Raw genomic sequence first — 226384 nt, 5'->3', positions numbered from 1 at the left:
ATTTTGGCCCATTCCTCCATGCAGATCTCCTCTAGAGCAGTGATGTTTTGGGGCTGTTGCTGGGCAACACGGACTTTCAACTCCCTCCAAAGATTTTCTATGGGGTTGAGATCTGGAGACTGGCTAGGCCACTCCAGGACCTTGAAATGCTTCTTACGAAGCCACTCCTTCGTTGCCCAGGCGGTGTGTTTGGGATCATTGTCATGCTGAAAGACCCAGCCACGTTTCATCTTCAATGCCCTTGCTGATGGAAGGAGGTTTTCACTCAAAATCTCACGATACATGGCCCCATTCATTCTTTCCTTTACACGGATCAGTCGTCCTGGTCCCTTTGCAGAAAAACAGCCCCAAAGCATGATGTTTCCACCCCCATGCTTCACAGTAGGTATGGTGTTCTTTGGATGCAACTCAGCATTCTTTGTCCTCCAAACACGACGAGTTGAGTTTTTACCAAAAAGTTCTATTTTGGTTTCATCTGACCATTTGACATTCTCCCAATCTTCTTCTGGATCATCCAAATGCTCTCTAGCAAACTTCAGACGGACCTGGACATGTACTGGCTTAAGCAGGGGGACACGTCTGGCACTGCAGGATTTGAGTCCCTGGCGGCGTAGTGTGTTACTGATGGTAGGCTTTGTTACTTTGGTCCCAGCTCTCTGCAGGTCATTCACTAGGTCCCCCGTGTGGTTCTGGGATTTTTGCTCACCGTTCTTGTGATCATTTTGAGATCTTGCGTGGAGCCCCAGATCGAGGGAGATTATCAGTGGTCTTGTATGTCTTCCATTTCCTAATAATTGCTCCCACAGTTGATTTCTTCAAACCAAGCTGCTTACCTATTGCAGATTCAGTCTTCCCAGCCTGGTGCAGGTCTACAATTTTGTTTCTGGTGTCCTTTGACAGCTCTTTGGTCTTGGCCATAGTGGAGTTTGGAGTGTGACTGTTTGAGGTTGTGGACAGGTGTCTTTTATACTGATAACAAGTTCAAACAGGTGCCATTAATACAGCTAACGAGTGGAAGACAGAGGAGCCTCTTAAAGAAGAAGTTACAGGTCTGTGAGAGCCAGAAATCTTGCTTGTTTGTAGGTGACCAAATACTTATTTTCCACCATAATTTGCAAATAAATTCATTAAAAATCCTACAATGTGATTTTCTGGATTTTTTTTTCTCATTTTGTCTGTCATAGTTGAAGTGTACCTATGATGAAAATGAAGGCCTCTCTCATCTTTTTAAGTGGGAGAACTTGCACAATTGGTGGCTGACTAAATACTTTTTTGCCCCACTATATACACTTCTGAATTTAAGTCAACCTTAAATGTATTGATCAATGTCACAAACATGGGACATCGAAGTGCACCACAGGAACTATTATTACTATCCGAGAGCACACAGATTCTTCTGCTTTTCCATATGAGGAATTAGACCAGCACAAATAACACAATGTAAAACAGCATATTGTGATTTTGGTGGGTGAGTTACAAATGGAAAAACTGAATGCGTAAGGTAAGTTTTATGTAAAATACTAGGTCACTCCAGCAGAATGAGAAACACATTTAACAGACTCAAAACAAGGAAGCCATGCCTTAACACGACTATATCAACACCTTTCTTGTCAATTTAACAGGTCTATGTTGCTGCTGTCAATTGTGAGCAGCACATTTACAACTGCATTCAGTCTGAACCCTAGAATAAGCAGGACAGCATATCCCAGGTGAAAAAAAGGTAGCGAAAACAGTACACCACAACACTTAAATGTGCTACTGAGTCTAGATTAGAGGTCGACCGATTATGATTTTTCAACGCTGATACCGATTATTGGAGAACCAAAAAAAGCTGATACTGATTAATTGGCAGATTTTTATATATAAATTCAGCAAAAAAATAAATGTCCCTTTTTCAGGACCCTATCTTTCAAAGATAATTCGTAAAAATCCAAATAACGTCAGATCTTCATTGAAAAGGGTTTTAAACACTGTTTCCTGTCACGCCCTGATCTGTTTCACCAGTTCCTGTGATTGTCTCCACCCCCTCCAGGTATCGCATATTTTCCCCAGTGTATTTATCCCTGTGTTTTCTGTCTCTCTGTGCCAGTTCATCTTGTATGTTAGTCAAGTCAACCAGTGTGTTTTTCCCGTACTCCTTTTGCTATTCTCTTTTTGATAGTCTTCCCAGTTTTGACCCCTGCCTGACTCTGGACTACTTTCCCGCCTGTCTGATCATCCTGCCTGCCCTGACCTTGATTCTGCCTGCCCTTCGGTACATTTTGTACTCTGAACTGGTTTTGACCTTTTGCCTGTACACGACCATTCTCTTGCCTACCCCTTTTTGTATTAATAAACATTGTAAGACTCCAACCATCTGCCTCTTGTGTCTGCATCTGGGTCTCGCCTTGTGTCATGATAGTTTTCCATGCTTGTTCAATGAACCATAGACAATTAATGAACATGCACCTGTGGAACGGTCGTTAAGACACTAACAGTTTACAGACGGTAGGAAATTGAGGTCAGAGTTATGAAAACTTAGGACACTAAAGAGGCCTTTCTACTGACTCTGAAAAACACCAAAAGAAAGATGCCCAGGGTCCCTGCTCATCTGCGTGAACGTGCCTTAGGCATGCTGCAAGGAGGCATGAGGATTGCAGATGTGGCCAGGGCAATAAATTGCAATGTCCCTACTGTGAGACGCCTAAGACAGCGCTACAGGGAGACAGGACGGACAGCTGATCGTCCTCACATTGGGAGACCACGTGTAACAACACCTGCACGGGATCGGTACATCCGAACATCACACCTGCGGGACAGGTACAGGATGGCAACAACTGCCTGAGTTACACCAGGAACACACAATCCCTCCATCAGTGCTCAGGCTGTCCGCAATAGGCTGAGAGAGGCTGGACTGAGGGCTTGTAGGCCTGTTGTAAGGCAGGTCCTCACCAGACATCACCGGCAACAACTATGGGCACAAACCCACTGTAGCTGGACCAGACGGGATTGCAATGTAATCAGCCATAATCGGTGTCCGAAAAGGCTGATTACCGATTGTTATGAAAACTTGAAATTGGCCCTAACAAGTGAAGGAAGAAGCATAGGGAAAATGGGTGAAGGAAGGGTGGGTTTATAGAGATAAAATGGAGAGTTCCAAAGTGTCTGGAAGGGTGAAATTCTCCCAAAATGCCAGATTGCCAGTCCGCCCCTGATGAGGAAGAGACAATTCACTGTTAAATATAATTAACCTTTCTGCTACTAGTATTCTCATTTTTACTTTCAAAATGAAAACAAAAAAACCCTACATGGATTCAGAGACTTCAGGCACGTTAAAGCAGATTACACTAGTCAATACCACCTTTCAAAGTGTGTTGCATTACATTTTAGTTATTTAGCAGACACTCTTATCCAGAGTGGTTTACTGTAGTGAGGGCATACATTTGAATACTTTTTCATACTGGTCCCCCGTGGGAATCGAACCCACAACCCTGGCGTTGCCATGCTCTACCAACTGAGCTACATGGGATAAAAACACAGGGATTAAAATTGTCCGACTTGTGACTACATGTGGACTGCAAGAACTTGACAAAATCATGTGATCAAAGGTCATGCAGATTTTGATGAAGTCGCTACAGTTGCTTCTCACCAACTGCACCATGCAGCCATCACCTGCATTGTGGGTGGCACTATTTGTCAACCAATCATTAGGGTGTTTTTGTTTGAATGTGGCCAAAGACCTCTGCTCTCTCTAACCAATTAAAGATGCACTATGCAGAAATTGCTCCACAATTTCCTGGTTGCTAAAATTCTAATAGTTTGCCTAATTTCAGTTTAGTGTTTAGAATCATTGTACAATCTAAACCAATGTGAAATATATTTTCCATAACCAAAAATCTTGTATTTTCAGCTGTTTGAAGCTGGTGTACAAAACCATAGAAGCCGGAAGTAGGGGTGCTGAGGGTGCTGCAGCACCCCCTGAAAAATCTTTATTTTTTAAATTATACAGACATCTATATTAGTGGACCGATATAGATGTCTGTAGCATGAGCAAAACTATTTTTGGCAAAAAAGGTAGTTGTATAATTACGAACAGTATCTTGCAGGATTCAATAGTTGGAAGTGTAAGAGTTGTTGCTCTGTCCTTTTCTCTGCTATTGTCATTTTAATGGCATCCATAAAGAACAAAACCCTGTACTCAAACATCCACATCAAAGGTGCAAAGTTATGGGAAAAGACACAAAACATCCACATCAAATTAAATATTTTTCTTGATCAAATAACATGGAGAACAACCACTTTTTGTGCAGTATTATTTTACCATCCTTACAAACCCCTTAATGTAAATGTACATTACTATATTGTACATAGGCTGGTCATCTAGTTTTGTACCTGTGGACTTTCCATCACCATGAAGAAGAACAATACAGTAATTGAGTACATTCAAACAAAAAGTCGTTTGTGATGATGTGGCTCAGTTGGTAGAGCGTGGCGCTTGCAAAATTAGGGTTGTGGGTTCAATTCCCATGGGGAACTAGTATGAAAATGTATGACCTCACTACTGTAAGCTGCTCTGGATAAGAGCATCAACTGAAAAGGAATGAGTAAACCATTTCAGTTTTCACATAGAAAACAAAGCAAGTATTTATATTATTTATTTATTACAGAAGTATTTATATTACACAAGTATTATCAGATTAACTGTTTTGTACAGATAATTTTAAGACTCAAGTCACAAATGCTTGTAAACACTCAAATACATTTAGTTTTTTTTTTATTCACAAAAGTACTGCACTGGGCCTTTACTAGTCCTGTATTAGTGGACTAATATAGACGTCTTCAGCAGGGGCATAATTTTTTTTTGCATTCCACCGTCAGCAAAATAATCACAGCACTCTTACCCCCAAACTAATTCCTGTGGCTATGGTGCTGAGGTTGCTTCAGCACCCCCTGAAAAATCTGAATAAAATATTTTTTTTTAAACAAAAATCGTTTTATTTTCATCAAAGTAATGCACTGGGCCTTTAATAATCCTGTATTAACCTACTGGATATAGCCGGCAAAAATAAACTTAAGAATGGGAAACATAGAAAAAGTGCACATAGAACAGATCTACATCTTCTTAGACTTGCTTTTAATGAGAATGACAGATCTATAATTAACATTTATGTGAATTTGGTTGGGTCGCCCAAAAAGTTGCATACTGCAGCTTTAATAGTACCCATGTTATGCTATTAGTTTGTGAGTGTGTGATATGGGGGTATATGAAGAAGTCGGCTTTGTTAGGCTTACTACTCGAACACTTCATTCTGTCTTTAAAATGTTGAGTCATGGGTAACCATATAAGTGGAGTGTGTCTGAAAGTGGGCGTTGCGAAAGAAGTGGGTGGATCAACAGACGTTGGAATGTGGAAAGCGAATCAGCTAATTTGGGCAGATTTGTTGACACCGTTTTGCATGGCAGATTGCGTGGACAACTAGATAAACCGGTGGACAACTAGATAAACCGGTGTAGCATTTTAGCTAAGCCTAACCCATAGAGATAGATAGAGGACTCATCTTTATCTCTGCTATTATAATGTCTGTGACTGCATGGGCAGCGCCATTGAGGCTACAACCTATAGGAATCCCCACCCAGTTGACTACTACTTTAAAATGTCTGAAGCATGCTGGAAGCCCTCAATGGCGCTGCCCATGCTAAAAACAGCCTTTGGCCACTAGAGGCCTCTCTCATTCCATGGCTTAACTAGAGTTAACTAGAGTTTCCTAAATGTAACCTCATTCTCATAACCTGACACATTAATTCTCCTAACCTGCTGCGTTAATTCTCCTAACCTGCCACATTAGTTCTCCTAACCTGCTGCGTTAGTTCTCCTAATGCGCCACATTAATTGAGTCCCACAGTATGAGTCATAATACCCATAAAACCTAGCGGTCAAACACAGAAATGGTTCCAATTGTTTTTCCATCATTCATTTTATCCATTGTGGATGTTAGAAACATTTCAAATAAGGGCTGTGTTTTGTTTTACAACCATGTTAATCACTCTCGGACAAAGTGACTTTTATCAATATATTTGCTGGTATTTAAACCCCCCCTCCCCCCCAAAATTAAATGCCAATGTGGCTGTCATGCAGAACAACAAATTCCTGTCTGAAGCTTCAGGTTACTCACCAGGGCCATGATGATCTGGATGAGACTGCCAAATCAAGGTTACATTAGCTGTCTATTTGTCTAGCCATTTAAATGCATGATTCATAAAAACCAGTTGAGCTTTCTTTGACTTTTATAAACTAACAGTCTAGCTTGCTAGTTAACTAGCTAGATAACCTAGATGGTGAAGCTAAAGCTAGGTGTTCTTGATAATGTTTGTGTCTGTGGGTGAGCGGTGAGTAGCGGTGAGTCTATTTCTAGTACTGCTTGACTTGTAACTACCCTAGCTAGCTGTATTATTTTAGTCTGTCTTTTTGAGCGGTTGGACTGATTAGCATCCTCTCGAGTCAACCATGTGCTTACTTTACTGCGGGAAAATATTGATATGTTTGTTGTTACACTCTGGACAGCAGATCATTAGTATAGCTAGTAGGCAAGGTTATGTAATCTTATTTAGTCTTACCTACTATGGTGGGTTTTAAATTAATTGGTATTAATTTAAAAGCAGCTGTGAACCAGAAGACTGTAGCCAAGACAACACTGGTCCACACCTGCCCTGTCTGTCGGGTAGTACTGTTTGGTACTGTATGTGCCTTTAGGTTCCTTTCTATGTGTAGGCTATTGTACTAGTCTGTGTGGTACAGTCTTTCACATGTGTTGTAGTTTGTCTCAACTTTGAATTCAATCTAAGCCACAGATTGTTAACTTCCTCCATTTTGTACTTAAAGACATTCAAGCAGCTCTTTGTTGAGCAAGTCTTCAATGGTCCCAGTACTGGTTGATGTGCAGGGCTAAGTGACCACACACACTCAAATGGATAGGTGTAAGCAATTATCGTAATTCCAACTGCCCTTAACTAGGTGTCTTTGCTAGACACAGAGAGGGGGGAGAGGAAGAAAGTGAGAAAGGATGAGAGCGAGAGAGAGGTGGGAAGTAAGTGGAAGACAGACAGAGAGATGGAGACAGCAGTGCAAATTTACTTGGACTTGAGTATTTCAACAACTCTTCTCTTCCAACTTGTTAGGCAATAACATGTACCTACAGTGAATGGCCAGCCACACAGGAGTGTCACGGTCGTTTAACGGAGTGGACCAAGGCGCAGCGTTTTGAGCGTACATACTTCTTTATTTAACGATGTCGCCAAAAAAACAATAAATATCCCAACGACACGTGAAGCCAACGTAGTGCAACTAAACATGGACAACTACCCACAAAACCAACATGGAAAATGGCAGGGCCTCCCGGGTGGCGCAGTGGTCTAGAGCACTGCATCGCAGTGCTATGCTGCGCCACCAGAGTCTGGGTTCGCGCCCAGGCTCTGTCGCAGCCGGCCGCGACCGGGAGGTCCGTGGGGCGACGCACAATTGGCTTAGCGTCGTCCGGGTTAGGGAGGGTTTGGCCGGTAGGGATATCCTTGTCTCATCGCGCTCCAGCGACTCCTGTGGCGGGCCGGGCGCAGTGCGCGCTAACCGAGGGGGCGGGTGCACGGTGTTTCCTCCGACACATTGGTGCGGCTGGCTTCCGGGTTGGAGGCGCGCTGTGTTAAGAAGCAGTGCGGCTAGGTTGGGTTGTGCTTCGGAGGACGCATGACTTTCGACCTTCGTCTCTCCCGAGCCCGTACGGGAGTTGTAGCGATGAGACAAGATAGTAATTACTAGCGATTGGATACCACAAAAATTGGGGAGAAAAGGGGATAAAATTTAAAAAAAAATAAAATAAAAATAAAATAAAAAAAACATGGAAAATGGCAACCTAAAATAGGCTCCCCAATCAGAGACAACGATAAACAGCTGTCTCTGATTGGGAACCCATTCAGGCCACCATAAACCTACATACCCCTAGACAATACAAAATCCCCATAGATAACCAAAAACCTAGACAATACAAAACTAAACAAACCACCCTTGTCACACCCTGACCTAAGCAAATATAACTAAAGTCAGGGCGTGACAAGGAGGGTGATTTTCACGAAGGAAAGGGAGGCCGTTCTGACCGAGATGCATGCTGGCCATTTCGGAGTGAAACGCATGATTGCCAAAATCAACCTACGCTTCTTCTGGCGTGGGATTGTCAATGATGTGGACAGCTGGGCAAGTGAAATAATCTTTGGTTTATCAATCACATTCTATTATATCTGAAATTATTATGATTTCAATTAATGTCATATTAGAGAGCACCCAATGTTTCAATTTGTCACGTTCATGCTTAAAGGTCCGTACCTGTCTAGCCTGCCAGAAGTTTGAGGGTGACGCCTGAAATTTATGAAAGTTGTTTCACAATGGCCCATGATCGGTAAATGTCACAATTCAAATTTTGCCCTGATAAGTTGTTTTGTAATGGTTGCTTTATTTGACAACAGCAGAGTTCAATATTATAGAATCTGTCTATGCCACCTCCAAGGTGATGATGGACATCATCATCCTCCAGGTTTGGATGAACGAACCAACCAGACCCACAAGACCGCCATGGGAAGAGGTCAATGAAGATTCAAGGTAAATTTGGCCTGTTTTGCTATTTTGTTAAGTATGTATCAGTCATATTGCTTTGGAATAGAAGCTGTTCAAGAGCTTGTTGGTGTCAGACTTGATGTACTGATACCTCTTGCCGTGCGACAGCAGAGAAAGGTTTATGGCTTGGGTGGTTGAAGTCTTTGACGATTTTCTGAACCTTCTTTTCACACCGCCTGATATAGAGGTCCTGGATGGCAGGGAGCTCGGCCCCAGTGATGTACTGGGCTGTCCTCACGACACTCTGTAGCGCCATGCGATTGAGTGCGGTGCTATTACCATACCAAGCAGCCAGTCAATATGCTCTCAATGGTACAGCTATAGAACCTTTTCATGATTTGAAGGTAGTTATGGTAGTTATGCTGAGTTTATAAAAATTTACCTCTTCAATTTACCTCTCCAAATGACTTTATGACCATTGACTGTCCGAGCCACCCAGGAGGTATCCCATCCACCAGAACCAGCGAGTTCGGGTCAGTCTGATTCTCTGTGCTCTGAGTCGGAGGGGGACCAGCTTCAGGTAGGCTATACCTTCAAAAACTGTTGAAAAGTACATATCTCCCATTTTTGACACTGCACTAATCCATCAAATTTTCTCACAGTAAAGAGTAACCTGTGTGTCTTCTTGTTTACGTCGCGGTCTCCTACCCTGTTCCCTTTAACTCTGCTCCTGTTCTTCAGGACCTAGGGGTTCTGCCTAACACCCAATTGTCGATCCACCCGAGTTCATCCATTACCAACCACCCTCCAAATGTTCATTACATCATCTACAGCTACTGTTATTGTCTTGTTGTTATTATCTGCTAATAAAGTTCTTGCTCTATCATACTTGGTACATAATGTGAGATACACAGATGGATTAAAAACACTAGTACTGCAAACACTCAGAACAAAGATAGCAGCAGTGCCTAGACTTTGCAGTATCCCTCTTCAAGTCCCCTTTCCGAGACTGGCTGCCTGTTGAGAACAAGTGACAGTCAGAACCTCCCACCCACACAGCACCCACCTCCTCTCTATTCAACTCACCAGAATTCAGTATAAGTTTGCCATGTGAGTGTACAACAACAACAAAAAATCTGAAAATAAATGAATGACACAACTGTACCCTAAAAAAGGTCCAAGTTTATATTTAAATCTTAAATATTGCCAGGCTGGTTTTCACAGCTGTTTCACAAGGTGTTCATAACTGTAATTTGTAAGGTATCCCTTGATGGTATTTGTTAGTTCAACATTATTCATTGTTCTATCTTGGAACCTACAATAGATCTGTTCCACCACGAGGGTGTATTAATGAGCTATGCGAGAGAGAAAGAATTAAGCATAATAGAGGTCTATTAAAATATTATTTCTGTGTAGATAAGGGAAGAGCAGCTTAAAATAAAAATATGTCAGCCAGACACGCCAGTAAATGAATCAAACATATTTGCATATGAATGGAGGGGAAATTAGCTGACTGTGATCTGTAAGATAAGTAACAATGTGTCAAGCAGATTACACGTTTTCTTTGCTATATCAAATTTTATTAGTCACATGCGCCGAATACAACAGGTGTAGACCTTACAGTGAAATGCTTACTTACGAGCCCCTAACCAACAATGCAGTTAAAAAAAAAATATGGATAAGAAATAAAAGTAACAAGTAATTAAAGAGCAACAGTAAAATAACAATAGCGAGACTATATACAGGGGGGTACCGGTACAGAGTCAATGTGCGGGGGCACCGGTTAGTTGAGGTAATATGAACATGTAGGTTGAGTTATTGAAGTGACTATGCATAGATGATAACAGAGAGTAGCAGCGGTGTAAAAGAGAGGGAGAGGGGGAGGCAATGCAAATAGTCTGGGTAGCCATTTGATTAGTTGTTCAGGAGTCTTATGGCTTGGGGGTAGAAGCTGTTTAGAAGCCTCTTGAACCTAGATTTGGCGCTCCGGTACCGCTTGCCGTGAGGTAGCAGAGAGAACAGTCTATGACTAGGGTGGCTGGAGTCTTTGACAATTTTTAGGGCCTTCCTCTGACACCGCCTGGTATAGACGTCCTGGATGGCAGGAAGCTTGGCCCCGGTGATGTACTGGGCCGTATGCGCTACCCTCTGTAGTGCCTTGCGGTCGGAGGCCGAGCAGTTGCTATACCAGGCAGTGATGCAATCAGTCAGGATGGTGCAGCTGTAGAACCTTTTGAGGATCTGAGGACCCATGCTAAATCTTTTCAGTCTCCTGAGGAGGAATAGGTTTTGTCGTGCCCTCTTCACGACTGTCTTGGTGTGCTTGGACCATGTTAGTTTGTTGGTGATATGGACACCAAGGAACTTGAAGCACTCAACCTGCTCCACTGCAGCCCCGTCGATGAGAATGGGGGCGTGCGCGGTCCTCTTTTTCCTGTAGTCCATAATCATCTCCTTTGTCTTGATCACGTTGAAGAAGAGGTTGTTGTCCTGGCACCACACGGCCAGGTCTCTGACCTCCTCCCTATAGGCTGTCTATTCGTCAAACATTAATGACGGTGTTGGAGTCGTGCCTGGCCGTGCAGTCATGAGTGAACAGGGAGTACAGGAGGGGACTGTACGCACCCCTGAGGGGCCCCTGTGTTGAGGATCAGCGTGGCAGATATGTTGTTACCTACCCTTACCACCTGGGGGTGGCCCATCAGGAAGTCCAGGATCCAGTTGCAGAGGGAGGTGTTTAGTCCCAGGGTCCTTAGCTTATTGATGAGCTTTGAGGGCACTATGGTGTTGAACGCTGAGCTGTAGTCAATGAATAGCATTCTCACATAGGTTTTCCTTTTGTCCAGGTGGGAAAGAGTGCAATAGAGATTGCATAATCTGTGGATCTTTTGGGGCGGTATGCAAATTGGAGTGGATCTTGGGTTTCTGGGAAAATGGTGTTGATGTGAGCCATGACCTGCCTTTCAAAGCACTTCATGGCTACAGACGTGAGTGCTATGGGTCGGTAGTCATTTAGGCAGGTTACCTTAGTGTTCTAGGACACATGGTGGTCTGCTTGAAACATGTTGGTATTACAGACTCAGACAGGGAGAGTTTTAAAATGTCAGTGAAGACACTTTCCAGTTGGTCAGCGCATGCTCGCAGTACACGCCCTGATAATCCATCTGGCCCTGCGGCCTTGTGAATGTTGACCTGTTTAAATGTCTTACTCACATTGGCTGCGGAGAGCATGATCACACAGTCTTCCGGAACAGCTGATGCTCTCATGCAGGCTTCAGTGTTATTTGCCTCGAAGTGAGCATAGAAGTAATTTAGCTCGTCTTGTAGGCTTGTGTCACCGGGCAGCTCTCGGCTGTGCTCCCCTTTGTAGTCTGTAATGGTTTGCAAGCCCTGCCACATCCGACGAGCGTCAGAGCCGGTGTAGTACGATTCGATCCTAGTCCTGTATTGACGCTTTGCCTGTTTGATGGTTCCTCGGCGGGCATAGCGGGATTTCTTATAAGCTTCCGGGTTAGAGTCCCGCTCCTTGAAATCGGCAGCTCTAACCTTTAGCTCAGTGCGGATGTTGCCTGTAATCCATGGCTTCTGGTTGAGGTATGTACGTACAGTCACTGTGGGGACAACGTCATCGATGCACTTATTGATGAAGCCAGTGACTGATGTGGTGTCATCGGACACCGAACATATTCCAGTCTGTGCTAGCAAAACAGTCCTGTAGCTTAGCATCATTTGCTTCTGACCACTTTTTTTATTGATCTAGTCATTGGTGCTTCCTGCTTAAATGTTTGCTTGTCAGCAGGAATCAGGAGGATAGAATAATGGTCAGATTTGCCAAATGGAGGGCGAGGGAGAGCTTTGTATGCGTCTCTGTGTGTGGAGTAAAGGTGGTCCAGAGTTGTTTTTTCCTCTGGTTGCACATTTAACATACTGGTGGAAATTTGGTAAAACGGATTTAAGTTTCCCTGCATTATAGTCCCCGGCTACTAGGAGCGCCGCCTCTGGGTGAGCGTTTTCTTGTTTGCTTATGGCGGTATGCAGCTCATTCAATGCTGTCCTAGTGCCAGCCTCTGACTGTGGTGGTATGTAAACGAGATACTCTACCTCGATATAGCTCGATATTGTGCACCAGCTGTTATTTAGCTGTTATTTACAAAAATACATAGTCCGCCACCCCTTGTCTTACAAGACGTAGCTGTTCTATCCTGCCGGTACAGCGTATAACCAGCCAGCTGTATGTTGATAGTGTTGTCGTTCAGCCACGACTCCGTGAAGCATAAGACATTACAGTTTTGAATGTCCCATTGGTAGTTTAATCTTGCGCGTAGGTCATCGATTTTATTCTCCAAAGATTGCACGTTTGCTAGCAGAATGGAAGGAAGTGGGGGTTTATTTTATCGCATACGAATTCTCAGAAGGCAGCCCGCCCTCTGGCCCCTTTTTCTCCGCCTCCTCTTCATGCAAATCACAGGGATCTGGGCCTGTTCCCGAGAAAGCAGTATATCATTTGCGTCGGGCTCGTCAGCCTCGTTTAAGGAAAAATAGGATTCTGCCAGTCCGTGGTGAGTAATCACAGTCCTGATGTCCAGAAGTTATTTTCGGTCATAAGAGACGGTAGCGGCAACATTATGTACAAAATAAGTAAAAAAAGAAGTTACAAAAAACGCTAATAATTGAACAAAAAAACACAATCGGTTGGGGACACGTAAAACGTCTACCTTCTTCTCCGGCGCCTTTTCGGAAACGTAGCAACGTTTAAGACATGGATTTCATGTTGAAATGTTAACAAGGTACCCAAAAGTAGTTTGAAGTACTGTTTGCATCTTATTAGCAAAACAAAACTCTTTTAAACAGCTAAATTGTTGCGGAAATCAGCTTTGTTTGCATAGTGAGGATGAAAATAACGTAATTTAGGCTGTAATGATCTCCAAAATTCGGTGCATTAGGTTATCACACCTTTGATATAGCAACGGATTCTAATAGTTTATTGAATCCCATTGTGACGAGACTATTATTTTGCTTTAAAAAAATATACAAAAGAGCAGAAGTAACATTGTGTATTAATTACAAACATAACAGAAATAACAACTATTTATGTACATTTCATTTGTCCCATATTTTATTTGCTTTGTTTTAATTCGCTCCAAACTGAGCTGCATTCACACTACAAGAGCTGCATTGAAGCAGCAGGCACTATTCTGTCAGGAGCCCAGTATCAGCCCAGTAACAGACCTACCTGTAGTGTCTTGGGATTTACGGTGGCTTCCCTCAGATGAGATTCACTGCAAGTAGCAATAGAGTCAGTTTAGGGTTAGGGTCACTTGGTATTAAATACATGGTTTCTCCGTTCCAGACATTATTATGGGCCGTCATCCCCTCAGCAGCCTCCACTGATACAGTGCCATGGGAAAGTATTCAGACCCCTTGACTTTTCCCCATTTTGTTACATTACAGCCTTATTCTAAAATTGATTGAATACATTTTTTCCTCATCAATCTACGCACAATACCCCATAATGACAAAGTGAAACCAGCTTTAGAAATGTATGCTAATTTATAACATAAAAAACAGAAATAACTTATTTACATAAGTATTCAGACCCTTTGCTATGAGACTCGAAATTGAGCTCAGGTGCAACCTGTTTCCATTGATCATCCTTGAGATGTTTCTACAACTTGATTGGAGTCAACCTGTGGTAAATTAAATTGATTGAACATGATTTGGAAAGGCACCCACCTGTCTACACAAGGTCCCACAGTTGACAGTGCATGTCAGAGCAAAAACCAAGCAATGAGGTAAAAGGAATTATCCGTAGAGCTCAGAGACAGGATGGTGCCAAGGCACAAATCTGAGGAAGGGTACCAAAAATGTTTGCACCATTGAAGGTCCCCAAGAACACAGTAGCCTCCATCATTCTTAAATGGAAGAAGTTTGGAACCACCAAGAGCTCCTAGAGCTGGCCGACCGGCCAAACTGAGCAATTGGCGGAGAAGGGCCTTGGTCAGGGAGGTGACCAAGAACACGATGGTCACTTTGACAGAGCTCCAGAGTTCCTCTGTGGAGATGGGTGAACTTTCCAGGACAACCAAATATGCAGCACTCCGACAATCTGACCTTTATGGTAGCGGCCAGACGGAAGCCACTCCTCAGTAAAATGCACATGACAGTACGCTTGGAGTTTGCCAAAAGGCCCCTAAAGGATTCTCAGACCATGACAAACAAGATTCTCTGGTCTGATGAAACGAAGATTGAACTCTTTGGCCTGAATGCCAAGCGTCACGTCACGTCTGCTGGAAACCTGGCACCATCCCTACGGTGAAGCATGGTGGTGGCAACATCATGCTGTGGGGATGTTTTTCAGCGGCAGGGACTGGGAGACTAGTCAGGATCGAGGGAAAGATGAACAGAGCAAGATCCTTGATGAAAACCTGCTCAGGACCTCAGACTGGGGTGAGGGTTCACCTTCCAACAAGACAACGATCCTAAGCGCACAGCCAAGACAACGCAGGAGTGGCTTTGGGACAAGTCCCTGAATGTCCTTGAGTGGCCCTGCCAGAGCCCGGACTTGAACCCAATCGAACATCTCAGGAGAGTCTTGAAAATAGCTGTGCAGCGACGCTCCCCAGCCAACCTGACAGAGCTTGAGAGAATCTGCAGAAACTCCCAAATACAGGTGTGACAAGCTTGTAGCATCATACCCAAAAAGACTTAAGGCTGTAATCACTGCCAAAGATGCTTCAACAAAGTACTGAGTAAAGGGTCTGAATACAAATGTAAATGTGATATTTCAGTTTGTTATTTTGAATACACTTGCAAAAATGTCTAAAAACCTGTTTTTGCTTTGTCATTGTGGTACATTGTGTGTAGATTTATGAGGGGAGGGGGGGGGGTCTATTTAATCAATTTTAGAATAAGGCTGTAATGTAATAATGTGGAAAAGGTCAAGGGGTCTGAATACTTTCCGAATGCACTGTATATATGTATGCCGCTTGTGTCCATGTGTCACTTTTACATCCCAAACATAAGTTACAAGTTGTTCATGCAATGGGAAGTTGGTCTGTCTTACCTCCCACATGCAAACAGTTCAGAAAACATGGCACTCTTTCTCAGTGGTGGAAAAAGTACCCAATTTTCATACTTGAGTAAAAGTAAAGATACCTTAAAAGATAATGACTCAAGTAAAAGTGAAAGTCACCCAGTAGAATACTACTTTAAAAAGACTAAAATCCTACGTCTAAAAGTATTTGCTTTGAAATGTACTTAAGTATAAATAATTTTACATTTCTTATACATTTCTTATATTTTATATTGTCCCTGCAAACCAATACGATTTTCTTTTTTAAATTAATATTATTTATGGATAGCCAGGGGCGCAGTTCAACACTCAGACATAATTTACAAACTAAGCATTTGTGTTTAGTGAGTCTGCCAGATCAGAGGCAGTTGGGATGACTAGGGATATTATCTTGCTAAGTGTGTGAATTAGACAATGTTCCTGTCCTGCTAAGCATTCAAAATGTAACGAGTACTTTTGTGTGTCAGGGAAAATGTAAGGAATAAAAAGTACATTATTTTCTTCAGGAATGTAGTGGAGTAAAAGTAAAAGTTGTCAAAAAATATAAATAGTAAAGTACAGATACCCAAAAAAACTAGTAATTTAAGTACTTTAAGTAGTTTCCCTTAAGTACTTTACACCACTGCTCTTTTCCCTCGATTCTCTAGACTGGTGACGAAGGGCAAAGCAGACCAGACGAGTCTTTAGTGGCTTTTCTGACAGTACAGGAACACAATTCCAGTGTGGGCATTCAGATATTTCACAGATTTTTTTTCTTCTAAAATTACTTTTATGAATGTAGTTTTTTGGGGTTAATTGGCTTGTTTAAAGACAGAACAGTAGTAGTTTGTACCACAATATCACACATCTAATGTCAGGCTATAACATTAATCTCTGACATTAATCTAAAATGCGATCGTAAACCTAGGTAGGGTGGTGGGGTTTAAGATTAATTGACATCATGATAAACCCATCGCTTACATTTACCAAAATAATTGTACTGTGCAGATGCATGGATTGAGGCGCACCAGTACAGACAACCTTTTGCTTGGCTTCTCCCAAGAGAATAAATTACTACTGTAATATCATTTACATGTTTAACTCGATTTGCATTGTTTTGCCCATTGACTGAAATGTAGTTTAAATTGACAAGCGTTTTTTCTTTTTCGTCATAACCGTTTATTAGCCAGACCATGGACAAGAAAGTGTCAGCAACTCAGCATAGATGCACAGTATTTGCTAGTTGTTGGTTTCTGATGATAGTGGTCCAGGTGGAGGTTTTTCTGCACCACGTTTTTCACACCAACTGTCAAAAGTTGTAAAGCCTAGCAAGACAAGGTCATTATTTTGATCTGGTAGACTTTCGGCTGAGAGAGGAAACCCCCACCTGTAACTTGAAAACTGCAGAGTAAAACAAGGAAAACAAGAGAAACAGATGCATAAGAAACAAGATATAGCTACGGTGGTCACATTGTAAAGGACTTTACTCCTTTATGAACCGCTTTTGGTTAATGCAACAACAAAAGGACATCGACACGTCACCCATAGTTTCACAAATTTAATAAATTGAGTTTCAATAAAGGAAAATCAAAAACTATTTTCCAATAAACATATGTGATAATATACACTATTTACATCTTTACAAATGTATTTCTTTCTGACAAAACACAACACTGATAAGTTAATATATTCAAGCATTTTCTGAAGTGCACAGAACCACATACACGTTGGGGTATTATGTATATAAAAAAAATATTTTGCATCACAACATTAAAGACAATGTTTTATTTTGCAAAGGGTTATTGCAAAAGTTATGTAGTTAAGACATCAGATCCACTTCCTTCACATATCAACAATAAAAGTTGACATGTTGCCCACCGAGAGATAAATGCAGCTTCATAGACTTGAGGACATTAGAGACAACATGGAGATGGGGTTATGGTGCAACTCAAGGTAAAATGTGATAGTGTGTACAATACTGGTTTGTGTCATCTTTATCTGTAGGAGAGAGCAATGAATGGAGAGTGTAATAGGTGGACTCCATTGTGCTCACAAGACACCTCCACTCCCCCCCTGTCACAATTCAGGGCCAGGCCCAGCTCCATGGCCGTCAGCAGGGGGCCCACCCCCTCCCCCAACAGATCAGCATTGGTGTCCTGCAGAGACCATGGAGCTCCTGGCCTTTCTCGTGGACCCCCGCTTGAAAGCTCCCCCACTTTCCGCATGTCAACCAGACTTGGCTCCCCTCTGACACCACCAGCTGCCTCCTGAAGACCTTGGAATAGGAACAGCAGATCCACTCGAAGCTCCAGGACATTCTCCTTTGACCCAAAACTGTATCTGTGGAATAAAAGGTTAAGACAGGACCCACAGTACTTTAGCCTAATAATTACAACTTTCAGTTTCCATAGATATGGAATAAAGTTATATAAAAAGTTGAGGTATGACAGCTAAGTGAGTGTGCCATCATGTCAACCAGGACTCTTACCGTGTGGGAAGCTTGCGTTTTGCCATGTATGGAAGAACAGGCTCTATGTTCAGGTGTTGAGGATTCAACACATAGAGATGAATCTCAGCTCTCATGACTGTCACTGACAGAACATCCTGACTGAGAAGGAACTCCACATCTGTATCTAGGGTGGGAAAAGATCAACAAAATACTGTAAGGCCTAAATGAAATAAGCACTACTGAGAATGTGACAGTGGCCCCATTCCTTAGTAGAATAATTTATATATTCTATAAAACCAAGTCTAAAGGCACTTTAAAATGGAGATTCTCTACAGTAGGCCTACATACTAATTTAGTCCAAGAGTAGGCTTAATACATTGCTAAGAATCTACTTCAAATGACTGGATTTAGATTCTTACCTCCACTGATACTACCCTGAATCCCTTTGACGCCTCTGCAATGAAAACCTAACTGACAGCAATGATAGACGCGTCTGACAAAATGGAATAGTGGTTGCTCAGGAAAGACTGTGCGCCGTAAACCTCCTTGGGCCATTGAACGCACCCGGAGACGATGTAGCAGTGCCAATTCCATCGGGTACGCGCTGGTTTCCATCCAAGGCGCTGACAACACTGCGCAATGTTGCCGCTGCGTCTCATCGCTCTCCCGTCGCCATCGTCTCAAGATATCTGTAGGTAAAGTATTGGGACCATCCTGAAAAGCGGAGGACTTTGACAGTATCTCCTGCACCGCGCGACACTGTACTCCAATGAAATTAGTAGACACAGATAAGAAAATGAAGGCAATCCAAGAGCATGTGGTAGAAGCCATGGTGATGGGTCCGTAATTGGAGAGCTCCACTAGTTGTACCAGCTCCGTCCAGTGGTGTGGTGTATCTGAAAAAGACCGCTTATCTGCGTGGTTTATAGGGCATGCCCCTCCACTGACAATGGGGCATTCTGCCACTTAGAATTTTAATTCTGTTTCTCCACCCCCCTGTTTTGTTCGTGCCCCTAACTACCGATTTGCACCCCACTGACCCATAAAATTAGTTTGCATAATAAGGCACTCCGAAAACACCGACTCCAGTCATTCAAATTCAGCTACAGCGTATCTAATGACCCTAATTACACTATATTTGGACCATCAAGAAAGGTCTCATTTGATAGTCTCGAAAACCCAACCATAGGCAACACAGTGATTATGGCTTAGGGTTGGGTTTTCGAGACTACTTATTTCCAGGACACCAGGCACAGAAACCGATGTTACTTTCTATTTGGATATATTTACGCACGTAGACAGTCCAGCTATCTTAAATTTCATGAAAACTTACATTTAGGCATTGTTCGTCCCCTTCACCCAAAGAAATATAATTACCATGATAACAATTGGGGTCAGTGTTCGTACTTTAGTGTTTGTAAAGTACTGTGGGCGCCGTATTTATGCTTAGCTTGAGCTGTGTGCCTGGTGCTACAGTACTACTATCGTTATGGCACTATAGGGAGCACGATGGCCGACAACCTTACGGAATATTATTGGCAAATGATTCATGTGCTTCATTAATCAGCGAGTATCACATTTAGTGTATTCAATGGCTTTTGGCTTGATTTCAGAGGTGGTCAAAATCAAGTCTACAATGAAAACCCAAGAGTACACTCTCAGGACAGAATATTACACTAAAAAACACAAAAAATATTACATGATATCTGTAATTATATATAATACGTTTTTCCTACATATGGTATGTCATTAGGTACAACATAATATTTTTTTTTAAATACATTGTGGTTGGTGGTGAAGGATTCAGTGGTAGCTGATTATCTTTATCCAAATGAAAAGGATTACAGTGATTAGGAAACCCGGCAGCCATGATGCCTTCATGATGTTTGTACATTGAATATTTGTTACACAACATCTCTATAAGCTCATATTTCATGTGGTGTGTTGGTTTGGAATTTCATTATATATTGTGCAAAATGTCTTCTGTGTCGGGCCTTGCTAGGCAGAGAGAAAGCATTGTCCTGGTGGTCTGTCTTTGCAGTGTTGACAGAGATCACGGTCCTCTGCACATTAATACAACACAGTATAGGACTTAACCAAAGTTATTGTAAATCATTTAACTTCCTAAAACTCTTTACACAGTGTTTATCTTAAAAAAAGATTCAGTGTAAGTTCATTGTTTGAAATGAATTTAGAGAGAACCATATTCAGATTAGTGACTGAGTAGACAGTGGTTCTGGTGGAACTCCTTGTCACAGTCAGTCAGAGCAGGTTAACAGCAGTTAACCCTGTGCTTCAGTAACCTGTGTCGGGCCTTGTTAGGCAGAGAGAAAGCATTGTCCTGGTGGTCGGGGATGCCAGAGTTTCTCACCGCTCCGCCTTGCTGCAGGAAGTACGTCTCCTGGGCCACACTGCGGATCCCGTACACAGCTGCACCCGCAATCCTGTATTATAAACGTAAGACACATTACAACTCAATGGAAACACTCTGGGATTTATCTTAAGATAATACAAACTGCATAATGATGGCCTGTTCCCCCTCCCCCATCATCTGACTTGAGGAGGAGTAATGCATGTTGAGAGAGCCCCCTGCCAGTCATACTGACCTGACAATAGCCTCCTGCAGAGCTTCAGTGTGAGAGAAATGCGAGTGGAGCAGCGATGTGGCTCTCACAAAAGAACGGTCCTGGGCTCCCCCTGGCCTACCAGACAGGTTGCCTGCAGGGACACAGTATAGGCACTCATTACAAATACCACACAAACATGGATGACCATGAAAGTAAAAGACAGAGGTGGTGTATATACACTATACAGCATCTTACTAACTCAAATCACCACTAAGTACTACAAATGCCCCAAGATTCCACAATCAGCTAAAACTAATTTTCACAAGGCACCACAGCCCCACAAAATGTCCCAAAACATTCCAATCAGCTACAGCAAAGCACTGAGTTTACTACTCACTCCAGCAGTAAGGTCAACGCTGGGAGACAGAGTTCCACAAATATCATAAGCAACAGACAAATAGAGAGAGGAAAAAAGGTAAAAGTCAGATAGGACAGCTAGAAAAAAAATAGAGCTATGGAATATACCGTGGTTTGACAACATTTCAGAGAGCTCTGAGAATATTAGAGCCTCACTTGTGAGCGTGTTCTGTATACAGTCAGTCTGTAGTGTCCCTGAGGGCCAGAGGCTCCCGGAGCAGTAGTCCTCAGATGTGCCTCCAGTCCATTCAGAGATGCCAGGCTTCTGAGATACTGGGGATAAACCACAGGGTGATGGCTGATTAAATGGTTTGACAAAATATCAAACTGCTGCAATAACATGTAGGGCAATAGTGGAGATATTCTATTTAATTTTCTAACAGTTGAACATGTGGTTGTCCAGACAGGGGAATCTCTTGTGGAACACTCATACATGAACAAACATTCATATCCCTCCCATATTCCACAACAGTTCCTCACCACTTCCTCTGTGGCTTCAGTGTCGCTGTGGAATTGTCTCTCTACCAGTAGGGCCAGTACCAGCCCTCTCACCCTGTCCTGGTACAGTGCCGTGGGGAGCAAAGGGACATCTGTAGAGTTCTCACAGGGCAAGGGGGAGGCGGGGGGCAAGCCAACTGCTGGACTTTACTCCCCTGTCGTCCCTTCACCCTAAACGCCTTATCTCCCACATTCCCCATCCTCTGACTGCCAGGCGCTCGAGACTCCTCACCGCTGAACCTGTGGGCTGCAGACTTTTCTCCACCCAGGGTAATACTACCTCCATTCTGTCCATTGACGTGACATCTGTCGTTGTTTTGCATTGATTTGCCTTCTCCCGCAAGACCTGACTCATTGCTCCCACCCTTTATGTTGTTAAAACTGTGGTCGTACGAACCTCCTGTGACACCCTCTTCCACCTCATGGGACAGCTTTCCATTGGACAACGTATGATGAGAGGTCTCTGGAGCGACATTGATAGGTAAGGGGCTGAGAGGGCCAGGAGTGTGAAATGAAGGACTTGGGCTAAATAGCAACTCATCAGATATGGATGACCCGGGAGTGGAGGGATAGTGGAGAGATAGTGGGTGGGGTCCGGGTCAGATGAATCAGTGGTCAGTGTGTCAGATAGGGTTCTTGACAGGAGGCGGGACTTCCTGGGTCACTTTACCTCCCTTGGAGTAGATTGGGATCTGTAGGACAAAGAGTCTCAACAATTTACACTCACATCAGAGTTGCAACCATTCCAAACGTGTCTAACCCCAACTTTCACTTGGCTTTGAGATTACTGTATCAGGACGGAACACATTATAACTCACTCGAGTAAGAGTGTTTAACAGAAAAGGGTCACACTTCATCTGGATAGACTGGATTTTCCATCTGTAGAGCATAGATGCTCTACAGATGGTCATACTATCAACAAACTATCAGTTGATAAGCAACTGCTTGGTAAGGTTACGGTTAGGGTTAGAGCTAGGGTTAGTAGATAGATAGTTGAAATGTTACTGATAGTCTGTAAAGCATCTACAGATGGACTATCCAAATAAAGTGTTACGAAGGAAAGTGTTTCTACAGTGGAGGATGGAGGTGGGTTTCTTCCTGAGGGGGTGAAGTACCTGGATGCTCTGTACACAGGAGAGGAGCGCAGATACTGTAGTTCAGTGGCGGTCAGGAACACAGTGGTGGAGGTCACTGCGCTAAATAGAGGAGTGCTGCCAGAAGAGCTGGAGGAACTTAGTCCATCGGGTCTCTGGTCCTAAGGAAAAGTATAAGCAAAAATGTATGACAAGGCCTGTTACTTAAACTGCTGACTTTGTAAAACAATCTAAAGCATAGCTTTTGTATTCAGATAGTGATGCATAATACAACAACCCAACTTAGAAGGAACCTCAACAAATTAAGATGATCACAAGATGATTTCTAAAATCTCAAAGGAGAGAAGCACCTAAATTATCAGCCACTGTTATCTGGTTGTACGTTTCAGTTTCATGAACCATGACTTTCACTGTCAGATTAGGGGGCATCTGTGTACTGTCAACCCTGTGGAGCAAAGACTTGTTTTTTGAGACATGTATATACAGTTAGTGTCTGATTCTAATCTGTGGTTAACTATTCCAGTCCTTTGGTGCTGCAAAGGTCAGACAGTTTACCTCCCACGATAGAGTAAACAACCAGCTAACACTAGAGGGCAGCGCTGACAGGCCTGCAGAATTAGGACAGCCTTGAGTAGGAGAAGTGGGTCAATCTGAGAATCAAAATGCCATACATGAAACAAGGAAATAATTGCCAGGCTAGGCCAGAAGTTAATAAACATAAAAGATGAATGAAATATGTATCGATATATCAACAAACTCCTTATTATTACCCTCCAGACGAGCTTCAATGCCATACAACTCTCCTTCCGTGGCCTCCAATTGCTCTTAAATACAAGTAAAACTAAATGCATGCTCTTCAACCGATCGCTGCCTGCACCTGCCCGCCTGTCCAACATCACTACTCTGGACGGTTCTGACTTAGAATATGTGGACAACTACAAATACCTAGGGGCCTGGTTAGACTGTACACTCCTTCCAGACTCACATCAAACATCTCCAATCCAAAGTTAAATCTAGAATTGGCTTCCTATTTCGCAACAAAGCATCCTTCACTCATGCTGCCAAACATACCCTTGTAAAACTGACTATCCTACCAATCCTCGACTTCGGCGATGTCATTTACAAAATAGCCTCCAATACCCTACTCAATAAATTGGATGCTGTCTATGACAGTGCCATCCGTTTTGTCACCAAAGCCCCATATACTACCCACCACTGCGACCTGTACGCTCTCGTTGGCTGGCCCTCGCTTCATACTCGTCGCAAAACCCACTGGCTCCAGGTCATCTACAAGACCCGGTAAAGCCCTGCATAATCTCAGCTCACTGGTCACTATAGCAGTACCCACCTGTAGCACGCGCTCCAGCAGGTTTTTCTCTCTGGTCACCCCCAAAACCAATTCTTCCTTTGGCCGCCTCTCCTTCCAGTTCTCTGCTGCCAATGACTGGAACGAACTACAAAAATCTCTGAAACTGGAAACACTTATCTCCCTCACTAGCTTTAAGAACCAGCTGTCAGAGCAGCTCACAGATTACTGCACCTGTACATAGCCCATCTATAATTTAGCCCAAACAACTACCTCTCCCTCTCCCTCTAATGTATTTATTTATTTATTTTGCTCCTTTGCACCCCATTATTTCTATCTCTACTTTGCACATTCTTCCACTGCAAATCTACCATTCCAGTGTTTTACTTACTATATTGTATTTACTTCGCCACCATGGCCATTTCTTTGCCTTTACCTCCCTTATCTCACCTCATTTGCTCACATTGTATATAGACTTATTTTTCTACTGTATTATTGACTGTATGTTTGTTTTACTCCATGTGTAACTGTGTTGTTGTATGTGTCGAACTGCTTTGCTTTATCTTGGCCAGGTCGCAATTGTAAATGAGAACTTGTTCTCAACTTGCCTACCTGGTTAAATAAAGGTGAAATTTAAAAAATATATATTTAAAAAAATTACTTACATGTGTAGAGTCAATGTTGCTCAAGCAACTGAAGATGTGGTGGAGTTCAGTGGAGACTCCTTGTAAGTGGTAGAGGTACAGTGCCCATCGAACTGCAAAATCTTCCTGACTGTAGATCTAAATGCAAGGCAAATCAGAGGGAGACATATTTAGCATTAGCAAAAAAAATATTCTTGATTAACACACAACTATGTGAAATTAAGACTTTTTTTTAACTGCATTGTTGGTTAAGGGCTCGTAAGTAAGCAATTCACTAAGGTCTACATCTGTTATATTCAGCGCATGTGACTAATACATTTTGATTTGATATGGATATGACAGATTGCTGTACACAGCTAAGATAAGTGTTAGAGATGACTGTACCTGGTAACTCTGGCGGATAGGGCCGTTATAAAAACTAAAGTGATTTATAAGCTGATCGAGGTCACAGATACTGATGTCTGGTATTTCCACTTAACAGCTTAAGGCCTGAGAGAGAGCAGCATGGAGAGTAATGACATCTACACAGGGGATGGAGAGACACAAACATCACTAAACAACCCTGTGGCATTTTAACTGGTTTAGTGGACGAGCATTCTCATTACAATGGTCTATACATCTGAGATGTGAGTGAATGTATCAATAAGACCATTGCACTTTATCTGTAAGCGTTTCCTCAAACATTTGAAGATGTCTTATGGGCCGTCATATGGTATGGGATCATCAATAAAAACAGGGATAATTCTTGGTACGCAGTTAGTATCAATAATCTCGCCTAGGGAACACATCTTCTCTGATGTCCCTACCTCTTCAGGATAGAAGTAGCAGATTCCAGCTCTTGTAGGGTCACCCTCACCTTTGACCCATCATACAGGAAGAAGTTAATGCATTTGCAAATCACCAAGAAATCAGTGTAAAATTACATAACACCATACCAACACTACTAATAGAAAAGTAGGTACTATAGAATGGCCGACTAAGGATAGAAGGCCAATTAAATACAGGAGAAGAATAGAATCTCAGATCAGGTGACAGTCCCTCCTTGAGTCAGGCAGTGATCTCAGCCATAGCTGTCAGTGGGTTGTACTGGTTGCCTCAAAGGCTGTCCTCCACATTCATAAGGACAGATTAATAATACGAGTGGATTCATTCGAATTTGAGTTAGATCCCAGGTAAAATGCATAGGTAGATATACTGTTTATGTTGATATGCCATGCATTCACTATTCAACCAACTGTTGCCGGCAATTGGAGACTGCTTGATAAAAATAAAAACTGATCAGAATAGCCCAAAAGTATTACTGGAAATCATTTCACTTTGCAGATTGTGCCATGTCAAGCAAGCTACCAGCTGGCTGACGTTTAGCTTACCCAACAATCTTGTTCCAAAAGAAGTTTACGCACCCTTCCTCTGTTTTTCAAGGTAACACATTTAAAGTCAACTCAGCAGAATACTTTCACATTTCATAAACTTCCTTTGCAAGACTGTTTCAGACAATTTTACAACTGAATTGAAAACAGATTTACTCGCAGGTCGTTACCACAGGCATAATTATGGCTAAACCCAACCATCTCTTAATCTCATTTCAAGCCCAACCACACTGCTAACCTTATGCCTCACCTTTAATACAAACGTAATTTGTTTTACATTTTCAGGATACACAATTGACTTTGTGGCTGTGGTAACTAGTGACAACCCTACTGGTTTGCAAGAGTAATGCAAGTCACAAGTTAGTCATGTGAAAGTACAGGTATAATTGGGGTCAAACAGTGTTGTTCTGAAACATGAAGTTCTAAACTCCTTTCGTTATTCTAAAACACATTTGGAGAAACAGACAGAAACCATATTGTGTCAAATTGAGAGTTAACACCACAATGTATTTTGGTAATAATTATTTATTTAAGTTAAGCAGAAATGGTGTTAAATGGTCCAGAAAAATGTAACTAACATTTTGGGTCCCTTGTGGCAGGTGCACAGAGGTAAACATAATAGAATAGAGAAGAGTAAACAGTTTGGGGAGTGTGGTCCAGTAACAGTAATGAATTGAGGAAAGAGACTGGTCCCAGTGTGTGAGGTGGTCTGAGGGAGAGATCACTCATCACGTCCCTCATAGCCATCAGGGAGGGCATTCACTTCAGGGTTGTGGAACAGGCTCTTGTTGCCATCACCCCAAGGGAAACGCTGGTGAGAGAAGAATCAAGTTAACAGTGACAAAGTAAATTAACAGGGGGCAGATTCAAATGTAACTACTCAATGCAAAATTAGACAATGCTAAAAAGTATATAATCAAAGAAACGTGTTTTGCAACAATAAATATTTAGGATCTTGCCATAATTTATCAGACCTTGCTGCGAATGCGAAGATGGCTGTAAGGGACAAACTCTGGCTCCACATGGTGTGCAGCATGGTGCTGCATTTTTAGGTACATGTTCAACATGCACACTGCAACTCCTGGAAGGGCAACCACAAAGGAGAGGATCTTCCATGTTCTGGCTGGAGAAGAAACAAAGGAAGAAAAAAAAATACATTGTTGTTTGACGAGTAACAAAGGCTTCATTTACACTTAAGCCAGTTATAGTTAATACATTTAACCTTTATGTTCTGTTTAAATACATTGTGATGTGACAGACATGTTGAAAACTAACAGCTACTTTGAGGTCACTGGAATGTTAAATCCGTAACTTCCTTTCCTTTGAATGTGTGCTCCTAAGTATCTCAATCTCTGCACATGTCAATGTCAATGCAACCACCGAAGTGCAACAGGTACAGGGTGTGTACTGTTGAGTTTCCATTTCCAAAGAGCCTCTAACTTAGCTAATCCAATCACATACTTTTTTACAAATATAAACCATGATCACTGCATGAGGCATTTGAAATTGTGTGCTCGCTGAAGTACAGTTTACAGAGGTTCTGCCCCTGTTCTACCCACTGTTCCTAGGCCGTCATTGCAAATAAGCATGTGTTCTTAACTGACTTGCCTAGTTAAATAAATGTTAAATAAAAAATAAAAGGTTCAGTAGAGTATTTAACCACAATTGAACTACTGCACACAGTTGAGTGCCACAGCACTTAATCTTTTAGACTTAACATTTTGCTGACCTGGGAGAACAGATGTGAAGAATTTAGCAAGTTACTGTTGGTAAAGAGGTTATTGGATGAATAAGGTGTCATGCTAGGTTGACAAAGTCCTGCAGTACTGGCAGCACTCCAGGTACAAGGTTCCCTACCCCCCATGGTCATGGAGAGAAAACAGGAGAGCTACCTGAACAGGAGAGCTACCTGAAGGCCTAAGTCATGGTCGAAATTAGTGAACGCCTTTAACTCACTACGGCTATGAGCTTGCTAACTGATCTCCATGACATTGACATTGTTAAATCACAATTGTGAAACTGATTTAATAATTGTTTTCTTCATTGCCTTCACATACTGCGCTAACGTTGGCTAGCTAAATCTGAGATGGGACATTCAAAACACAACCTAGACAGATGTTTGGTAGGTTTGAAAACTAGCAATAGGGTGTACAGTTATCTAGCTAACTAGCGTTAAATATCTAGTCATCTAAAAGTTAAATGAAAACATTACCTATCGTAGTTAACATTTAATTCAACAGGGAGTCATGTTGAGACCAAGGTCTCTTCTGCAAATGAGCTCTAGTTAGCTTAGTCTAACATTGTGTTAATCCAGCCACCTGGGTCGTATAGAATGGGGATTTAGCAATTGCCAACGAGTCCTGTGTAGCTAGGTATGTGGTTGATTTTTCTAACCTAGCTAGTTAACGTTATCGAATACAGCAGCTGTATGCTGCCTCGCGCTAACGTTAGCTAGCAAGGTCACGAAGGTACCACGTCCTCCAAGAATATGTTTATGGTTTTGTCATTCGTAAATCGTGTCCTTTGAGCAATGTTTGTGTGGCATTACCTGTTTGCTCCCCATGACCATGAGCCGCTGTGGCAGAGAGTTGACGAGTCTGGATCAATGAGGACCGCAGGAGAGTTTGAGAAATTCGTCCGAAGGCCGCCATTTCCACTGTCTTTCTGACTCGATCAGCAGATGAACGGAAGTGATGTAGGGGAAACGTGCTCTGCTGAAAACAACAACCAGACCACCTAGAACGGTCATCTGAAAAGAGAGGTAAAACACAATACAATACGAGTGAAATACTTTTCTTTCCAAAAAATGTCAATGAAGTATGCAAAAAAACAACAACAACATGGTGGTGTGGGCTTATACCGGTCATTAAAAATATGAACGCAAGTAGACCGCTGATTGGCCCGCTCATCCTCCTCAGGGTGATGACATCATCCTATATGAAGAAATAGTAAGCATTTTTAAAACGTTCTGTTTGAGATACAAGTTTGAGGTGGGGTTTCTGAAGTGGTTTTTCCCCCCTCTAATTTATGCTTTGGCCAACAATACGAGTATAGCACAGGAGGTTGGTGGCACCTTAAGTGGATGGGGAAGACAGGTTTGTGGTAATGGTTGGAGCAGAATTTTTTTAAATATTATTTTAAAATGTAACCTTTATTTAACTAGGCAAGTCAGTTAAGAACAAATTCTTATTTACAATGAAGGCCTACCCGGCCAAACCCAGGCGGCGCTGGGCCAATTGTTCGCCGCCCTATGAGACTCCCAATCACGACCAGATGTGATACGGTCTGGATTCAAACCAGGAACTGTAGTGATGCCTCTTGCACTGAGATGCAGTGGCTTAGACAGCTGTGCCATTCGGGAGCACTCAGGAATTAATGGAATGGTATTGATGCTATTCCATTCGCTTTGTTCTGGCCATTACTATGAGCCGTCCTCTGCTCAGCAGCCTAGACTGGAGTATAGGATAAGTTAACAACATTATTTGGGTATGAGTTAACAGAATATTAACTTTTAAAAGTGAGATTTTTTTTTAAATCATTACATTTTTACCCCTTTTTCGTGATATCCAATTGGTAGTTACAGTCTTGTCCCATCACTGCAACTCCCGTACGGACTCGGGAGAGGCGAAGGTCGAGAGCAGTGCCTCCTCCCAAACATGACCCTGCCAAGCCTCACTGCTTCTTGACACAACACTCGCTTAACCCGGAAGCCAGAGGCACCAATGGGTCGGTGGAAACACAGTACACTAAACCCTCCCCTAACCCGGACAACAATGGGCCAATTGTGTACCGCCTCATGGGTCGGTCACGGCCGGCTGCGACACAGTCTGGGATCGAACCAGGATCTGTAGTGATGCAGTGCCTTAGACCGCTGCGCCACTCGGGAGGCCTAAAAGTGAGATTTTAACTATACTTTTTTACAGTAGCCTACTAGCTATAGCCCTATGCAGAGACTATGTGACAAAATGACCCTAACCAACATTGTACCAGATTCTTCAGTTTTGCATCTACAGTAAACTAAATCACCAAATATGGACCCAACTGTACCGTATGGCAAATTCTACTCTGTCTGAATGAGTTCATAATAATCTTGACTTCTTATATAGCCTAGGCCTATGCTATCAAATCTTCTATATTGTTCTTTATATCAAGCTTGGATTGGTTACTTCTCAGAATTGTTTGTGTTCTTTGTTCAATATCACATATAACAAACTCAGTGGGAGGACTAGACACAAACACAACTTTGAACCTTTGGTCAAATACCAGAAGAAGACTGGACAGACTGATAGATCAGCTGAGAGCTGTTCACATTTCCATGAACATAACAGGAGTGAGGTAAGGGATAAATGCAGAGTGGGTGTCAGAGTTCCAAGATTTTGGGGGGTTTGTGTTTGGTAGTAGGCAGCAAAATCATTCTCACCATCATCAGATTTAGCCTAAACATTTACAATATGATATGTATGTAGCCTACTACATTTCGAACCTGGACTTTTATTGAATAATCATATCATAACTTAATATCATAACTTCATCTGAACTTAATTAGATTTTTTCTAAATACATAATTCTCTACTTTCCTCTAGTCTGTGTGTTGAGATTTTGACACAATAATTCAAATTGGGAAATCAATCATCATGGTGTCTGTATTTCATGTGATTGTGAGATGCAGGTTAGCATAGAGGCTATTGATTGAGAGGTTAATATTCAACTATTTAGTCTATGACCTTAAAACACAAGAGCTCCTATCATCTAACTGTCTTTTCATTTGCTTTACTGTCCTGGCACGAATAAATTCACTACCACAGCACAGGTTAATTTGGGACATTTGAACTTCAGATACATTACGGATTACCAGCTTTTCTATCTCTAAATTGCAAATGTCTGGACGCGATGAGTGACATGTTTCATTTTGAGTCAGGGCATATTGCTGACAAAAGCACTAAAGACCTCAATTCATTTTCAAAATGGAAATCTCTCCTCCAGAAATGGATTCCATTCAGTATGATGAATTTGGTACGTCTGACATTGAAAGTAACCACAGTCGGAGGAAAATCATCCCACAAAGAGGTAAACTAATCTATTTTAATCAATATCTGTTAATGTGCCTTCATATTCCATGTAATTTTCTCCATGTACAGTGGCAAGAAAAAGTATGTGAACCCTTTGGAATTACCTGGATTTCTGCATAAATTTGGCATAAAATTTGATCTGATCTTCATCTAAGTCACAATAATAGACAAACACAGTGTACTTAAACTAATAACACACATATTATTGTATTTTTCTTTTCTATGTTGAATACATCATTTAAACATTCACAGTGTAGGTATGGAAAAAGTATGTGAACCCCTAGGTTAATGACTTCTCCAAAAGCTAATTGGAGTCAACTAACCTGGAGTCGAATCAATGAGACAAAATTGGAGATTTTGGTTAGAGCCCCATTAAAAAACACTCACAAAATTTCAGTTTGCTATTCACAAAAAGCATTGCCTGATGTGAACCATGCCTCGAACAAAAGAGATCTCAGAAGAATTGTTGCCTTGCATAAAGCTGGAAAGGGTTACAAAAGTATCTCTAAAAGACAGTCCACGGTAAGACAAATTGTCTATAAATTGAGAAATTTCCGCACTGTTGCTACTCTCCCTAGGAGTGGCTGTCCTGCAAAGATGACTGCAAGAGCACAGCGCAGAATGCTCAATGAGGTTAAGAAGAATCCTAAAGTGTCAGCTAAAGACTTACAGAAATCTCTGGAAGATGCTAACATCTCTGTTGACGAGTCTACGATACGTAAAACACTAAACAAGAACGGTGTTCATTGGCGGACACCACGAAAGAAGTCACTGCTGTCCAAAAAAAACATTGCTGCATGTCTGAAGTTCGCAAAAGAGCACCTGGATGTTCCACAGCACCACTGGCAAAATATTATTTGGACAGATTAAACTAAAGTTGTGTTGTTTGGAAGGAACACACAACACTATGTGTGGAGAAAAAAGGCACAGCACACCAAAATCAACACCTCATCCCAACTGTAAACTATAGTGGGGCTGCTTTGCTGCCTCAGGGCCTGGACAGCTTGCTATCATCGATGGAAAAATGAATTCCCAAGTTTATCAAGACATTTTGCAGGAGAATGTAAGGCTATCTGTTAGCCAATTGAAGCTCAACAGAAGTTAGGTGATGCAACAGGACAACAACCCAAAAGACAGAAGTAAATCAACAACAGAAGAAAATACGCCTTCTGGAGAGGCCCAGTCAGTCCTGACCTCAACCCGATTGAGATGCTGTGGCAGGACCTCGAGAGCAGTTCACACCAGACATCCCAAGAATATTGTGGAACTGATACAGTTTTGTAAAGAGGAATGGTCCAAAATTCCTCCTGACAGTTGTGCAGGTCTGATCCGCAACTACAGAAAACGTTTGGTTGAGGTTATTGCTGCCAAAGGAGGGTCAACCTGTTATTAAATCCAAGGGTTCATGTACTTTTTCCAACCTGCACTGTGAATGTTTACACAGTGTGTTCATTAAAGACATGAACAATTATAATTGTGTGTTATTAGTTTAAGCAGACTGTGTTTGTCTATTGTTGTAACTTAGATGAAGATCAGATAAAATGTTATGACCAATATATGCAGAAATCCTAGTAATTTTCTTCCCACTGTATATTATTTCAGGTATGCAGAGCAGGGTGGTTCATCTCCTGTATGGTGTCTTGGTGCTTCTCCTGTTGATAATACTGCTGATAACTGGACTTAAATGTAAGGCTTGCTTAATTGTACAGTTAATTTATAATTCAAGGGGACCAAAATACAAATCAAATTGTATTGTTAAACTCTCTATTACCAATTAATAATTTCATTTTTTTTTTCAATCAATCCTTCCTCCATTTTCCTAAGTCTCTCAGTTAAACCAAGCGATAGTTGATGTCCATATTTACCTTGAGTCCCTGAACAAGACTGTGATGGGTGCTTTTGCCACATCTTCCAGTTCAGGTACAGTGATGTTTAAAGGCTTTTATTACTAAAGGGCTAATTAACCTCAGAGTCTTGTTGAAGGATTATATATTATATTAGACATGTACACTCCCCTCCTGTATTTATTTGGACAGTGAAGCTATAAAAAAAAAATACTCCAGTATTTTGGATTTGAGATCAAATGTTTCATATGAGGCGACAGTACAGAATTTCCTCTTATAATGTATCAGAGGGTATTTTCATACATATTTGTTTTACCATTTACAAATAAAAGCACTTTATGTATCTAGTCTCCTCATTTGAAGTATTCATAAGTATTTGGACAAATTCACTTTTAGTGCATTAAAGTACTCAAAAGTGTAGTATTTGGTCCCATATTCCTGGCACGCTTTTGACTACAAACTTGTTGGATGCGTTTGCAGTTTGTTTTGGTTGTGTTTCTGTTTCGGAATATGTTTTGCCCAATAAGAACTGAATGGAGAATAATGTATTGTGTCATTTTGGAGTCACTTTTATTATAAGTAAGACTAAAATATGTTTTGGAACAGTTCTTTATTGATGTGGATGTGTAACAGTATAACTTTAAACCGTCCCCTCGCCCCGACCTCGGGCGCGAACCAGGGACCCTCTGCACACATCAACAACAGTCACCCACGAAGCGTCGTTACCCATCGCTCCACAAAAGCCGCGGCCCTTGCAGAGCAAGGGGAAACCCTAATTAAGTCTCAGAGCAAGTGACGTAACTGATTGAAACGCTACTAGCGCGTACCCGCTAACTAGCTAGCCATTTCACATCCGTTACACTCACCCCCCTTTCAACCTCCTCCTTTTCCGCAGCAACCAGTGATCCGGGTCACGGCACCAATGTAACAGTATAACTTTAGTACGTCCCCTCGCCCCGACACGGGCGGGAACCAGGGACCCTCTGCACACATCAACAACTGACACCCACGAAGCGTCGTTACCCATCGCTCCACAAAAGCCGCGGCCCTTGCAGAGCAAGGGGAAACCCTACTTAAGTCTCAGAGCAAGTGACGTAACTGATTGAAACGCTACTAGCGCGTACCCGCTAACTAGCTAGCCATTTCACATCCGTTACACTCACCCCCCTTTCAACCTCCTCCTTTTCCGCAGCAACCAGTGATCCGGGTCACGGCACCAATGTAACAGTATAACTTTAGTACGTCCCCTCGCCCCGACACGGGCGGGAACCAGGGACCCTCTGCACACATCAACAACTGACACCCACGAAGCGTCGTTACCCATCGCTCCACAAAAGCCGCGGCCCTTGCAGAGCAAGGGGAAACCCTACTTAAGTCTCAGAGCAAGTGACGTAACTGATTGAAACGCTACTAGCGCGTACCCGCTAACTAGCTAGCCATTTCACATCCGTTACACTCACCCCCCTTTCAACCTCCTCCTTTTCCGCAGCAACCAGTGATCCGGGTCACGGCACCAATGTAACAGTATAACTTTAGTACGTCCCCTCGCCCCGACACGGGCGCGAACCAGGGACCCTCTGCACACATCAACAACTGACACCCACGAAGCGTCGTTACCCATCGCTCCACAAAAGCCGCGGCCCTTGCAGAGCAAGGGGAAACCCTACTTAAGTCTCAGAGCAAGTGACGTAACTGATTGAAACACTACTAGCGCGTACCCGCTAACTAGCTAGCCATTTCACATCCGTTACACTCACCCCCCTTTCAACCTCCTCCTTTTCCGCAGCAACCAGTGATCCGGGTCAACAGCATCAATGTAACAGTATAACTTTAAACCGTCCCCTCGCCCCGACGCGAACCAGGGACCCTCTGCACACATCAACAACTGACACCCACGAAGCGTCGTTACCCATCGCTCCACAAAAGCCGCGGCCCTTGCAGAGCAAGGGGAAACCCTACTTAAGTCTCAGAGCAAGTGACGTAACTGATTGAAACGCTACTAGCGCGTACCCGCTAACTAGCTAGCCATTTCACATCCGTTACAGATGCTACCATGATTATGAATAATCGTGAATAATGGTGAGTAAGAAAGTTACAGAGGCACAAAGATCAATAACCCCTGTTATTGTAATGGTAAGAGGTTAGGATGTATACAGGGTATGATATTTGTGAAACTTTCTCACTTATCATTATTCATGATTCATTCAGGACAATCCTTAATCATGGTAGTATCCACATTATGTGTTTAGAAACATATTATATTATTATTTACAATAAAAGTGACTCCAAAATGACACAATATTTATTATTTTTATTTATTTTATTGGGCACCAAATAATCTTAAAACACAACCAAAACAAACAGCATATGGATTCAACACGTTTGTAGAGTCACAAGCTGATGTAATAATTGCCTGCTAGGAATATGGGACCAAATAGTACACTTTTGACTACTTTAATACACATATAAGTGAATTTGTCCAAAATTGCTCCCCTAAAATGGGGGGACTATGTACAAAAACTGCTGTAAATACCCTAAAATTACACAGGGAGTGCCAGAACAACCACTATCATATGGTATGGCATTATGATCACCTGTGGGAAGAAAAAAATGACATTTCAGAACTCCATTAGCCAGATCAAAGATTGCCCCATTGTTTCAGACATGACCTGATTTGTATGTGTACATGGGGAATGTGTGTACTAAGCTAACATATGGAATTGTTTAAAATGGTCATACCATGGATAATTTAGATAGCGAATTTTAGGAGCCCTGTAGGTATATACAGTTGAAGTCGTAAGTTTACATACACCTTAGCCAAATACATTTAATCTCAGTTTTTCACAATTCCTGACATTTAATCCTAGTAAAAATTCTCTGTTTTAGGTCAGTTGGGATCACCACTTTATTTTAAGAATGTGAAATGTCAGAACAATAGTAGAGAGAATTATTTAGGTCAGGTTTTATTTCTTTCATCACATTCCCAGTGGGTCAGAAGTTTTACATACAGTCAATTAGTATTTGCCTTTAAATTGTTTAACATGGACCAACGGTTTCGGATAACCTTCCACAAGCTTCCCACAATAAGTTGGGTGAATTTTGGCCCATTCCTCCTGACAGAGCTGGTGTAACTGAGTCAGGTTTGTAGGCCTCCTTGCTCACACACACTTTTTCAGTTCTGCCCACAAATTTTCTATAGGATTGAGGTCAGGGCTTTGTGATGGCCACTCCTATACCTTGACTTTGTTGTCCTTAAGCCATTTTGCCACAACTTTGGAAGCATGCTTGGGGTCATTGTTCATTTGGAAGACCCATTTGCGACCAAACTTTAACTTCCTGACTGATGTCTTGAGATGTTGCTTCAATATATCCACATCATTTTCTTTCCTCATGATGCCATCTATTTTGTGAAGTGCACCAGTCCCTCCTGCAGCAAAGCACCCCCACAACACGATGCTGCCACCCCCATGCTTCACGGTTGGGATGGTGTTCTTCGGCTTGCAAGCATCCCCCTTTTTCCTCCAAACATAACAATGGTGATTATGGCCAAATAGTTCTATTTTTGTTTCATCAGAGGACATTTCTCAAAAAAGTACAATCTTTGTCCCCATGTGCAGTTGCAAACCGTAGTCTGGCTTTTTTATGGCAGTTTCGGAGCAGTGGCTTCTTCCTTGCTGAGCGGCCTTTCAGGTTATGTCGATATAGGACGTGTTTTACTGTAATCTTCACACGGTCCTTTGCTGTTGTTCTGGAATTGATTTGCACTTTTCGCACCAAAGTACGTTCATCTCTAGGAGACAGAACGTGTCTCCTTCCTGAGCGGTATGACGGCTGCGTGGTCCCATGATGTTAATACTTGCATACTATTGTTTGTACAGATGAACATGGTACCTTCAGGTGTTTGGAAATTGCTCCCAAGGATGAACCAGACTTGTGGAGGTCTACAATTTTTTTTTCTGAGGTCTTGGCTGATTTCTTTTGATTTTCCCATGATGTCAAGAAAAGAGGCACTGAGTTTGAAGGTAGGCCTTGAAATACATCCACAGGTACACCTCCAATTGACTCAAATTATGTCAATTAGCCTATCAGAAGCTTGCCATGACATCATTTTCTGGAATTTTCCAAGCTGTTTAAAGGCACAGTCAACTTAGTGTATGTAAACTTCTGATCCACTGGAATTGTAATACAGTGAATTATAAATGAAATAATCTGTCTGTGAACAATTGTTGGAAAAATGGCTTGTGTCATGCACAAAGTAGATGTCTTAACCGACTTGCCAAAGCCATAGTTTGTTAACATTACATTTGTGGAGTGGTTGAAAAACGAGTTTTAATAACTCCAACCTAAGTGTATGTACTTCCGACTTCAGCTGTATATACTTAATTTAGATTATTTGATAAAATATTGAATTTGGCCTTTACTACTGTAGACCATGGAAACACATTGAATAATACATTCATAAATGGCAAAACAGACAGTCCAAAAATAAATAATAAGAAATTAGGTTTTGAATTGTCTGTCCTATATCTAGAATATATAAGAAAGCTCAGGAATTATTTTAGTTTTTTGGACAAATACAGTGCATTCGGAAAGTATTCAGACCCCTTGACTTTTTTCACATTTTGTTACTTTACAGCCTTATTCTAAAATTGATTAAATAGTTGTTTTCCCCCATCAAACTACACACAATACCCCATAATGACAAAGCAAAAACTGGTTTTTAGAAAAAATTGAAATATGACATTTACATAAGTCCTGAGCGCTCTGGAGCAGGTTCTCTCTGTACTTTGCTCTGTTCATCTTTCCCTCTATCCTGATTAGTCTCCCAGTCCCTTCCGCAGAAAAACATCCGCACAGTATGATGCTGCCACCACCATGCTTCACCGTAGGGATGGTATTGGCCAGGTGATGAGCAGTGCCTGGTTTCTTCCAGACGTGACACTTGGCATTCAGGCCAAAGAGTTCAATCTTGGTTTCATCAGACCAGAGAATCTTGTTTCTCATGGCTTGAGAGTCTTTAGGTGCCTTTTGGCGAATTCCAAGCAGGCCTTCATGTGCCTTTTACTGAGGAGTGTCTTCCGTCTGGCAACTCTACCATAAAGGCATGATTGGTGGTGAAAGATTATTGGAATCTGTGTGGGTAGCTGGACAGGTAGAATGACTGACAGTGAAGGTAAACAGGTGGTCATGGATCAGGTGACAGAGGAATGGATGAGACTGAGGCAGGAATTCCTTTAACCATAAAGTGGTATATTTACTGGGTAGTTTGTCTGTGCTGCATAACAAAGGAAACAGAATAACATGTATCCAATCAAATTCATAATCACAAAGGTCAAATCATAACAATCATTCTCATTATTAACATAATTAGGTAATTCAGCAATTCAGTTCAATAAGAAGTCAATAGGAATCGTCATTGAGTCATTTCGGCTCATAACTATTCATCATAATCATGAGAATAATAATACAAATAATTCAATCAGTAATCGGTTATTTAATCTATAATCTCCATCAGTTTGATATCAGAATTGATCAGTTCAGCAAACAATAATGACGTTTCATATTTCATCCTTTCAGGTTTGTATTCATATGTACATGTAATTTCGTTACATTTCAACCATATGTCAATGGCATAATTGGCCTGTGATGATCTGTAAGGCCGTGATCATTATCCATTGACATAACACAATAGGTTTGAAGCATGTGCTCCAAGCCACGCTCCACGGTAATAACTATAAACAATAACTGATGGCCCGCTCTCCCGATCGCAACAGATAGTTCAGATGAAAGGTAACAGATTCGGTGGACGCACAGAATGTCTGGATTAGACGGAGTTAAGGAAGAGACAGCAGCGAGGTCTGGCGATGGCGATTTCCTCCTTTTAATGAGTTGAGATCTGTCTGACATTTCCACCTGACCTAATTAAAGCGCCCCTGGCCCAGCTGAGCAAGTGGCCATGAATTAAAGGAACGATTCCACCAACTCCATGAGCCTTTCTACAGGTGGATTGCTGCAGAGATGATAATCCTTCTGGATAATCCTTCTGGATCTCCACAGAGGAACTCTGGAGCTCTGTCAGAGTGACCATCGGGTTCTTTATCACCTCTCTGACCAAGGCCCTTCTCCTCCTATTGCTCAGTTTGGCCAGGCGGACAGCTCTAGGAAGAGTCATGGTGGTTCCAAACTTCTTCCATTTAAGAATGATGGAGGCCATTGCGTTCTTAGTTGACCTTCAAAGCTGCCGACATTTTTTGGTACCGCTCCCCAGATCTGTGCCTTGACACAATCCTGTCTCGGAGCTCTACGGACAATTCCTTCAACCTCATGGCTTGGTTTTTGCTTTGACATGCACTGTCAACGGTGGGACTTAATACACTGCTCAAAAAAATAAAGGGAACACTTAAACAACACAATGTAATTCCAAGTCAATCACACTTCTGTGAAATCAAACTGTCCACTTAGGAAGCAACACTGATTGACAATAAATGTCACATGCTGTTGTGCAAATGGAATAGACAACAGGTGGAAATTATAGGCAATTAGCAAGACACACCCAATAAAGGAGTGGTTCTGCAGGTGGTGACCACAGACCACTTCTCAGTTCCTATGCTTCCTGGCTGATGTTTTGGTCACTTTTGAATGCTGGCGGTACTTTCACTCTAGTGGTAGCATGAGACGGAGTCTACAACCCACACAAGTGGCTCAGGTAGTGCAGCTCATCCAGGATGGCACATCAATGCGAGCTGTGGCAAGAAGGTTTGCTGTGTCTGTCAGCGTAGTGTCCAGAGCATGGAGGCGCTACCAGGAGACAAGCCAGTACATCAGGAGACGTGGAGGAGGCCGTAGGAGGGCAACAACCCAGCAGCAGGACCGCTACCGCCGCCTTTGTGCAAGGAGGAGCACTGCCAGAGCCCTGCAAAATGACCTCCAGCAGGCCACAAATGTGCATGTGTCTGCTCAAACGGTCAGAAACAGACTCCATGAGGGTGGTATGAGGGCCCGACGTCCACAGGTGGGGGTTGTGCTTACAGCCCAACACCGTGCAGGACGTTTGGCATTTGCCAGAGAACACCAAGATTGGCAAATTCGCCACTGGCGCCCTGTGCTCTTCACAGATGAAAGCAGGTTCACACTGAGCACATGTGACAGACGTGAGAGTCTGGAGACGCCGTGGAGAACGTTCTGCTGCCTGCAACATCCTCCAGCATGACCGGTTTGGCGGTGGGTCAGTCATGGTGTGGGGTGGCATTTCTTTGGGGGGCCGCACAGCCCTCCATGGGCTCGCCAGAGGTAGCCTGACTGCCATTAGGTACCGAGATGAGATCCTCAGACCCCTTGTGAGACCATATGCTGGTGCGGTTGGCCCTGGGTTCCTCCTAATGCAAGACAATGCTAGACCTCATGTGGCTGGAGTGTGTCAGCAGTTCCCGCAAGAGGAAGGCATTGATGCTATGGACTGGCCCGCCCGTTCCCCAGACCTGAATCCAATTGAGCACATCTGGGACATCATGTCTCGCTCCATCCACCAACGCCACGTTGCACCACAGACTGTCCAGGAGTTGGCGCCACCTCATCAGGAGCATGCCCAGGCGTTGTGTAGGGAGGTCATACAGGCACGTGGAGGCCACACACACTACTGAGCCTCATTTTGACTTGTTTTAAGGACATTACATCAAAGTTGGATCAGCCTGTAGTGTGGTTTTCCACTTTAATTTTGAGTGTGACTCCAAATCCAGACCTCCATGGGTTGATAAATTTGATTTCCATTGATAATTTTTGTGTGATTTTGTTGTCAGCACATTCAACTATGTAAAGAAAAAAGTATTTAATAAGAATATTTCATTCATTCAGATCTAGGATGTGTTATTTTAGTGTTCCCTTTATTTTTTTGAGCAGTGTATAAGGATCGAGGAGGTGTGAATTCTGATGCCATTCTGCACACCGCTGTAGTACTGTGCCGTTATTTGCTTATTTGTGGCCCGCCTGTTAGCTTGCACGATTCTTGCCATTCTCCTTCGACCTCTCATCAACTAGCTGTTTTCGCCCACAGGACTGCCGTGGACTGGATGTTTTTTGTTTGACTAGTCAGGATCTAGGCAAAGATGAACGGAGGGGTGGCGGGTAGCTTAGTGGTTAGAGCGTTGGGTCAGTAACCGGAAGGTTGCTGGATCGAATCCCCGAGCTGACAAGGTAAAAAATCTGTCGTTCTGCCCCTGAACAAGGCAGTTAACCCACTGTTTTCCGGTAGGCTTTCATTGTAAATAAGAATTTGTTCTTGTCTGACTTGCCTAGTTAAATAAAGGTTTAAAAAAAAATGGCGCAAAGTACCGATAGATCCTTGATGAAAACCTGCTCAAGACCTCAGACTGGGGTGAAGGTTCACCTTCCAACAGGACAATGACCCTAAGGACACAGCCAAAACAACGCAGGAGTGGCTTCGGGACAAGTCTCTGAATGTCCTTGAGTGGCCCAGCCACAGCCCGGACTTGAACCCGATCAAACATCTCTGGAGAAACCTGAAAATAGCTGTGCAGCAACGCTCCCCATCCAATCTGATAGAGCTTGAGAGGATCTGCAGAGGAGAATGGGAGAAACAGGTGTGCCAAGCTTTTAGCGTTATACCCAAGAAGACTCAAGACTGTAATCGCTGCCAAAGGTGCTTCAACAAGTAAAGGGTCTGAATACTTATGTAAATGTGATATCTGTTTTTATTTGTAATACACTTGCAAAAATGTCTAAAAACCTATTTTTGCTTTGTCAGATTGATGAGGGGGAAAAAAAATATTTTAGCAATTTTATAATAAGGCTGTAACGTAACAAAATGTGGAAAAGTCAGGGGGTCTGAATAGTTTCCGAAGGCACTGTATATCAGTGGATAACATTGTAGATGCTTTGTTCATAATCTCTCACTCCTTCCTTCCTTCATTATCTTACTCTTGTCCCTTTCAGACCCAGCTACTATCAACCAACACTATTATGATGAATTTCAGCTTCCAGTGAGAGGTAAGTGACTTATTGGTAGATAAAGTCCATCCCTATCCATTGTGCAAAACATTGTGTCCTCCTCAGGAACTTGTAGTGAAGAATGGTGGTCCTTCCAGGATAGCTGCTACCTGGCATCAAAAAGGAAGCTCAACTGGAACAGTGCAGAGGAAAAATGTATTGAGCTGGGAGCACAGCTGCTTGTTCTTAACAGTGAGGATGAGCTGGTAAGGCCAAGGAGGTGAGGCAGTATCATATCAAGAGCTGTGGGCTACGTTAAATGTTCTCTATTTGTGCTGTTTAGGACTACATCTCCCAAGTGATTGATGCAGGAGAGAGATACTGGGTTGGGCTTGTGGAGAGAACACAAGAGGGCCACTGGACCTGGGTGGATGGAACTGACTACAAATCAACTCCACAGTAAGGGAGTACTGGGATGATGAGAGTAGGGCAGCAGCGGCTGGTGGGAGGACAGGCTCAGTGTAATGACTGGAATGGAATCAATGGAATGGTACCAAACACACCACACACATCAAACACATGAAAAAAAACACTTTTTTGACTCCATTCCATTGATTCCATTCCAGCCATTACAATGAGCCCATCCTCCTATAGCTCCCACCACCAGCCTCCTCTGGAGTATGGATATTGTGTATTACATCCTAAAAACACAGTCACCAGACATTATAATTAAGCAATAAGTCCTAAGGGGGTGTGATATATGGCCAATATACCACGGCTAAGGGCTGTTCTTATGCACGACGCAACGCAGAGTGACTGGGTACAGCCCTTAGCTGTGGTATTTTGGCCATATACCACAAACCCCCGAGATGCCTTATTGATATATACCACGGCTGTCAGCCAATCAGCATTCAGGGCTCGAACCACCCAGTTTATAATAGGTAATATCCTTCCCTCTACTGTCTTTGCTCAGCTTCTGGGATAAAGGGCAGCCAGACAACTGGCAGGTTGGTGTGAGTGGAGAGGACTGTGGACAGCTTCATGACGGTCCACACAGACGACGCAAGCTTTGGAATGATGCAGACTGCAACCTAACGTACAACTACATCTGTGAGGCAAAGGGGAAATGAGAAACAGAAACACATGCTTGCCATTGACACATGAGCTGTAAGCTATGCCAGTGCTGCCTGACTGATATAACATGACAGTCTCAGGATACAGGAGAAAGGATGGATTTCTTTCAGTGACTGTACAACAATCACAAATTATGGTATTGAGGATAAGAAGCACACAGTGTACAACGTGAGCTTATTCACAGAATAATGTTTAATTAAACCTTGGTATGTCAGAATTTAATAGCTTTCTTGGAGGTCTTTTCATCCGATATTTTTCCAGTTCAGCATCCACTCTATCTGTGGGTGTATATGAAAAGCAATAACCAATACAGAGGCACATATTGGATCATAACAGCTGTTATTGATTTCAAGAGAAGGTGGGCCACTGCAGGTTATGTCCTGGTTTCCCGTGCATTTCCATACTAGCAGTGCTCACCGGGAAGGTGCGCATGCTCTGGGTTGTACCCCGCCTTCTCAAAGCACATGGCTGCTTTTCTGTCACACTCACAGATAAACATCTCACATGGATTGTTGTTTTCTGTATGAGAGAGAGAAAGAAGAAAAAGTAAGGAGGCGGGAGGGGAAGAAGAGGGAAAATTGAGAAAGAGAAAGATGGGTAATGGTAAATAGTTTTCAAGGGGGAAGGAAAATAGAGCTTCTCCAATTTAAAAGATGCAGAGGACTAGACCATCCTAAAGAGGGTGCTGTTGCAGAATAAAAGTTATATTTTGACAAAGGGACTGTTTTTGAATCCTATAGTTATGCTGATCACACTCGCCTTTGCAGGTGACAGTCTTAGAGGCTCTGTCACACTGGTAGCTATATATTTCAGTGTAAGGGTTGTCAAAGATGCTCCAGCAATCTTCGTGCTGCATGGAATCAGAGTAGCAATAGTCATGAACCTGACAGCATCTGGAACACACAGAGGGCATCTGTTTAAATACAAGTACAATGACTGACTTCCCGTTAAAGCTAATGTATATAGCCCCCCCACACACACACACACTGTATAACTCCCGCCGTCCACCTACACAGTGTACACAACCTCCAGGTTCAAATTCATCCTCTCAGATTCTTGCCGTGTTCACTACCCCTGACCCCATCTTCCCCTCCATGACTGCGTACCTGTCCAGATCATCCACAGGTGTGCCTGAGCCACCCTTCCCACAGTAGCAGCCGTAGTCAGCATAGTCCAGCACAGGCCAGCTGCTAGGGTTAACACAGACGATCATCGCTCTGAACTGCCATAGTGCCCATGGGTTGGGTTCATGCACCGCCAGCACTGAAACACACGAGAGGCCACGTCTCAGACAGACAGAGCACATTCAAATATCTACACCGGACATTACCATTTTTATATCAGAAACAAATAAAAACTAGTGAATCACTCAAATGGAACCATACAGCATCATGATTGAACTGGGCAACGTCACATTCACAACTGGGCAACGTGACTGGTGAGCCCTTATTGCTTAATGTAAATGTATTTTGCATAACCAGCTGTGAGTAAAATATTTTGCAGTGCACACTGACTTGACTAAAGGAATATTTTCTGCAAAGAAAGCTATGACAGGATGACTGTACACTGCTCTGTTATTAAAAAGCATAGACAGCATCAAAGCTCTGTCTTAAAATACAGTGTAATTAATAATACTTACAGACTGGCAGACAGAAGGCTAACAGCAGCAGCGTGTGAGAAGACCTCATTTTGGCGATGAAGAGTATCACTGATCTGGAACGCAACTGATATATATAGAATCATGGCCTTTAGGGGCAGGCTTTGGATGATTAGATAGGGTGCGATACACAGTGGACTGCACAGACATATTATAATAAACACTTGTGTATAGTGATAAAGGTGCATTGAATCACATTTCAATACCGGTTACATGTTTTATTTATTTAACCAGGTTAATCTCACTGATTAAAAATCTTTTTCAAGAGCGATAGGATAATATGCAGAAATACAGGAGACTCATTAGGTCATTGTACAAGGCTTGACTGGAGTTGTGTAATGGAAATGTGTGGGAATTTAAGCATGTGTTTTGTCATTTACACAGCTATCTGCTGGAATGTACTTTGGAAGAACATCAGGGGAAATGCAAAATGTACCTTTCAGAGTATTAGCAATTGATATGATAGAGGACAATGCTGGTATTTCAACCCTAACAATGACTGCTTTAAGAAAGCAATATAAAAGAGGAAAAATGACATAAATCAGTCTAATTTGATTGGATATACCATAGAGAATTAAAATATTTATTTAATCCAGACATAAAACATCCACCAGCCAATATTTCAGTTAGGATTTGACTTACTTAAACTCTACTTTATAGACCCGAGGCTGATATTACTCAGCAGCCCCCAATAGCATAACAGCTCCTGTCATTTTAGTGTCATGTAGAAATCACATTCAACCCATGTTTTCCTTTACGTGTCATATCTCATGTTTCTGTTTTGAATTTGTATATGTAATAGCAGTAGCAATCTTGGGTAAACAAGTTTAGAACCTGAGGAAAGCATTTTAGCTGAGATATCATTCATATTCCTGGCTGTATGACACAACCCCTCCCAGTTTACCTCCCATTTTAGCACTTGTTCTCCTTGACCTCCCTTCATCTAATATAAGAGGAGGTAAGGTTGGTATATACCCTCAATGTTTCCTGTCATGCATCCAAAATCTCTCCTGTTGCTGCTGACCGGTAAGCCTGTCACATTTCAATATTGATTCGAAGCTTGTTGTCCACTTTTTCACTTGCCTAAGAATATACATAAAGTCTGAGATGATTTCAGATAGAATAATAATCATGTGTGCCCTCTGTAACTCTTATTTGGAACCTCAATGTCAGGAATATGTGCATTAGTGTGACTGATAGCTTCACCTCCCTCCTCTGCCAGCATACGTCGCCCATGGTTCACTGCAGCCCCAGGCTCTGTGGCAATTTGGCAGAATGATCACGTGCACCCAGCCTGATGTCAACCCCTTCGTGTACAATAACTATGGCTGTTGGTGTGGGTTGGGGGGGACTGGGACTCCCAGGGATGACCTGGATAGGTAACTGGATTTCATTCCACTTGTGTTATACAGAAAAACCTGGTCATGATGTCTATCTCAGAAAACTCGTAACTTTCTTCTCTCAGGTGTTGTGAGGTCCACGACCTCTGCTACCGAGCGAGCAGGCATCTTCCAGAGTGCCGTCCCATCATTGACGTCCCTTACATCAAGGTGTACATATTCTCTTGCACGAATGGGCAGGTCTCCTGTTCAGGTAACAACTGAATTGTAGAAACAATAAAATAATTTGTGGACATACATTTTCAATAAACTATACAATCTGCCCAAGCTCTATATTGTCAGATGCAATGATGTTTTGAAGTAAAGGTGAGGTTTCAGCTTTCTGATTATAACTGCAACTAATGTTTATCATGAGCCTAAACCTGTTTCCTCACGCCTCAGCTTCCAACGATGTGTGCCAGGCCTCAGTGTGCGAGTGTGACCGAGTCGCCGCCAACTGCTTCGCCCAGTCCACCTACAACCCTGAGAACAATAACCTGGACCCCAAAACCCACTGTATCACCTGAGCCAAGACAAATCCTCTGGAAGCAGTACGAACATCTGAAACTACTGTAGATTCACTGAATGTTTATGAATCCTGTTTCATGGATGTGTGTCATGTTTGCTGGAATGGAATTTACTGTGCCAATTAAACTGTTGACCTATTAAATGATTGAATGGCATTCTTTTGAGTATATGTTTGTTAGTTCTGTATTTGTATTGAACACATAGAATTCTGTGTAAGTAATAACTGGAGAATACCTTTATACAGTGCATTCAGGAAGAATTCAGACTCCTTGACTTTTTCCACATTTTGTTACTTTACAGTCTTATTCTAAAACGGATTAAATAAAACATTTTCCTCAATCTACACACACAATACCTCATAATGACAAAGCAAAAACAGGTTTTTAGAAATGTTTGCAAATGTATACAAAATAAAAAACAGAAATACCTTATTTACATACAGTACCAGTCAAAACATTGGACACACCTACTCGTTTGGACAAACCTACTCAAGGGTTTTTCTTTATTTTTACTATTTTCTACATTGTGGAATAATAGTGAAGACATCAAAACTATGAAACAACACATATGGAATCATATAACCAAAAAAGTGTTAAACAAATAAAAATATATTTTATATGTTAGACTCTTCAAAGTAGCCACCCTTTGCCTTGATGACAGCATTGCTTACTCTTCGCATTCTCTCAACCAGCTTCATCTGGAATGCTTTTCCAACAGTCTTGAAGGAGTGCTGAGCACTTGTTGGCTGCTTTCCTTCACTCTGCAGTCCAAGTCATCCACAAACCATCTCAATTGGGTTGAGGTCAGGTGATTGTGGAGGCCAGGTCATCTGATGCAGCACTCTATCACTCTTATTCTTGGTCAAATAGCCCTTACACAGCCTGGAGGTGTGTTGAGTCATTGTCCTGTTGAAAAACAAATGATAGTCCCACTAAGCGCAAACCAGATGGGATGGCGTATCGCTGCAGATTGCTGTAGTAGCCACGCTGGTTAAGTGTGCATTGAATTCTAAATAAATCACAGACAGTGTCACCAGCAAAGCACCCCAACACCATCACACCTCCTCCTCCATGCTTCACGGTGAGAACTACACATGCGGAGATCATTCGTTCACCTACTCTGCGTCTCACAAAGACACCGCGGTTGGAACTAAAAATCTCAAATTTGGACTCATCAGACCAACTGACAGATTTCCACCAGTCTAATGTCCATTGCTCGTGTTTCTTGGCCCAAGAAAGTCTCTTCTTATTGGTGTCTTTTAGTTGTGGTTCTGTTGCAGAAATTTGACCATGAAGGCCTGATTCACGCAGTCTCCTCTGAACAGTTGATGTTGAGATGTGTCTGTTACTTGAACATCTGTGAAACATTTATTTGGGCTGCAATCTGAGGTGCAGTTAACTCTAATGAACTTATCCTCTACAGCAGAGGTAACTCTGGGTCTTCCTTCCCTGTGGCGGTCCTCATGAGAGCCAGTTTCATCATAGCGCCTGATGGTTTTTGCGACTGCACTTGAAGAAACTTTCAAAGTTCTTGAAATTTTCCATATTGACTGACCTTCATGTCTTAAAGTAATGATGGACTGTCTTTTCTCTTTGCCTATTTGAGTTGTTCTTGCCTCAATATGGACTTGGTCTTTTACCAAATAGGGCTATCTTCTGTATACCACCCCTACCATGTCAAAACACAAGGTAGCATTAAATGCATTAAGGAAAGAAATTCCAAAAATGTACTTAAGGCACACCTGTTAATTGAAATGCATTCCAGGTGACTACCTTAAGAAGCTGGTTGAGAGAATGCCAACTGTCAAGGCAAAGAGTGGCTACTTTAAAGAATCTCAAACATCAAATCTATTTTTATTTATTTAACACTTTTTTGGTTACCACATGATCTCATTTGCTTTATTTCATAGGTTTGATGTAGAAAATAGTAAAAAAATAAAGGAAAACCCTTGAACTGGCAAGTGTCTTCACTGACATTTTCAACCTCTCCCTGAACTAGTCTGTAATACCCACTTTTCAAGCAGACCACAATAATCCCTGTGCCTAGGAATGCGAAGGTAACCTGCCTAAACGACTACCGCCCTGTAGCACTCACATCTGTAGCCATGAAGTGCTTTGAAAGGCTGGTCATGGCTCACACCAACACCAACATCGCAGAAACCCTAGACCCATTCCAATTCACATACCGCCCCAACAGATCCACAGATGGCGCAATCTCAATCACACTCCATTCTGCCCTTTCCCACCTGGACAAAAGGAACACCTATATGAGAATGCTGTTCATTGACTACAGCTCAGCGTTCAACACCATTGTGTCCACGAAGCTCATCACTAAACTAAGGACTCTGGGACTAAACACCTCCCTCTGCAACTGGATCCTGGACTTCCTGACGGGCACCCCCAGGTGGTAAGGGTAGGCAACAACACATCTGCCACACTGATTCTCAACACTGGTTCCCCTCAGGGGTTTGTGCTTAGTCTTCTCCTGTACTCCCTGTTCACCCATGACTGCGTGGCCAAGCACGACTCCAACACCATCATTAAGTTTGTGGATGACAACAGTGGAAGGCGTTTCTGAATACTTATGTAAATGTGATAACCGTTATTCTTTTTTTATACATTGTTAAAATTTCTAAAAACCTGTTTTTGCTTTGTCATTACGGAGTAGTCTGTAGACTGACGAGGTTGAAAAAACGATCTAATCCATTTTCAAATAACAAAATGTGGAAAAAGTCAATGGGTCTGAATCCTTTCCGAATGCACTGTAATATAGTTATTGGAGAGTACGAGTGGAAGTGAGATCAAAAGGTGTTAGACCAAGAATCAATATGCAAAAGCAGTCTAACAAGGTCATTTCTGGACTGAATCCAATAACTTTTTGTCCACCTTGGTTTGTGTATTTATATGGCTATCTTCCACTTTCTGGTGTAGTTTTGGAGCAGCTGGTTTTGTCTCACCATTACACAAGGATACATTTCCATTACCTAGCATGATAAGTGTCTGTTTGGCAAATGCAGGTCTTTTTCCTTGAGCTAATATGAAGATATCTGAACAGAACATTTTAACTCTTAATGGTCAAGTGGTCATATTATTTACAAATCATCTGAGATAGAGAGAAGTTTAATCATCGATATAAAAAACAGAATTATACAAGAATAGATTTGAAACGTTTCTAGGCAGGAAGCACATGATGGCATGATTAGATCGGCTTGTACAGAAGTGTGGTCACATACTTCTTTTTGTAGCGGTGGGTTGCGCTAAGAACCATCACCCCATCCTGAAAGAAAATAAAATAGACACGGATCAGGCAGGAATGTATTGAGATGCAGAGTTGAGGTCTATTTAACACAGAATTTGAATTGCTCTATTCTATGTCAAATTCAACTGACAACAGGGAATGTAATTGACCCCATCTCTGCTGAGGTGTCTGGTCTAGTGAGGAAACAAATGAGTTGAGAACAGCAATGATTTACCTTGATGGAGAGGGCATAGAGGTGGTTGAGCATCACATGGTTGGGCTCTGGAAGAAGGGCTGGGTCACACTGTTCAGGATATAGAAAACAAACAATTAGCACTAAGAAATTGACACCAATCAGAGAAAATAAAAACATATTTCCACCATCATGACTCCCAATGAAGGTGTTCTCCAGCCTCTAAACCATCACTCACAGACACGCCAGTGTCCTTATTGAGTAGGACTTGCAGCAAGTGTGGTGGCAGGATGGGGGGGTTCTTGAGCTTGTCGCTTGTCTTGGTTATGTATGGGTCCTGCTGGTAGGGTCCCGGAGGGGAACTCGAGAGGTCTGAAATCACAGGGACACACACAATGATTCAATGTGCAGTAAACCACCAGGTGAAATTAGGCACCTTAATTAATTTATCATCAGAAATGAAATGGCCTTCAACACTAAATGGAGTTGTTATTGGTAAAACACATAAATTATGATGGTAATCAAGCATCAGTACCTGACATATCTGCACATTCCTGAGAATCAATCATGAGGGCTTCAAACACCTCAAAGTCAGTCCTCTTCACCTGAATGACATTATTGACAGTGCCAGTTTTGGTCGTCAACACAGCCTGTGAAGGATGAAATACAGTTGAAAGACTGAACACAGAGGGAATGTTATTATATCATTCCGACAGAGGGTTTGTACTCACCCCTGTCGGGTCGAGGGTCCACTGTCCATCTACACAGAACTTATACTGGTGCTCTCCCTCAGGCAAGTCCACAACCGCTGCAAAGTTGTTCTGGCTGGGTCAGAAAAATAACACAATACAAACAAAATTGAGCAGGAAACATCATTGAATTTCAATCAGTATGAACTATTCACATTTTGCCAAATTAAAGTGCTTTGTTCAGGTTTTCCCCAAACCTGCTCACCTTTTGTTGAGGGGAATCTTGGTGGCCCAGTTGTTGAATGATCCAGACACAAAGATCTCTTTGCCAGCGCCTGTCCAACGGAACACAGTGGGCTTGGCCTGACTGGGACATTTACTGTCACTCTCAAGGTCCCTCTGCCAGGCTAGAAACTCCTGGATCTCCTGAGGAGCCTGGCACAATTGGACTCACATTAACAACATCACTACACATTGAGGCCCACAGAAAAAAAAGTTGGGTATAGCCTGCCCTACAGGCAACCTTGTAAATACTTTAATGTAAATCTGAATGAATTAATCCCTTTAGACTTCACTATCTATATTTCTGTACGTTTTTAGCCTCTCGGGTGTTAAACAGGTCAGCATCATCTGTGCTGTCCATGAGAATCTTGGGCCGTGCGCCATCCTTGGCACCTTGTCCATCATCACGCTGATAGGGTCTCTCACCCTGACCTGCACTGGCCCGCTCACCACTGCTGCTGTTGTTTCCCATTCTGACTCAGCAACAACCACTGCACTGATCATCAACACACAAGTATGAAAAAATTATCAACAACAATAATACTGTCAATATAGTACACACCAGCCCTGTTATATACAAGGCACATTGACATAATGTAATATGAATATATCTTCTAATATCTGACATTTACATGACAGAAAATATTTTCAGAAGCTGGCCTGGTTGAACATTTAGCCATTCTGAGCATTTCCTTGTTGAACAGACAGCTTGCACTAGGGTGGGACAGCAGCGTTCCTGTGTATATTAAGACGTGCAATGGGTTGTGGGTTGTGCTCAGAATTGATAACTAGGACAAAAACGGCAGTTTACTTAAAAACTATCTGTCATTAAATCTACTCGGTGTAACAGTTGGGATAATGGGACAATTCGGAGTACAGCCCATTTCTCATCCCTGGTTGAGGTAGGGGCCTATGTTTCCAAGCCATATCTCGCGCAGGCTATACCGTGCCTTAATATACACAGGGATGCTGTCTGATCGCAGTGCAGCTGTAAATAAGCAGGATCGAATCTGTTGGCGGATCCTCCACCAAAGCCTATTGTAATTGATTGAGAAATGGCCAAGACCAAAATGTAAACATTTGATAAAAGATCCCCGTCTCCTGACATGACCAATACCCCTAACCCCAACACAAACGTGCTCGCAAAAACAAACACCGGCGCAGACACACACTGACATTATGTTTGCGTTTCCGTGCATAAGCAAAAACCATATGACCTACTATATATACCACCTATGGCAAAAACTGCCTCGTTACTCAAACTTAAAAACACACCACATCCGGAAGATCCATGCCAAAGTAACATTGAAGTAGGCCTAATTGTTTTCACTTTTCTTACCTTCGTTTAATTTCTGGAAATTCTAATACTGGGAATCTACGCTATTGTATTTCCTATCGCCATTTTCCCCTGAAAGGGTAAATTGTAACCTAACCCAAAGACAAACAGTAGGCTGCACGAGCACACACCTCTTCCTGTTTTTTCGCATTCGAAGTCACGCCTGTCTCGGAATGATTTTTCAGACCATTGAGGACAGTTCAATTTCACAAACTAGTGTAACCTTTTCTAGGTCACAACATAAAACACTACTCTGATTTAACAAACAAAATGTGAAGCTGTAGCACATTTTAGGATTGGCCATAATGGATTCCTAGGTTTAAAAAAGGAAACGTCCAGGGCCCGGTTTCGCAAAAGCATCTTAAGCCTCAATTAATTTTAGAACCATAGAATTTATCCTATGGTTCTAATTATGAATTTAGCCTTAAAGTGGCAATCAGCATTTGAAACAACAACAACACGTGAATCCGCTCCTGTTTCGGGAAAAAGCCAAGGAATGAGACTGGAGAAATGTAACAACTCTCAAATTCACAGACAGAGCTATGGATGCAAGGACTGACCATCCATGATATCACAATTACAGTTTTAACCATGTTTTGAGGCTATATAGTGTTAGTTTACATGTACTTTGTTTACCAATATTGGAGTAAAACAAGCTTATATGTTGGGTTCTGATGTGGTATGACAGTTATACAAAGCTCATGAGGCATTCTTCAAGAATCAATGGGTAGGGTACAACATTTTTTAAAATCATTAAGTAAATAAATTGATGTAGGAAACTGCAGATTGCCACTTTAAGATGATTTTGGGAAACCGGACCCAGGTCCAAGAACAGACTTGGGTTATGTCGCTTGAACTTTTGCTACGTTGCGGTTTGTGCTGAACTGTAGGTTGTAGGTTGTACAATGTAGGTTCTTGAACAGACTTTGAGAAAAGTTTGCTCTGTTCGGTGGGTGTGTCGGGGTGTGGCTTGAAGCAATGAGTGACGTGTTTAAAAGGCAGATGTGCAATTTGAGCCCACAACCCAACCCCTCCCCGTTTTTCAACTAGTCGTTCAGTACAGCACCATTTCCGTTCAATTGAACGTTCTATTACATTTGTATGTACTGAACGCAGCCCATGGATAGGAACCTTGATTCAGCCTTGGGATAATTTTTATTGGAGCGAATGGTTGTGAAATAATTATAATAATTTGTACACTGCAAATTGACGACAACTAAACCGAAAAAGAGATTGAATTTGAAAATAACAATAATTTCATACCTAGATTACATTGATAAACGATCATATTCTCTTTCTTTATTTGTGTGAATACTTGGGAACAGATTTCCTGAATGATTTTATTTTTGGATGAATTCCTGGTGATTCTGGTGATTCTATGTGAGTCTTTTTTTAAATTATTATTATTATTTGTTTTAATTAAAACTTTTATTTTTTTAACTTTTATTTAACTAGGCAAGTCAGTTAAGAACAAATTCTTATTTACAATGACAGCCTACCGGGGAACATTGGGTTAACTGCCTTGTTCAGGGGCAGAACGACAGATTTTTACCTTGTCAGCTTGGGGATTCGATCCAGAAAGTACCTGCCGCCACTTTGGGGGCCTGTCATGCCAAAGTGGCGGCAGGTACTGTCATGCCAAATAATGTCCCCCGGCCAAATAGTGTCCCCCTCTACGTCACAATGGGATTCGATAAACTATTAGTGTCTGGGTGTTGGGCAGAACCCCTAGATCCTGAAGAACAGGAGCAGAGTTAAAGGGAACAGGGTAGGAGACCGCGACGTAAACAAGAAGACACACAGGTTACTCTTTACTTGAGAAGATTTGATGGATTAGTGCAGTGTCAAAAATGGGAGATATGTACTTTTCAACACTTGTGGAAGGTATAGCCTATCTCAAGCTGGTCCCCCTTCGACTCAGAGCACAGAGAATCAGACTGATCTGAACTTGCTGGTTCTGGTGGATGGGATACCTCCTGGGTGGCTCGGACAGTCAATGGTCCTAAAGTCATTAGGAGAGGTAAACTGAAGAGGTACATTTTTATAATCTTAGCATAACTACAATTTCTTGCTTTCTCAAATGTCAACCAAAGCTTAACATACTTCGTCTATTGGGCTTCACTGAAGTGTAGGGCGTCAGTGCTTCCAGTGTTCGACCGTCCAACTGCTCCAACTGCAGAAGATTGTTTGCTTCCACCAAGGTAACCCTAGGAAGACACAGATAAAAATATCAGTGTTAGGGAAACTTAAACTAGCTCCAGGTTATTTTGTGTGCAAATGCAAATAGTGATGATATTTTTTATGCTTCACTTTATCAGACGGTGACCCCAGCTAGGAGCAAAAGAGCAGCGAGGTTTCCCAGGTCACACCTTCCTTTCGTCCTTCTTCCAAACCAAGTAATTCGCCCGGATGTCGTGGCACTTGATCCCCTTCTTGATTCTGCTCCAGTAGCTCTCCTTCTGTTTCTCCTGCGTCTTGTCCATGTTCAGTCTCACCTTGATTGATGACAGAAATACATGCAATTATATTTCATATTACAAATACATTTCTTACATATCTCTTGGAGGGCCAGAAAATAAATTAACAGCAGACAATCATTTTTGCCTGGTCAAAAACCGCCACATCCTTCTCAGTCCGTGCCTGAAGGTAGTACTCGAAAGTGTTCTGATCTGGTTCGACAACTTCCACCACATCAGGTGGGGTTTCAGTGATTTGAAAGTACAAATATACAAACATAGCAATAGACAAACAACAACACTAAGTCAATCACAAATTTGAAAGACTACAGCATATACAATAATTGTATATTCAATTGCATTGTACTCGAAGGTAGGAAAGCGATATCTATTGACAATGTAAGATATTGAAATATGTCTGATAATGTACCATGTAATGTGTAAAAAATAAATAAAACAAACCATTGGTGACAGAATATAACCTATAACATCCATACCTGTCCAGAGTTCACGACCTCAGTCACTCAAGATGACCTCAGGAGAACCGTGGGTGTGGAAGATGTCCACCATCACTTTAGAGGTGGCCTAGCTAGTCTCGTCATTGATGGGTATCATACAAAGCAACATTTATTTTTGGTTCCAAGCACCCTTTTTAATGGGTTACAGAAGGGAATTAAGAGATAAGCACATACTCTTCCTTTACTGACCTTCATGGGTATTGCCTCCACCCACCTGGTAAAGTGATCGGTCGCCATCAGACACCAGCTGTTGCCATTCCTGGATTTCGTGAAGGGTCCAATGAGGTCTACCCCTAACATTTAAAGTGTTAGAGAGAAGATTACTTTATTCTTACCAGTATCTGTGTCATACAGTATGCAGATGTTCATATTTGTAAGGATACTGACACACACACATTCTATAATATTGAACTGCTGTGGTCAAATAAAGAAACCATTCCAAAACAACTTATCAGGGCAAAATTTGAATTGGGACACTTACTGATCATGGGCCATGGTGAAACAACTTTGATGGGCTTCAACTCCGGCGCCACAGTCTTCACCCTCAAACTTCTGGCAGGCTAGACAAGGTACTGACCTCAAAAAGTGACAAATTGAAACATTGTGTGCTCTCTGATATGACATTCATTGAAATCATAATAATTTCAGATATAATAGAATGTGATTGATAAACAAAATATTATTTCACTTGCCCAGCTGTCCACCTCCTTGACAATTCCCCGTCAGAAGAAGCGTAGGTTGATTTTTGCTTCACTCCGAAATGGCCAGCATGCATCTCAGTCAGAACGGCCTCCTTCTCCTCCTCACTAGAGGACGTAGAGGGGGACACTATTTGGCATGACAGACCCCTGGCATATAGCCTAGCCATACTGAATAGATACATTTTACTTTTATTTTTAATAACATTGAATCAAGTTTTTGAAAGCCTAAAATAAATAAATTTGGAAATGCTGTGCAAGTGGGGTTTACACTGATAAAACATCTTTGGCACTTATCAATCAAGTTTTAGAAGACTAATATCATGTGTCTCTCTCAGAGATAGTTGCACGACGTAACATTGTATCTGTCCCATTATGGCATCTCTGAGAGCATGGCCAGAACCATTGAGGCCATCTCCATTTTAAAGTAGTACATTTTCTTCTTCTATGACTTCTATGAGTTGGTAAACAAACTGAAAGGGTGCATACTGGAGTGTGTTGTTTGAACAGGTATAACGCCAAGGTTGGCTACTTACTGCCAACTGCAGTTATGAAATGTTTGTTTACAAGTATAATTAATTGGCTGATCCCTTCTGATGACCTGGATGGAGTTATGTTATCATTCCTTAACCCATAGGAAGTCCCACCCAGCTGACTACTTCAAAATGGTGAAAGTCCTCAATGGGGCTGCCGATGTTAAAACGGACTTTTGGGAACTAGAGTCCTATATGGTCTGTCTACACATATGACTCCTGATTTAGATATCCTACGGTATCCCTGCTCAACCATTGCAGGTTGACTTATTCTTCTAATGCTTTCACACGGCTATCCAGTTTCACCGTCTCACAACTGGGCCACACCAAAATATACACTGGGAAACCAGTCTCAAAGCTTTCCTCAGAGGCTCCAAAAAGTGTACCCACTTAGATAAACACAGACTGGGGTGTGAAAAGCAGTCTTAGCAGGTTTGTATTTGTATTTGTATTTTTTTACCTTATTTAAACAGGAAATCTTATTGAGACCAATACTTCTTTAACAAGTATGACTGCACACAATCATACAAATTAACAAAATTGACAATTTACAGTTTTGACCCTGAGGTGTAAAAAAAGTTATTGTTTTGTGCATGGATTCAGTTTGCTGTGCACTGCTCAATGTTGAATCCTTAAATTCCTGACTGAAATTAAATAAAAGATTAATGATCATTCTTCTCATCTTCACCATCGTCAACATTGTCATCACCACCACCATTGCATCATCCAAATAATGACTAAGGGATGTTGGGTTGTTGAAGCCATCGTTAAGGTACCAGCTAAGTGCCAGGCCTCTATTTATAGCCTTTAATGATGATATTATTACATATCAGAATACAGGATCCTCCAGACTCTGCAGATTGCAAAGGCTGTGAAGGATACTTGGGAATGTGGGGCATGGGGCATGAGGGGGGAGTAAGGAAGGCAATCAGCCAAACAAACATCTCACCCATCAGTGCCTTAACCTGTGAAAAAAAATCACCTTTGGTGTATGAATAAGTGCATGTATGCTTGTGTGTGTGTGTGTGTGTCTGTGTCTGTGTGAGAGAGAGAGAGAGAAAGAGAGGTCATGCAGGTAGAATGTCAAAATGAAACGATAACTTTAAAATTGCACAACATTTATTGGAATACAACACACACGTTCTTTACCACAAGTGGCTGAACATCCATTTCAGTTCCATAGTAAAAGTGGGAAAATATGAATACACAATAAATTCTACATTCATCAGTTCTATTTCATTTTTATATTTTTTTCCATCAGATGATAAAATAAAGACAGAGCAGCTGTAAGACAACATCAGGCTATGATACAGGAGAACACCACGGGGTATGGCATGTATGTACTGAACCCTATCTGTATTCAAATTTCATTAGGATCATGCAAGCTCTCAGTGCATCAACAACTGTTTGTCCTTTAAACAACTCTACATAGATTATACTATGTCGAGATCTATAAAATGCTAAACATACACACATAGAAAAGAATGACAGGAATTACGCACCTTTAACCATCTGAGCACAATTAATTTGCCTATGCCCTTTAGGCTAGTGTACAATACTTTTGTGTTTTTGGTATGTATAAACAATAAGCATTCATAAAAATGTTATTAATATGTTACTGTACAATACTGACAATATAATGCTTTTTTAAGTTTCATGTCAGAAAACGATCTATGGGCTGGTTCCATAGACTGCATGTTCCATCAGATGCGGCCAACAGCATACTGTACATTACAATAAGACCGCTGAATGTTAGTTTCTGTTTTCACTACAAAGTAAACTGATGTGAGGGTTATCATAATAGGAATACAGACAAGACGATCCAACCCAGGATTCAAAGGTTCAAGCCCGATCAGCAGATGATTCTCTGAAGAATGTCTGGTCTGATCATGAAAGTGCCCAGAGAGGATCCTTCCCCAGGAGATGATCACTCCTGGTGAATGTTGCCATCTTTCATCCTCCAGCATTCATACAGCATGCTATGGAATTGAACAGAGATAGAAAAGCACAAAATAGTTTATCATTAAAATCTCCCTATAATTCTAAATGAAGCAAGAAAAACATTATTATGAGAATGGATTCAGGTACACTGATGGTTGTAATCGTACCGTGGTAAAGTGCACTATGGATAAGATCAGGATGATCAGGAGGCCAATGATCATGGAGGCTATCGCCATGTGAAAGGCTTTCCTACCGAGCCTCTCGGAACCCGCATAGTCCTCCTCATCATAACTGTTCTGAGACTTCAGAAGACAGGAGAGGGAGAAACAGAGAGAGAGGGAGGACAAGAACAATGGGTACAGTTGAGGCAGAGCAACAGAAAATATCACTTTTAAACAATTAGAACCATTCATCAATAAATGGTGTAAAGTTTTCCATAATTATTCATCAATAACCATTACTGTACACCATTCGTGGACACTGGGGAGATACAGGTAGGTTTCATCCCAGCCAATAAACCATCTAATATTTAGCCAGTGATTCAAAGGGGGACACACCAGTTAAAGAGATCATAATACTACGAATGGAGGGAAGAGTGACGCTGTATCATTGGTGAGTCAGATGAAATGGTTGGACTGGACCTGTAAACACTAAATCATTTTTATGGGAAACCCTTATGGGCACTGATCAGTACACTTCTCGGCACTCGGTTGAAGAGAAAATGCTCTTGCTGAACTTCTGTTTCTCACCCCGTCCCTGCCTTGGGTGGCATCTTAAATTCATGTTTATATTAAGGTTTGTCAGAGTGCTGTGGATTACTCAGTGTCATGTGCTCCTCATCTTGTTTCTCACAGCCACAAAGCTGCAACAGCTGCCATTGGCACACATTATGTTTAATGGATCCTTAAGTCGATCTAATTAATATAATAAAATAAATCCATCAAAATCAGTCTGTTTAAGCTAGAGATATCTGTTTATTTGTATGGGCTGCATCTCAATCCACCACATCTGCCTGTTTGCCTTCCTCATCTGCTGTGGAAAGTGGCAGAGCTACAGCATTGTTTGTCAGACTAGGGGCCTCATTTAAAACCGTTGCGTACATTTTATACTAGATATCTGCTTGCACCCTTTCTGAAAAGACTGCCCATGCACACAATATTGAAATTAATAAACTTGGCGCACACCATACATAGCCTATGCATTTTCCCGTTATAAATCAGACCTGTCGTAAAACTGTGCGCGTGAACGAGCATTATAACTCTGCCCATCATTCACCTTTTATGGTGACAAAAATGTCCTTATTTGCTGTATACTTTGGAAGTATTAGAACTAGGCTAAGACACTATCTAAAGGAAATAGCAATGGCAAAGTGTATCAAATGTTTTTGGAGAATGTTTTCTTTTGCAGTGATTTTTGGTGTAGTCTAACTGACCGTTTCTGAAAGACAAAAACAATTGCAAATTGTTGTCTACCTGTAAGCACACTGTTTGATTTCAATAACGTTTTGCATTGACTTTTTCTGAACCTAAATATGTTGCACTGCCTGTGAATTGTGAAACATTGCCTACTCTGAAAAATATGAAAACTACAGTAGGCCTACTTACAGTGGTAGCCTACACATTTCAATGCAAAGCATCAATTGTCTATCAACTGTCTGTTCACCTGTTAAATTATACTGTATGCATAGAGCAATAACGTGAAATTAATAGCCTATTTAATACCTGTAGGCCCAATTAAATTAGACATGCGCATGGCAATTTGTTGTATGGCTACTTTGGGAATATGAACTCATGTCCAGAAAAAGGTCAAAACCATTGCAAAATATATTTACGATATGTATTTTGTATTATATTTATCAATTAAATATTGTCTACTCCAGAAATTTAACATTACATTATTCAGACGTAGCCTACAAATGTCAATAGAAAAGGTGAACCATCTGTTCCACGTTAAACTGAGCTTCAGTTTGGATCACAGAGCTAAATAGTTAAAATAGCTTAACTACGCTGAACCAAAATATAAGTAGCTTATCTACACTAAACCCAAATATAAATGTAACATGTAAAGTGTTGGTCCCAGAATAAAATAAAAGATCCCAGAAATGTTCTATATGCACAAAAAGCTTATTTCTCTCAAATGTTGTGCACAAATTTGTTGACATTCCTGTTAGTGAGCTTTCTCTGTTGCCAAGATAATCCATCCACCTGACCGTTGTGGAATATCAAGAAGCTGATTAAACATCATGATCATTATACAGATGCACCTTGTGCTGGGGACAATAAAAGGCCACTCTAAAATGTGCAGTTTGGTCACACAACACAATGCAATAGACGTCTCAAGTTATGAGGGAGTGTGCAATTGGCATGCTGATTGCAGGAATGTTCACCAAAGCTGTTGCCAGAGAAATTACTGTTAATTTCTCTACCACAATGTTGTTTTAGAGAATTTGGCACTACTTCCAACCGGCCTCACAAACGCAGACCACGTCTAACCACGCCAGCCCAGGACCTCCACATCCGTCTTCTTCACCTGCAGGATCGTCTGAGACCAGCCACCCGGACAGCTGATGAAACTGGGTTTGCACAACCAAAGAATTTATGCACAAACTGTCAGAAACCGTCTCAGGGAAGCTCACTTGCGTGCTCGTCATCCTCACCAGGGTCTTGACCTGACTGCAGTTCGGCGTCATAACCAACTTCAGTGAGCAAAAGCTCACCTACCATTGCCACTGGCACGCTGGAGAAGTGTGCTCTTCACTGAAGAATCCCGGTTCCAACTGTACCGGGCAGATGGCAGACAACGTGTATGGTGCTCAGTTTGCTGATGTCAACGTTGTGAACAGAGTGTCCCATGGTGGCGGTGGGGTTATGGTATGGGCAGGCATAAGCTACGGACAATGAACACAATTGCATTTTATCGATGGCTATTTGAATGCACAGAGATACCGTGACGAGATCCTGAGGCCCATTGTCGTGCCATTCATCCGACGCCATCACCTCATGTTTCAGCATGATAATGCATGGCCCCATGTCACAATTCCTGGAAGCTGAAAATGTCCCAGTTCTTCCATGCCCTGCATACTCACCAGACATGTCATGTTTGGGATGCTCTGGATTATCGTGTACGACAGCGTGTTTCAGTTCCAGCCAATATCCAGCAACTTCGCACAGCTATTGAAGAGGAGTATGACAACATTCCACAGGCCACAATCAACAGCCTGATCAACTCTAAGGATAAATCTAATATATGCACTACAACTTCCTCTGCAACGAAATTCTGCAGGGCAAACGCAGCTTTCCATTGGAAATGAATGTACTTCTGGTGTACCAAAATGCAATGACGCTGTCGGGGTGGGTTTGATTGAGGCGTTACACCTCGATCACACCGACAGCATCATTGCATTTTGGTACACCAGAAGCAGTGACGACCCATCATTCAGGGCAGGTGGGACAGTTAATAAAGCTGCATACACATGGTCTCTTTTTTGTTTTCTTGAGTAAGTCAGCTCCAAAATGCAGGTGTTTCAGCCTAGCTCAGTGCTTTCTGTGGTGGTGGGCCGAGCCAACAGAAAATAAGAGCACTGCGCCGTGATTGGCTCAGTGTTCTGTCACTCAGTTTAAGTCCTTAGTAAGGGTAGACATCCACATTTTTAGCCCTTTGGGTCCTGCCATAGAGTTATATTACAAGTGCCCTTCCAAGAAGGCTCAAGGTCATTGGCCACAGATAAAATTACGTCAAATCAAATTATATGTACAGTAGCTTTGATTGGACTGACGATGTCAAGATCTTACTTTCAAAGTCTTAGCTAGCCGTCATCATGAATTAAGTCGACAATCTACTAGCACGTGCTTTTTAAACCTTGTCATATGTAGAGAAATAATGAAGAGAAATTATAGATAAAACGTATCGGTGCTCATCGGCCATTGGACATAGAGATTACACAACAAGTTGAAAATCGCAAATTCAACAAATGAGTAATCTGTAAAGAATCAGTGGCTAACTGCAGGCATTGCAAAGCAACCACTAACGTTAGCCTGCTATTCAATGGAGTGGCTATGTGTTTTTTTCCCCCCAGAGTTCCCACCATAAATCCAGAGAATGCCAGACTTTTATGACAAAATTTGCAAACAAAGGACCGCCGCTCCACCTTCAGAAGGTGAGTCCAAAAATGTCTTGTATGCTGCTGCATAAATGATGTAATATGCAAGGGAGATATGTATACTGTAGCTAAGAAAGTAATACTAAGTGTATGTTGTGTAGTAAGCTGTTAGTAGCCCATGTGCCTCACCCTAATAATCTGGTCTATTTTCACCAATGCGGTATTGTAAACACATCATTTGTGGCCGGTGTGTGCTTCTTTTTGTACAGCTTAGACAGTGCTACTGATAGTAGTGGTGGCGCTTGGCTTGCACATGCAAATTCAGCACACACAACATTCTACAATAGAATTGTGTTATTTATTAATGTGTCAATTGAAAAGCTTATTTAACGTGTCAAATAGTGTTATATGACGTGTATCTTTTTTGACACTCAAAGACCCAAACGACGTGCAATGTGCCTCACCCTAATTTGGTCTATCTTCACCTCTTAATTTTGCCTACTCTTCTAACTTGGTGGTGCACATGTAGCCTATAACCTGTTTTAGAGAAATGTAATCATTGAATATTGTAAGAGCTTTCATTGTCTGTTTATATGCCCCCTGTATTTATCCTACGGTTCTGACTTGGTGTACAGAGAGAATACTGTAAGAACGGCCCATGTTCTGAATTCTGTTGCTGTACAAAAGTGCTGAAGAAATAGTTATTGACTACATCCGTCGTCGTTTGCTCATTAATGTCTAAATCAAAATTACGGATTGCCTCTTATCCGCTTGTCGTCCCCTTGTGCCATAGTTTGCACATCTCAATTGTCAGTAGAAACCACATTTTTTAAAGCAAGTCAGCCATATCGGCTATGTTTTTTTTTACAGGCAGTAAATGAGGCTGAATGAACTGTTTTGCTGCCAGACAAGGCTCCGCTGAAAGCCAGGTGTAGCAGTGGTAAGGTGTTGGGACTCTGCTGTTGGGATAGCTTTTTGTAGGCCATAACAGTTTGTGGTTCCGTTTGTCACAGTTATAGTGAAATGAATGTATTATTTAGTGTTGTGTTGTGGCTTTGCTGGCATGCATCCCACATTTTTTGTTTGTTTGCTCCACCAAGATTTACATGCTAAAATCGCCACTGACCATGAGAACATTAATTTCCAATGGAACGCTGCATTTGCCTTGTAGCAGCTCGGTGCAGTAGGAGGAAGATTTTCGTGTGTGAAAAAATATTAATGTCTAGGTTACACTATCCCGCGAATCTCCCGCAAAATCATCTTGTTGTCCCACATTTGGGTATTTTAAATGTGGTCACCCACGTCTGAAGGTAACCCGGTATCATTTTTTTATTTTATTATGGAATTATGAAAGTAGTTTTGTGACAACAAAAAAAGGGTGTCTATATATATATATATATCTCCTGAGCTTTCTTATATCTCCTAGATATAGGACAGACACTTCAAAACCTTATTCCTTATGATTCATTTGTGACTGTTTTGCAATTCATGAACGTGTTATTCAATGCATTTCTAATGGCTGTAGTAGTAAAGGCCAAATTCAGTATTTAATCAAAAATATATACAGTATACACTACATGGCCAAAAGTAGGTGGACACCCCTTCAAATAAGTGGATTCGGCTATTTCAGCCACACCCATTGCTGACAGGTGTATAAAATCGAGCACACAGCCATGCAATCTCCATAGACAAACATTAGCAGTAGAATGGCCTTACTGAAGAGCTCAGTGACTTCCAACATGGCACCGTCATAGGATGCCACCTTTCCAACAAGTCAGTTCATCAAATTTCTGCCTTGCTAGAGCTGCCCGGTCAACTGTATGTCCTGTCTCCAGAAACAACGTCAGCACAAGAACTGTTCATCGGGAGCTTCATGAAATGAGTTACCATGGCCGGGCAGCAGCACACAAGCCTAAGATCACCATGCACAATGCCAAACGTTGACTGGATTGGTGTAAAGCTGGAGCAATGGAGCAATGGAAACGGGCTCTCTGGAGTGATGAATAACGCTTCACCATCTGGCAGTCCGACAAACTAATCTGGGTTTGGCGGATGCCAGGAGAACGCTACCTGTCCCAATGCATAGTGCCAACTGTAAAGTTTGGTGGAGGAGGAATAATGGTCTGGAGCTGTTTTTCATTGTTCGGGTTAGGCCCCTTATTTCCAGTGAAGAGAAATCTTAATGCTACAGCGTACACTGACATTGTAGACAATTCTGTGCTTCCAACTTTGTGGCAACAGTTTGGGGAAGGCCCTTTCCTGTTTCAGCTTGACAGTGCCCCCGTGCACAAAGCGAGGTCCATACAATATATATTTTTTAATTAACAATGTATTAATTGTCATTTTTTACAATTTAACAATCATCAGCAAAATATGACACAGATAATGCCCCGTTATTCCTTCCACCTACACAAAACAGCATGCTACATGGGGGCACAAAACAGCATGCTACATGGGGGCACAAAACAGCATGCTACATGGGAGCACAAAACAGCATGCTACATGAGAGCACAAAACAGCATGCTACATGGGAGCACATCGTACAAAACCCTTCCGTCCCCAACCCATTAACAACTCATGCCTCCCATCTACCGGTTTTAGCGTCGATGATTAGCAAAAATGAAACAGAATGACCTTCACATTCAATGTAGAAAATAAATTATCAACGCAAAAACAAATACATTAATAAAGAAAATAATAATGAGGCAGCTAAGGTGACAACTCTAGAAACTGTTGAAAGTCCCCCCAGACCTCATTAAATTCAAAGGGTTTATTATGTGAATTGTAGTAATTTTTTCAGATGGAATATAGGATGTTAGTTTTAGCCACATCTGCTTGCTTGGCGGAGTGTCATTCTTCCATTAAATAGCTGTGCATTTATTGGCTGCAATGACTGCCAATTTAATGAATCTGGTTTTGCAGAGTCATCTTCAAGAAGAATAAGGGAAGGATCTAGTGGTACAGTCATTTTAGTGACCTGTGATAAGATCTGAATAATGTTTTTCCAATAATTGCCTAGTTCAGGGCAGGACAAAAACATATGCATAATTGTGCCCACCCCTGTTTTACACCTTGGGCAAAATGCAGATTTAAAAAAAAATGATCTTATACAGTCTCTCTGGTGTTAAGTAGACCCTATGTAAAATATTGAATTGCATCAATTTGTGCCGTGTCTTAAATTAAAGATGCTGAGCATCTAAAAAGAGCTTTTCTCATCCTCAACAATGAGACCAAGGTCATCATGCCACTTCATGCAAGCCTTCAGAGCGCCATCGTTCCCCAACAGACCTTGAAGACCAGAGTACACGTAAGAAATTAAACCTTTGACCCCTTTCCTCTCCAGCCACAGTTTATCAGTTATAGGTTTACACATGGACTGAATCCTACCTCCCTGCTGAGTGGCAATATAATGCCTAACCTGTAGGTACTTGAAGAAATTTTTTCAGGTAACTGAAAATGAGATGCCAGTTGTTGAAAGGATAGTAGTTCAGCTTCTCTATACAGATGACCAAATGTTTTAATTCCTTTGTTGAAACAAGAACATGTAAAAGCATCTCTCAGGGGTTTGGGTAAGATGGGGTTATTATAGAAAGGTGTTTGTTCATATATAGATTTATACCCTTCTGTTTGTTTATGGACTTCAATCAATAAGTGTTTTTAATGAAAGGGTTGTTTATGAGACCTAGCAAAGCTTTAGGTGGGCTAATGTAAGGTATATTTGCCAATATTACAAGGGACAGACCCTCTTCCTCTATCTGTCTCCAAGAGGGTGAACTTGTTGTATTTTGCCACACAGCCTTTAACTGAGATGCCCAGTAATACAACTGGAAGTCAGGTAGGGTAAGTCCTCCTTCTGAGTATGGTTTGCATAAAGTTGTGAGTTTCACTCTTGGGGGTTTCCCTTTCCACAGAAATGAAGAGACCTTCCAATTAAGTTGTTTGAAAAAAACTTTGGGAATAGGAAAGGGCAAGGTTTGAAAAAGGTTCTTCTTTATCTTTATACAATTGACCCGCCCAGTAAGAGAAATTGGTAAATCCCGCCATCAATCCAATTCTTCCCCAACCTTTTTGAGAAGTGCAGTATAGTTCAGTTGATATGTCTTAATAATTTCAGAAAGGATTTGCAATCCAAGGTATGTCATTTTCTGAGGTTTCCAAGAAAACAGTTGGTCTAAGATTGGGTTCTGCATAGCTGCCCTGTTAAAATACATAATTATACTCTTCGATAGGTTCATTTTATACCCTGAAAAGGTCCCATATTCTTTCAGGATGTCAACTAATGCTCAGTGAAATTTCTAGTTTAGTGAGGTAAAGCAAAATGTATCAGCATATAGCGAGACCAGATGTTCAAGCCCACCTATACGAACACCATGGATGGATGGATGAGATCTAAAAGCTTCTGCCAGTGGCTCTATAGCCAAAGAAAAAAGGAGAGGACTAGCGGGACAACCCTGTCTTGTGCCACATGATAGGGAGAACTGTGAGGAAATGTTTCCATTAGTCAGGATCTGAGGTACCGGATATTTACACAGTAATCTAATCATACCTACATAGTTAGGTCCAATATTCATCCTCTGTAAAACTTCAAACAGGTAGGTCCATTTTATGCGGTCAAAAGCTTGTTCCGCACCTAATGAAGCTGCCAATACAGGTTCTTGGTCATTCTCTACATAATGCATAATATTAAATAATCTTCTGATATTATCAGGAGATGAGCGGTTTCTTACAAAGCTTGTTTTGTCCATATCAACCAAGTCAGGAAGAACCTTATCTAGTCTAAGAGCTATGAGTTTTGCAAGAATCTTATATGAAGTGTTCAATTAAGTTATTGGTCTATACGACCCACAAAGCAGAGGATCTTTCCCAGGTTTGAACAAAACTGTGGTCAGTGCTTATTCAAGTGTGTCTGGGAGCTTTTCTGTCTCTATGGCATAATTAAACATATCTCAAAGAGGCTCGATTCAGTTGGGTAAAAAGGATCTTTAGAATTCAATAGGGAATCCGTCTAACCTTGGTGATTTTCCCCCAGCAATGTTGAAAATGAGTTCCCTAATTTCCTCAAATGTAATCTCTTTCTCATAGTACTCTCTATCCTTATCAGTTAACGCTTGTAATTGAGTTTGTTCAAAAACTCATGCATTGTGGCAGGGGCATCCCCTTCAGACTTGTACAGTGTTTCATAAAACTCCCCTGAAGACTAGATTGATTTCTTCAGGACCCTGAACAACTGTATTAATTGTTAGCTTAATAGAGCTAATATCTCTACTAGCTTCCTCTCGCCTTATCTGCCAAGCCAGCAACTTTCCTGCTTTATCATCTCCATGTTCATAAGACTCCTGAACATCAAATGAAATCACAAATTCGAGTGCTTTTGAAAATGTTCGCAAGAATCAAATTTCTACTCGAGTTTAGAGATGGCATCTTCCAACTTCTTGCACTTTTGATTCACGTCCTAGCGGACATCCAGGATGGCAACCTGGTGGTCAACATGGTCTTTTTCTAACTTTGTCACTCGTCCCTTTGACTTTCTGGTCTTAGAGGAGTTTATTGACCAGCACATCAATTTTGCTGAGGCGTTCAGAAAGTCTCTTGGATTTTTGTTATACCCTTGTCCATCTCCATTCTGAACCATGCTGGTGCTTATTCCAAGCTAGCATCCGTCGAGGCCGAAGAAGGGCTGTCAGAGGGGGTTACCTTTCCATGCCTCGTCTGAGGCTTTGCTAGATTGGGCAACTTTTGTTGTGGCGATAAAAGAGATGTTTTGACTTCCAACTCACTATTAATGAACAGGTAAACCATGTCAAAATGCCTTAACATTTTATGAAAGTTCAAGGGCGCTACTCAGACACGTCTTGTTAGAGCTTCGCCATTGCTGGAAGTCTACAGAAATGATTTGTTGAGATCGGTGTGGAAGAACTTGACTGATCTGCACAGAGCCCTGACCTCAACTCCATCTAACATCTTTGAGATTAATTGGAGCCGGGCCTAATCATCCAACAACAGTTTACGACCTCACTAACGCCATTGTGGCTGAATGGAAACAAGTCCCTGCAGCAATGTTCCAACATCTAGTGGAAAGCCTTCCCAGAAGAGTGGAGTCTGTTATAGCAGCAAACAGGGGACCAACTCCATATTAATGTCCATAATTTTGGAATAAGATGTTTGACGAGCAGGCGTATATATTAATTTCATACCTACAGGGGACATAAAATTCTATGCTACGACCATATTAACCCCCCCCCCCCCCCCACCACCACCAACGGCTTAGGCTTTTAGGGGTTAATGAAAGGGAAAGGAGAGAGTCAACAGTGGTGTTTGCTCTACTGAAACTACAAAACCCTATCAGATACGGATGGAGGCCATCCAGAAGTATGTTTCTCCACCCTAACCCCCCTTGCTGTTACTTCAAAAACAATATGGCTTTACTCCAAATTTGGACACTCAGGGCTGAATACTGGTGTGTTAACTCAGACTGTCACACAAATCATACATTGATGTCACATACTCTTAATCAGTCCGTACAGTGCCTTGCAAAAGTATTGACCCCCCTTGGCGTTTTTACTATTTTGTTTCATTACAACCTGTAATTTAAATGGATTTTTATTTGGACTTCATGCAATGGACATACACAAAATAGTCTGAGTTGGTGAAGTGAAAAAAAAAAAAAAAACTTGTTTCAAAATATTCAAAGAAATACAAAACGGAAAAGTGGTGCGTGCATATGTATTCACCCCCTTTGCTAAGAATCCCCCAAATAAGATCTGGTGCAACCAATTACCTTCATAAGTCACATAATTAGTTAAACAAAGTCCACCTGTGTGCAATCTAAGTGTCACATGAGCTGATCTCAGTGTATGAGATCACACCTGTTCCCACCTGTTCTGAAAGGCCCCAGAGTTTGCAACACCACTAAGCAAGGGGCACCACCAAGCAAGCGGCACCATGAAGACTAAAGAGCATTCCAAACAGGTCAAGGCCAAAGTTGTGGAGAAGTACAGATCAGGGTTGGGTTATAAAAAAATATCTGAAACTTTGAACATCCCACGGAGCACCATTAAATCCATTATTAAAAAATGTAAAGATTTTGGCACCACAACAAACCTGCCAAGAGAGGGCTGCCCACCAAAGCTCATGGACCAGGCAAGGAGGGCATTAATCAGAGAGGCAACAAAGAGACCAAAGATAACCCTGAAGAGCTGGGCTTTACAGAAGAGTGGCCAGAAAAAAAGCCATTGCTTAAAGAGAAAAATAAGCAAACACGTTTGGTGTTCGCCAAAAGGCATATGGGAGACTCCCCAAACATATGGAAGAAGGTACTCTGGTCAGATGAGACTAAAATTGAGCTTTTTGGCCATCAAGGAAAACACAAACCCAACACCTCTCATCACCCCGAGAACACCATCCCATCAACAGGGACTGGGAAAATGGTCAGAATTGAAGGAATGATGGATGGTGCTAAATACAGGGAAATTCTTGAGTGAAACCTATTTCAGTCTTCCAGAGATTTGAGACTGGGATGTAGGGTCACCTTCCAGCAAGACAATGACCCTAAGCATACTGCTAAAGCAACACTCGAGTGGTTTAAAGGGAAACATTTAAATGTTTTGGAATGGCCTAGTCAAAGCCCAGACCTCAATCCAATTGAGAATCTGTGGTATGACTTAAATTGCTGTACACCAGCGGAACCCATCAAACTTGAAGGAGCTGGAGCAGTTTTGCCTTGAAGAATGGGCACAAATCTCAGTGGCTCTATGTGCCAAGCTTATAGAGACATACCCCAAGAGACTTGCAGCGGTAATTGCTGCAAAAGGTGGCTCTACAAAGTATTGACTTTGGGGGGTTGAATAGTTATGCACACTCAAGTTCTTATTTCTTGTTTGTTTCACAATAAAAAATATTTTGCATTTTCAAAATATGTTGTTAAAATCAAGTGATACAAACCCCCCCAAAATATATTTTAATTCCAGGTTATAAGGCAACAAAATAGGAAAAATGCCAAGGGAGGTGAATACTTTCGCAAAGCCACTGTATGCTCTTCCTGCCCTACAGTACTGCTGTTGATGAGGGGAAACTATACTCACAATACAGTCATTGTACTGTGCAAAGCTGTGTCCATTTATTTTGGTTGTCTAAACTCTCCCGGAATGTTAACCCTCCAACACATCTCGGATCTGGGAATTGACACAGTCGTGGACATATATCCTATCCTGTAGTTGAACTTGACTTCAGCTCCAGTCATGACCGAGCACACATCGTCAGCATTATGTGTACGTATGTGTGATGCTGACAGGGGTTCAAAGAGGTGGACAGGCTATTTTTGTAACTCATGAGACTGAACTTCACAGGCACACTGACTCATTAGCCATTCAGTGATCATACACCACTGACACACTTGCACTGAGACAGGTGCATCACACAGAACAGTATGTATCATTTCAAATAAACTGTTGTGCCACAAAATTACCATGACGAATTGTCATGGCTGAGATTTCACTCATGATATACTGCTAATAAAATGATCAGTGTTTCTCAAAAAAAAATTAACACAGTCAAAATAACCAGTCCTCAATACCTTAACAGTATCCAGAGATAAGAGGTCACATATCATTGATCCATCCTCTTTACTTCATGCCTGTCTAAAGATGAGACGTGTACTCTAGTCTTGACCGACATTGAGGTAGAGGCAGACAACATTGACATGTTGACCCAACTCTTGATCAGACTCACCAGTACAGAGAAGACCAGAGCCACGATGTTGACAGGCCAGGCTGGGCAGAAGCAAGTGAGGATGGTAAGGTAGACATAGTTCTTCAGAGGGGGGATCTCCTGGGCCTCCCTGCCCCCCAAGTGGTCAGCACTCACATCCAGCAGCTGCTTGGTTTTCACCTCCGTTGGCTGGGGCGTCCCTGGAGACATTGAACCGGCTAAACAGGTCACACTGGTCAGTCAGAGATGGACAGAAAGGAAGTAGAGGAGCCAGGTAAAAAAGTAAGCCAATGTATGGGAGGAAAAACCCTATCTGGGGACGAGTGTCTTAGGTGTGAGAAGACTGAAGCAGACAAGGGGCTCCAGCCAGAGACGAGAGATGACCTAATTACTTTCAGGGGTGAATACTATCCTTCTTCTGAGAGAGGAGGGGCACTAGAGGACGGAGAGAGGGAGGGACAGGGAAGAAAGTAGATTAAGGCATGCACATAGGGCCCGATTCCGATTTAGTTAATTATGCCTTTCTTACGCACTTCTCAGTAATTGATATTCAGACTTACCTTGTGCAGGTGCTTAATGGGCTTTGCAGGCATGGTTCCCTTGCACGCATTGAATACATGTAATTCAACTGATGAAAACCCTCCCACTTGCTGGTCAACAGATTTTCTCATGGAGTTTTCATTCAATAGGGTTTTCAGTACATTTATCTGAAGCCATCCCTTTAAATACAGTGTACCTTTTAGTTTGAATGTTGTCCACACTCAGTAGAATATATGAAGAGAATGGGTTCAGAATATTAGGGATAATGTAAGAAAGCCATCAAAATATTAGCATTTTTTCTGATAGATATAACACCATTCTCTATGCACTGTAATTTACTTCATATGACCATATTTATTATTGAACCTTTATTTAACTAGGCAAGTCAGTTAAGAACAAATTCTTATTTTACAATGACGGCCTACGTACAACATTGGATAGGAGTGAGACATGGGGTGCGTTCAATCGGATTACTTATGTTAAATCGGTGACCAACTTTCAGTGTGTTGCATTCTGGGGATGAAACTTGTGCCTACATTATCACGTTTTAAAGGTATGACCCAGGTGCAGAAAGTGTTGAAGAAAAAAAAGTTTTTTCTTCAAACAGGGGCAGGCAAAAGACAGGTCAAGCAGGCAGGGGTCAATAATCCTGAGAGAGTGTAAGGCACCAGAACAGCAGGCGGGTTTAGGGTCAGGCAGAGTTCGGTAATCCAGAGTAGAAGCAAAGGTACAGGACGGCAGGCAGGCTCAGGGCAGGCAGGCTCAGGGCAGGCAGGCAGGCTCAGGGCAGGCAGGCTCAGGGCAGGCAGGCTCAGGGCAGGCAGGTTCAGGGCAGGCAGGTTCAGGGCAGGCAGGTTCAGGGCAGGCAGGTTCAGGGCAGGCAGGTTCAGGGCAGGCAGGTTCAGGGCAGGCAGGTTCAGGGCAGGCAGGCTTGAAATGTCAACTAGAACACAGGGACTATAGCAAAGACAGGGTGCAAGGGGATCCACTGGTAGGTTTGAACGAACAAAACGAACTCACACAGACAGACAGAAAACACAGGTATAAGTACCCAGGAGATAATGGGGAAGATGGGTGACACCTGGAGGGGGTGGAGACAAGCACAAGGACAGGTGAAACAGATCAGGGCATGACATACATGTCGACTGCATGAACTTTACAACAACCATGTGATAAAAGGTCTGGAAGTTTCAACTGCAGTCTATTTACATTTTCTTCAGTTGCTCGTCACTAGCGGCAACTTGCAGCCATTGCCTGCATTGTGGGAGGCACTATTTTTGTTTGACCCATGCGAACGGGACCAAAAACATGACTGAAACAGGAATTAACTTTGCTGCAATTCACTTGTACACAGTGGATATGTACAAATTCAATTGATATTTGAGCCTCTCTCTCCCCAATTGATAATATAATGTAGGCTACGCACATATTTAGTGTGTGATATGGGGTTGGAGACATGTTTATTTCGACATTACAACATGGCTGTATACAGATGCACCTCCTCCGACCTAAGAATCACTACTTTGATTACTTTAAATATACTTTTCCGTTATGCTTACATTTCCAATATGGATGCATAACACATTGGGGCTAGTTAATCTAAATGACTAAATTGCTTGAATGTTTCCTAACCTTGAAAGTAGTCTATGGAGAGACTGCAATCCCTTTATATCTGACATACAGTATACTAGTCATGTTATGTCACCGTTTTTACTTTTTATGTAGCTACACCTTTTGGAGCTTAAATCAATCCATTACTACCCCCTCCCTTCCTCCTCTTATACTGTTTCTACACCTTTTCATGAAAACAATGTTTGGAAAGACAGTTACAACTCAAAGAATGAATGGAATGTTTTAAAATAATTTATTAGGAATTTTTAAAAGTTTTTTTCCAAAGAAAAAAAGAGAAAACAGGAAGAAAAATAACTGAAAGAGGGTTACAGTGTTGACAAGAACATTACCTTTCAGAGTAAACACAGAATCCAAAGGCTGCAACACCGTGGCAACCAGCAGGCTTAGAAAAATATCAAAATCTTCAACTTGGTGATAGAAATTGACAGTGCCTCTTTTTCTTAAACTAACCATAACATTAAAACACTTTATTTTGACCTCCCAGTGCAACAACGTAAAATTTCTGAACAAAATTATTGAGTTCTCTTAAAAAAGTATATTGCTTCTTATGAGTTTCATGGCTACAGTCTGTGTCACCCAGTAGATATGTAGTGTCTCTGTCGGTGTGGAGGAGGGGTTGAGAAATACATACAATCTCATCATGGAAGAGCCTCAGGACCACCTCTGAGATAGTGTTCATTTAGAAATTAACAAATCCCTTCCACACACCGAAAGAGACAAGGAAGTTCAGTAACAAACCAAAATAGCAGTAATACATTCACATTTACCACCAATGTATCCATTCCCTGACAATACATTTCACACATGATGCCAATAAGTGTGACCACATATAGCCATACAATGCACACACACACACACAAACGCGCACTCACACACATCAACACAATCTGCAGAAGAATTGAGTCGTAAAATGGTACCATTGTGAAACTGTTTTACGACTGTTTCTGCATGCTTGTCCTTCATTTTCCTTTACAACCATTACATATTAAAAATGATAATTCTAAAACAACAATAAAATAACACAGTACCAAGTAATGAGGATAGAAACAGCTAGTTTTTCTCATATTAAAGGAGTATCCCAACACCCGCGTCTCCCACGTTAATGTAACATCTCAAGCTTTCTCTCTCCCAGTGCTGATAAAAGGGATTCCTGGGTGAATTCACAGTATAGGAGAAAACCCTTTCACTCTGACAGACCTGGGCCAGGCTCACAACTAAGACAACTAAATATTATGAATCAAACAAATACATCAGTAATAAACCCTCCCATAAAACTATATCATAACTTCATGTTAGTGTCATGAATGTTGTCCAGTGGAAAGAGAATGATAAAACTGACTGACAAAAACACAGTTTGTGTCTGACAATACCTGTGATGATGACTGACCTCCCGTCTCTATTATACTATGATATGGAACAGTCTGGATTTCCAGTCTGGGTTTCCAATGAAACTATAAAAATATCTGCTGAAAACAAATACCATCGTACCATTTCCCCTGCCCTCCCAACACCCTTCATTTTTTTGCAGAATCCAAAATACAGTTATATTTACAATATTTTACAAAAACAGACATCACACGGTTCAATCTGACTGGAAAGAGACTCATGACTATCAATTTTGTTACTTTGATCATTATTAGTATAACAAATGCTTGTTCAAAACCTACCAAGATATACATTTTCAACATTGTAATACGTTTTTCAAATTTAATTCATTAATCAGACATTTTCTGTTAAAATTCAGTATGAACTAAAAGACAAATATACACTTATTCAGTAGAAATGACTGTTCCAGTCCTTCACACATTTCATACATGGAGATCACTCTTTCTCCCTCTCCGCCTCTCAATAAAACACCTTCTGACAAAACATTTCCCAAAAACTAAACAAAGAATCAAGACATATGAGATTACATTACAATTTTCACAAAACATTTAAGTGAAATAAAACAAAAGAAAAAAGTAGCTAGAATGATCTGCATGTCTTTCTAATACAAGCAGAAACATTTGAAAGGTTGTTGTTCCTTTCTGCTAACTACAGTAACATGTTAGACAGGAGGTGATGTTAAGACAGAACACAGGAAGTCTGAAGAAGAGAGATCCTCAGCGGGAGGAGGGGCGGGGACATCAGGGGTCCACGATCAGGGTCCAAACTGCAGGGTCACACAGCCAGAGAGGAGTAACCATAGAGAGTCGGATCAGCTCAAAGCAGCTTCAACTCCTTCCATCTCTCAGACCACAGACCTGCAGAGAAATAGAGACAATGTTTATTTTATTTTCATGTTTCTATTAGACAACATATCTATACATTTGTTACAATAAATATACAGTAAATTAGAGTGATTCATTTGAATGGAACATGACACTTCTGAGTATGTGATGCTGTGGGTGGGTGTAGTAGCAGACTCACTCTCTCAGTGATAGCCGTTAGTGAAAGCCGTAGCAATCAGAGGGCCCTGTAGGGAGCAGTCAGACACACAGGAGTGATTAGAGGGCGCACCCAGTCATCACAACAAAACCACCAACAACACCAATATCACACTCAACAATACAATAACACAACCCTCACCAAATCTGCCAGACAAGTCCGTCAAAATAGACAGTATAGATAGGCTCTCATTACACGAGAGCAACATTACTTGTTCATTTGACCTTTTTTTATTTTATCAGTCACACAATGACAGACAGATGATCATACAGTCATAACAAAGGAATGGACACTAGCCAGCTACCACCCAGTATGCACCTTAGAGACCGCTGACCTATGTAAACAGAACACCGGTCACTTTAATAATGTTTACATACTGTTTTCCGCACTTTATACGTATATAATGTATTCAACTCAAGGCTCACCCTATATGCTATACACACCTTTTTTATTCACATACTGACCATTCTGTCTATACACACCATTCACATATATATTATTTATATTCCGAACTCAGGTCCGGAAGCTAATTTCATGCAATTCTATCCATTTTGCTATGGGGTTTTGTACTGTGTATTTATAAAGTGTATTCTTGACATAGCTCATTTTAATATTTCTACTACTGTGCATTGCATTTTAGTTACACTGTTTATACACCGGATATGTATTTACAGTGCAGTCAGAAAATATTCAGAACCCTTGACTTTTTCCACATTTTGTTACGTTCAAGCCTTATTCTAAAAATTATTAAATAGTTTTTTTTTCATCTATCTACACACAATTCCCCATAATGACAAAGCAAAAATATGTTTTTAGAAATTTGAGCAAATTTATAAAAAATACCAAACTGAAATATCACATTTACATAAGTATTCGGTACCTTTACTAAGTACTTTGTTCAAGCACCACAGCCTCGAGTCTTCTTGGGTATGACGCTTCAAGCTTGGCACACCTGTATTTGGGGAGTTTCTCCCATTCTTCTCTGCAGATCCTCTTAAGCTCTGTCAGGTTGGATGGGGAGCGTCGCTGCACAGCTATTTTTAGGTCTCTCCAGAGATGTTCGATCAGGTTCAAGTCCGGGCTCTGGCTGGGCCACTCAAGGACATTCAGAGACTTGTCCTGAAGCAACTACTGCATTGTCTTGGCTGTGTGCTTAGGGTCGTTTTCCTGTTAGACTGGTGCGAAGGTTCACTTTCCGAGGTTTTGAGCGCTCTGAAGCAGGTTTTCATCAAGGATCTCTCTGTACTTTGCTTCGTTCATCTTTCCCTCGATCCTGACTAGTCTCCCAGTGTCTGCCGCTGAAAAACATCCCCAGGGCATGATGCTGCCACCACCATGCTTCACCATAGGGATGGTGCCAGGTTTCCTCTAGATGTGACACATGGTATTCAGGCCAAACAGTTCAATCTTGGTTTTATCAGACCAGAGAATCTTGTTTCTCATGGTCAGAGTCCTTTAGGTGCCTTTTGGCAAACTCCACACGGGCTGTCATGTGCCTTTTACTGAGGAGTGGCTTCCGTCTGGCGACTCTACCATAAAGGCCAGATTGGTGGAATGCTGCAGAGATGGTTGTCCTTCTGGAAGGTTCTCCCATCTCCACAGAGGAACTCTGTCAGAGTGACCATCAGGTTCTTGGTCACCTCCCTGATTGCTCAATTTGGCTCTAGGAAGAGTCTTGGTGGTTCCAAACTTCTTCCATTTGAGAATTATGGAGGCCACTGTGTTTTCGGGGACCTTCAATGCTGCAGATATTTTTTGGTACCCTTTCCCAGATCTGTGCCTCAACACAATCCTGTCTCGAAGCTCTACAGACAATTCCTTCGCCCTAATGGCTTGGGCTTTGCTCTGACATGCACTGTCAACTGTGGGACCTTATATAGACAGGTGTGTGCCTTTCCAAATCATGTCCAGTCAATTGAATTTACCAATGGTGTACTCCAATCAAGTTGTAGAAACATCTCAAGGATGATCAATGGAAACAGGATGCACCTGAGCTCAATATCGAGTCTCATAGCAAAGGGTCTGAATACTTGTTTTTTATTTGTTATAAATTAGCAAACATTTCTAAAAACCTGTTTCCCTTTGTCATTATGGGGAATTGTGTGTAGATTGATGAGGAAATATTTTTATTTAATCAATTTTAGAATAAGGCTGTAATGTAAAACAAAATATGGAAAAAGTCAACGGGTCTGAATACTTTCTGAATGCACTGTATATAGTGGATTCTTGACATAGTTCATTCTAATATATCTACTGCTGTTCATATCATTCCTAGTATATCTTGTATAAATTAATCCAGTGTACATACGCATAGATTGCGTTTGGATTACTGTTACAGTGCTATTTGGGTTGTTAATTGGATTGATCTCAACATTTTTCTTTGAACTTTTTGGATTATGTGTGTATTGTTTTGTATTACTGCACTGTTAGAGCTAGAAAAACAATAATTTCGCTGCACCTGTGATAACATCTGCAAATCTGTGTACATGACCAATAAACTTTGATTTTATTTGATATTCCACTCAATCTATAAACACATGCCAAGATCAACATCTTAGAAGCACTGCTATGAGGCATAGATATTCTTCCTATGACAAACTGAACAGATAGTTTGCATTACCAAAAATGAATAGGGTCTAAAATACCTACGTGATAAGGGCTGTGTCTTACCCCCAGACTATGGCCAAACCCAGTGCTTGGGGAGGGGCTTGCAGCGCTGAGGTAGCTGCTGACAGCAGACTCCTGATTGGCTGCTGCATACAAGTCTGCCATTGGCCCAGGGCTGCTGGTTCCCAGGAACCCTCCTGAACGAGAGGGGGTGGAGCCTAATATATCAAATACAGATGCAAATAAGTGGACAGTCACAGAATTAAGTACACACAAGAAATACTGTACAACAAACAGACAATTTCTCCATTCAGTCATACCCTGGCAGAGATACAGATGACAGAGGTTTTCAGTCTTTCAACCCCTCATACCAGTGGAGGCTCCTCAGAGGAGGAAAGGGAGAACCATCCTCCTCAGTGAATTTCAGAAAAATTGTGAAACATTAAAAAAGTTTTCCTTTTTTGATAAAACTGTACTAAATATATTCACGTCACCAAATAATTAATTAAAACACACTGTTTTACAATGAAGGTCTACAGTAGAATCAACAGCCCTCTGTAGGGTAGCACCATGGTGTAACCGGAAGACAGCTAGTTTCCGTCCTCCTCTGGGTACATTGACTACAATACCAAATCTCATGGTTCTCACCCCCTTCCATAGACTTACACAGTAATTACGACAACTTCCGGAGGACGTCCTCCAACCTATCAGAGCTCTTGCAGCATGAACTGACGTGTAATCCACCCAATCAAATGATCAGAGAATGAATCTAGAACATTTTAGCGGCCCCCCTCGTGACAGCGAAGAGAAGAAAAAAAAGTTTTAAAGTTAATTTCCTTAAATTCTGCACATTTTGGCATGGGGCGTAGAGAAAATGTTGCCATTTTAAAGCAAGTTTGCTGCAATTCTACACATTTTGCCATGGGGTAGGCAAATGTTTACCCTTTTTAATATGATAACTGATGATCAAAGGGCCCCATACCGGTCAGTAATTTGACCATGCTTACTAAAAGTTTAGATAGCTGGCTGCTAGACTAACTTACCAATCAAAAACATTTTAGTTGACATGATCTAATTGAGTGAAAAAATTGCACCTTGTGTATTCTATTATTCTAACTCTCAACAGTAAGTTATAGTTTTTAATTGGTCCGCATGCCGCCAGTTGCCCATCCCTGAGCTTGATGTGCAAGACAGTATTGAACGTGTCACTGTCTGTCACCTTGATTACTCAAATTTGTCTCTTGACCTGTGCACCTACATTGTAAATGTTTATTCGTAGGCTATGTTGTAGCAACCTCATGATGGGTATAGGGAGAATCTGAGTATCATGTAGTAGCCTAAACCTATCACTGTTACATTGAACTGGGTGAATGGAATATGAATGACAGTCATCCAATATGCTGTAATAGAAGAAAAATCGTCCTCCCTCATCTTAAACAGCACCGACATACCTCTAGCTACTGCTGCTGCCGCTGCTGCCATTGGTCCGTATGCCGACAGAGGAATGGCTGACAGGGAAGAGGAGGTACAACAGGTTACACATCCAGCTCAGGCTACAAAAACATACATGACCTCTCTAGACAAGTCAGTCAGAAAATGAGTTTTACCATTATCATCGACATCATGTCAAAACTCTAACATATGGAGCTACATAGTGATGCAAGGTACACTACCGTTCAAATGTTTGGGGTCACTTAGAAATGTCCTTGTTTTGAAAGAAAAGCAATTTTTTTGTCCATTAAGATAACATAAAATTGATCAGAAATACAGTGTAGACTTTGTTAATGTTGTAAATGACTATTGTAGCTGGAAACGGCAGATTTTTTATGGAATATCTACATACAGTGGGGAGAACAAGTATTTGATACACTGACAATTTTGCAGTTTTTCCTACTTACAAAGCATGTAGAGGTCTGTAATTTTTATCATAGGTACACTTCAACTGTGAGAGAAGGAATCTAAAACAAAAATCCAGAAAATCACATTGTATGATTTTTAAGTAATTAATTTGCATTTTAAGGCATGACATAAGTATTTGATACATCAGAAAAGCAGAACTGAATATTTGGTACAGAAACCTTAGTTTGCAATTACAGAGATCATACGTTTCCTGTAGTTCTTGACCAGGTTTGCACACACTGCAGCAGGGATTTTGGCCCACTCCTCCATACAGACCTTCTCCAGATCCTTCAGGTTTCGGGGCTGTCGCTGGGCAATACGGACTTTCGGCTCCCTCCAAAGATTTTCTATTGGGTTCAGGTCTGGAGACTGGCTAGGCCACTCCAGGACCTTGAGATGCTTCTTACGGAGCCACTCCTTAGTTGCCCTGGCTGTGTGTTTCGGGTCGTTGTCATGCTGGAAGACCCAGCCACGACCCATCTTCAATGCTCTTACTGAGGGAAGGAGGTTGTTGGTCAAGATCTCGCGATACATGGCCCCATCCATCCTCCCCTCAATACGGTGCAGTCGTCCTGTCCCCTTTGCAGAAAAGCATCCCCAAAGAATGATGTTTCCACCTCCATGCTTCACGGTTGGGATGGTGTTCTTGGGGTTGTACTCATCCTTCTATTCCTCCAAACACGGCGAGTGGAGTTTAGAGCAAAAGGCTCTATTTTTGTCTCATCAGACCACATGACCTTCTCCCATTCCTCCTCTGGATCATCCAGATGGTCATTGGCAAACTTCAGACGGGCCTGGACATGCGCTGGCTTGAGCAGGGGGACCTTGCGTGCGCTGCAGGATTTTAATCCATGACGGCGTAGTGTGTTACTAATGGTTTTCTTTGAGACTGTGGTCCCAGCTCTCTTCAGGTCATTGACCAGGTCCTGCCGTGTAGTTCTGGGCTGATCCCTCACATTCCTCATGATCATTGATGCCCCACGAGGTGAGATCTTGCATGGAGCCCCAGACCGAGGGTGATTGACCGTCATCTTGAACTTCTTACATTTTCTAATAATTGTGCCAACAGTTGTTGCCTTCTCACCAAGCTGCTTGGCTATTGTCCTGTAGCCCATCCCAGCCTTGTACAGGTCTACAATTTATCCCTGATGTCCTTACACAGCTCTCTGGTCTTGGCCATTGTGGAGAGGTTGGAGTCTGTTTGATTGAGTGTGTGGACAGGTGTCTTTTATACAGGTAACGAGTTCAAACAGGTGCAGTTAATACAGGTAATGAGTGGAGAACAGGAGGGCTTCTTAAAGAAAAACTAACAGGTCTGTGAGAGCCGGAATTCTTACTGGTTGGTAGGTGATCAAATACTTATGTCATGCAATAAAATGCAAATTAATTACTTAAAAATCATACAATGTGATTTTCTGGATTTTTGTTTTAGATTCCGTCTCTCACAGTTGAAGTGTACCTATGATAAAAATGACAGACCTCTACATGCTTTGTAAGTAGGAAAACCTGCAAAATCGGCAGTGTATCAAATACTTGTTCTCCCCACTGTAGGTGTACAGAGGCCCATTATCAGCAACCATCACTCCTGTGTTCCAATGGCAAGTTGTGTTAGCTAATCCAAGTTTATCATTTTAAAAGGCTAATTGATCATTAGAAAACCCTTTTGCAATTATGTTAGCACAGCTGAAAACGGTTGTTCTGATTAAATGCAATAAAACTGGCCTTCTTTAGACTAGTTGAGTATCTGGAGCATCAAATCAAAATCAAATTTTATTAGACACATGCGCCGAATACAACAGGTGTAGACCTTACAGTGAAATGCTTACTTTCGAGCCCCTAACCGACAGTGCAGTTTCAAAAAATACAGATAAGAATAAGAGATAAAAGTAACAAGTAATTAAAAAGCAGCAGTAAAAATAACAATATATACAGGGGGTGACGGTACAGAGTCAATGTGCGGGGGCACCGATTAGTTGAGGTACTATGTACATGTAGGTAGAGTTAATTAAAGTGACTATGCATAGGTGACAACAGAGAGTGGCATTGGTGTGGAGAGGGGAGGGGCAATGCGAATAGTCTGGGTGGCCATTTGACTAGATGTTCAAAAGTCTTATGGCTTGGGGGTAGAAGCTGTTTAGAAGCCTCTTGGACCTAGACTTGGCGCTCCGGTACCACTTGCAGTGTGGTAGCAGAGAGAACAGTCTATGACTAGGGTGGCTGGAGTCTTTGACAATTTTTAGGGCTTTCCTCTGACACCGCCTGGTATAGAGGTCCTGGATGGCAGGAAGCTTGGCCCCAGTAATGTACTGGTCCGTTTGCACTAGCCTCTGTAGTGCCTTTCGGTCGGAGGTCAGCAGTTGCCATACCAGGCAGTGATGCAACGAGTCAGGATGCTCTCGATGGTGCAGCTGTAGAACTTTTTGAGGATCTGAGGACCCATGCCAAATCTGCATCAGCATTTGTGGGTTTCGATTACAGGCTCAAAATGGCCAGAAACAAATAACTTTCTTCTGAAACTCGTCAGTCTATTCTTGTTCTGAGAAATGAAGGCAATTCCATGCGAGAAATTGCCAAGAAACTGAAGATCTCATACAACGCTGTCACGTTGGCATGAATGATCCGGGAGACAGACGCAGGAATGCGTAATAGTTTTTTTTATTCAGCCCAAATTATGGCGTGCCGATTAAGGGCACGGGGACAAAGACCAAACAAACACGTAACAAAAACACAGGGTTGAAACCCAATGATTGTCCCATGATTTTCCCGTGATGTCAAGCAAAGAGGCACTGAGTTTGATGGTAGGCCTTGAAATACATCCAAAGGTCCACCTCCAATTGACTTAAATTATGTCAATTAGCCTATCAGAAGCTTCTAAAGCCATGACATCATTTTCTGGAATTTTCCAAGCTGTTTAAAAGCACAGTCAACTTAGTGTATGTAAACTTCTGACCCACTGGAATTGTGATACGGTGAATTATAAGTTAAATAATCTGTCTGTAAACAATTGTTGTAAAAATGACTTGTGTCGTGCACAAAGTAGATGTCCTAACCGACTTGCCAAAACTATAGTTTGTAAACAAGAAATTTGTGGAGTGGTTGAAAAACAAGTTTTAATGACTCCAACCTAAGTGTATGTAAACTTCTGTCTTCAACTGTATATACAACTGCTAATCAGTGGGAATAGGGGACAGGTGTGCGTGATGAAAGTTCCAGAGGGATCCGGAAGCGCAACGACACCGGCCTCGAGGACGATCACAGGAACGCAGTGCGGGTCGAACTGGACCCGATGCAGCTGCCGAAGTAGCGTCGTCGTCGGACGGGCCAGTTGCCGCTGCCAAAGTTGCGGTGGCGTCAGACGGACCAGTAGCAGTGGCGTTGGACGGTCCGGTTGTGGCGGCGTCGGACAGGCCAGTTGTAGCTGCTGAAGTTGCATCGTCGGACAGACCAGTCGCAGCGTCGTCGGACGGGCCATTCCCGCTGTCTCCCTCATTGGTCGATTATTCTGTCACGTCGGCATGAAGAGATTCGGGAGACAGGCGCAGGAATGCGTAATAGGGTTTTTTATTCAGCCCAAATTACGGCGTGCCATGTAAAGGCACGGGGACGAAGACTATTCCATGCGAGAAATTGCCATGAAACTGAAGATCTCATACAAAGCTGTGTACTACTCCCTTCACAGAACAGCGCAAACTGTCTCTAACCAGAATAGAAAGAGGAGTGGGAGGCCCCGGTGCACAATTGAGCAAGAGGACAAGTACATTCAGAGTGTCTAGTTTGAGAAACAGATGCCTCACAAGTCCTCAACTGGCAGCTTCATTAAATAGTACCCGCAAAACACTAGTCTCAACGTCAATATTGAAGAGGCGACTCCGGGATGCTGGCCTTCTAGGCAGAGTTGTAAAGAAAAAGCCATATCTCTATACCTATGTAGATATTCCATAAAAAATCTGCCGTTTCCAGCTACAATAGTCATTTACAACATTAACAAAGTTTATACTGTATTTCTGATCAATTTGATGTTAATTTAATGGACAAAAAATGTGCTTTTCTTTCAAAACAAGGACATTTCTAAGTGACCCCAAACGTTTGAACGGTAGTGTACCTTGCATCACTATGTAGCTCCATATGTTAGAGTTTTGACATGATGTCGATGATAATGGTAAAACAAGGACATTTCTAAGTGACCCCAAACTTTTGAACGGTAGTGTATATTAACAAAAACACTGATAAGTGCAAGCCCACGACTCTGTACTGTGTAATTACTGCATAATTACTGGTGTCACTTTGTGATAACTAATTTGTAGCACAGTAAAGGGGTGTGTAGCAGACTGACAGCAAGCTGCTTGTAAAGGCCAGAGGAGGGACTGACCTGTGAGCTCAGGGGGGTGGGATGATGTCAGAAGGGGGGTCCTCTCTAAATGGAATTCTAGAACAAAAACATCAGAGTGCTGTTGAAACACACCACCAGTGAGGCAAGGGGCACACACACACACACACACACACACACACACACACACACACACACACACACACACACACACACACACACACACACACACACACACACACACACACACACACACACACACACACCTGCAGAGAACACACAACTAGGGTGACGACAGGGGAACACAACACTGAGCTGGAGCGATGGAGTAAGAGGAAGAAATGAAAGAAGAGAGGGAATGGGAAGTGGCAGATTGACGTAGCCGAAGAATTAATTTGCTTAACTGGTCGTACAAGCCTAATACGTTAGGATGGATTAAGAATATACTGGCCCTCACAAACACACCCACTCTCTCTCTTTCTCTTACTAACACATACAATCACACACAAAGCATATGTCATTCCACTCCCTGATATTTACAAGCAGCCAATGACACACACAGAGTGCTTTATGAGCTTCCATGGAGGCATGTGTGTGTATTGGTTAAAGAGTTTGTCTGTATTTTGTGGGAGCTATATACAGTATGACGAGTCTAAACACACCAACTGGAAATGAATAAACCCTAAGAATTACACAACCATCGTCAAATGATTGGACTCCTCTACTGCTCACTGATGGTCCAGGGAACGGGCAAAATGGCCATGATTGACTCAAGGGAGTATGAATGGGTGGAGGAGTAGCTTCTTACCAGGGAATTGATAGGTATATCCAGGGGTGATGCCAGTGTAACTTCGACTAGCATACGTAGCTGCCTGGAACCCTGGGTAACCTATGGTGAAAGGACAGTCATGGGTCTGTGTTTGAGTGAAACAGTGCTGCCCCCTGCCTGTGAAAGAGGATACTGTCAATGTTACAACAGGTTCATAGAAACAATGCAGTCAATGACATTATCTAGTCTAGATCAGCCAATAGGATATTTAGTGTATGTATGCTCAGCCCACAGTTGATCTAACTTAACAACTGTACCCTTGACTATAATTCCCCTTGTCCTGCCAATGTCATTGTGAATATTGCAGTTCTCAGACTGAACAGTAGATGATGGTGGTGTCATATAACCCCAAATGACAAAATGACATGCTGATTTCCTTACTCTGTAAGCAGTCTAAGGATAAGGTATAACAGCAATCCATGCATTGGTGAAATGCTAATATCGGTACCATAACTTCAATGGGATTTTTGCCACAAATGGTAAAAAGTTAGCATTTGGAAACAGTGCCAGGGAAACTAAGCCAAAGCATGGATTGCTGTCATACCTTGTCCATTGACTGCTTACAGGGTAAGGAAACCAATGTGTCATTTGGGATTTCATAAATTGCAATATTACACACATACAAGCACTACTTTACCCTAAGACCATAGATTGCATAAATTCCAGGGTACCACTTAAACTAATTTGGTAGTACATGTTTAAATAGACTTTTCAGTTGGCAGGCTCAAGTATGGAATTATCTTATTATGGGGAGATGATCCTATAAGGAGTATGACATCTGTCCCCTAGAGGTTGTACTTTCTGTGGTAAATTATCTCCACATGATGTAAAATATGATATTACGAGAAGATTCTTTACAGTGCTTCACAGTCATTTGACGATATGGAGTAACAAGATATAAGGGGCCACATCATCATCGTTGGCATTACTGTCGTCCTCATCGTCACTATGAGCTTACCCAGCATGCCGATACCCAGCATGAAAGCGTCCATGCCATAGGGCATCACCCGAGAGCGCCCCCTGGCCGAGCCCATGGGTGACATCACTTCCTTGGGCTGAGCCTTCTTACACTCCACCTGTCAGAAACACACGAGGGGGGAAAAACAGTCAACAACTACACCTCTCACAATTACATTGTGTATTGAATTACGAAGGATTGATTTACGGCCTTCTTAGCTCACCATTTTGTTATTTATCTCATGGAAGTGGATCTCACACACTTTATCTACCACGTCCTCATTCTCAAACGTGACAAAGCCAAATCCTGGAGTAGACAAAATACAAATAATGTATGTGATGAGGTTCAACTCGTGAAGCATTGTGCTTGACACAATGGATTAAAGCTCTTGTTCCCATTACTGGACATCTCAGACCCAAGTTTGGGTAAATCCCTTCAACTGTCTCTAGGGGGTTAGAGTGTGGGGCTAATGCACTGCTGCTAACCCCCTCCTGTACTAGGTCCTGTAATAACTGCTTAGAATGTTGGCACCCTCCCCCCTCTGGGGTGCTGTTCCTGGCTCATCCCCTCCTCCTTCCCATCCCTCCTGGCTAGGCCAGTGAGCCTCCCCTCCTCCCTCAGCCCAGTAAAGCTGGTGGGCTGTCATAATCGATCAGGCCCAGGGTGGGGAGGAGGAGCTTAAGGAGGCTTTATCCTGATCCCGATTAACGGACTAATTAGCCTAGCCTCGTTCCTCTCCTGATGCTCAGTTCTTCCTGCTCAGCCTATGGGGGGGGGGTAGTGTTTTTTTTCCTACTAGCATTGACTTTGCTGATAGTTGCTTTCTGGAGAAAAGTTTTACTTACTCCGATTGTGATACGTGGTTGTCTAACCTAGCTACCTTAAGATGAATGCACTAACTATAAAAGTTTCTGCTAAATGACCAAAATGTTAAAAAAAATGTGTTGTTGAGGATACAGAGATGGAGTCTCACCTCTGTGTCTGTTGGTGGTCTTGTCAAACATGAGCATGGCATCGTCAACCTAGACGAGACAAACACAGAGTTGTACACACATCACCTCAAACAACGCACGCTCGCACCATATTGTCTGACCTCATCCCTTCTCAAGTTCTGCAGGGAGGCTCAGCAACAGATGGATGGAAAGGGCAGAATGAGGAGGAGGGGGGGTTACAAAGGAGGAGAGGGAAGGATAATAAGAAAAAAACCTGAACAAATCTTGAGGGGACATTTGTGGTGCATGGGCACAAGATGGTCGCTAGGAAATGTTTGATTCATGCCAAAATTAGAAACCCTTCACTGTTAGATTTCCTGCCTCTGAACTGCATTGTCGCAATCTCTTTGAAAAAGAAGACATAATCCATCCTCGTTCCCCCTACTTTCGAAAGTTTGCCCTTCCCATGGCAATTGTGCAAGAAGTTCTCCTAAAGAGCTTTATCGGGCAACAAGCACTATTTGTGAAGAGAGAGAGAATGTGTGTGTGAGAGAGACAGAGGGTGAGAGAGAGAAACAGAGAGAGTGGTAGGGGGTACAATAAGTAAAGTAAAAATGTGGGCAAGTATAGAATTGATGACAAGAAGAGAGACTGGGGAGAGAATACGGGTATAGACCATAGTGAGGTTGAGATGAGTGTGTGTGAGAGAGTGAGAGCAAGAGAGAGTGAGAGAGAAGATACAGTGTCGTGAGATAAAGGTGGAGACAGAAAGTATGGGACAAAATAGGGAGGGAGGAGAACAGAGAGAGACAAAGAATGGGAGCAAGAGAACAAAGAGGTGTGGAGGCTTTGTCTGTTGGCACAGCCAGCCATAACTCCTCCTCTCCTTGTGCCCTTTCTCTCTCCCTCTCTGTCCCCCCCTTCAAAGTGAAGAGACCCAGGTATATCCTTCAACTGAACATAGACTAATACCTTTCAATACAAAATCTAATAAAAGAAGCATGAAATATCACACACCTATTATAATTCAAATAAACTCCTAAATTCAAATAAACTCCTAAATTAATCTGAGTTTTCCACATAAAACGTGTTTCGGTTGTAATAAAGCCATTGACAGGTGCACATGGTTCCACCTAACTTTTTGCCAGAACCATTGACAGGCCTATACGGTTCCACCCAGAACTGGTACATTGTGTTAGTGTCAGTGAGTGTGTCAGAGTGAGTGTGTGTGTGTGCTTGGGGATATCATTGGGCAGCTTGCACGCAGAAAGGTCAAGGGTGAGGGAGGAGTGCCTCCAGCCAGTGTGAAAGAAGACCTGTTGGTCTTAGCCCTCTCAAATCACTGACTCCTTCCACTCTGACATTTCCCTATCACCCCTCCTGTCTCCCTAACCAGGACTGCCTCTTTCTAGGCCAAGCCCCATGACAAAGCAATGAAACACCACAGACAACGTCACTCCACGGTTTACACCACAAAACTGTACTGAATTAGAAGCTGAATTATATGCTGAAATCTGCAACTCGCAAAAAGGCAGAACTGACACTTAAGATATGTTATTCACATGTGCTATAGAGTCATCAACAGAGATTAACCACAAGCACCCAGTGCAATTAAAAGTTAAAACGGCAATAATGTCCTCATTTAACAAAATGTTTCTAAATCAATAACTGTCTTTTAAACCTAGATATTTCAAACACGGGACATTTTAATGGCGCACTGGACAATATTTCCCTCTTCCACCGCTCATCCTCCCTGTCATTCTCTCCCCATCTCTCTCTCCACCCCCTTGTCCAGAGCAGGACAGAATACAAAAGGTCCAGTGAGGCAGTATAATCAGGAACTTCCATGGATGGCTGGAGCCTACATTTCTCAATCCATCCATCTCTCTCATTCCGTTCATGCTGTTTTATGATTGGGAGTGAAGCATTTCATGTGTCACATACAGTATTGTATATAATAGATACAGGAAGTACCATTTCAACTATCAAGACTTCGAATGTAATATTACATAATCAAACTCTGCCCTGACTGACTAGACTAGACTGACTAATGGCTGACTAAACTACATAAATGAGCTTTGCCTCAGCCTATTACTGGGGTTGAAAGCTAATCTAGTTAGCATCCAGGCTCATTGGTTTATCTGATTTCCTATTGAATTGCACCTTACCTACTTCTGTAGGTTACCTGCGGCCACTATTTTAAGTTTTGCCTGCTTAAAATAGGTACAGTGTCAACAAAAAGTAAGAATATTTTGAAGATTCCAAAATATTTGCCTAGCTTTGTTCAAATATCTAATAGTCCCATTAAATCCCTGCAACCCCATCTCTCTGGCCTAGTTCCTCTCTCTCTCTCTCTCTCTCTCTCTCTCTCTCTCTCTCTCTCTCTCTCTCTCTCTCTCTCTCTCTCTCTCTCTCTCTCTCTCTCTCTCTCTCTCTCTCTCTCTCTCTCTCTCTCTCTCTCTCTCTCTCATTTCAAGACCCTTGGAATTTATGGTGGGAAGAGTAAAAACAGTACACTACGGATATTCAAATAAATATCTATGAACTGATGACAGACTGGAAGTGAAAAGTATGTTGGTTTGGGTCTGTTTTGACCGTTGGTCGACGAGTGTTATTGTTACACAACTCCTGGGTTGACACACCCCCCACCCTCAACACAAAACCCCTTGCCCGCTGAATTACTTGGGGACAATGGGCAAGCCGGGTCACCACGGTAATGGGCCAGGAGGGGGTTGGGGTAGAAGCAGCTGTTACATCAGATTAATTCAGATTCTGATAATCCCTCCCCACCATTGCCACACATACTCACTCCAAAACTTTTTTCTCCCTATTTTCCCTAACTTAGTCTAGTGCTCCATACCTCCCTAAGCCTGTCCACTCTGGTTCTACTCTCTCTATCCCTCTTCTCCTCCACCCCTCCCACAAGTAACTCTCCTTCCTTCCAAAGCAACTCTTCTATTCCACTTAATTTTGACCCTTACCTCAGCAATCAGTTTCATCTAAACAACAAAGATGTGAGATGTGTTGAGGAAAACACTGCCATGGAGGAGGATGCAACATCACACTCATCTCCTCCCCTCAACAACACAGTCCAAGAAACAGATCCACCAGCCCCCCAGTGTCCGTCTGGAGCTCTGTTGGTCGGCAACTGTGTTGCAACCTAGCCGTGCCAAAAGCCGGCAGGAAAGCCTATGTAAATTACGATCGGCATAAATCCCCAAGGTGAATTCTTTAAAAGTTCGCTACAAATCAATATATTTAATCAAATAGTGATCCATTCCGACTACTACATTTGTCGTCACACAGGACCACTTGCTGACACAGACCAATCTACGAGGAGGCTGCCGGTTGACTCTCTCAGGCAGGATGAAAATGACTACATCAACCATGATCCTTTGCTAGCTACGGCCACTTTCACAATGACATGTAAAGATTTTTTGGTGCCATCAGGAGTTTTCCATAGGAATACGTGAATGACGTCAGTGCTATTACTATCTACTGGTTTTGGCTATGAGATCCAGACACGTTTACTAGGACAGGGGTTCCCAAACTATTTCACTCAGACCCCCCTTCCAGCATTGGGGAACATCCCACACCACCCCTGCACGTGCACCCACCACGTCTATTTCTATAGGCACTGTTCATAACACAAACTGTTGTTGGCAGAGAGAACATTTTACTGGTTTAAAGCTCTTTTTCCTGCAATTCTACACATTTTGTCATGGGTGCAGAGAGATTGTGCAGTTTTAAAGTACATTTTCTTGCAATTCCATACATTTTGCCATGTCTAATGTGTATTCATGTGATATATAAGTGACTCAAACATTACAACAAAATCTTTAGGCTAAAAAAACCTAGCTAAAAAACATTAGCTGACATAGGCTAGTTGATCTGGACATTTCTGACAAGTTATAAATAGTTCTCTAAGGTATACAATGACTGACATGACACGAGGAACTGATGATGCACTACCCAATTTCGAAATTGCACCTTGTGCATTCTACTATTACAACTTCAAGAGTAAGTTGAAAGCTGGACCCCCGCACTACCCCTGTCGACCCTAGGGGTGTGTGCCCCACAGTTTGGGAACCACTGTACTAGGGCTGGGAATTGCCAGGGACATCGCGCTATAAAATTGTCACAATACTCAGGTGCAGATACAATACGTATTGCGATTCTACAGGGCATTTGGAAAGTATTCAGACCACTTTTTCCATATTTTGTTATGTTACAGCCTTATTCTAAACTTCGAGTCCACCTGTGGTAAATTCAATTAATTGGACATGATTTGGAAAGGCACACACCTGTCTATATAAGGTCCCACAGTTGACAGTGCAAGTCAGAGCAAAACCCAAGCCATGAGGTCGAATACATTTTCCGTAGAGCTCCGAGACAGGATTGTGTCAAGGCACAGATCTGGGGAAGGGTACCCAAACATTTCTGCAGCATTGAAGGTCCCCAAGAACACAGTGGCCTCCATCATTCTTAAATGGAAGAAGTTTTGAACCATCAAGACTCTTCCTAGAGCTGTCCCCCCGGCCAGTCTGGGGAGAAGGGCCTTGGTCAGGGAGGTGACGAAAAACCTGATGGTCACTCTGACAGAACTCCAGAGTTCCTCGGTGGCAATGGGAGAACCTTCCAGAAGGACAACCATCTCTGCAGCATTCTACCAATCAGGCCTTTATGGTAGAGTGGCAGAATGAAGCCACTCCTCAGTAAAAGGCACATGACAGCCCGCTTGGAGTTTGCCAAAAGGCACCTAAAGGACTCTGACCATGAGAAACAAGATTCTCTGGTCTGATGAACCCAAGATTGAACTCTTTGGCCTGAATACCAACTTGAACCTGATCGGACATCTCTGGAAAGACCTGAAAATAGCTGTGCAGCGACACTCCCAATCCAACCTGACAGAGCTTGAGAGGATCTGCAGAGAAGAATGGGAGAAACTCCCCTAATACCGGTGTGCCAAGCTTGTAGCGTCATACCCAAGAAGACTCAAGGCTGTAATCATTGCTAAACGTGCTTCAACAAAGTACTGAGTAAAGGGTCTGAATACTTATGTAAATGTAATATTTCCTATTTTTTTTATTATTTAAATGCTTTGTCATTTTGGGGTACTGTGTGTAGATTGATGAGGGGGAAAAACAATTTAATCAATTTTAGAATAAAACTGTAACGTAACAAAATGTGGAAAAAGTCAAGGGATCTGAATACTTTCCGAATGCACTGTAGATGTATCACGGCTTATAACGATAAAAAATACAAATGAATTACATGTTGGCACACCATTTAAAAAGAAGCTTGAGGCCAAGCTATAGGAGGAGAAATACCGAAGTGTTGGTGCCGGTACAACCGACTAGCGCTAGCTAACGTTAACTACCTAGCTAGCTAAATAAAACATTTTAAAAAGACACATTCAATAGCAATACTAGCTCACATGCTGCTTACCTTTCCGAACTGGTCGAAATACGCCTTAACATCCTCGATGGTCGTGTTCACGGACAGACCTCCAACAAAGATCTTCTTGGTCCGAGTCACTAGCTGCAAGGAGAAATGGGTCCGTTTATTAATGGATGGAGAATGAATTCATGAATGAGTAACTGTGATAAAACCAAGGGTTAAGATCAACCATTAATGGTGGCTGTCGTTGGGTAGCCTGGTATTGTCCATCATATGTTTGTGTTATCATCTCTCATGTGTTTCGTCTAAATTATAAAATAATTCAGGTGCCAATGGAAAAACCACCAGCAGGCATGTTTCCAATTTCCCCTAAAGCTCCTAAAAGACCACTTAGCATGGCAAATAAAGGAATCAGATGAAATAGCTCTGCCCATGTATAACCACAAAATGGTCATAGACTTTATGTTGATCTTTATGCCATCACGACCAACAGTACAGTACATTATTAACATACTATTGCACTGCTTATGTAGAAAATTACTTCTGATACCACAATCAGCATTAATGCCGGTGAACTTGCCGTATACACTTTAGGCTCTTGAGAATATACCATGTACATTATTGTGCTGTATAAGGTGTTAACAAAAGCCACTTGATCACATAAGAGTGTACGGAGCACAGTGATGTCACAGCAGCAGTCATGTTCATCTCATTACAAGGCATTAGCCCAGATAGAATGTGAAAAGCTAAACACAGCAAGCACACGCTAACCTGCTCCCTCCCAGCAATGTCATTCACACTGGACTGATTAAGCCCTGACAAATAATGACTAGACTGGCTCACTCACCTTGGGCTGGGCTCTACGCGGGAACGCAACTTTCGGATCAATCTAGAGGAGGGAGTTAAGAGGAGAAAGGCCTGTTTACACACACAGTTCAATATAGATAAACTAGCCCATGCAATCAGGTGAATCTGTGTGAACCAAGTCCATGGTTATGGTCTCTTTGATGCTGCTCCTTGCCTCATCCTGTAAGGGTTCCTTAGCATGGGTGTTTGGGTTATAATGCTACACCAGTACATAGGTCATTATGAGACCTAGAGGAATAAGACAAGTAGAGGATAGATGGAGGGGTAATTGTTCCCACAAGGTGGGGTATAGAAGGTGAAAAAAATGTTGAGTATAAAATGTGCTTTCTCTTTGAAGAAATGTTCTCTTTTCAGCATTGTTGGAAAAGGACCCACGAGTAACCATTTCACTGTTAGTCTACACCTGTTGTTTACGAAGCATGTGACAAATAAAATGTTTTGAATTGAAAGAATCTGCTGGTAGATTTGGAACTAAGTAATTCTCATTTAACTTAATTCTAACAATAACCCAATTGGCCTACATCGTGCACTGGCCAGAGCTGGTCTCAGATGTACTGAATATTGCTCCAACCTCAGAAGTGCTGGTCTATTGGTGTGCTTGTGCAGGTAGAATGTGTGGGAATGTTGGAGTGACAGAGGCACAGAGGTGCCTCTCCTCTCTGGCCCGCCTGCCTTCCAAAGCCCTCTCCTCCTCTCGTCACCAACATGTGACATGTGATCTCCTGGAATCTCACACAGGCACTACAATCACAAACACATCTCACCTCCGCAAAAAAGGACAGAGAAAGAGACACAGTGAGCTAAAGAAAGGGAGAAACAGCACAGAACAAGAGGAAGACAAGGAGGGAGAATGGTCGGACGCAAACAGAGGAGAAATCCATCAACCTCACACACTGACAGCACATCAGCCTCATTTTGTTTGTGTTTGTTTGTTTTTGCCTCCCTCTCCCGCTAAGACAATATGATGATCTTGTGCGCTATTTAAAAATCAACATTTCATAGTGTTTTCATCACACAGTTCTTACACTGTGTTGACCTCTGCTCTAAAAGCATCAGTAAACGTGAGAGCTAAGCTATCACTCACAGTGCAGACTGAAATATTGGACATTTTATGATGATAATAATAATACTAAATAAATATAATAACAATGCAACTACATAAACTGTCAGGTCAATTGTAGATTCACCAGGATATGTGTCACACAAAAGCCAAACCCATTTGAATTCATACATTTACAATATAGTAATTTACTCAGATTGGATAAAGAGTAACTACACCATGCCAAAAAGATGCAACTATAGAGACTATAGTACAGCAATTGGAGACCTCTAGCTATAGTATTAGCCTATACTGATCTAACAGAACTAAAGAATGACTAGACTACTCCACGCTGTACTGTTGTTATGCTACGAGACAGTAAGACAGTACAGTGCTAAGAGCACTATATTAGTCCGTAACCATGACGGGGTAGAGCAGAACTACAGTAAACAGCTAGAGCCTCTATGGTAAACCACATGTGTTTACCAGAGTAAAGTACAGTGTTTAGTCTACATGTGTAGTGTAGACATCACGGCAGGTTCTATAGAGCAGTGTGAGAAGGCTAGGCTAGACTGGACAGAGTATCGGATGCAGAGTCTACTGTTTAGTTCTATGGTCTCTAGACTACTCTGATAGTCACCTCCGGTCACCAACCCTCCTGATGTCCAACACTCCTGTGCACATTCAAAAACAAACAAACAGACAAAATCAACATAGAGCAACCAACACACATCCATGGGGGGAAATATGGACATTAGACAGGTGAGGTAACTTTTTAATAAAAGTATTTTTAAAAACCAAATGAATGTCCCGAATAAACAATTGATTTTAGAAAAAATGAAATGCCCCCTTTCTTCTATATTTATGACAAAATAACAGACATAATCATGCAAATTGAATAAAAAATCTAATGATCACATATTGATTAGATGGTAACAGTTCCAGGATGCTAAATGTGGCAGAGGTGTTGGTGTTGGAGAGACAGGCCAGGCCGTAACCCAGGCTCACCCCCACCGTCCACAGAGCTGAGTCTAAGAACAAGGCAAGGGGGTTTATCAAATCAGAACAATCCCTTTGATCAATTACTGTCCAACCATAGGCAACAGTTGGTGAGGTGCACGACCCGGGCCTTAGTTAGCAACACACACAAACTCAGGGGTCAAACACACTGTCAAGTAAAATATCTGTGACTCAAGTACAACCCAAGCATTTTTCCTTCAATCCTATTAGCTGCTTTGTAGATCCATACTAATCACAGATGGGGTGATCCCTCCTGCCACCTTCCCTCCCTCCCTTCCTCCTCCTCATCTTCTTCCTTCTGGGTCAGCTTGTTAGTCTCTTCACATTAGGGTGAACTGAAACATCGTATTCTATAATCAATAGAATTATTGATTTTAGGATGTCTCAAACTGCTTTGATCTGACCTGGACGATGTTTAGGACAGGTTAATATTTTCCTTTTCTTAGGACTGAGCACCTGCCTTGTGGGTGCATAGCAGGTGTGGGACTGCACCAATGTCCATATTCAGGACTGAGTCCGACTGACACAGTTCTCCATGTTTAGACAGAATATTTCTACAAGCTGCAGGGGTCTTTAACACTCTGTAACTTGAAGCACTTGAAATTGAACTACTGTTGTTATCATCAATATACTGTATATCTGCCTATTGAAGTATCCTTGTGCTAAAGCTATGCTGGAGAAATGTAGGATGACATAATATCTTGTAAAACTCATTTTCCCACAAACACTATTCTAAACCTTTAACGTCCAACGTCACTCAGATAGGGCTCTCTCTATCAAAATCCCATAGCAGCCAACCAGTCTATCCCCCTCCGTCAACTTGTGTCAACTAGGACCCAAGAACATTTTTTGTTGTAGACACCATGGGGAGCTAGTATAATCTTACAACAATATAATATAATAATTCTGCATAGATGGGTAGATGGGCTACTCAAGTCACTAGCAGACAGTGTGCTAGCAGCTACAAATAAAAGTCCATTAATTCCTCTCCAACTCTGAGAATAGTTGCCCTCTACTCTCCTGTCTGAGTAAACCTCTCTCCATTCTTGTCCTGGAGCAGTTCAGTCTGTCAGAGCATGGCACATTCTTTCTGTTGCCACTGGAGAACTCTCTAACAGGATAACCTGCCTGTGGCTGCGAGAGAGGAGAGGGGGCAGGGTATTCTCTCTAAACTAAAGCCTACTCTACTCACCATCCCACCCCTGCCGCTGGTCACTGAGCCTTCTCCTTGCCAGAAACACACACTCTAAAGATGCCACAGAGCACCATCCATGCAGAGCACAGTCCCACCCTGTTACCAACCACACTCAGCCAAGCTCCCTCCAGCTGACATCACATTGATCTAACCTATTACTGCTCTAGGGTTTTGCTATGAGCTTAAACTGTTGGCTCGTTTGGTATTGAAGAAATTATCATTTTCAAAGATGTTGGTTTTGTGTCCATTTTCTTTGGATGGAAGTATCATGGAGACAAAAAAGCCATAGCGACTAACCATTAAAGCCCTCATTCTAAGTTATCATCATGCCAAATCAGACTGCTGCAGTAACTTTTGATTTGGTCAGACTTTGGTCTATTGTTTATCTACAAACCACTTTCCATACTTCTGTACAGAATGCTTGTGCAAAACTACTGTACCACTTTGAAACTGTCCCGTTCCCATCCCATAAAGTGCTCCACCCTAACTATCACCCCTTTTAATCATTCCTTCCTTCCTGAGTGGTGTCCTCTTAAGTGTCTACAAATCTTCCTTGTGTGTATCTGTAGATATGTTGAGATGGTGTCCCGCTCCAAACACAAAATGGGAGAACGAACCTCAACACATTTCAATACACTGATCTACCCCCAGCCATCACTGATCTACCCACAGCCGTCACCACTCCCACCCAGTAAGGGGGAACTCAGCCGTCCCTATGGCGACCAACGGGCAGCATTGTTCCCAGACCAGCCCACATTCATTACTGACAAAGACACACACACTCACACAACAGAGTTTACAAACACAAGTTACACGCATTCCCTCACGCACATGTACACATAGAAACAGGTTATGTCTGAAACAATGGGGCGATCTTTGATTTGGCTAATGAAGTTCTGAAATGTCTTTTAGTTTTCGCACAAGTGATCATAATGCCATTCCATATGGTAGTGGTTGTTCTGACACTCCCTATGGAATAGCACCTATATGATGTTAGGAAAATCACTATCTTGCACCAACTAGATCAACATCTGTAGCTTACTGGTCTCAGGGTGCAGAGGCACAAATGAATTAATAGATTTGTTCACATAAGACATATTTGCAAACTGAAACACAAAACAGCATGCGGAATGTTTGATGAGTTTGCTATTAAGCAGAGACTGTGCTATTGAGCACAACCCTGTCTGGGTCCCCCAGTTACCATGGAAATTGACACCGAGTAACACTTTCTTGACCGTTTCACTGTGGGAGGGTGAGGGGAGAGAGAGCACATTCTGCAGCCCAATCTATTCCTGAGCTTTCCTCCATGGTTCAACATGTACATTTTAGATCCCATTACACTTCAAGTGTGAAGAACACTTGCAAATCATAATGGGAACAGCATTCCAAAGTATTTTACTAGTAGCCTCGTTTATAAGTTTAAATTAAAGTTAGTAATGGCAACTTCTTTAATAGTGCCATATAAAGGCAATAATGTAGCCCTATCTATATTTACTTAATTAAAAAAATGTATATTCAACTTATTTCCTAGAGATTATGTAAGAACTTTAAAAAAGTAGAACAAGTAGTGTATGTCTAAAAGAATATTCAAAGTGATCAAACTGCTACAGCCATTTGCAATAATGTTTCAGTTAGTTCTTGAGAGTGGAAACATGTCTTGTAGTATTGGGTGAAATGGAAGTGATAAGACTAGAAGAGTGTGCTCGTCTACATGAATACTTTTAGTGGTTTAATAACTCACTGTTTTTGAATCCAACTCATGCCTGGTTACTGCCGAAACTGAATCCACACCGGCCTGGTCAACAAAAGTGACAAATCCAAAACCCCTTCAAAAAAATATCAGAATATACAATCATTAAACACAAAGTATGGACACAGATAATAATCTGAATATGAATGAACTAGACCTATGTCATGACTAGCAGTTGAACTGTTGTGTTGTGACCGAGCGGGCTTTTCTGATAGGGCGCTGCACCGCGGACGCCTCCCTCACCTCGAGCGCTTAGTAACTGGATCCCGCATCACCATGCACTCTTTCACCTCGCCATACTTGCAAAAGTACTCTTTCAATCCCTCTGAAAGAAAGAATAGTAAGAAATTGTGCGCAACAAAAAAAAGTATGTCCGTAGCATAAGCCTACAGCAGGTGGTGTGTGACATATAGCCTACTACGGCGAAATTGTAGCCACCATTGTTTAACTTTCTGATGGTCGCAGTCTGTGACTGTCTTCAGACATCAACAATGCTACTGTCCAGTGTCCAGAAATGAGAACGTAAAATAAGGGATGTTTAAAGTTGACAATGACAGCCTATACAGTTACATCAACCTACATACTGCATAAAGAGTAAATTATGATCCAATTACAGAATCTGGACAAAACTCATCCCTCAAGAGATGCTAGAAAAGCTCTAGCACTATGTTATAAGTGTGCAATTATTGTCTTGAACAATAGCCTGTTGCCAAGGTTTATTGATCAGAACTTTTGTAAACTCCTTTTCCAAAATGCCACACATTTTTCACGGATTTATAGCCTAAGGCCAGTTGTAGTTTTATCTAATTACTTTAGGATTGGTTTATTTTCAACTTGGCATTCTTTATTATGTCCCCCTGTAGGCTTCTGATCTGTGTTGAATGAGCGCTTTGATTTCAGCATTGGACCACAGATTTGATTTATATAGACGGCAAGCGAGAGTAGTAGCCTACAAGTAGCACAACTCATTCATCACTTTTAGAAATCTTGAATCAAAACAATGATTTTTACAGATTCTTATTTCCAACTCTCACTTTGTATTTTAAACAGCTTCATGACTGAGAATTGTATAAGAGAATAAACGGATTAAAGTTTGATCAAGTTTTGAGGCGAGAATAAGCTTACCTTGTGTTGTCTGCCAGCTGAGACCGCCTATGAACATTTTGCTAAAAGAAAAGAACACATGCAAGTGTAAATGTAACATGTAAGCTTTGATGTTAGGTAACGAGGACAGTTAAATTATTTAGAAATGTCGACCCGTTATATAAGTTATTATAAGTTATAACACCGTTATTAAAACCAAAATATATTTTCTCTGTCCACAAAAATACTATGAATGAGCGGTCTCTCAGAAGATGAGCACTGCTACCAACAACACAAAAAGTGCGAGCATGCTCTCCTTCATCTCAATACTCCAATAGGAAGTTTCTTTCAACTCATGGGCTTGTCTTGAAGGTGTATCCGATCTCAGGACTAGGTAGAGCCGACGGGGAAGGTAAGTTTACCAGGGATCGTGAGGGGAGTCCGTGGTTGACAGGCTGCTCTGGCTCCTTTCCATCTCCATTCCGTGCCCGTGTGTTCAGACTGTACCGTATGGAAAAACAGGCAGAGTGGAGTGATGGGGCGGTGGTTTGGCCAAGGGTTTTAAGGGGGGAACGGGCTGTTGCAGAGAGAAGGGAGGAGTATATCAGGCTCAAGGAGCTGGTAGACTCCTCCTCTCCCTGTGCCGGCTAGTTCCCTTCATCAGCGTCAGCGGTGCACGGCTCTATCCCATACACTATTTCGAAATTACGCACGCTTATTTTACGCACGCTTATTTTACGCACGCTTATAAATACAACAATTTCTTAAAATGTGTAAAAGATACAAATAGAGATATCAATAAAGGTATTCTAATTTGTATGAATGATAATATTGTATGAAATAATTGGAATTATAATTTTTGTTATAGTCTGGGCTCCAAATATCATACCTGTTTAAGGTGTTAAGCTTGGCCATATTCATATTTGAAAATAGAAGTAGACGTGTAACTTGTGCTACTATGACTTCTGCCAAGAGGTCTGGGCCTTTATGCCACAGGAGAGATGGAGCTTGCCCAGTGATGGGATATTTCAAGAGTTTCAAATGTCCTTTTGTAAGTGGGCTTCAATCTGTAAGCATTGGATTTATTAAACTTGTGTGCCCACTCCTTGATAGATGAAAATATACTGGCCTCTTCCAAGAGATTTGTCTCTAAGGCACAGGAGGTAGTGCACTCTCCCTATAACCTCAGGGTTTCTGGTTCAAACCCCACTGTGGGTGCTCCCCCCCCTGTGTTTAACTGGGATTCTCTTTCAACAGGTGTCTTGAAGAGAGAGTCATTTTTTATTAGTTTGACAAATGGTTTGCAATGAAACAATCCTAAATTGAATGTGCTAGCATGTCTTCATTCAGTTGGATAACAGGATTGAATGAACTGGCCCACAGGCCTAATACATGTGCTTGAGTTCACCCAACTCACTAAGGTGACATAAGTTGCTGCAAAACTTTACAAGACATAGTCAACAAAATGAATTACTAGGTTTGATGAACATTAACACAAAATGGCGCTCACACTAATCCATATTGTTTCCAACCCTGTACAGCCTACAAGCTTAGAATTCTATTTAGTTTCACAGTAGGTCAGGTATAGTAGTTGTTTGTTAGCTTTCTGACCACTGCATTACTAAATATACAGTAGCTTGCCTTTATTCAATCCCACAAAACATACCATTGTATAACTACAGTATAGGCTATCATGAAAATGTGCCCTTTTTTGTCCAAATAAATACATAATGGATTGAGAAAATGAAACTTTTAGGCCTAATTGATGTTCTTTGTTCTTTGAAAGACAGACCATCATATCAGTGTCCACATAGTTTTAAATTCTGTGTCAGTGTCTCCAGGCCTTGATTCGCCTAGTCCTAACACTAGCATCAGTAAGACAGTCCCTCACTTTGGTAGGATCCACCCACCACCCCCCCCATAACCCCCTGATGAGGGTTGTGTTTCATATAGGAAGTGGTTTTGGGCAGTGTGCTTGCTCATTCACTGCTGGGTCTTAAGTATTTAATTAGTCCCAAAGCCAGCTCCACCTAATCTCCTCTCCAACACCGACTCAACATGTGACTCGTTAACCGTTTGGAGGCCGATCACAATGTCGCTTCTCAGAACAGCCACTCTAATAATTCAAGCAATGGTAATACATTAGCACCAATGCCTAGAGTGATAAAGGTAAACAATGTTATTGATTCACATGCCTCTGAAAGACTGTTGAGGGAACTCTGGGAAGTCTAATCTGCATTAAAACTTCAAATTGACTAACCATAACTACTGTATTATCAAACAAGCCTCTGGTTCTTCAACTCCCCTTTACACATGCAGCTTGTTCCATTAGGGGGTGCACTCATGACAAGCTGTTAAACTAATTCCAGATGACATTAAGAACGACAATATCGCTCAATATGTGAAACAGCAAACTTTCTTACATTCCTATTGCCATGTCTGTTGACTGGTTTTGAAACAGTTTATTTGTTTTTGCTCTGGATGATAAACCCTGTGTGTGAAGTGTCCATGAGGTTTATACTGGGTGAGTTGTTGGACGTTGTTGGAGACACCCAGCGTAGGCTACACAGCCTCTGTCCTCAGCAGAGGAATCTCCAAAAGTGGGACAGGGCCTATTCGGGCAGGAACTAAGGGGTGTGTTAAATTTCTGCATGCATGATCAATGGGGTTGAATAGCGTGTGGGGTAGAGGGGGGTGGCGGGGCGGTATGGACACAATATTGAGAGAGGAGGGGGCAGAAATAGGGAGAGAGGTTGGCTGACTAATGAGACTGTGAGGAGGACAACAGGAAAACAGTAGCTCTGTTCCCTTTTCAAGTAAAAACGTGTAAACTGGTTCTGTGGTTCTTTATTTCTAGAAACAGAAATTACAGTAGGTTACATATTAAGACAGCACACTTGTTTTATATAATACAAAAATTACATAACTGCATATTTACTTTCTCACACCAAATGTATGCTAGAATGTGTCATATAATACACTGTATGGGATTTAAATGCAGTACAAGCCACACTACCATGCCCCCTGTTTCCCTCGCTAGGCTGTCCTCTGAACAGTGCAAACTAAGGCACAATGGGACTTAATTACTGGTCAGAAAGATAGAGGGAGCCCTGTTTCTCAGAGTTTCCCCCCTTTCAAATACTGTACAATGCCATCTTCCCTAGGGTAGGGCGGGTGAGGAGAGAGAGCTCAACACAAAAAGGCAGGTGATAGGCTGAACCGGAGGAAGGCATAAGGTAAGAGAGGGGGAGGGAGAGAGAAGGAGAGAGGAGAGAGTTATTGGAGTTGAATCCACACTGAAAGCAACACTACCAATACAGCATAGCTACAATGCCACCTGCAGGGGTTCTTAAGTATTACTGATTCAGAAGTAAGCATAAAGTTAGACAAAATCATGACGGATAATACAGTAGATGTATGTCATCTAAAAGCTGCGTCAATCAGACCTCATCTGTCTAAGATGACACAGTAGTGCTCTCTAGTGCTGTGCAGTACAACACCTACTTTCATTCCTCTGTCCAATTCATTCCTAACATGTCTCAAAAGACACCTATCAGGTGTTCATGATAAACGTTAAGCTACAACATCCATTCCATTGGGCCTTTACATTACAATTTATTTGAAATAGTATAGTATAGTGTAACCAGCCATAAATTACATCAAGGCAGGCCAAATATTCATTTTGCTGTCATACTTTTTGAATCCTAAAATGAATATCTATAAGTGTCATAAAGAATTGTGTTAATTTTGAATATATTGAAAAAATTAACATTATAATTTGTAATGGTTGTATTATTTTTTTAACCTTTAATCTATGTGTGTTATACAGGAAGGAACCTGAAAGAATGTGCATGTGACAGGAAAAGTTTATTTTCATTTAGAGTTTTTGACTGCACTTTGCTCACTTTTAGGAATGGAGGGAGATGGGGACAAAGTTCAAAGAGAGCACATGGGGAGTAAGGGGGAGGAAGATTTTTTTAAATGCATTTGAAAGCTTAACAGCAGGTGGAGGGCTTAAACCAGACAGCTCAGAACGAGACGAGAAGAAAATCGAACTGGGGAAAATGAAATGAAAGCAAACTTTGTATTTTCCTGAACTGAAGAAAGACAGAAAGGTAATGACTCCAAAAGCCACAATTCTTCGTCTTTTGTGTAAGCGCTTGACTGCAGTGTGTCTTAGTGTGTGAATATGTGTATGTTTGTGACCTGTGGCCTGCGTAGTCTGTGTGTTGTGCTAGTGAGGTAAGGTTTAGACAACAGTGTAATGGAGGGAGAGGAGAGGAAATGGGGCCCTGGGCGTCTGACTAATCTCCAGAATGAGCTTATCTGGGCACTGCTGGGCTCTGGACTGTCCCGGGAGGTCCTGGTCCAAGCACTGGAAGAACTGGAGCAAGAGAGGGTCACCCCTGGAGCAGAGAAGGGGGACAGGGGAGATGGAGAGAGTTCGGAGGAGGGAGAAATGGATTTTCCACCACCAATATTCCAGGAGCTGGAGGCACTACCCTCAGAGGAGGCAGCCAGACAGAGGGCTCTGGTCGACCAACTGCTGCAGTAAGTAGCTCCCAAATCTCTGCCCTCCACCCTATCCTCTCCTTAACAACATACACATCAATCTCTTCATTTCATCAAACCTCAACTATTAATACAACAACACAATTGCCACATCCCTTTGCTGTGGTTTTATTCTCTCACACAAGCTTTCATTTCTCAAAACAATGTCCAACTCATTTGTTAAAAATTATTTAAAAACAAATACATTTTAGGGTGGTTACTTGATTCCGTTTTCCATTCTCTTTCTTTTCTGCTATCTTTTCCTGATGTTTTCTCACCAAGAAAAGAGTACAAATATGTGAGTTGTTCTTGGTCTTTATCAAATTTGGTCCCCCAATCCCCCCTTACTCCCTCATGCTCCTGCTTCACTCCACCCTTCCTCCCTCATTCTCCTGCCCCACTCGCCCTTCCTCCCTCCTTCTCCTGCTCCACTCCCCCCTTCCTCCCTCATTCTCCTGCTCCACTCCCCCCTTCCTCCCTCATTCTCCTGTTTCACTCCCCACTTCCTACCTCATTCTCCTGCTCCACTCCCCCCTTCCTCCCTCATTCTCCTACTCCACACCCTCCCTCATTCTCCTGCTCTACTCCCCACTTCCTCCCTCATTCTCCTGCCCCCACTCCCCACTTTCTCCCTCATTCTCCTGCACCCACTCCCCACTTCCTCCCTCATTCTCCTGCCCCCACTCCCCACTTCCTCCCTCATTTGCCTACTCCACTCCCCACTTCCTCCGTCATTCTCCTGCCCCCACTCTCCACTTCCTCCCTCATTTGCCTACTCCACTCCCCACTTCCTCCGTCATTCTCCTGCCCCCACTCTCCACTTCCTCCCTCATTTGCCTACTCCACTCCCCCTTCCTCTCTCATTCTCCTGCCCCCCACTCCCCCATTCCTCCCTCATTCTCCTGCTCCACTCCCCCCTTCCTCCCTCATTCTCCTGCTCCACTCCCCCCTTCCTCCCTCATTCTCCTACTCCACTCCCTCCCTCATTCTCCTGCTCCACTCCTCACTTCCTCCCTCATTCTTCTGCTCCACTTCTCACTTCCTCCCTCATTCTCCTGCCCCCACTCCCCACTTCCTCCCTCATTCTCCTGCCCCCACTCCCTCCCTCATTTTCCTGCTCCCACTCCCCCCTTCCTCCCTCATTCTCCTGCCCCCTCTTCCTCTTTGTGAGATCTCTCTCTGCCTCTGAGGTGGATTTAAAGGAGGGTTCCTCCTTTCCTGATTACTAATTACCCAGCATTATTCTCTGGCCATTTCTATCGCTGAATGAACTACATGCATGGGTTAAGATGAACAGAAATGTGCTGTGTGTGTGTGTGTACTTACTGTGTGTGTGTGTGTGTGTGTGTGTGTGTGTGTGTGTGTGTGTGTGTGTGTGTGTGTGTGTGTGTGTGTGTGTGTGTGTGTGTGTGTGTGTGTGTGTGTGTGTGTGTGTGTGTGTGTGTGTGTGTGTGTGTGTGTGTGTGTGTGGACGTGTTTAACTATTCTTGTGGGGACCAGAAGTCCCTACAGGAATAGTATACGAACAAAAAGTTGACCAGCTGGGGACATTTTGTTAGTCCCCACAAGGTCAAATGCTATTTCTAGGTGGTTTAGGGTTAAGGTTAGAATTAGTGTTAGGGTTAGAATTAAGTTAAATATTAAGGTTAGGAGCTAGGGTTAGTTGTAGGGTTAGGGTTAGGAGCTAGGGTTAGGTTTAGGGTTAGGATAAAGTTTAGGTTTTTGGGTTAGGGTTAGGGTTAGGGTTAGGGTTAAGGTTAGGGTTAGGGTTAGGGTTAGGGTTAGGGTAAGAGTACGGGTTAGGATTAGGGTTAGGTTTAGGGTTAGGGTAAGGGTTAGGGGTTAGGGAAAATAGGATTTTGAATGGGACTGAATTGTATGTCCCCACAAGGTTAGCTGTACAAGACTGTGTGTGTGTGTGTGTGTGTGTGTGTGTGTGTGTGTGTGTGTGTGTGTGTGTGTGTGTGTGTGTGTGTGTGTGTGTGTGTGTGTGTGTGTGTGTGTGTGTGTGTGTGTGTGTGTGTGTGTGTGTGTGTGTGTGTGTGTGTGTGTGTGTGTGAGAACAGATGTTAGTCAATATTTACTACAACTTGGAAGGCCATTTCATTTTCACCACATTTCAAACTACAACAAATACCTCAGATTATGGTATAACTGCTCATTGTATGTAACTTAAAGTTGGCAATTGTACAACAATTAGCATGAAAACACAGAACTTGACCAATCATGCCTTAGTATCAAAATGTATCAAACATAGATAAAGCTTTTGTATATTTTAACATTTAATATACATAATAGCTATGTTATGTACTATTGCTCACTATTGTGTCACAGCAAGTAGGCTATGTTTCTGGGTATTATTTCAAGTGACCGGAGAGAGCTGGACTTTGCCCTACTGTGCGTCCCCTTATCTCTTGCCAACACCTTATGCGCATGTGTTTTGTCTGTGTGTGTATGTGTCTGTGTGTGATAGGGAGGATCCATGGCATGTGGCAAAACTGGTGAAGAGCTACATGCAGCAGCATAACCTCCCCCAGAGAGAGGTGGTCGAGTCCACAGGCCTCAACCAGTCCCATCTCTCCCAACACCTCAACAAAGGCACACCCATGAAGAACCAGAAACGGGCTGCTCTATACAGCTGGTATGTCAGGAAGCAGGGCAAGATTAGCCAGCGTGAGTATTTGGCCAGCTGATAAGCTGACCCTGCCTGTACTGCAATATGACATTACAGAAAATTATAGGAAATTCTCAAAGCTGCTAATGAGAACCTTGACGACCTTGTACCTAGCCGGTGGGGATTCCGGTGGGGTGCCCCCACCCAGGCAGTGGCAGTGCTGGCAACAGTGCTGGCAACCACTAGCTGCAGTAACCCATGGGGAGGGGGTCACACTCGGACATTCAGAGAGGTGGTATATTATTGTGACCCTGGTGGCACAAAATCAAAGTCTGACTGCATGGAGATGCTTGGGAATATGGTCAATACGGGTGACCGTATTGTGGGTGTTTCAGGGAAAAGGTCTACATTTGACCTCCATCATCTAGGATGTGACAATGGTTAATAAAATCTCTCAATTTCTGCCCATTTTTTGCGCGGTCTTGCAGGCCTTCTCATGCAGCTGCAACTGTAAGTGCATTTGTAAATCAAGACCTATCTTGAGTTGGGCTCTGGGATGGTGCAATTGTTGAGAGTGTGAGCTTATGGTTGTGTGGGGGGTAAGGGTTGAGTGTGTGTGGGTGTATGTGTGTATCCCACAACTGTTGCGAAGGAGTAAAAGTTGTTAGGGACAATAGAGGATGATCCACAGCTATATATAATTTTTTATGGTTGTGTGGGGGGTAAGGGTTGAGTGTGTGTGGGTGTATATGTGTATCCCACAACTGTTGCGAAGGAGTAAAAGATGTTAGGGACAATAGAGGATGATCCACAGCTATATATAATACAAAAAGAGGTGAGGGCAATGGAAATGCATTTGGCAGTTGATCTACTTCAATTCGGTAAATGGCACTGTGTGCTCTTTTCAAAGGATGGATCCCAGTCGGTTCAGGGCTATGGGATACAGGGGGTCGAGGGTGGTCTGCCGGGCATTGGGATGACAACCCAACTCGGGATGAGGGGGGCTTTTAGCGGGTGGAACTGGATGGAATATGGGGAAAAATGCACCAAATTATTTTTCAATCTTCAGTATAGAAATGCTACCAAAATTGTTTTATTAAAACTTGTTACAAATGATGGAGTCACGCATGATTCACCAAATGATATTTTGAAAGAGGAAGTAAAGTACTTTAAGAATATGTTTTCGTTTCAGGCTCCTCCATCTCCACTAACTGAAACTAATTGTATGGATTTGTTTCCTAATAATAATGTAAAATTAACATCTGTACAGAAAGACTCATGTGAAGGCCAAATTACAGAGGAGGAACTGTTTGATGCAATTGGGGCCTTTAAGGCTGGGAAAACTCCAGGGCTGGATGGCATACCAGTGGAAGTTTACAAAACTTTTTTTGATATACTCAAAGGACAATTAGCATGTTTTAACCACTCCTATATAAATGGTAGATTATCAGACACGCAACAAGAAGGTCTGATATAATTATTACTGAAACAGGACTCAAGTGGTATATATAAAAGATCCAGTCCATTAAAAAAATTGGAGACCTCTTAAACTTCAGTGTTGTGATGCAAAATTCCTAGCAAAATGCTTGGCGCATAGAATGAAAAAACTATTGTCAGATATTATTCATCCTAATCAGACAGGTTTTTTACATGGACGATACATTGGAGATAATATAAGACAAGTACTGGAAACAATAGAATATTATGAAATATCGGGGACACCAGGCCTGGTTTTCATAGCGAATTTTGAAAAGGCTTTTGATAAAGTACGACTGGAGTTTATATATAAATGCCTAGAATATTTCAATTTTGGGGAATCTCTTATAAAATGGGTTAAAGTTATGTATAGTAACCCTAGGTGTAAAATAGTAAATAATGGCTACATCTCAGAAAGTTTTAAACTATCTAGAGGAGTTAAACAAGGTTGTCCACTATCGGCATATCTATTTATTATTGCCATCGAAATGTTAGCTGTTAAGATTAGATCAAACAATAATATTAAGGGATTAGAAATCCGTGGCTTAAAAACTAAGGTGTCATTGTACGCTGATGATTCATGTTTTCTTTTAAAACCACAATTAGAGTCTCTCCACGGCCTCATAGAGGATCTAGATACTTTTGCTATCCTCTCTGGATTAAAACCAAATTATGACAAGTGTATTACGTATTGGATCACTAAACAATGCAAATTTTACATTACCATGTAGTTTACCAATTAAATGGTCTGACGGAGATGTGGACATACTTGGTACACAAATCCCAAAAGAAAGAAATTATCTCACTCCAATACATTTTTATAGAAAGTTAGCAAAAAATAGATAAGATCTTGCTACCATGGAAAGAAAAATACCTGTCTATTTGTGGAAAAATCGCCCTGATTAACTCTTTAGTCATATCACAGTTTACCTATTTGCTTATGGTTTTGCCTACACCTAGTGACCTGCTTTTTAAATTATATGAACAAAAAATATTACATTTTATTTGGAACAGCAAGCCAGATAAAATTAAAAGGGCCTATTTATATAACGAATATGAATTCGGAGGGCAAAAATGATTAAATATTAAAGCATTAGACCTCTCACTAAAGGCATCAGTCATACAAAAGTTATACTTAAATCCAAACTGGTTCTCTAGTAAATTGTTACGAATGTCTCATCCTATGTTCAAGAAGGGCCTTTTTCCCTTTATTCAGATTACACCTGCTCACTTTCGGTTGTTTGAAAAGGTAATCATCTCCAAAATATCTTTATTTTTTAAACAAGCCTTAAAAAGTTGGTTGGAATTTCAGTTTAATCCACCTGAAAAGACAGGACAAATAATACAACAAATATTGTGGTTAAATTCAAATATACTAATTGATAAAAAAACTGTATTTAAAAAAAGAAAAGAAAAAGAAAAAGGTATAATTTTTGTGAATGATATCATAAATAGGACTGGTGGAGTTATGTCACACATGCAGCTAACACAGACATATGGAAATGTCTGCTCTACCCAAAATTACAACCAATTAATTGCAGCATTACCACAAAAATGGAAGAGGCAAGTAGAAGGGGAAAAAGTAAGGAACTTGTATGTCGGCCCTGTATTAAAGAACATAAATGGTTAAAGAAAAGTGTGATAAATAAAAACATATACCAATTTCATTTAAGGACCAAAAAACTGACAGCTGTGCATTATAAATTGCAAAATAGTTGGGAAGAGATTTTTGATGTACCCATTCCATGGCACATGGTTTATGAATTGATACGCAAAACAACGCCGGATTCAAAACTTGGAATTTTTCAATTTAAATTACTATACAAAATTCTTGCAACTAATAGAATGTTATATATATGGGGGATACAATCTTCCCAGCTCTGCAGATTCTGCTGTGAGGAGGCAGAGTCATTAGATCATTTATTTTGGTATTGTCCATATGTAGCTCGTTTTTGGTCACAGGTCCAGGAATGGCTGAAGAATTTCAACATTTGCCTACAACTAACGCTACATATAGCAATACTGGGCGATTTGAAAAGCCATAGTCAATCAATCAATAATATAATAATTATTTTAGCAAAAATGTTTATTTTTAATTTACAATCTGTAAAAGCTATGAGAATAGAAAGGTTCAATTCTTTTGTGAAGCATCACAGCACAGTTGAAAGATATATGGCAAATAGAAATCCGAAATGGATGATGTTGAGAGATAGATGGGAGGTGTTGAATGGAGCTGAAGGGTGGGACTAATAACAAGATAAACAATGTAAAACATACGGGATCTGTAAAATGTATATAGGTTCGGAACTTTTGTGAAATAGCACAGTTACAAATAGAAATCAAACTGGATGGATGTCAGGACCCGGTTACGAACTCGGGTCTCCGGTGTGAGAAACAGTCACTTAGCAAACTGAGCCACTAATAGTCGGCAGAACCCAGAAGATGAGGCAGACACAGCAGTACTTGAGACGGTGTTTTAATAAAGTAAAAAGGAAAGTTCCTCAGGCAAAAATATAAATCCACAACGTCAAAAGTAATTCCAAGAGAAAAAGGTAATCCTCCAAGTCAAAAGGTAAATCCACAAGGCGGTAGGTACAGCAGGAAAAAGCCTCAAAAGATAATCAAAAATAAATAAACGAGAACAAAAACAGAGTACCACAAGAGAGTTCAACTGGAGCAACAAATGTTCACAGCATCGCTAGGGCTGGGTGCTAACATTTAAACACAGAGCAAAGAACTGAGGAAAACTAAGGGTTTAAATACATTCAAGGGAAACGAGGCACAGGTGCAAATAATAACTGGAAACAAGGGAAAACAAAAGGGTCAAAAAAGCACAATGGGGGCATCTAGTGGCCAAAACCGGAACAATCCTGGCCAAATCCTGACAATGGACATCAGAAACAGAGGAAGAACTAAGAACAAACAAGAGAGAACTATTGTAAAGTAGACTGTGTCTGTAAAATGTGTATAAAAGGTATAAATTGAAAGTAAAAGCCGAAGTGTTTATTAGTTTATTCCAATTGGGGGATCGGTGGTAGGGTTTGCGGGGAATAATAAAGGTATATTCTTTTAAAAAGTATGTCTATATATGTATGTGTATGTATATATGTGTATATATATGCATGCGTGTTTGGATATATTTACCCAAACAAATATATGGGGGATTGGAAATGATGCAGACAATTACATTGATGGAAGCAACATTCTTTCCGCAATATTCAGCTGATCCACCCCTTAGAAGATTTTTTTTATTTTTTAAATAACATTTTTTTAAAATATGACATTACAGTATGGACTCTCTAAGTGTAACATTTACACTACCGTTCAAAAGTTTGGGGTCACTTAGAAATTTCCTTGTTTTTGAAAGAAAAGCCAAAAATTTCATCCATTAAAATAACATCAAATTGATCAGAAATACAGTATAGACTTTGTTAATGTTGTAAATGACTATTGTAGCTGGAAACGGCAGATTCTTTATGGAATATCTACATAGGTATACAGAGGCCCATTATCAGCAACCATCACTTCTGTGTTCCCACTTCTGTGTTCCAATGGCACGTTGTGTTAGCTAATCCAAGTTTATCATTTTAAAAGGCTAATTGATCATTAGAAAACCCTTTCGCAATTATGTTAGCACAGCTGAAAACGGTTGTTCTGATTAAAATAGCAATAAAACTGTCCTTTAGACTAGTTGAGTATCTGGAGCATCAACATTTGTAGGTTCGATTACAGGCTCAAAATGGCCAGAAACAAAGAACGTTCTTCTGAAACTCGTCAGTCTATTCTTGTTCTGAGAAATGAAGGCTGTTCCATGCAAGAAATTGCCAAGAAACTGAAGATCTCGTACTACTCCCTTCACAGAACAGAGCAAACTGGCTCTAACCAGAATAGAAAGAGTAGTGGGAGGTCCCGATGCACAACTGAGCAAGAGGACAAGTACATTAGATTGTCTCGTATGAGAAAGTCCTCAACTGGCAGCTTCATTAAATAGTACCCGCAAAACACGTCTCAATGTCAACAGTGAAGAGGCGACTCCGGGATGCTGGCCTTCTAGGCAGAGTTGGAAAGAAAAAGCAATATCTCAGACTGGCCAATAAAAATAAAAGATTAAGATGGGCAAAAGAACACAGACACTGGACAGAGGAAGATTGGAAAAAAGTGTTAAGGACAGACGCATCTAAGTTTGAGGTGTTCGGGATCAAAAGAAGAACATTCGTGAGACGCAGAAAAAATGAAAAGATGCTGGAGGAGTGCTTGACGCCATCTGTCAAGCATGGTGGAGGCAATGTGATGGTCTGGGGGTGATTTGGTGGTGATAAAGTGGGAGATTTGTACAGGGTAAAAGGGATCTTTAAGAAGGAAGGCTATCATTCCATTTTGCAACACCATGCCATACCCTGTGGACGGCACTTAATTGGAGCAAATTTCCTCCTACAACAGGACAATGACCCAAAGCACAGCTCCAAACTATGCAAGAACAATTTAGGGAAGAAGCAGTAGGCTGGTATTCTGTCTAAAATGGAGTGGCCAGCACAGTCACCGGATATCAACCCTATTGAGCTGTTGTGGGAGCAGCTTGACCGTATGGTACATAAGAAGTGCCCATCAAGCCAATCCAACTTGTGGGAGGTGCTTCAGGAAACATTGGGTGAAATCTCTTCAGATTACCTCAACAAATTGACAACTAGAATGCCGAAGGTCTGCAAGGCTGTAATGGCTGCAAATGGAGGAATCTTTGACGAAAGCAAAGTTTCAAGGACACAATTATTATTTCAATAAAAAATAATTATTTACAACCTTGTCAACGTCTTGAATATATTTCCTATTCATTTTGCAACTAATTTCATGTATGTTTTCATGGAAAACAAGGACATTTCTAACTGACCCCAAACTTTTGAATGGTATGTCTGTTAAATCATGACTACCTCATTCATTAATATTCACAATTAATTACCATAAATCTACACTGAGTATACAAAACATTGAATACTCATTGAATACTCCCCCACCTTTTTGACCTCAGAACATAAATGTATAATTGTTGTGCAATTTATAGGCTATATTGAGGCTATATGGCGTTAGTGTGAAGCCTATAAGCCTAATTAAGCTACAGGTAGAAAAAGTTCATCCACTGAGGCAAAAATAACAATCTGAGTTTGACTCAATAAGATAAAAGCTGTGAAATTGAGAGTTGAAAAAGAGAAGGGAGGGCCAGAAAAATAGACTGTTTGGGAAAGATTTGGTGAAGTGGTAAAAGAGGATGATAGCAGTGCCGGCGATGTTATGTGAGGCATTCTAAAGTCACAAGATAGGGACTTCAAATAGGCCTATGGCACGTCAAGGGAACTGTAGCCTATACTGTTCAGATGGGTTAAATGGAAACTGAAATCTGGACACTGACAGTAGGTCTATAACCTCTAATATAGCCTTAATATGAACTCCTGCAGAATACATTATTTCTTGCAGTAAAATGACACCAAATGTAGGCTAAATTTTTCTTTCTTTCAGCATCTTGAGAGAATTCGAATGTGCAGTTAGTTACCGTCTGTTGGTTGTGCCATCTTTATCAGCATCATAAACGCTGACAACTCAACCACATAAAATATGCATTCAAGCCAAACTGAAATCTTATCAGAAACATGTTGGTTCATTTTCACAGCTCTCTATTTCCTTACAACCGATCAAACTGATGTCATTTGGAAATTTTGCATAGAAAGGCTTTTTTGTTGTTATTTATTGCATTTTCTTCCTGGTCCCTATAAGTCTTTGCTCAGCGAAAGAAGCAGAGATGACTGAGAACTTCACCGATGTCAACTAGATTGAAGCATTCATTCTATCGATCTATGACATTATTTTGGAGAGCAAGGTTTTATTTAGTCTTCTAGGGCAACATATAGCCTAATGACAGAAGAGAAACTGCATGTATCTAATAATAGACAAGTTGACTAACAAATATCCTACCAAAATTAAGGAAATTATAAGCAGAAACAAATCTAAATCAGGCACCCCCTGTCAAAAAAGTGTTCTGCTGTCTCTGACTGCCTACAGAGCATTTTCTATACTAACGGGTTAGGGACAGGTACGGGCCTCAGATTTTCACTTTATCACATATAGTCTGTTAGTTGCATTTAGGTTATTAGCAATTGCAGGCAGGTGTGCGGGTGAACAAACAGCTGACCCATGGACCACTGCCATGAACACCAACGTGAAGTTCATTGGAGCATGTCAAATTGGGTGTCACATGAAACCTATATACATTTTCAACAATTTTCCATCCTAAAATGTAAGAATAAGCAAAGGCTTTGATTTCTGGTCAAACAGATGTAAAGGGGGTCTTAGACAACATCTACCAGAAAAAATATTTAAAAGTATTAGAAATTAGTCAATCAAAACATAATGTTGAAGTAAAGCCCCCTGCCAACAGATATCAACACTTATATTTTGTTTTGGCGTAATTACATGCCTTCTGTAAGTTAAAGAAACATTGACTTGTGATTCCATTACCAAAAACCTACATATCTCCAAGGTATTTTCTAGATGATGAAAGTTCACAGAAGTAGCAAGTAAAGGTAGGTAAAGGTACCTATTAGTTGGTATTTTTGCTGATATATAGTTTGTTTATGAATTATTAAGTCATTAAAACTCAATTCTGTTACCAAATCTTTAACGGAATTACTGCAATTGTGTCACGTGTGCTCCCTCTCCGGCCTCTAGGTCACCAGGCTGCTCGTTATGGCGCACGCCTGTTACCATGTTACGCTCACCTGCGCGTCATCAGACTCACCTGGACTCCATCACTTCCCTGATTACCTTCCCTATACATGTCACTCCCTTTGGCTCCTTCCCCAGGCGTTATTGTTTCAGTTTTCTGTCTGTGTGTTGTTCATGTTTCTTTCATTAAATGATGCACTCCCTGAACTTGCTTCCCGACTCCCAGTGCACTCGTTACAGAATAATACCTCACCAAAGGGAAGCATCATGGGGTGTTTTTATTTGAATTTTTTTGTGTGGGAGGTGATGTCGGGTCCGAACCGGAGCTACCTGGGAGGCCTCAGCCAGTTTATCGGGCTCCCCTGCCTCAGCTGGCTGGATGGGTTTCCATACCTCAGCGGGTTCGATAGGCTCCCGTGCCTCAGCGGGCTCGATAGGCTCCCGTGCCTCAGCGGGTTCGATAGGCTCCCGTGCCTCAGGGGGTTCGATAGGCTCCCGTGCCTCAGCGGGCTCGATAGGCTCCCGTGCCTCAGCGGGCTCGATAGGCTCCCGTGCCTCAGCGGGCTCGATAGGCTCCCGTGCCTCAGCGGGTTCGATAGGCTCCCGTGCCTCAGCGGGCTCGATAGGCTCCCGTGCCTCAGCGGGTTCGATAGGCTCCCGTGCCTCAGCGGGCTCGATAGGCTCCCGTGCCTCAGCGGGCTCGATAGGCTCCCGTGCCTCAGCGGGCTCGATAGGCTCCCGTGCCTCAGCGGGCTCGATAGGCTCCCGTGCCTCAGCGGGCTCGATAGGCTCCCGTGCCTCAGCGGGCTCGATAGGCTCCCGTGTCTCAGCGGGTGAACAGGTTCCCGTGCCTCAGCGGGTGAACAGGTTCCCGTGCCTCAGCGGGTGAACAGGTTCCCGTGCCTCAGCGGGTGATCTGTCACCATCATTACATGCACCTGCGCATCATCAGACTCACCTGGACTCCATCACTTTCCTGATTACCTTCCCTATATATGTCACTCCCTTTGGTTCCTTCCCTAGGTGTTATTGTTTCCGTTTCAGTTTCCTGTCTGTGGGTTGATCATGTTTCTTGTTTTGTTCATTAAATGATGCACTCCCTGAACTTGCTTCCCGACTCCCAGTGCACTCGTTACAAATTGAATAGGCTACAATGGGAAATCATAGTAGTCACAATGGTTGTCCTCCCTTCCACTGGCATACTGTTATGTTCAGCTCATAACTTTTTCTCTCTTTCTGTCATTTCGTGGTCAAAACAAGACTGTGAAAAAAGTCTGGACAACCCCTTCCTCTCACTCTGCCGCTCTCTCGCTCTACTCTCTCTCTCCAGTTAATGCCACCTCTCCCGGCTCTTACTGGCACCTACCATGACACCTACCACCTACCCTCCTTCCATTTACTGTAATAAGCATCCTCACCCACTGAGCACTGACCGACACCGGACGTCCATGGGCGTTGAAAAGTAGTTGAAATTTGGTCAGCCCGCCCTTGCCTGACCAAATCTGAACCAATCATAGACTATGTTTCTCAAGTTTGGCGAGCACAGTACAGTAGAGCACAGTAGAGAACAGAGTGCAGTACAGTAGAGCACACTAGAGTAGGGTACAGTATACTGTACTGAACATATCTACTTTTCTCTACCGTGCTGTACTGTATTGTACTGTACTCTACTGTGCTGTACTGTGATGTCCAAACTTGTGAAACATAGACGTCTATGATTGTTTAAGATTTAGTCTGGTCCGGACGAACCAAATGTGGTCTTGTTTGGGGCCGGAGCTCATTACAATAATAGCCAGTGTTTAGGATACATCACCATGAAGAGAATGATACTCATATCCATAATTATGCATTTCTGTATAGTAGCTTACAGATCAGAGAGCCATGATGTCAGGGCTGGTTCCAGGTATAAGCTACATAAGCGACCGCTATTTTTTACTTATTTATTTATTTAACCTTTATTTAACTAGGAAAGTCAGTTAAGAACAAATTCTTATTTACAATGAGTGGACTGGATGTCCAATGAGTGGACTGGAGGTAAGTGGACTGGAGGCAGGGCATGAAAGGGATAACGAATCCAGTTGTTTGTGTCATCCATTTTGGGAAAGTACCTGCGTAATTGCGCACCCAACTCACTCAGGTGCTTCGCTATATCACATTTGACATTGTCCGTAAGCTTGAGTTAATTTGCACATAAAGAATCATAAAATGATGGAAAGACCTGTGTGTTGTCCTTGTTAATGCAGACAGAGAAGAGCTCCAACTTCTTAATCATAGCCTCAATTTTGTCCCTCACATTGAATACAGTTGCGGAAAGTCCCTATAATCCTAAATTCAGATCATTCACGGGAGACAAAACATCACCCAGATAGGCCAGTCGTGTGAGAAACTCGTCATCATGCAAGCGGTCAGACAAGTGAAAATCATGGTCATTAAAGAAAACTTTAAGCTCGTCTCTCAATTCAAAAAAACGTGTCAATACTTTGCTCCTTGATAACCAGCACACTTCTGTATGTTGTAAAAGCGTTAAATGGTCGCTGCCCATATCATTGTATAGTGCAGAAAATACACGAGAGTTCAGGGGCTTTGCTTTAACAAAGTTAACCCTTTTCACTGTAGTGTCCAAAACGTCTTTCAAGCTGTCAGGCATTCCCTTGGCGGGGAGAGCCTCTTGGTGGATGCTGCAGTGTACCCAAGTGGCGTCTGGAGCAACTGCTTGCATGCGCATTACCACTCCACTTAGTCTCCCTGTCATGGCTTTTGCGCCATCAGTACAGATACCAACACATCTTGAACACCAAAGTCCATTTGATGTCACAAAGCTGTCCAGTACTTTAAAAATATCCTCTCCTGTTGTCCTGGTTTCCAGAAGAGGATGTCTTCCTTAATTGACCTCCCATAAATGTAACGGACATATATCAGGAGCTGTGCCAGGCCCGCCACGTCTGTTGACTCATCCAGCTGTGACGCACAGAATTCACTGGCTTGTATGCGAAGCAGTAATTGTTTCAAAATATCTCCTGCCATGTCACTGATGCATCCTGAAACATTATTGTTTGATGAAGGCATTGTCTGTATAGTTTTTTGGGCCTTTTCCCCCAGCAGTGTCACTGCCATATCCACAGCAGCAGGAAGAATTAAGTCCTCCACAATAGTATGGGGCTTGCCTGTCCTAGCCACTCGGTAGCTCACCATATAAGACTCTTCTAGCCCTTTCTTATTAATGGTATCTGTTGCTTTTATTCACGTCTTACTAGTCGAAAGTAGTCTTAATTCTCACTCAAAAAACTCCCGTGGCTTATTTTCCAAATTGGCCTGTTTTGTTTCTAAATGCGCAAGAGTAAAGTTTTCATCGAGTTGTGAGATAGACAACATCCGGCGCCGAAACGAGATGGCCGCCTCGCTTCGCGTTCCTTGGAAAATATGCAGTATTTTGTTTTTTTATGTGTTATTTCTTACATCGGTACCCCAGGTAATCTTAGGTTTCATTACATACAGTCGGGAGGAACTACTGAATATACGATTAACGTCAACTCATCATCGTTCCTACCAGGAATATGACTTTCCCGAAACGGATCCAGTGTTTTGCCTTCCACCCAATACAATGGATCTGATCCCAGCCGGCGACCCTGTGCGACGCCGTAAAAGGGGAAAACGAGGCGGTCTCCTGGCCAGGCTTCGGAGACGGGCACATCGCGCTCCACTCCCTAGCATACTACTCGCCAATGTCCAGTCTCTTGACAATAAGGTTGATGAAATCCGAGCACGGGTAGCATTCCAGAGAGACATCAGGGATTGCAACGTGCTCTGCTTCACGGAAACATGGCTAACTCAAGAGACGCTAACGGAGTCGGTGCAGCCAGCTGGTTTCTTCATGCATCGCGCCGACAGAAACAAACATCTTTCTGGTAAGAAGAGGGGCGGGGGGGTATGCCTTATGATTAACGAGACGTGGTGTGATCATCATAACAACACACAGGAACTCAAGTCATTCTGTTCACCTGATCTAGAACTCCTCACAATAAAATGTCGACCGCATTATCTACCAAGGGAATTCTCTTCAATCATAATCACAGCCGTATATATTCCCCCCCAAGCAGACACATCGATGGCCCTGAACGAACTTTATCTGAATCTTTGTAAACTGGAAACCACACACCCTGAGGCTGCATTCATCGTAGCTGGGGATTTTAACAAGGCTAATCTAAAAACAAAACTCCCTAAATTCTATCAGCATATCGATTGTGCTACCAGGGCTGGAAAAACCCTAGATCATTGTTATACTAATTTCCGCGACGCATATAAGGCCCTCCCCCGCCCCCCTTTCGGAAAAGCTGACCACGACTCCATTTTGTTGATTCCGGCCTACAAACAGAAACTAAAACAACAAGCTCCCGCGCTCAGGTCTGTTCAACGCTGGTCCGACCAATCTGATTCCACGCTTCAAGACTGCTTCGATCACGCGGATTGGAATATGTTCCGCATTGCGTCCAACAACAATATTGACGAATATGCTGATTCGGTGAGCGAGTTCATTAGGAAGTGCATTGACGATGTCGTACCCACAGCAACGATTAAAACATTCCCAAACCAGAAACCGTGGATTGACGGCAGCATTCGCGTGAAACTGAAAGCGCGAACCACTGCTTTTAACCAGGGCAAGGTGACCGGAAGCATGACCGAATACAAACAGTGTAGCTATTCTCTCCGCAAGGCAATCAAACAGGCTAAGTCCCAGTACAGAGACAAAATCGAGTCGCAATTCAACAGCTCAGACACAAGAGGTATGTGGCAGGGTCTACAGTCAATCACGGATTACAAAAAGAAAACCAGCCCCGTCGCGGACCAGGATGTCTTGCTCCCAGACAGGCTAAACAACTTTTTTGCCCGCTTTGAGGACAATACAGTGCCACTGACACGGCCCCCTACCAAAACCTGCGGGCTCTCCTTCACTGCAGCCGAGGTGAGTAAAACATTTAAACGTGTTAACCCTCGCAAGGCTGCAGGCCCAGACGGCATTCCCAGCCGCGTCCTCAGAGCATGCGCAGACCAGCTGGCTGGTGTGTTTACGGACATATTCAATCAATCCTTATCCCAGTCTGCTGTTCCCACATGCTTCAAGAGGGCCACCATTGTTCCTGTTCCCAAGAAAGCTAAGGTAACTGAGCTAAACGACTACCGCCCCGTAGCACTCACTTCCGTCATCATGAAGTGCTTTGAGAGACTAGTCAAGGACCATATCACCTCCACCCTACCGGACACCCTAGACCCACTCCAATTTGCTTACCGACCCAATAGGTCCACAGACGACGCAATCGCAACCACACTGCACACTGCCCTAACCCATCTGGACAAGAGGAATACCCATGTGAGAATGCTGTTCATCGATTACAGCTCAGCATTTAACACCATAGTACCCTCCAAACTCGTCATCAAGCTCGAGACCCTGGGTCTCGACCCCGCCCTGTGCAACTGGGTCCTGGACTTCCTGACGGGCCGCCCCCAGGTGGTGAGGGTAGGTAACAACATCTCCACCCCGCTGATCCTCAACACTGGGGCCCCACAAGGGTGCGTTCTGAGCCCTCTCCTGTACTCCCTGTTCACCCACGACTGCGTGGCCATGCACGCCTCCAACTCAATCATCAAGTTTGCGGATGACACTACAGTGGTAGGCTTGATTACCAACAACGACGAGACGGCCTACAGGGAGGAGGTGAGGGCCCTCGGAGTGTGGTGTCAGGAAAATAACCTCACACTCAACGTCAACAAAACAAAGGAGATGATTGTGGACTTCAGGAAACAGCAGAGGGAGCACCCCCCTATCCACATCGCCGGGTCAGTAGTGGAGAAGGTGGAAAGTTTTAAGTTCCTCGGTGTACACATCACGGACAAACTGAATTGGTCCACCCACACAGACAGCGTCGTGAAGAAGGCGCAGCAGCGCCTCTTCAACCTCAGGAGGCTGAAGAAATTCGGCTTGTCACCAAAAGCACTCACAAACTTCTACAGATGCACAATCGAGAGCATCCTGTCGGGCTGTATCACCGCCTGGTACGGCAACTGCTCCGCCCACAACCGTAAGGCTCTCCAGAGGGTAGTGAGGTCTGCAGAACGCATCACCGGGGGCAAACTACCTGCCCTCCAGGACACCTACACCACCCGATGTCACAGGAAGGCCATAAAGATCATCAAGGACAACAACCACCCAAGCCACTGCCTGTTCACCCCGCTATCATCCAGAAGGCGAGGTCAGTACAGGTGCATCAAAGCAGGGACCGAGAGACTGAAAAACAGCTTCTATCTCAAGGCCATCAGACTGTTAAACAGCCACCACTAACATTTAGCGGCCGCTGCCAACATACTGACTCAACTCCAGCCACTTTAAAAATGGGAATTGATGGAAATTATGTAAAAATGTACCACTAGCCACTTTAAACAATGCCACTTAATATAATGTTTACATACCCTACATTACCCATCTCATATGTATATACTGTACTCTATATCATCTACTGCATCTTGCCATCTTTATGTAATACATGTACCACTAGCCACTTTAAACTATGCCACTTTATGTTTACATACCCTACAGTACTCATCTCATATGTATATACCGTACTCTATACCATCTACTGCATCTTGCCTATGCCGTTCTGTACCACCACTCATTCATATATCTTTATGTACATATTCTTTATCCCTTTACACTTGTGTGTGTATAAGGTAGTAGTTGTGGAATTGTAGGTTAGATTACTTGTTGGTTATTACTGCATTGTCGGAACTAGAAGCACAAGCATTTCGCTACACTCGCATTAACATCTGCTAACCATGTGTATGTGACTAATAAAATTTGATTTGATTTGATTTGATTACTTTTGCACATATAACACACTGTGGCTGAGGAAAGGCACTACTCCCAATATAAGTGAACCCCAAATCAATGTAGTTCTCACCATACGTCCCTGTCTGTTGTTCGGTGCTTTTCCGGGTAAGGGGGCAGTAGCTCTTCGGCTGCATCAGATTCACAACTGTCAGTGTCCATGCTAGCTGGGCTAACAACAAATGTAGAATTACTGATGCTAACAGAACAACTTGTGTCTCTTGTGTAGAGCTGGTATGTGTCTCTATGGACGCGGGCCGTACCTTTTTTTTAACCATTTATCCATTTTCAAACTGAATGAGCAACAGCTACGTTTGGCTACATATGGACCGTTAGTGGAATTCCTGCGAGAGAGTAACGGTTAATGTGATTGGATGTTAATTATTTGACTAGGCTACCTGTATTTGACATTGTGTTGTTATTTCGCTGAACACTAGATGGTTTCATTTTATTTTTGGCAGTGAAACGAGGCTACTCAGGCAAGAAAAAAAACTCACCCAAATGTATAACCATGTTGGAAAATATAAATGGACTGTATGAAAATGTGAAAAAGACTTAAAACTTTAAAAAAAAAAGTGAATCACATTTTTATTTGGCGTACCCCTGATGGCATTGCGCGTACCCCTGTTTGGGAATACCTGATCTAGTTGATGATCCCTGCTATAAAGCCTTGGCTGCAGGTTCAACAATTTACAGCTCTGATTTTCTCCCCATCATAACCGCCAGGGGTGTAAATAACAGTGTTTTCCTTGAAAGGGGGATCATTTGAGCTTTACAAAAATGCCAGAAATATTACTTTATTCAACAAATTGCACAAAAAAACAACATCCGCAACTTGCATTTGCGGACTGCAGGACCACAGATGAGTGAATAGCAGTGCACACGGGAAAATAGAGCTTCTAATGTGATCAAAGTAAAAGTAGCCTACATTTATTTATTTTTTATTTATTTCACCTTTATTTAACCAGGTAGGCAAATTGAGAACACGTTCTCATTTACAATTGCGACCTGGCCAAGATAAAGCAAAGCAGTTCGACACATAGAACAACACATAGTTACACATGGAGTAAAACAAACATACAGTCAATAATAATACATGAAGGTAGAGAGAGAGTAAACATTGTTTCTAGATGAGGTTAGTTACAAGTCAAGTGTCCTGGCTTCGCAGCAGTTCAAAAGATTGATGAGTGACTGAAGTGACGGCTTGGGAGCTGTGCGGGAGAGCTGGGCAGATTAGCTCAATCAGACCGTGCAACTGAAAGATGTAAATTCTGCCAAGAATTGCATGAAATATTCTGCATGCATTCTTAGGATTGGACAAAACAGATGAAAAGGCGCTTCATGTCAAATTTAATGTCCATTAGTCTCACATGGAGTTATTGTCTCATCCCATTTTCGTCAACTACACTGAACAAAAATAAATGCAACATGTAAAGTGTTGGTCCCATGTTTCATGAGCTGAAATAAAAGATCCCAGAAATGTTCCATATGCACAAAAAAAAATATTTCTCGAAAATGTTGTGCACAAATTTGTTTACATCCCAGTTAGTGAGCATTTCTCCTTTGCCAATATCATCTATCCACCTGACAGGTGTGGCATATCAAGAATATGATTAAACAGCATGATCATTACACAGGTGCACCTTGTGCTGGGGACAATGAAAGGCCACTCTAAAATGTGACGTTTTGTCACACAACACAATGAAAAAAGATGTCTCAAGTTGAGGGAGTGTGCAATTGGCATGCTGACTGCAGGAATGTCCACCAGAGCTGTTGCCAGATAACTTTGTTAATTTCTCTACCATAAGCCGCCTCCAACGTCATTTTAGATAATTTGTCAGTACGTCCAACAGACCACGTGCATAGCGTCGTGTGGGCAAGCGGTTTGCTGATGTCAGTGTTGTGAACAGAGTGCCCCATGGTGGTGGTGGGGTTATGGTATGGGCAGCTATAAGCTATGGACAACGAACACAACTGCATTTTATCGATGGCAATTTGAATGCACAAAAATACTGTGACGAGATCCTGAGGCCCTGTGTTCCCAGTCATTCGAAATCTATAGATTAGGGCCTAATGAATTTATTTCAATTGACTGATTTCCTCATATGAACTGTAACTCAGTAAAATCTATGAAATTGTTCCAAGTTGCGTTTATATTTTTGTTCAGCATAAAATTATAAGTAATTGTAATAGTTATGTATTTTTTTTAGGCTGTCATTGTAAAAGAGAATTTGTTTTTAACTGACTTGCCTAGTTAAATAAAGGTTTTTCCAGGGCTTCAGGAATAGGTCATTGACGAGTATTTTTTCGTCATTTATTGGTTACAAAATGAACACTGGCATGTCAGCAACAACATTTTAGATTGGTAAATTTGTATACTCAGCTATCTAAACTTGTAGTAATCATGGTCGAATTACCAACCGGGCACGCAATTTCACTTAGGGCCCCCAAAAGGCCCTGAATATCATTACCATAATTCCATTGCCAGATGTAAAACCACTTCACTTACTGTAGTTCAATAACCAAAATATTTGTTTTTCAAACTCAAGGTGCCATGTCATAGCTGACACCCAGTTCTTTTTGAAGCCATCTTTGAATCTTAATTCGGGGCAGATATTTTACCGTTTTTGGTAAACGTGAACGCATAAAAACTGAGGGAGATTTTACCGTAATTCTGTTACCAAACAAACTTTGCATCTGCACACTTCTTCTAGTAAATGTGTTTTTGTTCAATTGTCTGTGTACATTGTTCAAAGTAGTCCTTGTGTATAGAGTTGAATGGTTTGTTAAACTTTGAAATCAATGTTTTTTGTTTGGCATACATTTTAATGTGAAAGTGTAATTCCGTTACCGTGGAATGTTTTTTTTTTTATATATATTTTTTTAACCTTTATTTAACTAGGCAAGTCAGTTAAGAATAAATTCTTATTTAAAATGACGGCCTAGGAACAGTGGGTTAACTGCCTTGTTCAGGGGCAGAACGACAGATAAGGTAAAAACCTTGTATTCGATCTTTACCAGGGATTCGATCTAACAACCTTTCGGTTACTGGCCCAATGCTCTAACCACTAGGCTACCTGCCACCCCAATTGCCCATTACGTAACCCCTGTTACATGTATTCCGTTACTACCCAATATGTAACATAATAAGATCCTGTGAATTATCCCTATGTTTAAAAATATATATAACACAATCCTGTCTGAATAATACTGATACTAATGTAAATACTGATATTAATATGACGATAGCAGATGAACAATACAAAAATATGCATGTTTTCCATGCAGAGTTTACCAATGCCAGTCATGCCCTTGGGACCGGAGAAGAGCAGGGAGAGGACATAAGGAAAGGACGGAGGAACAGGTTCAAAAGGGGACCCGCCTCCCAGCAAATCCTATTCCACGCCTATGAACGACAGAAGAACCCAAGTAAAGAGGAGAGAGAGGGATTAGTGGAGGAGTGTAACAGGTGAGATAGGGGTCAGATGGAGTCAGATGAAAAGTAATGGAAATGGTAAGAAATGTTCCCAGTTCCAGTGCAATGGAGGAGCTGTCATTGTCATTTTAGCGTGTCCCTTTTAAACACGTTTTTCTTTCTCTGGGGCCTTTCTGGCTCTCCCTCAGGGTTGAGTGTCTCCAGAGGGGTGTGTCTCCATCCCAGCTGGCTGGACTGGGCTCTAACCTGGTGACAGAGGTACGAGTGTACAACTGGTTTGCTAACCGCCGCAAGGAGGAGGCATTCCGCCATAAACTGGCTCTCGATACGCCTTACACCAGCCAATCAGCAAGCACCACCAACCACACTCTCTCACACAGCCCTGTGCAAGGTATCACTCACTAAGACCAAAGTAAATAAAAATATTAATTAATTTAATCCACAAACAGCATAATTAATCATTCATGTTGTCCTCAGATGTTCTGTTATGTACTATTATTAGTACCGCGATACAGAGGAACAGAACCAAGACTGCCAGCGTGCAAAATGTCCTTATACCAGGAAACACCTGATCCTAACTCATCCTAACACTCTCCCTCTCTTCCAGGCATGAAGTACAGCCAGCAAATCCCATGTGACAGTCTGGGATCAGCGAGGGGTCGCAGTGGAGACCGAGGCTTGGGAGGCCGCCTGGCCAGCACCATCCAACTTGAGCCCAGCCACACACTCCTGGAAACACACTATCACAAACTAGTGAGATCACCTACCATTATACAGTGCATTCGGAAAGTATTCAGACCCCTTCCCTTTTTCCACATTTTGTTACGTTATAGCCTTATTCTAAAATGGATAAAATACCAAAAATCCTCAATCTACACACAATATCCCATAATGACAAAGCGAAAACAGTTATTTTAAAATCTTTACAAAATGTATTAAAAATAAAAACAGAAATACCTTATTTACATAAGTATTCAGACAGTTTGCTATGAGACTCGAAATTGAACTCAGGTGCATCCTGTTCCCATTGATCATCCTTGAGATGTTTTTAAGTCCACCTGTGGTAAATTCAATTGATTGGACATGATTTGGAAAGGAACACACCTGTCTATATAAGGTCCCACAGTTGACCGTGCATGTCAGAGCAAAAACCAAGCCATGAGGTCGAAGGAATTGTAGAGCTCCGAGACAGGATTTTGTCAAGGCAAAGCTCTGAAAAAGGGTACCAAAAAATGTCTACAGCATTGAAGGTCCCCAAGAACACATTGGCCTCCATCATTCTTAAATGGAAGAAATTTGGAACCAGCAAGACTCTGGCCGACTGGACAAACTGCGCAATCGGGGGAGAAGGGCCTTGGTCAGGGAGGTGACCAAGAACCCAATGGTCACTCTGACAGAGCTCTAGAGTTCCTCTGTGGAGATGGGAGAATGTTCCAGAAGGACAACCATCTCTGCAGCACTCAACCAATCAGGCCTTTATCGTAGAGTGGCCAGACAGAAACCACTCCTCAGTAAAAGGCATATGAAAGCCCGCTTGGAGTTTGCCAAAAGGTACCTAAAGGACTCACAAACCATGAGAAACAAGATTGGTCTGTTGAAACCAAGATTCAACCAAGCGTCGCGTCTGGAGGAAACCTGGCACCATCCCTACGGTGAAGCATGGTGGTGGCAGCATCATGCTGTGGGGATGTTTTTCATTGGTAGGGACTGGGAGACTAGTCAGAATCGAGGGAAAGATGAATAGAGCAATGTACAGAGAGATCATTGATGAAAACCTGCTCCAGAGCACTCAGGATCGCAGACTGGGGCGAAGGTTGACCTTCCAACAGGACATCAACCCTAAGCACACAGCCAAGACAACGCAGGAGTGGCTTCGGGAAAAGTCTCTGAATGTCCTTGAGTGGCCCAGCCAGAACCCGGACTTGAAACCGATCAAACATCTCTGGTGAGACCTGAAAATAGCTGTGCAGCAACACTCCCCATCCAACCTGACAGAGCTTGAGAGGATCTGCAGAGAAGAATGGGAGAAACTCCCCAAATACAGGTGTGCCAAGCTTGAAGCGTCACACCCAAGAAGAATCGAGGCTGTAATCGCTGCCAAAGGTGCTTCAACAAAGTACTGAGTAAAGGGTCTGAATACTTATATAAATGTGATCTTCAAATTTGCTAAAATGTCTAAAAACATGTTTTTGCTTTGTCAATATGGGGTATTTTGTGTAAATTGATGAGGGGAAAAAATTATTTAATCAATTCTAGAATAAGTATACGTAACAAAATGTGAAAAAAATATTAAGGGGTCTGAATACTTTCCGAATGCACTGTATAATCATTAACCATATCTCTCACCGACACACATTGTCACCAACCAGTGAGATCACAAACAACCTCCCATTTTCACAAACCAGAGAGATCAGCAAATATGTTCACATAATCACAATACACACCACCACAATACACATCATCACAATACACATAATCACAATACACGGCATCACAATACAGAGATTATTAACTGCACCACAACATCATGCAAACCAGTGTGATCACAAATAATATTATATCATAAAAAGCCAATCACAAACCACAATATATCATAATAAGCGAATGTGATCACAACTCATATTACATCATAATAAGCCAATGAGAGAGCAAACCATATTTATTACATCATAATATAAGCCAATGAGATCGCAAACCATATCATCACAAGTGATAGATCATCATGTAAGCCAGTGAAATTACAAAGCCATATCGCATAAAACTAGTAAGATCGTACAATACTTCCATCCATCATAAACCTTTGAGTTTACAAAGCATCTCAATCCTTACAGTAATCTATGTCTGTGGTTGTCACTATCTGCCAACCACCCTCTTTCCCATCTCAGGTATCAGGAGGTGGTCCATTGCCCCCAGTAAGCACCCTGACCTCACTCCACAGTCTGTCTGCCTCACCTTCTCCCCCCCAGGGACTCGTCATGGCCTCCTTGCCCAGCACCATGAGTCTGGGAGAGTCCTCTCTCCTCATAGGTAACTTATGACATTATCGATCATAGTCTGCTTTACACCCCCTGCTATATTGTGGATAAAAAGTTACCTGTCTAACAGAACACAGAGGGTTTTCTTTAATGGAAGCCTCTTCAACATAATCCATGTAGAATCAGGAATTCCCCAGGGCAGTTGTCTAGGCCCTTTACTTTTTTCAATCTTTACTATTGACATGCCACTGGCTTTGAGTAAAGCCAGTGTGCCTATGTATGCGGATGACACAACACTATACACGTACGCTACTACAGCGAGTGAAATCACTGCAACACTTAACAAAGAGCTGCAGTTAGTTTCAGAATGGATGGCAACGAATAAGTTGGTTCTAAAGATTTCAAAAACTAAAAGCATTGTATTTGGGACAAATCTGGTTCATCCTTGGGAGTAATTTCCAAACGCATGAAGGTATCACGTTCATCTGTACAAACAATAGTACACAAGTATAAACACCATGGGACCATGCAGCCGTCATACCGCTCAGGAAGAAGACGCGTTCTGTGTCCTAGAGATGAACGTACTTTGGTGCGAAAAGTGCAAATCAATCCCAGAACAACTGGAGGAAACAGGTACAAAAGTATCTATATCCACAGTAAAACTAGTCCTATATCGACATAACCTGAAAGGCTGCTCAGCAAGGAAGAAGCCACTGCTCCATAACCGCCATAAAAAAAACAGACTACGGTTTGCAACTGCACATGGGGACAAAGATCGTACTTTTTGGAGAAATGTCCTCTGGTCTGATGAAACAAAAATAGGACTGTTTTGGCCATAATGACCATCGTTATGTTTAGAGGACAAAGGGGGAGGCTTGCAAGCCGAAGAATACCATCCCAACTGTGAAAAGCGGGGGTGGCAGCATCATGTTGTGGGGGTGCTTTGATGCAGGAGGAACTGGTGCACTTCACAAAATAGATGGCATCATGAGGAAAGAAAATGATGTGGATATATTGAAGCAACATCTCAAGACATTAGTCAGGAAGTTAAAGCTTGGTCGCAAATGGGTCTTCCAAATGGACAATGACCCCAAGCATACTTCCAAAGTTTTGGCAAAATGGCTTAAGGACAACAAAGTCAAGGTATTGGAGTGGACATCACAAAGCCCTGACCTCAATCCCATAGAAAATTTGTGGGCAGAACTGAAAAGCGTGTGCGCGCAAGGAGGCCTACAAACCTGACTCAGTTACACCAGCTCTGTCAGGAGGAATGGGCCAAACTTCACCCAACTTATTGTGGGAAGCTTGTGGAAGGCTACCCGAAACGTTTGACCCAAGTTAAACAATTTAAAGGCAATGCTACCAAATACTAATTGAGTGTATGTAAACTTCTGACCCACTGGGGATGTGATGAAAGAAATAAAAGCTGAAATAAATCATTCTCTCTTCTATTATTCTGACATTTCACATTCTTAAAATAAAGTGGTGATCCTAACTGACCAAAAACAGGGAATTTTTTACTAGGATCAAATGTCAGGAATTGTGAAAAACTGAGTTTAAATGTATTTGGCTAAGGTGTATGTAAACTTCCAACTTCAACTGTAAATACACATCCTACACATTGTACCCTCCTCTCAAATGGCTCTAAGTCTGTGCATATTATGAAAACGACTGCATCAATAGCCTAGGCTTGTGGAGACACATATTGTAGGCTACAATATGAGGAGGAAATTATAATCCACTGACTCACCATGCACAGCTCACTCGCTGGTGACAGCCGGTGTTCGTGCAAAAAGCCTCTCGCTCTAGTTTTACTTTGTAAAAAACACACACACACACAAACCTAGGCCTAGGCTATTTTACTTTGTAAAACAATATTTGGAAGTTGATCAAATATTTTGGTAACCTACAGCAGATAGATTAGTCTTCTATTTTCAGCAGGAGCCATTTGCTTTGCAACCTGTGTTTTCCTGCGATTGTATTTGAAATATTGCGAAAGGCCTGTTTTGTCTGCATACTGTTCAATGAAAGATTTGCCACGCATTCCCGACTGTATTGCCTTGTTATTGGGCAACACACAAGCCACAGCTTGGTTATTTTTTTAAAGAAGCTATTGATCCTCTGTGGCTAAATTATATACTGCGTGCACAATTAGGATAAATAAGGATCAATTTTATTGTTTAACAAACAGTCAATCCAAAATGTTATTGAACCTCAAACCTGAATGTTTAACAGAGGAAAGTGAGTTTTGTCTTTCTCAGGGAATGTAAGTGTGCAGAATTAATAGGCAACTAAATTACAAAAATAATTTCTCCCAACTCACTTGTTAATTCTCAATTTTTAGAGTAAGTGTAACAAATAACACAAAATGACAATTAAATAAAAATGTTGGCCTTTCAAAAATATTCAGTGACCAATATAACCACCCTTCTTTTCAATAACTTCCATGAGCCTTCCATCCATGAAGTCTGTCAGTTTCTTGATCTGTTCACGATCAACTTTCGCTGAAGCAGCGATAATGGGTTCCTGGTAGCTTTAAGTTTAATTCCTATCAAGTCTTTTGCGCCTTTTCTTCTCCATGCGTTTTTTTGCACCCCAGTTGACTATTCGCAAACAAAACGTTTGATTGTCCGGTGGTCACGCCTCAATAGTTTAGCTATTTCAAGTGTTGCTTCCGTCTGAAAGGTATTTTACAATTTTTGACTTTTCAGTGTCAGTTAAATCTCTTTTTTGGTCCATTTTACCTGAGGTAATGAAGATGCCTAATAATTATTCACACCTTGATATAAGATGTTATTCACTTTCGCCACACCCTCCCTCATTACACAAACACATATCACCTGCAAATGATTAAATCCAATAAGCATTCAAGTTTATATGGTTTGGAATTGGAAAATATGCATAGAAATAATGATAAGATCAGAATACTCACCTGACTATTAATTGTGCACGCAGTGTAGTCCTTTTCATTGTGGAGTAGAGTATTCTGAATTATTTAATTTCTTTCTGAACAGATAGCAGTAATTCTATAACTTTGGCAAATGTATTTCAATAAATCAGATAAATAATTGTTGAGGTGAGACCATGAGAGGTACCGGATCCGGCCAAATAGGCTGCGTAGCGAAATAGTCCAAAACGGAGAGGTGCCGGATCCTGTTCTGGCAAGATTAAATTAAGTTAAATTAATTAAGCAAATTAAGCACTGCACCCATCTAGTGCCGGTTCAGACCCCCTTTGCCTCCAGGGCAGCCTGAATTTTTCGGGGCATGAATCCTATTAGGTGTCGGAATATTTGGTTGCTCAATTGGTATCAAGAGACCTAACGTGTGCCAGGAAAACATTCCCCACACCAGTACACTACCGCCACCAGCCTGTACCGTTGACACCAGGCATGATGGGTCCATGGATTCATGCTGCTTACACCAAATCCTGACTCTGCCATCAGCATAATACAACAGCATTTGTCGGGGATCGCATATTTGTCGGGGATCGCATCCCCACTGGAGCCGCTTCTTCTTGTTTTTAGCTGATAAGGAAAGGAACCCAGTGTGGTCGTCTGCTGCAATAGCCCATTCGTGGCAAGGATCGACAAGTTGTGCGTTCCGAGATGCCCTTCTGCGCCGTTAAATGTCTGTTTGTGGCCCACCTGTTAGCTTGCACGATTCTTGCCATTTTCCTTCAACCTCTCTCATCAACAAGCTGTTTTTTCCCACAGGACTGCCACTGACTGGATGTTTTTGTTTGTTGCACCAGTCTCTGTAAACCCTAGACACTGTTGTCCGTCAAAAGCCCAGGAGGGTGGCTGTTTCTGAGATACTGGATCCGGTGCACCTGGCACAGATGATCATACAACGCTCAAAGTCGCTTAGGTCACTAGTTTTGCCCATTCTAACATTCAATTGAACAGTAACTGAATGCCTCGATGCCCGTCTTATATACCAAGCCACAGTCACCACAAGTGACTCACTGTCTGTACAAGCGATCCATTTTTGTGAACAGGGTATTGTACCAAATAAACGGGCCAGAGTGTGTACGTTATCAACAGAGAAGTGTTAATAAAAAATTATTGTATAGCATTCTGCTCATAAATTTACATGTAAGTCGAATTCAGTGTAAACTACTTCCTTTACAAAACAAGGCATAGAACAAATTGTGTTTTGGGTAGAGAAAACGGTCATCAAATATCTTGTGAAAGACTTATTTCACATTTCTGAAAGATCACATTGTTATTTTCTGGAATGCAATCTACAGAGTACAAAATTGCTGTGATATGAGTGTATGACCTGACCATGTTATAATCAGTGATAAGATTCCCAAGTACAACAGGTCTCACAAGTACGGAACAAACAGCCAACATCCCAAATCACAGCACACAAGTCTCTCAGTGCTTTTATACTTCATCGGTGCCTTTCTTCTTCTTCTTCTTCTTCTTCTTCAGGGGTAGAATGTCCTCTTCTGGCCTCTTCTGCTCCTCATCGGTTTTAGCATTAGGTGAGGATTCTCCACAGTGCTCTACATCTCCACACTCCCCCTGGAGAGCTTTCCTTTTCTTATTTTTCTTTGGGACAGGGCTGTTATTATGGTCCTCTCTTTCTGTCTCCTCTCCTTTGTTGTTGTTGTTCTTCTTCTTCATTTTCTCTGAGCTGGGGGACTCCGGCAGGGAATGTGTAATCCCGCAGGGGAGAGCTGATGATAGGAGGTCTGTGACTGACACTGCTGCCTCTCTCAGTCTCATCTCCATTTCACTGTCACTGTCACTAGAATAACATTGCAGAAACAAACATTTATTACAGTATGCAATGCTACTTTATAAGGATTCCTCCCAACGTAGAAATGAAGGTGACATCAAACCACCTCACACATCCCAATGGTTAAAAGGCCAGGCCTAAACAGAACAAGCATCACCTTGAGCTGGGGATGGGCCTGCGCCTTACAGGAGGAGGAGGGGGATCAATGGTAAACTCTCCTGGGACAGATGTGGTGAACAGCCGGAAACCTTCAAAACCAAGAAATAAGATCAAGACCACATGCAGCATCTACATCACATCTGACAACACATCACACATTTTGTAATTACTGTATCAGTTTCAATGCAAACCAATTTATGGATAAACCCTCACCATCTTCACATTTGGTTGACTCTGTGCAGGGTCTTGATGTTTCTGCAGATATCACTGAAATACAACTGAACATCAAATTTCATAGTTGGATTAAAGTATGCGACTGAAAAGTAGACAGGTGATGGTAACATGAGGCAAAGGCTATAACAGTTTGATGTAGCTAGCTAAAATAGTAAAACTGATGTTTATTAACATTTTCCCATGACAAGTAAGAAATACCTGTCAGGTCCAGGAATGGCTGAAGAATTGCAACATTTACCTAGAACTAACGCTGCAGATAGCAATACTGGGTGATTTGAAAAGTCATAGTCAATCGATCAATAATATAATAATTATTTTAGATTTTTCTTTAATTTACAATCTGTAGAAACGATGAGAATAGAAAGGTTCAGTACTTTTGTGAAGCATCACAGCACAGTTGAAAAATATATGGCAAATAGAAATCCAAAATGGATGGTGTTAAGTGATAGAGGTCCCGTGTGGCTCAGTTGGTAGAGCATGGCGCTTGCAACGCCAGGGTTGTGGGTTCATTCCCCACGGGGGACCAGGATGAATATGTATGAACTTTCCAATTTGTAAGTCGCTCTGGATAAGAGCGTCTGCTAAATGACTTAAATGTAAATGTAGATAGGAGGGGTTGAATGGAGCTGAAGGGTGGGACTAATAACAACAAGATAACAAATGTAAAACATATGGGGTCTGTAAAAAGTATATAGGTTCAGAACTTTTGTGAAATAGCAGTTACAATAGAAATCAAAATGGATGGACATCAGAAATAGAGGAAGGCCAGGACTAAAAACAAACTAAATATAACTATTGTAAAATAGATTGTGTCTGTAAAATGTGTATAGTATGTATAAACTGAAGGTAAGCCTAAGTGTTATTGTTTATTAGTTTACTCCAATTGGGGGAGGGGTGGTAGGGTTTGCAGAAAATAATAAAGGTATATTCTAAATTTAAAAAGTGTATATATATATATATATATATATACTGCTCAAAAAAATAAAGGGAACACTAAAATAACACATCCTAGATCTGAATGAATGAAATATTCTTATTAAATAATTTTTTCTTTACATAGTTGAATGTGCTGACAACAAAATCACACAAAAATTATCAATGGAAATTAATTTATCAACCCATGGAGGTCTGGATTTGGAGTCACACTCAAAATTAAAGTGGAAAACCACACTACAGGCTGATCCAACTTTGATGTAATGTCCTTAGAACAAGTCAAAATGAGGCTCAGTAGTGTGTGTGGCCTCCACGTGCCTGTATGACCTCCCTACAACGCCTGGGCATGCTCCTGATGAGGTGGCGGATGGTCTCCTGAGGGATCTCCTCCCAGACCTGGACTAAAGCATCCGCCAACTCCTGGACAGTCTGTGGTGCAACGTGGCGTTGGTGGATGGAGCGAGACATGATGTCCCAGATGTGCTCAATTGGATTCAGGTCTGGGGAACGGGCGGGCCAGTCCATAGCATCAATGCCTTCCTCTTGCGGGAACTGCTGACACACTCCAGCCACATGAGGTCTAGCATTGTCTTGCATTAGGAGGAACCCAGGGCCAACCGCACCAGCATATGGTCTCACAAGGGGTCTGAGGATCTCATCTCGGTACCTAATGGCAGTCAGGCTACCTCTGGCGAGCCCATGGAGGGCTGTGCGGCCCCCCAAAGAAATGCCACCCCACACCATGACTGACCCACCGCCAAACCGGTCATGCTGGAGGATGTTGCAGGCAGCAGAACGTTCTCCACGGCGTCTCCAGACTCTCACGTCTGTCACATGTGCTCAGTGTGAACCTGCTTTCATCTGTGAAGAGCACAGGGCGCCAGTGGCGAATTTGCCAATCTTGGTGTTCTCTGGCAAATGCCAAACGTCCTGCACGGTGTTGGGCTGTAAGCACAACCCCCACCTGTGGACGTCGGGCCCTCATACCACCCTCATGGAGTCTGTTTCTGACCGTTTGAGCAGACACATGCACATTTGTGGCCTGCTGGAGGTCATTTTGCAGGGCTCTGGCAGTGCTCCTCCTTGCACAAAGGCGGCGGTAGCGGTCCTGCTGCTGGGTTGTTGCCCTCCTACGGCCTCCTCCACGTCTCCTGATGTACTGGCCTGTCTCCTGGTAGCGCCTCCATGCTCTGGACACTACGCTGACAGACACAGCAAACCTTCTTGCCACAGCTCGCATTGATGTGCCATCCTGGATGAGCTGCACTACCTGAGCCACTTGTGTGGGTTGTAGACTCCGTCTCATGCTACCACTAGAGTGAAAGCACCGCCAGCATTCAGAAGTGACCAAAACATCAGCCAGGAAGCATAGAAACTGAGAAGTGGTCTGTGGTCACCACCTGCAGAACCACTCCTTTATTGGGGGTGTCTTGCTAATTGCCTATAATTTCCACCTGTTGTCTATTCCATTTGCACAACAGCATGTGAAATTTATTGTCAATCAGTGTTGCTTCCTAAGTGGACAGTTTGATTTCACAGAAGTGTGATTGACTTGGAGTTACATTGTGTTGTTTAAGTGTTCCCTTTATTTTTTTGAGCAGTGTATATTTACCCCAAAAATATATGGGGGATTCGAAATGACGCAATTACATTGATGGAAGCAAAAATCTATCCACAATATTAAAGCTGATCAACCCCTAAATTTTATATATATATATATATATATATTATAAATAAATATAAAATAAATACCTGTCAAGCATAGCCCCTAATTTCTTTGCAACGTGCGCACGGAACTCTGGGTTCGTCTGCAACTCGTTCCCATCATGTTCAGATACAGCCACACTGTTGACCATGGTATACAATAAAACAGTATAAGTGTAGCTGGTAAAGCCAAGCTAGATACAAAACCTCTATTAATAATGATGAGTCAAAAATAGAGGGGATAGCAGGACTTCAGAGTAAATTAAAACTTACCGACGGGATTGTTTGACATTGCTTACCCCATCTAAAACAACAGCAGTTACTGTCGTTGGGAGAATGATAGATTTGCTCGTTGGCTCAAGATTTCACACATTTAGCTAGCCATCTCCCACCCCACTTTTGTTGTTATGACTGTTAGCGTTAGCTAGCTAACTACACCCTGGGTCTTAGCTAAAGCAAAGGTGCACTAAAGTTTGGCTGAATTTACCTGCCGGGTTGGCATTGTGTATACCATTAGTTCCATATGTGCCAAAACTCCAAGCTGCTTCCTTAAAATGTTCTAGATCTTCATCTTCACTGCTCGAGTCTTCGGCCATCGTCCCAACAGGCGCTGACATGTTGGATCGAGCACGTGTGGCTACAAAGCAATGCACTATGGGTATTTCATTATTTCAAGGCAAACGGTTGTCACTAGTTACCCCAGCCACAAAGTCAAAATTGGCTATGTATCGTAAACATTTATGAAAACACAAATTAGCTTTTCGGTCTTAATTTAAGGTTAGGCATAATGTTTGCAGCGTGGTTAAGGTTTGGTTTAAATCTTATTTTAAGATGATAAATTGTAGAAATTGGCGTGGTATAGCCATAATTATGACTTTGTGACTGTGGTAGCTAGCGGCGACAAGGGCAAACCAGCAGGCTACAATGGTTAGAGTTTGACGAGTGAAGCCAACATTTTTCTTCAATGGCTTTTGTTTATTTCCCCCTCGTTCTGCAGAATATAAAAGGCAATGTTAGGTGGGCTTCTAGTTCTTACCAGATCCTCACCAAGTACACATCCAAAGATGTAGACAATAGTATTTGACATAGAGTAACATGTAACATTCAAGACACCACACTTTGTAATCACTGAGATGTCTGTCATAAAACACATTCATCTATAGGCAAAAGTACTATATGTTAAATAAAAATCAATGGGGTTTCAATTTATTCAGTATGTGGGTCCAACTAAATAAGAGTGAAAAATTATATCAGTAGCGACCATGTTGTAAAAGCCATAATTAGTGTTAATTTCAAATCAAACTTTGCCACGTGCCGAATACAACAAGTGTAGACCTTACAGTGAAGTGCTTACTTACAAGCTCTTAACCAACAATGCAGTTCAAGAAGAGTTAAGAAAATATTGACCAAATTAAATTAAGTAAAAAATTAAAGTAACACAATAACGAGGCTATAATACAGGTGGTACAAGTACCGAGTCAGTGTGCGGGGGTACAGGTTAGAGGTAATTTGTACATGTAGGTGGGGGTGAAGTGACTTTGCACAGGAAGCTTGGCCCCAATGATGTACTAGGCCGTATGCACTACCCTCTGTAGCGCCTTACGGTCAGATGCCGAGCAGTTGCCATACCAGGTGGTGATGTACCGGTCAGGATGCTCTCAATGGTGCAGCTGTAGAACTTTGAGGATCTGGGGACCCATGCCAAATCTTTTCATTCTCCTGAGAGGGAAAAGGTTTTGCCATGCCCTCTTCACGACTGTCTTGGTGTGTTTGGACCACGATAGTGTGTTAATGATGTGGACACCAAGGAACTTGAAACTCTCGACCCGCTCCACTACAATCCCATTGATGTTAATGGGGGCCTGTTCGCCCCGCCTTTTCCTGTAGTCCACAGTCAACTCCTTTGTCTTGCTCACATTAAGGGAGAGGTTGTTGTCCTGGCACCACACTGCCAGTTCTCTGACCTCCTCCCTATAGGCTGTCTCATCGTTGTCAGTTATCAGGCCTACCACTGTTGTGTCATAAGCAAACTTAATGCTGGTGTTGGAGTTGTGCTTGGCCACGCAGTCGTGGGTGAACAGGGAGTACAGGAGGGGACTAAGTACACACCCCTGAGGGGCCCCAGTGTTGAGGATCAGACGTGGCAGACGTGTTGTTGCCTACCTTTACCCCCTGGGGGCGGCCCGTCAGGAAGTCCAGGATCCAGTTGCAGAGGGAGGTGTTTAGTCCCAGGGTCCTTAGCTTAGTGATGAGCTCCGTGGGCACTATGGTGTTGACTGCTGAACTGTAGTCAATGACCAGCACTCTCACATAGGTGTTCCTTTTGTCCAGATCGGAAAGGGCAGTGTGGAGTGCAATAGAGATTGCATCATCTGTGGATCTGTTGGGGCGGTATGAGAATTGGAGTAGGTCTAGGGTATCCGGGGAGGATGCTGTTGATGTGAGCAATGACCAGCCTTTCAAAGCACTTCATGGCTACCGACGTGAGTGCCACGGGGCGGTAATCATTTAGACAGGCTACCTTCGCTTCCTTGGGCACAGGGACTACGGTGGTCTGCTTAAAACATGTAGGTATTACAGACTCAGTCAGGGAGAGATTGAAAATGTCAGTGAAGATATTTGCCAGTTGGTCCGTGCATGCTTTGAGTACATTTCCTGGTAATCCATCTTGCCCCGCGGCTTTGTGAACGTTGACCTGTTTAAAGGTCTTGCTCACATCGGCTACTGAGAGCACCCAGAACAGCTGGTGCTCTCGTGCATGCTTCAGTATTGAATGCCTCGAAGCGAGCATAAAAAGGCATTTAGCTCATCTGGTAGGCTCGCATCACTGGGCAGCTCGCCTCTGGGTTTCCCTTTGTAGTCCGTAATAGTTTTCAAGCCCTGCCACATCCGATGAGCGTCAGAGCCGGTGTAGTATGATTCGATCTTAGTCCTGTATTGACGCTTTGCTTGTTTGATGGTTTGTCTGAGGGCATAGCGGGATTTCTTATAGGCGTCCGGATTAGTGTCCCGCTCCTTGAAACCGGCAGCTCTAGCCTTTAGCTCGATACGGATGTTGCCTGTAATCCATGGCTTCTGGTTGGGATATGTACGTACGGTCACTGTGGGGACGATGTCATCGATGCACTTCTTGATGAAGCCGATGACTGAGGTGGTAAACTCCTCAATGCCATTGGATGAATCCCAGAACATATTCCAGTCTGTGCTTGCAAAACAGTCCTGTAGCGTAGTATCCGCATCATCTGACCACTTTCGTATTGAGCGAGTCACTGGTACTTCCTCTAGTTTTTGCTTGTAAGCAGGAATCAGGAGGATATAATTATGGTCAGATTTGCCAAATGGAGGGCGGGGGAGAGCTTGGTATGCATCTCTGAGTGTGGAGTAAAGGTGGTCTAGAGATTTTTTCCCTCTGGTGCATATGTGACATGCTGGTAAAAATTAGGTTAAACTGATTTAAGTTTGCCTGCATTAAAGTCCCCGGCCACTAGGAGCACCACTTCTGGGTGAGCATTTTCTTGTTTGCTTATGGCGGTATCCAGCTCATTGAGTGCGGTCTTAGTGCCAGCATCGGTCTATGGTGGTAAATAGACGGCTACGAATAATAGATGAGAACTCTCTTGGTAGATATTGTGGTCCACAGCTCATCATAAGGTACTCTACCTCAGGCGAGCAATACCTTGAGACTTCTTTAATATTAGACATTGCGCACCAGCTGTTTTCGACAGAAAGACACACACCCCCACCCCTTGTCTTACCAGACGTAACTTCTCTGTTCTGCCGGTGTATTGAAAATCCCCCAGCTTGATATTATCCGTTTCGTCGTTCAGCCACGACTCGGTGAAACGTAAGATATTACAGTTCTTAATTTCCCGTTGGTAGGATAATTGTAAGTCTTCAATTTTATTTTCCAGTGATTGCATGTTAGCAAGTAGAATTGATGGCAGTGGGAGTTTACTCGCTCGCCTACGGATTCTCAAAAGGCAGACCAATCTGCTTCCTCTGTCTTTTCTCCAGGCAAATGACGGGGATCTGGGCCTGTTCCCGGGAGAGCAGTATATATCGTTCTCGTCGGACTCGTTAAAGGAAAAAGCTTCTTCCAGTTCATGGTGAGTAATCCCAGTTCTAATGTCCTGAAGTTATTTTCGGCCATAAGAGACAGTAGCAGCAACATTATGTACAAAATATTTTTTTACTGGAGTTACAAACACACCAACAAAAATAAAAACAGCACAATTGGTTACGTGCATGTAAAACGTCAGCTATTCTCTTCGGTGCCATCTTAACAATTTGAGGGAGCTATTAGAAATACAGAATTTTAAATGGTGGATGCCATCACAATTTTCCATCAGTAAATGTAAAAACAAATAAAAAAAACACACATCACAAGTCTAGAAAGTGATCATCACATCATACCTTCCACTGAGCATTGACCTGTAGTTATAATTTCATAGCTGAAAAATATTTAATTCACAAAATCTCTTCCTGCCTGCTTTTGATGAGTGTTGTTGGAGAGATGTGTAGCGGAGCACAGCTGGACTTGACAAGGATTTCTCTCACACACAAAGCCTCGAGTTTAACAGCCTGAATACAAAGGCCCACGAGGAGGTTTAATTTAGTGTTGGGAGGCTCAGTATCACTCCAGCAGGCACAAACACACTACAAGTAAATTTACAGCACTGTCACAAACGCTAACAACTTAAAAAGGCCAGGGGTGCTGTCTGACTTACTACCAATGGCAGTTAATACAAAAATGTCTCATAGTCAACAAGGATTATTGGTTGTATATACAGCTAGAGGTGACATGGGACACCCAATATGAATAATACAGCTTCTATCAAGGCAAGAGTTCTAAGTCATGGAGCATTTGTTAGTCTCACAGCTGAATATTTAGCCCACTATCTGAGGAAGGAAGACACAGCAAAGGAAAATGATTGTTACTAGAGCACAATGAGTAGCGAAAATGTATTTACTTGTTCAATCAAATTAGGTGGTATAAAACAGTTGTAATTGGCTTGCCATCTGTCAACTATTGTTGTATAGACAAAATAACACAAAACATGCTCAACTTCAACCAGTGTTCATCTTACGGGCAAAAAATATCCAGTATTCAACATTCACTTTGGGATCATGTAAAGTTCCAGATTCCCTCTGTAGAGCCGTTTGGTAACAGAGTGGCCTTTCACCAGGGAGATGACAACCCTGAAAAAATTGACAACTTGAGAAATTGAAACTAATATTATTCAATTTGAACGAGTGTATTAGATCATTAGGCTGATAAGAGTTACACAAACCCACAAGATATGCCTAAATGTATTCCAACAAAAACAAGGATATTGCAACAAATACTGAACTAACTCAAGACAGATTCAAATAATACTTATTAACTTCTCTAGGATAGGGGGCAGCATTTTCACTTTGGATGAATAGCGTGCCCAGAGTGAACTGCCTCCTACTCTGTCCCAGATGCTAATATATGCATATTATTATTACTATTGGATATAAAACACTCTGAAGTTTCTAAAACTGTTTGAATGATGTCTGTGAGTATAACAGAACTCATATGGCAGGCAAAAACCTGAGAAAATATCCAAACAGGAAGTGTGAATTCTGAGGCTGGACGATTTTCAACTCATCGCCTATTGAAATCCCAGTGGGATATGGATCTGTTTGCACTTCCTACGCCTTCCACTAGATGTCAACAGTCTGTAGAACGTTGAATGAAGCTTCTACTGTGATTTGGGGCCGGATGGGAGCTGTTTGAGTCAGTGGTCTGGCAGAGAGCCAGTTCCTGGTCACGCGCATTCCACATGATATCGACTTGGGTTCCATTACTTCTATAGACACAAAGGAATTCTCCGGTTGGAAAGTTATTGATAATTTATGATAACGTCCTAAAGATTGATTCTCTACTTAGTTTGACAAGTTTATTCGACCTGTAATATAACTTTTTGAAGTTTTCATCCGACGCTCGCGCAGATCCAGGCGAACGTTTGGATATGTGTACTATACGCGCTAACAAAAGTAGCTACGTGGACATAAATTATGGACATTATCGAACAAAACAACAATTTATTGTAGAACTAGGATTCCTGGGAGTGCATTCTGATGAAGATCATCAAAGGTAAGGGAATATGTATGATGTAATTTCGTATTTCTGTTGACTCAGATTATTGCACGGATTGCTTTTTCCGTAAAGTTTTTTAAAAATCTGACACAGCGGTTGCATTAAGAACAAGTGTATCTTTAAATCTATGTAAAACATGTATCTTTCATCAAAGTTTATGATGAGTATTTCTGTTATTTGATGTGGCTCTCTGCAATTTTTCCCGATATTTTGGGGGCATTTCTGAACATGGCGCCAATGTAAACTGAGATATTTGGATATAAATATGCACATTATCAAACAAAACATACATGTATTGTGTAACATGATGTCCTATGAGTGTCATCTGATGAAGATCATCAAAGGTTAGTGAATAATTTTATCTCTATTTCTGCTTTTTGTGACTCCTATCTTTGGCTGGGAAAATGGCTGTGTTTTTCTGTGGCTATGTACTGACCTAACATAATCGTTTGGTGTGCTTTCGCCGTAAATCCTTTTTGAAATCAGACATGTTGGCTGGATTCACAACAAGTGTAGCTTTAATTTGGTGTCTTTCATGTGTGATTTCATGAAAGTTTGATTTTTATAGTAATTTATTTGAATTTGGCGCTCTGCATTTTTACTGGCTTTTGACCAAGTGGGATGTTAGCGTCCAACATATCCCAGAGAAGTTAAAAGTAACCATTTAAACGTGAAAACATTCAAAAAGATTAAAAGAAAAACATGTTCAACATTACAAAAGAGTGATTGACAAGAGTCTCCTATGAGTCCAAGCAACAGAGGGGTACGAGGTAACAAATAAACGATCAACTTGTTTTGAAGGCAGATATGGTCCTGTTTCCCCAAACCTGGGGCTGGTAAAGTTTGTTGGAATGTCTGAAGTGGAGGAAGTATACACCTGTTCCCAAAAGGGCTATATTGTGGTTGTGTTCTGGGGCAATGTGACTGCTGCGTTGCATTGCACACAAGACGCTAATATTCAGGCACTACTCGCCCCCATCGTAGGCGTAGTCTGCCTTATTGTGCATGATCAGTTTGTTGTCCACAAAGTAGAAGCTGTCTGACCTGGTCTCATACGGGTGCTCCACCATTAGGCAAACTTCATAAGAAAGAGAGGGGGAAAAAAACAAAACAAGGGATTTCAGTTTGGAAATAACTTCATAAGGAACAGCAGAATGTACATTAGCCTGGCTTACAGTAAATTACTCCTGAAGGGGATCCATGTGACTGTCTAGTACCACATTACTTATCTTACAATTTGAGTGGCCTGACTGGCTCTGTATGGATGTGTATAGTATACAGACTTGGCTAGCTATGTTGTGGCCAGTCTGAACTTTAGCTTGTAGGACACAGGCTAAAACAAAGATGATAGACAAAGTGAGAGGGGGCATTGCTGGTGCGCTCCTACTACTAGTAGACTTACTGAGGTCCTCAGGGAGCTGGGGAAACTCATAGATATGTTCGCAAGTGTTGCAGCTGTTTGGGATGCAGAATCCGAAGTCAAAGTCAAAGTTCTTGAGAACTTTATCCTGGAAATAATGCCTCTCTATCATGCGAAAGCTGTTAACAGGCCGGTCCCCCACGGTGAACTCGACACTGAAAGCAGGGAAGAAAGAGAGGCACTTGAGATACTAGTAGGGACATGCTGAACATAACTGCATGAAATGGCTTAAGCTACTAGAATTGAAGCTTTATTCATTAACCATCTATATTTCTAAAAGTAAAAAAGAAGGATGATTATTTCAATTGTATTGTTGCCAGCCATGTAAAACAGGAGAAAAGCATTAAGTGTGGTGTCAGGGCTCTGCCAAATCCTCTCTGTAACCACAGTTGGATTGGTTGCCAGAGCTGCAAAGCCCCACCAGCAAATTAAATTGAGCATGAAACTGAGATCATAATTCGTCTGCATAAGTAACTGCTGAGTTATAAGCAATGGACCTGAACTGAATTTGAGGGTGCTAACAGCATACTAGAGCTTGAGGTAAGCCTGCCATATTGGAACGCAGAAAGCACATATATTATGAAACATTTAAGTATAACCACAGTATGTGGTTTTTCAACTACGAGTTATATGATTTCTAATAATGATAATGCATGTTGTGTTTCCTGTTTAATCCACTGATTTACGTTGCACCAACAGTCCGCAGTCTGAGGAAGGCCGGCGTAAACTGATACCGCACAAAGCGTCCAGCACTGGTGTCTCCATTCTCTTCTTCCTCATCTTCAGGGTCTGATAGAGAACATGAATTAAAATATAATTGACATCCAAATAAGTGTCAACATGTCATCTCTGATTTCAACCTAAAATTGTATCTACAACATTTGTGTAAGGAACATTTGTCTGTTCACACTGCTATGCTTTATCTTGGCCAGGTCGCAGTTGCAAATGAGAACTTGTTCTCAACTAGCCTACCTGGTTAAATAAAGGTAAAAAAAATAAAAAAAATAAAATAAAAAGGACTACATCAATCATCACAGAGGGAATAACTTGGCTTGTTAGGCCTTACTTGAAATAATAGACCGATTAATTTGGTCTGGGCCCTTCTAAGTAGACTTAGCGATACTACATCATACACAGCGGGGCAACTTCCTGCTTACTAAACTAATGCTAAAATCTGCCAAGACTATCGGCTTTCTCATTTATACCTTCTAATGAGGCAAGTCCTCATTGGAAAGAGAAAATATAGTGGCAGATTTGAGCATTAGTTTTGGCACCCAAACCTAATAACATGAGTGCACCTTCAGCTGTTGTTTTTCCAACTAGGCTGTTTTACAGATTGAGCCTGGTGCCCTGTTCAAGTTGACCTGGACTTGATTTCTATAATTAGGAATACACTCCAATGTGTATAATGATGTCATATTGCTGAGTTTACCTTTAAGATGTGGCCTATCCAAGCTATTTATGCTGCGCCAAAGTGTAGTTGAAAAGTTGAAACTTCATGCTTGATAAGACATTTGAGTTTACCACAGTTGTGCGGTTTAGCAATCTCAAAGAGCACTGTCCCAGTCTCCAGATCTCTAATCTTGAAACGTGTGAAGTCAATATTGTAGACATTGTCCTCAGGTTTACATAGATAATCTGGAAGGAAATTCGTAGTTAGAAGCACATACAGACAGGGAATCTGGTGTGTTGACGGATGCTTTGTTTGGTTACCTCAAACCATTGATGCAAATTTAGTTTGCTAGTTCACTAACAAAGGGAACGTTAGCTAAAATACATGAACTTGAATCTTATCCAAATCCCATCAACACCGGCATACATACCCCGTGTAACAGCACGCAGACCAAGGACTTCGTCCGGTGTGATGTGTCTTCCTAGCGCCCTTAGCTCTTCTTCTGTAATAACAGGCCGCTGTTTATCGGTTTGATTTCGTCGCGATTTGAGTCTCTTCAGTACACCTCCACCGGACTTTCGCTCCCTTGAATTTGCAGTTGGGCCGATATCAGTGTCCGGTCCTTTGACTGTGGCTGCAGTCTTGTTTCGAGAGTTAGAGCCGCTCATATCTTGGTTGTTTTGTGTTTGTTAAGGCGACTGTGTCGATGGCTGTCTGCAACTTTTACTAAATTCAAGATGGCGAAGCGTCTCTACGGAGAACATATGCTGAGAATAGTCGATTGTAATTGGCTTAAAACGCTAGGTGGTTACCATAGTTACCAGTAGGGCGGACTGTTTAGAAACCTAGCGAGTAAATTGAATTGAACACCAGCGGTCACGTTCAGTTGCAGATAGAAATGCCACGAATCGAGCCGACATGATTCCTTGATCTACATATCATATTTCTATCTTAACGTTCAAAAACGTTGTGTCCTGCTCAACGCGCAGCTGAGTATGGTCCAACTTCATTAGTATATTGAGCAATTTGACCATACTTATGTAATTTGCCCATGCACTACCTTTATATAAAATATAACGTCTCTTCTTACATCTCTCATCTGCATTACTGTCATTTCTCTCTACATGTCTCCCCAATATAAATATAATCTCATTCTACTTCTAGGGTTTCCCCATTACTTATGACTACAGTATCTCAATACAGCATGTTGAACAGTTCAGTTACATGAGGGGTACTACAATAACCCCAAGGATAGTAAAACATGAGATAAATCATATGGAAAACATTTGCCAGAACACCAGTTAGATAAAATAGCACATTTATTAAAAAAAGAGACAGCATTTATCAGCAGTTCCCACTTAGATGTTATTTGTAGAGCCACAACGGAGTATGGAGGGGGCATCTCAAAGGACTCCATCAGTCCACCTGCTGCATGAAGCCCTCATGGGGTGGGAGAAATCAATAAGTAGAGTAGGATTCCTTATGGACATTGAACGCTTTCTCTCACATTCACACTAATTAATTCACTCTCATTCTGTGATTCATAAGACTGTGTGTGGACTGCACAAGAGTGTATGGTTGTTCCGTCTGCACCTCAGTAGGGCTAATGGGAGAGTGGTGTAGCAAGTATTTGGTTCTTATCTTAGGTGAGCTCAAGTAAGGTTAGGATTTTTGCACACTAGGACTTGTGTGCAAAAAATAAATAAATGAAACATCCAATGAAGTAATCAAAAGCACACCAAAAAAAAAAGGAACCTCAAAGCTGACAATGATAATGCACAACTGTATTCAAATTCAAGGCAACAGGGATTCAATTAAAATAAAATGTACACACAACAAATGACAGACAAATGCTTTGAAAATAAACCAAGTAGTCACACCACTAAAACATCCTGGTAAAAAGTCAAACAAAACAGATCCTGAGAAAATTAAAAGCTACAAATCCTTTAGTCATTAAGCAAATAATCACAGATTAAACCCCTTTCTTAAACTATACAATAAATGTAAAAAATTCCATGCTTCATCAATCTCCTCTCTTCCTGACAGTCAGTACGGTCAGTCAAGACCTTTTCTTTTCTACAGTGCCACCGTTGTAAGTTATCCCCAGCAGAAATGCCAGTCTTCTTTAAAACGAACCATTAAAAACACCTCATTAATAACAATATTTAGATTAGAAAATAACCGCTGTCACACTACAATAAGTGTGATATTGTACCTTACAGTATATACACACGCAACTGTGTAGCGATTTCAATTAGCCAACAAAAGATGATAACTTTGGTACTGAATTAAATAAACTTTTAAAAATATATTTTTTTCAAATAAGTAACAAAGGTGCTTCTCTCTTATTAGATACAGATTTTCTTTTTTTTTATGTATTTTTTTTATACAAAACAAGCCAAACAACTATCAGTTGACCAAGTATTGTAACCTCTCCCTTGCTGTTCTTTTCCCACCAGCATGGAACATGGAGGGGGAAACCACAAGAGTGAGAGAGAATTTAAAACACCTGGATCATCTATTTGTCAAGTATTCAGCAAGTATAAAACCAATGACAAGCGTGGAGAGGCAAGTGTAATAGGCTTGGTAAAAGATTTGTCCCTCATGGAAAGAGCTATGTTCCTGATACAGAGGCAGTTAGACACACTAAAACAATGGAAACATGCAGCTACTGACTTCCAGGCTAACTGTATTGAAGGACATATGGATATGTCCGTGGAACACCTTAGAGATTAGTAATAACAAAATGCTGCCGTCCACTTTAAGGCAAGTTTTTTAAAACAGCTTTGGAAAGGAATCAGAGGGAGCAGACAAAAAAATTATAATAATAAACTGGCCTAAACTTAAAAAAATATTATTTCATGGAGAGATGGGAAAGAGGGAAAATATTCCCAATAGTGAAACATGTACACACATCTATAGATACTCACACGTGCACCGTAAATATAGATGATAATTAAGACTGGTGCAAGCCCACTGTTTATACATCATGTTGATTTGACTGATTGCACACTTTTCAAACTAATTTGGGGAGCTGGCTTTTATAAACACTTTTCTCTGGGATAATCACAATTTAATGCAATAAAATAATTGTTAAGAAGGCTGCTCTTAAGATTTCTACTCAAAGCCAGTTTCAATTTAGGCTACCACTAACAATCTTGGTTGGCCTTAGCAAAAGATGTGTAACATAACTAGTTCTTTCTAACTCCTCACTTTCTAACCTTCTTGGTAGCTGTGTAGCCATGGATAGCTGACACACACACACACTTGTAAGTCCTACATTTATATTCCAATATACTAAAAGAATCCAGCAGTTTTTCCATGAGAACTTTACATAAATAGTAAATAAATACAAAAAAAATGCTTAAGCCCTTCCGGTTATTCATTCTAATGACACACTGTATTGGGATAACTTCTGATGTTTACGTTATATCTTGACCTAGTACTTAATCATCACTCCAGCACCAACATTGTGAGTTAAACTAAATTATATCAATCACAGTGTTATGAACAGAGGATTACTGGGACTTTTATAGAACAAAATTCTACAACACAAAACACTTTGGTGAATCAAAAGAAGGCATGCACAGTCATGAATGGAAAAGGCAGTGACCATGACAAAGGACTACACTACATGCATCTCTGTGACAATTCAGACATGTTACTGATTCGGGACCTGTCCCACTCGCTTGAGAATTTGTTTAATTACCAGGTCCCTCAGTGTTGGCAAAGCAACTAACTAAATCACTCTGTACTATTTCACATAACCTTTCAGAGGTGGCCTTTCACCAGATGCAAACCAAGCTAATGTACCGTTAAGTGGAAAACACATACAAGTTAGAGGGTTTCATAAATGTGATTGAACACCATGTAAACCCTCAAAGGATTCAAACACTCCAGGGCTCGAACATTAAGGCTTGTCCTCTTGTCTGGGACAAGTTAAAAAAATTGTAAAATAAAAATAAAAAAAAGGTAGAGAAGAATAATATAGATTTGGAGTTGTCTGAATGGACAAGTCTTTTTTTTTTTAGCACAATATCAAACAATTACTCAGATCAGAATTAAATCAGAGGGGCCAACATTGGAATAACATTCAAATCTATTTTTCCATGTACATAAATAAAAAAAAGCCTACATGTCAAAGTCTAGGTGATATGCATATTGGCTGCAGCTTCATGTCCAAACCGATGCTGACATGAGGGAGGCTCTGTAAAATGTAGCCAAACTTTAATGAGACTGTTAATTACATAAATATAGGCAAACACCAGTCATTTTTGACAAATATAATGAAGGAAAATTAACATTAACGTTTAAAGGCTTGAGGCACGGTTTGTTCAGATCAAATGGTCACAAAACCAGAGAGTGAAGGACAGTGCCTGTTGCGCACCACACATCACCCACCTTGAATCTGAGCAGTGGTGGTCAGCATTTTAACATTTAACCATAAACTTGTTTAAAACCTGGATGTTTTATGTTATTTTATGAAGCATGGCTTACCTTGTTAAAAGTAGCCTAACATGCCAAATGTTCTATTGGTTTTCACATTATTTAAATTTTATTGTCGAGCAGCCAAAGGAATAATCCTAGTCATATAAGTAACCCATGCTAGTTGATGCATCTTTAGATCTCCCCTCTTTCTTCATTTCTAACAGATATATATTTTTTTTTTATCTCTGTCACATGAAACCACTCACGCGTGCAGTGCACTTTTGGCAACTGTTTTCACCGCTAATTGCATTTTGGAACCTTCCCACATAGCACAGCCATGTGCACATGGTTGAGCTTATAATATGAAGAAATAATACTTAATCAACATTTTAAGCTAAACGGTCTGATCTGTTTTATCAGCCTCATTGCTTTTTTAAGTCCGTTTTGAACCGTAGACATTTATTGTCCCAGGGACAACAGGACGCCCTTAATTTCAAGCACTGGAAGACAAGTGGCTGAAAAAGTTACCCTGCAATTTCTGATAACTCTATAGTCTAGCTGTCTCAAAAGGTACCTGCTAGTACAGATAGTTATGCATGCCAGCACAACAAGTGGACTTCTTACCTGTGACCACATTTGAGGAAACTTGCATTGTTATATGAAACAGCACAGCATAGTCCCATGGAGGTACACATGCATTTTAAAACACATTATGCAACATAATTGTGAAACCCTCCTTAGACGTGAAAACACAATCAGCCTTCTTTTCAAACAGCACATGAAACATCAATTCTCCGCTATGGAATAGGCTGAGGCTGTAACAGTACAGACTTGTTGAAATTATTAGTATGTTGTTTCTCAACAAATTATGGCACAGCTTGTATCAAAAGCTCAAATAAATTGTAGCTTTACAACACTAGCTAAGTTTGGTGATAATCAAGCCCAAAAATAAAGTAAAAAAAGAGCAAGCAAAAACATTCAAAAGCCTAATTGGCAACCATCTCCCACTGCCCCCTCCAATCTCCACCAAACACGCATTCTCTAAAACAAAATATCTTCAATTTCCAAATTTGTAAGAATCAATACATTTTCTGGATATTATCTCCTGTATCATCTCTGACTAAATACTGGGCCTGACTTTTGTTGATCAGCATAGCAGCCTATCTGCATTCACTTCAAGCCACACCTCATCCAAAGCCATACTAGTCTATAAAGAGGGACAGCTAATCACATTTCAGCACCCCTCAGTATAGTCCCAGCCTCTTCCTGCAAGACAAGACAAACCTGGTTTGAAAGTGGTCAATCCGGTCTCATGCGAGATCATGTCTTTGCGATGTGGTAATGTGCAACATGGTGGAAATGTATAAGATGTACAACACACAAACTCACTCTCTCCATCCCCTTTTCTCTGTGACCTTAAAGTCAGTGAGGAAGGCATTTTATTCTGTCACCTGCCCTGCATTCCAAATTTGTCGTCTCTTTTTTGTCCACTGTTATCACCATTGGCTCTCGTGCTCACTCCTGTCTATTTGCCTTGACTTTCCTTGCCCCCCCCCCCCCCCCTCCTCTTCAGTCTCTTGTTCATCATGTTCTGTTTCCCCCTCTATTTTACATTCTCACAGCCGACAGAGGCAGAAGAGTGTAGGGATGAACACCCCGAATGCCACCAGGATAGGGAACATGAGGCTACTATTGTCGGCCGCATACGGGTTTGGTGTTCTGGGGCCTGACTGGACCCTGTACTTGGGAGCTGTCGAGGTACTCTTCTTACCACCCTCCTCTCCTGCCTCAGACTCCTCTTCCTCCTCCTCCTCAAGTTCTTCACGTTTCTCCAGTCCAGGGTGAGGCTGAAGTTTTGGTACATCTGAGATGCAGAAAATATAGAGATGGGAGAGATCATGGGTTCAAAGATAGGGTTGAGTGAAATTAATTTCATGCAGAACTTAGAGGTAAGACATTGAGGAGGGTGTGATGTCTTTAGACTGGATTGTGCATACAATTAATTGTTTGAGCAGCCAATGAATAATGTTATTGAAAAGGAATGTGAGTTAAAAAAGAGAGCAATCATTTTGTAATACAACAATCCATTACAATTTTTTTAATAATTTCAGAATTATTTAGACAACATCTTAGAAAATGCTATTTTTCACTGGCACTAATGAATATTCTCCTGTTAATAGACTGATGAGGCTCACCATCTAATGTCCCCTTCATCACATACAGAGCACAGACCTTGGGGTTGTCGTAATAACCCTAAGAAAACAAAGGGCAGGTTATCAGTTCACAGCAGAGATAAAGCCATGTGTCAATTGAACATACAGAGAAACACTGTCCTACCATTATTTGCACAAAAAAAAGATTAGTGACACAGAGAAAGGATTAAACAAACATACAGTCATGGCCAAAAGTTGAGAATGACACAAATATTAATTTCCACAAAGTTTGCTGCTTCAGTGTCTTTAGATATTTTTGTCAGATGTTACTATGGAATACTGAACTATAATTACAAGCATTTCATAAGTGTCAAAGGCTTTTATTGACAATTACATGAAATTGATGCAAAGAGTCAATATTTGCAGTGTTGACTCTTCTTTTTCAAGACCTCTGCAATTTGCCCTGGCATGCTGTCAATTAACTTCTGGGCCACATCCTGACTGATGGCAGCCCATTCTTGCATAATCAATGCTTGGAGTTTGTCAGAATTTGTGGGTTATTGTTTGTCCACCCGCCTCTTGAGGATTGACCACAAGTTCTCAATGGGATTAAGGTCTGAGGAGTTTCCTGGCCATGGACCCAAAATATTGATGTTTTGTTCCCCGAGCTACTTAGTTATCACTTTTGCCAAGGTGCTCCATCATGCTGGAAAAGGCAGTGTTCGTCACCAAACTGTTCCTGGATGGTTGGGAGAAGTTGCTCTCGGAGGATGTGTTGGTACCATTCTTTATTCATGGCTGTGTTCTTAGGCAAAATTGTGAGTGAGCCCACTCCCTTAACTGAGAAGCAACCCCACACATGAATGGTCTCAGGATGCTTTACTGTTGGCATGACACAGGACTGATGGTAGCACTCACCTTGTCTTCTCCGGACAAGCTTTTTTCCGGATGCCCCAAACAATCGGAAAGGGGATTCATCAGAGAAAATGACTTTACCCTAGTCCTCAGCAGTCCAATCCCTGTACCTTTTGCAGAATATCAGTCTGTCCTTGATGTTTTTCCTGGAGAGAAGTGGCTTCTTTGCTGCACATCTTGACACCAGGCCATTCTCCAAAAGTCTTCGCCTCACTGTGCATGCAGATGCACTCACACCTGCCTGCTGCCATTCCTGAGCAAGCTCTGTACTGGTGCTGCCCCAATCCCGCAGCCGAAATCAACTTTAGGAGACAGTCCTGGCGCTTGCTGGACTTTCTTGGGCGCCCTGAAGCCTTCTTCACAACAATTGAACCGCTCTCCTTGAAGTTCTTGATGATCCGATAAATGGTTGATATAGGTGCAATCTTACAGGCAAGCAATATCCTTGCCTGTGAAGCCCTTTTTGTGCAAAGCAATGATGACGGCACGTGTTTCCTTGCAGATAACCATGATTGACAGAGGAAGAACAATGATTCTAAGCACCACCCTCCTTTTGAAGCTTCCAGTCTGTTATTCGAACTCAATCAGCATGACAGAGTGATCTCCAGCCTTGTCAAAACTCAAGGCTGGAGTGTTATGAATATTTGTGTCATTCTCAAAACTTTTGGCCACGACTGTACATTCAGAGTTGTGTGCAGGTAATCACTTTAGTGCTCGACTTTAATTTGAGGACACATCTGAAAAATATTTTTTAAATGGGTCAGGAGGAGAGGAGAAAACATTGAGCAGTGACACACTTCGGTCGTGTCAACACACCTTGACAAACTCCACAGTGAGCTTGCCGTTGAAGGTGGACACCTCCCCCTGGACACTCAGTTTACCGCGGCGTATGGAGAAGGGCACAATCTCGTCATGAGCTGTACTGTGACCCACCCGCTCAAAGATATCCAGATCTTTCACCACCACATGGTCATTAAGACGCACGTCAAATACCTGTAGAATGTCAAAGGTATTTATATATTACTAATAAATTAACTTGCAATAAAACATATTTTGGAAACGGTCTTTTTTTGGAGACTATCAATATCTAAGTTGGACAACATTATTTGCTGCGAAATTAGAATAACATTACTATGACTTACTGTTTACAGTAGTGATAACTTTGAGATCTAAACTGAAAACATATTTTGATGATTTGATTGGAAAGCTGAGTGGTACCTTCTGCTGAGACTGAGCAAAGTAGACCTCTGCATACTTCAAGACAAGTATATAGTCTCCTTCCTCACGAATCGGCACCTCATAGCCAAAAGTATCCTCATTGTAGCGTTCTGTCTGGTAGAGAATCTGGTCCTCGGGACTAGAGCGCAATATGGGCAGACGCACTCCATAATCTGAAGCTAGAGGGAAATACAGAGTAGAATGTTCACTATGTTGTCGATTTATAAGCAATTCTGTCACATATGCACCCAACACACTCCTTGCATAAGCTTACATAATACAAGCCCATTTGCTTACCCATGTACTGGAACAGTATAGTGATGGCTGCATACATTTATTTACTGTACTTGCACACAAACGGTGAAAACCAGGAAAATAGCACATGAATTTTTTGGCTGATAAGGTCATTTTAAAAACGTGAAATGCAAACTTGCTGGCTAACCATAGCTTGGATTGTTAAAATATTCATGACTTATCTGTTCTGGCAAGTGAGATGCGATATACCTGTGTCAAGTGTCAATGTTTCCTTAACTGTCTGGTTTCTATTTGCAGACAGACCCATTTGGTCTTTAGTTTTACTGGGATGGATGTCAGAAACAATATGAAATGTCGCTTCAGAATTAAGTTTGTTTAAAAAAAAAATCTATGAACATGGAGTGGAACTAAGCATAGTGGCTATAATACATCAAACAAGAAATGTCATCAATATATCCTTTACCTCAATATAGTTTCATTTTAACTGCTCATGTTATTAGTTTCCAATTGATTTGAAAGAAATACATTTCTGAATATCAGTCATTATCACTTGCCTAGTTAAATGTTAAATAAAAATAAAATAAACAAACATTACAGTTGAGTTTACTATTCTTCCATGAGATGGTTCATTTTCGAAGGAGAAGCTCAACAAACAAATCAAATCTTATTAGTCACATACACATGGTTAGCAGATGTTAATGCGAGTGTAGCGAAATGCTTGTGCTTCTAGTTCCGACAATGCAGTAATAACCAACAAGTAATCTAACCTAACAATTCCACAACTACTACCTTACACACAAGTGTAAAGGGATAAAGAATATGTACATAAAGATATATGAATGAGTGGTGGTACAGAACGGCATGGCAGATGCAGTAGATGGTATAGAGTACGGTATATACATATGAGATGAGTACTGTAGGGTATGTAAACATAAAGTGGCATAGTTTAAAGTGGCTAGTGGTACATGTATTACATAAAGATGGCAAGATGCAGTAGATGATATAGAGTACAGTATATACATATGAGATGGGTAATGTAGGGTATGTAAACATTATATTAAGTGGCATTGTTTAAAGTGGCTAGTGGTACATTTTTACATAATTTCCATCAATTCCCATTTTTAAAGTGGCTGGAGTTGAGTCAGTATGTTGGCAGCGGCCGCTAAATGTTAGTGGTGGCTGTTTAACAGTCTGATGGCCTTGAGATAGAAGCTGTTTTTCAGTCTCTCGGTCCCTGCTTTGATGCACCTGTACTGACCTCGCCTTCTGGATGATAGCGAGTGAACAGGCAGTGGCTTGGGTGGTTGTTGTCCTTGATGATCTTTATGGCCTTCCTGTGACATCGGGTGGTGTAGGTGTCCTGGAGGGCAGGTAGTTTGCCCCTGGTGATGCGTTCTGCAGACCTCACTACCCTCTGGAGAGCCTTACGGTTGTGGGCGGAGCAGTTGCCGTACCAGGCGGTGATACAGCCCGACAGGATGCTCTCGATTGTGCATCTGTAGAAGTTTGTGAGTGCTTTTGGTGACAAGCCGAATTTCTTCAGCCTCCTGAGGTTGAAGAGGCGCTGCTGCGCCTTCTTCACAACGCTGTCTGTGTGGGTGGACCAATTCAGTTTGTCCGTGATGTGTACACCGAGGAACTTAAAACTTTCCACCTTCTCCACTACTGACCCGTCGATGTGGATAGGGGGGTGCTCCCTCTGCTGTTTCCTGAAGTCCACAATCATCTCCTTTGTTTTGTTGACGTTGAGTGTGAGGTTATTTTCCTGACACCACACTCCGAGGGCCCTCACCTCCTCCCTGTAGGCCGTCTCGTCGTTGTTGGTAATCAAGCCTACCACTGTAGTGTCATCCGCAAACTTGATGATTGAGTTGGAGGCGTGCATGGCCACGCAGTCGTGGGTGAACAGGGAGTACAGGAGAGGGCTCAGAACGCACCCTTGTGGGGCCCCAGTGTTGAGGATCAGCGGGGTGGAGATGTTGTTACCTACCCTCACCACCTGGGGGCGGCCCGTCAGGAAGTCCAGGACCCAGTTGCACAGGGCGGGGTCGAGACCCAGGGTCTCGAGCTTGATGACGAGTTTGGAGGGTACTATGGTGTTAAATGCTGAGCTGTAATCGATGAACAGCATTCTCACATGGGTATTCCTCTTGTCCAGATGGGTTAGGGCAGTGTGCAGTGTGGTTGCGATTGCGTCGTCTGTGGACCTATTGGGTCGGTAAGCAAATTGGAGTGGGTCTAGGGTGTCCGGTAGGGTGGAGGTGATATGGTCCTTGACTAGTCTCTCAAAGCACTTCATGATGACGGAAGTGAGTGCTACGGGGCGGTAGTCGTTTAGCTCAGTTACCTTAGCTTTCTTGGGAACAGGAACAATGGTGGCCCTCTTGAAGCATGTGGGAACAGCAGACTGGGATAAGGATTGATTGAATATGTCCGTAAACACACCAGCCAGCTGGTCTGCGCATGCTCTGAGGACGCGGCTGGGAATGCCGTCTGGGCCTGCAGCCTTGCGAGGGTTAACACGTTTAAATGTTTTACTCACCTCGGCTGCAGTGAAGGAGAGCCCGCAGGTTTTGGTAGGGGGCCGTGTCAGTGGCACTGTATTGTCCTCAAAGCGGGCAAAAAAGTTGTTTAGCCTGTCTGGGAGCAAGACATCCTGGTCCGCGACGGGGCTGGTTTTCTTTTTGTAATCCGTGATTGACTGTAGACCCTGCCACATACCTCTTGTGTCTGAGCTGTTGAATTGCGACTCGATTTTGTCTCTGTACTGGGACTTAGCCTGTTTGATTGCCTTGCGGAGAGAATAGCTACACTGTTTGTATTCGGTCATGCTTCCGGTCACCTTGCCCTGGTTAAAAGCAGTGGTTCGCGCTTTCAGTTTCACGCGAATGCTGCCGTCAATCCACGGTTTCTGGTTTGGGAATGTTTTTATCGTTGCTGTGGGTACGACATCGTCAATACACTTCCTAATGAACTCGCTCACCGAATCAGCATATTCGTCAATATTGTTGTTGGACGCGATGCGGAACATATTCCAATCCGCGTGATCGAAGCAGTCTTGAAGCGTGGAATCAGATTGGTCGGACCAGCGTTGAACAGACCTGAGCGCGGGAGCTTGTTGTTTGAGTTTCTGTTTGTAGGCTGGAATCAACAAAATGGAGTCGTGGTCAGCTTTTCCGAAAGGGGGGCGGGGGAGGGCCTTATATGCGTCGCGGAAATTAGTATAACAATGATCTAGGGTTTTTCCAGCCCTGGTAGCACAATCGATATGCTGATAGAATTTAGGGAGTTTTGTTTTTAGATTAGCCTTGTTAAAATCCCCAGCTACGATGAATGCAGCCTCAGGGTGTGTGGTTTCCAGTTTACAAAGAGTCAGATAAAGTTCGTTCAGGGCCATCGATGTGTCTGCTTGGGGGGGAATATATACGGCTGTGATTATGATTGAAGAGAATTCCCTTGGTAGATAATGCGGTCGACATTTGATTGTGAGGAGTTCTAGATCAGGTGAACAGAATGACTTGAGTTCCTGTGTGTTGTTATGATGATCACACCACTTCTCGTTAATCATAAGGCATACCCCCCCGCCCCTCTTCTTACCGGAAAGATGTTTGTTTCTGTCGGCGCGATGCATGAAGAAACCAGCTGGCTGCACCGACTCCGTTAGCGTCCCTTGAGTTAGCCATGTTTCCGTGAAGCAGAGCACGTTGCAATCCCTGATGTCTCTCTGGAATGCTACCCGTGCTCGGATTTCATCAACCTTATTGTCAAGAGACTGGACATTGGCGAGTAGTATGCTAGGGAGTGGAGCGCGATGTGCCCGTCTCCGAAGCCTGACCACGAGACCGCCTCGTTTGCCCCTTTTTCGGCGTCGCACAGGGTCGCCGGCTGGGATCAGATCCATTGTATTGGGTGGAAGGCAAAACACTGGATCCGTTTCGGGAAAGTCATATTCCTGGTAGGAACGATGATGAGTTGACGTTAATCGTATATTCAGTAGTTCCTCCCGACTGTATGTAATGAAACCTAAGATTACCTGGGGTAACGATGTAACAAATAACACATAAAAAAACAAAAAACTGCATATTTTCCAAGGAACGCGAAGCGAGGCGGCCATCTCTTTTCGGCGCCGGAAGTAGTCACTAAGACTAAAGGCAAACAGCACTACTAATACTGACTATTCATTGGGTTAAATCGGTTAAATATCAGAAGTCAAAACAATGCATGAGTCAGCTTGAAATATCTTCTTACCGAGAAATACACATCTCTACAACCATATGATCACCCTCTGGCAGAAGCAAATATTTCACTTGCTTTTAGCCAAATGGCTACAAATGTAGCTAATTTCACACAGACTAGCTGCCTATAGCGTTCAAATCAATTTAGCAGTCACATTTGCTATTATTAACAGGGAATAGTAATCTAATAGAGCCATTTTGATGACCCAGCCATGCCTACATACTCACCTTTCCCAAGCTTTCCTTCCAATGGATCCTTCTTGAAATGAATGCCATGCATGTCTGTGTGAGCTTCCCCGCCAGCGTTCACTGCCCAAATAACTCGTTCAGCAAGGCCCCCACCATCCGCCCAACAGTGTTCAGCCAGCAGCGACAACACCACCACCATGACCAGCCCGGCGACCAATGGCACCGTTACCCGCCGCATTGCCATACACAGCTTGGAACAAGCAGACACACACGAGTTGGCCCAAGGAAGCTGTGTGAGAGAAGGCATCAATTGTAGCTAGCTAGCCAACTAGCATAAATGACAGCACAAAACCCTCCCACCCCCTCCCCAGATAAGGTAACGTTAGTCAAATATATTTAGGTAGCTAGCTATCTGGCTAACATTAGCCAAGTATGACTGATGAATGGTTGCAGCTGGCAAATGTTCGCAAACACTAAACATGGCTAAATCTCAAATACTCTCACGTAAACGAACAGCCTCGTTGGCCTTCACTATAACTAGCTAGAGTAGAGTAGTCTTATCTGTTAGCTAAAAGCTATCTATGTGGCTTGCTAGCTGACTTATTGCTCGGTCATCAACGTTCCCAGAAGCTCTAGCGGAATATGAGGTTCTTACGTTGCAAAATCTTTGGTGCAACTTGCTTCTATGCCTGTTTGCTTCTAGATGTAAATCGAATAGTCCACAATCTACACTGCAGCTCTCATTAACAGCAATGACCGTTTAGTCTTCTCTGCCAAACCGGTATGACTGACGTTGATTTCCTCCGATGCACACACAGTGCATGAAGGCTGAGTCGAGAGAGGGTGTGAACATGCTGGTTCACTGTAGAGAGGGAGTGAATGACTGAAGTGACAACCAATCACATGGCATTAGTTGAAAAATGTATCTCAATCTCTCTCTCTATATATATATATTTGACGCTATATATATATATATATAGAGAGAGAGAGTGAGAGAGTTTAGCATAATTATAGAAATGCATCGGATTCAATTCCATACCGCCACTGTATATCAACGAGCTAAGGGTCTGTTTGATGCAAAGCTGTTTAGTTGAAAAAATGCAGAAGGTGAAAGGTACACACAATTACACCTAATGGGAGTTATTCGTAATTGTATTAATCTTCGAAAATATTTTTTTTAGAATAGAATGTATATACGAATTTCATAAAAACGACATTTGCAGTCCACATGTATGCGATGTATTTTGTGCAAACTTGAAGGACGAAAGTGATATCAATTTCCCCCAAAAAAGGGTTTAAACGACTGTAATGCAATGGCCTATTCCAGGTCGTATTTATTGTAGTTGTGCTGTACAGATGATCCGATCTCACAATGTCAGGAGAAGTGTCTAACTTCTCAGGAAGAACATTAATATGATACGAAACAACGTGGCTCTCGATAAGATAAAACCCCCTCTCAGGCATTTTGTGATCTGATAACCGGCGCAGCGCTACTACAATATGGACGACCTGGAACGCAACTGATGTCTGAAATTTTGGCCAATCAGGAGAGTCCAACGCAGCGTGCTTGCAGTGCACCCTGGGTTTGTCAAAAAGAATGAATGAACAAATAACGTTGCCGTAGTAACATTTGACGCTTAGATTTCATATGAGGGCTCTCTGGGCAAAGATGGTTTAGATCAGTGGTCACCTACCTTTTCTGAGTCAAGATCACTTTCGTAATCAAAAAACAAGCCGAGATCTACAGCAAATTTGTTTTTACTAAATAAAGACAGTTCTGTAGGAATGTGGCCTAAAACATTATCACAGCATAGTGGCTATTGTCCTATGCCCGTCCTGCCAATATTGTTATTCTCAGAACATATTGTAGGTTATTTCAAAATTGGAGCTTTGATAACAAAATAGATCAGGTGTAGCATTTGCAAGTGATCTTCAGATCGGAAAGTCGGAGCTCTGGAAATATGCTGAGTTTCCGTCTTGGAATTTCGAGTTGGATGTCCGTTCAAAACGATTTTTCCCAGTTGGATCTCGTTTTTCCCCCCAAGTTCCCAGTTGTCTTGAACGCACTGAAGTCAGAGATGTATTTTGTTATCAATTCTCGAGTTTAGTCTCAGTTGTGAGACTGACCAGAGAGAGGGGACAATGTGTTCCACCTGATGGCGAAACTCGAGTCGCATTGCATCTGCCTCATGCACAAATTCATGCTATGACCAGAGAAAGTGAAATATTCCTCAATATTAAAACAGACACGACAAGCTGCTAATAATAGCCTAATAGCCTGATCACCGACAACGATGAGACAGCCTATAGGGAGGAGGTCAGAGACGACAACAACCTCTCCCTCAATGTGATCAAGACAAAGGAGCTGATTGTGGACTACAGGAAAAGGAGGGGACGAGACGACGATGTTTAATATAACACACACACATTAGTTATTAATTTCGGTTGCCTATCCTGACGTGAAGTTGGTTCTATAGAAAGTATTTTACTCTAGACTCTAGCCCCCCCCCTCTAATTTCCTTAATTTTGTGTCTAGTCAAATACTTTCTATAGAACAAACTTCACGTCAGGATAAGCAACCGAAATTAATAAGTAATGTATGTGTGTTACATTAAACATAGATGAGGGAGAAAAATGTAGGCAAGCAATAAACATTTAAGAACAACTACTAGTCGAATAAGACATGGGAGAGATGATGAATTTTGGCAAATAGATTTATTTATAGACTAATACACTTGAAACACATAGTCAAACCGAAAACTGCAGACATTACTAGTGCCACCCCCGCGATCAAACCGACATGAATAAATAAAATGATACGCAGCCTAACGTGATCAGAAATCCCAACTAGCAAGCAAATCCGAGCAATGAAGAATTGAGTGCGTACGCGTTCTTCACGCGAAGGGGGGGGATTCTGGAGGGGAGGGGGTTCTGGCAGGGGTGAGATTTTCGGCACAACACCGGTACCCCTGTATATAGCCTCGTTACTGTTATTTTATTGTGTTACTTTTGAAAACTTATTTAGTAAATCTTTTCTTAACTCTTATTTTTCTTAACACTGCATTGTTGGTTATGTGGTTGTAAGTAAACGTTTCACGGTAAGGTCTACCTACACCTGTTGTATTCCGCGAATGTGACAAATTACATTTGATTAAATAAAAAAATGCGTCTATCGAAGAACTTGCTAACTCATTTATTGTAGCTGCAGCGTGAGTGGAAGTATAGAGAAGCGCATTTTATGTTTTGTAATAGTGTTGAATAAAAACAGTGTTGACAGTGCTGAATAAAAACGTTGTCATTAACTCACTCATATAAACAGCAACTCTTTACTGTATTCTTTAAAAGTATTTATCTGAACATGGTTTTAAAAGTTATGAATTCTCACATTGGCTAGTATCAAACTTTTCTGTCGCCGGGGTCCTCCTGTCTTGGAAGCTTGTAGGCACGGTGATGTGAGCTATCCGATTGACCAGCAGAGTAGGCGCACTCGATCTAGCCACAGATCTCCCTGGTCTGCCGGGTAGGCGGAGTTTGGCGATGACTAGGCGATCAACCAGTCGATCGCGATCGAACAATTGGTGACCACTGGTTTAGAAACTGTGCCCTGGGTTTTGATCAACCACAACAGACCATGCCGATATGTTGTCACTTTAGCAAAACACAACCTGTAGCCTACATAATCACATCAACAGATGACAATTCAGCAATACACAAAACACAATTCACACACAATATGCATACAGCGAACACTATGATGAAAGAAACCTGTACCTGACTTTTTTAAAGTGCTGTGTAGCTAGCTGTATGCTAACGATGAGACAGTTTTATCTCTTGCATCTCTTTAGTTTCGAAAATTGAGAACATCAAGAACTCAAAACAAAATGTATTCTAGACATTTACCACACGATGGGAGCCCGTGCGGATTTTTGGTCCTGTCAAGACAGACCGTAGGGAACAAAGAAGAGAGATGTTGCGCCGCTCCTGCGGATCCAGGTGGAGGAGCGAGACAGTTGCCATGACAACTTGTTCTTCTGTTCCAGCCAGCCAGTCATTCGCGCACCATCGTTGTGTCCTGGTACCATGAAAACGTCTCTTTAGTAACGGTAGTCTCCAAATCATTTCTGTTCTGTCAAGGTCGGCCTTTAGCCATATCTGTTTGAATATTTTCTTAAATTTTGATATTGTTTGAGCCCAGAATGGTCTAGGCCTATTGCTCTGTATTGTTTATCCATTATGCAAAAAATGAAAACGTTTGATATGTCAGTCCAATGTCCTTGTGAGACACTTCTTCACTTCACAGTAGCCCCTAGTATAGGCCCTTTACATGTTTGTCTTGTATTGCAATAGTTAAATCTGTCTCTTCTTTCCTGGCTTTATACCATATAGCTATTTCCCTGGGACTTATTGCATCACTGGAAAAAAACAGGTTCACAAGTAGACATTTATTTTTAGTAGATTGCGTGGCCTACTATATACATTAGACAATGTATTACATTTACTGTCACACCCATACAGATACTATATTTCAAATTAGGTTAGTCTCTGGCATGCATAAAAACAGCACAATGACAAACTAGGACTCTGCAATTTATTTGTCAAACTGTACAGACAGACAGACAGACAGACAGACACAGACAGACAGACAGACAGACAGACAGACAGACAGACAGACAGACAGACAAGATACTGTACACATAAACCATCATGTTTATGCACTGCACACAAATGTGAAGAAAAGCTACTATTTTCCAAATCTGGGGTTGGCGTGTTTGCTGAGGTCCTCTTAGCTCTTGCTTGTCCCATAAACCCAGTGCATTAGAGAGGATCTGGTGCTTTTATGGTGCTGGGTAAACACAGTGATCACCTCACAAAAGATCACAGTGACAAACACACACACAAATAAGACTCTCTGCTTTTCTCACTCTATTACCCAAACTTGAAGAACGTATCAGTAGTCACAAGTAATATTGCCATTTAAAGGTTGAGAAACAAAACTTGCCTAAACAGCAGGCTACACACAAGTGTATACAGTTCGTGGAGGGTTAATAGTGCGGAAACCATTAGCGGGTCAGTCTGTAAGCTACAGTAGAACCTGTCTAAGTTGGAATGTGGGGCTTTAGGGGAAGAACACTATTTTGAGCAGTACCGTGGTCTTCCGTTTCTACTTAGAGGTAAGGGCTTTAATTCCAGTTTTTCTCAGGAAAAGATAGCTCAGAGGTCCAAGTATTTACTCCGTTTCGCTCATTCAATGATGATGACAAAGGGGCAGAGGTTCACATTCAGAATAATTAACTTGAAGCCATATCGACCATGCCTCCTCTCAGCGGGACATCATTCGTACAAACTCTGTGAAAAGAGAGGATAAGATCTGTCAAATATTAGAAGTTCAGTCTGTGTGTGTGTGTGTTAAAATATGCATAGGACATGCAGACTATGTGTGAAAGTGGACAGTATCATATGTTACTGCACATGTCTATATTTGAGTCACAGAGACCAGTGGGGCCCCATAGTTGTCTGCAGCCGACAGACATATTGAATACTGTATCATAATGCATTTACCAGTTTAAGGATTGGGGTATAGGGATTGTGTTCTCGGTGTTATAAGGAAAACACAGGAGGAGACCACACTTTCCTTACATGGTTGAAACAGGCAGTTTGCAAATGTCAAAGCTATTTGAAGCTTTTCCAGAAAGTGGATAAAAGGAAGGAAATATCATGAAATTGAAGAGTAAGGAAGACCAGTTGACATCAAGCGTTTATGAAGCACTCCTGTCCCATCAGCTGAAGACTAGCTTGCACACAGCATGAATAGCAAAATCTGATTTTATTATTCTGTTGGTATAGATAAATAAACTCTGCTCAGCTTACCTTCAAAGTCAACATGCCCATCACCATTCAAGTCGATGTCCCTCAGGATATCTTCTAAGTCCTTGTGGCCAACCTACAGTCCAGTAACAAAGGAGGAATAGGTGTGTGTAAAACAAACAGTTTTTAGTAGTGATGCATACATCGATTAAGCTACTCAGACAGACTTCATTCTGTAACCTCACCTGTTGTCCCAGCAACTTCCTCATGGCTTCTCTTAGCTCAGCTGTGCTTATCGCTCCATCACCATTGGTGTCAAACTTCATGAGGAAAAAACAAATGATCACATTCATAATCCAGAGCATGAAATATTAGACAGACAGGCAATAGAACTACTTTTCTCCGTAATCACCCTCTCCTCCCTCTCTCTCTAGCAATCCAGTTTCTCACCTCTTTGAAGGCATCTCTCAGTTCTTTCACACCAATCATATCTGCAGTTTCAGCGAGAAGTTTGGGGCCCATCAACTCCACAAAATCCTCAAAGTCAACATGACCTCCCACTTCCCAAAAAGAGAAGGAACAAGGGAGAAAATGTTAGGGGAGGGAATTAGCAAACCATGGTGTAATGTACTTGTACTGCAAATATCTAGACTAGGGCACACTCTTACAATTCATGTTGATCTGTTGGCTCAGTTCTATCAACTCCATTTCAGTAGGCATGTATCCCATGGTTCTCATACAGTTTCCCAGGTCTTTACAGCTGATGAAACCATCTTTGTCCTTATCAAACTCCTTAAAAGCATCCCGCAACTCTGCAGAGAGAATACAGAGAAAGATTACTCTCCTGTAATCTGAAAACTCCTGCCACTACCAGAGACACAACTACAGAGAGACAAGCACAGGAACATGAATGAAAAACAACTTACCATCAATCTCCTCTGGCCTCAGGTCTCTGTCCTATTGGGGCAAAGAAGACTGTGTCAGTGTAATCAGAACTTCAAATACAATTAAGTTATTAACAATTAATAAATAAAGATTATGATTAAGTCATTTACAGACAACAATTGTCAAAGTCCATCATATTATATTCTTACACTATCTGATGTTAACAATCCCAGGAACATAGTGACTTCAAAAGGTGAATCTGCGGTCTGCGCCATGATAATCCTCTATCTACTCTGGTGGGACTCAAGCAAGGGACAATAGCTATATAGTCACTGGAATGTTTTCAAACATCTTAATGACTCCCATTCAGACTGCTCCCAGCGTCATCAGAGACAGAGCATAACCGGGAAACGCATGTCTTTCAGTCTGCAAGGAATGTAGCTATGTTCTTTTTTCAGCTCTTGCTTATAATGAAAGCAACCTTTAAAGGATATAGAGGACAGAGAGAGAGAGAGAGAGAGAGAGACATATCCCAGAACCCTTAGGGGTTAATCTGCAGGGAGAAGTGTAAACACAGTGGCCTGAAGAAATACATTTGGTTAAACATCAAACAGCCATCAGAATCCTAAATTAATCCAATAATGGAACAAACTGCAGGGGTTTCTTTTGACATCAGTCACAACACAAACATAGAATGTAAAAGAAAGAGCGTTGACCAAGGAGTACAGTAGCCCCAGGTAGGTAAGTCCCTGTTTGCGGTCTCATCCACATATTTGTACTTTATCTGCCACACACATCATGTCTGGTTACATTTAACATTTTGCCTGGTTCCTCTCTAGGTTTCTTCCTAGGTTTTGGCCTTTCTAGGGAGTTTTTCCTAGCCACCGTGCTTCTACACCTGCATTGCTTGCTGTTTGGGGTTTTAGGCTGGGTGTCTGTACAGCACTTCGAGATATTAGCTGATGTACGAAGGGCTATATAAAATAAACTTGAAATAAACTTGATTGATTTAACACACACGCACACACACGCACGCACACACACACACACACACACACACACATTGATACATCAATGTACACTAAGTATACAAAGCATTAAGAACACCTGCTCTCTCCATGACATAGACTGACCAGGTGCATCCAGGTGAAAGCTATGATCCCTTATTGATGTCACTTGTTAAATCCACTTCGATCAGTGTAGATGAAGGGGTGGATACAGGTTAAAGAAGGATTTTTAAGCGTTGAGATAATACACGTAGAATGTGTATGTGTGCCATTCATATTGTGAATGGGCAACACAAAAAATGTAAGTGCCTTTGAACGGGGTATGGTAGTAGGTGCCAGGCGTACAGGTTTGTGTCAAGAAACTGCAATGCTGCTGGGTTTTTCACACTCAACAGTTTCCCGTGTGTATCAAGAATGGTCCACCACCCAAAGGACATTCAGGCAACTTGACACAACTGTGGGATGCATTGTAGTCAATATGGGGTAGCATCCCTGTGGAACGCTTTCGACAGCTTGTAGAGTCCATGCCCGACAAATTGAGGCTGTTCTGAGGGCAAAAGCGGGTGCAACTCATTATTAGAAAGGTGTTCTTAATGTTTGGCATACTCAGTGCATATGTGTTTGTGTGTGTCCAGACTTACTTACAGCCTGCCTGATATCGGCCAGGCTCTTGAGCAGGAAGATGCAGGTGGGCCCCATAATGTTGTGAATGAGAGCGCAGTTTTGTGCTAGGGTTATGAGCGGCTCCTGATAGGCCCCTCAAATGGGGAGGCCCCTTTCATCATAGGACTGCACCACCTCTGTACTGCCTCCTGTCTTCCTGGACCAGCTTTCCAGGGGGGCCAGGGAGGTTCGGGTATAGGGGGACAGAGACAGTGTTAGAGACCCGTAGTCAACAGCAGCTTCGGGACAGAATGAACTCAGAGGTAGAGTTGAGAGGGAGTAGTAAGTCAATTTGATGTGTATAGCGTCAGTGAGTCTCTAATTTCTCAAAAATCTACATGCCTTGTCAAATAAATCTGATAGAAAAAAAATAACATTGTAAGGGCTGTAGTGCATAATATCCTTTCATATGAACGACCTGCTCAATGTGTTTAGGGCCTGTCATGACGTTGCCTGTTTAGGTACATAAAGCCCATTCCCCTCTCCCTGCCACTCCCTGCCTCCCCCTTTCCTCCTTCAACCCATGCTGTGGTCACAGAGAGACGTCGTAAATTCCTGAGAATCTCCTCATGGCCAAACAGTATTAGAGAGAGGGTAAACTTTCAGGACAAAGGAAGTTTCTTCCACCTCACAGAACTTGAGGTAGGAACAGATTTCATGTTCGTGAAAAAGTATAAAAGATCGGTGAAGATTCCAGCTATTAACCGGTCCGTTTGTCACAATGTGGGAAACTCATGGGAGACTGTGTGGCTACATTACCATACTGCTGTTTATATAATAACCTCAGATATGAGGTTTACATCTGTTTGTTGTATAAAATGAATGAGTATGATACTGTTGGTATAATTGTGTAATATGATTTTGGACTGTTTAATGAAGAAAAATACAAATCCCTTTTGATTTGAACTAAATCCGAGGACCCGCCCCTGAGCCAGTTGGGTCAGACATCCTGGGACAGCCCCTCTCTGCAATCCGAATAAAAACCCAACTCTGAGAAATTATCAGCAGACCATGTTTTTTCTCCATTAGGAGGAGAACGAAGGTTGAGTACCATTGCTGAATCTGTTAACCATACCACGTGGTTAAACTCTTAGACGAATAAGAACAAGTCTTTGATATTGACTACTAGTCTGCAGCTAGGAATTCGGTATCATTGAACGCGAAGAACGACAACCGCCGAAACATCCATTCTATAACGAATGTCACTCTGAACTATCCACAATAACCAAGACAGAGACGGACGAATCTCTCCAACAGAAACTAACTTTTCTCCAGCGATCAAGACGACACACTGAGCGTAAATATATATATATATTGATTGCAATTGTTCCCGAATGAGTGAGCGTTCATGTGTAAAGGATTAGCATGTCAATTGTTATAATTATGAACTCTGTAGTGACTTCTTAGTCGAACCCCAATTTTCCCTTTGTCTAACAAGCCGCCATGCCGGTTCAGCCCACTAGGGCATATTTCTCCCATCATTTCATGTAACCATTTTAAGTTTGTTTGTTTGTTTATGCATTTCTGTGAATTACTTAGTTAGTAATAAATAAATGATTTAAGACAATTGATGTATGGATGACTCATAGTGAAGACTGGGTTCGTGCAGATAACCAACAATTTACGACGTTTGGAATGAGACTAACGTGAGGTAAAATAAATAAATCATTAATCAGAAGACTATTGATCAGATATGAAAATATCTGAAAGGTTATATTGGGAAATTATAACTTTGTAATCTGACTACTTTCCCTGGTGCTCCCAAATTCATAGTTAATTAGTTACGTTATTAATCAGTTGATCGCGTAATCCCTAATTACAGGAATCTTTGATATAAACTATAAGTCTTCAATTTAATGATAGCAAAGACACGACAGGCCCTACCTTTGACCTGTTAATTCTGTCATGCTACAGTCATGTTGTAATACTTATCAGTCAGTAGCTTGTGCTGCTTGCTACTTTTGATCAAATTTCCTTTATGCTAGTCTAGCAGGAATTATCGACAGCTTTCACACCCAAAAGCCCTCTCCTATTTAATAAATTACTCCCATTCATCCTACTCCCACTTCCTAATTTATTAAAGTGTTTTTTGTTTTTTACATAAACCTTTCACACAGGAAACATGACTGATTGCAATAATTATAGTAGATCTGCTAATGCTGCCAGCGGGATTGGGGTCTGTTAGCAAGCCTGTTGACACATCAGTGGAGACTTTTACAGTGCTTGTAATCAGTAACGTCACACTTGCTGTCATTGCTGTCAGTAAAATGTGTTCTAAATGTGAATGTTTTAGTGTGTGTGTGTGTGGGTGTGGGTGTGTGTTTGAGACAGAGAGAGAGAGAGAGAGAGAGAGAGAGAGAGAGAGAGAGAGAGAGAGAGAGAGAGAGAGAGAGAGAGAGAACGAGAGAGAGAGAGAGAGAGGGCGCAAAAGAGAGGGGTGGAGGGACTGTAAATCCACATCAATAAAAAAGTGTGTGGACAACTTTCCATTCTTTCATCATAACAGTTTACTGGTCACATCATGTAGACTGGCACTTGAGACCTATACACTGTCAAAACGACAGTAAGCACACACACAGGGGGAAAGGCGAGAAAGACTAGTGGATGAAAGGCAGAGAATAGATGGAAGAGAAGATACTTTCTTTCAGTGAACTAGGACTGAACTCACACGTGTATTCCATTTAACTCTTAATCCTCTACTATAACCTGGATCTGCTACTAGAACCTGGATCTGTCCATCATTCTACACTGATGCCAAAGACTTCACTTGCAATTTTTTTTCTACGACAGAGCATGTTTCAATAGGCAGGCCAAGTATAGGTATAAATAGTCATGTAAGAGGCATTGTGAAAGTAGTAGATGTCCCCAAAAAATGTTTTGCTGTCATGAGTGAAATATAATTGTAAAAACGTGGCCTGACATGAGTAGACAAACAGTATAAAAATACTCTTCATCACTTTGTAAACTAATTTACACAGATGAAGAGCTCTGCAGTCTACAGACTGTTATGAACTTTACTGTATATGTAATAAATCAAGTGACTTGTTCTTATTCTAGTAATACAGTACCAGTCAAAAGTTTGGACACACCTACTCATTCAAGGGATTTTCTTTATTTTTACTATTTTCTGCATTGTAGAATACTATGAAATAACACATATGGAATCATGCAGTAATGAAAAAAGTGTTAAACAAATCAAAATATATTTTATATTCAAAGTAGCCACCATTTGCCTTGATGACAGCTTTGCACACTCTTGGCATTCTCTCAACCAGCTTCATGAAGAATGCTTTTCTAACAGTCTTGAAGGAGTTCCCACATATGCTGAGCACTTGTTGGCTGCTTTTCCTTCACTATGCGGTCCAACTCATCCAAAAACATCTCAATTGGGTTGAGATCAGGTGATTGTGAAGGTCAGGTCATCTGATGCAGCACTCCATCACTCTCCTTGGTCAAATAGCCCTTACAAGCCCTGGAGGTGTGTTGGGTCATTGTCCTGTTGAAAAACAAATGACAGTCCCACTAAGCGCAAACCAGATGGGATGACGTATCACTGCAGAATGCTGTGATAGCCATGCTGGTTAAGTGTGCCTTGAATTCTAAATAAATCACTGACAGTACCACCAGCAAAGCACCCCCCCCCCCACCATCACACCTACTCTTCCGTGCTTCACCGTGGGAACCACACATGCAAAGATCATCCATTCACCTACTCTGCGTCTCACAAAGACACGGCGGTTGGAAGCAAAAATCTCAAACTTGGACTCATCAGGCCAAAGGACAGATTTCCACCGGTCTAATGTCCAATGCTCGTGTTTCTTGGGCCAAGCAAGTCTCTTCTTATTATTGGTGTCCTTTAGTGGTGGTTTCTTTGCAGCAATTCGACCATGAAGGCCTGATTCACGCAGTCTCCTCTGAACAGTTGATGTTGAGATGTGTCTGTTACTTGAACTCTGTGAACCCCTCTTTTACGCTGCTGCTGCTCTCTGTTTATCATATATGCATAGTCACTTTAACTATACATTAATGTACATACTACCTCAATTGGCCCGACTAACCAGTGCTCCCGCACATTGGCTAACCGGGCTATCTGCATTGTGTCCCACCACCCGACAAACACTCTTTTTACGCTACTGCTACTCTCTGTTCATCATATATGCATAGTCACTTTAACCATATCTACATGTACATAATACCTCAATAAGCCTGACTAACCGGTGTCTGTATATAGCCTTGCTACTGTAATTTTCAAATGTCTTTTTACTGTTGTTTTATTTCTTTACTTACCTACACACAAACACACTTTTTCCCCCCCCGCACTATTGGTTAGAGCCTGTAAGTAAGCATTTCACTGTAAGGTCTACACCTGTTGTATTCGGCGCATGTGACAAATAAACTTTGATTTGATTTGAACTTATCCTCTGCAGTAGAGGTAACTCTGGGTCTTCCTTTCCTGTGGCGGTCCTCATGAGAGCCAGTTTCATCATAAAGCTTGATGGTTTTTGCGACTGCACTTGAAGAAACTTTCAAAGTTCTTGAAATCTTCCCGAATGACTGACCTTCATGTCTTAAAGTAATGATGGGCTATTGTTTCTCTTTGCTAATTTGAGCTGTTCTTGACAAACTATGGACTTGAGCTGTGTTTGAATACCCATAATAACATACTGTATACAACATACTTAATGAGTATATACTACATACTATTATTTCATTTTAGTATACTGTAAATGAATGGTATCGTTTCAGTTGAGCATACTGGCGCTTCGCCTGTTAACCGGAAGTTGATGGTGTTGCTATGCAACCTCTTGCTAGCTTGTTAGCATAACAAATGACTAGATAGACATTTTATGATGTCGGGTGTGTTCGTAAATTCAATCTGGAGTGCAAGAGAGCATTCTGGGCATTCGTAAATTCAGAGTGTTTTACTCTGGCCGAGGAGTAGGGTTAGGGATCCGAGCATTCTGACCTTACAACGGCAGTCAAGCACCCAAGCTAGCTACTTCCAGACACAAATGAGAGAGCACCTCACTCTGACCATTTTACTCGCCCTAGCAGAGCTGGTTAGGCTGTTTTCATGTTATCCAGATTGTTGGTGACTGTAACTGTGCTGCTGGATACAATTTAATTACAATTTTTTTTGCAACTTTTACTGACACTCTGACTCTGGCACACTATGAAATCGGAGTAGATAGCCAGAATTAACAATGTCCATTGAGAACGCACAACAACTATAACACTTAGCTAAGAATTACGTGAATAATCAAGTCAATAAATGTTGGGTAGTTATTTAGCATATAGTTAATATCCTGCCTGGCAAGTTTGATGTATTAGCCAACTAGGTAACTAGCTAACATACCGGCACATACTGCTGTAATGCTATGCATTTCATAAGGATAGCGTAGCTAACAAATTGTCAGCCAACATAACGTGTAACCTAACTTATTTGAAAAGTAATTTCTTTATTACATTGCTTAACATTTTCTTAAAAAATGACATAATTAGTTAAAGCAATGCATTTGTAACCACTCTCGTCGGACTTCGGCTGTATATTTTCCACCATTTTCTTCAAATCTGAAAATGTGAAGCCACGTCCATTTTCTGAAAAATTGCATTATGGGCCCTAAAAGCATGGATTGAGTGTCCGCTGCTTGTATACTTCGTATTTTGGCAAATTTAGTACGACATCCGGGAACTTTTGGCATACTAACAATATCCATAGAATGACCAATAAGCATACTACATACTCAATTGACGTCGCAAATAGTATGGTTAGTATGAGTATTTGAACACAGCTCTGGTCTTATACCAAATAGGGCTAACTTCTGTATACCACCACTACCTTGTCACAACACAACTGATTGGCGAATTAAGAAGGAAAGAAATTCCACAAATTTACTTTTAACAAGGCACACCTGTTAATTGAAATGCATTCCAGGTGGTTGAGCTGGTTGGGAGAATGCCAAGAGTGTGCAAAGCTGTCATCAAAGCAAAGGGTGGCTACTTTGAAGAATCTCAAATATAAAATATATTTTGATTTGTTTAACACTTTTTTGGTTACTACATGATTCCATATGTGTGATTTCATACCTTTGATGTCTTCACTATTATTCTACAATGTAGAAAATAGTAAAAATAAAGAAAAACCCTGGAATGAGTAGGTGTGTCCAAACTTTTGACTGGTACTGTATATTTGACATAATTGTCAGGTGGTAGATTAAAACAAAATAAGCATTGGATAGTAACAAAATAAAGTCTCCTCATCAGAGCAACAGTTTCACACTCCAACTGTAAATATGAATGTTCCTAAATACACCACACAGTAGTAAAGGCAGTTCTACAAATTAGGTGTAATAAAAAACCCTTTCACATTTAATCACTTTTTCAATTAGCATATCTCTGTACAGCATTTTGTACAAATTGTGAAATAGTCCAGCACATGGGAACAGACACAAGACATAGAGGATAGACAGCTGGAGAGGTAGAGCACATGCGCTATAGTCAGGGTTAGGTAGGTAACTTTGTAACTGTATTCCGTTACAGTTACTAGTTACCTGTCCAAAATTGTAATCAGTAATGTAACTTTTGGACTACCAAATCTCAGTAACGTAATCTGATTACTTCAGACTACTTTACCCTTAAGAGGCATTCAAAGAACACAAAAAAGATCCATCAAATGCATTTGGTGTGTCATCATTGCGGTCTCTGACTTTTCAATGCTGAATTGAATGTCATTAAGAAAACAGAAAAGTGTCATAATGTATTTTTTTCGCAAACATCCTTTCTGAATTTAAAAATAATCCAAGAAGTAATCATCTAGTTTTTCAAATGTATATGTAATCTGATTTCAATATTTTTTTCTGGTAACGTATCCGTACAGTTACAGTATTTTGTAATCAGATTACATGTAAACGATTACATGTAATCAATTACTCGTCAACCCTGGCTACAGTGCATCACATTAAATACAACCTTACCTTTTTGGAGAGGCTTCTAAAAGGAGATTTTACACAGTTCCCAATGGTAGAAAACAAGGGTTTGTACCAGACTTAAAAAGACCATAATGGTCTTTCTGAGAGGGTTTGGAGGAGAGGAGAGTTAACACAGGTTTGAGGTAGATCCATGTGGATAGAGGTCGAGAGCTTCAAGATCCTTGGTGTCCACATCACCAACAAACTATCATGGTCCAAACACACCAAGACAGTTGTGAAGAGTGCACAACAACGCCTATTCCCCCTCAGGAGACAGAAAAGATTTGGCATGGGTACTCGGATCCTCAAAAAGTTCTACAGCTGCACCATCGAGAGCATCCTGACTGGTTGCATCACTGCCTGGTATGGCAACTGGTCGGCATCTGACCGCAATGCGCTACAGAGGGTAGTGTGTACAGCCCAGTACATCACTGGGGCCAAGCTTCCTGCTATCCAGGACCTCTATACCAGGCGGTGTCATAGGCACTAAAAATTGTCAAAGACTCCAGCCACCCTAGTCATAGACTGTTCTCTCTGCTACTGCATGTCAAGCAGTACAGGAGCGCCAAGTCTAGGTCCAAAAGGCTCCTTAACAGCTTCTACCCTCAAGCCACAAGACTGCTGAACAGTTAATCAAATGGCTACCCAGACTAATTGAATTGACCCTTCGTTTTTCTTCACGCTGCTGCTACTCGCTGTTTATTATCTATGCATAGTCACTTTACCCCTACCTACACTACCGTTCAAAAGTTTGGGGTCATTTAGAAATTTCAGAAATTCAATGTTTTGTATACTCAGTGTAGATTTATGGTAATTAATTGTGAATATTAATGAATGAGGTAGTCATGATTTAACAGACATACCATTCAAAAGTTTGGGGTCAGTTAGAAATGTCCTTGTTTTCCATGAAAACATAAATGAAATTAGTTGCAAAATGAATAGGAAATATAGTCAAGACGTTGACAAGGTTATAAATAATGATTTTTAATTGAAATAATAATTGTGTCCTTCAAACTTAGCTTTCGTCAAAGAATCCTCCATTTGCAGCAATTACAGCCTTGCAGACCTTTGGCATTCTAGTTGTCAATTTGTCGAGGTAATCTGAAGAGATTTCATCCCATGCTGGTGGACTTCCGGCGCAGACAGAGATGGCCGCCTCGCTTCGCGTTCCTAGGAAACTATGCAGTATTTAGTATTTTTACGTGTTATTTCTTACATTGGTACCCCAGGTAATCTTAGGTTTTATTACATACAGTCGGGAGGAATTACTGAATATAAGAGCAACGTCAACTCACCATCATTACGACCAGGAATATGACTTTCCCGAAGCAGATCCTGTGTTTTGCCTTCCACCCAGGACAATGGATCTGATCCCAGCCAGCGAACCTAAACAACGTCGCCGTAAAAGGGGCAAACGAAGCAGTCTTCTGGTCAGGCTCCGGAGATGGGCACATCGCGCACCACTCCCTAGCATACTACTCGCCAATGTCCAGTCTCTTGACAACAAGGTTGATGAAATCCGAGCAAGGGTTGCCTTCCAGAGAGACATCAGAGACTGTAACGCTCTTTGCTTCACGGAAACATGGCTCACTCGAGAGACGCCATCGGAGTCAGTGCAGCCAGCTGGTTTCTTCACGCATCGCGCCGACAGAAACAAGCATCTTTCTGGTAAGAAGAGTGGCGGGGGGGGTATGCCTTATGATTAACGAGACGTGGTGTGATCATAACAACATGCAGGAACTCAAGTCCTTCTGTTCACCTGACTTAGAATTCCTCACAATCAAATGTCGACCGCATTATCTACCAAGGGAATTCTCTTCAATTATAATCACAGCCATATATATTCCCCCCCCAAGCAGACACATCTATGGCCTTGAACGAACTTTATTTGACTCTATGTAAACTAGAAACCACATATCCTGAGGGTGCATTCATTGTAGCTGGGGATTTTAACAAGGCTAATCTGAAAACAAGACTCCCTAAATTCTATCAGCATATCGATTGCGCAACCAGGGCTGGTAAAACCCTGAATCATTGTTATTCTAACTTCTGCGACGCATATAAGGCCCTCCCCCGCCCTCCTTTCGGAAAAGCTGACCACGACTCCATTTTGTTGCTTCCAGCCTACAGGCAGAAACTAAAACAAGAAGCTCCCGCGCTCAGGTCTGTTCAACGCTGGTCCGACCAATCTGATTCCACGCTTCAAGACTGCTTCGATCACGTGGATTGGGATATGTTCCGCATTGCGTCCAACAACAACATTGCCGAATACGCTGATTCGGTGAGCGAATTCATTAGAAAGTGCATCGGCGATGTCGTACCCACAGCAACTATTAAAACATTCCCAAACCAGAAACCGTGGATTGATGGCAGCATTCGCGCGAAACTGAAAGCGCGAACCACTGCTTTTAACCAGGGCAAGGTGACCGGAAACATGACCGAATACAAACAGTGTAGCTATTACCTCCGCAAGGCAATCAAACAAGCTAAGCGTCAGTATAGAGACAAAGTAGAGTTGCAATTCAACGGCTCAAACACAAGAGGTATGTGGCAGGGTCTACAGTCAATCACGGATTACAAAAAGAAAACCAGCCCCGTCGCGGACCAGGATGTCTTGCTTCCAGACAGACTAAATAACTTCTTTGCTCGTTTTGAGGACAATACAGTGCCACTGACACGGCCCGCTACCAAAACCTGCGGACTCTCCTTCACTGCAGCCGATGTGAGTAAAACATTTAAACGTGTTAACCCTCGCAAGGCTGCAGGCCCAGACGGCTTCCCCAGCCGCGTCCTCAGAGCATGCGCAGACCAGCTGGCTGGTGTGTTTATGGACATATTCAATCAATCCTTACCCCAGTCTGCTGTTCCCACATGCTTCAAGAGGGCCACCATTGTTCCTGTTCCCAAGAAAGCTAAGGTAACTGAGCTAAACGACTACCGCCCCGTAGCACTCACTTCCGTCATCATGAAGTGCTTTGAGAGACTAGTCAAGGACCATATCACCTCCACCCTACCTAACACCCTAGACTCACTCCAATTTGCTTACCGCCCCAATAGGTCCACGGACGACGCAATCGCAAGCACACTGCACACTGCCCTAACCCATCTGGACAAGAGGAATACCTATGTGAGAATGCTGTTCATCGACTACAGCTCAGCATTTAACACCATAGTACCCTCCAAACTCGTCATCAAGCTCGATACCCTGGGTCTCGACCCCGCCCTGTGCAACTGGGTACTAGACTTCCTGACGGGCCGCCCCCAGGTGGTGAGGGTAGGTAACAACATCTCCACCCCACTGATCCTCAACACTGGGGCCCCACAAGGGTGCGTTCTGAGCCCTCTCCTGTACTCCCTGTTCACCTACGACTGCGTGGCCATGCACGCCTCCAACTCAATCATCAACTTTGCGGACGACACTACAGTGGTAGGCTTGATTACCAAGAACGACGAGACGGCCTACAGGGAGGAGGTGAGGGCCCCCGGAGTGTGGTGTCAGGAAAATAACCTCACACTCAACGTCAACAAAACAAAGGAGATGATTGTGGACTTCAGGAAACAGCAGAGGGAGCACCCCCCTATCCACATCGACGGGACAGTAGTGGAGAGGGTAGTACGTTTTAAGTTCCTCGGCGTACACATCACGGACAAACTGAATTGGTCCACCCACACAGACAGCGTTGTGAAGAAGGCGCAGCAGCGCCTCTTCAACCTCAGGAGGCTGAAGAAATTCGGCTTGTCACCAAAAGCACTCACAAACTTCTACAGATGCACAATCGAGAGCATCCTGTCGGGCTGTATCACCGCCTGGTACAGCAACTGCTCCGCCCACAACCGTAAGGCTCTCCAGAGGGTAGTGAGGTCTGCACAACGCATTACTGGGGGCAAACTACCTGCCCTCCAGGACACCTACACCACCCGATGTCACAGGAAGGCCATAAAGATCATCAAGGACAACAACCACCCGAGCCACTGCCTGTTCACCCCGCTATCATCCAGAAGGCGAGGTCAGTACAGGTGCATCAAAGCAGGGACCGAGAGACTGAAAAACAGCTTCTATCTCAAGGCCATCAGACTGTTAAACAGCCACCACTAACATCGAGTGGTTGCTGCCAACATACTGACTCAACTCCAGCTCACTTTAATAATGGAAATTGATAAAAAAAAATGATCACTAGCCACTTTAAACAATGCCACCTAATATAATGTATATCTATATACTGTACTCTATATCATCTACTGCATATTGCCATCTTTATGTAATACATGTATCACTAGCCACTTTAAACTATGCACTTTTATGTTTACATACCCTACATTACTCATCTCATATGTATATACTGTACTCGATACCATCTACTGCATCTTGCCTATGCCGTTCTGTACCATCACTCATTAATATATCTTTATGTACATATTCTTTATCCCTTTACACTTGTGTGTATAAGGTAGTAGTTGTGGAATTGTTAGGTTAGATTACTCGTTGGTTATTACTGCATTGTCGGAACTAGAAGCACAAGCATTTCGCTACACTCGCATTAACATCTGCTAACCATGTGTATGTGACAAATAAAATTAGATTTGATTTGGTTCCTGAAGCACCTCCCACAAATTGGATTGGCTTGATTGGTACTTCTTACGTACCATACGGTCAAGCTGCTCCCACAACAGCTCAATAGGGTTGACATCCGGTGACTGTGCTGGCCACTCCATTATAGACAGAATACCAGCTGACTGCTTCTTCCTTAAAAGGTTATTGCAGAGTTTGGAGCTGTGCTTGGGTCATTGTCCTGTTGTAGGAGGAAATTGGCTCCAATTAAGTGCCATCCACAGGGTATGGCATGGCATTGCAAAATAGAGTGATAGCCTTCCTTCTTGAAGTACTCTTTTACCCTGTACAAATCTCCAACTTTACCACCACCAAAGCACCCCCCAGACCATCACATTGCCTCCACCATGCTTGACAGATGGCGTCAAGCACTCCTCCAGCATCTTTTCATTTTTTCTGCGTCTCACGAATGTTCTCCTTTGTGATCCGAACACCTCAAACTTAGATTAGTCTGTACATAACACATTTTTCGAATCTATATCTGTCCAGTGTCTGTGTTCTTTTGCCCATCTTAATCTTTTATTTTTATTGGCCAGTCTGAGATATGGCTTTTTCTTTGCAACTCAGCCTAGAAGGCCAGCATACCGGAGTCACCTCTTCACTGTTGACGTTGAGACTGGTGTTTTGTGGGTACTATTTAATGAAGATGCCAGTTGAGGACTTGTGAGGAATCTGTTTCTCAAATGAGACACTTTAATGTACTTCTCCTCTTGCTCAGTTGTGCACCGGGACCTCCCACTCCTCTTTCTATTCTGGTTAGAGCCAGTGTGCGCTGTTCTGTGAAGGGAGAAGTACACAGCGTTGTACGAGATCTTCAGTTTCTTGGCAATTTCTCACATGGAATAGCCTTCATTTCTCAGAACAAGAATAGACTGACAAGTTTTAGAAGAAAATTATTTGTTACTGGCCATTTTGAGCATGTAATCAAACCCACAAATGCTGATGCTCCAGATACTCAACTAGTCTAAAGAAGGACAGTTTTATTGCTTCTTTAAAATCAGAATAACAGTTTTCAGCTGTGCTAACATAATTAAAAAAGGGTTTTCTAATGATCAATTAGCCTTTTAAAATGATAAACTTGGATTAGCTAACACAACTTGCCATTGGAACACAGGAGTGATGGTTGCTGATAATGGACCTCTGTACGTCTATGTAGATATTCCATAAAAAATCTGCCGTTTCCAGCTACAATAGTCATTTACAACATTAACAATGTCTACACTGTATTTCTGATCAATTTGATGTTATTTTAATGGACAAAAAAATAGCTTCTCTTTAAAAAACAAGGACATTTCTAAGTGACCCCAAACTTTTGAACGGTAGTGTACATGTACATGTACATATTACCTCAATTACCTCGACTAACCTTTACCCCCGCACATTGACCCGGTACCGGTACCCCCTGTATATAACCTTGTTATTGTTATTTTATTGTGTTACTTTCTTTTACTATAGTTTAGTTTGTAAATATTTTCTTAACTCTTTTTTTTCTTAAAACTGCATTGTTGGTTAAGGGCTTGTAAGTAAGCATTTCACGGTAAGGTCTACACATTGTATTCGGCGCATGTGACAACATTTGATTTGAGGCACTGAGTGTAAGAATGATTGTGAGAGAGAGCTGAGCTGCTTAGCACCTAACGAAAGTGGAAACGACAGTGACAGGACCGACAAAAACAGTAAAAGAGAGAGAGAGAGGACAGAGGGAGGGAGGAAGGGAGGAAGAAGGAGTAAGAGGGAGGGAACAAGAGATGGAAAAGGGGGAGAAAGGGGGAGGTAGATCCAACTTTCCCATGAAATGCACAAGCTGAAACAAATAATGCAGAGAGAAGATGCCGATCCTTTACCCACATAGTCTCCTTCCGCCTCTCTTAAAACACATGACACATTCCATTACCTACACAAACATACACGATTCTAATCAGCAGGAAGGTTGTGCAGAGATGTTTAGGGGGTAGCAGGTGTTTAAAAAAAGGCACATCTGTTTAAAAGCGGCAGGATACCATTTTCTGGCACATATAAAGAATGCAAGCTTGACTAAACAACATCAACAATGTTAAGCAAATATATAACAAAATGAGGATAATATGCAGGGAAATTAGCAAAAGTATTTGTAACAATGTTTTTACCATGCGTTAAGTGCAGGTTTAGGTGGGACTAGTAGTAATTCATGGTTTAATGAATGGATTATTATATACTGCTGTGCCATTGAGTGTTTTTAATTCCACTTTCTCTCAACATTGAGTGTTTTTAATTCCACTTTCTCTCAACTGCCAAGCCATGAAAATGATCCCTGACTGTACAGTACTGATGAATAAAGTAGTAGACCGCTACACCTCAAGAGTTTTGTCTTTCAGGCGTATCAGAGGGGGCAATTTGCACTACGGTTGGTTGCACTGCCATTGATATCACAGTTATCACTGTGAGACAAATACAACATGCCCCACTCATTTATTGAGCCATTTCCTTAAATTGTTCATCAATAGGCTATAAATGTAAAACCAGCAAAATATGCAGCTACTTTGGGAGACAGGCATTGAGAATTGGCTGACACATTGGATGACAGTGAAACACGCAGATGGTGTAAGTTATTTGTACAAAATCTCTGATATAACCTTCCTCCCTCGCAATCTCTCTCTCTCTCTCTCTCTCTCTCTCTCAGGTGATGATTAATCTTGGTAGGAGCATATTTAGCTAATGTAGCACTCTTTCTCAGAGTCATGGTGAACTTCAGAACACATCACACATCTGATCAGAGCCATTCTTTGGTTTGCTTGCATCATGTTAGCATCATGCAAATGTGTACGCATGCACATCCACATGTAGACAGTACACATCAAACTCTGTTCAATTTCACATCTGGTTTTAAGCTCTAGATGGAACTCTGACTGTAAAATGACACAGTTCCTTTTAATGTGCCTATAAATAATTCATTGTAAATGTACAGGTACATCGGAGATGAATACATTTTTCTGCTCAACTGTCACCTGGCTCTCTATCTACTACCCCCTATTTTCCCCATCATCCTTCACTCTCCTCCCCTCTCCCCCTCCCATCTCCACCACTCTGTAGACTATGACAAGGTCACACTGACCTAACAGATACAGAGCCAAATGATCAGAGAACGTCATGGAAGGGGAGGGAGAGAAAACCATGGAGGGATGGAGAACGTTGGAGCATTGGATTAATTTTGGAACATTCTGTTATACCGGTAGTCTGTAAGAAAAAAAAGCAACTAGGTAGAATGAGATGGCTGCTTTATTTGTCTCAGAAACATTGTGTCTTACAACACATGCTACATTGGGATCTAATAGAAGATGTGTTACGCTTCTTCCCTGTGCCTCACCACCTCTCAATTAATGTGTCATAAAGAGCTGATTCATATTGCGCTTATGTTTCACTGGCACACACTTCCTGACTGACTCACAGATGACAGGGAAAACACCCGAGAGACAAAACAATTATGTAAATAGATTGACTGCTGAGCTGAAGGTTGTCACAAAGACTCACTGACTTCATTGTTAGAAGCACCAAAGCTTCAGTTTGCAAACGCTCAGCAAAAACACAAAAGGAAACTAATTAAACATTGAGAACACATAATATACTCCACCTAGTCCGCAGGACACTTATTGAATAGATTATAACCAAAGTATGAGGCATAGCATATCACAACACACCATCACGATACAAGTCAAGAGTGATCCACAAAGTAAGTCAAGAGCCCATTCCATGATGCCGCACACTCCCATTGACAGACCAATACCAACTTCCTCTTTATGAACACTAAGGACCCCAGTCTGCAGAAGGGTCAGCGCCAGCACATTACTGTTTACAGAGCAGGGACACAAATCATTCACTAATATAGGAATGTTTTCTGATCTTATCATGTTTCATTTTGAGCAATACTAATACATTATCAGAGTGTCCTCTAGCGTAAAGTGTCATTATAATGCCTGAATGTAGTTACTACTGTATTCCATGTGGCTTATAAGCATCAACGGTATTTGACATATTTTGACATTTACACAACCATCCTAAAACAATTGCTTGAGCTATAGATAGGCATATCTAAACACCAGTAAATCGACTATGTGAAGGCCTATGTCACTATGGAGATTAAGCTCTGTGCATGAATAATAATTGGCTATTTATTTCTGGGCAATAATTTGAATATCTATAAACACATCCAGCACATGTTTGGAAAACACCTGTTCGGAGTGCAGTGACATCTGTGAGGAACATCTAACATCCTTTCATCGTGACCAGATACTTCAAAGTGACTAGGCTACCTTCAAAGTGACTAGGCTACCTTCAAACAGCAAAATACAAAAAAAGGTAGTTCTATTTTTAAATCAATGTATTTATGAATATGCAAATCACATTGATTTCAGTGTAATACAAATGAAGACTTCAGAACCGTTCTCCTCTGCCTCTCTCCTCTCTCATTCCAATGTGTAGGCCTACTACTGTACATCCATGCTGAGAAACCATCAGTCGAGACATGGCTTTATATGGCAATGTATGTCGCTGTGAATATTACAGAGGCAGAAAAATCAGGAACGTAAGGCTAAATTACCTGTGACATCATGGTACATGTGAGGATAACAATTTGTGCACCAAATGTGGGCATTACATTTCTGGATAATTTTATGTGAAATGTACAATGAGGATAGCCTATATGGTTCCCTTTTCACGGTTCATTAACATAGGAGCTCTAATAAGAAGACTCACTGAAGCCCTCTCTGTGCTTTCACAGACAAGCTCATCCATTAATAATGTCATTGATTTACTGAGCTCAGTGAGCCAGGCATGTTCAATGGCTGTACGATTCCACTACAAGACAGTAATGTGACCCTCAAATACTATAGTTTTCATGCACTATCAATTACATTCAGACTACTACCTCTAGCTGAGATCAATACTCTGATAATGGTAGGCCTTCTCCCTCTTAAGAAATAGCCTACATTACTAGGCTAAATAGGCCTTACTGATTATGAAACTATTTGAAGAAGATTAGCCTTATAATTTGTGATTGCAAGTCAATTATTATTTTTCATAAATAAGAAATACTTTTAATTAACAATTTAATGTGTATTATGTTTTAGGCAAGGGTCTTACCTGTCCAAAAACCGAGTTGAGAATTGGCCGCAAAAAGTCAGATTCACAAGATGCTGCGCTGGATCTTCGAGAGCGGTGAGAGGATCGGCTGGATACGGGGATAGGTGAGGAGGACGCTGGGGACGGGATGCTGGTATCCACGCTAGCAGACGAACTGGCCCTTGTATGGTCCCTCGATTCAAACAAGAGCGCGGTGTCGTCTTTGCAGTCTGAGTGGGGCTGTATGCCTATTCTGGGGTCTAAACGGGTAGGGTGAGTGTGGCTGTGGTGTTGTGCAGCTGGCTGGTCATCCCGGGTCGTTTTCCGGTGGTGTCGGTGATGCTTGGATGACTTGCAGCGTTCTCTCACACCTCGACCCACACCATGTTGCTCAGATGGGTCATCCTGGGAGTGGGCGGCGGGAACGTTGGCATGTGGGGCGTGGGGCTGGCTCTTACTAGCTCGGGTCGTCGCCCTATTCCGGGTACCGAGGAGCGAGGGGTGGCACAGGGGTCTCCGCGCAGTAACGTCGCACTCTGCCGACCAGAAAGACTCCTCTGCGGCATTGCTGCTCACTTGACTTGCAGCTGGACGGTGGTGATGATGATGATGATTTTGGTCGGTTCCTGTCGTACGTTCAGGGAAGTGTGTCGATCTTCCGCTTGCCGAGGAAGATTTCAGCAATGAGGTCTTGGATTCGGATTTGGGAAAAGAGGAGCTCATGATTGTGTCTTGCTTCTAGTCTCGTTTCATCCGGTTAACCTACTCATTGCGGTTTAGTTACCCATCAAATATGTAATTTTCTCATATTGTCGGCCCTCGTAAGGTAACAACAACACCATAGCTGCCTTCAAAAGCTATCCTTAAAAGTTGTATTTTACCACCTGATTGCTATGTGGCCCGGCCGCTGATGCAGGGCGCGCGCAGACGCGTAACCAAAATCATAGTGATGAGGGAGAGCACGATGTTCACGTCGCGTCATCCTGTCACTAATGTGAACGTCCCTGGAACCTTGAATTTACCGTGCGTGTTCTGTTGTGGGAGGACCAAACACCGTGCTCATAAATGATTGCGGTAGGCTAAGCTGTCTTCAATTGGAATGGGTCATAATTCAGCAGTAAATGTCAATGCCCATCTCTCGGTTGCCAGCTATGGTAGGCTACATCTCTATTGATTTAAACAGAGAGGGCAAAGCTCCAAAATGAATGCAGATAATAACTATGGATATGGAAACCCATTTCCTCCACCATTTAAAAAAAAAATTCCAAGGCAGTAGGTTTATTTCAATATCAAATAACTTTTGGATAACAATTAATTAAGTACCTTACTGTAATTGTTTACAATTAAAATGGTCAAAAATAAACAAAAATAGCTTCTTAGCAAAGAGCAATTTCTGGGAGGGGTCTGAGGGGGAAGGGGGAAACTGAAAACTAGCTGTTATTGGCAGAGAGATTTGGAACTCTCTTTCTTATTGGTCTGTTAATTTACCACCTGGTGATGTCAACAGGCAGGCCAAAACTCCATCCCACCAAAACAGGGAGACATTTCAGGTGGTCTTTTCAAACAGCTCTTACACTACTAAAAGATCATTATCATAATTTTCACAATTTCACATATTATTCCAGCCTCATAGTGTGGAAATATATATAAAGCACAGGACGATCACATTTTTTGACTGCACTGGGCCTTTAAATGTCAATACTATCTAAAAGTGTTGAGATAGTAGCCTATGTAAACATTGAGATACCCAAGTAACATTTTTTAGATACTAGCCTACCTCAAAATGTTGATATAGTAGATCATAGAGGATCCCTGGGCACCGAAGACGTGAATGTCGATTAAGGCAGCACCCCGCACCCCTCTGATTCAGAGGGGTTGGGTTAAATGTGGAAGACACATTTCAGTTGAAGGCATTCAGTTGTACAACTGACTAGGTATCCCCCCTTTCCCTGTCTTTCTACAGGCTTCACTGTCATGGTGCACAGTCAGTACCACTATGCTCATTGGGTCTTAGCAGGATCAGATGGTGACAGGTGTCCCTGCAGGGTCAGGCAGCCAGCGAAGATCAGTCTGTGACAGCGCAGAGGTTAACTTTTGCAGATACAACACTTTATTCTCTCTGTGCAGCAAACACTGGACAAGCAAGAAGCTTCAAAGATTGGAACTATTTTAAGGCAGTCTGACAAACCTCTAACGTTGATTTCCAAACTGTAACAAGGGTTGATAGAGGCTTTTCCCAATGTCACAAAACATGTAAAACAAAAATGTGAGAAAGACCTGGGAGGCGTAACAATAACGAGGCTACATAAAATGTACCGGGGGTACAGGTTAGTCGAGGTAATTTGTAAAGTGCCTATGCATAGATTATAAACAGCGACTAGCAGCAGTGTAAAAACAAAGTTTAGTTGTTCAGCAGTCTTATGACTTGGGGGTAGAAGCTGTTAAGGAGCCTTTTGGTCCTCGACTTGGCGCTCTGGTACCGCTTGCTGTGCGGTAGCAGAGAGAACAGTCTATGACTTGGATGGCTGGAGTCTTTGACAATTTTTTGGGCCTTCCTCTGACACCTCCTAGTTTATAGGTCCTGGATGTCAAGAAGCCTGGCCACAGTGATGCACTGGGCTGTATGCAATACCCTCTGTAGCGCCTTACGGTCAGATGCTGAGCAGTTGCCATACCAGGCAGTGATGCAACCGGTCAGGATGATCTTGATGGTGCAGCTGTAGAACTTTTTGAGGATATGGGGACCCATGCCAAATCTTTTCAGTCTCCAAAGGGGGAAAAGGTATTATCGTGCACTCTTCACAACGGTCTTGGTGTGTTTGGACCATGATCGTTTGTTGGTGATGTGGACACCAAGGAACTTGAAACTCTCGACCCACTCCACTTCAGTCCTGTCGATGTTAACGGGGGCCTCTTCGGCCCTCCTATATCTTGCTCACATTGAAAGAGAGGTTGTTGTCCTGGCACAAAACTGCCAAGTCTCTGACCACCTCCCTATAGGCTGTCTCATCGTTGTCCGTGATCAGGCCTACCGCTGTTGTGTCATCAGCAAACGTAATGACGGTGTTGGAGTCGTGCTTGGCAATGCAGTCGTGGGTGAACAGGGAGTACAGGAGGGGACTAAGCATGCACCCCTGAGGGGCCCCAGTGTTGAGAATCAACATGACAGATGTGTGGTTGCCTACCTTTACCACCTGGGGGCGGCACGTCAGGAAGTCCAGGATCCAGTTGCAGAGGGAGGTGTTTAGTCCCAGAGTCCTTAGCTTAGTGATAAGCTTTGTGGGCACTATGGTGTCGAACGCTGAGCTGTAGTCAATGAACAGCATTCTCACATAGGTGTTCCTTTTGTCCAGGTGGGAAAGGGCAGTGTGGAGTGCAATTGAGATAGCATCATATGTGGATCTGTTGGGGCGGTATGCGAATTGGAGTGGGTCTAGGGTTTCTGGCATGGTTGGGTTGATGTGAGCCATGACCAGACTTTCAAAGCACTTCATGGCTACCGACGTGAGTGCTACGGGGCGGTAATCATTTAGGCAGGTTACCTTCGCTTTCTTGGGCACAGGGAGACTATGGTCTGTTTGAAACATGTACTGTAGGTATTACAGATTCGGCCAGGGAGAGGTTGAAAATGTCAGTGAAGACACTTGCCAGTTGGTCCGCGCATGCTTTGAGTACACGTCCTGGTAATACGTCTGGCCCCGCGGCTTTGTGAATGTTGACCTGTTTAAAGGTCTTGCTCACTTCGGCTACGGAGAGCGTGATCACACAGTTGTCCGGAACAGCTGGTGCTCTCATGCATGCTTCAGTGTTGCTTGCCTCAAAGCGAGCATAAAAGGCATTTAGCTCGTCTGGTAGGCTCGCGTCACTGGGCAGCTCGTGGCTGGGTTTCCCTTTGTAGTCCGCAATAGTTTTCAAGCCCTGCCACATCCGACGAGTGTCAGAGCCGGTGTAGTAGGATTCAATCTTAGTCCTGTATTGGTGCTTTGCCTGTTTGATGGTTCGTCTGAGGGCATAGCGGATTAGTGTCCCACCCCTTGAAAGCGGCAGGTCTAGCCTTTAGATCAGTGCGGATGTTGCCTGTAATCCATGGCTTTTGTTTGGGAAATGTCAGTACGGTCACTGTGGGGACGACGTCGTCGATGCACTTATTGATGAAGCCGGTGACTGAGGTGGTATACTCCTCAATGTCATTGGATGAATCCCGGAACATATTCCAGTCTGTGCTAACAAAACAGTCCTGTAGCGTAGCATCCGCGTCATCTGACCACTTACGTATTGAGCGAATCACTGGTACTTCCTCCTTTAGTTTTCGCTTGTAAGCAGGAATCAGGAGGATATGATTATGGTCAGATGTGCCAAAATGGAGGGCGAGGGAGAGCTTTGTATGGGTCTCTGTGTGTGGAGAAAAGGTGGTCTAGTTTTTTTTTTACCTGTGATTGCGCATGTGACATGCTGGAATAAATTAGGAAAATGGATTTAAGTTTGCCTGCATTAAAGTCCCCGGCCACTAGGAGCGCCACTTCTGGATGAGCATTTTCTTCTTTGCTTATGGCCTTATACAGATCGTTGAGTGCGGTCTTAGTGGCAGCATCGGTTTGTGGTGGTTAATAGATGGCTACGAATAATATAGATGTGAACTCTCTTGGTAGATAGTGTGGTCTACAGATAATCATGAGGTATTCTACCTCAGGCGAGCAATACCTTGATATTTCTTTAATATTAGACATCGCGCACCAGCAGTTATTGACAAATAGACACACACCCCCGCCCCTCGTCTTACCAGAAATGTTATTATTCTGCTGGATGTGTAAAGCACAAACGGGGAAAGATTTGCATACTGTATGTTATGGTCTTGTGAAGGCCAACTGAATTCTGGCAAAGAATATGTTATTTTATCTCAGCATGTCTACAGGTTTTCCCTTCTTCCTGTTTTTGTTTGCTTGGAAATGTTGATACTGGAGACTGTTATCAGAAGAAACTGTAACATAGCATTTATAGTGGCTAAGAAATGCATTGCTATTAATCGGAAGGTTGGTTATCCTCTCACAGTGTATGGAAGAAATGTCAAGTTATGTACACTAGATTTGTTTTATTACAAGATTTGTATTTGTATTCAGTACGAATCCCCATTAGGTGCTGCCGAGGCAGCAGCTACTCTTCCTGGGGTCCAAACACATTAAGGCACTTACATTACACATAAAACAATGTAACATTATTACACCACTACATATCTACAATACAAAATGCATAATATCGCCATATAACTGTATAGAGTGCGTTTATACTGTGCAACTATCATAAGGTCTGGATGCCTAATATGGAATACTGTACGACAAAAGGAGTCTTTATTGAAAACATTCCCACGTCAGGGGAGTTACGTATTTAGGCAATCCCTAGCTGCTGGTCTGCTCAGTCCGGGTGTGCAGGTAGCTCGGGCTGGCTGGCTGGGCGGTCTGGCTGAAATTGAATATAGAGGATGTCTTAATAAAGACAATCAAAAGTTAAGTCTTTGTACTTTATTTGTAACAGTTGTTAATATGTTAGGCTATTGGTTAAAGGTGCAACACAATATTGATGATTGAATTATCATTTATCTAGTTCAGTCTTATCAATCACTTAACATATTTAATATTCTCTTACCTAGCTTGTTGACTGTGGGCATTTTTGTTGACTTTTTGTTGTTCCAAATAGAGACTGCTAGAAGGGTCATGGGTCATATTAGATTGTGTAGAAATTAAGGAAATGTGCTTTAGACACCCCCAAAAATGGGAGGTCCCCAAGACCCCCCACCAAGTTATGCCCCCCCCCCCCTTCTAAATCCAAAATTGCACCCCTGAATAATTGAATAGTCCCACTACTAATTCACTTGAATCATCACTGAACTCTGAGGTGCAGGGTAAAATATGACCTATTTTCACAAATGAACAAATCGCAGTTTTATGCAGATGGACCAAATTACAAAACAGCCTGAGAAACTACTCAAACTATGCTGAACAAAAATATAAATTCATCAATTTCAAAGATTTGACTGAGTTACAGTTCATAAAAGGAAATCAGTCAATTTAAATAAATTCATTTGGCCTTAATCTATGAATTTCACATGACTGGACAGGGGTGCCTTGGAGGGCACAGGGCCACCCAATAGAGAGCCAGGCCCATTGAATCAGAAATGAGTTTCCCCCCACAAAATAGCTTTATAACAGACAGAAATACTCATCAGCAGAAATATGTGGTATTGTGTTGTGTGACAAAACTGCACATTTTAAAGTGGCCTTTTATTGTCCTCAGCACAAGGTGCACCTGTGTAATGATCATGCTGGTTAATCAGCTTCTTGATATGCCACACCTGTCAGGTGGATGGAAATGTTCACTGACAGGGATGTAAACAAATGTATGCACAATTTGAGAGAAATAAGCTTTTTGTGCATATGGAACATTTCTGAGATGTTTTATTTCAGCTCACGAAACATGGGACCAACACTTTACATGTTGCGTTTACATTTTTGTTCAGTATACTTAGTCATATGTAGAAGAGTAGTAGCTCCAGAACAGGTGTTCATTCCAGTAACCATTTTTTTTTTTTTACAGACTTCACACTTTTCTTTCTTTTTTACAGTACATTATAATTCCTCTGCTGCTAAGGTTGAGTAGCGTAGGTTTGTTAGTGTACTGGCCTTGCTTTGCTTCAGCGGAATCTCCATATTCACCTCTCCATCTGCTCATACTGAATATGGCACACCTACGCCTCCTGGTGCCACTAATATGAAACTGCAGAACAACATTCTACCCAATGGTACTGATTTGCAGATACACACTGAATACATAAGCGGTTACAACAGTGTTATCATGCACAAAATATATTATGAATTCAAGACTGAAGTTGTCTGATTCAGATAATTTGCCATTTATTAAATACTGTTCAAAATGAGTACAAATGCCACAAATATGACTATTGGGGAAGAATATCACCAAACATTTGATATGCAGCTGAAAAATCACAGAATGGTATAAAATGTTACTGAACAATAGCCAAACCACTTGATAAACATTTCAAATATCTAAAAAGTAATGTCTCAAAATGACAAATACTCGGGAGAGAAGATGACATTGCAGTACCAGTAAATTAAGATGACACAATAACTACCGATTGTAAGACAATTATATTTCAAAACCTCTCAGATATGTTTTGTACTCCAACTATATTTACATAAATACAAAGTTGATATCAAATACAACCAACCATATTACAACCATTAATTAGATAATTTACCAAATACACAGTGGCATGTATTCATGGCTGTCAAGGGAAGCCAGGCTCCCCCCAAAAATGTACCAAGAAAATAACATAAATGATTTTATCATTCATCTCTGTTTCATAATTTTCCTTCAATTCGCAAGAGGCTGAATGTATCTCAGAGGAGAAAGCATCTGAACAAGCGAAACAGCGCCCCCTCTGTCGCTCTACATGTATGCCATCTATCTGATTCTGTCTGGTCCCAACGACAGCCAGCATCAGATAGATGTATGACATTGTTGCCGCTCCCAGCATTGAATGGAAAGCAAGGAAAGCCTGCGAGCATTTGGCCTCCCTTGATAATTTTGTTTTTAAAAGTTGCTCATCGTTGAGCTAAACGGTCCTGGCGCACCAAAAAAAAGTGTCAAGGGAAGCCAGCTTGGATTTTGGCGTCACTACTATCAAATCCCATTGACAGCATACATCATTGATAGAAACAAGTTGATTGTTGCATCTCGTTGTGTTGTTGTCTTCCAGTGACTAGCTAGCTAGCTAGCTTTCCGTTTCCTAAATTAGCCATGGCGATAGGGATTTGGACTTGTTGTTTTACTTAATTATCTGTACTGGCCAATGATTATAACGGCATTCTGACCATTCATTCATACATTGTTGTGACACTGGCCTGAGAGGATGTTAGTTCAACATGTAGCTAGATGTAGAAGGCTAATGTAATCTAGCTAATATTGCCCATGAATGGAAGTTAGGCCAGCATGTGTTTTAGCCAGCTAGCCTAGGACAACAAAAAATAAAAGCGTGTACTGTATGATAGACCGTTTCGTCAAAATGAAAGAGGAGGATGGCATTGGCATTTTTCTACAAGTAGGGTGAGTCAACATATTATTCTACTTGCACAAACGCGCACACGTACAAAGAAATTAGAACAATGGACAGCCACATCATGTTTAGCTTACGTTGATTGGACTAAATTGTTTTTGGTATCTTTTAGGTCACTGTATTAGACTAAGCAGAGGTGATTTGATGATGTTGAAATGGTACTGGAATAGTCAGAAACATTAACTTGCTTGACCATGCTGTAGGTCATGTAACTGTCTGTTACATGCAATATGCTTTGTGGACTGAACCGGACAGAGGTTGCTATCCGGTTTTGTGATTAAACAAAGGTGGTTCAATTTATTCTGCCACTGTCTTCTTATTGTCTCAGTCTTTAGACCTATATATCACAGTCGCAAGGCATATGAATTAACAGGTTATAGAGCAAACAACGCAATTATCACAACACATAGGTTGTAATATGGCTTTTTTTTGTCTTCCCCAGTGATTTCCCCACTACTGCAAATACAACCATTTCTCCTGTGTAGCAACAACACAGGCAGTCTCTAGCAAATCATTTGATCTCTGAAAAACATTTTCTATGTGCTTATCCAACTGTTTTTGTGAAAGCTGTATTGATTTCTAAAGGAGAGCACAGTAAACTATCACACACGGGCAGGGATAATCACAGATATAAGGATTGGGGCTGTAAACATTCAAATGTAACATTTTACATTACGTCTGTTTGGTCAAAGTCAGTAGGTGCTAAGGGAGAGTTACAGGGAGAGAGCCAATTCCAACACGACAGAGAATATGTACACAGTGAGTGTGGGAACGGAACAAGAGACAAAGAAGATCTTTCACCTCACTCACACTGTTCTTCTCTACTTTTCTCACCAACTCTCTCTTCAATTCTGACACATTCTCTCTGTCTCTCTTTAACTCTCTGTGTTTCTCTGTAGCTCTGTCTCTCGTTCTCTCTCCCCCCCCCCCCCCCACCCCACAGGACCCCACCGTCTGCTCAGCGTCCAGGGGTGAAGATGTAGTCCAGAGCCTGCCTCTCAGCAGCTGCCACATTAGGGTGCCAGAGGTCCACCATGAAGACCACCCTGGGGCCGTCCTCTGGGCTGCCTGAACATAGCGAAAACACAGATTCATGTTTTCCTCCAATCAACCCTTTATAACAGCTTAATAACACTTTGTCAGAATATTATAAACACACACACGCAACCCAGGGTAGAAAAAGGCAACCCCTTTCATCCCTCACAAACAGCTGTCCCTCTCTCACCCTCATGGAATGCCCTGTGGAGGAAGGAGTCATCAAACAGCAGACAGCTCCCCTCAGACCAGCACTGCGGCTCCCCTCCAACTACCAGCTCACAGGAAGAGGGCACTCTAAGACCTACAGAGGACAGACAGCAAGTCAGTCTATATAATTACTAAAGAAACCAAGGAAAATATTGTATGACACAAACACATATGAATATATTCTAAAATGTCAGCTGTATATGCTGCAAGCAAAGCAAGCTTTAAAACCAACCATACTATAGTGAAAATCATTATTATCGTTGTAATACTTTCACAAAGACAGGTGAACACATACATATGGGAGCCAGGTGCATTTTGGGAGCCAGGTGCATCCCTATATTTAACAGTGTTGTAGCCCTCCAGGGAGCTCCCTCCATTTCTTACCCAGGTGGCAGCGCAGCCTGACGTTGGTTGGGCCGTAATGCTCAGTGATCAGGGCTCCGGGGGTCAGCACAGAGAAGCAGGCGTTTCCAAACACGTTGTTGGCAATGAAGGTGCGCAGCTGGCCCAGCACCCTCCAGGCCCGGGGGCACCTCCTGGCGTTGAGGGCCAGCGGAGTTCCCTGGTTCACCAGGTAGAAGGTCCACCACTGGCCATGGGGGGTGCTGTTGGCCTTCCAGCCCGGAGGCAGGGCGGAGCCAGCCCGCGCTGGTGGGGCATGGTAGATGTTCTCAAATTCAGCCAGCAGAGCAGGGAAGCTCCTCTCCAGCAGCTCCACGTCGTGTTTCTGTGCGTCCCGGGAGAAGAAGGGTGCTGAGGGCAGGTCAGGGAGGAAGAACACCTCTGGCCTCTGGATGGTGGGCCGGCTGGTGAGGTAGCGGCCCTGGTCTCGTACCCCTTTATGTACCCTACCCATGCCTGACCAGGTGTAGCGTTTGGCGTAATCCTGCAAGCTGTGGTACAGCCTCTGATTAAGACCCTCCCCTGTGTTGGTGCAGCGAAAACACTCGGTGGACTGGCAGTAAGCAAAGCCGTTCTGCTCCTCCACCCCTGACACCGGCCTGCCTTTAGCCCTACCATCTCCATCTGTGCTGATCAAGGCCCCCCCACCCCCCCCTACTCGACTGGGCTCATTGCTGTACCCCCCACGCAGGGGAGAGGAGCTGTGCTCACGACCTACCCTGTAACAGTACCACACAAAGAGCAGCAGCAGGCACATGGCTGTACCAAAGGCACTGGACTCACAGTCCCTCATAGACTGCATCCCTCCAGCCACCATCTCCCTCACCCTTTCTAGTGACCACTCCATGCTGGCTCCTCGCTAAAACCCCTGACAGTCTGGTCTGGAGAAACTACTGTTGAAAAGGTCAATGACCAAATCTGTCTGACTGAAAATGTATTTTAGAGGAAAATCTTCCACAGGGTGTCTGAAAGGCTACTTCCAATAAACTCTTATCATCCCCCCTGCTGGATGCAGTCTGACACTATCTGATGACACACAAAGGCTCCAGTCCAGACATTTCAGCACTCAGGGATGAGGGGAGGGCTCCCCCTGCATGGTGTCTGGCTGTGCGGTATTTGTGCTGCTCCCTCCCTTTTTCATTTTAGACAAATGCAGACAGACAACATACCTCAGAGTGTCTGGCCTCTGCATCAGAAAGAGAGGGAAGGAAAGATAGGGAAAAGGTCATTAGACATAAGCATTGCACAAAAAAATACACTCAAGACTTTAGGCAGCATCTAATACAGAAGTAGAGTACCAACATGCAGATGTCATTGCAAGTTCAGTTTTCCACACGACTTCCCCCACTTAGCTGGTTTAATACGGAACTAACTCCCACCCTCTGCACCACCCTTTGTGCAAACTCCCACCCCCACACTCAGCTCTGGACACCCACAGTGCACCATGCACACACCCATACGGATGGCATTTCAAATTCAGGTCTCCACACACCTCCGCACTGCATTGTACAAAGCCATGAGTCACATTTCATGCATATGACTCATGGCTTCATGGATAATTTTTTCGGGATGGTAAAACGTTTTCAGTGTAAACTTAAACGACTAAAACCAGATATAAAAGTATGTAGAACATATCATGGAGCAATATATATTTAAATAAGATCATCTTTGAGAACTAACAATCACCAAAATAAAAACTAGACAAGGAGAATTTAAAAAAATGGCATGGCATTGACTTTGTTATAATGTTCGAGTCAATCAGATAGCATAAGAATAGCTAAATGTATAGAATTGCAGGAAACTAGTTTTAAAACTATAAATTCTATCAGCCCCATGGCAAAATGTGTAGAATTGCAGGAAATGACCTATGAAACTGCAATTTTTCTCTCAGCGCCATGACGAAATGTGTAGAATTGCAGGAAATTAGCTTTAAAACTAAAATGTTGTCTCTATGGCCTTTAAAACGGCACCATTGGCCACGCCCACTACCCCCCCACACTAACTTTGCCACCGCTGCTGGAAAAAATCCTAGGGGAAACACTGCAGAGAGATAGAGACAGAGTGTGTGACAGAAAGACAGAGCACGTATTCAGATAACATTATGCATGAAACATAAATAGACAGTGTTGACATCTGCCTACATGAATCAATGGTGAGAGCAGCTCTAAGGCTATGTATACTAAACGAGAGCCACTACGGTGTTCTAGAATAGCACTACTGTACTGGCTTGTTATACATTAGGGACAGTTAGAAATGTACTGGGGGTGTGCTGGTCCAATTCTAGGTGTCCAAAAGAAAAATGCACCACCCTCCCAAACATAAAACATATTTTCACATGACCCTCCCCTTGTACTGTAAAACCTTTTTTTCACACCCTGCCCCCTCATAAAATTAACTCAAAAATAATGATTACCACCATAACTAACAATAACTGTAGCAACCCTGTGTTTATAAACGTGGATTTCGACTTTACCACTTCAGCTAACGAGCCTGGAGGTTAAGGGTTTGCCGACCACCACATCACTCTCCACGCCTGTATCATTATACTACGATCAGATCCGTCTGCAGACAATGATCAGCTAGGGGGAAATCAGCTTTTCTACATTTTGATGCTTTATTTATAATCATATAAAATATATACAACACATTTTCCATCAACAGGTTTCTGTGCCAATGCACCACACAAAACCAGTAAGCAACGCATAACCGCACAATGATTACAGACTTCAAGTGCTTATCTACAACACAATCAAGAAGAGTATGTCAATCTCGACATCCCTCCTTACTCAGTATTGAAACTTTTGTGTTTTGTAACAGATGTCTCTTTTTCCATTCATTGAATGGCCGTTGCGCAGTTTGGATGCTGGAATTATATTAGAGTGGAGTGGTTGAATGTGAGCAGGTAGCCTACAGGAGACTTTTGAAGTAGCTTAAATCATATTAGAACACCCCCCCCCCCCCCCACAAAAGTAACTTTGTTACAAATACATCTGTACATAATACATTTGTATTTTATAATACATTTGTATTCTAACATTTGGATTCTTTTTCTTTGATGTCCACTCCAATACCTTGACTTTGTTGTCCTTAAGCCATTTTGCCACAACTTTGGAAGTATGCTTGGGGTCATTGCCCATTTGGAAGACCCATTTGCGTCCAAGCTTTAACTTCCTGACTGATGTCTTGAGATGTTGCTTCAATATATCCACATAATTTTCCTGCCTCATGATGCCATCTATTTTGTGAAGTGCACCAGTCCCTCCTGCAGAAAAGCACCACCACGACATGATGCTGCCACCCCCATGCTTCACGGTTGGGATGGTGTTCTTCTGCTTGCAAGCCTCCACTTTTTTCCTCCAAACATAACGATGGTCATTATGGCCAAACAGTTCTATTTTTGTTTCATCAGACCAGAGGACATTTCTCCAAAAAGTACGATCTTTGTCCCCATGTGCAGTTGCAAACCGTAGTCTGGCTTTTTTATGGCGGTTTTGGAGCAGTGGCTTCTTCCTTGCTAAGCGGCTTTCAAGTTATGTCGATATAGGACTTGTTTTACTGTGGATATAGATACTTTTGTACCTGTTTCCTCCAGCATCTTCACAAGGTCCTTTGCTGTTGTTCTGGGATTGATTTGCACTTTTCGCACCAAAGTACGTTCATCTCTAGGAGACAGAACGCGTCTACTTCCTGAGCGGTATGATGGCTGCGTGGTCCCATGGTGTTTATACTTGCGTACTATTGTTTGTACAGATGAACGTGGTACCTTCAGGCATTTGGAAATTGCTCCCAAGGATGAACCAGACTTGTGGAGGTCAAAAAAAAAAAAAAAAAAAAACTGAGGTCTTGGCTGATTTCTTTTGATTTTCCCATGATGTCAAGCAAAGAGGCACTGAGTATGAAGGTAGGCCTTGAAATACATCCATAGGTTCACCTCCAATTGACTCAAATGATGTCTATTAGCCTATCGGAAAATTCTAACGCCATGACATAATTTTCTGGAATTTTCCAAGCTGTTTAAAAAGGCACAGTCAACTTAGTGTATGTAAACTGCAATTCACTGGAATTGTGATACAGTGAATTATAAGTGAAATAATCTGTCTGTAAACAATTGTTGGAAAAATGACTTGTGTCATGCACAAAGTAGATGTCCGAACAGACATGGATGACATCGGTCCCATTATGCCTGGCAAAAACCAAACACTGCAGTATCAAAAATTGGCTAAATATGAGAAAAATAAGGGGGTAAATGTATAACAGTCTATTAATGGCAAGAATTTTGTATAATAAAAAACGAAATTTTGAAACAAGCGTTGTTTTGTGTATCAGTTCATAAACCATGTGCCATGGAATCGGCACATCAAAAATCTAAACTATTTTGCAACCTGTAAAAGATTTTGATCCTCAAATTAAAGCGTGTATATTTTTGTATTTATGACAATTTTTGGAGGCCGATTTTGTTCTTTAATAAAGGGCAGACAAGTTCCCTACCTTCTCCCCTTTCCACTTGCCTCTTCCATTTTTGAGTTAACGCTGAAATCAGTTGGTTGTAATTTGGGATAGAGCAAACATTTCTATATTTTTGTTAACGGCACGTGACATAACTCCACCTTCCCTATTTATAAGATAATACCTTATTTTTTCCCCATAAAGAATGCTTTTTAAAATGTTTATTACATTTTAGTAATTTAGTAGACGCTCTTATCCAGAGCAACTTACAGGAACGATTAGGGTTAAGTGCCTTGCTCAAGGGCACATTGACAGAGTTTTCACCTAGCTCAGGGATTCAAACCATAGACATTTCAGATACTGGTCCAACACTCTTAACCACTAGGCTACCTGCTGCCCCATAAAAAGGTAATACATCTCAAAAGTTAAATGACAAATATTTAGGCTATATTGGCACATTAGTTTCTAGGTCGAGGAATAGCCGGTCTGATCCAGAAAGCACACGTTAAGCTTTCCTGAATAACTGGCAGAGGTGGGACCAAGTCACTATTATTTGAGTCACAAGCAAGTCTCAAGTCACAAGGTCCGAATCTCAAGTCGAGTCCCAAGTAGAACGGGTCGAGTCCAAGTCGTGCATTCTAAGAGCAAGTGAAGTCGAGTCACAAGTCAAGTATAGAAAAAAACTATCTATACATGCAATGACTTGTTCAAGTACAAATTGAGACGCTGAGACCATAAGGTTCGATCTGACATTTTTGTCAAAAATGAGTTAGTCACATATAATAGATCTTTAGATGGTTATTCATATGTTTGTGAAGTTAGATTTTTGAAAAAGTTAATTTTAAGGGAAAAACTACAGCTTTCTATCTGCATAAACTAATTTGAACTTGGTGCTATAAGGTTGTATCTGCAATCCAATCAGAAGCCTGAACAAATACAGAAGGACCAATCAGAACACGTCTTTGCCATCTCCCTCTAAGTATGGTCTAGGCTAGTCTAGTGAGCAATAATGGCACGCAAAAAAAAAATAACACTGTCAGAAATCTTAAAGTAAATGATGTCACATCGTTGTTCAGTGATGACAGTAATTCGTCTGATGATCGTAATACATTTCTTAACGTATTTGATGATGAGTACTGACTATCTTGGTACAATAGTGATATTATATCATGTATGTATTCAAATAGCTACAGTCTTCTTAAAAACTGAACAAGTCTAATTCAGAAGTGTCAGATAGAACCTTTGCGATTGCACCCTTCTGAAAAAACAGATTTACACATGCCTCAGTATTTTGATACTCTGCACTTTAGGTGAGGACCTTAAGGTGAGGGTCTACATCCAAGATGGCGTAGGAGTCAGACATGTGTTTTGTCTTGTCATGTGTAAATATAGTTTTTCCTTGTTTTTTTTGTATATATTTTATTATCACTTTCCATCTACGGACTGAATATACTCTCCTGCAACCCGCCTCACCCAATGTGGTACAGATCTGCTATATTTATATACTTAAGAACCGGAACCGCCATCAAAAGCTAGCCAGCTAACTGGCTACTAACTAGTGTCAGTTAGCCATTGCTAGGCCCATTTGCTAGGCCCATCTCCCGGCTAGCAGTAGAGGCCCATCAACCACTCCTTGGGCTACAATACCTGGACCCCCCGCCGACCCATCACGACTGGACTACCGACGTAATTCCGCCCGAGGGTTTTTTTCAACTGACTTTTTCCGTCGCGACATCCCTCAAAAGGCCCTTCTGCTAGCTTGCTAGCTCTGGCCCGCTAGCTGCCTGAAGCCACTCACTGGACTCCTATGATCACTTGGCTACGCATGCCTCTCCCTAACGTCAGTATGCCTTGTCCATTGCTGTTTTGGTTAGTAATTATTGCCTTATTTCACTGTAGAGGCTTTAGCCCTGCTCAATACGCCTTAGTTAACACTTCAGTTCCACCTCCCACACATGCGGTGACATGTGGTTTAAATTATATTTCTAGACAATATCTCTTTCATCGTCACTCTATGCACAGGTTTACCCCCACTGTATTCACATCCTACCATACTCTTGTCTGTACATTATGCCTTGAATCTATTCTACCGTGCCCAGAAATCTGTTCCTTTACTCTCTGTTCTGAACGTACTAGAAGCCCAGTTATTTTAGCCTTTAGCCGTATCCTTATCCTACTCCTCCTCTGTTTCTCTGGTGATGTGGAGGTTACTCCAGGCCCTGCAGTGCCTAGCTCCACTCCCATTCCCCAGGCGCTCTCATTTGTTGACTTCTGTAACTGTAAAGCCTTGGTTTCATGCATGTTAACATTAGAAGCCTCCTCCCTAAGTTTGTTTTATTCACTGCCCTAGCACATTCTGCCAACCCGGATGCCCTAGCCGTGTCTGAATTCTGGGTTAGGAAGACCACCAAAAACCCTGAAATTTCCATCCCTAACTATAACATTTTCCGACAAGATAGAACTGCCAAAGGGGGCGTAGTTGCAATCTACTGCAGGGATAGTCTGCAGAGTTCTGTCTTACTATCCAGGTCTGTGCCCAAACAATTTAAGCTTCTACTTTTAAAAATCCACCTCTCCAGAAACAAGTCTCTTACCGTTGCCACTTGCTATAGACCACCTTCTGCCCCCAGCTGTGCCCTGGACACCATATGCGAATTGATTGCCCCCCATCTATCTTCAGAGCTCGTGCTGTTAGGTGACCTAAACTGGGACATGCTTAACACCCCGGCCATCCTACAATCTTAGCTTGATGCACTCAATCTCACACAAATTATCAATGAACCCACCAAATACAACCCCAAATCCGTAAACACGGGCACCCTCAAAGATATCATCCTAAAGAACCTGCCCTCCAAATACACCTCTGCTGTCTTCAACCAGGATCTCAGCGATCACTGCCTCATTGCCTGCGCCCATAATGGGTCTGCGGTCAATCGACCACCCCTCATCACTGTCAAACGCTCCCTAAAACACTTCAGCGAGTAGGCCTTTCTAATTGACCTGGTCCGGGTATCCTGGAATGACATTGGCCTCATTCCGTCAGTAGAGGATGCCTGGTTATTCTTTAAAAGTGCTTTCCTCATCATCTTAAATAAGCATGCCCCATTCAAAAAATGTAGAACCAGCTACAGATATAGCCCTTGGTTCACTCCAGACCTGACTGCCCTTGACCAGCACAAAAACATCCTGTGGCATACTGCATTAGCATCGAATAGCCCCGGCGATATGCAACTTTTCAGGGAAGTTAGGAACCAATATACACAGGCAGTTAGGAATGCAAAGGCTAGCTTTTTCAAACAGAAATTTGCATCCTGTAGCACTAACTCCAAAAAGTTCTGGGACACTAAAGTTCATGGAGAATAAGAGCACCTCCTCCCAGCTGCCCACTGCACTGAGGCTCGGAAACACTGTCAACACCGATCAATCCGCGATAACTGACAATTTCAATAAGCATTTTTCTACGGCTGGCCATGCTTTCCACCTGGCTACCCCTACCCCGGTCAACAGCCCTGCACCTCTCACTGCAACTTGCCCAAGCCTCCCCCATTTCTCCTTCACCCAAATCCAGATAGCTGATGTTCTGAAACAGCTGCAAAATCTGCACCCCTACAAATCAGCAGGGCTAGACAATCTGGACACTCTCTTCCTAAAATTATCCGACAAAGTTGTTGCAACCCCTATTACTAGCCTGTTCAACCTCTCTTTCGTATCGTCTGAAATCCCCAAAGATTGGAAAGCTGCATCAGTCATCCCCCTTTTCAAAGGGGGAGACACTCTAGACCCAAACTGCTACAAACCTATATCTATCCTACCCTGCCTTTCTAAGGTCTTCGAAAGCCAAGTTAACAAACAGATCACCGACCATTTCGAATCCCACCGTAAGTTCTCCGCTATGCAATCTGGTTTCCGAGCTGGTCATGGGTGCATCTCAGCCACGCTCGATAAGAGACAATATTGTGCAGCTGTATTTATCGACCTGGCCAAGGCTTTCGACTCTGTCAATCACCACATTCTTATCAGCAGATTCAACAGCCTTGGTTTCTCAAATGACTGCCTCGCCTGGTTCACCAACTACTTCTCTGATAGAGTTCAGTGTGTCAAATCGGAGGGCCTGTTGTCCGGACCTCTGGCAGTCTCTATGGGGGTGCCACAGGGTTCAGTCCTCAGGCCGACTCTTTTCTCTGTATACATCAATGATGTTGCTCTTGCTGCTGGTGACTCTCAAATCAAATCAAATTTTATTAGTCACATACACATGGTTAGCAGATGTTAATGCGAGTGTAGCGAAATGCTTGTGCTTCTAGTTCCGACAATGCAGTAATAACCAACAAGTAATCTAACCTAACAATTCCACAACTACTACCTTATACACACACACAAGTGTAAAGGGATAAAGAATATGTACATAAAGATATATGAATGAGTGGTGGTACAGAACGGCATGGCAAGATGCAGTAGATGGTATAGAGTACGGTATATACATATGAGATGAGTACTGTAGGGTATGTAAACATAAAGTGGCATAGTTTAAAGTGGCTAGTGGTACATGTATTACATAAAGATGGCAAGATGCAGTAGATGATATAGAGTACAGTATATACATATGAGATGGGTAATGTAGGGTATGTAAACATTATATTAAGTGGCATTGTTTAAAGTGGCTAGTGGTACATTTTTACATAATTTCCATCAATTCCCATTTTTAAAGTGGCTGGAGTTGAGTCAGTATGTTGGCAGCGGCCGCTAAATGTTAGTGGTGGCTGTTTAACAGTCTGATGGCCTTGAGATAGAAGCTGTTTTTCAGTCTCTCGGTCCCTGCTTTGATGCACCTGTACTGACCTCGCCTTCTGGATGATAGCGGGGTGAACAGGCAGTGGCTTGGGTGGTTGTTGTCCTTGATGATCTTTATGGCCTTCCTGTGACATCGGGTGGTGTAGGTGTCCTGGAGGGCAGGTAGTTTGCCCCCGGTGATGCGTTCTGCAGACCTCACTACCCTCTGGAGAGCCTTACGGTTGTGGGCGGAGCAGTTGCCGTACCAGGCGGTGATACAGCCCGACAGGATGCTCTCGATTGTGCATCTGTAGAAGTTTGTGAGTGCTTTTGGTGACAAGCCGAATTTCTTCAGCCTCCTGAGGTTGAAGAGGCGCTGCTGCGCCTTCTTCACAACGCTGTCTGTGTGGGTGGACCAATTCAGTTTGTCCGTGATGTGTACACCGAGGAACTTAAAACTTTCCACCTTCTCCACTACTGACCCGTCGATGTGGATAGGGGGGTGCTCCCTCTGCTGTTTCCTGAAGTCCACAATCATCTCCTTTGTTTTGTTGACGTTGAGTGTGAGGTTATTTTCCTGACACCACACTCCGAGGGCCCTCACCTCCTCCCTGTAGGCCGTCTCGTCGTTGTTGGTAATCAAGCCTACCACTGTAGTGTCATCCGCAAACTTGATGATTGAGTTGGAGGCGTGCATGGCCACGCAGTCGTGGGTGAACAGGGAGTACAGGAGAGGGCTCAGAACGCACCCTTGTGGGGCCCCAGTGTTGAGGATCAGCGGGGTGGAGATGTTGTTACCTACCCTCACCACCTGGGGGCGGCCCGTCAGGAAGTCCAGGACCCAGTTGCACAGGGCGGGGTCGAGACCCAGGGTCTCGAGCTTGATGACGAGTTTGGAGGGTACTATGGTGTTAAATACTGAGCTGTAATCGATGAACAGCATTCTCACATGGGTATTCCTCTTGTCCAGATGGGTTAGGGCAGTGTGCAGTGTGGTTGCGATTGCGTCGTCTGTGGACCTATTGGGTCGGTAAGCAAATTGGAGTGGGTCTAGGGTGTCCGGTAGGGTGGAGGTGATATGGTCCTTGACTAGTCTCTCAAAGCACTTCATGATGACGGAAGTGAGTGCTACGGGGCGGTAGTCGTTTAGCTCAGTTACCTTAGCTTTCTTGGGAACAGGAACAATGGTGGCCCTCTTGAAGCATGTGGGAACAGCAGACTGGGATAAGGATTGATTGAATATGTCCGTAAACACACCAGCCAGCTGGTCTGCGCATGCTCTGAGGACGCGGCTGGGAATGCCGTCTGGGCCTGCAGCCTTGCGAGGGTTAACACGTTTAAATGTTTTACTCACCTCGGCTGCAGTGAAGGAGAGCCCGCAGGTTTTGGTAGGGGGCCGTGTCAGTGGCACTGTATTGTCCTCAAAGCGGGCAAAAAAGTTGTTTAGCCTGTCTGGGAGCAAGACATCCTGGTCCGCGACGGGGCTGGTTTTCTTTTTGTAATCCGTGATTGACTGTAGACCCTGCCACATACCTCTTGTGTCTGAGCTGTTGAATTGCGACTCGATTTTGTCTCTGTACTGGGACTTAGCCTGTTTGATTGCCTTGCGGAGATAATAGCTACACTGTTTGTATTCGGTCATGCTTCCGGTCACCTTGCCCTGGTTAAAAGCAGTGGTTCGCGCTTTCAGTTTCACGCGAATGCTGCCGTCAATCCACGGTTTCTGGTTTGGGAATGTTTTAATCGTTGCTGTGGGTACGACATCGTCAATGCACTTCCTAATGAACTCGCTCACCGAATCAGCATATTCGTCAATATTGTTGTTGGACGCAATGCGGAACATATTCCAATCCGCGTGATCGAAGCAGTCTTGAAGCGTGGATTCAGATTGGTCGGACCAGCGTTGAACAGACCTGAGCGCGGGAGCTTGTTGTTTTAGTTTCTGTTTGTAGGCTGGAATCAACAAAATGGAGTCGTGGTCAGCTTTTCCGAAAGGGGGGCGGGGGAGGGCCTTATATGCGTCGCGGAAATTAGTATAACAATGATCTAGGGTTTTTCCAGCCCTGGTAGCACAATCGATATGCTGATAGAATTTAGGGAGTTTTGTTTTTAGATTAGCCTTGTTAAAATCCCCAGCTACGATGAATGCAGCCTCAGGGTGTGTGGTTTCCAGTTTACAAAGAGTCAGATAAAGTTCGTTCAGGGCCATCGATGTGTCTGCTTGGGGGGTAATATATACGGCTGTGATTATGATTGAAGAGAATTCCCTTGGTAGATAATGCGGTCGACATTTGATTGTGAGGAGTTCTAGATCAGGTGAAAAGAATGACTTGAGTTCCTGTGTGTTGTTATGATGATCACACCACGTCTCGTTAATCATAAGGCATACCCCCCCGCCCCTCTTCTTACCGGAAAGATGTTTGTTTCTGTCGGCGCGATGCATGAAGAAACCAGCTGGCTGCACCGACTCCGTTAGCGTCTCTTGAGTTAGCCATGTTTCCGTGAAGCAGAGCACGTTGCAATCCCTGATGTCTCTCTGGAATGCTACCCGTGCTCGGATTTCATCAACCTTATTGTCAAGAGACTGGACATTGGCGAGTAGTATGCTAGGGAGTGGAGCGCGATGTGCCCGTCTCCGAAGCCTGACCACGAGACCGCCTCGTTTGCCCCTTTTACGGCGTCGCACAGGGTCGCCGGCTGGGATCAGATCCATTGTATTGGGTGGAAGGCAAAACACTGGATCCGTTTCGGGAAAGTCATATTCCTGGTAGGAACGATGATGAGTTGACGTTAATCGTATATTCAGTAGTTCCTCCCGACTGTATGTAATGAAACCTAAGATTACCTGGGGTACCGATGTAAGAAATAACACATAAAAAAACAAAATACTGCATATTTTCCAAGGAACGCGAAGCGAGGCGGCCATCTCTTTTCGGCGCCGGAAGATCATCCTGATCCACCTCTACGCAGACGACACCATTTTGTAAACTTCTGGCCCTTCTTTGGACACTGTTAACTAACCTCCAGACGAGCTTCAATGCCATACAACTCTCCTTCCGTGGCCTCCAACTGCTCTTAAATGCAAGCAAAACTAAATGCATGCTCTTCAACCGATCGCTGCCCACACCTACCCACCCGTCCAGCATCACTACTCTGGACGGTTCTGACTTAGAATATGTGGACAACTACAAATACCTAGGATTCTGGTTAGACTGTAAACTCTCCTTCCAGACTCACATTAAACATCTCCAATCCAAAATTAAATCTAGAATCTGCTTCCTATTTCGCAACAAAGCATCCTTCACTCATGCTGCCAAACATACCCTAGTAAAACTAACTATCCTACCGATCCTTGACTTCGGCGATGTCTTTTACAAAATAGCCTCCAACACTCTACTCAGCAAATTGGATGCAGTCTATCACAGTGCCATCCGTTTTGTCACCAAAGCCCCATATACTACCCACCACTGCGACCTGTATGCTCTTGTTGGCTGGCCCTCGCTTCATATCCGTCGCCAAATCCACTGGCTCCAGGTCATCTACAAGACCCTGCTAGGTAAAGTCCCCCCTTATCTCAGCTCACTGGTCACCATAGCAGCACCCACCCGCAGCACGCGCTCCAGCAGGTATATTTCACTGGTCACCCCCAAAGCCAATTCCTCCTTCGGCCACCTTTCCTTCCAGTTCTCTGCTGCCAATGACTGGAACGAACTGCAAAAATGACTGAAGCTGGAGACTCATGTCTCCCTCACCAGCTGTCAGAGCAGCTCACAGATCACTGCACCTGTACATAGCCAATCTGTAAATAGCCCATCCAACTACCTCATCACCATATTGTTATTTATTTATTTTGCTCCTTTGCACCCCAGTACCACTACTTGCACATCTATCACCCCAGTGATTAATTTGCCATACTGTAATAATTGAGCAACTATGGCCTATTTATTGCCTACCTCATTTGCACACACTGTATATAGACTTTCTCTATTGTATTATTGACTGTATGTTTGTTTATTCCATGTGTAACTCTGTTGTTGTTTGTGTCGCACTACTTTGCTTTATCTTGGCCAGGCCGCAGTTGTAAATGAGAACTTGTTCTCAACTAGCCTACCTGGTTAAATAAAAGGTGAAATAAAAAAATAAATAATGGGTTAAGAAAGAAGAATTCACCACAAAACAGTTAATATTCTTAATCAGCAAACCATTTTTGTAGCTGCATATTTATTTATGTTAATCCTCTCTCCCTACATTCGCGCTGCACCCGATCCTATAGCTGTACCACAAATCAGCAACCTGTTCGCTAGCGCAGTGGATCTCAAACTGTTTGACCTGCGTACGACAAAAAGGAGGGGTTCAAAGTTTGCGACCCCCCACGCATGCACGCGCAAATGATGCTTTTTTCAAAACGAAAGATACAGAAATAAACTGCGTTTTCCACCTGCATTTTGAGCTGAAAGTCATTAATGTTAGCAGTCAATATAAACTAGGGATATATTGTCACAATTTTCACTTCTCTGGAGTTCAGAGCAAGCACGATCACACGGCCTACCTATATGCAGCAGGGGTTGCAGGATCGGATGGAAAGCGCGATCGGTCTGTAGTCTTTTTCTTTCTCTCAAATATTGTAATTACAGTGCATTCGGAAAGTATTCAGACCGCTTGACTTTTTACACATTTTGTTACGTTACAGCCTTATTCTAAAATGTATTATATAAATACAAATCTGCAGCAATCTACACACAATACCCCATAATGACAAAGCGAAAACAGTTTTGACATTTAAAAAAACAGAAATATCTTATTTACATATGTATTCAGACCCTTTGATATGAGAAATGAAATTGAGGTCAGGTGCATCCTGTTTCATTGATCATCCTTGAGATGTTTCTAAAACTTGATTGAAGTCCACCTGTGGTAAATTTAATCGATTAGACATGATTTGGAAAGGCACACACTCGTCTATATAAGTTCCCACAGTTGACAGTGCATGTCAGAGCAAAAACCAAGACATGAGGTCGAAGGAATTGTCCGTAGAGCTCAGAGACAGGATTTTGTCAAGGCACAAATATGGGGAAGGGTACCAAAACATTTCTGCAGCATTAAAGGTCCCCAAAAGCACAGTGGCCTCTATCATTCTTAAATGGAAGAAGTTTGGAACCACCAAGACTCTTCCTAGAGCTGATCGCCCGGCCAAACTGAGCAATTGGGGGAGAATGGCCTTGGTCAGGGAGTTGACCAAGAACCCGATGGTCACTCTGACAGAGCTCTAGAGTTCCTCTGTGGAGATGGGAGAACCTTCCAGAAGGACAACCATCTCTGCAGCACTCCACCAATCAGGCCTTTATGGTAGAGTGGCCAAACGGAAGCCACTCCTCAGTAAAAGACACATGACAGCTCACTTGGAGTTTGTCAAAAAGGCACTTAAAGACTCTCAGACCATAAGAAATAAGATTCTCTGGTCTGGTGAAACCAAGATTGGACTTTTTGGCCTGAATGTCCAGCGTCACATCTGGAGAAAACCTGGCACCATCCCTACGGTGAAGCATGGTGGTGGCGGCATCATGCTGTGGGGATGTTTTTCAGTGGCAGGGACTGGGAGACTAATCAGGATTGAGGCAAAGATGAACAGAGCAAAGTACATAGAGATCCTTGATGAAAACCTGCTCCAGAGCATTCAGGACCTCAGATTGTGGTGAAGGTTCACCTTCCAACAGGACAACGACCCTAAAGCTTCTTATGGCTGCAATCCCGCTACCGGAATCGATATGACAACAGCCAGGGATAGTGCAGGGCGCCAAATTCAAACAACAGAAATCTCATAATTAAAATTCCTCAGACATTCATGTGTCTTATATCATTTTAAAGGTAATCTTGTTGTTAATCCCACCAAAGTGTCCGATTTCAAATATGCTTTTCAGCGAAAGCACTACAAACGATTATGTTAGGTCACCACAAAACCACAATAAGCACAGCCATTTTTCCAGCGAAAGATAGCTTTCACAAAAAACAGAAATAGATAAAATTAATCACTAACCTTTGATTATCTTCATCGGATGACACTCATAGGACTTCATGTTACACAATACATGCATGTTTTGTTTGATAAAGTTCATATTTATATAAAAAAATCTGAGTTTACATTGGCGCGTTAGATTCACTAGTTGCAAAAACATCAAGTGATTTTGCATAGCCACATCGTTTCAACAGAAATACTCATCATAAATGTAGATGATAATACAAGTTATACACATGGAATTATAGATATACCTCTCCTTAATGCAACCGCTGTGTCAGATTTCAAAAAAACTTTACGGAAAAATAAACCATGCAATAATCTGAGACGGAGCTCAGAACAATAGCCAAATTAGCCGCCATGTTGGACTCAACAGAAACCAGAAAATACATGATAAATGTTTCCTTACCTTTGATGAACTTCATCAGAATACAGTCCTAGGAATCCCAGGTCCACAATAAATGCTTGATTTGTTCGATAAGGTCTGTTATTTATGTCCAATTAGCAACTTTCGAATTGTTTACCAAACTCCCTAACCAAAGTCTCAAAGCGCGTCCACTATAACGTGACGAAATGTCCAAAAGTTCCGTTACAGTCAGTAGAAACATGTCAAACGATGTACTGAATCAAGCTTTAGAATGTTGTTAACATACATCTTGAATAACGTTCCAACCGGAGAATTACATCGACTTCAATTGACCGATGGAATGGAGCTCCCTCTCACATGAACGCGCCAGTTCAATGCGTGGGCACCTCATGGAAGTGATTACTCATTCCTGTCTCCTTCGGCCCCCCTTCACATTAGAGTCATCAGACAAAGTTCTATTGACTGTTGACATCTAGTGGAAGCCGTAGGAAGTGAAAACTCATCCATATCTCGCTGTGATTTCAATGAGAGCTTGGTTGAAAATCTGCCACCCCTAGAAAAAATCCAAACATAAAGTGTAACTTCTCAGATTTTTGCCTGCCATATGAGTTCTGTTATACTCACAGACACAATTCAAACAGTTTTAGAAACTTCAGTGTTTTCTATCCAATACTAATAATAATATGCATATATTAGCAACTATGACATAGGAGCAGGCCGTTTACTCTGGGCACCTCTGTGCACCTTTCATCCAAGCTACTCAATACTGCCCCTTCAGCCATAAGAAGCTAAGAACACACACAACACAAGAGTGGCTTTGGCACAAGTCTCTGAATGTCCTTGAGTGGCCCAGCCAGAGCCCGGAATTGAACCCGATCGAACATCTCTGAAGAGACCTGAAAATAGCTGTGCAGCGACGCTCCCCATCCAACCTGACAGAGCTTGAGAGGATCTGCAGAGAAGAATGGGAGAATCTCCCCAAATACAGGTGTGCCAAGCTTGTAGCGCCACACCCAAGAAGACCCGAGGCTGTAATCGCTGGCAAAGGTGCTTCAACAAAGTACTGAGTAAAGGGTCTGAATACTTATGTAAATATGATATTTTCATTTTTTTTTTGTTGATACATTTGATAAAATTTCTATAAACCTGTTTTTGCTTTGTCATTATGGGGTAGTGTGTAGATTGAGGGTAAACAAACAATTTAATCAATTTTAGAATAAATCTGTAACCTAACAAAATGTGGAAAAAGTAAAGGGTTCTGAAGGCACTGTAATTCACCAGAATATGTTACATCTTCATCGCATAAGTACTGAAGCTAGTGCGATGTTAGATATATAGCCAGTACCACCTCTGAAGTATATAATTATAACTAGGGTTGTTGCAGTGACCGTATTACCAGCGGTCACAAGTCATGAAGGCAGTCAAATTCCACATGACCATTTACTTACGGTATTTAGGCTTGTCTAAGCTCTGATGCTGGCCATTAGTAGCCTACCAAACAAGCTAACTGTCTGGTACTCAGCACTATATTGTCCCTCTACTCTCTCTGACATCATTGCAAATGTATTTGAAAATCTAATCAAACACTTCATGTTGCGCAACATTTCTATAGGCTATGCAATTGCGGGAGAAAAGAGAGTGATGGCCACTAATAAAAAGAGGAGGATCCCATGAGCTTTCTATAGACTAGGCCTACTATATTTATTTATCTTTCCTAATATTAAGCACATTGCTTATATTTACAACAGAAGTATTGCCAACCTTTCCTGGCATGAAAATAAACCACAGGAAAAGCGTCCATTCGCTATTTAAGTGCATAGATTACATGTATTTTTTCCGCTGCCCCTGTTTCGATACAGGTGCATGATAATGGTCCATTCTAAACCATAAATGTCACACATATATTGTTTAGTATATGTAAAGACAAGATTAAATCAAGAACAGTCTGATTAATTATATATCATCACTTGTGAATGATGCCCAGCATAAGAAACAATACCTGTTTTTGCGACTTGTTCAAATCATAGTCACACACCTCATGTAGCTTAGCCCATAGGCTTATATGTTTTAATAAGGTTTGCATCACAACTAAAGTGGCCAAATAATTTCTTGAAATTAAGCACATTAATCCGCTTTACTCGTGAGTTTCAAGTTTGAGTAAGATCCTTTTCAACATAAAAATGCACCTTTATAATAAAAGCATTACATGCATAATTGCATTTGCGGTCACTTTTGATAATGGTGTTTTCCGCTAATGGAACATTTGCGCGTATAGCCTTCTACCATGTGCGCATGGCTGCGCTTATAAGGTGAAGAAATACCATAATAGTTTATCAACATTTTAAGCTAAACGTTCTGATCTGTTGCGTCAGCCACATTGCATAAACAAGGTTTTTTGATGCTAGTTGTTGTATTAATTTGGGATCTATCCCATCCCACAACTGTCCCACTGTTTGGAATATTTATTTCTCGCACAGAATAGGTCGACTTTTGTACTATGGGGGATAGTACATTGGCAGGCTATAGTTTTTGCTGTTCATTAGGCCTACTCATCTTGTTGGCTGACGGAAAGTAAATGTGGACAGTTCATCCAATATCTTCAATATGCACCTCGTAATTGGATATGGCACAACGCAGCACTCCCGGCCGCAAACGGCATGGAATTTTTAGGGTGCATTACGGCCACAAAGGCGATGCCGCCATGAAATTCGAGGCATTATCAAGTGCTTGTCAAATTGTGAATGAGAGACTAATGAAGTGTGTACAGCCTGCGCAAAAAAACAAAGCAGAGCTCATGCCTTTGAAGCAACTTTTTTCAAATAATGATTAGTGTCACCATGCAGCCTTACAATGTATTAGTAATCAAAACATTTAGCCCAACATTTGTAGAACAACTAAAGTTACATGAATAACTCTAAATTATACATATTGGAGTACCTATTTCTTTGTTAACCGCTCAACACAGAATAGCCGCATGTGCGCACTCCCTCAAATCATTTGGAGAAAATATTTATTTTATTCAGCTTTGTTCAATTGTATTATTCATACTATAAAATAATATAAAATAATGCCACGGAATTATAAGTAAATCTTGTCTGTTAAACTAGTGTAGCCGAGTCATAGCCACATCAGGACAAGTCAGAGTATGCTATTATTTTTTTCTGAAATAGACTACATTTTCTTCATATCATGCTTCTTTAGACATGTCTAAAATAAATTATGGATTTATTGTTAAGGTGTAGGCTATATTACATGGATTTATTCAAGTTTTTAAAATGGCTTGTAGGCTATGTGCGGAAGCAAGGGGATCCGTAATGTGTTTGTTAATTAACGGTCAATTACCGTGAGACCGACAGTTATTTGCTTGACAATCACCAGCTGACAACATTTCGTGACCGCCACAGGACTACTTGAAACAGGCCTACTAGGCCTACCTGAAATATGAAAATAATCAATGAAATCACCAGGTAGCCTATTGTTCTGGCAAAAATGCCTCCGTAGCAGATTGCTAGACTGAATTGTATATGGATATTATTAACATAGGTAGGCTACTCTGTTTTTGCCAGCATCCCCTCAAAACCTTCTCACTGCGCTACTGTAGCTCACCCAACCTGTGTTAATTGACAGTTTGCTGGTCCAATCAGAGGGCAGAGTGTGCGTTTCACTAGCTAATCTGTTTATTTGCAAGTGCGATACTGTCTCTGGCTGTGTGGAGAGTAGCCTAATAGCAAAGCCACTAGACTCTGTGCCACAAAATAAGTGACAAAACATTACAAATCCTGGCCAGATAATTTCAAGTAATCAGTCGGGTCCCGAGTCTTGAGGCTCCAAGGTGAAGTCAAGTTATTTTCTCGAGTCAGACTCGAGTCCAAGTCATGTGACTCGAGTCCACACCTCTGATAACTGGGCCTGCTGGGAGCATATGACAACTTGGGAGAATGGTTCAGCGACAGACAACGCATCAGAAGTAAAAATACAGACAGACTGGCCTGCTACTGTGCCTTTCTATAATCTGTCAAGAGTAGACCCACAACTGATCCAAATGGAATGAAACATTCAAATAACAGGGCTTTTGCGCCATTATTCAAATGACCTTTTCCACTGCAGTGTACAGCCTAGAGTAGAATTATACTCACTTGAAAACAATAATGCAATTATTAATTGGATTGTGGTGTTGTAAGCTAGGTAGGATAATTTGATTGTTCTTAAACAAGATCAATAAGAGAGCTTTTTGAATTGCATGTCTTCACTGTTCTTTCATGCAATGGTGCACCTGGCCTCTCCTCTGCTTGTCAGCTATTCCTCAATTTTGTGGATTTATTTTGAAAAATGCAGATTTTAATGATTTTGTGTGGTATGATTTCTACTTAACCTACTGCAGATCTGGACAAACGATCCACCTGCCACTATTGTCACTATGAATACAGGGCAGGATAGACAGTTGATTGGTAGACTGTATTGACCTGTGTGTGGTATAGTAAGCATGTGGAAAAAGCATAGGGCATAAGGGAAGTACCAAAACACCTTGATAGGGGAGGCGCATGCAAGCAGAATAGGAAATCTGGCAATATGGAAGACAATATATAGTAACACCTGCAGAATGGCGAATGTAAATGAGGGGGAAAAAACGCACTACCCTCCCCTGTGCAAACAAAAAAAACAACACTCCCCAAAGCAATTTTTTTTTTGACCCACCCCCCCCAGTACTGTACATTTCGAACTGTACCTTAGTAAAGTGAAACAGGATCATGGCAATGTAAACAACCATGATGTGCATGAAGAGAACAAAGGATTAGCACCAGCATATATACATGAACAGTAACTGCAGTATGAAGCACCCACAATCACGAGTCACGACACAGACGAAAAGATACACTGTCACAAGAATACTATGCACTGCATGCAGTAAACATAAACACGTATAGGCAGAGCTCACAATTTACATAACTTCCTACGCTTCTCCTTCAAAACCCATCTCACCAAGAATGGTCCGGCAAACCTGCTTGGACAGCCAGAACAGCCATCTCCTCTCAAGTGAACACAGCCCCGATCACAGTCCACCGAGACGCACGCCCCCACAGAACCGCTCTGGCACAACTACATAGTTCACTCCACTGAGCTATAGCCTATATACGCTCGTTGTCTGCTGCCGTGCTTTGAGGAACTGTCATATTAAAAAACCCTACAGGAATGGGGACAACCATCCATAACACACTCGTCTCCCCTCCCTTCTCTCAATTTCACCAATATTCCTGCCTCTAATGCCCTCATGCTTGCCTACGTGTCATCATTCAATCGCATAAAATCACCACAGAATCTCAGACAGCATCTTGTGTAAAGATCTGTAAAAGCTAGACTTGTAGCCCATAGAAACAACTCGGAACGAATGCAACATGATAGGCCTGCGCAATACCAATAATAACTCACCCAATGTCATGGTTGTGGATGATATCTCGCCTACAGGTTTACCATGTTACCAAGCAACTAGTGTTCTCTTTATCTAGGCTATAAGCCTATAATTACCTGTCAATCATAACTAGGCCCTACTTAACTTGTGTTGTTGCATGACATTCATCGCGATATCTAGTAAACTAACAGCAGGCAAAGCACGTACAAAGCACCGCAGTGCAACAGGAAGTCAGATCAATCTACCCCGGTATAGGCGTACAAGCTAATCTTTAGATTTAAAATTAAACATAGGCCTTCGCAAATAAGAATGTAAATGCTAAATACTTATAAGCTATATGTGTCCGTAAAAATAACCTTAAATCGCCTTGTAATAATGTAGCCAGTAGCCTATAAAACTCTACAAGACAGAAGATTTGGGCAACTCATCCAATCCCTCTACTATTTAAACTACAGTTCCCAACATGCCCTTGTGAACTATGACAGGAACTTACATTTTATGCCACGTTCATATATTATTCGGAACTAGGAAACTCAGAAATGCCCGACTCGCTAACTGGTTGTAGTTAGCAAGTCGGACATTTCTGAGTTTCTTAGTTCCAAATAGTATATGAACGTGGCAATAGTCCACAAACGCTGAGACGCGATACTCCGACGTCCCATTGATCATCATAAATAACCAGTGGCAATTTTAGCATATATATCTTGGTGAGGCAAACTTTAAAAACATTTAAGATGCATGCCAGCAAAGCCACTACACAACACAACACAATACTAAACAATATATGAATTGCACTATAACGGTGACAAACGTGCCCACTAACTGTTAGGGTCTACATAAAATTGTCCCAACAGCAGAGCCTACTTTTCAGCACCATGGAGTGAATCCTTACCACTGCTACACCTGGCTATCAGCGGAGCCTTGTCTTGCAGCGAAACAGTTCATTCAGCCTCATTTACTGCCTTAAAAAAAAACATAGCTGACTTGATTAAACAAATGTGGTGTTTACTGACAATTGAGATGTACAAATTATGGCATAAGGGACGACAAGCGGATAAGAGGCAATCCGTAATTTCGATTGACATTAATGAGCAAGCTGGGACGTACATAGTCAATATAACTATTTGTTCAGCACTTTTGAAATGTACAAAATGTACAGCAACAGAATTCAGAACATGGGCCGTTCTTACAGTGGTCTCCCTGTACACCAAGTAAAAACCGTAGGATAAATAAAGGAGGCATGTAAGCAGACAATGAAAGCTCTTACAATATTCGATGATTACATTTCTCGAAAACAGGTTATGGGTGAAAATTAAGAGGTGAAAGTAGACCAAATTATTAGTTAGGCAAATGGTCTACTAACAGCTTATTACACAACATACACGTAGCATTACTTTATTAGCTACAGTATACATATCTCTCTGGCATATTACATAATTTATGCAGCAGCATAAAATAAATGTGGCGCGACATTCCTTCGTTTGCAAATTTTGTCACCAGAGAAAGAGGATGGATTCACAATTCCGAGTTGGATGACCATTCAAAATGTATTTTCCCAGTCTGAGCTAATTTATTCCCAACTTCCCAGTTGCAATGCTTCCAGTTAGCCACTGTCACCGATTCCTTCCAAACCACTCATTGTTGAATTTGCGATTTCCTACTTGTTGTGTAATGTTGATGTCTAATGGCTGATGAGCACCGATACTTTTTAATCTATAATTTCTCTTCATTATTTCTCTTCATATGACAAGGATTAAAAAGGATTTGCCAGTAGATTGTCGGCTTGATTCATGATGATGACTGCTAGCTTAGATTTTGAAAGTAAGATGTTGACACGATCAGTCCAATCAAAGCTACTGTACATTATAACGTCATTTGACGTGTCCCCATGAGTGACAGAACACTGAGCCAATCACGGTGCAACGCACCTATTTTCTGCTGGTTTGCCCCACCACCACAGAAACACTGAGCTAGGCTGAAACACGTGCATTTTAGAGCTGCCTTACTCAAGAAAACAAAAAAGAGACCATGTTTGTAGGCGGCTTTATTATCTCTATGATATATATATTTTTTTTACATTGTTTGCAAACTGATATGTGACACATACTAATGCCAAAACAACATACAAAAGAGGCAAGCCCCCCCCCAAAAAAAATGTTTTGCTAAAAATGTGGGGCTCAAAACGGGTCGCCACTGTTGATATGACTGACTTGCTTAAACAAATGTGGTTTCTACTGACAATTGAGATGTACAAACTATGGCATAAGGGGACGACGTGCGGATAAGAGGTAATCAGTAATTCCGATTAAGACATTAATAAGCAAGCTAGGATGGATGTAGTCAATATAACTATTTGTTCAGCACTTTTGAAATGTACAGTGACAGAATTCAGAACATGGGCCGTTCTTACAGTATTCTCCCTGTACACCAAGTCAGAACTGTAGGATAAATAAAGGGGGCCTTTAAGCAAACAATGAAAGCTCTTAAAATATATTTTAAGATGGTTATATTTCTCTTAATAAACAGGATATAGGCTACATGTCCACCACCAAGTTAGAACAGTAGACTAAGTTATGAGGGGGAAAGGGACCAAATTATTAGCGTTAGGCACATGGCCTACTAACAACTTAATACACAGCATACACTTAGTGTTACTTTCTTAGCTACAGTATACATATCTCCCTGGCATATTACACCATTTATGCAGCAGCATAAATACATTTTTGGACTCACCTTGTTGTGCTGTACTCACTTGAACAGGAAGGTGGCACAGTGGTCCTTCTTGTGAGCACATTTTGTCATCAAAGGTTGAATAATGACGTCATTGATCTTCAGGTTGGAGCTCTAGAAAGAGGCAGAGTGCCCGACTTGGAATTCCGAGTTGGATGACCTTTCAAAACGTATTTTCTCAGTCGGAGCAAGTTTTTTTCACCCTGGGCCAGAAAAGGTTGACTACATTGGCCATGCTGTCAATCCAGCATGACTTTTGCCGCGTTCAAAACAACTGGAAACTCGTAACTCGGAAATCTCAGACTTCAGTAAGTTCAAGACAACTGGTAACCCTAAGCCCCCCCTCCCCCCTGTGATTATTATTTGACCCTGCTAGTCAACAGAAGAGGACTGGCTACCCCTCAGAGCCTGGTTCCTCTCTGGGTTTCTTCCTAGGCCTTTCTAGAGAGTTTTTCCTAGCCACTGTGCTTCTACATCGGCATTGTTTGCTCTTTGTGGTTTTAGGCTGGGTTTCTGTATAAGCACTTTGTGACATCTGCTGATGTAAAAAGGGCTTTAAAAATACATTTGATTCATTGAATTGCACTGGAAATGCTTGGGGGAAAGGTCCATCGGGGAAAGATCCCGAGTCTCCTCATTGATCCCCAGCAAAATTAGCCTATATGTAGGCTATCGTTTATATATGTATTTCACACTATGTTGAGGTAACAATCAGAGTATAATGCTTGTACGGATGTCAACCACAACACATGTTCATGTCATCGTTACCATTCAAATGCATTACAGTTAAAAATGACTTTGACTAACACCACTGATTTCTGTATGCTAGCTATGCTAACTAGTTTATACGAACTGGAGTTAGCATTTATCAGTTACTTTTTCTTAACCTGAAAAGGGACAACTTCTACATGTTATGCAGCAAATACAGACATTTGACTTAAGTAACCACATTGTGGGCCTGTTACAATACCTGAATAATGATGGATTTGACAAATATCCACTTTGTTAGATCAGATTTGGTGGTGGTCTAAGGCACTGCAACGCAGTGCTAGCTGTGCCACTAGAGATCCTGGTTTGAGTCCAGGCTCTGTCGCAGCCGGCCGCAACCAGGAGACCCATGGGCGGTGCACAATTGGCCCAGCGTCGTCTGGATTAGGGGAGGGTTTGGCCCGGCTGAGATGTCCTTGTCCCATCGCGCTCTAGTGACTCCTGTGGCGGTCTGGGCGCATGCATGCTGACAAGGTCGACAGGTGTACGGTGTTTCCTTCGACACATTGGTGTGGCTGGCTTCCGGGTTAAGCGGGCATTGTGTCAAGAAGCAGTGCGGCTTGGCTGGGTCGTGTTTTGGAGGACGCACAGCTCTCAATCTTCGCCTCTCCCGAGTCCATACAGGAGTTGCAGCAATGGGACAAGACTGTAACTACCAATTGGATACCACGAAATTGGAGAGAAAAAGGGGTACAAAAAAAAATATATACAGTATACATATATAAAAAAATATCGGATTTGGTGAATGTGTGCCAATCTGGTGAATGTGTGCCAAAAACGTCTGCGTTCCATTGACTCCTTTACCACATCTGTGCTTCCACCATTTTAAAGTAGTCAACTAGGTGGGGATTCCTATGGGTTGTCACCTCAATGGCGCTGCCCAAGCTGTCAGAAACGCTATAATGGCATAGATATAAAGATGAGTCCTCTATCTATCTCTATGGATCACGCAAACTAAGGCCAACTTTAAGTAGTTGATGACCCAGGTTTATGTGCTGTGCGCAATAGTCTGGGGACGAGGTTAAAATGTAGCTGGCTGCTGTTGGCAGAAATAGGAGCAAATTTAATGAAAAATAATATTTTTCATTAAATTGAGTTGCTTGTCAGATTACCAGTTGCTGATGTAAATGTGCATGTTTCCTGTGCTTTGAATATCACAGAGCACAGAAATGCGACTACGGTTTTGTGCCAATCCAGATGATCAAATTTCGCACCATATACTGACCTTGTGACACTGAAATCCGAGGATGTTTCTCAAACTTACATTTTAGGGTAAACTGCTCCATTAACATTGTTGATACATTGGTACAGTAGCCTATATCGGTTTATGACTCTCCAGGAACTAATGTTTTTAGTTTCAGGAGAGACATGCTTATATGATTATGTATGTTGGGGGGTCCATAAAAATGTGTTATCCCTGGATTAGCCTATGGGTTGTTGTTTTTTACTGTTACTGCTGTTTAGCTTATGTGCTTTAAAAAGTAGCACAAGTTACAGGCCTATACGCTATGGGTGATAAGGATTTATACTTGTGGGTTTGTATTTAATGGAAAAACTGGTGGTAGGCTGTGTTAAGGTGAGTTGCTCAATTGAGTTGGTTTTCAGATTATATATACAGTGCCTTCAGAAAGTATTCAGACCACTTGACTTTTTCCACATTTTGTTAAGTTACAGCCATATTCTAAAATTGATACAATTGTTTTTTTCTTCTTCATCAATTTACACACAATACCACAAAATGACAAAGCAAAAACATGTTTTTAGAATTTTTTGCTACTTTATAAAAAATAAAAACTGAAATATCACATTTACATAAATATTCAGACCTTTACTCAGTACTTTGTTGAAGCACCTTTGGCAGTGATAAAAAAAAATCCTCTGCAATCTACACACAATACCCCATAATGACAAAGCAAAAACAGGTTTTATCATTTGCAAATGTGTTACAAATAAAAAACAGAAATATCTTATTTACATAAGTATTCAGACCCTTTGCTATGAGACTCGAAATTTAGCTCAGGAGCATCCTGTTTCCATTGATCATCCTTTAGATGTTTCTACAACTAGATTGGAGTCCACCTGTGGTAAATTCAATTGATTGGACATAATTTGGAAAGGCACACACCTGTCTAAATAAGGTCCCACAGTTGACAGTGAATGTCAGAGTAAAACCCAAGCCATGAGGTCAAAGGAATTGTCCGTAGAGCTCCAAGACAGGATTGTGTCGAGGCACAGATGTGGGGAAAGGTACCAAAACATTTCTGCAGCATTGAAGGTCCCCAAGAACACAGTGGCCTCCATCATTCTTTATTGGAAGAAGTTTGGAACCACTAAGACTCTTCCTAGAGCTGGACGCCCGGCCAAACTGAGCCTTGGTCAGGGAGGTGACCAAAAACACGATGGTCACTCTGGCAGAGCTCCAGAGTTCCTCTGTGGAGATGGGAGAAGCTTCCAGGAGGACAACCATGCGCCAAGGATCCCTGACCTCCAGGGGTGTTAGTCACTCTCATTCAGATATCATTAACATGGTATAAGTCATAGAAAAATTGATAGAATTGCAGGAAATTAGCTGTAAAACTGCAACAAAAATCTCTGTGCGATGGCAAAATTTGTAGAATTGCATGAAATTTGTTATAACATTTCTAAACTTCTCTCAGTCCCATGGCAATATGTGCAGAATTGCAGAAAGCTAGCTTTAAAACGGCAACATTTTCTCTACTCCCCATGGCAAAACGTGTAGAATTGCAGGAAAATAAACTTTAAGACTTAAATGAAATGTTTGGCCCACAATGTGGGGGGGATGTCATGCCAAATAGTGTCCCCCTCTACGTCACAATGGTATTCGATGAGTTCTAGCTTCTGTTGCTAGGGCTGTTGCTAGAACTTGAAACGTTCTGACTGGATTACGTAATGAACCAAAGCGTCCGTTGCTATGCTGGTTGCTTGGAAGGAGGACGCGGGCAGTTCTAGTTCTATTTGACCGCATAAACGCTGGCTCAGTCCATACAAAATTATTACCTCAGAATTGCTCTCCAAGGACGGTGTTTTTGACGGTGACAACCTGCTGACTACCTGCTGCTTTAGAGGACCGAAAAGACTGGAGAGAACACTTTCTTTACCATGTATTTGTCTTTATATAAATACAAATAACAATATATAATTTAAACTGTTTTTAGATTGATGTTGCTAGCTACTGTACTTATATACCCCAGCCTGCCTAGTCAGCCAGCTACAGTAGCCTGCTAGCTAGCCAGACAGTTTTATTTAGCTAACGTTAGTTAGCTTGCTAGCAAGCAAGCTACTGTAATTGTTATTGCCGCTTTCTGTTTGTATGTAACGTTAGCTTGCACTTCAATGGCATTCCTCGAGGAGATGTATATTTATCTTTCCAACCAGGTGAAGGAACGTTACTATGAAGACACAACTGTGTCACACCCTGATCTATTTCACCTGTCTTTGTGATTGTCTCCACCCCCTCCAGGTGTTGCCCATCTTCCCCATTATCCCGTGTATTTATACCTGTGTTCTCTGTTTGTCTGTTGCCAGTTTGTTTTGTTTCTGTCAAGCCTACCAGCTTTTTTCCCCTCTGCTCCTATCTCTCGATTGTTCCTGTTTCCTAGTTGTCCCGGTGTTGACCATTCTGCCTGCCCTGACCCTGAGCCTGCCTGCCGTCCTGTACCTTTGACCCACCTTTCTGGATGATTGACCATTCTGCCTGCCCTGACCTTGAGCCTGCCTGTCATCCTTTGCCCCACCTATCTGGATTACTGACCTCTGCCTGCCCTTGACATGCCTTTTGCCTGCCCCTGTTCGATTAATAAACTGTTGTTACTTTGACATTGTCTGCATCTGGGTCTTACCTGCAAAGTGATACACTTACCTGGATGGATTTAGCTATGTACAACCATTTGTTAGCTAGTTGCTAGCTATACATATAGTTCAGTGGATGCTGCTGAGGGGAGGATGGCTCATAATATGGAGTAAATGGAATGGTATCAAACACGTGGTTTCCATGTGGTTGTTACCATTCAATTGACTCCATTCCAGTCATTATGAGCCGTCCTCCCCTCAGCAGCCTCCACTGTAATAGTTATATTTCTTATATTTATAGCTACAAGTTAAACCTGATCAATCAAAAGGATAGGTGTCAGCAATTATGGTAATTCCAAATGCCCTTAACTAGGTGTCTTCGCTGGGGGGGTAGAAATCAGAGAGAGTGATGGGGTGAGAGTAACAGAGAGAAAGACAGCAGTGCAAATGTACTTAGACTTACTTCAACAACTCTTCTCTTCCAACTTGTTAGGCAATCATATCTACCTACCGAGGAAGGATGGAAAGCTACACAGGAGAGTGATTTTTACTAAGGAGGCCGTGCTGACCGAGATGCATGCTGGCCATTTCAGAGTGAAGCGCATGATTGGCAAAACCAACCTACGCTTCTGACGGGGAATTGTCAAGGAGGTGGACAGCTGGGCAAGTGAAATAACCTTTTGTTTTTCAATCAATTCGTTTTGTATGATACCCATCAAGAACTAGACTCGCGAGGCCACCTCCAAGGCGATGGTGGACATCTTCAACACCTGACCCCCAGGAGGAATCCCGTCCACCAGAACCAGTGAGTTTGGATCAGTCTGATTCTCTGTGCTCTGAGTCGGAGGGGAACCAGCATAAGGTAGTGTTGAAAAGTACATATCCCCCACTTATAACACTGCACTAATCCATAACATCAAATCAAATTTTATTTGTCACATACACATGGTTAGCAGATGTTAATGCGAGTGTAGCGAAATGCTTGTGCTTCTAGTTCTGACAATGCAGTAATAACCAACAAGTAATCTAACCTAACAATTTCACAACAACTACCTTATACACACAAGTGTAAAGGAATGAATAAGAATATGTACATTAAAAAAAATATATGAATGAGTGATGGTATAGAACGGCATAGGCAAGATGCAGTGGATGATATAGAGTACAGTATATACATATGAGATGAGTAATGTAGGGTATGTAAACATAAAAGTGGCATTGTTTAACAATGCATCGGGTGGTGTAGGTGTCCTGGAGGGCAGGTAGTTTGCCCCTGGTGATGCGTTGTGCAGACCTCACTACCCTCTGGAGAGCCTTACGGTTATGGGCGGAGCAGTTGCCGTACCAGGCGGTGATACAGCCCGACAGGATGCTCTCGATGGTGCATCTGTAAAAGTTTGTGATTGTTTTTGGTGACAAGCCGGATTTCTTCAGCCTCCTGAGGTTGAAGAGGCGCTATTGCGCCTTCTTCGCCACACTGTCTGTGTGTGTGGACCATTTCAGTTTGTCCGTGATGTGTACGCCGAGGAACTTAACATTTTCTACCCTCTCCACTACTGTCCCGTCGATGTGGATAGGGGGGTGCTCCTTCTGCTGTTTCCTGAAGTCCACGATCATCTCCTTTGTTTTGTTGACGTTGAGTGTGAGGTTATTTTCCTGACACCACACTCTGAGGGCCCTCACCTCCTCCCTGTAGGCCGTCTCGTTGTTGTTGGTAATCAAGCCTACCACTGTAGTGTCATCTGTAAACTTGATGATTGAGTTGGAGGCGTGCATGGCCACGCAGTCGTGGGTGAACAGGGAGTACAGGAGAGGGCTGAGAATGCACCCTTGTGGGGCCCCAGTGTTGCTGATCAGTGGGGTGGAGATGTTGTTACCTACACTCACCACCTGGGGGCGGCCCGTCAGGAAGGCCAGGACCCAGTTGCACAGGGCGGGGTCGAGACCCAGGGTCTCAAGCTTGATGACGAGTTTGGAGGGTACTATAATGTTAAATGCTGAGCTGTAGTCGATGAACAGCATTTTCACATAGGTATTCCTCTTGTCCAGATGCGTTAGGGCAGTGTGATTGCAATTGCGTCGTCTGTGGACCTATTGGGGCGGTAAGCAAATTGGAGTGGGTCTAGAGTGTCAGTTAGGGTGGAGGTGCTATGGTCCTTGACTAGTCTCTCAAAGCACTTCATGATGACGAAAGTGAGTGCTACGGGGCGGTAGTCATTTAGCTCAGTTACCTTACTTTTCTTGGGAACAGGAACAATGGTGGCCCTCTTGAAGCATGTGGGGACAGCAGACTGGGATAAGGATTGATTGAATATGTCCATAAACACACCAGCCAGCTGGTCTGCGCATGCTCTGAGGATGCGGCTGGGGATGCCGTCTGGGCCTGCATCCTTGCGAGGGTTGACACGTTTAAATGTTTTGCTCACGTCGGCTGCAGTGAAGGAGAGCCCGCAGGTTTTGGTAGCGGGCCATGTCAGTGGCACTGTATTGTCTTCAAAGCGAGCAAAGAAGTTGTTTAGTCTGTCTGGGTGCAAGACATTTCTGGTCCGCAACGGGGCTGGTTTTCCTTTTATAGTCCGTGATTGATTGTAGACCCTGCCACATACCTCTTGTGTCTGAGCTGTTGAATTGCGACTCTACTTTGTCTCTATACTGATGCTTAGCTTGTTTGATTTCCTTGCAGATGGAATAGCTACACTGTTTGTATTTGGTCATGTTTCCGGTCACCTTGCCCTGATTAAAAGCAGTGGTTCGCGCTTTCAGTTTTGCGCGAATGCTGAAAACAGTGTTGAACAGACCTGAGCGCGGGAGCTTCCTGTTTTAGTTTCTGTCTATAGGCTGGAAGCAACAAAATGGAGTCGTGGTCAGCTTTTCCAAAAGGAGGGCGGGGGAGGGCCTTATATGCGTCGCGGAAGATAGAATAACAATGATCTAGGGTTTTGCCAGCCCTGGTTGCACAATCGATATGCTGATAGAATTTAGGGAGCCTTGTTTTCAGATTAGCCTTGTTAAAATCCCCAGCTACAATTTTCTCACAGTAAAGTGTAACCTGTGTGTTTGCTTGTTTAAGTCTCTGTCTCCTACTCTTTTCCCTTTAACTCTGCTCCTGTTCTCCAGGACCTAGGAGTTCTGCCCAACAGAACAGGACTCCAGGACCTAGGAGTTCTGTGGATCTACCTGATGTCCTCCATTACCAACCACCCTCCAACTTTTCATTACATCATCTAAAGCTACAGTTGTTGACATGTTGTCATTATCTGCTAAAATAATCTGCTCTATCATACCGAGCACATAATATGTGAGATACACAGATTAACTAAAAACACTAGCACTGCAAACACTCAGAACAAAGCGGGCAGCAGTGCCTGGACTTTGCAGTCTCCCTCTTCAAGTCCCCTTTCTGAGACTGGCTGCCTGTTGAGAACAAGTGACAGGCAGAACCTCGCAACCACCTCCTCTATATTCCAAACACCAGAATTCAGTATTTTAGTCTATGATTGCCATCTGAATGCACAAAAAATCTGTGAAAATAAATGACACAATTGTACCAAAAACGATCAAAGTTTATGTATTAAAATCTTAAATATTGCCTGGTAGGTTTTCACAGCTGTTTTACAAGGTGTTCATTATTGTAAGTTATCCTTTGATTGTATTTATTTGCTCCACATTATTCATTGTTGTTTCCTAGGACCTACAATAGATACATATATATTCAACCACAAGGGTGTACTAATGAGCTATGCAAGATACAGATTTTTTTTTATCATAACAGAAGACTACTGAAATTATATTATTTCAGTGTAGATAAGTGAAAGGCAGGTTAAAATAAAAACTTGACAGCCAGACAAGCCAGTGTATGAATCAAATGGATTTGCATATGAATGGAGTGGAAATTAGCTGACTTTGTGATATGTAAGGTATGTAACTTTAATGTGTCAAACAAATTACACGTTCTTTGCCATTTCCGAAACGTAGCAATGTTTAAGACATGGAACGCTTACAAGAAAGCTTAAATTCTTCTTAATCTAACTGCACTGTCCAATTTACAGTAGCTATTACAGTGAAAGAAGACCATGCTATTGTTTGAGAGTGCACAATTATGAACTTGAAAATGTATTAATAAACAAATTAGGCACATTTGGGCAGTCTTGATACAACATTTTGAACAGATATGCAATGGTTCATTGGATCAGTCTAAAACTTTGCACATACACTGCTGCCATCTAGTGGCCAAAATCTAAACTGTGCCTGGGCTGGAATAATACATTATGGCCTTTCTCTTGCATTTCAAAGATGACGGTACAAAAAAAAACTGCATGTTTTTTTCTTTGTATTATCTTTTACCAAGATCTGTGTTATATTTTCCTACATTAATTTCACATTTCTACAAGCTTCAAAGTGTTTCCTTTCAAATGGCATCAAGAATATGCATATCCTTGCTTCAGGTCCTGAGCTACAGGCAGTTAGATATGGGTATGTCGTTTGAGGCAAAAATTGAAAAAAAATCGGTTTTTAAACAGCAGAATTGTCGCGGAAACCAGCCTTGTTTGCATAGCGATGATGAAACGAACGTCATTTAGGCCATAATGATCTCCAAAATTCTAATCATTAGGTCATCACAGCGTTGACATAGCAACGGGCGCTAATAGTTTATTTATTTGTCCAGGGGACATTATTTGGCATGACAGGGCCCCCAACTAAATCTCACTTAGAGCCCCCAAAAAGCTAGGGCCGGCTCTGGGCTAATACTTGATGGAATCGCTGGTGGTAATCTGTGCAAAGGTGGTTAGCAGTATAA

General features: G+C 42.2%; 14 protein-coding genes and 1 pseudogene across 34 annotated transcripts; 3 read left to right on the top strand and 12 right to left on the bottom strand.

The window, feature by feature from the left end:
* Positions 1-17172: 17172 nt before the first annotated feature.
* Positions 17173-19009, bottom strand: LOC139576912 (uncharacterized). Its single transcript, XM_071403505.1, has 3 exons — positions 18498-19009; positions 18118-18262; positions 17173-17969 (listed from the first exon to the last, which is right to left on the bottom strand). The coding sequence occupies exons 1-3, from the start codon at positions 18907-18909 to the stop codon at positions 17624-17626; spliced, it is 903 nt and encodes a 300-aa protein (XP_071259606.1). The 5' UTR covers positions 18910-19009; the 3' UTR covers positions 17173-17623.
* A 135-nt stretch (positions 19010-19144) lies between these two features.
* Positions 19145-25471, bottom strand: LOC139575346 (BLOC-3 complex member HPS4-like; annotated as a pseudogene).
* Positions 25472-26483: 1012 nt separating this feature from the next.
* LOC139576914 (cytochrome c oxidase subunit 6A, mitochondrial-like) lies at positions 26484-28886 on the bottom strand. Its single transcript, XM_071403506.1, has 4 exons — positions 28835-28886; positions 28523-28723; positions 26949-27097; positions 26484-26785 (listed from the first exon to the last, which is right to left on the bottom strand). Exons 1-4 carry the CDS (start codon positions 28881-28883, stop codon positions 26696-26698), a joined length of 489 nt encoding a protein of 162 aa, XP_071259607.1. The 5' UTR covers positions 28884-28886; the 3' UTR covers positions 26484-26695.
* Positions 28887-30196: 1310 nt separating this feature from the next.
* asgrl1 (asialoglycoprotein receptor-like 1) lies at positions 30197-43186 on the top strand. 4 transcript variants are annotated; one of them, XM_071403500.1, is made up of 8 exons: positions 30197-30309; positions 30958-31041; positions 32646-32729; positions 32868-32963; positions 41837-41890; positions 41957-42096; positions 42174-42289; positions 42804-43186. In XM_071403500.1, exons 2-8 carry the CDS (start codon positions 30960-30962, stop codon positions 42958-42960), a joined length of 729 nt encoding a protein of 242 aa, XP_071259601.1. In that variant the 5' UTR covers positions 30197-30309; positions 30958-30959; the 3' UTR covers positions 42961-43186. The 4 variants fall into 4 exon arrangements, with proteins under 4 accessions (XP_071259601.1, XP_071259603.1, XP_071259600.1 ...); XM_071403502.1 differs by lacking the exon at positions 32868-32963; XM_071403499.1 differs by lacking the exon at positions 30197-30309 and having other exon boundaries at positions 30726-31041.
* On the bottom strand, positions 43138-44667 carry LOC139576911 (phospholipase A2-like). Its single transcript, XM_071403504.1, has 4 exons — positions 44604-44667; positions 44071-44227; positions 43724-43857; positions 43138-43483 (listed from the first exon to the last, which is right to left on the bottom strand). Exons 1-4 carry the CDS (start codon positions 44650-44652, stop codon positions 43368-43370), a joined length of 456 nt encoding a protein of 151 aa, XP_071259605.1. The 5' UTR covers positions 44653-44667; the 3' UTR covers positions 43138-43367.
* Positions 44668-45454: 787 nt separating this feature from the next.
* LOC139576910 (phospholipase A2, minor isoenzyme-like) lies at positions 45455-46670 on the top strand. The gene is made up of 4 exons (XM_071403503.1): positions 45455-45647; positions 45844-46000; positions 46087-46214; positions 46403-46670. The coding sequence occupies exons 1-4, from the start codon at positions 45602-45604 to the stop codon at positions 46525-46527; spliced, it is 456 nt and encodes a 151-aa protein (XP_071259604.1). The 5' UTR covers positions 45455-45601; the 3' UTR covers positions 46528-46670.
* Positions 46671-49631: 2961 nt separating this feature from the next.
* On the bottom strand, positions 49632-52826 carry LOC139576908 (5'-AMP-activated protein kinase subunit beta-1-like). Of its 2 annotated transcripts, none has more exons than XM_071403498.1 (8): positions 52269-52826; positions 51240-51420; positions 50913-51082; positions 50690-50783; positions 50494-50608; positions 50197-50330; positions 50001-50069; positions 49632-49804 (listed from the first exon to the last, which is right to left on the bottom strand). In XM_071403498.1, the coding sequence occupies exons 2-8, from the start codon at positions 51399-51401 to the stop codon at positions 49727-49729; spliced, it is 822 nt and encodes a 273-aa protein (XP_071259599.1). In that variant the 5' UTR covers positions 51402-51420; positions 52269-52826; the 3' UTR covers positions 49632-49726. The 2 variants fall into 2 exon arrangements, with proteins under 2 accessions (XP_071259599.1, XP_071259598.1); XM_071403497.1 differs by having other exon boundaries at positions 51240-51425; positions 52269-52645.
* A 4745-nt stretch (positions 52827-57571) lies between these two features.
* Positions 57572-71534, bottom strand: LOC139576907 (transmembrane protein 233). Its single transcript, XM_071403495.1, has 3 exons — positions 71238-71534; positions 58579-58713; positions 57572-58449 (listed from the first exon to the last, which is right to left on the bottom strand). Exons 1-3 carry the CDS (start codon positions 71424-71426, stop codon positions 58438-58440), a joined length of 336 nt encoding a protein of 111 aa, XP_071259596.1. The 5' UTR covers positions 71427-71534; the 3' UTR covers positions 57572-58437.
* A 2069-nt stretch (positions 71535-73603) lies between these two features.
* Positions 73604-100293, bottom strand: LOC139576906 (RNA-binding protein Musashi homolog 1). Of its 12 annotated transcripts, none has more exons than XM_071403483.1 (15): positions 100144-100293; positions 99764-99804; positions 98882-98963; positions 98630-98714; positions 93615-93656; positions 92816-92908; positions 87409-87457; positions 86659-86741; positions 86436-86553; positions 85457-85594; positions 84691-84747; positions 79874-79930; positions 78461-78640; positions 75798-75843; positions 73604-75631 (listed from the first exon to the last, which is right to left on the bottom strand). In XM_071403483.1, the coding sequence occupies exons 1-14, from the start codon at positions 100200-100202 to the stop codon at positions 75815-75817; spliced, it is 1113 nt and encodes a 370-aa protein (XP_071259584.1). In that variant the 5' UTR covers positions 100203-100293; the 3' UTR covers positions 73604-75631; positions 75798-75814. The 12 variants fall into 12 exon arrangements, with proteins under 12 accessions (XP_071259584.1, XP_071259583.1, XP_071259586.1 ...); XM_071403482.1 differs by having other exon boundaries at positions 78465-78640; XM_071403485.1 differs by having other exon boundaries at positions 78486-78640.
* A 3410-nt stretch (positions 100294-103703) lies between these two features.
* LOC139576903 (hepatocyte nuclear factor 1-alpha-like) lies at positions 103704-129526 on the top strand. Of its 2 annotated transcripts, XM_071403478.1 has the most exons (6): positions 103704-104272; positions 106746-106945; positions 125239-125419; positions 125575-125777; positions 125994-126139; positions 128272-129526. In XM_071403478.1, the coding sequence occupies exons 1-6, from the start codon at positions 103986-103988 to the stop codon at positions 128422-128424; spliced, it is 1170 nt and encodes a 389-aa protein (XP_071259579.1). In that variant the 5' UTR covers positions 103704-103985; the 3' UTR covers positions 128425-129526. The 2 variants fall into 2 exon arrangements, with proteins under 2 accessions (XP_071259579.1, XP_071259578.1); XM_071403477.1 differs by lacking the exon at positions 128272-129526 and having other exon boundaries at positions 125994-128226.
* Positions 129527-132392: 2866 nt separating this feature from the next.
* On the bottom strand, positions 132393-136784 carry LOC139576904 (protein CUSTOS-like). 2 transcript variants are annotated; one of them, XM_071403479.1, is made up of 6 exons: positions 136627-136779; positions 136413-136461; positions 136188-136280; positions 133482-133546; positions 133267-133357; positions 132393-133118 (listed from the first exon to the last, which is right to left on the bottom strand). In XM_071403479.1, exons 1-6 carry the CDS (start codon positions 136754-136756, stop codon positions 132752-132754), a joined length of 795 nt encoding a protein of 264 aa, XP_071259580.1. In that variant the 5' UTR covers positions 136757-136779; the 3' UTR covers positions 132393-132751. The 2 variants fall into 2 exon arrangements, with proteins under 2 accessions (XP_071259580.1, XP_071259581.1); XM_071403480.1 differs by lacking the exons at positions 136188-136280; positions 136413-136461 and having other exon boundaries at positions 133482-133535; positions 136627-136784.
* A 3936-nt stretch (positions 136785-140720) lies between these two features.
* On the bottom strand, positions 140721-145986 carry LOC139576902 (protein unc-119 homolog B-like). Its single transcript, XM_071403476.1, has 5 exons — positions 145507-145986; positions 145208-145321; positions 144370-144472; positions 143666-143838; positions 140721-143341 (listed from the first exon to the last, which is right to left on the bottom strand). The coding sequence occupies exons 1-5, from the start codon at positions 145742-145744 to the stop codon at positions 143229-143231; spliced, it is 741 nt and encodes a 246-aa protein (XP_071259577.1). The 5' UTR covers positions 145745-145986; the 3' UTR covers positions 140721-143228.
* A 4906-nt stretch (positions 145987-150892) lies between these two features.
* Positions 150893-159285, bottom strand: LOC139576901 (malectin-like). Its single transcript, XM_071403475.1, has 6 exons — positions 159125-159285; positions 158509-158758; positions 153791-153969; positions 153389-153565; positions 151700-151757; positions 150893-151368 (listed from the first exon to the last, which is right to left on the bottom strand). Exons 2-6 carry the CDS (start codon positions 158711-158713, stop codon positions 151121-151123), a joined length of 867 nt encoding a protein of 288 aa, XP_071259576.1. The 5' UTR covers positions 158714-158758; positions 159125-159285; the 3' UTR covers positions 150893-151120.
* Positions 159286-161165: 1880 nt separating this feature from the next.
* LOC139576898 (calcium-binding protein 1-like) lies at positions 161166-184534 on the bottom strand. Of its 2 annotated transcripts, none has more exons than XM_071403470.1 (7): positions 183522-184534; positions 165201-165231; positions 164943-165086; positions 164725-164834; positions 164520-164594; positions 164338-164410; positions 161166-163815 (listed from the first exon to the last, which is right to left on the bottom strand). In XM_071403470.1, the coding sequence occupies exons 1-7, from the start codon at positions 184221-184223 to the stop codon at positions 163790-163792; spliced, it is 1161 nt and encodes a 386-aa protein (XP_071259571.1). In that variant the 5' UTR covers positions 184224-184534; the 3' UTR covers positions 161166-163789. The 2 variants fall into 2 exon arrangements, with proteins under 2 accessions (XP_071259571.1, XP_071259572.1); XM_071403471.1 differs by lacking the exon at positions 183522-184534 and adding an exon at positions 165369-166696.
* A 5854-nt stretch (positions 184535-190388) lies between these two features.
* LOC139576899 (aspartate beta-hydroxylase domain-containing protein 2-like) lies at positions 190389-214712 on the bottom strand. Of its 3 annotated transcripts, none has more exons than XM_071403472.1 (4): positions 214299-214712; positions 193258-194461; positions 192854-192967; positions 190389-192696 (listed from the first exon to the last, which is right to left on the bottom strand). In XM_071403472.1, the coding sequence occupies exons 2-4, from the start codon at positions 194120-194122 to the stop codon at positions 192587-192589; spliced, it is 1089 nt and encodes a 362-aa protein (XP_071259573.1). In that variant the 5' UTR covers positions 194123-194461; positions 214299-214712; the 3' UTR covers positions 190389-192586. The 3 variants fall into 3 exon arrangements, with proteins under 3 accessions (XP_071259573.1, XP_071259575.1, XP_071259574.1); XM_071403474.1 differs by lacking the exon at positions 214299-214712 and adding an exon at positions 213808-214292; XM_071403473.1 differs by lacking the exon at positions 214299-214712 and adding an exon at positions 213852-214292.
* Positions 214713-226384: the final 11672 nt, after the last annotated feature.

The sequence above is a fragment of the Salvelinus alpinus genome, chromosome 5 (genome assembly GCF_045679555.1).
Source record: "Salvelinus alpinus chromosome 5, SLU_Salpinus.1, whole genome shotgun sequence".
Classification (NCBI taxonomy): Eukaryota; Metazoa; Chordata; class Actinopteri; order Salmoniformes; family Salmonidae; genus Salvelinus; species Salvelinus alpinus.
Note: the sequence above shows the minus strand (reverse complement) of the source record. Positions and strands in the feature narration are given on the sequence as shown.

Coding starts and splice junctions, on each gene's coding strand:
- LOC139576902 (XM_071403476.1), bottom strand. CDS start 145,744: ATGAGCGGCTCTAACTCTCGAAACAAGACTGCAGCCACAGTCAAAGGA. Junction 145,322..145,506: donor TCTGCGTGCTGTTACACGGG/GTATGTATGCCG, acceptor ATTTCCTTCCAG/ATTATCTATGTAAACCTGAG. Junction 143,839..144,369: donor CTGCGGACTGTTGGTGCAAC/GTAAATCAGTGG, acceptor CCCTGCTTTCAG/TGTCGAGTTCACCGTGGGGG.
- LOC139576906 (XM_071403482.1), bottom strand. CDS start 100,202: ATGGAGATGGAAAGGAGCCAGAGCAGCCTGTCAACCACGGACTCCCCT. Junction 92,909..93,614: donor CGCGTAGAGCCCAGCCCAAG/GTGAGTGAGCCA, acceptor TTCTCCTTGCAG/CTAGTGACTCGGACCAAGAA. Junction 85,595..86,435: donor GCTGGGTATCGGCATGCTGG/GTAAGCTCATAG, acceptor CCTCTTTCACAG/GCAGGGGGCAGCACTGTTTC.
- LOC139576901 (XM_071403475.1), bottom strand. CDS start 158,713: ATGGCAATGCGGCGGGTAACGGTGCCATTGGTCGCCGGGCTGGTCATG. Junction 153,566..153,790: donor TTGCTCAGTCTCAGCAGAAG/GTACCACTCAGC, acceptor GACATTCTACAG/GTATTTGACGTGCGTCTTAA. Junction 151,758..153,388: donor TCACTGTGGAGTTTGTCAAG/GTGTGTTGACAC, acceptor TTGTTTTCTTAG/GGTTATTACGACAACCCCAA.
- asgrl1 (XM_071403499.1), top strand. CDS start 30,939: ATGGAAATCTCTCCTCCAGAAATGGATTCCATTCAGTATGATGAATTT. Junction 42,097..42,173: donor TTAACAGTGAGGATGAGCTG/GTAAGGCCAAGG, acceptor TGTGCTGTTTAG/GACTACATCTCCCAAGTGAT. Junction 42,290..42,803: donor GACTACAAATCAACTCCACA/GTAAGGGAGTAC, acceptor GTCTTTGCTCAG/CTTCTGGGATAAAGGGCAGC.
- LOC139576904 (XM_071403479.1), bottom strand. CDS start 136,756: ATGTCAGCGCCTGTTGGGACGATGGCCGAAGACTCGAGCAGTGAAGAT. Junction 136,462..136,626: donor ACACAATGCCAACCCGGCAG/GTAAATTCAGCC, acceptor TCCCAACGACAG/TAACTGCTGTTGTTTTAGAT. Junction 136,281..136,412: donor AATGTCAAACAATCCCGTCG/GTAAGTTTTAAT, acceptor CATGGTCAACAG/TGTGGCTGTATCTGAACATG.
- LOC139576903 (XM_071403477.1), top strand. CDS start 103,986: ATGGAGGGAGAGGAGAGGAAATGGGGCCCTGGGCGTCTGACTAATCTC. Junction 106,946..125,238: donor GCAGGGCAAGATTAGCCAGC/GTGAGTATTTGG, acceptor TTTTCCATGCAG/AGTTTACCAATGCCAGTCAT. Junction 125,778..125,993: donor CTCACACAGCCCTGTGCAAG/GTATCACTCACT, acceptor CCTCTCTTCCAG/GCATGAAGTACAGCCAGCAA.
- LOC139576899 (XM_071403472.1), bottom strand. CDS start 194,122: ATGGAGTGGTCACTAGAAAGGGTGAGGGAGATGGTGGCTGGAGGGATG. Junction 192,968..193,257: donor CAGGCTGCGCTGCCACCTGG/GTAAGAAATGGA, acceptor TGTCCTCTGTAG/GTCTTAGAGTGCCCTCTTCC. Junction 192,697..192,853: donor CCACAGGGCATTCCATGAGG/GTGAGAGAGGGA, acceptor CGCTATGTTCAG/GCAGCCCAGAGGACGGCCCC.
- LOC139576907 (XM_071403495.1), bottom strand. CDS start 71,426: ATGTCTCCAGGGACGCCCCAGCCAACGGAGGTGAAAACCAAGCAGCTG. Junction 58,714..71,237: donor CTCTGGTCTTCTCTGTACTG/GTGAGTCTGATC, acceptor TGTCTTCTGAAG/TCTCAGAACAGTTATGATGA.
- LOC139576912 (XM_071403505.1), bottom strand. CDS start 18,909: ATGGCTTCTACCACATGCTCTTGGATTGCCTTCATTTTCTTATCTGTG. Junction 18,263..18,497: donor TCAGGGTAGTATCAGTGGAG/GTAAGAATCTAA, acceptor TTCCCACCCTAG/ATACAGATGTGGAGTTCCTT. Junction 17,970..18,117: donor AAACGCAAGCTTCCCACACG/GTAAGAGTCCTG, acceptor TTTATTCCACAG/ATACAGTTTTGGGTCAAAGG.
- LOC139576898 (XM_071403470.1), bottom strand. CDS start 184,223: ATGAGCTCCTCTTTTCCCAAATCCGAATCCAAGACCTCATTGCTGAAA. Junction 165,087..165,200: donor GAGGCCAGAGGAGATTGATG/GTAAGTTGTTTT, acceptor TTCTCTCTGCAG/AGTTGCGGGATGCTTTTAAG. Junction 164,411..164,519: donor GGAAGTTGCTGGGACAACAG/GTGAGGTTACAG, acceptor ACTGGACTGTAG/GTTGGCCACAAGGACTTAGA.
- LOC139576914 (XM_071403506.1), bottom strand. CDS start 28,883: ATGAGCGGGCCAATCAGCGGTCTACTTGCGTTCATATTTTTAATGACC. Junction 27,098..28,522: donor TGGTCATGGGGAGCAAACAG/GTAATGCCACAC, acceptor TTTCTTCTCCAG/CCAGAACATGGAAGATCCTC. Junction 26,786..26,948: donor ATCTTCGCATTCGCAGCAAG/GTCTGATAAATT, acceptor TTCTCTCACCAG/CGTTTCCCTTGGGGTGATGG.
- LOC139576911 (XM_071403504.1), bottom strand. CDS start 44,652: ATGAGGTCTTCTCACACGCTGCTGCTGTTAGCCTTCTGTCTGCCAGTC. Junction 43,858..44,070: donor CCTGTGGATGATCTGGACAG/GTACGCAGTCAT, acceptor TGTGTGTTCCAG/ATGCTGTCAGGTTCATGACT. Junction 43,484..43,723: donor TAAGACTGTCACCTGCAAAG/GCGAGTGTGATC, acceptor TCTCTCATACAG/AAAACAACAATCCATGTGAG.
- LOC139576910 (XM_071403503.1), top strand. CDS start 45,602: ATGTTTCCTGTCATGCATCCAAAATCTCTCCTGTTGCTGCTGACCG. Junction 45,648..45,843: donor TCTCCTGTTGCTGCTGACCG/GTAAGCCTGTCA, acceptor CTCCTCTGCCAG/CATACGTCGCCCATGGTTCA. Junction 46,001..46,086: donor CCCAGGGATGACCTGGATAG/GTAACTGGATTT, acceptor TTCTTCTCTCAG/GTGTTGTGAGGTCCACGACC.
- LOC139576908 (XM_071403498.1), bottom strand. CDS start 51,401: ATGGGAAACAACAGCAGCAGTGGTGAGCGGGCCAGTGCAGGTCAGGGT. Junction 51,083..51,239: donor ACACCCGAGAGGCTAAAAAC/GTACAGAAATAT, acceptor CAATTGTGCCAG/GCTCCTCAGGAGATCCAGGA. Junction 50,609..50,689: donor GGACCCTCGACCCGACAGGG/GTGAGTACAAAC, acceptor CATCCTTCACAG/GCTGTGTTGACGACCAAAAC.